The following is a 288,358-nucleotide window of genomic DNA, read 5'->3' on the forward strand; positions in this document are numbered from 1 at the left end:
AGGTTGTCTTGCAGCATTTCCAGCTGCTTTCAGCTTCCCCAGGCACAGTGAAAATGCTCTAGTGAGCTACATGGATGCTCCACCAATGTTTCCTGCTGAGAAGTGAGGAGTAATGAGCAATATTCTGTCGGCAAGCCAAAGGCCTTAATGGTAGCCACTCCTCCAAGGCCTGGTTGGAGCAGATGGATGTGATAGCTCTTCCTGCCTCAGCCTGAATGGATGAGGTGATTTCACCCCACATGTGGTGTTGGAAATGCTGGGAAATTGTTTTTCCAGGCCTGGGGACATGTATATGGCAAGGCTAATTAAATTAGACTGAGAGGACTGATGGGCAGCAGCCTGGGGGCTGAGTTCTGCCTCATGGGTGCTCTCTGGAGTGCCCACTGCCAAATCTTCCTACATTGTTTGTGTTCTATCAGGTCCTTGGGATGTGAGATTCAGATTTTGGATGAGCTCACAAAAAACTGCTTGGGTGTCTGGTGCAGTCTAAAAAATACCTGTACAAGCCACTGAGAAATTAGCTTGTTTCTGTTCTAGCACTGAGAGCCACTCAACATGTTTTTAGTACCATATCTGATCCAGAAATAAAAAATCCTAATGAATGCTCCTGTAAGTAGTCTTGTAGTCCAGACTGCCCCTGCAAACATCCCAGTGGAGCTGGGGAAAAAGTAGAGCATCCTGCCTTTTCTCCATACATTGACTTCCAAACATTGATGGATAATTGCCAAAACCAGGGAACTAGTGAGTCCAGAAGATCAATAAAAAGCACGTGGTGGAACAGTAGATAGAAAAATCATACATCTGAGCATTTTTATACAATTCTAATGTTGAGAGTCAGAGACACACAGACACTAAACCAGCTTTTAATAATTTGATCCAACTTTATTTCTAAAGAATGCTCTAGTTGTGAATAAGCCTTTGCTGAGGATTGGAACTGTTCAGAACGATTTGTCATTCTTTAATTAGTCTTGGTAATGAGTCCCCATTTTGAAGGAAAACTGAATTTAATGGTCTTGGTATTGAATGACCTTGATGTGGTTAAGACACTTGTCTGTATGTGTGTGGGAAATGCAAATAATGGAAACTCAAAGCCTGTGAGTCTTTGGCTCACAGCCTGTGAGCCTCAGTAATGCACTGGATGTTACTTTAAATTTGCTTGCTTTGCAGGTCAGATTGAAGGATGCCTGAGACAAGCAATAAATTTTTTTTCCTGCCTTGGGAGGTTGAGCCTGCTGATTAATGCACCTCTCATTTTACTTCAAATGCTTGAAATCACTCTCCCTTTGAATTTTCTTTGTGGTCCTAGAGGCTTCCAACACTTTTTTTTTCCTAAGTAAATGCACGTGAGGACTATGACTCATCAGGGTCTCATAATTGAATCCAAACATGTAATTTGTTTTAACTACAGTAGCTTTGAATGTGCTAGACAAAATTTCTGTAACATGTTGCTCTGGAAAGCAAAATTGCCCTTGAAATAATAAAGGCAGTTGCTTTAATGGTTCATGCCCTACTTCATTGGGCAAATGCTAAAATAAACAGTATTTAGGATTGCATGCATTAATATTTTTGATATATAGATATGTTTTCTTCCACCTTAAATTTATTTCTGTGTGTGTTTTCTTTCTCTCAAGATCCCACCTGTATTTTATTTTTAGCATTTTCTCCATATTACTTCTTTGTTTTCAGTCTTAAGCCAGCTCCTTAACTCCTTATTTGAATTGCTTTTTCAAACTTAATGGAAGCCTGGACCAAAACAGGCAACAGTGGTGACTGGAACAGGCTTGAATTCAGAGAACTTTTTATTGCATCCTGGGGACAATCTAATTTGTGAGAAAAGAAAGCAAGCTGCTGCTTTACTGAGAGAGCAGCCTGAGAGCACAGCACAGGGGCACTGGGAATATCAGGTTTCTATATCTAGTCCTGCTATTAGTTTGCTGGATGGTCCATGAGTCACTTCATTCTTCTGGATCTGTTTCTCCACCTCTAAACAGGAGATGATGCAAATCTCCTGCCATTTGAAGCTTGGTGATCTCCTGATGGAAATTTTTCATCTGGAAAACCTACTGTGATTGTCCAAGTGCTGTTAATTAGGCATTCAGTGAAAATGGTAGTGAGGAAAATGTGAATGACATCTTAAAATGGAACAAAATTGGTAGCAATGTGTGACAAAGATAGAAGGATGGGAAATAGGAGAGAAATAGCTGAAAGTATCCAGATCATATCTACATTCTTCTGTTTAGATGGAGGATTGCCAGTTGTGGCACATCCCTGATTATTACAGAGCTAGTGAGCCTTTGCTAATTGGTCCCAGCTAAGGCCCTGTGTCTCTCTTTACTTGAAACTGGCTTTGAACTTGTACTTTACTGCACTTCAAGACCACATCAAGCAGCTGGGAGTCACAATTGAAAGTGCTACTTGAGATACCATTGAGGTGAGAGATGAACATGAACCCCTCTGTGTCTCACTTTTCTTGTTCACAAAATTTGTATTAGGCTCGCTTGTGAAAACACCCTGGGCCTCATCTTGTTGATCTGTAGGAAAAAGTTTTCTGTGTGTTTTGGGGAAGTTCAATTCAAACACAGCAAATCTGGAGCTATGCCCAGGTGTTACTGACTCCAAATGGTGCAGTGCTGAATAAGGATGGCTTCTGGTCAGTGGGTTCTGTGATTACACATTATTGCTTCTTGAACTCTCACAAAGTAAGCTTGAGGCAGTGTATTAGCACCTGTGGTGAGTGAAATGGGGTTGGGGCAAAGGCCAAGGTGGGGGATTTACAGGGTTGATTCCTTGCTCTGGTGTGTGGTGAGGCCTTGAATGTTTCCTCTGTGTTCTCATTGCCTTCAGGTTTGGAACTGAGTTAGGGTTTAAACCAAAGTCAGCAGAGCTCCTAAGCATGACTTGGTGCACTGAGAAATGTCTGTGATCATTACATCTCCATGTTAGGTGTATTTGCTGTGTTTAACCAGGGGTCTGGTTCTGGCCATAGTGTGAATCTCCTCTAAACCACAGCTGGTGCCTACTTGGTGTGGGTGTGCAGGTACATGTGTGTGGGCTCCTGTGATATGCCGTATCTCAAGTACCTCTGAGTGCTTTTGGTACTTGAGCCTTACCCATAACTGACAACATTTCAATGTACAGTGTCACCTGTGTCACCCCAGAAGCTGCTGGGAAATTTAGTGTCAAATCTTGCCTGTTAAGATGACTCAAGTCCTGCTTCTTTAAACAGAAGGTACTTTTCTGCCCCACTGAAGCATGGCTGACATAGCTTTCAGCTGCTGTCACATAGAGGTGCTTTACTGCAGGACAGATGCAGCTGGGGAGTAGTGATAAAATTTGGGTTAGAAAAAGTAAAATTATATCCAGGTTTAATGTTTTTTAAAATTTGTTTTTGGGAGCACATTATCTTTGTTGCTCTGTGTACTTGCATGCTTCCTGGCTGCAGATGAGTGCTGATTAAACTTCTACTGTTACACATTTTAGCAGCACTCGTGTTGATAGGCAGCAGAGGAATGTACACTCATGAAGAACTTAACATTGCATTTCACCAGCTGGGAATTGGTCCCCTGTGTTGTGCATTTGTTCTTCCTACTCCTTGATGAAGAACAAAAGGGAGAAAAGAGAAGTTTATGGAATAATCAGCTTAACTAGAGCCTATGTTAGGGACTGCACATGTGCTGTGTGTCTGTTCTCACAGCATCTCTTATTAATGTGCACTGTTACCTGCTTGGGCCACTGCCTTTGAACTTGTGCAATGGAGCAATGATAATAAAATATCTTTAGTTAGTGCTATTTTAGTGCATGATATATTTGTGCTGCAGCACGTTTTGCTCACATTCTAAATATTGAAAAGTTTAAATGAATCTTTGTGTGTCCATAAATTATGGTGCTTAAAGATTAAAATTTTGGTTCCTGCATATCCATACCCTTAAATTTATGAACTCGTAAAAGATTCACTGTGTTTCTTTGTGATTTGTGTCTGTTTTATTCAGATGTAATGCATAAATGGAGTACACAGTTCCCAAATGACATCAGCTCTCTGGAAACCTGCAAAACCTTTCTTGTGTTTAACTGACTTTATACTATTGCTGTATAAAATCAGAATTTTATGAAGATGAATAGGAAGCTTGCAGATTACACAAGGCCTGCTTTGGAGCTGCTGTGCAAGTTTACAATTCCAGTCTGTTCTTTGCCCCCTTGGATGATTGTGATGGTTCCTTTTCACTGACAATAGTACCTGCCACTGATAAAGCGATGAGAGTCTGGATTTGAGGGAAAACATTTGAATGTCAACAATATTGTATTTATAAAAATTGTCCCTTGGGGGCAGAGCACTGCTGCAGATGAGCAAAACCCAGTTTACTTCTTGTAATCCATTACTCCTGCTAATTTGTTGTTCTCGTTAGGAACCTTCTCCTGGCCAGGTGAGAAATTATCTCTTTTGCTGGCATATAGAGCCCTCTGAACTCCAAAATGTCAAACAGAACAGCAGAAATGGAAAGGGAGGGGGATCCACCCCAACCTTGCTTTTGAATTCAGCAGCTCAGCCTTGGCATCCAAAGGGCAGCCATGGGAGGTAATGCCTCCTGCCCATCTCAGTTAAGGGAAAATAATCTGTTCAAGTGAAAGCATGACAAGATGTTCAGGGTTTCTCTAAGCTCATTAGACAGCGAGGCAGCGGGATCCCCGATGAAGCTGATCGTAGTGGAAGGCTCAGTCCCAGGTCAGGCAGCTCAGCCTGCAAGGAAATAGGACAGTGTAGCTGGAGGAAGGGATCATGTACCATTGCAAATAGCCTGGCCACGGTAACTGCTGCAGGGAAGGGAATTCTGGATGCAGGAGATGGGAATAAAAACCACAAGTTATTTAAAAATTAAGGAAACCTGTATCGGATGTACAATGAACAAGGCCCATCTTTAAAGCTGATGGCCTCCCTCAAAATAGAATTCCTGTTCGTCAATACTCCCTCAAATATCCCACTTGCATGGCAACTGGCTACAGGCTGCATTCCTACTGGTCTGGGACTTTGGGGACATAAGAGAAAAGGTAACTCCAAGCGGGTGATCATTTTCTTATGCACCCTGTCCACAGGCAAATATTTTGGATAAAGCTGACTGCTCTCTGTCTAGCCCAGCTGATGCAGGCTGCTTTGCAGGACAGTCATCCTGATGCTTCCTTTCTGGTCTCTTTCACCTCTCTTCCAGCAACTTGCTCCTTAGAGCAGAGGACTGTAACCTTTTATGCTCTGCAATGAATGCCAACAGCTGAAGTCTGTGAAATGGAGGCTGCATGCTGAGGGCGGGCTGAGAAATGAGTTATGTGGTCTGTGGCTGGCAGGAACCAAACTCTTGTGTATGTCAGAGCCTTGCTGTGTTTATGGGTGTTAGTTTCAGATGGTTAGTAGTGTAGGTTGTCCAGGTTATCTGGGTTAGTAGTAAGAATACCACAAAATATGTCTGATATGTAATAGAAGATGTTAGTAGAGCACAAAATTACCACTAAAACTATAGAAGAACTGGTGTAGCCATGATTTTTTTTTCTTTTTTTTTTTTTTTTTTTGGAGAAGAAATGGCTGGAAACAACCACTTCTAGTGACTCATTTGTTCTGTCATTTATAGCGTGCTAGTAAACATTACACTGACCTTCAGTTGTGCCTGAAATATACGTTTGCCTTGGATGGAATAGTGTTAGAATCCAAATTTTTGGGGCAGTATCTGTAAAGTTTCTATTTCAAGAATTCTAACATATTTATAAGTATTTTGTGGAGGTGAACTCAAGCCGTGCAGGTTTATTACCTGGTGCATTCTGTATGCCTGGGAACAGCAGCACTTTGGAAAGAGGCTCTGAAGCTTTGGGTGAGTGAGCCAGGGACAGATGGGAATAGAAGCACGATGATCTCTAGCACTTCTGGTATGTTTTAAACTGTGGATTATGTAATTACCTGGGACCATCTGATTGAACATCTTCTGTTGGTCCATCTGGTCTCTCCCTACCTCATGATGGACTTAGTGACACAGTTTTTGGATCAGCCCTTGCAGTAATCTCCTTGTGCTCTGACCATTTACAAAGTTTCTCTTTTGGTTTTATTTTTTGTTAATTTCACACAATATTCAGTGGGCTGCCTTTTGCTCTAGTCTATAAACTCAATTTCCCCTGCTTCAGTTTGTGATGAGCTGATGACTAGGCTGGTCATTATAGATTTTCCCTTTTTTGTATTTAGTGGTACTCTACCTGTGACAGGACTACTATTTTGTAGCTGCACAATAATTATAAAGTAGGAAGCCTGCCTCACATTTTGAGAACAAATTTCAATCATTAGTAGTTTCTTATGCTCTAAACTAAATGTTTTGCCCTACAGAATTTAGTGATGTTTCTGCAAGCTAAATGCAGCTTTCTACTTTTCTTTTCTGTGTGTGAATTCATCTTTAAGTTCTTAAGCTTGAGAAATGTTTCTGACTCATTTCCTTTATATCTTGCTCTACTGTAGGTGGGAGGCTTATGGTTAGGATGTGAAGTTTTCCAGATCAAGCAGTGGGAGGCTGCTGCAGGTGAAAAACTCTGCTTGGTACATGGATTGCCTTTCATTCTTAGTTTATTGGAAAAGTGAAAACTGTGCAGGAGGGGAGTTTTCTTCTGCTATATTTGCAGTGGTACAGGACATCAAAATCTCTGGTGACAGTTGTTGCAGGGGAGGACAATTGTATAGGTTAGGCAACAAAAGCAAATATTTCAGGCCTTGTTTCTAATTCTTTAGGATAAAATTAGGGCTTATATTGTTATGAGAACATTGTGAACAGAAGTAAATAAAACAAAGTTGCAGAAACTTGAAGCTAAGGCTGCTTATTATTGAACTCATTGAAGTATGGACATTGCACCGAGTTTATAAATACAGGATGCAATTTTGTTTCACAAATAATAGCCTTCTACTTTCAGATGTCTATTTGTTCTAGGTGCTAAGCCAAGTCTGTGAAAGTCACTTATATCTGCAGTGTGTAGAACCTGCTATCAATTAAACTGAACAAAGCAAGCATTTGCTGTCTTTGGTGAGGATAAAGCAAGTGTCTTGTGCTCTCTGCCAAATTAGCATTACAGTTAAACTGCCTTCTCCCCTGGATTGTACCTTGTAAACTGCTGAAATGACTCAACAGAAAAGAGTGAGCATCCAGTGAGGTCTCTTCTTGGTCCAGCCATTCTAACTCTGGTGATAGCAGCACAGAGTTGAATCACGGGTGTGCTCTGCTCAGAGCCTGGCTGTGAGAGTGGAGCTGCATCACAGTGCAGGGACACAGGCTGTCACCATTGGCTGCTGCTTGCAGGGCTCTGTAAATGAGTTCTGCATTCCCTTAATCTCATAGGGCTGATCTGGATCATGTTAGAAGTGTTGAGTCACCTGGAAAGGGATGTCCTGTTCTTCCTCTGATAGGAAATCCTGCATCTGAGCAAATAAATCAGAGGGGAAGATTCCTTTACTTCTGGCTGTCCATGACAAGGTCCTGTGAGGTTTTCCCACTTTGATTTCCTCTTGAATAAGAGCTACCTGGAGGTCCTGTTGGTGGCAGCCATTAGGCAGGATCAAACTCTTATGAGTCCCTCAGGTCTGAACCAGGCAGTCATGTTCACTGATGATGACACAAAACACCAGATTATTACTAAATCCTGGGCCAGGATCTGAGAGGTTAAGAGAGACCTGAGGGAGGCATTATTTACTTTTATCCTGTTCTTCCCTGTGACCTCTGCTTATGATGCCTCTTAGGATACAGGAAGGGGAAATATTTGATCTGACCCCATTTGGCCATTCTCATGTTTTTTCATTTCAAGTGTAACTCTGGAAAGTCTGAAGCCATGTCTGCTTTGCAAAGCTGTGCATCCAGTGTTCTTCTTGATGCTATGTGTGCTGGGTCAACAGATACCATAACAAATGGGAGCCTGTTGGCTGTTTGGGGTCTGTGCTGCTAATGATCAGCTGCAGCCCTGAGCCACTCCCTCACAAGAGGCTGCTCTTCCATCTGGTCTCCTAACCCTGACCTGAACAGCTTCACCACACCCTCCTTGCTGTTTGTCACTACATCCTGGATGGGAAGGAGTCTGGCAGCTGTCTGGATGGGGCTGTTTCCTGGATTTGGCTTTTCCAGAAGTATGGGTAGGAGTTTCTCCTGCACACCAACTGTCTTGGGGTTAACTGGGCTGGCCCTCCTCTGCCACTCTTGGTGTGTGTGGACACCAAACACTCCTGAAAACAATAAGGTCATGTATGATAAACCACACTGGTTCAGCAAGTTCTAGGTTCTGTCTGTCTATAATGGAAATGAGCTGTCCTCACTACCACAAAATATAGCTTAGGATTTAAAGTAAGAAGAATTGGGATGAATTTTAGTGGGTGTGGGTTGCTCGGTGTTTTTTATTTTTTTTTTTTTATGTGAAAGGGAGCAGGCACTAAGGTCTCTCTGTTTTCCTCAGGGATTTGCTCTTTTTCTCTCAAACCTCTCCCATCCCCCAAAGCTCATTGACTGTTATTTTCTCTGAGAGGAAAAGGTGCTTGTTCAAATAATCCTGCCTCTCTGGTGTGTTGCAGGCATCAAGGCTGCTGTCACAGGCTGTTCTCCTTTGTGGTCCCAGTAGTCTGAATAAGTGGTGTGTGGTTTTTTGTAGTATTTTATCCTTTCTACCTGCCCTGCCTGAGGGGCTGTTCATTGTATCCCTGTGCTGTTTTTGCATAAAGTATTGCATCAGGCAGCAAAAGAAATGTGGTGCTGAATTTAAACAGCTGGATGTTGTTTTCTGTATTTTTCAAGCAGACTTGAATGAGCTGTGCTCTTTTTTTCTCCTTTTCAGTGTGAGTCTGTCCATTCTGAATGTTATGACCATCACATATTTCTAGCAGAGTTAACCAGCTTTTCCAGTGGAGTATTTTGCCTGTAAGCCTATTGGAGATTTTCTTTTTTGCCGTGACCACACACCACTGTGCTTTCTAAGTGGGGTATATTTTACCCATTTCACATAATCAACCATGGTCTTGATTGGTTTTGAATGTTTTGCTAAATTACTGGAAACATTCAAGGTCAGGTTGGATGGGACTCTGAGCAATCTGATCCAGTTGAAAATGTAACTGTTGATTACAGGGGGTAGGACTAGATGATCTTTCAAGGTCCCTTCCAATCCAAACCATTCCATGATGCTTAGGCACAGGGTTTATCTTCATATGACAGGTTGGGATTTATTGTTTGTTTATAAGCAAAGTCAACCTAGAGGGTAAAATATGAATCTCTGATAAGCTGTCATTTGGAGCAGTTGGTTGCCAGTGCAGGTAGTATGAAAATAAGTAATTTTAAGGCAGACATAGTACTTGAATATGGCAAGAGCTAGAAATCAGTTGCTCTGAGCTGGAAGATTACTGGCCTGTGTCAGGTCACATTTACACACATTGTTTCCTGTCTTGTGGCTCTATTGCATTCACTTTCTGGACTACAAGAAAGGTCTTGGCAAAAGAAGTGTATTAAAACAGAGATGGAAATAACCTTTTCTGACTCTCCATTTTAAAAATAAAACTGGGGACTTGGAGGCAGCAGGAAAGCTCATCCTGGTAATGGCACAGTGCTGCCTGCAGTGCAGACTGGTTGAAGAGGAAGCAAGAGCAGCTCAAAACGTGGGTAGTGAAGCCATAAATGAGAGATATACTGGGGTGTTACACAAATTCCCCATGCCCTTATCTCTTAAGACTGCTGGAACCAGTTCCTAGCACATAAAACTTCATGTTACTGGATTTGGTCACAGATTGTTCCATGTGCATTAATGCTTTTTCTCCAAAGTATTATTTCTCTTACTGTAATTTATATCTGAGGACTTCTGTTCTAGTACCAGGATTTGTAAAAGGGTAAATTACCTGAAGTGAAGATTACATGCCTGAATGTATAAATTATATGTGAAGTCCACAGAACATAAATCTCTGTCTGGGTCAAGAGATTTGAGGTGATGATTTTTTTTTTTCCCAAGGCAGAAAAGTGATTTAATCTCCCCAAGTGCAATAAGGACCACTTTCCCCCCTAATATCAATGCTGAATGTTGTGGTGCTTCTTGTTCCAACAGGGCTGTACCATTTTTATCCATGACAGTCCTTCCCTGCTTGTTCAATGTATATGTAGGACAAACCTACATCCTGCCTGCATCCAGGCTGGACGTGCACGTGGCTGGTGGCACCTGGCTAAGGACCATACTCAGCCAAGACTTTTGGGTCTGACAGTATCTCTAGGGGATCTGAAAAATAGGTTGAAGCACATGCATTAGTTTTTATCTCCAGTGTTAAGAGCTCTTCTTGTTTGGCTTAAGTGTTACAATTTTGAAAGAGAATGCAGCCATCTGAGTTTCAGCGTGTCCTTGAGAGTGGACTGAAGCAAAACTCCAGGATACAGTAATAAAACTATTTCAGGTACTGTAAAATAAATAGGAGTATTTGTTGTTTCTGTGGTTGACTGAGGTTTTGAGCACAGAGTAGCTTGCAAATGTATTTATTTTCATAGCATGTCATGCTATGAATATCAGGGCTCTATTTCAGCAGTACCTTCAGAGAAAGCAATATCTTTAACAGCAATGTTCAGAATTATAATCATTTTAAGAGATCCAGCTTCTTAAAAATCTGGGGGAATTTTGGGAACTCTCTGCTTTATATTGTCCCTGTGTAAACTAGCTATCTCTTTGCATATTGTGAAGGTTGTGAGCTTGCTGTCAATTTTTCCTCTAAATACATTTTTATTAGGTTTTTTTGTTGATACCTTTTTGATGAAGAGTTGTTGAAAAGAAAGGAAGGTGGTGTTCTAGGAGTCTCTAAGGCTTTGGTCTCAACCTCTGCAGCTCTTCTTCATGTAAATAAATTAAAACTCTCTGGGAAGGACACTGAACCTTGTAGTCTGTCATAAACTGGCTCTAAGTCATGACTTATCTTTGTATCTTGCCAGCAGCAAATATTTATTTATAAAAGTAGCACAGCTCCAAAGGAGTCCTGTCTCTGTCAGGCACTGATAACTGGATTATATTGTTTACTGGATTGTGCCAGGCCTACATTCAAATCCCCAGCTTGAACCAGTCACAGCAGAGACTTAGCTCAGACACTCCTCACACTCAAGAATCCCTTGTTTGAGTCTTGGCTTTAGGGGTTGCCTGGTGTCTCACTTTATTAGAATGAGTGATTAACCTGGGACCTTACTATCTTCACTCTGGCAATTTCTTTGAACTCTCTCCTCTTCTTCTTTTTCCTCACTCACTGTATGGGGCTGTCCTGATATTCACTCTGCAGGACACAGACCTCCTCCAGCCTCCCCAGTCTCCAGACAGGTCTGTAGCAAATCCAAGGATGTGTGCCTTGTGTGCAGGCAGTACCACAGACCCTGCTTTTGGTGAGAACTCCAGGTCCTTAGCAGAAGATGATTTTTGCTGGGCTAGAGGAGACTTTATTTATTGCTTTTGTTGGAGCCCAGACCAGGTCTGGTGTGTCCCTGTCTGTGCTGGAGCAGAAGTTTGGATGGGCTGTAGGGCTCTGCTTCCCTCCCACCCCTGCAGCCAAGGAGTTGTGTCACCTCTGCAGTTATACTGCTGACAGCAATAATTTCTGAGTTGTTCTGTTTCAGTAGGATTATAATACCATAGTATCTCATTACAGTAGTGTTAGTACTTGAAAAACATCTTCAGTGGGAAATGAAATGAAGAGGGAGTTGTAAAAGTACAGCAAACTGTTGTCCTTGTGGATGTCAGTGATGCTCAGAGCATGAAGAGGCCTGGAGGGTCTCCTCTGCGCTGAAGAGTTCCCTGCATTGTGGAAGCTGCTGCCTTTGTCTTTGCACCATTACAGCTCATATGTAAATCTTTTTCTAAATATTTCTAGAAAAGGTAGAGAAAATACAGTAAGAAAGTTGTGTTTCAGCAAGGGTGGAAAGACAAGTGCTATGGGAAAATTGGGAAATCACCATTCCTAAGGTCTTATGATGCAGTTATTTGTAAAAATGCTATTTCTCAGCTAGAGTCTTCCTTTAACCCATGGGAGGTGATTTTTCTGCCTTGAAAATAACTTGAAACAGTTCAGCTCTGCTCATCTCAGTGCTGTCTTTCACTTTCTGGGGAAATAATAATGCATTTCTGTTTTTATTAATTTCTTGAGGTGGGTAGCTTTTGTGTAAAAAGTGGGCTTGGATAAACGCTCATTTTTGAAGTTGTCTGTGGAATCATGTTATATCCTGTTTGAAAAAGAAGACAATGCTGTGGAAATGAAAAATGAGTTTGTGGAAAAAGTTATCTTTTCTCCAAGATACTACGGAAATAGTGTTTCACAGCAGGGTTTATTGCTTTTCCCTAAGATATATAGACACGTGTTATCAGTTTAATACAGCTACTGGACTTACAGAGGAATAACATCACTTCCAAAGTTGCAGATAATACTGAGTGGATCTTAGGGAGTCGAAGAACTTTGCATTAGCTCAGCTTTGGCCTTTGTTGTTGATGTCTCTTTGCTTCTCAAGAGCTTTTGTATAATTATTTTAGTAGTTCTAATTTTCTGTTCACAAAAGTATAACTAATACAGGTTATAGCCTTTTAAACGAAATTTTCCTCCCAGCAAAATGCCAGGCTATTTAAATGCAAATGGCAAAGGGGAGAAGTACGAATTATCTCACTGGATATTTGAATGCATTGAGTGGGTATTACATAGGTACTTGTTTAGCCCAGGAATCATGTTTTTTGGAAGACAGAGATAAATTTTCATTCAGTGAAGAAATTTGAAATCTTCAAGATAAGCTTAAGAAGTCTGTGGAAAAAACAGTGCTTTGGAGATTTATAGAATTTAAAACTTGAGACTACTCTTTCCCCATTCCAGGATTGCAATAAAAATAATTTCACTCTGCTTTCCTGAATGAAAAGGATAAAAGCTCAACCCCTTTTCCTTCCTTGTCCTTGATATTAGCATTGCCTCATTGTATTTAATGCATATAATTTTCTTGGGTGTAATAATTTCTGAGAGGGAGAGTAATCTTTGGGAAGCCTAAGAAAAATTGAAAGAGACAAGATAATTACAAGGACTGCCACTATCTGATGATATGGAGGTGCACACATTCTATGCTTGAAGTGAAAAATCTAGGCATAATCAGGAGCTCATGCATAAACTCCCACGCATCCAGATGAAGTCAGACTTGAGCCTACTGTTGCAAGTGACAGTGGATATTTAGGGTGGATAGATATTACTGCTGATATATATATATAGTGCTGGAAACCTCTCTGCTGAACGTCACAAGGCCGTCCTCTACATTTTGATTTGAATGTAGTGAATTGCAAATGCCAACCTGTAAAAACATCAGCAGTAAATTGAGCATCTCATTTGTTAACTGTAAGGAAGAGTATTGCTGTTTCCAATATGCAAATTGATAAGCATGAAAAGTCTTTTAAATCTACCTTGAAACTGCTGCTCTGCGGTTGCACGGCTGATGCCTTTGAGGAGTACAAATGATTAGAACAGTAACATTTGTCTAGATCACTCTGTATTTAGTAACGAGTCCCAGGGGTATTCAGCCTCTCAGCTGAGTGCAAATTCTGAATCCTAGAAATACAATATGTGAAACCAATCAAAATGCAGCATCTGTCTGCTTCCTGGCTGTAATGTAAGTAATATTCTTGTGCTGGCTCAAGGAGAATGCCTGAATGTGTTAGCAGTAAAAAATGAAATCATTGTTCGTGTGCCTTGCAGGGCTTTCACAGTATGACTTACCACTCAGAGTGATAAGAGATGGGACAGCTATTAGTCCAGAATTGCTCATATGAAGTCAAACAGCAAAACCTAATTTTAAACCTTGACCTTTGAGGTGCTGCTGCAGGGCACATGTTCCCAGTGCCCTTTGGAGTCTGAAGGCTTGGTTATCCTGCCTGAGGGGGGGCTGTGCTGAGGCAGGACCAATGAGGGGATGCAGGGCTTTGATGGATGCCATTAAATAAAACTGCCTCAAAAATTGGTAACAGTTCTTATAATGACTTCAAGACACATAATAGATTGCTCCTGCACTCCTGTGGCCTCAGGCTAACTGATGAAATTAAATTCAAGCCACTCAGCTCAAAACAGTATAACCCTTATAGGAAAACATAGAATTTAATAGATGCCTAACAATAGCTGCTAGTTCTTACTGCCTGTAAGATTCTTGAGATGTTTCTCTACATCCTACTGAACACTGGAAAAGGAGTTTATAGGAGGCAGTATGGAAAAGTCCATTTGCTGATTGTTAGATGGTAACGTCTTCTTGTCATCATTCCCTTTTATTTTATGCTTGAAGCATCAGAATGAAGTTTTGCACTACTCCGAGGAAAGCCCAAGACTGCAGGAATCCCCATGAGCTGGACAGAGGTTCTGCATGTCTGTAGCTGAGCAGAGGAGCTCCTGGTGGAGTTGCCTCAGGTTCAAAGCAGACAGAAGGTGCTTGGCCTTCACTGTCTTAGCTTGGATGCCCAAGACAAAATGTTTTCAATGATTTTAAGAAAACTCTGCAGGAAAATTTCTGTTTTATTTTCTCTTAAGCCATTTAGCCCCATGCTATACCTTTATCATAAAGATGTAAGTGATAGCTGTCTATTCCCAGATACTGTGCTCCATTCTAGACCTAGGGGTTTAGAAACCTTGGTGAACTAGGAAACAAGTTGCTTGAATGATTGGTGGCAGTCTACTGTAAGATCATCCTTTGCAATGTCCCTGCTGGAATGTCTGTTGGAAAGAGTAACACATTGCTCTGCTTTTTACTGGATTGCTGCTATTCTTCCTCCTCATAAAGGTGCAAATCATGCATAGGAGTCTGTCAGTCAAAAGTATGTTGCATCAAGAATGTTGCAAATCCTCCAGAAAGAAAAATGACAGAAGCAACCTCTGTGCATTTCGTCATTAATGAGTTGATTTCCAACAAAGACTTAATTTTCTCTTTGCTAATTTCTAATTTTTGTTCTACCTCAGCATTAAAATAGCACTTTTCTCATTCCACCCTTTTGCATCTCTTGTGTGGAAGAGTATTTAGCTTTTCTTGAGAGGAACATGAACCCACAGGGTTTGCTAACAACTCAATTCCCAGAAAAGATGTTAAAACATCCCTAGGTTCTTTGGAAGATGTAGAGGCTGTCATAGTAAAATGTGCTAATTGGCATCTTCATGTTGACACTGTGTCAACTCCTTGTTCAGCCAAGGATCCAAAATGCAGCATTAACTTGGCTGGAAGGGAAAGAACACGTTTTGCCCCAGCCAGCAGAGCTTGCAGGAAGCAGCATGTGGTCGAAGTGCCTGGTGAGTTTGGAATGTGCTTGAAGTCCAAGTTGTTATATAAATTCCCTTGGTACAAAAGGAAGGAAAACATTTTAATAAATTTCATATGCTGATCTTTTCACTTTATGTACAGAGGGGTCTCCAGTCTGTGCTTGGCTGGAAGAAGATGGATGGGTTAAAATTCTGCTGATTGTTCCCATGTTTTATGGAGTAGTGTAATAGTTGGATTGAATTCACTGCTAAGTCTCAAAACCTTCTGAAGTTTCTGTCATGGTGACTTGCTCATGGCAGTTGCAAAGGAGCCCTTTGTCTGCTGGGACCAGGAATGAGTGGCTCATCCCATGGTGCTGCTTCCCAAGTGCTGGATAGCCACCACTTCTGTTATCTGGTCTGGCACAGAATTTTTTTGCTGAGATAATATAACTGGAAGTTAATAGTTAGCCACTTATTTTTTCAGGTCACTACTGTTAATATTGAAAAGCATGAGAAGAATCAGTGTATAAGAGCAGAAGTAAAGATAAGCATTGAACTCCTCAAAATGAAGGGAGCACAATATAGGAGGTACAGAAACAAGAAATCTACCCCAACCCTCCTCCCCAACAAATCCCCCCTAAAAAGCTAAGGAGGGAGGTGAAAGAAGTTAAATTAATTGATGAATATAGAGTGGCAGAAAAATGAGGTATTCTCTTACAATTGAACACCTCAGCTCTTGTGTTTCCAGCTGAGGCTGTGTCTTATTTCTCCTGTGGCTGGAGAAACCATGGGGCTAGAGCATCACTTGTTTGGACTGCACTTGTCTTTGCTCTTTTGAAGGTGTCCTTGGTCAGTTTGGTGCCATGAAAAGGTTCTATTTTCACACTCAGCTAGAACACGTGGTGTGTATGGCCCAGCATGAAAGAAGGTGGGTGGGTGGCTTTTGTAGGAGGTCTGCAGGACAATCAGTAAAGGGAAGCTGTTGGATGAAGAAACAAATGCAATGTGCTATTCAAGGTTATTCAAAAACCAGAGCTGTAGCTCTAGAAGCTTGAATAGAATAATTTGCAAAGAACTTTGATGTCCTTCAGCCTCTTGCAAAGTTAAATATTTCCTTGTGCCTTGGTTTTGCCATTTTCCAAGGAATCTTGGGATAGGTAGCCAACTCATCTATAGACTGTCAGGAAAATGGGTATTGATTAGATGGGCTGGAGGCTGGACACAGCTGTCAGCACTCCAAAGATGCAACACAAGTATCCAAGAATGTTTTAGTTCAATTAAAATTATTTTTGTGGGGTAATGTTCATATGGCTTCAGGCTTGTTAAACTGTCTAGCCAGTTTTTTAATATGGTAATGAACATTAACATCTGTTCCATCAGTGATTGCCATTGTTAAGCAATTAATTTCTGATTTTGTGAAACTTCCTGTTTTACAATAGGAATAATAAAGAACCTTGGGCTGTGAAGAAATTCTTCAATGTGTGCTTTGTGCATCTTGTTTCTTTGCTGTCTGAGGTCTACATTTTCTGTACCTTGCAGCAGGAAAGAAATGACTGAAACAGGGAGCACATGGGTTGTTGAATGTATTCTGCTGCATCACAGGCAGCTTTAAAGCAGGTGTTGAATTCAGAGAATTTCACAGAAATATCCATTCTTGTTAAATATCTCCTAAGCCACTGCAGGCAGATCATTAAGTGGCTTCTATGTCTATTAAAATAATGAGGATGTTTAGTGCAAAGACCAAAAAGTCTCACACCTTGTATGTCAAATGCTGCAGTAGGAGAAAACAGGAGAAAGACTTCTCCAACTCCACTGCAGCCTTAGAGTCCCTGGAAGGCCATGGCTTTCCTAAGCCATCCAGATTGTTGCCTGAGTATCAAAACTGTAAATATGTCAACTGCCTTTAGATAATGGAACTGAAAATTCTGGGAGGGAGATGAGCTATTTTTATGCAATGGTTTGAGAGGGTTTTAGAGCAGAGACTTCAGCTTAATGTTTTGCAGTCTGTTTCATCATTTTAGCTCTAGTGAGGTCACTAAAGTCAGAAGAGGGATGAGGTTGCTCATTTCTGTTTTACTTCCATGGAGAGCAATTTGATGCATTCAGGGCTACCCAGTGTTTCCTTTCCTCCCTCTGAACTCTCTCATTTTATTAGTCCTCCCTGCTTCCCTCCTCCATAACTTCTCCTCCTCATGCTTTTCTTTCTTTCTCAGTTTCCAAATTGCTATATTCATCACTGTCGGCTTTCTCTCCTTTTGTAAACTCCTTCAACTTATCTTCTGCTTCAGATAAATGGTTTTAATTTAATATTTTTGATGCTTTCAGGTTTCTTCTGAGTTTCCCTTATGCATCATCTCCAGCTTTTTTTTTTTTCAGCTATAAATATTAGATTTGATTTTTATGCTGAGGGCCTTGAAGACTATTTTGCACTCTGATATTTCATGTGCCAAATTTCATGCACTCAGCAGTGCTTAAAATGAGAAATATCTTAAGAGAAGAAAATCTACAGTGGATTTTACTTTTCATGCAGTAGAGGAATAAACTTTTAGTTTGGGAAGTTGCAGAGAAAAGCATGGGTGGAATATGGCTTCAAAGCCTCATTTACCAGAAGCAGACTGAGTTATTTCTGGGTTTGTTTTGACGTACTCAGGCTGACTTTTAATCAAATGCACAGATTTATATTCTCATGAGTCTGGTATTGCTAGACTTGCTTTCATGAAGATATTGGATTTAGAAAAGGTGGAAGGGATCCAGGAAAACCAAGTCTTGCAGGAATTGCATGTGGGAGCTTAGACCACCTCAGCTGTTGCTCCATGAGCCCAGAAGAAATCAGCCACCAAAGTCCTTCTCTGTTCTGCTCCTATTCTGGGACTTTTTCAGAATGGAAATCTGTGAAAACTGGATATAATGGAAAAAAGAACTGCTATGAACTGCTGTGCTCCTGGCCTTCCTTCCTACAGAGCTGTTCTTTTGTTATCCCTGGGTCAGTCTTCTAGATTTTCTATCTAAAACAGTGACTAAAGCTGTAAAACTGACAAATTGAGGGTCTGAATAAAGAGGTTCTGGAGAAATCTGGATCTGGTCTAAAATGTCAGGGAGAAGGGAGCTTAAATGCCATTAGAAAGAAGGCTGGGAAGCATTGGGTAGAATACTTTAAAAAGTGAATGGCTTAGTGCATACAGATTGAAACAATATTATGTTTTCAGTGTTTTACCTGAAAGGTAATCTGTAATAAATGTCATTGATGTAAATGTGAAAATACCACTGGCTTTGTAGCAAAAATGTTGGAGCGTGGTGTTTAGTATTTTTGTTTCTCTACTAAAAAAAGTAATTTTTGGGTACAGGTTTTAATTGCTGCATTTTCTCAAAGGACCCATGCTGGAGCTCTAATTTACTGCCTTCATAACTGTGGACAGTGCAGAGTGTTTAGACTTTCACTTTTGCTACAGTGGTCTTATTAAATATGGATGTACTCTTGCTACTTAAGGGAAAACTAAATCAGACCAAATTTGTTACACTTTACATAATTATGCATTGAGAACAATGTATAATTAATAAAGTCATTATAGATTCAGGCTATGGGTTTCCATTACCAGTGAACTCTAATTTATTTTTTTTATGCTGAGTGTTTACTGAGTTTTTTTTGGAAAAAAATTCTACAAGTTGAGGTGTTGCCCTAATAAATTAAATTACTAGAATGATAAATTTCTTCTGGAGAAATAAGAAATGGTTTTAAATCAGATGAACCTGGATGACAATTTTTCCCCTATGTGTTTTGCACTTCCAAGTTTTACACCATTTCCACAAGGTTGCATAGTTAAATAATTTTGGATTAATGCTTTAAATAGCTCAGTTTGTAATGTGCCCAACACAATGTACTTCTGGACTCTTTCCCAGTTAATAAAGCAGAAAGAAAATGCCTAAAGATGAAGGAAGAGGGGAAATTGTCAAAGATTGTGAATCATAAGTTATGTGAAACATAATGATAGCCCTTACATTTTGTGTAAAGGAATAAGACTACTGTTGATTTTGAGTATTATTGGGGTTTCTATTTTTAATAATAATATCTTGCCTCTCATTGATTTACTGAATTTTAGAGGCTGGAAATAAAGAACTAAATCTTGCCGAAGCCAACAGGTTTAAAATATGCAAAGGGAAATAGTGGCACCACATCAGCTTTGCATCCCAGCTCTGCCCAGCTGGTTTGTTCTCCTCAGCCAGAAGGCCTGTGAGAATCAGTGCTTAGGAGCAAAACAATTCCTGTCTGGCATCAATTCCCTTTCTGGCTGACACCTTTTTTTTAAAAAACAAGTATTCCTACTGCAAGAAGCCAGAGTGTATCCTTTCACGCTCAGGTTTCTTCCTCCTGTTTTCCCATGTTATGTTCCTATTCTCCAGAAGTTTCCATTGTCCTCAGTGCATTTTGGCTGGGATTAGTCATAACCTGATGGGGATTGCTGCAATGGGGTCTGGGCACCAGCATTCCAGGAGCAGGTAACAAGTCTGGGGAATTTTACCTGCCACCATTCAGGAAAGCAGAATCTAAGTATGTTTATTTATGTTTATTTCTCCTTGCAGACAGGGAATAGTTGATTGAATGCATCTTTTAATTACTAAGAATTTCAGTATCTCAGTTTAAGACATGAAATTGCTTAAATTAATTTGATTTAAACATCAGAGGAATGACAGAACAGGTGTATTTCTTCTATTCAGGTGTTTCTTTGTTTTTGCTGCTCTGCATTTCCTACGGGCAGCTGTGAAGATCTGATCTGTGGAAACACCATGGTCTGAGGGAACCTTGGGTCATATTTCTTTAGCCTGACAGGGGCTTATTGTATTTATCCTTCCTCTCACAAGACCATAGCAACAAGCTGCTTTTTCTTGTTTGGGAACCAATATGGGAATATGTTCTGCACAGCAGCTGAATTTTGAAGCAGTCCTGAAAGATTAAGTTTTAGGGGAACTCCTGATACTCTTTGTAATTGAATTGCTTTATTAGCTGTAGCTTCCTGCTAGAGCTGCTGCAGATTTATACTGACAGCTGTAGGTGGAACAATAAGAGAAACAATACAGACAGAAGAAGAATCTCAATGGCAAAGCATCTAGGCAGAAGGTTGGGGTTTTAATTTTTTTTTCTTCCTTTGAGTAGTTGTTGGAGGACAGTTCAGCATTTTAGTGCAGCTATGTCAGGGCAATTACTTGATGAATTCTTCCTTTGAACCAGGATTTACAAGATCTGTTAACAGGCATATGGTTTTTCTTGCTAGATGAAATGTATGACATTACTTTTAGAGGGGAAAATTAGATTTCAGTAATAAAGATATCTTGTCTGTCTTCACAGATTATAATAGAAAGATATAACCAAAGTTGATCACTTCTTGTTTTTCTCCTAGAGTCCTAATTTCCATGCAACGTTGCTGTTGTCCCAGCTCAGTCTGTTCTGTCAGGGCATGAGGGTAATGAATAAAATGGTCATTTTAAGTCTCTACATCAAACAGGTTCAAAAGAAGTAAGTCAGATTAGAGAGCAGATATTTTGGCAGTTACAAACAGGGAAAAGATCCTGTTGAAAATCTCTTTAATCAAGTGTTCACCAGCTCCTCTGCTAGTTTTGGCAGGAATAGTTATGTTATGTAAACTCACCTCCAAAATAATGCAGTTCATGTTGTCTGATAACCCGTGCCTGCCTGTTAAAAGGTGAGTTCATGGTTCAAACAGGATTTCCTTTCTGCTAATGCAGATAATGCAAGGTTAGAACAAGAATATACAGCAGTATTTTTCTCCCTCTCTTTTTTTTTTCCTTAGACAAAAACTCAAGGCTTGCCCATAGTTCAGTTACATTTCAGTGGGGGAGAAAGTGAATGAAATGTCAATGTCCTTGTGGGGCTGGATGGGCAGTGGTGCCTCCTGCCTTAAGAAGTAAAAAGGAGTAAAATAAGGCCAGAAGGATGTAGGATTAATAGTGTTTTTGAATATAGCATTCCTTTTAGAAGGTCATATTACATCCATTCTTGTCCCCCAGGAACCTATACCAAATCAGATGGAATTTTAAGCATAAGAATTGTCTCTCTGAACAGCACTTGGAAGAAAACTGTAAGGTTGGGAAAATTCAGGGAGTAACTGTAATAATTCTTGTGTCTCTAATAGATAAGTGATAACTACTCTGTGTATTTGTTAAAGCTTCTGAGTAGTCTTCAATGTTGTAATATATTATTAAATTATGAAACAAATCCAGCTTTTACTGGACTTGCAAGGCTTGCAAGTCTTTGACCCATTATTGCAGCCTGTGAGACCTTCAGCATTGACTTAAAGTGGAAAAAATATTATTTCACATATTATTCAAAAGTAGGTGTGTTGAGTTGGTTCCCAAATTACCGTTTGTTTATATTGGCATGTATTGCCATGAAGTCTGTGATTGCTAAATCCAGTGTCAGAAACTCTAGGTATTTCACACTATGTAGAATTCAAAAGCAAATCTGACTGTGAAGAATGGGAATCATATTTCAAAATGATTTCAAGTGTTTTGCTGAAATTTGAGGAGAAAACTATTTCTAATTTGATTTGCCTTCCTGCTGTATACCCTTTATAGCTAATGCATTTGAGACACTGTTTCCCTGAGTTAGTGTTCCCACTCCAGTGCAGGGTGGGGTTGGATTGGTGATGATCCAGAGCTGTTATACCTGCTCTCTGCTCCCTCTCCTCAGCACAGACTTGTTATGGATTTATCAGCAAGTGCAGCAAAGCTCTGGGTTAGTTGATCTAGCAGCCAGAGCATGCCTTCGTCCTGGTGAAATAACCTTGCATCTGATAAAACAAGAGTGTGGCTCAGTGGGTGGGAGTTGCTGCCCTGACATTTATGCTGCACAATGGAGAAGGTTCCCTCCCTTTCTAATCAGGCCCCAGAGCACAGGAACCCTGAGGGTCTTCAGGGACAGCCAGTGGGTGATCACTGCTCTTCCAAAGCCAGTCAGCTCATCAGCTTGGGGGCAATGTCTGTACAGTTGTCTATTTCCCTTTCATGTCTGGCTTGGCTTTTCCAACCTCTCCATTCTAGGAGGTCTGTGGTGCCCCCAGACTGATGGATCATCTCACAAGGGGGACTGATGCTTTCTTCAGGCTGGCCGAGAGAGAAACTTCCAGGCTGGTGCTGCAGGCACAGCCTACTTCTTAGGCCTGATTTTTCAATTCAGAAACTAGAGCTCAAGATCCTAAAAAATCACCAACTTGGGTTTGTTGTTTCCTTTAGGACCAAGTATAGGTGCCAAAGTCTAACAGAGTAATTTATAAAATATCACCTCATTCCTCAAGTGTTTCACCAGCCCATCCTCTGCTCCTTGGCTGCCAGATGCAGAGGCTTGAGGGAGGCAACCTTGTGTTTTATAGGCCAAAGTGTTCCTAAAGAGAGCCTTGTTTTAAACAATCTTCAGCTACCAAATATCTTTTGTTTCCCCCCTCTTTCATTTCAATGAAATGTTGAAAATTTTGGAAAAACAGCCCTTTATATAGGAAGCTATTTTATTTCATAACCGACACAGGGAAGTTATACAGAAGAGATAAAGAACAGGAAAATTCTTTTTTTTCCCCTTGCCTTTCCTTCACCCTGCAGACAATATTTAACAGGCAAAGCAGTTAGCCGTGGATATAGTGTTTCTCATCTCATTTTGCTAGCTTTTTTTTCCACTCTAAGCCTTGTAATCTTATGCTTACCTGGTGGCTTGGGAGGCAAACATGTAATTTATTTTTTTTCCTCCTCTAGCATATCTTACAAGTATGGCTATGAAATGAAAATACTCTTGTAATACAGTGAATACTACAGTAGTTATATCAGGCTGGACTAACCAGCAGAAGATTTATAATCTTCTCTGTGTTTTAGGTCAGTTAATTTATAAAATGAGAACATCTTGTACAAATACCAAGATAAGCTGAAATTTGAGACCTAAGATCTGTTCCATCCCACGTTTAATTAGGCACATATAACAAATTACAAATAATGATTATGGAAGAAAGGAGGGGAAGGAGAGGAAGGCCACATATTGAGAAGAAAGTTTTCTGCAAGCTACTTAGGAGTAAATGAGCCCTTTCTTTAATTATCTGCACTAGTCTTTGAAATGAGGATGTCTGACTACAACTGTTTTCCAAAACTAAATTAAAACCCAAAGAAAATCCAGTCCTTGTCAGAAAGGATTTGCCAAGATTTCTTCGCAGTGTAAAATGGCAAAAAGTGAACTGAAATTAGGGTGGCAGCAATTCCCATGCAGGGCACTTCCCTCTGATCTTTGAGAAGAGAGATGGGATTTTTAGGATGATGATGAAAAAACCCCCAAGGTCTCTGATCTGATAATTCAGTTATTGAATTCAGTGTGCTAAAACATGAGAGAGATTGCCAGACTGAGAGAGCCTGTCTGGATTTTCTGGTGTTTGAGGGGTAAAAACCTTTCTTGGGCTATTAACTGTCTGATAATGTTTAATATATAGTGAAGTGCACAAGGTAATAGGAAGAGGAGAAAAAGGCACTGAGAGAAAAGAAGATCAACTATTGCTGCTTTTAATATAGTGTAAAATAATATGGCTCTGAGGCAGAGTGGCTCTTCTGAAAGTTCACTCTTGCCTGGTAATGAAGGGTTTTTCCAGTTCCTGTTGATAACAGGACCTTGGAAATGCAGCACTCTCCCTTGAGGCAGCACTTAGCAGCATCTGCCTGTTATACTGATCAATGGGGTAGTGTGAGAGATGTTTAATTCTCACAGAAATTTATTGCTGGTGGAGAATGATGATAGGGATCTTGCAGGGAAAAGAGGCTTATAAGAAATGGCTATTTATCTTGTGCTGTGTTTGTAGCCTTTTGTTAAAGGCTTAGCCTAACTCTTGGACTGAAGATTGTCAGTGATGTGGAATATAAGTCAAATATTTTTTCCTGATGTCCTGTGCTGAATGAGTACAGTTAATGCCATCAGACGCAGGTAAAAGGATATTAGAAGACAGAAAGGGGAAAGGAGGAGAAAGATGAATAATCCTGAGATTTTTAAAGGGTACTACCAGTGCTAGATGCTTAAGACCAATTAAAAATTAAGAATAAAATATACAAACAAGTTGGAAACTCACCGTTGATGAAAATGAAGTTTCATATATTGCTTAATGATTATATGTTGCTATATACACTAGTTTTCTAGGTGGTTGAAGATCACTGGTAGAGTTACCGGGGGAGGGGGACTTGAAAAAAACCTGCAAGTTATAGAGGCCTTAGCAAGGAGGTTCCAGTACAATGGATGCAGAAGTTGTCTAAGGAACAAAAATGAGATGCTCCTCAGAAGAGGAAAGAGCTGTGGAAGTGACCAGGCAGGTACTGCTGAGTACTGTGAGATTGACATACATACATTTTTCCAAATTTACACTGGAAAAAACTTCTTTGCGGATTGACTGAGAGCTTTGACAAATTGGTGGACTTCAGAAGTGGACATGGCTTCCTAAAGAAGGATTAAATATCTTCATCCCTGTACATAAGAATCTTTCTCATCAGTGTGATGTTCATCTGTTTCTTTCTGTGACAGAGTAGTCCCTAATTAGTGGGATAGAGCACCAGAAAACTCTGTGAGAGAAAAGAACTGAGCAGAAATGCACTTTTTGAATGTATGGATGGGACTCACATTTGTTTGTACCTCTTGCTGAATCAGGTGTAATTTTCAAAGGCAAAGAGATGTCAGTGTATGAAAAATGATTTGGTTTTACTTCAAATGGAGATAAATTAATAGAAACCACCCCAGAGTGAACTGAAACCTTGAATGTAAGATAAAGAAGATCTAAAGGTTTGCATATTAATCAAACTGTGATACTTTGTTCCTGACTACTTGTGCTGCTGTCACTTGCCTGCACACAAAGTCAGTTTAAGGCCATTCTTAATAGAATGTGACTCCTTTCCTAATCCTTGCTAGAATCAAAGGTGCCATCAATCCTCATCTGAGTTTGGATGTTAATATAAACCCCCCCTTTTTTTCCTGTCCCCGCTTTACCTTGATATACAATTTTGTGTGGGCGACACTTTTCAATATTGTAAGCCTTTAATTTATTGTTGCAAAATGCGAAATAAAAAATTTTCTTCTAGGTAACTGTCAACTTATGAATATGCTGCTTGCTTAGTATTCAGTCTAAAAGTCAGTTCAGTGGTGATCTTTCTCAAATTAGTCAAGACATTATTAAGCTCTCCAGGAAGAGAATCTATGTGAACATAGCAAGAACTATCATCTCTGCTTGGAGCTCAGCTGAACCCATCCCTAAATTCTTTGAGATTGGTTTCATTTGGCTGTTCTTTCTTTCTTTCTTTGTTCCTGTTTCTCCTGCAATAGCTCAGCCTGTTATTTTCTTTTTCCTTTCCTGACAGGAGGTCTAAGTGTTAAAATGCTTATTAACATAAGCCAAAGCTCTGAATTCAAGCACACCCACATTCAAACTGGCAGTTTGCCATCTGGGCCCACCTCTGCGTGAAACCAATCACTGGTGCTGCTTTCAGACTATTTGGATTGAGCGCTGGGAACATCAAGACATTTTTCTCTTTATTGTGACTTCAGATGCATTTTGGAGAGTTCTGTACAAGTTTTTACTTTACCCATCTCTAATTTGCAGAGCCACTGCTCTCTTCATCTTTCACATAGATGTAACTGCATTAATATCGCCATGTAGAGGTTTTAATTTGCTATAATGTGACCCAGCATGCATAAAATGAAGGTTATCAGAATTAGCTAAGTAGTTTTCATTTGATTAAGTGCATAATCATTTATTTGGCAAACTTGCTGGTTTGCTTCTTTCCTGGCAACTCTGGTTCTGTTTAATTTGCTGTTGATTGGTTGTTTGGTTTTAGTGTGGATTTTTTTTTTTAAAGGGTGGAATGAAAGAAAATTCTGAATGATTACTGACAGTACTACCTTAAGTGAAAAGAGAAATAAGGTGTGATAGAAATGTAGTGCTGCTTAAAGATGCTGTGCTGGCACTGGATGGAATATTTTAAGATTTGTTTTCATCTAACATGAGTTAGGTTGAAGGCTGGATTCAAGAGATAAAATGACATCGAGAGCGAGGTTATGCTGTTCTTATGAGCCTTGCATGCAAATCATGATGGAGGCTTCACTACATGAATGATAGCAAAGTTCTTGTAAATGCAAATTCTTTATAAGCAAAAGTTAGCCAAGATTTGCATTTAACTGGATGATGAGCGAGGTTTGCAGAAGATTAGCAGCAAGAAATACAACTTCATTGTAGGGAGGAAGCTAAATATTGTTGTGTTACTCTCTTATGTGCTCACTGAATTAATTTATAGGCCTCTTTTAACAATTCTTTCTCAAATCATTGCAGAAAAATTGTGATAACAGGGTAGAGAATGAAGTGTGCTCAGAACTTGAAGGCTGGATGAGCTTGTGGATAACCTTGATCCAGGGTGGTAAGCAAAGCTGGTGTAATGGTGAATAGACTTTGCGATGGCTACTCTCTAGCACTAAGATCAAATGGCACAGAGTAGCACACATTTTCTCTTCCCTCTCTTTTGCCCAGTACCTGGTCCATACTGTTTATTAGGAATATCTCCTGGCTGTGCTCAGCTGAGGAAAGGGGTTGCTGACGTGCACCAGGGAAGATGTCAGCAGTGTTGGTCATGCTTAAACCTGGTTAATCACTGCTGTAATCCTGAAGGCATCTTGTTTCTCTGCCTCTAAATTGCCTGCACTTAAATACTGTTGTCCCTGCTTTTGTCCCTTGTACACTTTGGGCATGGCCTATGCCATGCCTGCTTATCTGGGATATTTATAAGTACAGTTTTCAGTTGAACAATCTGTTGGTACTCTCTTATGAAGTTGATTATTTTTATGGAGGTAATTAATGATGCATTCTCAGGTATTGCTAAAGGCACATAGTGTTGGAAAAACCTGGCTCATGTCTTTAACAACCTCTGTGTGGGGATGGGGTCTGTCATGGGACCCTCTGGAGCAGCTCCTTTCCAGGCTCAGTGAGCTCAGCTGTCTGAGCCTCTCCTGGACAAGGGCTGCAGAGTCAGTTCATCTGCAAATTATTAACACCAGGTTTCCTACAAACCTTCAGATTTCAAGGGGTGAGATGTGTGATGTTTTGTCATGCTCTGGAGTGGTCAATGAGCAGGTTCTGCCTCGGGTCTGCCCCTTCCTTCAGCTTGTGTGTGGGATGCTGGTGGAGAAGCAGTCTTAGAAGACAATGGAAAGGATATGAGCATATTTTTCACATGTTGTTGGTAATTGGAAGCAAATATTCAGGCTTTCCAGCAAGACTGTTTAATGGTAAGACTAACAAGCAGAATGGTGTTGCAGGACATTTGGGACTCATTAGTGCTCTGAACTTGAAGATGTGTTACCTTTCCAGCTGATGCCTGGTTTCCTAGTCATCTGTTAAAAAAAAATCCCCCCCATGTTTTTTAGTCAGAAAACAGTATTGACAACACAAGGAAAAAAAATCCATTGTAGATGGTTACAAAATTCAGTAACAAATACCCTCATCAAAATGATCCTGCTAGAAAAAAATCAGAACAGAGGACTCGACTGAATGTTTTTGCTCACAGTTACATAAAATCCCTGTGGTGAGATGGAGTTAAGGCTGACATGCTTGCAGCCATTTAAGAACAAAAAATTTTCAGTGAGGAATATTACTTATCCCCCATACAAGTACTGCATATCAAAAAATAATTTTCTGTCAAAGGAAATCTTAGCACTTCAAAGTGTGGAAATACAATATTAAAGGATCCAAGTAACATAAAAGTAACAGTGCTGCTCAGTGAGAAAAATAAAAATAATTCCTGTTTATGGTATCAAATGAGATAAAAAATTATGACCTTTTTCTATTTGTTCTCCTCTGCTTTCATTAGAATGAAGTGCTTGGTTTAAGGAAAGTTGCTCCATTATGAGCAGTGAAGGGAGTATGGCTCACTTTAAATCATATGTAGATGTGTTTGAGTTAGAGCTCAGTGTGTGTTTGATATGCTTGTTTGTACTGCTTTATTTCATTTGTACTTGATAGCTTTGTGCACTAAGCCTCAGTAAGAAAAAATGCTCATCATTTATTGTGTAATATTGAAATCAGAGGGATTAATGGGGGGACTGAGTGGATCAGGCAGTTGGTGCAGCTACATGAAAACATTTCATAGATGATTTGATAGTGTGCTAAATGCCAAAAAATGTTCCAGTGCCTAATCCTCAGCTAATAAGGAACTTTGCAGCCTTTAGTGGGCAGCCACGACTTGCCTGAGAAGAACAGCCGGTCACCAGTAGCAAACCTACTGTGTCAGTGCCAGCAGAGGTGATTGCAACCTTGTGCATTCCACCAGCTTTCGGGGGGATAGACTTGATCAACATTTCTTAATCAAAGGACTGGCTAAATTTTCTGAGAAATTCAAATTTGGGACCGGTTTGTGCAATGCTGCCATGGTGGATTTGCATTCTCAATACAAGAAAAAATAGCTTTTCTGTGTGATAATTTTTTTCTGTTTAATTTTCCCTTTCCTGTCCATCACCCTGTTTTGTGTGCTTGTCCATGAGCATTGGGAAGTGCAGTTGCTTTCTGGCCATATTTGCTGTGGTTCCTTGTGTCCTACAGCCCCTCAGGTGTGTCCTGGACTGGAAGGCATGGAAAGTCCCTTCCAGGCTGCATAATTCCATACTCAGGGATATTCTGCATGATATTTAATTAATTTTGATGATGTAGAAGTTTAGAAATCTCTGTTGTTCTTTTGGGATAGAAAAAGGCCAACACATTCTATATTTTTTTTTAAAAAGGGAATTAAAGTGGAGTAATTAAGTTCAATTTAGGTAATGGTTTTGTTTGTTCAGTCTCAGAGCAAGAAGTGCTATCTTTCCCAACATGTGTGCTTTAATTTTCACATCCAAAAATGTTGAGATCCCTGCTCAAATGAGGAAGAAGGAAGATAATGCAGAGTTTCCTTAGCCTATACAAACCCCACACAAACTATGAGAAATAGAGATTCCAGTATGTTCATAATATTTTTTCAGGACGTGAAGTTGATTTAGATCTAGAAAAATTGCTTACTTTCCCAGAGGAGAACTATGCTGCTGCACAATTTTGCTCCCCACCAACTCAACCTGAATGTTTTGAGTTTCAGTGTGGAGGTGCCTCAATTTATTAAATCCCCTGAGCCCTGTGTTTAAACAAAAGTGGACAGAAATGGCAGGTGAGCATTTCCCTAAACTGAGAAATAATTGACTAATTTATGGCAGATGGCAACTATAAATTTGCAAAGAATGAGGCTTCCTAGTATTTATTAAGATATTATTACTGTGATAAGCTCAGAAAGTCACTGCACTCTTATGTTTTGAGACTTGTAACAATATTGCAAACTCCTGCATTGAGCATTGAGAGAATGATAACATGGAGTACTCCCTTAAAATGTAAGCCAAAATTTTAAGATTATTTTCCTGTTCTGTACAGCTTAATGGTTAATTCCTTTTTCTGAAGCCACCAAAGCTGTGAGGATTCTTAAAACAAACTGGAACTTGAGAATCTCTCAGGAACTTGAAGAAAAATAACAGAGGTCACAAGTTAGCAGCATTTTATCACATTGCAAGTATTTCATCATGCAGCACCAAAACAATTTGGTAAGGGAACAACATAACATTATCTGAAATACAGAGTGAGGTCTGGGTGAGTTAGACTACCTAGACTCTAAAAATAATGAAAAAGAAACAACCTCCCCCGATTTACCTGTCAAAGGCAGCTCCAAGCTTCCCCACCCTTCAATTTATTGTAGCATACATCATTCAAAATTTCAATTACAGCATGTATGTCAAAGAAAAGTCTCTGCAGATAAAACAACTAATTTAAATATTTTTCTGCATTTAATATATGAATAGTTTGTTGCATAAAAGCAATTAAGGATACTGTGTTAATGTGTGGTATGGAAGAAGAGATGAAAATTGATGCGTTCCAGGAAGGAGAAAATTTTTTAAAATTATAAATGCCAGGCTAATTTGTTTCACTCTGAGCCATTGTTGTTGTGCTACTGGGCTGTTGTGGAGTCTTGTCAGCTGTTTGCCTGAATATAAATAACTGTAATTTTCACACTTGTCTCTTCCTACCGTTTTTAAAAGCAGTTGGTTGCAACATCAAATTAAATTGATATCTGCTGAGCAGGTTTTAATACAAAAAGTTCTAAACAGGTTTTTTTCCCAATATTTTATAAAAAAATCCACAAATGGACTTAGAGGCACCCAGGAGTCCTGTTTTCAAGCATGCTGTAGTTCTTTCTCAGGGAGCTTTAGTAGTGCTTTTTCCTGAAGCTCACTTCCATGCAAAGCCCCTGTTGGGGTTGTGTGGGAGTCCAACCCTCCAGGCTGCCCCTGAAGGTGCATCAGGGAAGGGAATGTGGTGTGGGAGCATTTCCCTCCAAAAATCATCTCCCACCCTGGATTCTGATTCCTGTCAAAGGTGAAACCAACAATGTACCTTTCCATAAAAAAGTTTTTCTACGTATTCAAGGAGAGTGCTGTGCTTATTGCTAATCTATTTTATAAAACCTTACTTTGAAGCCCTTTTCTAGGGGTGAAGGGAGTGTAGAGCCAGAAGAAGAAATATACTGGTGAGACCAAGGTGCTCTCTGGTGTAGCATCCCCCCTTGGCCTGTGCTTACAAGTGAATATTTGCAATAGATGGGCAGTGGAGGGAGCAGGCAGCCTCCAGCAGTGTGTGTTCCCCCAAGCCCATGGACTGGGGTTTTATGTAGGATTTGTAACTGAACAAAGACACTTGCAGGGGTGTGGCTTCTTTAGCCCACTACACTTTTCTTATCCCTATGCAATTTTCAAAGGGATGATTTCTAATAGTGGGGAAATATGCAAAGTTTCAGTTAGGCTTTCTTTAAGCCTTTCTTGTACCTCTAAGTGAAGAAGAGTCCTGGGGAGTGGTTTGCTCCTTGGCTCTGTTTTCAAGGGCAGGTGTAGCTTGTGTGGCAAATGGCAGGACCCTGGCCTTGACCAGTGTTGTGAAACCTTACAGGGGTATAGGCACCTCTTAACTGCTCTCTTGGACTTCCCTTGGAAATGTTTTGGTCAGACTGGTCATTAAATTGTCAGGGTTGCCAAAGATCTCTAAGATGGTTGAGTCCAGCTGTTAACCCAGCAGTGCCACGTTCACCAGTAAACCATATCCCCAAGTGCCCCACCCACACATGCCTTAAACCTCTCCAGGGATGGTGATTCTGCCCCCTCCCTGGGCAGCCTGCTCCAGTGCCACTCCTCAAGGCTTGTGTCCCCACCTTGGGTACAGGGACACTGCAGGACCAGGTACAGTGTAATTCTTTAACTGGTGATGGGGGAGAAAGCTTTACCAAGGTTTCTGTATATTAGTGTTTTAGGGACTTCTGGATTCATTTATTAGCTGACCAGCCCAGCAAGACATCTGCTCAAACAAGCTGATTTACAAGGTTCTAAATTATCTCTATTTTGGGAGCTACAGCTAGTTTTTGTATTCCTGTGACTGGTGAGAGACTGGTAATTGGACTCCCAAGCATAGGATTTGGGCATGTAGCAAGGAAGAGCAGGTACTATTGTATCAGATGGCTGGAAATGTTCAGAGTAATGGATTGAATTTTTTCACAGTTGAAGGTATTATTGTTTGGTGCATGAGTACAATGACAGAAAAACCTTTAACAACAATTTATGTAATCTCTTTCTTACTCTGAACCATACACAATTTAGGAAAAAGTAAAAATGTTGTGCCTGCTTTTGTCTCAATTATTTGTGGAACTAAGCAGATTTATGCAATTGAAAAGCAGTAGCAATGTGACCCTTTTATTACTGACTGTAAAAAGAGCTGGAAAAACTATCTGACTAGATACCAGCAGTGTATGAACATCATAAAAATCCTTGGAATGGTTTGGCTTGCCTCTCCCCTACCAGTGAATTGGCACCTCTGTCAGTGTGCTGTTGGGTACCATGAGCTGCCCATGGAAACTGAAAGTGGGGAAAAAAACCCTGCACAGAAAAGCAGCAGCCTCTGTTGCTCCCTGAGCTGTTCTGGGCAGGACCCTAGAGCTCCCTGGAAGGGAGGAAGCTCCCCTGGCACAAGCAGGAGCTGTGGGGGTATTAGCTGAAAATGAGTGTTTTTCTCTGTACAAATGGGAACTTTTTTACAGCCCTGAGCTGTGTTTCATCCCTGTGCTCTCAGGAGAGCTGCTGGAGTTGCAGGTATGAGTTAACCAGGCAGGAATTGGCTCATGGGAGAATAACAGATTTTCTTGAGTATGGCTGGTCTTAAGTCACTTAAAAGGACTGAAGTAGGAGGCAGTTGGCTGCTGCTGGCTTTTTGCCTCTGTATTTGTAGGTTTTCTAAAATCTGTAGGTATTAGCTGAACCTGAAAAGGTTGATCCTGAGAGGAACTGAGCAGTCTGGTCTCCCTGCAGCTTTTGGTGACAGTGTCTGATCCTAAGGAAATGAGGGCTGATGTGATGATGGTGATTCTCAGTTCTCATTTGCTGCAGGTGGTCTCAAGGCACAGAGCCCCATGTGAGGAGTGAAGCATGGTGCAGCCCAGGGATGCTGCCCTGTGCTGCTGTGGTGAATGCACTTGTGGTGCAGGGAGCCTTTGGGCTCCAGCAGATGTGCCCTCATTCCCATTTTCATGTCACCATTCCAGCAGGGACAGCCCTGGGAGTCTGGTGGTGGCTGCTGCAGCTCCTGCAGTGTGTGGCTCTGCCCACACTTGCTGGGTGCCAGGGAAGGTGGAGGCACACAAGGGGAGGGCAGAGGCAGCAAATGCTGCTGTCACCAAGTGTCCCTTGCTGCAGTGAAGGCAGATTCACGAGGTAGTTAATCAGATGATACTGGGAAGTCACATCCTGCAAGGAATTCAGGAAGGTTCTAATGGTGATAGATAACTCTGAAATCATGTTGTTCTAGCTTAGCTTCGTGCACTGAGTACCTCTGAGGTGCTTTCCTGCATTGTAAAGCTTTACAAAGCTCCTGTTCTTGAGAAGTGTTTGCTCTGTGTCTCTGTGCTTTCTGTTGTGCCCATCCTGTGAGCTGGACTGCTGCTGTCCCTGAGCTGTGCGCATCAAGCTGTGCACTGCTCCTTGGTGCTGGCAAAGTTATTGTTTCTGGGGAAAAAAAATTAAGTGTATATTCACTGTGGAAAGAATAAGCAGAGATTGCAGTATTTAGCAATATGCATTTGTAACCCATCTCTGAATTAACCTTTCAACCATAACCATTTAACCATTCAGTTATTGTATCAGGTCACTTGTAAGAATGCTTGCTTTGTTCTATGATTTTCAGTGGCAGAGTATATAAAATTTCACAACCTGTTCTTATTTAGTTGAAAGTTACATTCAATTAAAAGTTTCCTGGATATTGACTGAATTACTTTCTACTAATACAATGACATCCTCTTATAAATCAACATTTATGGCCTTGACTCATGCTCTTTATATTTTTTGTTCATCTAAACAGCCCACAACTACTGCTGGATAAGTATTTGAGTATTCTGCCTGGTAAATGTGCCCCATCACAAAACATTGTTTAAAAAAGCAGGTTTTCCAATGTCTTTCAATTTTTAGTATAAATATATAACTCTAGGAAGTACTACGGGCATTCTTCCTCTCCCAACCTCTAAATTCCATGCAGTTAAATTCTGAGCACGAACAGTAAATTATTGTAACAGAGAAAAGCAAGTGTCATAAACATGTCCAAAGCAATTAGGACACGTTTATGACACTTGGAATCCAATGCTTACTTTGAATCTGGTCCAGGGTAGTGATGAAGTAATTGTGTGCAGTGGCTGAGATGGGAATGTCAGGTGCTTCTGTGAAACTTGATGTTTTGGTTTATTCTGTCTGTGGTAAATGGCACAGTTCACCCAGCCTGTCCTCAATAGCAGCTCTATGTAAAACACTGGCTTGTTACTGCAGCACCATTTTTAGTGATGTTCTTGGTAGACTAAAGATCCAGGACTTGCATGTTGAGAGAAGTGCTTGTTCACTGATTTTATTAAAATGAAAGAAATAATGTCCTGGAAGATTTTTGATTGTCTTAGCTTTTGCTACAACTTGTTATGAGCCCTGCATTTTGAGTGTAATTTAACTAGGCAATATGTGTCTAACTTCTCCTTTTCCATAGCTGTCAAAAAGCCCTTTATTTATTAGTGCCTACCATGTAGCTGTATCTGCGCTTTAGATTTAAAACATGGTCTTTAAAAATGGCAACCAATATAGCACTGGGTGTCAGAAGCACATCCATCATGTCAGAGTGCTGCTTGGGAAGATCAAAATGATGAGATGTTGTTTTAGCAATATTTACATGTCTCCTCTCTCCTACCTCACTCTGTGAAATCTGTTGCCATTCAGAGTCTGTGGAGCTCTGCTTCCTGCAGGTGGAAATGAGTGCTCTGCTCAAATGGCTTTGCAGTGCTGAGCACATCAAGGACATGGCTCCTCTATAAAAGGAAACTTTGGAGGTTTTATCTTGACAAGAGTCATGTGGTTTTTGGATATTATTAAAGAGTGTGAAAACATTTAAAAGTCAAAAAAAAGTCCTTAAACAACATGAATTCCTTTCTCAAATCTGTTTTTACTTAAATCTTTGATTAGGATTTCATATTTATCTGATGTATCTTATCATTTTATTAAGGATATCTGTAAATCTCTCTCTTTTCTCACCATGTGACACCTAAGCTCAGGATAGAATTTTTCCCCTTTACTGTGAACATGAACTTTTTATTCAGAGCAGCCATCTGATGAGTCATTCCTTCATTTTTCCAGTGGAAATAAATTTTCTTTTTCTGGCATATTTCCTTCTCTCAATATCTGGAATAAAATGGATAATGTTCTTTTCCTGCCACAGATCTGTAGTTCTTAAAGGGAAGTTCCCTTGGAGATGGATGAATTACCTGTAATGATTTTGTTTACTTGTCCTGTAATGTAGCAATAGCTGTATTTACTGGAGGTCTTTTAAAAACCTGATAGCTGTGTTTTTCTTCTCATCAAAGGCCAAGCCTAGATACCATCAAAGTCAGTGGGAAACTACTGACTTTTTCAGGCTTGCATTAGAGCTGTGGGAACTGCAGTACACTTCAAGACAGAGCTTATATCCAAACACCTTTCTTCAGAGCATCTTTAATGTTTTTGCTCTGTTAGCAGAGGAGCAGCATTATGGATAACCTTGGACAGGCCTATTTCTTAAGATGGGAGCTGCACTCCAGTTCAGTGTCAGAGCACAGCTCAGTCTCACAGAGGAGGCCTTTTCTGGAAGTAAGGAGAGCTGGTAATTATGCAATGCTCTCAATGCTCTCTCTCCAGGCACTTGTTGCACTCCCAGCAAGCTGGACCTGAATGCTTTCATGCTAGGAAGGGTTGAGTGGTTCTGCTGCATCTGACTTCATTGCTCTGGCTTTCCTTGAGCAGAGCAGCCTGCATGGCTCTGCAAGGCTTTGCAGCACCAAGCACTGGCACCAGCCCCTAAATACACTTCCAGGTAGTGCCTTACATCTCTCAGATGAATTTGTAAAGTTTACAGAGGGCATTCTCTCATCTTTGGGTGCTGAGGACAGTTTCTGAGCTGGTTACTGTAAATGGGTTCCAGTTCCTTGGTTTGACAATCCAAGGTGGCCTGGGGTATGCTAACAAATACAGAGGTGATGCTTACAACCCCCAAATTTTAGTGGAATAAAAGTTAACCTGCCTTGTTTTTTAACACTTTCTTTTATTAGAAGAGCAAAGGTTATTACCTTTGCTCTCTCTACATCTCATTTGCTGAGGGTGGTTAACAGCTGTCCCTAGGCTGCAACAGCTGGCGTCTCCTGTGGCATTCTCCAGAGGAGGATGATCCTGTAAGGGAAGTTACTGGGACAGCCCTGGCCACCTCTCCCCTTCCTCATCTCTTCATCCCCACTTCATGCTCATGGCTGGGTGTAATCCAGGTCTCCAGTACTTTCAATCCTTGCTCCCCTGGTTTTTAGAAATTCCTGATTGAATCACGATATAAATTAAAAGCATTGAAGCATTGTTGGCTTCCATTCAGTAGCTGTTCTGTGTCTTGCTGAATATTTAAAACAGAGCAATTTGGCTTTGCACATTGAAAGCTAAGAGAAATATAGTGTAAATTTTGGTTGAGTGTATAAAGTTTAGTTTGCTAAACTCACACTCCCAACAAACCAACCTGATATAAGCATATATGACATTTGGAATACCCTTCTGAGGGACTGTTTCATAATCACCTTTGTAGATATCTAATATTTTTTGTGCTTTCTATATTTCTTATTTTTGCCAAAATACAAGCTGTGTGGTAGGTAGCAGAACTACAACATGTGTGTATATCTAATCTGATTCTTTAGAGAAGCTGCCTGGTTACCAATGGAAACTAAAGTAACATGCAGGTTGGTAACATCTTGAGCACTTAGCTTAACTTAAAACTCTGGACTTAAGGTCACATATGCATCTGTGTCTTTCTTAAGGCATCCTAGCATCCTGATGACCTCTGGACATAAGAAAAGCCCTAACAACTGGAACAAACCTAATGATCTGAATAGAAAAAATATCTCAAAGCACTCTCTTGTTTCTTTCAAATTGAGGAAGAAAAATCTTCTAAAAACTCTGTGTACTTGACAGAAAATGAATGCTGAAATGTCTGTGTGTTAAGCTTGCTTAACCAGCCTGTGTCCTGTATAAATCTGAATTAATCCATGGAAACAATTCCACACAACAGCAATTTAAATGGCTTAGAAGTTTTGCATGAGTTTTTGGATTTGTGAGAAAATTGAAGCTCATGCCACTGGTTTTTTTTCAGCACTGCTAAGCATCCTTTGTCTAAAACTGCTCTGAAACAGGTTTACTTTTCCATAAATTTTTGCTCCTAGACTATGTGATTTTAAAGGATACACTTTGAGCATTTGTATGTTGAAAGACTCTGTAAGAAGATCTAATTTCTTTGTAAGATAAGCTGGTTATTCAGTTTTTCATCCAGATCAGTATGCCTGGAATACTTCTGATCATTCCCAGGTTCTGGGCGGTTCCCCTCATTGCATGTTTCTGCAATACGGAGATGGAACTTCAGCTTTAATTACCTTTCTAATAGCACATGATGATTTTTAGTTGGTTGATATCAATCACCTAATCTGTCTGATAATAGCATTTTGTCATTAACATTTTGTTCTTTAAAGACAAATTTTCTGATGTGTCTGTATTCAACAGGGAAAACCTTTTCCTTTGTTGTTGTTTGGTAGCAGGGATTTGTCCAATTAATTTTTGTGAGTACCTTGTAGCTTGCCCTGTATTTTGGTGGATTATGCCCTGTATTTTGGTGCCCTTGAGATTATAGGAGTTGGCAGCAGAAACCATGGGAGATGTGGGCAGGTGGATGAAAGAAGGGAAAACTAAGAACGAGCTTTTAAAGGTAAGCTGCTTTCAAGGAGAATTTAATTAAAGCATTTATTTTCTACACCATGCCTGGAAACCCATTTGTTTTGATCTGTGGTACCTTATTTAGATTAATAGTTACCCTAAACCCATAATAACCATTATAAAAGTATGTAATCATTCCCATCCTAAGAGTTTGGGAATAATTGGATTTTTTTTTTTTTTTGGGCTCCTGTTAGTAAAGTGCTCACCTACAATCAGCTGGGACCAGGGCTCTAAACTGGGGTTCAGCTGGTGTGGTGGAGCCCTGGCTCCCTGTGGCTGTGGGAGTGAGCTGGGCTTTGCAGATGGATTGGCTGCTGCTGTCCCAGTCAGTGATCTTCTCTTTCCAGCTCTTCCCTGCATTTGTTGTACTGTAAAAGAGCTGCACAGGAAAAAAAATCTGCAACCATGTTATAGCACGGGAGCCTGGGATTTTGAATGTTCTGTGTTTCTTCTCACTGCACAAACAAGAAGGTTGGTAACGTGCACCTCAAACATCAAGTATTGGTGCTAGAAATCCTTTTTTGATCATAAGCCTCTAAAGGGAGCTCACAATCCAATTGCTGATGCAACCTCATTATATCAGTGTGAATGGAACTGCCAAGATAAAATTAAAGAAATGCCTTGTATTCTTTGTCTTTCAGCCAAGACACAATTGTTCATGTCACTACCACCCTTTTTATTTTTTTTGCTGATACTTGACCTAATATACTATTTAGGAAACATATTCTCTCAGGACTGATTTATGGCATATCATTTAATTTGTTACTATGCTTCAGAAGTCTGGTAATTTGGGATGCTGAGTGTTTTCATAATATTTTGAAATTTCTAATTATGAAGAAAAACTTTAGACTGAAATATTTTACATAAAACCAGCTTCCTTTAATCATTGTTGGGGTGTGAGAGAATCCCTTGAATTGGTAAATGCTGGTCATTAGTTCACTAGTTTCCTGGCAGAATTTGCTCATCTCCAGAGCATCGAATTGCCCTGCTCGTAAATTGGGGCATTTATGCATGCATAAATAATTAGGCAGATTCTAAGTCTCTGTGCAGCTGAGCTGATGTTTACTGAGATCACTTCTTTTTGCTGGGGTGCTCCAGGAACAGCCATCATTGGACACATGGTAGAGCATCTGCTGGGGGATGTTGGCACCCAAGGGAGTGGGGAGAATCTAAAATCAGCCACCCAAAGGGATGGCTCAGCGGAGCTTGAGACAGGACCCTCGAGGAGGCGCTCCTTGAAGGGCAAGAGGCAGCAGGTGCTTGGGGTAGAGCTTTCCCAAGGACCGTCCCTGTCTGAGTTATTTCAGCCTGGTTCTCCTTTCAGTAGTTACAAGGCTCTGCTACTCCTGTCTGTGAGTTTGCATCCAGCTGAAAATGTCTGGGCCCTGCTACCCAGTCACCCTGAACTTCTGTGGATGCAAATTCCCTATTTTTCAGCCTTCCCATTATAACTTGTGTATTCTGTCTTTGTGCTGCCAAGTACTACTGGAGGTATTGGTAATCTGTAAGGATTTATTCAAAGCTCTTCTCTCTGAGGCCTGGAAGAAATTTTCTCATAATTTACCAAGCTGAATACATAACAAGCCCTTGTATCACTTACTGAATTCCTAGTGATATGTGTTTCCCAGTGGGCTTGTGGATATCGTTGCAAATCATCTTCCTTTATGAATGTCTGTGTATCCACTGTCACTTCTGGTTTTGCTGGTTTTGTTTAAGAGCATTGCACAGATAATGGCATTTGGCCCAAAGGAAAGATGCCTCAAAGAGTAATGGGGATTTCTTTAATGAGGTTTGTTATTATTTGTAATGCACTGACCTGGTCATGAATCAGGCTTTTATTGTGTACTATAAAACCCGCAGGGCAAAAGAAGTCTTAGTTTTAAACTAATTCCAACCAAAGCATAGGTTAAATGTTAACAGAGCTGAATATCAAAAGAACAAAGCATATTAACAGAAAAACTTTTGGGGATAGGAAGGAAAACAATTATTCCTGATTTAATTAAAGAAGCAAAGAAATCAGCTGTTCTGGAGTTGTGGCTATTTGTGAGCTGTTTCTCTCTAGTACAGAAAGCCCATTTGACCTTTTGATAGAATACAGTATCTCATGGAAGAGAAAATGTCTCATTAAAAGTGAAAGTGACAGATAGCATCTATTAATCAATGGTATGGAAATTCTTTGGGCCTCAGCCTTCGTGTTTAGATGTATCTCTCGGGAATCAATATTGTTTCCAAGTAAATAAAACAAAATCAATAGGAGACATGTATTTCATTTTGGTTGCAAATCATTAGTTTTCAGTGTTTCTTAACCTTAAGCTGCAAATAAAATCTTTAGAAAATTGTCTTTAAAAAATAAACAATACTCAGGGGACCTCAACATGTTAAGTCATTTGAGCTAGAGAACCTTGCAAACATCTAAGAGCTACTGCTGTGGTCACTCTTACTGGAAATAGTCTGTGTGCTGATTCTGGATAGAGCTACTTTTCTTCACAGTAGCTGGTGTGGGGCTGTGGTTTGGATTTGTGCTGATAACTCAGAGATGTTTTTGTTACTGCTGAGCAGGGTTTACCCTGAGCTGAGCCTTCTCTGCTCCTCAGCCCACCCCAGCAGCGAGAGGCTGGGGGTGCAAAGGAGCTGGGAGGGGACACAGCCAGGACAGCTGAGCCCAGCTGAGCCCAGGGATGTCCCAGACCATGGGGCCTCATCCTCAGCACAGAAATCTGGGAGAGGAGGAGTAAGGGAGGGCATTTGGAGTGATGGTGATTTTCTTCCTCAGTCACTGTTATTCCTCTGTTCTGGGGATGCAGAACACCTGCCTGCCCTGGGGAAGTGGGGAATTAATTCCTTTTTCTGCTTTGTTTGTCTGGTCATCTCTTACTTAAATTGTCTTTCTCTCAAAAGGCTGTCTTATGTTTACTCTTCTTTTTCTCTCCCTGATCCTGCTGGGAGGGGAGGGAGTGTCTGTGTGGGGCTGAGTTACCCTGTGGGGTTAAACCTTAGGCTGCCAGGAGGATTGTGCTTGAAAATACTCCATCAATGACTGGCTGGCCTGTGTTAGGAATAAAATCCTGTGTCTTTCCATTCTTCTACTTTTCTTTGGAGTCTGCTATTGTAGAAAATGCTGATATAAATCACCAGGCTGCCGGCCTTGTTTCGGCCATTTTTCCTTTTCACTGTTCCTCCCTTCTTGTATAAGTTTCTCCCCAAAATGTTGCATCATATTTGCTGTCCTAAAGCCACTAGAGTTGCACAAGTGTTACTATGGCTTTGCTTTTCCTTCTGCTGTGACTTGGAGGAGATACTGGGTTGTGGTGGTTTTCTTAGAAACAAACAAACCGCACCTTGATTTGGGATGTAAAAAGCCCAAGGATAAAAAACCCTGCTGTTTTATGTTATTCCTGAAGGCTTAGGTTGTCCAACCTAAGGAAAAGCCTAAAGGAAGCACTGTAGTAACAGAGGATGTGGAGCAGAGCAGAATGCTAACTTCTCTGCAGGAAGTGAAGATGCCAGTGAGTCATTTTTCCTCAGGGACAGAAGCAAGAGTCATTTATCACACAAAAATAAACCAGTGAATTTGGGGACACTGCCTATACTGCAGTGCAGCATTACATAGTCACTATCCTGTGCTGTTTCATTGAGTTATTATGTTGTAAAGTTCACACAATCCCCTCAGCTGAGCACCTGACTGACATTACCCAGGTGCTCAGGAAAGAATGGGCCTATTGTGAAATTGTATCCTCATTAGATGTAACCTGCAGAACATTCACCCTGCTTTCCATCACAAAAAGCCTAATCAGTGTCCTTGTTTTCTTCTGCTGGATGATTCATACCGAGATGAAAGTATTGTGGTTCCATCTTGGCAAATGTTTTTCACCATGCTCTAACCTCCATTTCTGAAGTCAGTTTTGTTTGAAAATATATGTTGGGGGAAAAGAATGAAAACTGGGTGACAGGACTTCTAGTACTTGGCTACAGAAGGTAAAAGATGCTTAAGACACACATTAAGATTAAAGTGTAAAGGAATTTTCTTTGAAAATGTTCAATATGCAGTTAACACAGAACCAGATTTAAAACTAAGAAAAACAGAGACTTGCAGCAGGAATGAAACTCCAACAAATCTGTTAAAAGCTATCAAGAGAAGAAGTAGCTGGTGGGAGAGAGAAGTAGAGCCAAAGAAGCTCAGATTGGAGTTGAGTGAATATAGTAATAAAGTATTTGCAAATATTCCTGTAAAACCTGCTGATTTGATTTGCTGCTATTGCCTAACATTTTAATCACTTATGAACATCTGGTTCAGCTAATTCTTATTCACAAGAACAAAACACAGAAGACAAAAGAAGCATGGACATTTGTGTAGATTTCTGAGCTATTCCCACTAGAAGGGACTTAGTCATTTTGAAAAGTTTTTTTCTTTTAATTTGCACAAAAGGCTATCAGAGTTGCATGTGTAATGAGGAAGCTCTTGAAAGCCAGGATCTGTTTGTAGAACATCTGTGAGTTAAAGGAAGGGAAGAGTTCTGATATATGGTACTGATCATGCAAAGATAGGAAGAAGTATCTCAGCTGTGACTGTCCTGAAGGGACAGGTATGAATAAGATGTTGCTACCAGTATATGAGCAGTAGGTGGCCTGGGGATATTACTCCTTGCAGCTTAGGTAAAGGTTAATCTGAAGCCTACAAATGTTGATTGGTTAACTGCAAGCCTTGGATATCAATGCATTATATAAGCTTTTAGTTCTGTATGGTTTATAGTACAATAAATCAAACTTCCCTGAAGTTGCAGCCATTTTAGAAGTGCCACAGATGTGTGGGTACAGCATCAATTCATGGTGACTTTGTTGCTTCAAAGTGTTTTGCTGGTTTGACTGAGAGTGATGGGGTTTGTGCAAGTTCAAGTTTTATATCTCTCCACTGTCCCAGTTTTATGCCAAATCACATATTCTTTGCCCTTTCATAGCAGGCAGTGCATAATAATGTATATTATAGTGATCTAATGGTATGTTTCCTAAAATTGTAAGAGCTCTTTCAGTGTACTTTTCTGATCTTCAGCAGAAATGCCAGACTATCTTATTGTACATTTGTCCTTTCTCAGATACACTCCGTGGTCTTTAACATCTGCTGCAGTCCCTGTGAGACCCAGCTCAGAGGGTGAACTTTTATTAGGTCATCTTTTTTATTTTTTGTTGCTAGTTTTAAAACTTCCTATGTGAGATGTCATCTGCCTGCTCCCCCCTGAGGTATTGGAAGCCTTTTGCCCCACAGCAAGGGAAGGAACGCACTGGTCCTCAAGGAGCTGCCTGGGGGGAACAAGGCTATAGGTCCTTGTCCAGAATGGGATCTGAGCCTGTGATGTGTAGTGACTCTATTTCACACTTGAATTTTTCTTTTATGTTAAAGTAGGTGAAGAAAGTTCTAGAGCCCAAATCCACTTTTAAGGCTTGGGTTTTTTTATTCTCCAGTTTTCCTGCTGTAACTTTGTCAGTTGGGGCTGTTGATCTCACCACATCTTTCAGTGGTATCTCTGTGCCTGTGCAGAGGAGTGATTGGTGCACAAGGAAATTCTCTTCCTTGGAAAACTAATGGCTCTCAAAGAACTAGTTTACACCAATAGGCCAAGTAGTTGCTGGCTGGGGTGGTTTGTTTCTTTTTTACATATTGTGGCCCAACACTCAGTTCATAAAGAAGGCTGTGGGGCCACTCTGGACTCCCTTTGCTGTCAGCTCTGTGCTCAGCTTTCCAGCACTTGTAGGATGCTGAGGTTTATCACTGCCTTTGAGACTTCATTAGCTGTGTGGAATTCCTGGTTCAAATCAACACCAAGTGGCTTTTGCATAAAATGTTGGTACAAAAAATCATCAGGTGGATATACTTGGATGGGTGGGTATCAGCATTTTCCAGGACTGAAACTGCCGCCTTTGCTGCATTTCATTTGTCCAGACAAACTCTTTTTCTGCCATTCTCTCCTGGAGGGAGCCAGGCCTCTTCTCCCTAGTTGCACATTCACCTTACCCAAATCTTGCTCCAAATTTCATTGTATTTTTGAGGCCCATGCCTGAAGACCCTGTTCCTCAACTTTTGCAGAAACAGAAGTTGTGACTATAGATATCCAAGTCCGTATGCTAAACTCAGGTTGCATCTGCAGCTTCTGGTCATTGTTCTTCATTTGGTTTCTGCCTGCTTTCATGTTTTCTCTTAATTCTTCTTCAAGATGTTAAGGGAAATGTTATATAGATATGGGAAACATTAAGTTGCACTTACTGAAATGGAATAAACAGTTTCCTTGATCGTGCAAAGGTTTTTGTATGTACTTGTTGTGATTGGACACTGGCCAAATGCCCACAAAAGCCATGCACTCACCCTTTCACTCTCAGCGGAGCAAAGGAGAGGGAAAAAGTTAACAAAGGGCTCATGAGTTGAGATGAGGACTGGGAGAAAACTCTAAAGGCAAAACAGGTTCAAATTGAAAGGTATGAAGTAGATTTATTATTTATTTAATAGATTTATATATTATTATTTCTTTATATATTTGTATAGAGTAGATTTATTACTGAAAAACGTTCATTTAATGTGTCTTCTTTGAAACCAAAGGTACCAATTAACAAGGAAGTACTGCAAGTTAAGAGTCCTTTTTGCTGTCAATAACTGTCATACAAGATACATTAGTTCCCTTACAGGCACTCTGCCACAGGAATTTTATGCCTCCCATAAATTTAAACATGAATTATTGTGAGAGACTCACACAAGGACTCCTACTAAATAATATGTGTTACAGTTAAGATAATAATTTCTTTCATGACCTGGTGACAATAATGACAAGTAAATGGTTGTCTTGTTGGTAGCAATGCAAATATATCTCAAATGGGTCTGGAGGCAGAGAGCCTTTGATCTAGTGTCCAGCTCTGTGTTGCCACTTCACCTGCTGTTTTGATCCTGAATTCATCCCAGCTTGAAATTGGTTTACTTGTAAAATCTTTTAGAATATGCTAGTTATAATCTGTTTAACTGTGTTTTCCTGATCAGGTGAATTTCATAGATGCTGTAATTAATTTCTGAAGTTGGGAATTAAATACAACTATGTGTGAGCGCAAATGTTAGTTGATGAGACTGTCCTATCCTTCACCTTTATTTTTGCTTTTGTGAAAACTGATAAAGGCTTTGGTCAGAAACTGCTAGAAGCAACTTAGTCAAATAAGAGGCAAAACCACCACAAACTCTTTTACATTTCTTTGAGTTAGTTTTGTATCATTTTAGCTTTAAAGAGATCTTATTTTACTTATTACTCTAGTAAGAAATGGAAAAAAAATAGATTTTCATTTCCTACAGACTTTTATTGTGAGGTGATAGTGTCATGGAAATCTGCAGAGCCTTTTCCATTTTTTATATTCTTCTGAATGCAGACACTAAATATGTTGAACAAATAGATAATTCTGAAAGCATTTATTTGTCAAAGAAAGGAACAATGAGACAGACAAGTCTTCGCAACAAGAGTTTTGCGTCTTGACTGAGCAGAAGTAACCCAAATGGAGATGTATCCCCTGACTGAAGCAGTACAGATTTTTTGACAAGAAAGCCTCAAGGTTCACCTTGTATCATCCAAGGCTGAATTTGAGATTCTCAAATGCCTCTTGTGGTCAAAAGCAGTGGGGAAGAAAGCAAATTTCAAAGAGAGCAAGAAAGCAGAATGGCCCTGTAGGTGTGGTTTGGGTACATGAGCTGCTCTTGGAGTGAACTTGACCTTCAGTACCACAGCCAACCACACCAGCCCTGATGACTGCTTGGTGTCAGTGCTTATGGTGTGTTCTCTGTTTGTAAACATCTGCAAAAGCTGGAGTTGTCTCAGGGTCCTGCTGTTATTGGTTATGCTGGATAGATCTTGACAGCATTCTCCCAAATGTGATTTTGTTGCTGTGAGAGAGGAGGAGGGAGCTTAGGCTGCAAATCGTGCAGGATTATTGATTTCAAATACAATGTATACAGCCTTTGACTAACTTCTGAGTTTAGGATGATTTCCTCTACCTGAAGTTTCTTGTCAGCTTTAATCAGTCTTGAAACAATTTTAAAAAACATTTCGCAGGCTATTCTTGAACCTAGGATGTAGAAGAAAAGATTAAAAAAAATTACTCAACCAAGCCCTAAATCCCTATTTGTCTTTACAGTCTGTTTTTTTCAGTTATTGACAAAAAATGTATAGAAGCCAGTCTTAAACTAAAGTCCATGGTACTGGGGCTGCTTTCCTAGGCTGGATGTGTACCTACAAGCAGAGGTGCCTTAGGTGTCACCACAGCAGTGACAGTAGTGTAGACTCTGCTCTCAATTTTGCCTTAGCAGCAGCTCTGCCTGCACAGCATCTTCCTGCCAGGAGTGCTTCCCCAAGTGTTACTGAGATGACACCTCACATGGGATGTGAGAAATTGATTTTGTCAAGGAAGAGGAGAGGTGCCTGCCTTTGGCAGACAGTCCTTCTCTTGAGCTCTTCATGGGGACAGTGGGAGATGAGGAATACTGGAATTCCTGTTATAACTGAACAGACCTTCTGGTGGTCACAATAGCTTCAGTTTTAATCTTCTCCACTATCATATGTTTTCAGTAAATATGTTTTTTTTAATGTGTTGAAACTGCTACTTCAGTTGAAGATGCAGTTACATGAAGAGGAGTGAACAAGTCTTTGCTGTCAAAGCTTTTTGTGATTTTGTGGTTTGGGTTTTTTTTGGTGGCTTTTTTTTTTTTTTTTTTTTTTTTGAAAGCTTTCATTTAGAAAGGAAAGAGCAGGCAAGGATGGGAAGAAGAATTAAGATAAAGTGCCTTGATTGAGAATATCAGGGAGATCTATAGTTTTGGAAAGACATCTGCCACTTGAATCCCAGACCAGTACCATGTCTGCTATTGAAATTATCTGCAGAAAGAGCCATCTTTGTCTGCAAGGTTGCTCCTGCATGTCATTTATTGCTTCTCTTCTCCTGGCCTTTTGCAAGGTCTTTAGGAAGTAGCTAGGGCAAATATTTGAAAATGCTTGATTTTCCTCCTTTCTTCTTCTTTTTTACTGTTTTCTTCTTACTTTTGTGGGGCAAGGCTCCTATCAAAACATTTAGATTGACAGTCTTCATACTTTCCAAGACTGAATTGTGTTACATTAGGTGTTCCACACAGACATTGCAATGATTGATAGCCTAAAAATAAGATGCTGCTACAGTTCCCAATGAAAAAATATTAACTCCCTCTCTAGACTTAAAAGAGAAGAAGGAATTCAAATGGAGATTTGAAAACAGTCCAGTTTCCCTCAAAATGCATAGAAATATACAAAGGACATCTCTTATGCCAATTTCTCTGTTGTATGTCTGAGAGAAAGGCTAGAAGTAGGTGTGTTGGGAGCACACAAGTCTGTTTTCTGTGAGCACTGGTTTGGCCTCTCGCTGTTAGTGGGTGTTTATGCTGATCCCAGGGGGTGGTTCATGACAAAAGGATGGATGGTTTTGGTGCTATTGCTCAATTCCGAGTGCCCTTGACAAGTAGGGAGATCGATGAGTTGAATGCAACATGAATGTATCAGGAGTGTATTTGTTCTTTGGAAAGGTTAAGAATCTCAAATGAGAATGCTTTGAGTGTGGGTGTGTCAAGATATTTGCAGGATGCAGAGATGGGGGGATCAATGAGTCCACAAAATTTGAATCAGATGAAAGGGATCAGGAGGTGTTTGTCAGCTCAAACACCTTGCCTTTGGCTCTGCTCTGAGCTGTGCTCTAGGTGTGCTTGTGCCCTGTCAGGTGCCTTGCTGGTCCTTGTCTTGCTGACTTGGCTTCTTGGCCTGTCCTGCTGACCTGCCTCTGGTGATCCCTGTGGCCATCACAGCCCTGCTCTGTGCCCTTGTTGAGGATCCAAGTTTAGGCACTGTGTGAATTCAGGCTCTGTGTCCTCTGTGGGCTTGTGAGAGCTTCTGTTGGGTTCCATGTACCATGGCTGAGAGAAGGATGCAAAAAGGAGTTTATGTCCAGTCTATGTGGCCTTGGGACATCTGGGGGTGCAAGTTGAAATTTGCTGTCTTGTACCAGTTGGGCTCTCCTAGGAATTTTCTGCAGCAAAGGTTGGGAGACCTCTCACCCTGTCTTGTAACCTGGGTGTGAAGAGTGGAAAGGAGGTGGAGGAGTGGTGAACATCTGTTTTAATGCAACTGCACTAACCTGGTCTGGGTAGCATTTACCTGGGAAATGCCTTGGGTTTGTGTGAGGATGTCCTTTTTAAGAAATGACCTTAGCAATGATAATGCTGCCATTTGCTAAGGTCTGTTATTTTCTCCTGCAAACCTTGAGTGCATAAATGCTGACAGTTTTGTGTTTGATCTTGCTAATGACCTAGAGAGGATTTGTTCTCTCTGCCCTTGCACTTAATCTTCAATTTATTGAAAGTCCTACAACTAATTACAGTCAAACAGCTGCTGTTTTTTTTCAGAAACATGCATGTTAGACACATGAGCACTTTGAATTATTAAATATGGCCTGATATACCACTTAGTGTGCATGTGAACTTTTGCTCTCTGCCTGATGCCTGTAACTGAGCAAAATTATATGATATGTTCTGGACCTTCCAAGAACAAGTATGAAACTTATCTCTGTACCTTGGAAATGAAGTCACAGAATCACAGAATGGTTGGGGAGTCCCATCTTTGCTGGTTTTCCCTGATGTCCCCAGGAACAAAGCTGGATTTTACAGTTACCTCGTGTATTTTTCACCACATGGTCTCTGTGTTTGCTGAGTGAAATTTGCTATGTTGACAAAGGCTGGTAGGTTTGGCCCCCATGAAAGAATATGTGCCCATTTTGCCAGCAGTGGTACAGGAAGGAACAGAGTGGTATTTATGAAACCTGATTTGACACTATGTTGAGCTGAGCTGTGGCTTCTAGAACCTAGTGAGGCTTTTGAAAGCTCTCTTGGGAAGCTCTGCACAGTGCTCTGTAATGAAGAATGACTTACTGTGTCAGGAATACAGGCGGGAGCTACATCTATGGGTATTTCCATACCTAGTTGGCAGCACGGAGAATGTTTCCATTTTATTTCCATTCAGACTAAGGAAAGGTAGAATTTCACCGTAGAACAAAGTGTCTGTGAGTGTATAACATGCTCTGCATTCAACACTTGGTAGGAGTACTGAGAAAGGAGCTGGTTTTGGAAGACATAATGTGGGATAGACAGTGGAGTAGGGAAGGGTGGGGAGAGCATGTGGGCCTTGTAGCCCCACACATTAATTTTAGCTTTGGTGGTTTTAAAGTATTTCTTTTGAGTAAAGCTCAGTTTATACACTAAAGTGTGATCTATGATTAAGTTTAGATCACACTAATTAGGGTAGAATCCATGGCAAGACAATATTTCCCATTGTTTATGAACAAATATGCATTTTCCTATAGGTTCCTGGTTGTTAAAAGACAAAATGTTGTTGGAGGACTATTAGATATTTCCACAGTATTTAAACCTGCATTGTCAGATACAGCTGTATTCCATCACAACCTGAAAAGCAGCAATGCTTGTGAGTTTGAAAATCAAACAAAGAAGTATCTGGAACTGAACATCAATTCCACAACATTAATTCTGTCACAAATCAAATATGCTGAAACAAAGGTCTTGTCTCCAATTGTTTCTAGCTATGTAGAGAATGCAAGTAATTCCTTGTGGTCATGCAATTTCCTTACAGGAGCTTTTAAAAATCAGAAGCATTAGATGCAATAATGTGTGTTAATGGCAACGAGTTTCCTACTACCTCTAAGGGTTCATCATCTACCATTGACATTAATTATTCTGTTTTGGCTCATTACCTTGGAAAATCACTAAACAATTGCTTTGTTACAAAATGCCATATTTGAAGAATGTGTTTGATGGAAATGAATGTCTACTCATCATCTTCATGTCACTACTGAGAGTTTGTCTTCTACTTCAGTGATTCACTGTAAGAATTGTAGAGAACAGGAGCTTTTGCAAGTGGCTTTCAAAGGAAAATAAAATTGGAACATGTCTTCTTGTCACTCATACTTGGTTATCTCACAGTAGAGGGCAGAAGTGAATTCTTTCCGATTTGCAATTTTCAGGCTTGTAAATTGAAAAATCCTGATCTGCCCTTTCTAGCTTAAGAAGGATTGATGAAAAAAGGTCACATTTTCAAAATGAATATCCCCTTATGGTATCAATATTTTCAGGTTTTATACTGGTCCACTGGCATAGTTTTTGAGCATCTTGTAATCATCAAGATCGTTACACTCTCTAAACCATTGTGAAAGAGGGAAGTCCTATTATCTTTTGTTTATAACTAGGAAACTAATTTGCAACAAGTCTCTTGGTCTTGCCTGTGATTGTATAATGTTGGTGCCAAGTGACAAATTCATCAAGTTATGGAGCAAGTGGTTGGACTCCAGGCTGTGTCATTGTAGCATCTTCTGCAAAGTGGGGCTCCACAGCTGTTTGTAAGGATGAGGGCTGTGTGTAGTATTTATTTATTGCTGTAAAACTTTTGACACACCAACATGCATTTAAATGTTTTATAAGCTTCCTGACTTAAGAGGCACTGGCAAACAGGGAAACAGCAAAGAGCAGCAGTCAGTTGGTGCTTGGCAACAAACATTAGCAGAAATTCTAGAGAGCAGCAGGTAGAGAGTGTGGAAATATTTCTCTCTCTGTGGGTCATGAATTTGGGCTGCATGACGTTAACTAGACACCTGGTTTGCTCTGAAAGACTGAAAATAAACCTTTTGACTTGTATAATTTTTAACTGCTAGAGGTAGCTATAGATGTTTTTTAGTGATTGCACTATCATAACCCACAATTAAAGTCTTTCTGTGGCATTCATTCCTAGATGTGACAATCTCAGAAATTAACTCACTTGGGAATACAGTTCACATCAGGAGGGAAGAAGAATCTGACATATGAGTTAGCTAAGTGACAATGTTGGGTCTTTGATATAACCAGACATGTATCTTAAAGGTATAAGAATCAAGCAGGAAATAATTATTCAGGATGGGAGGAGGAGCAAAATTAGGAAATAGGTTATAACAATGGTTTACAAGTAGATGTAGGAGGCACATTAGAAACAAAAGCAACAAAATTTTGGTGGAAGTATTTTAGAAATGGGACACATCTTACAAAGTGAATGATGATGATTTTGGCTCCAGCAGTTGCAGCTCATGAGAGTCAGGGAACTTGAGGTGGTATCTGGGTGGTATTCTAGTAGAATAACTGAGTAACTCCAGCTCAAACATGCACTGTCTGCTGTAAAAGATGTAAAATAGCTCTACAAGATGGAGAAAATAATGTAGAAGAAAGCTGGAGCAGAGGAATGAATGAGAAATGAGTAGCAGGAAATGTGGCTGTGTAGGATTTTGAGAGATGGTCTAGATTGAGAAGTGTGTGTGCCGAAAAGGAAGGGGTGGGGTGATGTTGCAGCAGGAAAAAGGGAGCACCTAGAGACAGGTAGAGAAGTCTCAACAGAGACAATATTTCAGTGGAGCAAATTTCAGTGCAGATGTTTCTTTTCAATAGAAAAGACAGGGGGTCTTTGGAGAGGCTTGAGCCCATCAGCTGGGGACACCTTTGGCAGAGATCAGGAGAAAACAAAGGTTTGCTTCCTTAGGCAAAGGAGGGCACAATACTTGTGGTAATATCTAGTATCAGGCTGTGCCTAAACTGACTGTTGAGAAATTCTATGCTTTGCTTCTTTTCCATACCAGCAAATTATTTAATAAATCTGTGTTGGGAAACAGAAACTTTCCTTTTAACTGCAGTCTGCAATTTTGCTTGGCTATTCAATATACATTTCTTTTTAGAAAAAGTTACTGACATTTCCCATTGGCATGAGGTGATATTGGGAGCTCTGTAGATTTGCATGAGCTGCTCCTTATTTTTGGAGTGTTTAAAGACTGCCTCTGGGCTTTGAAGCCTCCTAAATTCCTCACTTGTTGGTGAGCTGCCATGTATAGTGTTCCCACTAGAGGCAAGTATGTGACTGGTCTAAGTTGAAAGCCTGTTTCTCTTCACCTTCACCTCAGTTTTTTACCATGTCTGAGTGGGAGTAGACTCAGGCTCAATAGCTCTTCAGTTTGTGATGGGAGCCATGTAACAGGATTAATAAATCATCTTCCTGGCTTAAAAAAAAACCCCTAAACAATGCCACAAGCTGCTTGGATAATTAAACTTCCAATAATGAAATAATCATAGATCTATTGCATTGTCTGAGGCTAAAACCGTGTCTGTATTCCTGCTTAATATATTTTTTCTCTTTTGCTTAACCATCCATTTATGGTATTTCTCCACTGCAGAAACACATCCCAACACTTCTGCTGACTGGAAGGAGGGTCAGATCAATGCTGGACAAATTCCTGTTAATGAGATTTTGATTCTTTGACATTTCCAATCAATTTATACTTGAAACATGTGGAAGGAGTCTCATCTTAGTGGTCCAGTTCTCAATTGTTTCTCAAGTAGGTAGTCAGAAATAGCTCTCCTGTGGGGGATATCTCTTGGTTTTCTTTTGGTTTTTTTTTTTAAGGGAGGTCAAAAACTTGTGTTTTTCCATGTTGAGTAACACTGTACTTCAGTGAGAGCTTGCTTTTGTTTGTGTCCTAACTGCTCTAGAAAGAACTAAAAGACAAAATTAACGTCTCTTAATTAGTAACTTTTCCTAATTTACTTCCTTTGCAATAACTGTTTGAAAAATGAACTATTCTTGCATGTATGTAATGTACATAATGCAAGCAGAATTCTTATTAAACGTTGCAGGTGCACAACAGGGAAGATGGACACCAATTTGGGTTCATCATGTTTTGCCAAGATCTTGTTTCTTGGGAATTGCACTTTCCTGTTACTCACCTAAGTCCACCAAAGCAGCACCTCAGAGGTGAAGCCTCTTGTGTCCTGGGAAAATGAGGTAGCTGTTTTGATCTCAAAGCACTTCTTGTCCTGTCTGGGCTGTCAGGAACAGGAACCTGTTCTGGTAATAATGGTCTGTGTGTGCCCAGTTAAATGATGTCCTATCCCAGAGGGCACAGGAGCACCCTGAGATGTGGAGCTAGAACATGAGCATACACATCATTGGCAGGTTAAAGGATTTGCTATTATCTCTCTTTGATAATATATATTTGGCACTGGTAGACACATTTTGTGACACTTCACTTGCAAAAACAGTAGGTGCCTGTTCTCAGGACAGTTTCTTTGGATGCAGTGTATGAAGTCCTCTAGACTTACAGGACTGTGTGGGGTTAGCACCTGCCTAGAGGCTAAACTCTCAGACCTGGGAACTGAGAGTCTAAATGGTTAACACTGGAATACCTGCGTTGGACTGTCTGTGTTCTGCTTTAGATCTCATCTGTGGCTGTGGGAAGTAGGATTGCTGCTGCATCTTCCCTGTTAAACAGCTCCTTTTGAGTTATTTGTTGTAGCTACTGCAGTCCTTTGTCAGGGCTTTGTCACGTGTGCCTGGCACTGAAATGCCTTGGCTTGAAAGTTTTATTTTAGAATAAAGTGTAGCTCAAGGCTTGATATGATAACTTTCAATTTGTTTAAAAGAAATTGTGTGGGCCAGTGCTTTCAGAAAACACAAACCAAGGTTTGAAAATTTGATCAGCTTGAGCTCTTCCAAAAAAAGTCATTTAGACGTTAGGGGAGAGGTGTTTCAGATGCCTCCACTGTGGTCTGACACTGAATTTTCTTGACACTGGGGACCCTCTGCATAAAAGAGCAAAAGAGCCAAATTCTGGAACTCAGCTGACCCTTCATCTAGACACAGCTGGGTCAGGCAGCCATAAAGCACAGTCAGAATAGTCTCATAAATAGTGATGAATCAGAACTTCCCCTTCTGGAGAGGAAAAATAAAATCTAAATCTACTGAAAATGAAACATAATAAAATAAAATGCCTCTAATACAGGGTAATCATGTGCATTTGCCTTATAAATCATGCTTTATAGGATCTTAAATGTACTTTCAATTCCTGTCCCTTTATTTTTTACAGTCTTGGAAAACTGATGTGTAGAATTTGACTTTGAGAATAATGTAATGCAGCCAGCATAGCTCTGCTCCCAGACAGAACCATGTTTTTTTATTCAGATGAAAATATTCAATAAACTCCTTTTGTGCTGGATTGGCCATTCTGTAGTATAAATAAGTTCCTAGTACAATTAATAGCTAACCAAAAGAGAAGAATACTTTTTCAAGATATTGGTGGAGAAAATGAGTCTCAGAGAATGCTGTGAATTGCTCTGGTAGTATCTTTTTAGAAATGTGATACTGAGCTGCAATTGTAGTCAATTATCAGCTTTTGTCTACTATGCTTTAATCCTTATAGCAATTTTTTCCTTTGCTAGTATGCATACCCCTAAAAAGGAAATGGAACAAGATGCCTAAATTGCTGACTATCTTGTGTGCACTATTGATTGGGCTCATTGATGCTGTGTTATCTAAGACTAAATTGGCATCAATTTTTCCCTTGAAGCCTGAAGATTTTGTGTTCTATTTAATTGTTAGAAGAAGGTCAGCACAGACTGTACCCTCTGGCTTTTAATTTTAGATGGAAATGTCCTAAATGAATAGAAAACTGCATGTCAGCAAAATGTACTCCTGCTGAAAGCAATGTGTAGGTTTCTCATGTTTTGCGTTTGTGATGACATAAGCTTTGACCTTGGCCTGTATCTTTTTGAAAGAAGAGTAATACTTGTTCCCTTCAGTCTAATAGCAGCACTGCTGGTAGGAACTGTGCTCCTGTGTGAACAACAGCTCCTGCCCTGCTGCAATTTGTAACAGTGGATGGAAAAGGACTTTTTAAATATATATTGAAGTGTTGTTCTTTATAATTTCTCAGTGTAAGGATCCTGACTTGTGTCTTTGTACAGTCAAAATGGAGGTGGAACAGACAGACATGATTAAGGCTTAATGTGGTAAATTAATATCTTTGCCCATTTGGCTGGACCTGTGGCCGGTTTGGCAGATGGAGAGCTGAATTTGTGGGTAAGACCATTCCTGCAGCCTAAGGACTTTGAGTTTATAATTTCTCTTGTTTTCCAACTATGGCAGCCAGGAAATAGTGTTCCTCTGTGATATCTGTCTTCTCCTAAAAAGGACAGTCCTAATTATTTCTTCCTGACTAATCACTGAGGACTAGGAAATGGGAGGAAAGATGGATAAAGCTCTAACTTGTACGTAACTGGCAGGATGGAGCTGTCAGCACAGCCTGTGGTGGGTTCTCCTGAAAGAAGGGTGTCCATCCCAGAGAGATCCACATCTCTGTTACAGGCAGGAAGGAATGGTGCCAGGTAAGAAAAGATTTTTTTTTTTTTTTTTTTAGCATCTACTTTTGAAATTCTTTCAGGGCATTTGTATTCAATGCTGTGGTTGAATGCATGGGGACAGAAGTTTATTCTCTCTCTGGCCAAGCTCACCAAAAACATATGGGGCAAAAAAAAAAGCCCCTCTCAACACCCCAAGCCCATTTCCCTCAGGGCTTTGGCTCATATTTGCATTTTGATACAGAGATTTGTGAGTAGAAGAATAGCTGCCCATCTGTTAGGGAAGCAAGAGGTGAAATACATCTGGTCCTCTGATTACCTTATCACCCCCAGACCCCCCTCTGCTCAAATTCTGTACATCCTGAGAAGAAACAAATTCAGTCTCCTCTTGCAGCCTAATGAGGGCAAGAAAAAAATGGAACAACTGAAAAACTTCTCAGCATATTAAAGAATAGTTGAAGGATGAAAGAGGCCTGAGGGTATCACTGTGACTTTGAATGATGCTGGGAAGTTTTTACTGGTCTCTTTTTGCAAAAGTCTGTGTAAGCAGTTTACAGTTGGTTGAATTTAGAGGTTTCCCTGATTTGATCAGAGATTTCACTTCAGTTTTTCCCAGTGGCTCAGGGACACTCAGGTAATTGCATTTGGGAGATTTTTCATGTCTCCAGTTAGACCATCTGCCTTTGCCAATAAAACATGTGCAGCAGTTCAGATATTGCAAGGAAACACAGAGAACACACTGGGCAAAATGCTGGGAGGTCTTTCTGTCTTATTTTTCCCTAAGCCTGCAGCCAAGGAGAGCTGTGGAGCCCAAAAGTGTATGTGTGATTTTGTACATAGAATAATTGAAAGCAGAATTTCAGTCTTTGAGTATGAACCAGCTCTGAGAAATACGAGGCACCTATTCAGTGTTTGTGGGAGTTGGTATCAAACCCAGGTATAAAATCTTTAAGCAGGAAGATTAATGAAGACTTTACACAGACTGTTCTACCAGCAAGGTGATGTGGCAGAGTTTCTGGTTTCTAGCTTAAAATATCAATAACCAGGAAGAGTTTGGGACATCTTGCCCACCAGTTCCTTGAGATGGCTGTCATTGAGAAGAACAAGCAAGCCTGGAAAGTTTGTGATTGTCAGATCTGGCCTTGAGTGAAGGTGGAGGAAAATCCACCACTCCAGTTCTGCATCCTGCCTAAAGGAGCTCGGTTCCTTTTCATCTTCCCTCATGTCCCTTTCTTGTTCTGGGCTTTCTGTCACAACGTGTGCTTTTGGCCTCACAGCAGGAGACAGAGGAGACAGAGAAGGCTCTAGAAGAACTGAGTTCCAGTTTTCATTCAAAGTTTCCTGATACAGTCCCAGATTTTCTGCTAATGAGATGGAAGAACTGCTGTAAGTCCATCTGTCAAGCTGCATAAATGCTGTGCTGTGTACATAGCATATCTTCTTGGTGGCTTAAAAAGTTGAGTCAGAGAGAGTGCAAAAGCAATGTTTAATTATTAAGTGCCTTGATAGTTACTAGGTGGAAAAAACTGGGTTATGTTTTTATGTTTGAAAAAAAGATTCTGAGAGTGCAACCAGGAAAGATCAGCTCAGTTTAAGCATTTTTTTTTTTTATTAGGGGCTATGATTTGAAACAAGTTGAAGTCAACACTTAGCAAGTTGAATTTCTGGCTTAAGTAATTTCACCTTGCTTTCTTCATGATACCTTCCTCATCCCCTCTCTGCCTCAATGTCCTTTTTCACCTTCAATTTCCCCCAACTGCCTGCCCTTGCCAAGGCAGGAACTCGGTGCTGGGGCACAGGGGCCAGAGGGAAGCTGAGGGCTACAGGTCACAGGCACTGGTGGGGTCAGACCGGCCCTTCTCAGTCCTGGCAGTTGGGGTCATTCAGGTGATGCCTCACAGAGCCAGGAACACTAGAGTTCTGTCTATAAACCACATTTGGGTTGTGGGAGTTTGCTCCATCTGGTCTCCCTTTGCTTGCAGGAGAGTCTGGTCCTGCAATGTTTGGGCTTTGGGTGCTGCAGAGGCTGGAAAATAGTACATACTGAAGGGGAGGTCAGTGAAGGAAGCAGATAATGGGTTTGTGTAATAAATCCTGGTCTGTTTTCCTTTCATTTCCCTGGCATGGCCATTTCCAGAGGGACCCATAACCATGAGAGGTTCCTGTGTGTGCCGCAGCTTTGCTGCAGAGCTCAAAAGTGATGAAAATCTGGAAGGTGGCAGTAAGGTTTTACTGCAGAGCTTTGCCTAAGCAGTTACCATGGGCATTCCTTTGCAGGGATGGGGGTTTTGAGGAAAAACCTAGAGAAAAAATGTAAAATGTAAGAAAAAGGGAGTAACCTTAAATGCTTAGGGAGCAGAGATTTGTTTTTTCCAGATCTAGGCTTCCTTCATGCATAACAAGAGTTACTTTTGGTTTATACAGAGCTAATTTTGGAGGATGCTTTTCTCTAGTGATTGCTAAAGTTTTGTTAATGTTTTGATGTAATGTTTAGAGCAAATGGAGTTATTTTCTTTTGGGAAAAGAAATAAAAAGCAGCATTTTTCAAATAGCCCAGTTCAGTTAGGATAAGTGAGAACTGTTACCATGAGCAGGAAGCCCTCACTGAAGCTGCACACCTGGAGATTTGTGACTTCATTCTTTCCTCTTGCAATTTCTCCTGTGCCAGACCTAGTTGCTTCTAGAAGCCATGTGCTCTATTTCTTTCTGCACAGCTAACATGGGGATAGTCATGTCTGCTCTCCTGCAAGACAAAGTAAACCTTGAACTCTCTGGGTCAGCTCCTGCTCATTTTGTGTCCCATCCAACCCACCTGCCAGGTCAGAGCTCCCTGCACTGGGGATTTTTCTCACTCATTTGACACATCCTACACCAGATGCTTGAATTTATTGCCTTACTGTGTTAAGGTTTTCCATAAGGGATGGCCTTTTTATTCCCACTTTGTCTCTTTGAAGGCCAAGTTTAGGAGAGCTGGATTGTTTTCCCCCTCCCTGTAGCTCCTTAAATGCTAAGGGCTCCTTGTAGAATTACAGTGTTCTCTGTCTTGTAGGTTTTGGGAAGTGAAATTTTTTAGCACATGGAAAAATCAGACCTTCAGAGGGACTGCTGTGATGTGTTATGTGAAACACTTTGATTTCTGTTCTTGCAGAGCACATTATGGGTCATATTGCCCCAAACTGTTCTCTTCTACCCACCTGCTGTCTTGAGCTCATTTCCTTACACTGAGAAAATATCTGGGAAAGAATTGACTCAGAAAATAGTTCACAGTGATGCAATTCTCTAAGATATTTTAAAGGTAGGAAGTGAGATTTAAGTAATATATCAGTTGTTTTTGGACACCTCAACCTGCACCTGTAGCTGTTTCTCACTGGTATAGGTAGATCTGTCCTTGTTATGCTTGTCTGAGCTCTCTGAGGAACATTGGTCACAGATGTTAGGATGTACTGCAGTGATTTATTGTGTAGAATGAAGCAGAGGAGAGCAATAAAGGTTGTTTATAAATTGGCTCTCTAAGCACTGTTGGACTGCTGTATTTCTGCAGTGTAGTTCCCAGTACCTCATCTGCATGTTCAGCATTCAGTACTCAGGCTTACTTTGCAGTTTTTGTTTTTTTGTTGGCCTGCCAAAGGAAGTGCTGGACCAGTGTTGTAGTAGAATATCTGCTTATGAAGCCACTGAGGAGAACTTTTAAATCATCTCTCTGCTCTGTATTGTAAATTCATGTTACCCAAGGTAAGCATCTTGTTTTAGTACAGTATGTCTCTCAATTTTCAGAACAAAACCCATATGTAACTCAGTTCCTTTCAGTAGATCCCTGTAATAACAAACTGCTGGTGATTCCTGCTATACATTAATTTTTGCCTCAAAAGATAAACTTGTTTGCACACTTAATCTGAAGAAAAGCTGATTTTCTGTTTCCTTTCATTAGATGTTTCAAACAGTTCTAGATATTTCATGAAAATAAATACTAATACCTAATTCTTGCCTTAAAAGCAATTTATGTGGCAGTAGTATAAAATTGAGTACTCTAGGAATTTTTTTTGTTTATTTTCTTTTTTTTTTTAGCACATATTCCATCATAATTTTTTGATCTACAAAAAAGTGGAATCCTTTTTAAAAGCACATTCTTACCTGTGACTTGGTCAGAACTTTAAGATTTCGTTGACTGACTTTGATTTGCTACAAACTCAACTGAAGTCATTGGTTGTCTTTGTTTTCATGTGTCATCATAGTAGTTTGACGACTGGCAATGTGTTAATTTACTGATTAACACAGATTATTCCAAAGAGTGGGATTGTGGTAAAACTGCAGAGCACCCATGGCAATGAGCTGCCTCGTCTGCAGAGCCCTGGGGACCAGGCCCTGGCCATGGTGCTGACTGAGGTGTGCAGCCAGGGATACTCGTCCTGTTGGCTGCTGCTGGCTGAAGCCAGAATGTTGAGCTGCTTGATGTAAGAATAATTTACAATGATGTATTCCTGTTGATACATTCATATCCTGTAGTGCATTCTCCCATTAAATTCAGAACATGCATTTTTATAGAGTACAGCACCCATTAAAACCAGGGAATTGTCAGTAATGAAACAGTGCTTCTCACACAAAATACTACAGTAGGCTTTTGATGCATATAAATTCATATAAAGTCTTCATTGCTCCAACTGAGCCTTATAAATGCAAATTATGAACCATTTCTTATTTGTGTCAGCTAAAGTACCATCTAAACATGTTTGGACATCAGAAGTGTTCATTTTTTGCCTTCTGTTGTAAATCTGTTCCTTGACAACCTGGTAAAATACAAAATAGCAGAGACATGTAGTTAATGTTCATTGGCAACATTTTTACATATTTGTTGTCACAACTGAATTAACTTATGTGAAAAACAAAAAAGCCTTCAAGTGAATTTAAATTATTACTTGTCATAGAGTATATGTATTTAATAGCTTAATGGCACATTCAGTAAAATCTATACTAAACCCCCATCCAGTGAGTTGATGGCAATGATAATTAACCAAGAGAAGAAAAAAGGCCTAATATTGTCTTTTTGACACCTGGGAAAGAAAAAAGACTGAATTCATCTAGTTGCAACTTTTTAGTTGCTGCTTCACAATACTGAATTATGAACACAGAGATTCTCTGAAAATGTTGAATAATCCATTCCTGTTTATCCTCTTATAAACACACAAGCAACAAAAAATATTTCCTTTAATAAAAAATGAAAAAATAAGATGATATAATACAGCATTAAAAGAGGCCAGTAACTGCTATGGCCCAGTTATAAACCACTACTTTTCTTTTCAATGAGAATCGTTCTTTTTATTCTTGAGACATCGTTACTTTGGCTGAAATGTGTGTTTGGATTATATTGCAGAAATCTGTTCTGGTACTGAAACACAGTTTTCCATGAAAGAAGTTGCTGGGTGAATTGAGGTGGCCAGTTTTGTCCCCAGTGATCTCTGCTCTGTAGCCTCTGTGGCTGATTTCTGTCCCGTGTCCTCAGGGGACAGATGAGGACCAGACACAGGTCAGGCAGGGGAGTCTGGGCACCCTCTGGGTCTCAGAACCAGTTGTTTGTGTGCTGAGTGTTTGATTACTTCATGCTATGGTAGTGGTTGGGGTGGAGTTTTGTTGCTAAGGACTTGGTTTTCCCAGGTGTGTGTTCAGCAGCCCAAAAGGCCAGTGCAGGCCATCCCTAGCCCAGCCACCTGCTGGGTTACACTCTCCTGGAGCCTTGGCTGTCTTTGCTTGGGCGTTTTGCTCACACACTGGCAAACCGAGTAAATAGAAGTTTACTGAAGGTGCCCAGAAGTTGCAACTGAAGGTACAAAAACTCTGTGGGGTTTCTCAGACTCATACAAGGCTTCTCAGCAGAGCAGGGAAATTGTATTTTCCTGCCTTAGCCTGAGGGCTGGAAGCAGAAATGGGGCAGGGAAGAGTGAGGGGTGAGGTCTGAAAAACTGGGTCACTGACATGGTTCCCTCTAGTGCTGGAGGGAACCAGGAGGCTGGGAATGCTCTCCAGCCCTTGGAGCAACCTGCACTTGTCCCCTTCATTTAGATGAGGAACTGTCCTTAATAATTAGGTGGGAACAATCTGTCCCTTGTCTCAGCTGCCACTCACTGTGCGGTGACTTTAATCTAGTCAGCTTCTGCAAAGATGCTCATCTTCCTCCCAGTGCTGGTTTTTACCATCACTCATAGAACTGTAAGTTATCTGGGTGTTTTCTATTGTTTTGTGAACTCACATATGTAGGGTTGTTGCCAGAGCAAGGAAAAAAAGTGGTCTAAAGAGTGATATAAATGTTCTTTTTTTCTCAATTGGATTACCTGAAGATGTGAAAGAGATCCCTTTAAGTTCCTTTTATATAAGAGATGTTCTCTCCCCATGGCTTGCATTCAAATCTTAAGTCATGTAACATTATAAGTGGAAATTACTCTTTTCATACCTCCCATTTCTGAGCATATGAATACTTCAGTTAAGGATGTTTCAGATATTTTTCTCTTTCCAAATGGTGTTAGTAGTGTGCACTTCAACAAGCAGTTTCCCAGTGTTGCTGCATAGGAGTTTATGGAGATTACTTTTGTATCCTCTTGCTGCTTTCATGCCTTTGTGTGAAATAGCTCACAAAGGAGTCTGGGTGTGAAGTGTCCATTGGCAACCTGTGGAGTTGGGTCTCACAAATCTGCAGGGAAATGTTCTGTTATTCCCAGTCAGCATCAGCAGTCTCACAGCTGATGTAGAGTAACACAAGGATTCACATAACAATCGCATTCACAGATGCTGTTTCTTGAAAAACAAGTTGCAAAGGACGTTTGAAGATGCTAACCTTACACTGTACTTGCCTGTAATGTGGTTTTGAAACTGGAGCAGAGAGAATAGCAGGATGAGCTATTAAAATTCAGCTGGACAACTGGCAGGAAAGGTAGTGTGAGCTGTTCCACAGACACTTGCTACAGCCTTTTGTTCTTGTTCTTCTTTGTGTTTTGCTTAATTAAAGAGCGCAAATCTCACCTGAAAATGTCTGTATGAGTACTGCACACTTCTCTGTCCTAGGCTTATGTGCAGAACTGTTAAGATCCATCTTTTTGCAGATGGCTGTTTCAGCTAATAAATATAATTAAGGCAGGCAGGTAGCTGTGTGTTTGAGATTTCAGATGGGGCTGGGCATGATTAGCATAGACTGCTAGGGAAACAGGCAGGAGGGATTAAACAACATGCTCAGATCACTTTTCAAGCCCTGTTTATTGCTTCAAACAACAAAAGCACCCTCACAAAGCCGGACAAAATGAATTGCCTTTCTTCAGCCAGTACAGCTGCCACTTTCTAGAGGTGAACAAATGTGAATTTGGTTAGGGAATGTTATCATGAACATGTCCCTTTAACAAATATAACAGTGTAACTAGGCCTGCAACAATTAATTAGTTGGACTCTCTAAGTAATGAATTACCTGAGATATTAATAGCTATTCAGGAGGAGGAGAACTGGCACTGTTATTTAAAAAAAATGTTTGTAGAAACGTTCCCAGTGTAAAGTGTGTTATCATAGTGCTGCATTTCAAGAACAAATGTTAATACAATTTTTCTGTTGAAATAATTAAATTCTTGCCCTGCTGGTTCACAGAAACAACACATTTACACCAAGTAAATATCCCAAAGTTTTCCATAATAAAATTGTGAAAGTTAGAGGTGAAAAGTGTGTGCTTATTCGTGCAGCCTCATTCTTTCCTTTGCAGAATTGGTTCTTCTAAAAATATATGCTGGTTTTTCTGTCTGCAAAGGAGTTTTCCTTTTTGCATCAGAGCACTAGAATCTGACACTACTTAAGTCAGAGGATTTCATTTTATTAAGTGATTATTTCTTTAGTAGACAATCAGCAATCATGTTAAGCATAACAAGCAAAGACTTGAGAATTCTCCTTATTCTGGCTTAGATGAGCAGTGGGATGGCAAAATGTGTCTTCTCTGTGGAAATTCCAATGGGCATGGAAATGCAGAAGGACCATGTCCTGCTTCTGCATGTCCTGCTGCCTGAATGCCCATGGCAGTAAATTGAGCATTTGACTAGTAAAATCTGTTATTGATACCAGTGTTTAGGAAAAATAATAATTAGTTAACATAAATCAGTCATATTTTCTAGGGGAAAAGGGGAATCTAGTGTTTTTCCTATTATTACTACCAGAGGTGTCTATTGTAGCTATGATGATGAGGAAGATCTGAGCCCAACCCAGGGGGTTTTTTAATGAGTTACAGTGGCACAGGCTAGCAGAAAAGTGGAAGGGAAGGTACAGGAGACAGAAGATAAGGGACAAATGGTGGGACTGTGTCCTTTAATAAAGGCTAAGCTGTCAGAGAGGCTGGGGCAGGTGGTGCTGGAGCCTTCCTGGGCAGCAGCCCCATGTGAGGGATGAGCCCATTTCAGGGCTGGAGCCAGGCACCAGGATTGCCACTTAGCATCACTGGTCTGTGGGCTTTGCACCTTGGCCAAAGAAATCCTGGGACACTGTTGTTGTGTGTTTCTTCCTCATTTTCTGTACAGTCCCCAAAGTGGTTTTGTTTTGTTCTGTAAGTGCAAACCCTGATTGTAATGTGTGAAATGCTGCCTGCTCTCACTGTTGGCTCCCAAATACAGACAGCACCTCTGCCTGTGGCTTCTGGGTCTTCATGAGGTTATCCACTTACTGTAAAGGTTAAAGGGAAGTTTTTCTGGGTTATTCAAGCATTTACTTGTTTTAACAGCAAATAATTGCTGTTATTTTTACTGAGTCCAGGCAAACACTTGAATGTGTTTGCCCGGACTCAATAAAAACAACAGCAATTAGTATGATCTTTCTGAGAAGCGGGAGTGATCTTATCAAGTTTTGGGAGGAGGTTAATGCTAATGCAAGTTATTTGTATGGCTTCGCATTGAAGAGTTTCAATTTGCAGCATGAATAGTTCAATTTCTATTTAGGGTGCAATTCCAGAGGAGGTATAATTACAGTTAAGGGGTGTTACAGAACTGATCAAGCTTTAGGTTAGGAAAACACAGGAGATATTTTGCAAAAATATTTTAGGGCTACGCCTTGCTAAATCCTGAGGAGGTATAACTAAGTGAAAAACAACTTACTGTTCAGATCACCATTAAGTGTATGAATGAATAAATAATGCTACTCTTGACTTTGTTAACTTAATTTTTTAAAATATCCTCCTCTGTTAGAGCCAGTATGTATGTGTTTATATGATTTTCTAAACATGGAAAGTATAGTTAGTAGCACTTAAAACAGAAGTTAAGTCTGTCATGTTTGAACTATTTTTGTTAATGAGAAGATTATTCAGTACTATCTCAAAGCATACATACATAAATCTACTTACTGGCAGAATTTATTCATTGAAGTGGCTACAATTGATATTCATTTTATATGGACAACATTTGAATAAGTTCATTTTTCTTCCCTTTCTTTCCCATTTGTTTTCTCTTGCACAGTATGAATACTTCATAGAGATCATGATCTTCCCCTGTACACCCCTGTTCAATCATGCTGCTCTTTGAATCCACCCCTTCACACCAACCCCTGCTTTTAGCAAAATATTGAGATGCAATCAAAGCTGTCAGATTGCTCAGTGTCTGAAGCAAGCTGCTGATTACTGTTGCCACTGTTAGCTGAATTACACTATTAAAGGCTTTTATGAAGTATTTGCATTGCTTGCTGATACAAATATCAAATCATGGCTATGCCACAGTGAAAAAGGAAATAATTGTCATTTTGTGAAACATTTCTTCCAAGACAGGACAGCAACAACAACCTGTGGAAAACATCTATATACAGAGCACATTTCAGAGCATCTTCTGGTTTCTTAATTGCTAAATTGTTCAAACAGTAGCCCTCTCTGTTGCTTCCAGCTTGTCATACCACTCTCAACAACAAAGGTAGAGGTGATGAGGCTAAACCATCAGCCAGAGCTTCATGAGCTTGTATGTGACTTCAAGCCCTGTCTGTCCTGACATGCTTTAGCCTCTTGTTGAATTGGGGACAATAAGAAAAATGAATCAAACCAGGTAGCATAGCTGTAGAGAAAACAGATCAGCCAAGTGTCTGGGAAGTAATTGATGAGAAGCAGCACCTCATGGCATGGTACATGTGCATCTGTTTAGTATGTGCTCAGTGTCAGATCCTGCTGTTTCTCAGAGGCCAGGTGTTTCTCTGTGCAGTCTGAGCCCCAGAGGTCTGAGGTGGTCCAGGGTTATTGCAGAAAGGTGACTGTGATGAACCTAGTATTCTGAAATGCTTTATGGCACTGGATAAAGCTGGGTGCAAGGCAATGCATGGAGAGATCTCAGCCTCTGCAGATAATCCTTGTGTCATTGTCATAAAAGTTAGTGTGTTAGCAAATGGTGTTTGTGACAAGAAGGACCAAGAAGTGGTGTTTGTGACAAGAAGGACCAAGAAGTATGAATGCTCAAGTAAAAGTTTCATACTGCTTGCTCAGCAAAGGCAGTCTTTAGAGATGTGGCAAGTGAGAGAGTGATTCCAGAGAAATCACACAAAGGGAAATGGACCTTGGTTAATTTGCAAAGCAACAACACATTCTCCATGCTTTCAGCTGTAGCTGAAAGCATCATGTAAATGAAAACAATAAATGGCCAGGAAGCTTGTGTGCTGCTGAGGCACATCTGCTTCCTCCCTCACTTTGGTGTTGTATTGTTTCTGCATTCCTTTGTATCGGTTGTGCTGCAAATACAAAGGAAAATATCTCATTGTTTAACAAGAGCCATTCACTACAAGCTGATTACAAAGCCTTCAGCAGGCAGGCATTCTGCAAAGCCCAGAAATGCCCTGCTGCAGGTTCACCTACAGCAGCAGGGGATGCCACAGCAGCATGGCCCAAGTGCTCTGCATCTCTGTTCCATTGTGCCAAGGACTCTCTCAGCTGAGGGAATTTTCCCTATATTCAGTAAGTTTGATTCACCTGGGATAAATGAACCGGGGACAATGCTCAGTGCCCCTCAGACATGCAATGTTGAGTGGCTTCCAGAGCACAGATGCTGGCAAGAAAACTCTTATGGCTAAAGCTGCTGATTTTCCTGCCTTGTTTGTTACTGCTCCTGGGCTGGTTTTGATGCAGAAGCTTCTTTGCTCCCTCTGCAATTTACTGCCTTCCCCCTTTCATTTCCTAGCTGGCCTCATTTCTGCTGTGGCTGGTACACCTCTCCCACGGGGGCTGCTGGGTCTGGGGAGGTGGCCTTGGACTGGGATGTGTGAACTGAGCTGCTTCAAAATAGCTGGATATGGGAAAAGACACCAGGGATTGTCTGGATGGGCTTCCCAGCACAGCTTACCCAGACTGACCCTCCTTACTTGTTGTTTAAGTATCTGCTGGATTTTGTGCTTTGCAGGGGAGAGCAGTGTCCACCAGCATGTCCAGTCTGCCTTGGTACTGGGACAGAGATGGTAATGGTCATTTTAGCAATGGCAGAAGCTATTTGGTGACCTTTTGCTTTATGGCTGTAAATGTGTGATGTTATCAGTGTCTGGGCACTCTGTCCTGTGTGGAGTGACAATGTGTGAAGAGTAACCATATAAAGTAAGGCTGTAAGAAACAGCACAAACCCATTATTCTGGGAGTGACTTGCTGTAGCCCCATAGACCCTTTCTAAAACTCATCTCTGTGTTACATTAGTACACTTGGGAGAAAAATCTGCCTTGTCTTATGTGCTTTATTGTTTGTGAATGTCATTCTGAAAAACTTACTTGTAGGGGTTTAGAATATAAGAAAATAAAGATAGTGTAGAAAGTAATCTCATCCCTAAGGAGTTGCAGCTGGGCCAATTATCAAAGATCAGGAACAGGCCTGACTTAACAGGCCACAGGTGTAAGCAATGAGAAGAAGACGCTATAAAAGAGTGGGGTGGCTGGGTGAGAAGGGAGCTGCAGTCAGTTGGCTGCTTTGTGAAGAAGAAAGAGTCAGTGCTCTGAGGAGCTGCCACGAGAAACACCAAGAAGGTATGGAACTTTGGCAATAAGGAGATAATGGTATGGAACCCCTGTGATAAGATGACAACCCTTACTGGTGCATTTCTATAATTTAACTGCCATTTAATGAGATGGGATAAAGTTTTTACATTTTGGCTTTTGTTTTCAATCTAACAGGCACCTTTTGGTGTGGTGATGGCTCTGGTAGTCAGTTTTCAGTGTCACGTGACTGAAACTCCAGTGAGTGTGTCTGCTTTTGGCCAGCCATAATCTGAAGTTATAAACCCTTACAGAAGTTGCTTTTGTGTTTCTCACTTTAATTTGTGCCTGTTATAAATGTAAGCCTGTCAAGCAACGCTGTTGTCAGAAAGGACAAACAGACATGCAGATTAATTGATTGACTACTTGATTATTTTTGCAAGCTTTTTGACATAATGATTTATCCTATACTTTAATACTACCTCTCCTCATTCTCACCACTTAGTATTTTTTGCCTGATAAATATTTATAATAGAGTAGAAAAAAAATTCAAACTAGAGGCAAGTTGTAACTTTTATGCTCTATTAAGACCTGAAAAAAATCACAAAAAAAAAAAAATCAAGTAATGTGGAAGAAAATATAATGAGAATGTCACTATTTAATTCCACATTCTCCTCTACAATGATAGTCCTTAATGGATTTGTGTTTCTTTGTGAAATATGTTAGAGTGCTGAGCTCACTTGAAGAAGACTCTCTTATATCTCAGTCTGGAGAAAAGGGCACGGAACTCATGCCCTGGGTTCTGCTTTAGGGTCTGTACATGTCACAACACTGGTGTTTGTGTGTAGCTTTACCTCTCTGCCTGTTTCCTCACCCATCTTATCTGTTTGGGATAATTAAAACTCAATGAAAAGTTCTTACAAAAACATTCTATAAAAATTGCATATATTTGAGTTGGCCAAATATGGAGTAATTTCACTCCAGTCAGTCTGTACCAGCACATCCCATTCTGCCAGCTTCAATTAATCTGTTCTGGAAATTTTTGACAGTATGTGAATGTCTCTGCTGCTTTCTGTCTCTCCACTTAGCACACGAGGGGGTGATGGACTAAAGACTCTTGTCATCCCCTTCTGATGTGGTTTGGCAACAGATGGCAACAGGTCTTTGAGGAGAACTGTGCTGTGGCTCCTCTAGCACCACTATCATGTTTCAGTGCCATGGGAGGGGTTTGTGACATGAACCTGAACTGGCTTCCAGCCTCAAACATTCTTTTATCAATTAGCAGAGCTAGTGATGGATTTGACACAGCTTTGGGAGTGTGTTTCTGTGTCCTGCAGTATTATCTGCTGTGCATACTGATGATTCACTCTGTGCAGAAAGTTCAGACCTATTTAAGTCAAATTTACAGTACATTTTTTGTTCCCATTGGGTACACTGGCTTTTGTTTATTCTAGGAAGGCTAGAATACAAAACCTGATGCTTTTAGGAAGCGCAGTTATGCACGGTATAAACAAGGTAAATATTACAAGTAGAAGCCAATAAAGCAACCTTCATTCAGGTGAGATTTTCCAAGGAGTGTCTTCAGTTCAGTGCCATCCAAGTGCTGGTTGGTCCCAGCTGGTGTGCTGGGAAGTTCTGGTTTAGGTAATGTGATCAGTATTTCACAGTGTGACACACAGCATCTCTGCTGCTAGATGGAGAAGGAGCTGGCACTGGGACTGGCCAGTCCATGCCAAGGGGCTCACCTTCCTGCCACTGAGTTAGCTGCAGCCATTCTTGCTGCAGCGCCTGTCCTGAGCCTCCAGATGAATAATGTCTGGGTGGTTTTGTGGGAGGAGATCCTGGGGAGTGCACAAAGCTGGATTGAGGGTTAACAGCTGGGGTCACGTTCCTGTAAATAGGCAGGAGGGATGAAAGGGCAAGGAGCAGTTGCCATGCTAAACTAAAAGGCTCAGGGGATGCCGAGATAAAAGGTTTACTGAAGCTCAGGTAAAAGCAGGTGCCAGGACTGTTCATCAGATTGCTGTGTGCAATTGTGGCTTATGTGTCTCAGCTGGGTCAAATTGGTGTGCAAACCCCAGTGCATGGAGAGGGGCCTTCCTGTGAGGAACTGAAAGCAATCCCATCGGTGCCCAGGCTTACATCTTAGCATGAATATAGATCTTCAGTTTGGTATTGGTCTTTTTCCTTTTTGTTTGCTGTCTTATAAACAGTACCCCACTGAGAGCAACAGTTTTGATCTCCATCATCCTCATCTTGAAGGAACATTCACCTGTCTTAGAGTCATGTCTGGTCCTACTCCACAGCTCTTGGATATCTCCAGGAGTGCCAATAGAAATGCCAGTATTTTGGCCATCTTTGTTCTCTCGTTCACCATATGCTGGGACAGATTTATAAAGGATTCTATCTGCATAATCACCAACCTGGTTTATGGCATCAGCTGTTCCAGTTGGCAGCGCCAGGTGCTTTCCCCAGTCTTCCTGCTTTTTTTTGTTTTAGCTTTGATCACTGCCCACAAAACAAATAATTCTCCTATGGCCACCTAAATGGCTGCCACTTTCTTATCACCATATGGCTCATCCCTCAGTGCCTCATCCACAGTTCTGGCACTGCTGAGCCCACAAGTTCTTCTGCCTTTTTCTCACTGACACAGTGCCATTTGCCCTGTCTGGGGATATGGCTGGAGCAACTTCTGACAAGGCAAAATGATTTTGGCACTGTGTCCTTTCCTCAGGCATCTGTGAATTCCTCATTTTTATGTAAATAATTTTATCATACATGTCTCTTCTGTGAAGTGAAATAGGCTGGGACATAGACAGGAGTAGTTGGAAAAAGTAATCTTACTACTTAATTTAACATTTTTATCTTTGGAAGACATCTTTGACAACCTGTTGGCTGTCCCTTACTAGAAAAAAGCTTTTATTCTTGTCAGAGTGCTGTCTCTATTAGGGTTTGCAATATTAGTCCCAGCTGAATTAGTATTGCAGACCTTGTTGTGTTTCAGGATTGGTTTTGTATTTTTTCTTTGTTTAGAACAGCCATTTGGGACATACTGTGTTGTTTGCTATAGAGATAATACACAATGATACATTTTAAAATGCTTTTTAATGTGTTTTCTGGCAAACTGTCTGTTGCTGTGTTAGGTGTGAAATCATCTAAAGGGGGACAAGAGATTTGGCATTTGTGCAAGCTTGTTGATTCTAACTAACATTTGCATTAGATTAGAGCAGTGAATGCTGTCTCCAGTGAAAAAATGCTTTGCATTTTCTCAATGGTATTTTAAAATGGAGTACTGCTAGTTTGAATGAGTCAGCTGAAATTACAGAAAATGTTTCCTTTAAAATAACATCTGAATAGAAGCAGCTGTCATATCACACAGAATCTGGAACAAAGCATAGCATAGAACTTGGTTGACATGTAATAACCTTGCTATTAGATTCTATAATGTTTTAATTTCTTACCTGGGATATCTTTTGTGCACTAGGAATAATGTTATTTGCATGTGAATGGAAAAAGCTAAATTATATTCCTAGGTTCTTGCAAAGGAGCTAATTTCTAACACTATGATAGACAAACTTCCTAATTTTTATTTCTAGAATCATTGTATAAGACTAAAACTTCTCTCATTGCTATCAGTGTGTTTGTCAGCTGAAGTTCTGAGCTCATCTAAATATTGTATGAGGTTTAGTGAACAGTGAAAATAATCTTTCTAAGACCTGTCTCACTAGTGGATTAATCAATACAATAGTTTCTCTTAAAGGAAGTTATTGGTAGTCAACGTAGTTAATGGTTATCTTTCTCTTTTCTTTTGGAACTACCCTCGGCAGCTCCATTAATTCTGGTTCATTTTAATGCAGTGAAGATGCCCTAAAATTTTTATAAGATAGACATTTAATTTTGTTGGGGAAACAAACAGGAAAAAAATCCAACCCAGAAACAATATTCTCTATTGGAATATTTTGGTGTTATGACATAATATGAAATATAATTTTTGGAAGGGCAATCAAAATGAAATCTTGAGTGTATTTGAAATCAAAATGATCTGGAGGCACAACAAACACAAGGCATTTTATTTATTGCAGTGAAGCTTCACAAAGAAGAAAGATAAGGGTGACTTGGTAAACAGCTAGCTTTTAGATAGCAGATAAATCTGTAAAATGAAAGCACAGACTGATGGACAGAAAATGTTATGTGCCTATTCTCTGAGTTACATTATCCATTTCACAAAGTGAGGCATCAGACTGACTTTTCACCTCTCCTGTGGCTAAATAAAATGGCAGCCACCATATTTAGTCAAATTGTCATTTTAGATTAAACGTTTCCAGGAACTCAGCACAGAAATATAATCAACACACTGAAAGCCTTTCCTGAAAGGGGAGAAAAGAATAATGATAAAAAATGAGTGAAATACTCAGAGCAACATTTCTATTATAATGTTTAAGTCTGGCACAAAACTTAGATGAAGAGGATCATAATATCCTGCTGCTCTTGCTGAAGGTCTCATTTTGCTTAAAAGGAGGCTACATCTAGGTTTTAAAAACTTGCTGCACTGAAGGCAATCTGCCTCTAATATTTTAAGTGGAACTCTTTGCTTTCCCACAGCTCTTTCCTACTGTGGTGGGCATTTCCAAACTCAAACCTGAGGGTAAAACACAACCTGAAGGAAGAGGGTGGAGTGCAGAATAGCTGCTGTGGCCAGCTGGTTACTGTGGGCTCGCTGTCATTAAACAAGCTCAGAAAAACCTGCTTTGAATTCTGTATGGATCTCTTAGCACTAAAGCAATAGGGCTTTGTTGAGGTTTAAGCGGTCAGGGTGAGCTGAATGCTTTTGAACTTAGTGTGCACATTAGAAGCATCTTTTTGGGGTTAAAAAGATGAAGGCGGTAAAAGAAATCTGAGAAATAATGTGGGAGTGTGTTGAGACTGTCCCTGGGTTCTGACTTACTCCGTTGTACCTGCATGTTGTAGAGTATGATCACCAGGTAACCCGACGGAGGGCATTGATTCAGGTTTCAGTCAATGCTGAAAAAAACCCCATGAATTAAAGATGGAGGGGAAACCTTCCACTATAAAGACTGGAAATTTTTTCATTTGCCTTCTAGGTGTTGTTTTATTTAAGTAAATATAACAAGTAATGTAGCAGCAATTGTATCAAGATCAGTAAAGGCTCCCCAACAATTTTTTTGGTCATAAATCTCAAAGATTTTGATCTAATATTTTATATGTCTATTAACCCTCCACCTCACTTGTGCTTTTGCTCTCAATGGCCTCTTGGTCACCAGCTGTTGGAAACAGGGAGAAATATCCCAAAATGGAGATGCATAACACAAGGACGGAGAGTACATTTGATGCCTTGGAGTGGCTACCTAGAACAGAGGCTAGACAGGGTGAAGAGAATAAAAGTAGATATTTATTAAAGGCCTTCAAAAGGTACACCTTGGGCAGTCAGAAGTCTCAGAGGCTACAGCCAAGCTGGACAATGGTCATGAGTTTTTCAGACAGATATAAGTTTGGTCTATTTACATATCAGGCATTAATCCTCCAATTATAGCTTCAGGTAATGAAGTCATTATCTGAAGTTTGCTCCCCCAATTCACTTTTGTTTGTACATTTTGGGGCCTGTAGGATGTCCTTGGATCTCAGGCCCACAGGGATTGTTTTGTCTGACCAAAATGTGAAGACAGTTAACTAACACTTTATGTGGAGTTTAGAATTATGCACTAATGCGGTACAGGATTTAAAAACATAAAGGCTGAAATCTTAAGGCATCATATTTTTACAGGACATGATTTAAATTATTAGTGTTCCTATTAGTGTTAACATGGTGGGTGAGTCTTTCCAGATACAGGGAATCCTCATCTGCCAACAACCAGGCAGAAAGGGATGCAAAGCAAAAGGAAGTGTAGCATAGGTCAGCTCCATTGAGGGAAGGGAAATGAATGTTTGAGTAGCAGCCCCTTGGCCCTCAGTGTCTGAGAGCAGAGCTGGTTTTAGAGAGACAGCAGAATCTCAGTATTGCTGCACCTCCTTGTAGTGGGGCACAAAATGGGGGAGCCTGGGTGTCACCTCTGAGTCCCCATCCAATTGTAAGCTTTTCTTAATGCCTATTGCCATGGCTGTGCTTTGTCTTTACCTGGAGACTTGCTTGCCCTTCAGAGTTTGAGAAACTCTCTCCTAAAATTGAGTGATGGCTGCCTTGCTTTTTTTAACTCCTTGGCTAAGATTCTCAATACTTTTCACACGGTGTGTTTTGGTAATTCTTAACCAAATAAAACTCCCCTTCTGTGTCTAGTAATCTACCTTCCTGCCCTTTCACTTCACTACACAAACATTATAGATCTAGGAGACTTTAAAGCTCTTACATTACTCCCCTTACACTCTTGAACTTGCCTAGAGGATTGATTATTTTAAATATTCTTCCCAGCCCATGACCTCCCCTGACGGTATCAGCCCAAGGCACATTGCTTGCTGTTGAGTTATAACACTCCAGACTTGAGCATGTTTCTCATGTTTTTGCTGCTGATGCTGTTAAAGCAAAGGGTAGCTAGAGCCTAGTGCACCAAAATGGATGCTTTTCAATATGAAATTGGGGGCTTGCACTAAACAGAGAAATTTTGCATCTCATTTGGTTTAAATATTTATTTCAAAGTTCTTAAAAAATAGAGAGTATTTAGTGTGTTAGTGTTGTAGGATAATAGCTGTGTTTCTTCAATAACTGTTTGATCAAAAACATTCATAACAATTAAAAACAAGGCAAAACCTTTCATTTTTCACACCTTCTAGGCAGATGGATCCTCAAGCCCACAGCAAAACTATACAATGTACAAAAGAATTGTTTTATCTTTGCTGACTTCTTGTTGCCTCGGGGACATGATGTAGCAGTTGTTTCAACTGAGGATGTGTTAAGCATTGCCGTGCTGTGGGGAGGTTTTATCTGGAATTTTCCCAGGATATGTGCTGATGTTGTTTTTTATTTCTGTGAAAGGCCTCAGTACTTCAAGAAGCAGATTGATCTTGCCTCAGCTCCCACTTGGGAGGAGAGCTTCCTGATCTGCCTTCTGCTCATGGCATTTTCTTAGCTGGCAATATATCATTGGCAAATATCCAAAATATCCATTGTTCTTGTTCCCTTTTCATCCTGGCATGTGGGTGGATATGAGTAGGTGCTAATCTGTAGCTGTAAAGACAACACATTATGGACAGAAGAATGGTTTATTATAAAGTAACAAAAACCTTTTCCATTCACAATGCCATTTTTCATTGATGTAAAAGTTATCTACAACTAAAAAATAAAGTAGAGAATTTGTAGTTTTGCAATGTGTGGGGAAGTTAGGCTTGGACACGAGGGCAAAATAAGTTTATTTTACACTTAAACAAATAATTAAAGTAACCAAAAGCAGTATTAAATCACTTGTGGTAAGTTTTTAACAGAAAAAGATTCGAAGTGTATACCAATAGAGGGGAATTCGTGCTCAAGTACCATTTACTAAAGGGAGCTAAACTATTTACTAAAGGAAATTAAACTATTGTTGTCTGCCATATCTATTGTTATATGAAACATAACATCCTTCATCAAAAACATGATCTCTCCATGGATATCGTGAAGCAGAAATTTATCAAGGGGGCAATACAAGGAGACAAGAGAACTTCATAATTTAGAGGGAGACACTTGAACACCTAGTCCATACCACAGACAGTCATGAGTATTTCTGCATTTAAAAAGTAATAAAACTTCCATATTGAATAATACTAGCCACCCTACAATAATTGTTTTCAATCAAAATTAGCCGTCTCCTCACTTCCAAAAAGTTAAGGACACCACACCTTGATAATTTAATTTTATGTTTGTTTTTTATTTCCATATATTTCAGATACTTACTCTCAGCAGCTTAAAGAAACTGAGGTGGAAACTTTTCTGCATAAATGAATAAATTGTAGGCACTGTTAGTGTCCCTTCACTGACCTCAGTAGTGATCATGTGAGCACGTTTGCTGGTCACATAACAAGTGCTGTAATTCATGTACTTTGTGAATTAATTCAGCTTTAATAAGCAGAATTGCTAAATGGTGTCAAATTATTGGTAGAGGTTTTATGAATCAAGAGCTTTTATCCCTGGAGATGTGAGTGGCTAACAAGTTATCCAGTCTTTTTAAAGGAAAAAGACATGGAAAAACTGAGAGGGAGTAGAAGATTGTTGCATCCCAAAATTAATTCACTGTCTGAATTTTACAATAGAGCCACAATGTGGTAAGCATGTTTAAAAACTATGTCACCTCATCCATACAGTGAATCTTGCAAACTATATTGTTAGCTTTATGTTTGCCATTATACTGAATTGTTGCTTACACACCAGATAAATCAGTCTTTCTATATAAGGATTTCCAAAAGCAGCCCTGAGTTTAATATGTTGATACCATACAAATGGCTGCTTTAGGTCTTGAATTTGTAGTGCTTACATGGCTTGAGATAACAGGCACTTGTTGTATAGTCCTCAGTTACACTGCAATAGATTATGGAGCTGTAGCAGCTTGCAGGTGTGTATGCTACTTATTTTAGTTAATAAATTCTCATTGCTACTTTTTTCTATATAAGATTGTTGGTTATAGACAGAATTTTATGGTTAGGAGCACGTATTTTTTATAATGGATTCCATTACAGGGAACAATTTGCCAGGCTGCCCTGCAAATCCTGCAGATTTGATCAGTGCTCTCCAGCAGTGTCACCACCAGAACAGTTTATCAGAAAAGGGAATGGGGCAGTTGCTCATGAGCTTCTCAGCTTTTCAGCTTATTTCTATTTGTTAACTTGCTCCAGGACTCTGAAATTTTTTCACTGTTTCATATGTTGACTCCTTCCCTCCTGCTTCTTCTGACCCCTTTCTTCTATACACACTTTTACAGAGAGATTAGAGCATCTCAAAGATATGGTTTTATGAACTGACTGATTTTTATTATCTACCACAACTGGAGCATCTTGCACAACAAATTCCCTTGAAAGACACTCTGGGCAATGTTTCATATAACAAAAAGTAGAAGGGAAGGTGAAGGCACTGATGATTCAAACCATTAAACACTTCTGGGTTGGGTGTGGTACTTTAGGCTAGCAACTCTCTAAGTTTTCAGTACAGTCTTGGACAGGAATATGCCTTTCTGCAAGTTCTATAAAACCCCACAGCTGCAAACAGTTATAGAGCTCTTTGTTTAAGTGGATAGTTGTCTAAGAAGAAATGAGCCCTAGGTAAAACAGTCCATTAGTTTAATCAGCTTATCACACAATCCTGCCAGTCCCAATGTGGCAGAGGTAAAACTCAGTGAAATGAGTTCCTTTTTGCACAGTGGCTGCTTATGAGCTCCCAAGAGGCTGCCTGCACCTCCTGAGCCACGCTGCAGAACCTCCTGCAATGGGCTTTTCACTCTGTTTCCCTCAGCATTAAATTCTGAGTCTTACTAAATTCAAGTGAGGATATAGCTTATTCAGCTGTCTCACCACCACATGTACTTATTGTGTCTTTTGTTTTACTCCCTTTTCATGCTTTTCTGAGACTTTTTGAATGATAAATGAGTGCTCTAATTAGCTATTCAGCAAAGGTAAGAACTTCTTGAGCTCTACTGGCTACTGAAATTCTTTCTTTTAATACATGTACTTTTAGCCTGAACGTGATTTATGTACTGTAGAATAGTTACTAAAAAAATCTCCGTCTTCATGAGAGAGGAAATGTTCGTTTTACTTCAATAGAAAACATTTTCCTATGTGTTTTGCAAAATGTAACTAATTTCTTTTATTCTTTCATTGATTGGATTTTGCAATTCAAAGCATCTTTTACCAGTACACTTGTATGTATTAAAGCAAAACAATTTGTTTGAAATGAGATGCTTCACGCTCAATTATATCTAAATTTCTCATCTACAACTCTTGATTTCCATCTCGGGTGTCTGTGCAGCTATTGAGGCTGAAACAATGTAGAAAGGAAATGCTGTTATTTTCAATTTGTAGCAATTATCCTCAGAGTGTGGCAGATGTGGTGGTATTGAGTTTCTGCACATGGTACAGGCAGGCAGCCTGTGGAAAGGATGGCTGATTTCTCTTATACCTGTGGCTGTGTTCCTGAGTGTGGAGTGCTGGACATGATGTGTGAAAACAAACTCCTCTGAGCACAGCAGTACTCTGATGTGCACCTAAATCCTCCATGCTTAGGACTTCATCATTATCAGAAATAGGACTTCAATCTATGCTTATCATAAAAGGTATGGCCCTGATTTAAGAAAGTCTTCCCACATAAATAGATGCTTAAACTCTGCTCTAACATGAGCATGCTGAGGTCACTGGTGTTATGGGTATGTGTCCTTTGAGGCAGATTAGCAAGAAATCAAGAGCATTACTGCAGCCTCGATGAGGCTACTCCCAGTAAGTCTGACATGCTCAAGAAGAGCAAAATACCATGTCTTGATTTAATTATTGGGGAGAGTCTGGAGTTGAATAGATGCACACTGGAGCTGGAATCCTCAGAAGTGTTGGGAGGCTGTGAGTGTACACTGCTTGCCTGAACTGAAAGCTGTGAAGGCACTACTGGCATTATGATTATAACTGATACTCTGGTGGGGCCTGGAGGGCTTGGTAAAGTTCTAGAGCCAATTATGGCTCTGTTCCAAGTGTTATTTTGTCCAAATATAATTTAGTGTATGATATTTGTAAGTGGTCTTGGAGTGGGGTGTGGAAAGTAGAGCCCTCTGTGCTTACTGCTCTAGGCCTGCAGAGCTGTGCCCCATGCTGCTCTCTCTTTCTGAAAACTGGTCTACAAAGGAGAACAGCTTTGAGAGAAGGAACAGAAAGCAAATGTCATCATCATATGCTACAGCCACACAGTGAGAAGGTGGGCTTAGAAAACGAAGGTGATGGGGAGATTATTCAAAGCATAAAATCAAAGTCAAAATGACAAGGCTGACTTAGACTGTTTAGGACTTTAGGTCCCACCTGGCAATTAAAGGTGTTTTCTGGAAGGCAGGAGGCATGTCTGACTTGGCATCAGGAGGTGGAACTGAAAGCAGTTCACCATGTCCCAGCTGAGTGCTGTACTCCTGTGGCGAGGGCACAGGGAGGCTCTGAACTTCCCTGCCTCCTTCTGTGACCCTTCCTACCTCCTTGTGTGAGCCTGCACCCCCTCTCTGGGAGAGCTGACAAGCTCAGGCTATGGCTTTAGTGGAATGTTAGCCTCTGTTTGACAGTCTGGTGAAATCCATGCTCTGGGAATAACTCTTGTCTGCTTTGAAACAGTGCTAGTCAAAAAGAGATTCTACAGCAAATTACTTCCTGCGCTGGGGAACACAGAGAGCAGCAATGCCTGAGACAATTCAGGGCACTGAGCTGCCTTGATCTCCCCACTCTTCAGGAGCATCCAGACTGAGGGCAAAGTCCCCTGAAAGGTCAGGAACATTCTTTTGTGCAGTGTTTCTTTGGACACCTGGAGTCTTGCCTGACTGTTTTTGCTGCAAGTCAGCTTAACTTTGTACCAAGAGGCTGCTTGATTTTTAATGCTTTATTTCTTTGTTCCTGTGGCATTCTCTTCTACTGTTGTCCCTTCTTATGAGTTCTTTGGCCAGGTGGTCTTTGTTTTAGTTGCCATCTCACACAAAACTCTAATTTTAAGCAGAAAACAGATTTACCTATGATGAGAGATGATCCAGGCGTGTGTCTGTTACAACAGAGACACCCAAAGCTGTTCCTTTTGTGTTCATCCTGTCCCATAGTTCTTTTGAAGAGTGGTTCAGCATAAGGAATGGAATGGAAAGGGTGAGCTCTGCCATCAGTATGGAGTTTGCAGACTGGCTCAGGCTGTTCAGATAGTTTATATGTTGAACACTGATTCCCAGGGCACAATCAATTTTTGTTAGTCTTCTGAGTGCTCATTATGTAGGCAACTGTGAGCATCTATGAATCATTTTGAGATTACATTTCTTTTGAGTATGAACATAATGTAATATGGGCTGTTAAATTAAGCATTGCAGACTGTAAAAGTAGCTGTGGGCCAGATTTAATTCATACATTTAATGGACAAAAAAGTTTCAAAGAAGCAAACTCCTGCTGATCAGGTAATGCTGAGTATAATTAAGTTGCATTCTGTTAAAGGGAACTGTCAGCAAAATAAAATGCCAGGTAAGGTGAAGAATACAAAAAGTGCAATGCACTCCTAAACTGAAAAACTGCCAGCTTACCTGCAGCTTGTTTGTTCCTCAATCATTCTGAAGTTGGATGAGTAAAAGAATTAAGCTTGGAAAGAAATACAAATACATTATTACCTTCCATTTTGGGAAGCTCAGGGTTGTGTCTATTTGTGAAGCCGAAGCTTCAATTCCATGCTGTGTGAAAAGAGATTGTGCCATCTAATCCCTGTAAAAACAGAGAGGAGTCATGTATTAAATTGCATTACAGAAATACTAATAGAGGGTTTTCAGGTTATTTAACCATACCATTCAAAGGAAGCCAAGTGCTGAGAATGTGCAAATCAAGTCTTTATGAATAGACTGGTGTTCTGTAGAGTTTCTTATTTGAATGTTGCAGAGTCTCCAGTACTTAACATGTCTTCTGGATTAAAACAAAAAAAAATTGCATAGTTGAATTGTCAATAAGATTCTCCAGATTAGGAAAAAACCCCAACCAAATGGAATTTTAATTCTGCTGTCTAGAGTTTGAAATTATCAGGGGCTTTTCTACACTATAAATTGATTTTTGTTTCATCCCTAGAAATATATTTTGCATCTTGTGAATAAGAAACTGTTGGGTTGTGTGGGGAGTTTGGAACATGTTCAGAACCTTTAATTTTTCTTTAACTCTGAGGTGTTCTCTTCTACTAGTATTTCATTGTCATAAGTTCGTTCATGAATGAGGGTAACCTTGCCTTGTAAAAAGTAGTCGTGAGCTTTTGTAGAATTAACTTTCAGATCCTCCAGCTGCCACTTGTTATTACCAAGAAATTACACTCACCACCCAACCAATCCACAAAAGAAATGCCTGCCCTCTTCCCCCACCCCTGAAACACTGGTATTAGTTTGGGCTGATAATTTGCTTACAGCTTTCCTGTAGATGCTGGAGTAGAAGAAGGGTTCACTCCAGAGCTGTATCTTATTCTTGGGGGTATTTATGTGCACTCTCCTGCCTGGGTCCAATTCAAAGGAAAGTTGAAGTGTGGCAGAAGCCTATGAAAAGATATCATGTTTTGTTGTATCTCATGTCTGGCAACACTCACAAAAATAACAGCTGTAAAGGAACAGTTTCATGTGTTTATTTCAAATTCCTGTGTTTTGGTGACTGTATTTTCCTTAGTGAGGAACTGCTTTACCGACAGATGCAATGCAGGATAAAAAACTATTGTATCCATCACAAAATAGCAAGTGTAGCACTAATTTATAAACCTTATGAATACGGGGAGACAAATTTATTCAAGGATTAAAATTTCACTTATTCAGCTATAGCAAAGTGGGAAAAACACATCAAGAAGATTCTTATTTCATTAATGAGAGAAAGCTGAGGAGAAGGGGGAGAGGAGGCAGCAGGACAGAAGAGGGCCAGAAAGAGTTGGCCATGGCCGAGGAGAGGCTGCAGGGATATGGGTAAGGAACAGGTCTAAATTCTACATTGAAGGGAACACACTGGGAAGGGAAAAGAGTTACTGATTTATCACTAAAACAGTATGTGGAGATGTGTGGGGACCAGAAGAAAGAAGGAAAGTATGAGCTAAGTATCTGCTTCACATAGAAGTGACTTTAAGTTTTGTTTGCAGGCTTTTCCAGAAAGGACCGGAGCTGGAGGCTCCTCTGAACACATCCCAGGCCTCAACTTCAGTAGCTGCTCGTAGTGCACTGAGCATTAGACATTTGAATTGCATATTGAATTATATATCATTATATTTACTTATTAGGCACAGTCATGTGTGCTTCAGTTTCTGTGTGTGAGAAGTAGCAAACAGATGGATTTGAAGCCTAAGACAATGCAGCTCTGTCTGTTCCATGTATGAATTCCATGGGGCTGGGGCACAGCCCTGCTGCCTCTGGTCACAGAAGCACTGCAGATGTGATCCAGAGTGTTCAATTACCAACATGAAACTTGTTTGCTGTATAAAACTTGAAAGCTACTTACCCTACTGTGAAGGTGTCTGTCAGTCTGCTTTAGGATAATGCACTGCAAACTGGATTTTACTGAGCTAATGAAATGCCCTCAGGGAGGTTATGATGACCTACTAAAAGAAAGGGCACTGTCAGATAATTTAAGCAACTTTGAGAAAAAAAAACGCTTCATTTTTTTTCTTTTTTTTTGTCCAAATGCTGCTAATGTGTCCCTTTTTTGGCATTTGAGGGTGAGAGAACACTGATGCCTCTTTTCTGTTCCAGAGCCTTTCCTGCTGCCAGGGGCTGTGCTGCTGTGGGCAGGTGCTTTCTTTATCCCAACATGAGGTCACCTCCTGCTCTGCTGTGGAGCTTGGGCAGGGGCTGGCCTGGCCTGCAGCTCCTTGTGCTGAGGTTTGTGCAGGCTCCAGCCACCCCCTGACCCCATCCCAAAGCCTCCCACAGCCCTGTACCTCATCTTAGCTGTTCCCCAGCTCTGCAGCTCAGCCCCCCGGCAGATGCTCTGTCCTGCCCATGTTTGATGTGTGTGCAGGCAGTATGGACGTGATGTCAGTCTGTCCTTGCCAGGGCAGCTTTGATTGTGAGTGTGACAACACAGACTCTCCTCACAGAGAGCATCCCCGTGCAGGAGTTTACCTGCAAAGGAGGTGGTGGAAGGAATCTTTATTGTACCCATTTGGAACACAATCTGACTAAAAATACAACTGATACTTTACAATATTTAGTGCTGGTTTTAACAGAGTTATGTGCAATTTGAAATAAAAGCCACAGTTTATATGCCCCTATTTAACAGAAAATATGTACAAGCTGGCTTTTATTATTGGACATATTCCTTTCACCATCATCACACCTTATCTAGCAAAGCAGGATTTCTTATTTGTACTAGTTTGTAAGCAAACCAGTGAGATATTCCAAGTCAGAACTACAATTTAATAGGAAAATTACAGAAACACTGGCTTAAACTGACACAGTCAGAATATGACCTGACACGCTGTTTGTCAGGGTGGTGGTAGCAGTCTGATTTAATGGTGGCTGCAGTCCTGTTGAAGTGATGGATGTGGTTCTGTCAGAGTGGTGATCCTGTAGATCTGATCCTTCTCCAGTGGTGGTTCTTAAGCCCTTGTCCTCTGGGAATCCAGTGGTAGGTGCTGCCCATGGTGTTCCAAAACTCACATTATTCACAGGCAGGAATACTTGGTTCCTCTCCTCAGGGCAGACCATCTGAAATGGGACACTGTAATTCTGTGAGTCGTGCTGAGAGACCCTGGTGCTCCATCAGTGACCATGGCCCCCTGGAGGGAGTTATCAGGGCTGAATATGGAGAAGATAAAGAACCCTGCCCCACCTGATTTAACAGCTTATGAAAATGGTAATAGAGTCCATACTTTTGGTTACATCTCACATTGTAACCCAAGACATCCTGTTTTTATGAACTGAAGATTGCTGTTACTAGCAGGAAAAATTGATATTTGAACCTGTGAAACCATTTGTTGTTATGGAAAAATTCAGGGTGTCAAAAAAAACCCCAAAAAAGTGCTTGTAATTCTGTCTTTTGGTTTTAAATATCCTTGGCCAGTTTGGGTCAGCTGTCCTGGCTGTGCTCTCTCCTGGGTCCCTGCAGAGCACTCACAAGTCCTTGACTGAGTGAGCACTACTGAGCAACAGCTAAAGCATCAGTGTGTTACCAACATTATTCTCAGACTAAACCCAAAACACAGCATGATACCAGCTACTAAGAAGAAAGTGAACTCTGTCCTAGAGAAAACCAGAACAGGTATTTTATTTGTTCAATTCTCTCTCTTTCAAAGAGAGACCCTTGAGCAGCTTGGTACTTTCAAACTATTTCTTTAGTATCTTCGTGCATACCACTTATGCTTATGAACTGCATATAGCTGTGTTGAAGAGTTTATTCCACTGCATTTTATCAATGCAGTAAATTCTTAATGTTCAACTTTTTTTTTTCATAATTTTCTTGTGAAGTACCAATATTTGTAATTAAATAAGCAAGTGTTACTATTTTATTCTCACTTTGTTTGTTTGTGATTCTCACTCTGCTGGCCAAGCTGGATAGATTAACCTATTAATCTTAAAACTGTAAGTATTCTCTCATTCTGCTGCCTTCTGCCCTTTATTATCCTATAGCAAGCCTGTAACCATGTGTGTAGACTATCTATGGTACAGACTGCCCTCACATAACCCACTTGACTGCTCAGCATAAATGAGATTTTTAATGGTCTGGTTACTTGTCATTAATTGGCTTAGACAGGCTTGAATTTTGTCACACATCTTGACCTTTATTGAACCAACAACTTTGACAAATATAAAGGTCAAGAAATTCTGGCCTTAACACTTCTTATTGGATTACTTTGCTCACATGCCAAAATCCAAATCTCTGGTTCTTATAAGTGCTTCTATAAATACACATAATTATTGTAGTACCTGAGTGGAGCCAGAGCATTAAAATATGTTGTACATTAACAGTGGTGTGATTCCTGCTCCTCTGACTGAAGTCTGCTTCAGTCTTTGAAGGGAAAAAGCTGTCCACAAAGCTGAAAACCACTCTACTTCAAGGATTACTTCTGTCAAAAAAAAATTATGTGTCAGATCCTACTGTCCTTAGGAGGCTTTTCAGAGGCCCCTTTATGGGGGTGACATCAGGAATAGTTCAGACTTGCAGAAGACAGAGGCAATGAGAAGAGTATCTATTTTCAGGTGTCACCCCCACACTGCCTTGCCCAGACTCACCTCTTCACCCTCCTTCATATGTCTTTTTGTTCACATCCCAAGTGTGATGAGTAATGTTTGTTCTTTAAAACATAAAATCTTACCCTGTATTACAAAAATGAACATATTTCATGGAGGAGTTGTCTGTAAGATTCAAGAGGAGAATGAAAGTTTATATGCTGTCTGTAAATCAGTATCTTATTTAAATATTGAGTTTTATACATTTCTATGCTTCTACGTTATTGATGCAACATTTAGTACTCTTGTGTTCCATAGTTGAAGAGAATAGCAGCAATTTTGTCAGAAAGAAGTAAATAAAAAGAAAGGCAAACCCCCAAACCCTCTTACTTGTGAAGCAGCTCTTTTATTTGTGAGTAATTCATTGCCTGCTGGTGCTCTCTGTAACCTTTTTGTGAATGTAGGGCACTGTTGTGTACCCATGTGTGCTGCTCTTCTAGTGCCATGAGTCTGTAGCTATTAATAGTCATTTCCAGCCTTGCTGAATGGCACTTTTCTTTCCCTGTGGTTCATTTGTCCCAGGTGTTTGTGAGTCTTGTAGCTTTGACTTTTGTGAGCTGTTATTGGGCCAGACACTCTCCTGTGTCAATATTCTCTAAAATCTGTGAGGGCGGGAAGAGTGCAATTTACAGTTGTGCTTGTAAATGGCAGAAGCAAATACACTAATGAACCTGACATATGGCTTTACATGAGGAAATTCTCAGTGGCACTGCCCTTATCTCCAGTGCTTTAAAGCTGCATGAATCTATCAGGACTGTGGTTCACACCTCTAAGTAAGTGAGGCATTTTAGATATACCACTTGAGGTGTCGGTCTTTAATTTTATGAGTAGAAGTAAGTGACCATAAGTCCAGAGTAAGTCAGTTAATGAAAGGTTACAAAGTGTTCAAGGAGTAAAAGAAGGGAATGGCAGGAATTCTGAACTCATGCCTCTATAATGGGGCTTCTGTCACAGCACTTGGGGTTCAGCACTTGAAGCAAAAGCTGAAGAGCAGGAGGTGTCAGATAATGGCAAGAATTGTAGAGCACAGGGAGGTATTGTATTACAGAGACACATAAAAACTCCTTGGCTTTTATTATGCATATATGTACCACATATCTCAAGGTGAGACAATAAAAAGCTGAAACTCCTTATGGAGGGGGCGCAAAATTGTAGATCAGCCTGATTTGCTTCTGAGTCTGGAAAACCTGTGATACCAAATACAGATGTCCTAGTTGTCATACGAGGAGATAAAATGAATGAGATTATTTTAAATATAGAGGCTCAGCTTAACAAGACTATTTATATTCCTTCCTCCACGTGAGGCACATTGTGCTCTTCTATGGTGGCAACAAGATCTAGTAAGTGAGCAGTCAGAGTTGTGAGTTGATCAACTTAAAGGCTTCTCAGCTTCATGTACTTCTAGACATTGAAAGACAGTTCTTTAGTGTCCAGAGAAGCTGTGAAACAAGTCTGACCTCTTTACCATTCAATTTAAATTGTGGTGTGCCTAATTGCCCTACTTTGCTATTTAGTGCTCTAAACCAGCCATCTAGCTTGTTTTATTTTTGTTGTTGACAGAATCCTGCCAAGTCTTTCATTTTGGAGTAAAATCAACTAGTTTAGAGAAAGCTGCCTTCAGCTGATGCTGTAATTGTTCATGTTTTCTCAGTCATTGATACTTTTCCCTGTAGTATGTTTTCCACTCAGTATACATTCCCTGAATATCAGAGTAGCCTCAGGAAATTGACATAGTGTACTTCTGCTCCTAGACTTGGGTTTCGGCACACGGATTTATTATACAACTATGAATGACTCTAATAAATATTAATTTAGGTGCTTTTTTCCCCCTTCAGGTTATTTTTGTTAGTGTAGTGAGACAGCTACTATCTGCTCACTATCTTAGCACACATAATATAACTGAATTAAATCCTGACATGAGGTCCCAAATTCATTTTGAAAGTCAGCAACCACAGAAGAGCAAAGACAGGAATAGTCAATATGTTAGACAGAGCAATGATTAATGTAGAGATCTGTTACTATATCAGAATCATCATCACCCGTTCATCTGTTGATAAAGAGCTATCAAAAGGAACATTAAATGAATTTTCCAGCTGTCCTCATCCTCTTTTCCCTGTTACTCTGGCAGGTTGTGGCCACATGTGGCCTGTTTAATAACACTTTGCAATACCTAGTCTGCATTGTTACTTCTGCACCAGCACAGCAGATCAGCACAGCTCAGATTCTGTGACTGTAAGTTCTCCAGGCCAGGGGCTGTAACTTCTTGTGTTTATGATGGTTAACATAACAAAACCTTGATCCTAAGTGAACAGCTAATTGAAAACAAACAGGAAATTGTCATTAATCTTGGTAAAATAGCGTCTTGTGGCTTAGACACCTAGCTTGGTATGATTTTAAATAGAAATTTGTTATGGAACAGTGAATAAAAAGTAAAAAATAATTACTCTTGTGTTAAATCCCAGCTTCCAACTGATGCCCACATCCAGGGTCAGTAATGTTTTACTTCTGCTAAAGGAATTTTTACTGTACAGATTTCAAAGGTGTCAAAATGTTCTCACAATTTAATGCATAGTCAATGCAACATCATTTTTATTGTTTTAAAATTCTGTAGGTGTCTTAAAAGATTTTGATGCAGTAGACACTTTCCTTTCACTTCTTCTAATCGATGTGGACTTCATTATGACATCTTATTTCAAGGTTAATGTTCCTGTATTGTGTAAGGTTATAATTTTAATGAAATATCCAAAATAACCTGTAATTGCTTGTTTTAAGAAATTTGATAATTATTTTGTCCCACAGCAGATAATGTTGTTCCTGTTATACTGAAAACTACATTATTTTCCTTTCCTATTACTGTTAAGATGGATATTTTTCAACATATTAGAAGATCATTACTAAAGCAAAATAGACTTATGAAACTGGTAATTTGTCTGTCAAAAGCAGACCACAGATGTAGCTGAAAGAGGTACACTAATGGAATGGCACTAATGCAATTTCGCAAATAACTTAATGAAGCATGTAAAGCATATTTCTTCCATTAAGCACACATAGTATGGAGTCACATCTTGCTTACTGGGTGTGAAAAATATTTTTAATTAACTTTAGCATGAAGAGACTCTTCAAGGTTATGCTGCTGAAAACCATTTAAAAAGTGCAAAAAGTCATAGAAGGCAGCAGAAGAAACAAAACAACAGTATCAGATAAGTAGAGCACTGAATGGTAACAGAGGAAAGCAAGGCAAAGGAAATGAACAGGCACCACTATAAACCAGGGAGTCTCACCATGAATTTATCTGAAGTCATTATGTTTTAACAAGAATGTGTTTAGAGGAGTTAAATACCAGACCCAGGACTATTCCCATAAGCCTTCCAAGCCTTTCCTTTCCTAAAGGTCAGTGTGATGGAGCATGCAGTCACCTTCTCACAGAGAGACTGTGTATTGCTGAAAATCCATACTCCCAATTACAATTTCTCCAGCGTTCAGCATGAGCTCAGCCCACTCTGAGGGCAGGTTCTGTTTGTGTCATGGTCTGATGGCACCAGTGGTGAATGCCCTGAATGCCAATACAATGTTTGCCTGCACCATCAGGGTGACCCCTGCAACCCCTGCTTACTTAAAAAATAATTTAAAAATCCTTTAAATGTTTTTTTTTTCAAGTTGGAATATTTTTTGTTGAAATGCAAAAACAGTTACCACTATTTCCTATGGTAGATGATAGTAAATTATTTTGTGTGTTCTTGCTTAAAATGCCAAATATCAAGGAAGCAATGTCTGTAGTCCAACTGGCCAGTACTGACAAGAGAAAAAAGGTTATCTCTGTAATTTCATTTAGGATTTTACTTTTAAAACTTAGAGTTAGCAGAGAATTAAAGAATAGATTTTATTCATCCAAGCATTTTAGTATATACTCATGTTCTTAGCTCATGGCAACAAAGAGTGAAATTGGATTTCTGTTTTAAGTTACTTGGCTGATGATCACTTGTGTTGTAGAGACAACAAATTCATCAAAATAATGAAAATAAATTTTTGAGTTGAATGAAAAGAAAAATAATTCAATATTTTTTATTAATTTAAAAGTAAAATGCGGGTAACATTGAGTAGAAATTTTTGTTCTTGATTTTCTTAAATATCAAGATAGATTGATATTTGCTTCTTATTTTCAAGTGAAGTTCTTTCAGCTAAGAGTTTAGTGCAGATTTAACAATACCAAGACATAAGTCTAATTTTTAAGGAACCTAGTAAAAATTATTTATAACTGAGAATGAATTTGAACAATTTCCTTCAAGACCTTCTATTCCAACTTGAATATTTTAACCCAAACAGAATTTTTTGTGAAATGTTAAAAAGTAAAATGCCATGTGCTAAGAAGCATTGAAGCACCTTTGAAACTAAAGGAACTATAGTCTTTATTAGAATTACGGGTAGCACAATGAAGGGTTTGCATTTTGTCTCCATGTGAAATGGAGTTTATACAGTTACTTTTGGTCTTCCTTCTGTCTTTCTTCTTTAGTTATGATTCTCAGGAATGAATTTGAATGTGTACTAGCATATTACAATCATCAGCCCAGTTTTAGCAGATTGACTAAAAGACATTGTGGTGTGCCTGTTTCATTGTTGGGTGCAACAACTGCCTATCTAAGAGCTTCCCATTTCAAAATAGCAGTCAGGGAAAATTGCTCTATTCCAAATCCTCCAAATCCTTTTTCTAGCTGTGAATGGAAAGGCCTTTTATTGATTCTGTCATAAAAGAAAGTTCCTTTTATGGAAAGTTCCTCTGAAAAACAACCATAGTCACCTACAAATGTGAGAACTAGTAAAGGACAATTGCAGCACTTCCTTTCAGCAAATGACCGTAAAACAGGCTGAAAGTTTCACTAATCTTAGTGATTTCTTATTTTTCAGTTCTCTAGTCATCCACATCAACATGATCGATCTCAAATATATTGGGTGGTAAAACATTTTCAGAGTTAACAAAAGATTTTACTGAAAAAAATTTGTTCTTACCATGTTTTCAAAAGACTAGGGTTCCTGTTTTAGCATTATCTGGCAATTCATTGAAAATCTTTTGGGATATATACTCCTAATTAGAGCTTTATTGAAGAATGCTGGGAAAATCACTCATTGGTTTGTGTAATAAAATCTCTGAAGGAGTTTAATTTACAACATCTGTATTCATGATTAATTTCTATGCAGATGTTTTGTGTGCAGCACTGCTAAAGCCAATGGAAATTTGCAATGGGAATGCTGTACATTCACCCACCTAAATCTCCCCCCAAGGTAGCACATCAAGTGTGAAGTTTTGGAAATCAGATTTATGTGCACTTCTCAGCTACAAGGTTAATTTCCCTCTGGCTGCTACCTGATAAGAATCAGACATTAATATCATTGATTTCAGCTGTTGCACTCATATTAAGCCTGTTTAATGGAAGTTCACTTATTTAAAACACTGCAGTGATGTAGAACAAACAGGGCAGTGAGTTGTAGCAGGCGTTTTGCTGGCTTTTGTTTCTTTGCTGCAGGACAATCTGGCAAAGACCCTCTTTCCCTTCTGGGGTTTAAATTTTGCCAGAATTCAAAGTTAGTGTTTAGGCAGAAGGAGAGTCCAGCATGTGACCTGTCAGATTTGAATTCTCAGCCAGCATGATGAAGGTAGAAAATTTTCTGATATTTGTTCACTTGTCTATAATGGTGATTAACCTGTGTATATTAATTAACCCATGTCTTAAGGTAGTTTTCATAACTTGGTCCTGGTGATGAATTTAGAAACCCTATTCAAAAGGGAAAAAAAATCTAATTAGAGTAGAAATGATATGAAATAAAAGCCATCAATCAGTAAACAGGAACTCATTTACATAAATTTGAGTCAAAGTGCCTTTACAGGAATTGAATGTTTCTCATGCTGAATTAAAGAGATCAAGAATGAAATTGCTAGAAATTCATAAAACCTACCAAAGGAACATGCCAATAAAGAAGGTATTACTGGGAGTTTATAAAAATGAAGTAATATTACTTAAAACATATTGTATGTAGTTTTAATAAAAAAATACAAATACCCCCAACTAGTAAAATTAGGTATGTGTGCATATATAAATAAATACAAATTAACAAATTTTTATACTAATTTTTAAAACTTTTTTTGAGTGTCATTATAGATAATCTATAATTAACACTTTTCAATAGTATCCTTTATTTGTGTTTTAAGTAATAGTCTACCTGGAAATCCATATTTTTCATACTGGTATTTTTCATTATTAAAAAGACAAAGTCTGGTCCATTTTCTAGATATCATCTATTTGTAATAGACAATCTTTGTTTTGGAGGAGTTGCTTAGAATTCTGTTTCTGATGGCATCAGGATTAAGAGAAAGCAGTGTGTTTGTCAGACAAATATCTTGAACAAATTCTTCCTGTACATCATCTATATACACATGTCATTTCTGGAAACTCCTTTTGGTCTACAAAGTAAATGTACCAGAATTCCCATCCCCCTCCCCCTTAATACATTTAATATATCTTAGTGGTGCTGTTGGCTCTACTTTTAGAGGGTTACCTGGCACTGAAAGCACAGCTGAACTTTGTAATGCCAAACTTTGTGCTGAATTCTTTTGTTGGTGCTCAGTTAAATCCATGAGGTTGCAGTGATGTAAAGAGGGACTCCAGAGTTTATTGTTAACTGAGGGGACAGAGATATGAAAATAGTGATCAACTCAGGAACTTGGGTGGCAAACCCCATGTAATTGACAGTGACAGTGTCCATCAGCTGGGAATTTCAGCCCTTTATATAAAGATATTGGCTGGGTGATATGCAAATCCAGGCATTTTTTGCCTTATCATCTGCAGATATTGGTAGTCTTTGAGTTTTGAAAGTATATCAATGCTGTATTTTCAGATTGCTTCAGCTGAAGAATTGTAAGGACATGAGACAGAATCTATTTACAAAAATGAAATTATGTTTGCCAATGACAGAATGTACACTGATGAAACAGTGTGGTACAAGAAATTCTATAGTGGAAATTAAATGTAAAAAGACTTTGATTAAATAACTGCAGAAACCTGAAGAATTTGAGTGCTGCACTCTATTTGTATTGCCTTTAAGAAGGATTACAATTCTTTATGAAACGTTATTGATTTTAGAGGAAGTTTCCCAGCTTTATGTTCTTTGGCATCAGGGTTAGTAGGCATAGAGCTTTACATTACAGTTTTGATGGGAGAAAGAAGAAAGTGTCAGAAGCAAGAACAAGCCTAGCAGGAAATTCTTGTACTGCATAAAATACATTAACTATAAATCTTGAGAGTAGTGAGATGCACGAATCAGTTATGCGTTATGGTATTGATTTTATTGATCCAGATAATGCAGCAGCTTTATTTGCTATCAAAGCACATCTCTGTGTTGTGCTGTACTACTGTCCCAGTGTTTAGCATTTTGAATTTGTTAGTTTGGACAGGAACACAGGCTGATTCAGCCACGCCTGATTGAAGGCAGAGGAACAGCTCAGGGGAGGTGGAGCCACCACCCCGCCCCAAGAGCTGCATGTGAGGGGTGGCCCTGCCTTCCTTGGAGCCTCACCCCACTGTGGGACTAGAAACTAATGCTTTTTGTGAGGAAAGAAAAGGCAAGGTGCAGCTGGGTTAGATTTATTTGCACGGCCAGCATGTGCTCCCCTGACTAAGGATGTGGTTTGTAAACTCGCTGTCATGGCAACCAGGAAACCTCCCGGGCCCTCTGCTCAAGGATCCTGCTCAGGAAATTCCCAAAATAAAGCACAACAGCAGCCTGCAGGGAACCTGCAAAGGAGGCAGGTGGTGAGGATTTAGTGTTCAGAGAAGGTGAATGAAAAAGGTGATGCATTGGAGAATTCTTTATTTTGTACCTCTGTGCTTTTGTCAGTGAGGCTTGAAAGACATGTGGGTTACTTGGACAAACGGGGACAGGATTTAGGATGTGCACTGCACTGGTTGGGGATTCACAGGTGGTCTTAACCTTGATTTACTCAACAAGCAAAGAAACAGATCAATAGGATGCCAGTTGTAGTAGGAAAAAGCTTGACATGCAGGAGGACCAAATCCAAGAAAAGCTGTGTGGCAGTGTAAGGGCTCTGTGCACTGTCTGTCCTCATCCTGTCCTGAACCATTTTGACTTTGGGGCTTGAAAAGGCAGAGTGAAGCAGCAGCTGCCCTCAGCTCTGTGCTGCAGTGATTGCTTCTCTGGCACACCTAGTTAATTTACAGACTGATGGGTTTGTCTGGGTTGAAGGAAGGTTATGGTTTCCTCTGTGTTAATCCCTTAAATGCCTTCATTTCCCTGTAACTGTTCTGTTAACTTTGTTTCCCTGTTTTCCCTGTGCCCTCCTGTAACTGTTACCAGCATGTGAAACTGCGCCTCAGCAATGCAGGTTTTGGCTCCCGCTGTTGCCTAGACTGAGTGATAATTTTTATTTTTTTTTTTTAGTCAAAACTAGCAGTTTGGTCATAAGAAGGGTCAACATTCTTTAACTAGTTTTTAATCTATGGCATGAATGTTTGGCAGTTTGTGGTTATTGAGTAGCCTTAATAGCTTCGTGCAGCTTGTGTTCCTACCCCTGTGCTGTTCCCCTCTTCAGAAAAGTCAAGTGCTTCGTGCATCAAAGCAAACATGGTAAAAGCCTTTAATGTGCAATTTCATCCGGAGTGCTCAGATGCAACTGATTTAACTTGCATGACCTTGATATTACTTTGGTTGATATTCAATCCATAATTTCACACTTAATCTTTCAAAACATTCAAAAGGGGGAACCAATTTTGTTCCATTTCAACAATAAGTGTTGCATCTCATGTAGTCAAGGTCAGTCAAAATAGAGTAACTGAGCTGAATCATAGGATTAAATTCTCAGGGAAGATTGGACATAATCAATTACAATTAAAAAGCTTAGCAACAGAACTATAAAAGTACTTTGGAGATAAGTGCAAAATTTTGTCATTTGTTTATGGATTTCAGGGGGCACTTTTCTCTAAAATGCTTATGACAATTCTTGAAAAGTAGGATATTTAGTAGCAATAACAGGTTGTAGTTTTTACTCAAAATGTAGTTTGCCTGTGTTGCTCTTACCCTGTCAATGGAAGGTGTGTGTGTCCAGGTGCACCAAGGGCACACCTGACATGCCATGTTCCCATGATATGAGTGACACAAAACCTGCCAGAATCCTGGCACTGAAATCCATTAGATGCTGAGTGGCATCCTCACTCACAACTGGAGAATGGACAGATCTGTCCTGAAGGTGAGTGCGCCTTCAGAACAGTGTTCTGCAGTGACACAAATGCTTCAGAACAGTTCTGCAGTGACACAAATGCTTCTCCTGAGGTTTGCATTCACAGCAAGGTTTCCTTATCAGCCTTTTGTGTCAACCTCCCTTAGCTGTCCTCGGTGCTGTCTCTGCTTTGGACCAAGGTCAGCTGGGCCCTGTGGATCTCCTCATTGCAATGAGCAGTCCGCTGTTCAGTGGGGATCCTCTGTTTGCTGGTGGGACCTAAAGAATAGTGAGAGCCTGACAGGTCACTAAGCCCCTCTTGCTTTGCTGAGTGGATTTCTCAGATAACCCTCTTTTGTGTAGGGTTAAGGAGCTGTAGTATGATAATTAATGCAGTAAAAATTATTTATTGCACTGCATAGACTGGAATAATTGCTGGGATTTAAAAAATATGTAGAGAAATACATAGAGAAGTGTTTGACAAATAGAGCAGTAGGTACATTGTGAGCAGAAGTGGTGTTTGAATTTAGCCTTTTAGTACAATTACTTAGGATCCTGTTTACATGTCATGTGGGAGATGAGCATTTTTCAACAGGCACTTGATTATTTTTCAGATCTTATTTAAAAAGAGCCAGTTGATCAGATACTCCTGGCATGATGAGTGGACATCCAGAGGTCTCAGCCAAATCAAAATTTCCATGGTTGTGAGAGCATATTTTCTAATGTACAATTTGAATAATTGCTCAGCAGAGTGGAAGTGAGTGGTATTAGGTGCTGTCTGAATTGATTAAGTCAGATTCTGTTAGATTTAGTGATCACACATTCATGTGCACGTGTACTTATGATTCTGGCAGGAGACATTAGCTCATGGAAAATATGACATCTTTCTTTTGGGCTTCTGTAGGATAAGATGTACCCTGAGCTGCTTGAGCAACTGATAATTTGGCTTGCAAAATGATTAAAATATAGAAAAGATTGTTAATAGAAAAAACCAGTAGAATTTAATGCAGGCCTAATTTTATAGAATCATCAAATGGTTTGGGTTGGAAATGACCTTAAATATCACCTAATTTTGATGCACAATAAAATAAATGCTGTTTTTTGAAGTGCCTAGAATTAATATTTTTACTTTAAAAAGAGATGTCTGGATTTAGATTGAAACATGTCAGTTAATTCAGCATGATTTGTGAATAGTTATATTTGATTGAGTTATAAATAGAGAGTATTTATTGATTACCAGAGGCTTTGAATTGGCTTTAATGTAACACATTTATTTAGACATGAAAAAACAAAAAAGAAAAAAAAAAAAAAAAAACCCTACAAAAAAACCAACCCCAAAATGCCTCAGTGTGTCTTTTTGGTCTCCCACACAAAGCATCACATACTTCTGGAAACAGTAGTAAAAAGATTATAAAGACCATACAATGAAAAATACAGACATTGCAAATGAAAATCTGGTATCTTAAACCCAAGATGACATATATTTGATTTTGAAGTACAGAATATTCAAGTATTGTGTCCTGAAATGAGTATTGAGCGCTAGAACTTAAAACACTTCTTATTTCTATCTCAGCAGGCTCATAAAGATGAAATAAAAAAACAGATATAACTCTTCAAAATGTTGTTTCTTGAACTAGTTGTCACATTACCAACAATTCTAGTTAAAAAAGTCTTCTACTGAAGAGTAATGCAACAAATACAGCTAGTTTTATTTTCCTTTATTTGACTGCTCCTTACAAACCTCATTATTTCTTGCCCTATGCAAGACTCCAAGTAGCTATTAGAGCATTTAAATCCCTGAAAGCAAAAATATTCTGCAATATAGGCCAAAATGTTCCCCTTATTTTGCTTTTTATGGCATTGCATCTCTGGAAATATGGCTGTCTACCAGGAGCTGACTCAAACACAATGAGGTGGAAAAACTTGACCTTCAGAAGAATGATTTAGCATGTAGATTGTAGAATACATTTCTATTAGTGTTCTCAGCTTGGAATCATTGAGGATATTTGTAAAAGAGCTTCCTAAGTCCAGCATGTTGATGTGTACACAAGTTGCTCTCATTAGGAGCAAATCCTTGCTATAATAATAAGGGTGGTCTCCTGACACTGACAAAGTGGAGTTCTTGTATCACAGCTCTTATTTAAGCCTCCAGTTGGGTGAGATATCCCTGTGTAAAATCAAGTTTGAACTATTGCTTTTTAAACACAAAATGGCAGCTGATAATCAAGATTTTACCTCCAAGGCAAGGAGAGCCAAAATGAGCCCTTGCTGTGAAGTACAGTAGGCTTTGACCCAAAAATCCTTTCTCCTTCAGCTGCTGCATACCTCAAACTTGAGGGAATGCTTTTGCTAAATACTGGCATGTTCCCAGTCCCTTTGTGTGCTTCCTGGTTATTTTTTGCTCTTTCCATATGGTGTGCAAAACTCTGAGCATTTCTGTCCTGCCTCTAGAGCTGTAGGTTAGGCCTAGCACCATGTGGTCCTGGAGAAAACCTTTATGCCAGAAAGGCACAAACTATCACACTTTTTTATTAATAGTAATATTGACTGTGAATAATAAGGTTTTATCTGCTAAGATTAGAAAACTAGGAACGAGTAGGCAGGTTGGATCAGGGATAAAGAAATATTAGAAGGAAAATTCAATAAAGAATTATAGTGGAGACTTTTTTACAGTACTTGTATTAATTTATAATCCTTTTCTGTCATAGAAACAAAACCAGTGCAGTACAGCTTGCTCAGACCTAACTCACATGAGATGTTGGGCCTCAAAATGTTATTTTGTTTGATTTCAACATGAGACCTTATTTGTCACCCTTTTTTCCTCTTAAGTGTGGCCCCACCTCTTATGACTTTTATGCTTCCCCCAATGCTTTATATTGAATAGTCATAAAGGCAGATCTGGTCTTTCAGGCCGAAATTCTCTAGAGCACTGACCAAAAGTTTAAACAAAACTTCCTTCACTTAAAGTTTAATAATGAGCAAACACTGCAAAGTTTCTTTTCCAAGGGATAACACAATCTGTTCATAACCTTTCATAGAAGGACTGGGAGAAACTGAGAGGAGTTGCTGGGACTTTCATAAGAAGAAGTTGTAGGGGGATAGAATATAAGAAAATAAAGATAGTGTAGAAAGTAATCTCACCTCTAAGGAGTTGCAGCTGGGTCAATTATCAAAGATCAGGAGCAGGCCTGACTTTAACAGGCCACAGGTGTAAGCAATGAGAAGAAGAGTGCTATAAAAGAGTGGGGTGGCTGGGTGAGAGGGGAGCTGCAGTCAGTTGGCTGCTTTGTGATGAAGAAAGAGTCAGTGCTCTGAGGAGCTGCCACGAGAAACACCAATAAGGTATGGAACTTTTGCAATAAGGAGATAGTGGTATGGAACCCCTGCAATAAGATGACAACAATCAGTGATTGCTGCTCAAGCAGCCTTATTTTGAGAGTGGTTTTGGACTGGCTAAAAAATTTTCTGGGGTAGAACGAATTAGGTTAGACAGAGAAGCTCAGAGGAGAGGAGTCACTGTTTAGAGCAGAGATACATACAGACTGTTGATGTCCAGGACAAGGAGGATAAGAATGCTATTGACCATAGGTATTTATAGAGTACCCACCTCTTTACCATATTCTATAATCAATGTTTCCATTTGCAGAGGCATTCACTCATGAGAAATGTAACATTTCAGAAAATCTGCTGATGGAAGTGATCTAGGTCCTGGTGCCTTTCTGTCCACATGGGTGCCTAAGGATACTCTGAGAGCCACTGCTCTCCAAAGAGAGGAAAGGCTGGCTGCATATTCTAGATTTGACATTGACTTTGAGCTTGTAGCTTGTCCAGAAACTACATTTTGATAAAAACCGCCCATTTCAAATGTGAATTTCAGGATGCCAACTCAAGATTTATGACTTTTCTCTCTATAAGTTTTGTTTCCCTCAAGTACTTGTTAGTCATGCTTTAGTGTGCTGCTATGTAACAGCTCTGATTGACCACAGATATTACAAATGATCCCTTTTGATACATTAGTTAATTATGAAGGAAATCATCCTTCTCCTAGCAAATTCAAATCCATCTTAGAGTTTTATGGAGAGTCAATTCATTATGAGGAAAGTTATTTATGAATTTACTAAAAAATGGATCTGTTCTCATTAAAACAAGCTTAAAGGTAAAAAATGATAAAATGTCAGTTGTCTGCTTAACTCTTTTGATGCATTTCACTGATGAGCTGAGAGACTAAGACTTCTCAGCACTTGTAATTATATTCAGCTAATACGAAGCAAAAAGAGACTTGGAAAGCCTTGCTTCAAAGGTATAAAAAATTAAAGAAGGAGGAGTTAACAGATATAATGTGTATGTACAGATTTGGTTAAAGAGCATTTAGATGCTGTTCAATTATTGCCTTTGTCCTCCTGTTAAAATACATCAAGTTTTGCCAGTTGTCATTACTTGCTCCAAAAAGAGCTTAGGATTTAAATTGAGACTTTGCACAAGTTACTGTTGCTTTGTCCAGGGAGACATGATAGAATTGGATATGAGCTTTGCAAATTACCTTCTTTTCATTAGTTTCTGCACTTCTGGAATAGGATTTTGCTAATATGAAGGTAAAGATACTAAGTTTTCTTTCCTGAATTTTCTTTCTTGATGTACTAAGCCCTTGGTTGGGGGTGTGGGCTGAGACATCAGTTGATCACTTTACCCACGTGCCCATCAGTATACAAATGTGTTCTAAAGCCATTCTCTCACCAACAACACCAAATTGTCCCCAAGATGTAATTTGAAGGGCATGGGAGTGCACACAGTAAATTTGTACAGAGGAATATGTGGAGGGGGATTCAGGGCACCTTTTCAAGGGATATGAAGTCAAGAAGATGAAATTTACCAAATGACATGGTGAATTTGTAGGATGTGGTCAGTTCTAGTCTGAGAGGTGTAGCTGTCTCTGCTGTGTTACAGAAATAGTGGCTCTGCCCATCCAACAGCAGTGGCTGTCACTGTCTGACCTCCTGCTGGAAATTTTCATCAGCAATTTTGCTGGATGGCAAAACATAACTGTGTCTGAATGTGCAATCATACTTGCATTTGTTTTTGCAAGTGTTTCTTTTACTATGTACCCTAAGATCAGTAAACTGAAAAGGAAAAATATGACAAGTGTTCTTGTGTTTCCCAAATGACTGGAGAGTAGTTATCATGGGATCTATGTAATAGGTTTTCTTCTGCTTTCTTCCTGGCTTCCAAAAATATATAATTTTTCCTATCAAAATTACAGCTTGTAGAAGAATTTTCAGTGGAAACGATGATTGCATGTTTTCTCTCTGTTTTTTCTGTGATATTGAAAGGTTACTGCTGGGCAGCAGTCTGTGTTTCCTAGTGCCTGGATCCGAAGGTCTTGAATTCCAAAGGGACCTGGCTCTCCAGCCTGCAGGCCAGGGGTTATTTGTGGATGTAGCTAAATTGCTCTCTAACAGTTAAGTCTTCTGACTCCTTGTAAACATTCTTGCTGGACCTCAAAGCAGATTTCTGAAGGAAACATGGATGTGATCCCCTTCCCTCACCTTGTTCATGTTCCTAGGTAGGTTCCTGCTCTGTGTCATGTGGCAGGCAGAAGGCAGCAGCCACCACATCTGCATGATCAGGTCAGCCAGATGTGCTGCTGCCCCTGCTCTGCCTCTCATAGGGAGGGATTCTACCCCAGCTGTGGAACAGTGCTGTGACCTTCCATACTTAAGTTTTTTTGTAGGGCTTGCATATCATCATCTAGGCTGGGATGGGTTACAGCTTAAAGGGAAAACTGAGGCAAGGAAACTAAAATTCTTGCTGTCTTCTGAGACGTTTTTTCATTATTATTTTTAGAAGTGCTGATAAATGTAATTTCTTTTTCCATTTACTTATCAGTGATTCACACTACAGTTCTCATGGATCTCTTTGAAATGTAAACTTAGACCTGATCCAGCAATATACTCAAATGTGAATCAGGAATTCTGTCAGCCCTCTACAGTCACCTGGGATAGCAGTGGATCAGCTTGTGATTCCTATGAAACATTGGGCAATGTATTCTTATGTGGAAAGTATATTGAATATGAAGAAAGGTATTGATCTAGAGGTATTGAATCAGTTTTAGGTGACAAAGTTGAACATATTATGACACAAATATTTTTATTTATATTTTGCTGAGCTTCTTGGTTTTACTCAGTGATAGGTTCACCAAATATCCCTTGTACATCCTGCCATCTATGTATTTTGAAAAACGGTTTTGTCTTCTATTTTGTTGTATTACAAGACAGTGCATTCTCCCCCAGAAATTCACATTCAACTTTTGTTGTTTTGTTCAAATTAATGTAAATTATCATAGTGGGTAGATATCCCACTAAAGTTTGATAAAAACTAGGCCAGCTATATTATAGAGTTCTTTTATTTTGCACTAAAAGGGGATGTTCAGGTTAAAGGGAAAAAATGTGTGGTTGAAAATCAAAGCTGCTGCACTTGTGGTTTCAGTAGCCACTATTTTATCCATGAAAAATCTCTATGATCTGTCAGACTTTCAATGCATTGTGCAGGATGGCATGAACTGTCTGCAATTAAATACTCAGTAGTGCCTTAAAATTTACTGTGTGCAAGTTTTCTGAGATGGATATGAAGACATTATTAAAAATGTTGGCCATCCTCTTTCCTGTCTTCTGATTCTTCAAAAACTACTGGTGAAGCCTTGTGATCTGTGAATTTGTATGCACTTCTATTGTCCCTTTGCTGTCAGAAAATTAATTACCTAGATCCTTTCTAATCCTGCCTAACTCTACTTCACAATTTGAAAGAGAAGTGGCCTCTGGAAACACCTGAGAGGGCTTTGAAAGTGTTTCAGAGTTCTTTTAATACTTCAAATTGTTCTTCCCCATGGACAGCTGGAGGATAGAAGGAAGTATAAAAGTGACAGAGCTTCTAGTTCCTGTCTTGGCACCAGCTACAGCTTTAGTTTTTCTTGTTTAGGGGGACACTTATAAGGCTGGACAATAATCAATTCCAGAAACTACACATTATTAAATTTCTTTGACTAGGTGCTTATCTAACAACATGGGGCAGAGCCTTCCAGCCAGGTAGCAGAAAGAAAAGGCTTGATAGTGGAAAAAGGTTGTGATATATCTAATTTAATTTTCTACCTCAGCAAAGAATATAAGATGGCTGCAAGGCCAAAGGCTGTTCCTGAAATGTTGTTTAGGCTTCATTGGTAATTGGTTTTGTCCCAACTCATTTTCAGCTGCAGTGTTAGGGCAAAATGGAACATAGATTTGTAAAATAGTTGCTGCTGCTTAAGCAGGGTTTTGTGGAGAGAGGTGATTGTAAACCCTTTTCCCCTAAGAGCTGAGACTCTGTGTTAGAGAAGATGGCTCACACTACTGAGCTGGATGCTAAATGTATCTAACAGGGTTTTCTTCTATTGAATCCAATAGCATGAGCTTCATTTAGACCCTCTGATAATCTAGCATAATATGCAACCTAAATCTAGCTGAGAAACTTTCCTTCTCTCAATTTAACACAGCATCAATGAGAATTTAAACTTATAAACCCCATTCACAGTGAAAGCCTCTTTCCCAAAAGCTCTTGTGGGGCTCCTGAGCCCTTTTTGTGTGTGAATGATCTGTGAAAGGGCTTTAAGCATGTTCATTAATTTAAAATTATTCAGTGAATGCCTATGTAATTACAACTGAGCCTGTGAGTTGTTTATAAATGATCAGCTTTGCAGTCTGGAGCAGGGATTCACTCTGTGTCATTTGCTGGTCATATGATGCAATCAGTGATGTGATGGTTTTGCATCTGTCTCTCAGTGGCTCTTGAGCTTCCAAATAACTTTCTCAATGTGAATAGCCATAGGATAATTCTAAGTGGGGAGGATCTGAGAGTGAATTTTAGTTCCCTTCTCCAGGTGGGACCTGGCTGTGGATGCAGAGACCCACCTGCTGTGCACCTGCATTAGTGCTTGAAGGAAGCCTGGGCCTGCTGAAAAAGAGGGAGATGCTGGGCTCTGGTAGCCGGCCTGGGTAGTGAAAGAATTGTTCTTATGGGATGGATGGTAGCTCTTTTCCACCCTCTACCTCCCTCCAAAAATAGAGAAAAAGAGGAATGCGTGTCCAGTCAGCATCTGTATTAACTGGCCTAGTACTATATTTTTCATAAATATTGCATGACACTGGTTTTCTCAATTATTCAGTGATTTTTAGTCCATAAATGAAAATGCTTAACTGTCCCATGGATTTGAGGGGGAAAGAAGCTGCAGTTTTTCCAAAAAATACACAAAGGACTGTCTGCTGCATTTTGACCTGGCATCAAACAGGAGCTTTGGGGCAAAATAATAATAACCCTTATAAAGTGCATCTGCAGCCCTGTATTTGCTTCCTTCCCCGAGATGGTGCCTTGCAGAGGAGGCTGTGGAAGGCTCAGTCCCACTGGTTCAGAAGAGTTTGAGTCCTGCATTGAGCCCACCCCGGTGCTGTGCCCACCAGGAGGTTGTTTCTAAGCTCCAGCATCTCCCAATGAAACTCTGCATGTAGCACACTCACAGGCAGTAGAACTGTTCCCTCAAGATGCAGGCTGCCACTTACATGATTGACCAAGTTCATTTTCCCTCTCTCCCTTTGAAGACATCTTCCTGTGGTCCCTTTGAAGAATCTAGCTCAGAGCCTGTTTATACAGGGCACATGCTCTTGCTGAACTCGTGGCACCCGCGTGTATCTCCCTTGCTGCAGTAACACTTTCCTAATCCTTAGTGGTTGCTGTTAAGGTTTTATCAATCATTTTAGGTATTAGAAGGCAGAAAGGCCAAGCTTTAGTTTAATGTACAAACCAGGACAACTTCCTGTATCTCTCCTCATTTCCAGAGCATTAATTAATGGCAATGCAGAGATTTTTAGTGACTCTGTTTGTCTGATATTTAGCAACAACATAAAAAAAAATTACTATGCCCTTACTAACAGTTGATTTAACATCTAATTAGTTGACATGATATCTCTTTATGTTTTTTATTATAATTTTAATTTCCTGATCAGTGAATTTTTAAAGACTAATGAAAGGCAAAGCCTTCAGCTTAGAACGTGACAATATGGAATATGCTTTGAGTATAGTGGTCAAACTTAACAAACAAGGTGAGTGAAGATGAAGCAGATAGTATTTATGATAGGATTATGTGGTGATTTAAAGCGTGTTCTGGTAGTTATGTCACTATTTTAAAGCTCTGTTGTTTCACAGAGCTGCAATATAATTGAAATCATAGTGTGTGGTACATTTATGTTTATGCTTTGTGTTTAGAAGGAGGAGCATGTGTTTAGATGCCATAAAATTTAAAATGGGCTTCTTATTTCTTCCCCCTCTGTATGGTGAGAAAATTACAATATATTTTGTACTCTAGAATGATACAGTGTTGAGAAGGCAGTATCTGTGTCCTAAAAATTGAAACTAACCTCCATTTTTACAAGTGAAAATTTTTTGTAAGTTCTCTGTTTAGTTTGTACTTTATACACGTCTCCAGGAAATAAACCTGTCAAAATCTTGAGGTTTTGTGTTCTGGAAATAGTTATTAGTGTGGGATTTAAAAAAATAATATTTCTCACTTTGACTAGTATCTAAGATTCCTTCTTGGAAACATTTGCATACTTTGCAGGGCTTGCAGATTATTTGCTATACACAGTTTCAAAAGAAAAAGGGAGTTGGAAAAATTAAACCTTTGGGGACAGCTTGCTAAAAGGAGTGATAAATGAGCTTTGCCTTCCTCAGCAAGGTCTCCTTTGTAACTCTGCTGACAGGCACTGGCCTTGGGGCTTCTCCCACCCTGCAGTGCCAGCCTCACCTGTGAGCCTGTCCCGCGGGTGCAGCTGCACTGGCAGCAGCTGAGCCGAGGAGTAGCTGTAGGTTAAGTTCTTTAGGCACCAGGAAAGCCAGAGTGGAGCACAGGTGTTTCTAAAAGTCCCAGAGCTGCTTTGTGATGAGGCTGCGTGGCTGCACATTGCTCATAAATCATCGCTGCAGAGCGACTGCAGCTCTCCCTGCAGCCTTGAGCAGACCTGGTTTGTTAACACCACACAGAGTACCTGAAACACTGCTCTTCCCAGCACAGGCAATGTGTAGTGATGCAGAGACCATTGCCTGGTAAGAGTTAAATGTTCTGTCTCAAAGAATAAAAACTAAATGATCTGCCGTACAGATCAGTAAATTCTACAAGAGAGACATTTTTCTTTGGGAAAATAAAGCTCTTTCTCCTACTGTTTCTATGAATATTTGTAATCGTGGGCATCAATATTGCCACCAAGTTACTACTAATTTATATTGAATCTTTCTGAAAATTGGAAGCCAGCATTGGAATCTTTAAGTGGAGACAGTTTTGGAACTTTTTCTTTTATGCTGCTATTTGTACTGACATTGATTTTGGGTAGCAAGCAATGCTAGCATAAAGAGAAGTAAAAGGCTTGTTAATATTTGCACTATCAAAATGAGCATGAAGCGCTGATGATTCATAAGTGCTGTTGCAAATAGGCTTTATTGATGTTGCTGTTCTTCCCTTCTTATGAGATGTTTCAGTTTACTGAGAGCCCTTAGAACTTAGGTTTATAAAGAGCGAGGAAAAATTTTGCAATGATTTTGCAATGAACATCCTGAATGTTATACAATTTCTTTTGGAAGTAGCTAATGTTAAAACTGCTCCCCAAATGCAGAGGATCTATTCACAGCAATCGTGGGCTAATTCTTACTCTTGGTGTGTCATGTCAAGAGCTATGGGTTGTGCTCTGCCTCACAGAGATTTGCCCTGCTACCATCAGCCTGCCCCCAAGCATTTTAGACCCAGTTCTATCCTGGATTCATCCTACCCACTGGTTTTCTTAATGAGGCTGGAGCAGAGCCCATTGCCTGGGGGAGCTGCCAGGTGTTCCTCTGGCATGGCCAGTGTCCTTGAGCTGGAGGGGAAAGGGCCAGAACTCTTTGTACGTTCCTGGCACATGTGTGATGTCAGCTGCAGCTCAATACTGAGGTGTGCCTGTTCCACCTGCCCTGGAGAAACGCCTGGATCCAGCAGCACTCCTCCAGCCACAAAAGCCCCTTTGAAACTGGCCACAGGTTCATGCCTAAAAGATGTGGAGGAACAAAATAGCCTTGGAGATGCCAAGTAACACCAAAAATCACAAGGCATTTCTGCCCTCAGATATGAGAGCTGGCAACCCAAATGGAATCTCCGGTCTGCCTCACCCTGCTTTTATCCCCATCTCCTACTCATTTTTCCTCTTTTAAAACAGAAGTACAAGGGGTAGGAGTTTAAATGGCAAACAAAAATTAGTGAGCCTGGGAGTCCTACTTTCCAAATCCTGAGTGTTATTGAAAATGCTTTAGATGTCAAGGTCTTATAGTCAGAACATTGATTTGTATGAGAGGTAGATATGTAAATATCTTTGAAATATAGATATATGAAATTGTAACTTTTGGAGCTGGGGCTTAACATCCGAAGTTGCTTTGAGGGTTTTTTTTGGCAAATGTTGCATCCTAACTTGCTATAGAGATTTTCTGAGTGGAACTTGATTTCAAGACATTAATTAATGATTAAGTATTTTAATAAATAACTATAATGATAAAATCATAATATTCAGGTTGGCTCTTGTGACCTCCAAAGTGTGCCTGAACTTATAATTGCAAGGGGTTTTAAAATAATATTCAAATTTTACTTAATACAAATTTATTCTAGATTGTTTCACTTTAGCTTCTCAGCTGATTGATTGTCAGTTCAAACCTACACATTACACAGGCCTTTTTTTCCCTGATGAAACTGAAGCTGGAAGTCATGTCACAACTTAGCACTCTTCAAGTATGTACTTTAAAAGATGGTCTCTGAGCAGGGGCTGCCCATAAATCCCACAATTTATTACATTCATTAGTATCTAGATAAAGGTTATTAGGCAATCAATCAAGGCCATGTCTCATTACCCTTTAGTAGTTGGGATGTTTTTGAGGTTTTCATTAGGGAGTCAAGTTATTTTCTTTCCTGCTGCTGAGCAAAGAACTCCTCCAAGTGGATATTGTCTAAATTGGAGTATTGAAACATGGAGACCAGACCATGTGAAAAATGGTGATGACTCAGGCAGTTTATTAGTCCTCCTCAAAAGAATACAAGAGGGAGATGTTCTCTCCTGTTGGAAAAGTGGATGAGTCATTTAAATTGCTGCAAATATGCAAGAACTGGGGGAGAGGACGTGATACGGCAGACAGAGGTAGCAGTGACAAGTGCAGATCTGGTTGTGGAGACAAAGTGGAATGTGAATGTTTCTGGTGTGGTCTTTTATCTCATTCTAGCTATGAGCTTGTAAAATCAACCACAAGGCACTGTCAGGCATCTTCTGCAATGAGCTGTAGGAGAATGGATTCAATTTGGATCAGCAGTTGCAGGACTGGACTCTACCCAGCAGAGCTGCATTTGGGCATGGAATTACCTCTGGGTCCTAATCAACTTCTCCAGCCCATTTCCTCCTTCAGCCTGGGGCTGGAAATCCTATGTTAGTTGCTTTTCTTGAAGTATTTCAACACCCAATCTCTGCTTATCTGGGCTCTTTAAGTACAGACTCAAGAGAAATTGCCAAAATATTAAAAAAAAAGAAACCAACCAACAAGAGTTGAATTTATTTAAATGTCAGCAGAGGTTCTACTCCAGCTATAGGAAAAAGTTTGAGAGATTCCTTTATATACTGAAATGAATTTACTGTGCTATCCTATATTATTAATGATACTCTTATCAATATTTATATTCAAGATAGGTGTTCATAAGAGTTCTTTGCTATAAGTCAGCAACCACATTCATTTTGCTTCTGTATGTATGTTTGGTGCACAGGGATGACTAATGACTGCATGAGCTGTGTGACATTTACAGCCTAAAAATCTGAGTGTGTGTGTGAAACTGGCCCACTAATGGGCTTATGTCCTGCCTCAAATTTACTGATGCTTTGCCAAAGATGTCTCTGAAACTTAGACTGTATTTTGAAGTGGGCTTGGTTTCCTGAACAGTGATTTTAAAGTACATAGAGCACATAAAAAAGCTTCTTTCAATTTTAGGTTTAGATTTGGTGAGTGTAACTCTTGGTGTAAACTGAGCTGTTTTCATTGCTGTGTCAGTCTCTAGAGTTATTCCCATGGTGCTGATAGTACTCAAAGAGGGGAAAGTCTCTTCCTCCTGCTCCACTCTGAGCCATGGAGGGTGTGTGTGCTTTTATCCTGCAGCACTGTGGAAGCTGGAAACAGCAGCTCCACTTCTGCTTAAGTGATTTGTTCTTCATGGAAATTTATAACAAGTTGTAAATCTGGTCCAGGCAATAATGTTTTTTATCCTTTTTACCTACTGAAACTTGTGCTTCACTGTCAGACAATGCAAGCATGATGGGAGGGTAATTGCCTAAAACCATTCAGGAGAGGATTGGAAGCAGGATGGAAGTGACTGATGACTATTGAATGATCCACTTTGCATAATGAAGGCACAAAGTTCTAATCAGCACTGGACAAAGCCCTGCCATGTAATTGGTCAGTGTGACTTTGAACAATGCAAAGATTGAAATTACTGACTTATATTTTTGATGATGAAATTAGTGAATTTGATATAGCTGCCATTTGAGGGTGGGTATTCAAATTTGCACAGCTGACAAGATTATTATGCCAGAGAAGAATAGTAAGATGTGCTGTCATATAAAAGTTAATAAGCGAGGATTCACATTTTTGACAAATGTGAAAGTAGATTGTGGATATGTGGATTTGAATTTCTTCCCCAAAAATGTTTCTGTTGAAATTTATCTATACATGTATTCCAGAGCAGAACTGGGAAACCAGCTCTTAGTACTCCTGTAAGTCACCGAAGTAACTGGGAAATGAACTTCCATGCATTATTTTTTAACTGGGATGTGCTCAATATGGTGTGGTGTCAAAGGACTTGTTGTAAATTAAAGTGGAAGCTGCTTGATTGCCTACCCAAGTTCTTTGTGGCATCACCAGATGATGGCCACGGAGATGATGAGCCAATTCATTGATGCTGCTGACCAGAATTTGGGTGTTGGTCTATTGTGTTTAGGTCCTGCTGTTATAGTTTCACTGTTTCTGCCAGTTTCTACTCTACTGTCAATACTCTAAGATACCTTTCCCAAAGCTTGTACATTAGCAATGTAACCTCATTGCATAAGAATTTATGTAACTTAGCTCATTACCTTTTACATTTTCTAAAGAGAATATGTTGTGCTTGTATTTAGGGGAATATAGAATAAATCCTCACTAGTAGTGAGTTCTTTTTCTAAGACAGTTGCATTTTTTATTGCAAGTTTTTGCCTTTAAGCCTTTGATTACATTTCAGTGTGCAGCAGTAACCCAGTAAGTCCTTGTGTTTGTCATTTGCTGCAGTGGCTGACTGGCATTAGTGAACTTTAACAAAGTAGGTTTTCATGTATTCCTCAATTAGGTCAAAGCAAATAGATGTGTAGTACTTTGGCATTACAAGGAAAAGCCATAAAAATAGAGATATAATGCAACCACATCCAGATGTGTTTTTTCTTTTTTTCTCTCTTAAAAGTCTTTTTGCATAAGAATCAAAAATAAAACTATTTACAGTCACACAAATGAAAATTGCTGGAAAAGAGCTGGTGTGGAGCTGGTAGAGGGCATCCAACAGCACTGCAGGTGAGGCAGCCACTGCAGTCTGTCATGAGGTGCTAAATAATTGTCTTATGCTTATGTAAGTTAATTGATAAATTCCACATATTTTAGTGCTGATGCTCTATTAAACTAATAAAAACATCTACAAGTATATCTTCAGCTGAAATTCTGCTTCCATCCTGAGTGCACCGTTGGAATCAGAATGTATTTCCCTCTTTGCTTTGGATAGATTTCTTATTATAAAATACTGTTAGAGAAGTAGAATTGCCACCCACTGCAACCAGCATAAGTCATATGAGAATATAAATGAGAATATAAAGTGAGAATATAAATGGATTTAGAGCTGTAGATAAGAGCTTTAGTCTATTTGCTATACTCATGCTGGTTTTTAGGCTGGGATGCAGCTCTGTCTTGGCAGGGTTGGTTACCTGGTCAGTCAGAAAGGTTGACTCATGCTGGTTGATATAGTGAACCCTGATTTGTTACTAAGTCCTCAGGATTGAACTCATTTAAGGCTCTGATCCATTCCTATGGAGAGACAGAACAGACCCACAAGTGGCAGCTGCCTCGAGAGCGTTCATGAGCATTATATTATCTTTACGAAATTTATCATAAGTATTCATTCTTTAGAGGAAAAACCTTCTGCTGCATTACACATGTGGGTAACTTCACCTCACATTTCCTCCTCAGCTGCAGTTCTGACATGAATGTAGTTCTGCCTATAGAAAGCTGCTGCCTGCAATGATGGAGGGCCAAAGGAAGGACCCAGGCAGATGGCCTTGCTCCAGTGAGTAACCTGGGCTGTAGCTCCACCAGTTAGGGTTGTCTCCTGATTGTTCTGGACTCCTGATTTAAGGCTCCAAATATAGCTAAAAATACTCTTAGAGGTTATTTGTCTCCCAGCTCAGTGTTCCCAGACACACTGCCTCCACTGCCAACTAGAGCAGTGTTTGCTATGAGGGATGATTGATCTCAGTGGTTGTCTTGAATTTATTTAACATTTGGACACAGCAGCGACTGTGTTTCACATCAGCTTCATCACAATTCCACTATAATGTAGGGATAAAAAGTTATCTTTCTTAGTGCATAATGAGGCAAGTAGGGGTATGTAGTTTGTTTGCTCCCTGAAATTTTGATGGTCCATTGGTTTCCCTGGGGATGGCAGTGTGATACTTGGAATTTGATACCATACACAAGAAGAGGGTCTTGGCTTTGAGCATGGACTAGAATACTTTAAATTCACATTCCTCAAGATATTTGTTATTCCTTTAACTCATTAAATGAAAGTATTCCCCCTGGGTTGAAAAGTTTGTAGGATTTCTTCTAATTATTTTGGCAAGCTTCCTAAATTAACCTAAATGCACTGCAAATTTCTCTCCATCACTAATAGCTTTTTGCATGCTTCACATGGGGAAGGGTTGTTTGCATTCAATTATTTTTCCACATATTTCTTCTTTCAGCAGAATTCTATAGGATTTTTACCCAATCACTGTAGTATTACTGCTGCTGATTTTTTTAATGTGTTTGAATCACTGTTCTTTAAGATCATTGGAAATATGTGCGTTTCAGAGATAAATTTGTTTTTCACACATGCAGCAATTACTGTACAGAATAAGTTATTCTAAGGAACAGAAGGCAGAGAAATGCAGGATTGAAAGTAGTTTTCCACTCAACAATAAGGATCTTTGATTTAAATTTTTTAAATTTCATCTCTGACATTTCAAGGTGAAATTTGGACTTATGAATATCTTAATCATACACCACAAAAATTTTGACTCTGAATGGGAAACAATAGAAAGAGGGATCAATTTTACTGGTTTGGATAACTTGTGCTAAAATATTTGTAAAGTTTCTGTAACATTAATTCAGTCACTGATTTACCATCCTTAGGAGTGAATGAAATACATTTTCTCACAAGCATATTCAAGGTTTCAAGATGTTCCTAGAGACCTTTTAGCTGCTGTGTAATGTTGGGTTATTTCGCACTGCCACAATCCAGTTGTGTTGTTGCAGTAGGTCTCTTGTGAGGGTTATGTGGGTTGTTCAGGAATATGAAATATACCCCATGGTGCTGCTTAACTTGCACTTACAATTGTGATTCCCCTCCTTTATATTTTCCTTTAGTGCAGAATGCAATGGAAGAGGATGTAGATCTGATATTCCTGGTTTGGGAGGCAGGAAGCATCTCAGTGCTGCTCTTACAGAGGTTTTGCTGTACTTCACTCTGAATTGTTTACCTGAATCCTCAAATAACAGCCTGTAGTTATTAATTCTCTGTAGCTTTGGAATTTAACTCCTTCATAGCCTCAGGTTCTGGCTGGAGAAAATTCAGGCTTTCTTGTATTTGAAAGGGTTTTATTTATAATTTTACAGTATGTAACATTGATGTTTCAGCCACTAGGAGCTATGGTGCTTTTCCATTCAATTCAGAATTTCACATAGGGTGACTGCAACCTTTTCTTTTGCTGCTTCTGATAAATATTATATGTCTGACATTTAGCTTTGCATCTCACAGTCACCAAGATCCTTGCAACAGCAGAGCCTGAGCTCCTATTATATGAAAAAACAACTGTGGTAAATCCAAGTGTGAGAAATACCTGTTCTCCCATAAAGTATCTAAAAATGACCAAAGTGTCCTTGGCAAGGAGCAGTTTCAGTAGCTCAAATGGTAATGCAAGTACTGCAGTTGACAGTCCAACATCTTGTCTACTGAATAACACAGCCTAGTCTTATAACTTCCTGCTCATCATGCATATCAGGAGGCAGAAATTTTACATTTGGACATTTTGGAATGATTTGACTAATATTTTCTCTTTTCAGCTACCTCATGGCACAGGCATCAAGAAAGTCTTAATCTGTGCAGAATGCAGTTAAACTAGGAAGTTAATGAAAAAAAAACATGAAAGAGGGTGTGAAATAATTACTTAGTACTGAGTTTAATTGGGTCTTAAACTACCCCAGGTGTCTAGAGGAGACAGAGCCCCTGAAGAGGAGCAGAACAAAGAGCTGAGAAATTAAGAGTGGTTGACTATGAGCTGAATAAAGGGAGGAGAAGAACAGAAAAGATGCCAGACTTAGAGAAACTGGGATGCTATTCCAGGTTGGGTAGGTGGAGTGAAAGAAGCCCAGTGACAAGGAGCTGAGAAGCATTCATTTCACATTTCTGCAGTGAGCGCACCTTCTCTGCTCCCTGCCTCATCGATAGACACACATATATTAAAAAACTGTGTGTGGGAGCACCACATGGTGCTTTCCTGTATCTTTTAAAAACTCCATATGAAACATTTCATGATTTACCACCTGTCAGCTCCTCTAGATGTTTTTTTGCCATTACTTTTTCAGTTGTTGAAAACAAATGCTCTCAAATGTCATTTTTTGCTGTCTCTCTCTGCCCACCCCTGGCCTCCCCCGGCAGCCTCAGTGAACGAGCACGGCCTGGGGTAGCACTTCCTGACAGAAATCCCCCCCTGCCCACAGAACACGTTTGTCTGCAGTGCTCAGAAGTGGGATAGGGACAGGAGTGACAGAAATTGGCTTTTTGGTGCTTGGGAGAACAATCTGTGAAGAAGAACGTGGGCAGGAGAAAAGGGGAGGTAGGAACTGTCTGCTGATTCTCAGGCTTGAGAGACTTGAGGGCTGGCTCAGTCTGCCCAGAGAAAACTTTCCATGACACCTAGATGGAAAAGATCTCTCCTGAGCAGAATTCACAACTTCTGCCTGCACTGCTCTCTGTTCCCTGATTGTACATTAAATGGGATTCTGGAGCTGACAAACACATATGGTGAGACATGACAGCAGGGGATGGGCTTCTCTAGAGGTGGTGGCAGAGGCTGAGTGGAGGAAATGGGGATTCCAAGGTGATGGAGAGTAACACTGGAGTCTGGATAGACTCAGATGGGTTCTTACACGTAGCTGATGACTGCTGGTTGCAAATTATTTTCTTTGTTTCTGCAGCAGTTCTGCCTTTTACTAGAAAAAGACAACGTACAAATCTGTCAGACTGGAGGGAACCACAATAAATCTGACACGTGTGTGGCATATTTACAGCTTTGTACGTGCCATTGTTGATGAATCTGGACAAACAGCATGCTAATTGTTGCTCTCCAGAGGAGTTAGGAGGAGAAAAATCTTTAAAGAAGAGTTTCTTGGCATAATAAAAAAGTTGCCATTGTCTTTCTCACCCTTCTCTAATGTGTCCATGGAGGATGGAGTGAGTTATCTGATTTAAGAAACTATTTTTTGGCAAGTTTCTTTAATATCATTATGTGAGAACTCTTTTCAAGAGTATTTATAAGGCAGGTATCAGCCCTGACAACGACAAACAACTCTGGAATTAAAATGCAAAATGGGTTATGTTTATTTGGAACTTTCTGTCATTCAGTAGAGGTTCTTTAATTTGTTTATCTCTCTCTAAAATTGCCTATTGAATTTAATTAAGTGCATCATAGATTTATGAGTCAGGGCAATATGAAGTTTTTTTTTTAAGAAAGCTTATTTGTTTCTCAGATGAGCTTTTCCAAAGATGTTGTAATTATATGCCTGGGTTACTGCTGGCACAGCAGAAAGTTCACTCAAATACAGCAATTGCAGATAGGCAAGAGACATGTCAAGAGCTGAATGAAATCTGTCAGCCCCCATGGCCACCCATCTTCACCCATCCTTGTTGGCTGCTCAAGAAATCAGCATTGATGATGCATCTTTCAATTACTCATTATGGTTATAACACTTTCAGTTGCACACATGATATATCTTGAGTCATCACATGACTCCTATAATCCTGGCATGTTTACTTTGCATGTTTGTCCAGAATCTTCTGCAATTCTCTTCAGCTTTTCTTTCAAAAAAAAAATTCATGTCTACTTATCTGAATTTGTACTTGTACAAAAGATTAACCTGAATACTTTGAAATTTTCCCCACTGACAGTAATAAAAATGATTGAGTCATTACATTTAACACAATATTAAAGACTGGTTATAAAAATTAATCTGTGAAACTTTAGATTATTTCTAAGTAAATCAAAAGATGATCATGGAAGTGAGTAGGTCTCTTCCATGTGTCTAGCTCACTTGAGGGAAGAGCTGTCATTCCTATGAGTAAGGGGCTGGTTATTCATGTCCTGTATGAATTTTTCTGCAGTATATTAAATATACCTAGAACTGGGTGAACAGAGTTTGACTCAGCTGCAGCAAATTCACTGGAAAGCCCCTGACTGAATCAAATTAAGGGAGAGGAAGAACAGCTGTGTTTTTGGGCCTTCTCTGTTCCTCCAATGACTGTAACACACTGAAATAATTATTAATTGATGGGCTCTGAACTTTAGAGAAACGTGGCTACAAATTATATATAAAAGGATGGTTTACTGTACCCATGATAAAGTTATTCCTTTGAGTTTTTGCTTCAAAAATGTTTAATAGGTTGTTTTTAATACATTTATACAGAGATTTAACCCACATGAATAATAAAAAATGCTTTTTTTTGTGAAAAATATTAAACTCTTGGTGCAATATCACCAAAATGATGAAATTGTAATCCAAATTGAGCTCATGGCAGCATTCCCATTGAATTCAAATAGGCTGAAGTTTCAACTGTAGTAAGTAATTTACCAGCTATATATAGTTTTTCAAACTGGTGCCACTGCATGTTGAGGGTTAGGGATCAGTCCAAAGAAGTGCTGTGTGAGTTTCAAACTGGCCTCTATCTGTTCTAAAGCTGTGTGAACATTTCATGAAATCTGTAAAATTTGAGGCTGATTTATTTCATCTCAGTAAAATACGGTAGAAGTAAAACAAGGAATTTATAAATTTTGAGAGTGCCAGGTTGTTTGTGATAATGGTTGGAAATCATGAGGAAACATAATGACTTTGATCAAAATGGGAGGATCTTGATGGCTTCAGCTGAATTTCTTGTTCCAATCTGAGACTGATTAAAGCTAGAAAGGATAGCTGTTGGCTGATACTCAATGAAATTTTGCCTGGATTCTTTCAAGCTGAGACATCTCCATCCAGTAAATCCCATGCTATTGCTACTGTGGGTCTCTGTCAATAACTGTACCTAAATTGTTGCTTTGCTTTCTTTGTAACAAAAAGAGTGTCGGGAAGCTCAGAAATGGCATTGTTTTGGGAATGCATGAAATCTTGAAGCTATGATACGGGCATATGTGAGAGAAAGAAATGGGTGGGTAAATAAGAAACAGTGTCTTCTGTTCCTTCTAAGAAAAGCAGGATGTACATATTAATCTTTAATTTCAGTTGAAGGATTGCTAATGAAGTAAATGTAAGGTCACATTATTAATGTATGAGGTCACATTATTACTGTAAACTTCATTGTAGAACGGAATGGTTTTAATTTTCTCTGAGTATTTGTGACTAAAAGTTTCTTCTAAATTTCCTGGGAGAGACACTTGAGAAATAGAATATGTGTAGCTGGGAAGTTGTCTACCACCACATTTGTTGACTTAGGAAAACTGGCCAACAATACTGCTTGTGTTTTTTCAAACTTTAAGCAAGGTAGCAATATTACCTACTTTAAACATGCTTCTCGGATGGTAGAAAAGATTTGAAGCTGGTCTTCAATTTCTTTTCTAAATCTGTTCATAGCTATGCATACCTGAGCGATTCTACCTTACATGTTTTTGTGTAGTCTTATCTTTGAGACTGTGCATTTTGTTGGGAATAATAATTTTCAAGCTTTAATTCTTTTATGGCAACTATTTGACAAATGAGTGTCTGAGTTTCAAGGGGAGCTTCCATAAGTTCTCCTACCCATGTCCCAGAGTGTGGCACTTCTGGAAACCCCAGAACAAGGTGGAGAGGCCTCCAGCACCTTGGTTCAAGTCTTCAGTGGCAATTTTTAGGCTCAGGCTTCTGCAGCAGAACAGATCCCATCCATGCAGGGTAGCCAGGGCTGGGGCTGCTGTGCAGGCCATGAACAAAGCTCTGCAGTGATCCTTGCTCTCAGGGACTAAGGTCCCTTGGGTAACAGGGCTGCCCTCAGTGTGTTTGAGCCTTGAGACTTCAGCAGTTTAGCTGTAATTCCAGTAACAGCTGTCAGAGTCCCCAGAAGCATATTGTGTTTCAGAATCAACATATGCTGACATTTCAAAAATTAGTTTCTCCTCTACCCTAAGATTTCCACTTTATAGGGATCCTGAAATGTCAGAATTTCCTCTGCTGTTGTCTCTGAGTGCTGCAGAGTTTGGATCAGTCTGCTGCAGTTCTCTGTGCCTTCTCTAGTCTTTGGTGCTTTCCAAGACAGGGAAATTGGATTTCATGCAGCAGCAGTCTCGTTTTGGATCTATAAAATGGCATAATCATGTTTTCTCTCTCATTTTCTCTTCCTTTCTAAAAATCCCTAATGTTTTATTTGCCTTTTTAAGTGCTCCTGAGTATCAAGATGATGTTTTCATGGTGCTATCTGTTATAACTCTGAGATAGCTTTCCTGAAAGATAATAGCTGCTTTAGGCTCAGTCACTGAATATCTACAGTTAAAGTTCCTTTTCCACGTGTGTTACTTTACATTTATTTATACTGAGTTTTTTCTGTACGTTTATTGCCCAATCTTTCTGAATCATGAAATTCCTATGCAAGACTTTGCAGTTTGCTTGCCTTTTTACTGCCCTGAATAATTTGTCACTGGTAGCAAGTGTTGCTACCCTGCCACCCCTTTTCCAGATCATTTGCAAAAATACTAAATAGCATAAGCCTCAGGCCAGATGCCTCATTTGAAGTCCTACTATTTATTCCTACTTTACTTTCCTATCTTTTTAATCTGTTATTAATCCACAGGAAGACATTCCCATGGCATTTTATGAACTTTTGGTTAAGAAATCTTCCTGTAAGCCTTTAGAAAATTCAAGCACAGCCTATAAACTGCCTTGTCCTTGCCCTACAGATAATTCTAACAAGTTGTAGTGCTGTGACTTACCTGTATGAGAGCTGTGTTCACTCGTTTTTATTATGATAGGTTTGTTCCTGTACCTATGCTTTCCTTTGCTCTCTATTTTCTGATTTGGTTGTGTGCAGAAACAGTTGCCTGTGATAGCAAATATCCTGAATTAGGTCACAGAAACCTTTTGTTCAAAGTCAAAAGATAGGATTTTTCTTTTGGTACCTAAAAAATTTTTCCAAAAAACAAATGTTTATGTTTTGCAAAGACTTTGTCTCAGTATCACATACACTGACACCTACCCAGAGTTTGTGAGTGCTGTTGAAGTCTTCCATTATTGTAATGTTTTTGTCCTTAAAGATACTTGTAAAAATCATTGTCACCTTTCTGGTAAATGAGTAATATGTACTTCATATGAAAGTCAATTTTGTTAGCAATGAGTGGAGCTGCAATCTGTAGTGATTCTGTTCCTCCTTGATATATTTTATTTATTTATCAAGTTTTATCTTGGACTTTCTTTAGTCAACAGCCTGTATATCTATTTGTTTTTATTGCTTATTTTTAGGACTTTGTTACAACTTTTATTTGATGCTTCTACTTGAATTTTGTTGATATTTGTCCAATGCTTTGTTGGAGGATACAGAGCTGTTCTAACTTTCCTCCAGGGAGAATTGTTATCTCAAACTGTATGTTCTACTCCTGCCAGCTTCCTTTGATATTTTTTTTGACTCAGAAACATTCCTGTAGAACCATTTTTAGTGCCAGCACTGAAATAAATTTCCTTAAGAATTAATGCCATATTCATCTGTGGACACCCTAACCAACCATCTGTCAGGAGGGATAAGAGGCATTTGAACTTCTTGGAGGCAAGGAGATGGACTTCATGACCTCCAAACATCCCTTCTAGCCCTATAATTTCTTTTAAATTGATAAGTGGGTAAACAGATACAACTTCTCTGGCCTTCACAAAGTATCAGATCCATATGTATTTTTTTTCATGCAAATGGGGATTGGAGCTCTTCAGAGATAAAGGTAGTGGCTATTCTATTGAAGTGCTGCAGAGACAGGGATTCTGTCATATGCTAACTTTTTATTACTGTTAGGATTGAAGTAAAGAATGGTCTTTTCTTCCACCCAAAATCCTTAAAATATTGCCAGGCATAACTCCATCAAAGTAGACAGTATTTGCTTCTAAAAAATATAGTAATTTTTTTTATTGATGATGACAGTACATTCCCAGTCCTTTAAAATATCCTATGTTTTAGTGAAATTAGTTACTATAATGTCTTGCAACTTGTCAGAATTCTTTCAACCACATTAGTATTGTCAGCTTTCTTGCAAAACACAAAAGGAAAAACTCCAACACTAAAAAAGCTGCAATCAAGAGCTGAAAAATAGATTTTTCTCTTACCTTTTTTTTTTTTTGTTGGTAAAAATGTGCATCACTAAACAGAGCATCTTTTGGTTATTGCAGTTGTTAGGTAACTATGCAGCCTAGGTTAAGTGGAGTACTTCTGAATCCTGATGTAATACCCTTCTGCCTAAGCCCATTGTCTGTGAAAACACTTTGCCTTTCACTCTGTATTTGTTTAAAATAGCACAAGGGGCAGTCATGCTATACTTTATTCCACTTGTGTTCAAGGCAGTGCTTGCTAAGAATAGGCAGATATCATATTGTAGAAAAAGCAGCATAATGGCACGTGAGTGAATTTGCAATGAGGGAGGCAGTGTGTGACTGCACTGCCAATGAGGTGCTGCCTCACACTTTGTTTGCAGTCCTGCTCTCATGGAATCAAACTGGGGGTGACTCATCAAATCCCCTCAAACATTGTCATAGTGTATCTTCATTGCACAAAACAGTATCTAAGGCTTCCTAATCACATTGCAAATAATGCTGATAGTTCTACTGAGAATGGCTGAGTGAGCCACAGATTTCAGAAAGTCTTTTAAAAATATACATTATGTAAAGACATAGACACTATATATATAATCTCTCTATATATATTTCTATCTGTATCTATGAGTTGCACAAAACCCTCACCAGAAGCTGTAGAGGGATGTGGAAGAAAGCATTGACAATGTTATTGAATGCTTAAATAGGAAAATCTACAAAGTTAATTTGACTTTAAATATATCTTGTTAGAGCTCATTTAACATTTTCCTTGATAATGTCAAACTAGTTTCACTGTTATGATCTGTTATATTGCTGGTAGAACTTGTAGGTGCAAGTCACAAAGATATAAAGATAAGGTTATATACTATGGAATTTGAAATACAGAGAAGATTTATGAGATGCAGATGTTAAAATTGGGGGAGCGGAAGGAAGAGGGAAATAATAACAGAAACCTAATACTGACTGGGTGAAAGAAAAATGATGTAAAATTTAGTGTTTCAAAAAGTAATGTGCAAGAGAAACATAAACAGCTAGAGATTTTTAAAATGGACTCTAAATCTTCTATTATTGTTCAGGAATGAGATCTTAGTCATCCCGGACATCTCTAAAGAATTAATCTGTTTCTTAGCAATAAAATAGAATCTGAAGCATTATTAGTGAAGGAAATGAGCACAGAGCTAAGGGTATTGTTTCACCATCCCTTATTCCCCATTTGTCCACATGCTGAATGTGCAGTTCTGGCTCTGTCCTCTCAGGGAGGAAATGCCCAGCATTGGAAATGTATGGAAAAGGGTAACATGGATGGTCAGGTATGGTCAAAAGCACTAAAAGGTTTCTCAGGGAAGAGATACTAAATGGACTGGAATTCATCCATCTAGAAATAGAGATGATTGAGGGAATATATGATGGGAATCTATAAAATCCCAAATAATGTGAAGCTGGCAGGTACATAACAAATATGTACTGTTTCCCATTAAAAAAATTGGAAGCTTTTTAAGGTGTTAAGCAGATTTAAAGAAATTCAAAGGTGGTTTTTTTGTATATACCCAGATGCATAATTCATTATAGCAGGAAGATTTTAAAACTATAAATAGATATAAAAAAAAGTTTGCTAGAGAACAGACACAGCAATGATAATTAAATGAGCTTGCTTGGAAACAGATTGTATTTGCCTCAGGACAACCTAATTTGTTGATACCTGGGAGCTATGAGTATGGACATCAATGGAAGTAGCACTCCCTTTTGTTTTATGCTCCTTCCCTCCTGGTGACAGCTGGAGACAGTTAAGACCAAACTAATATTTGCTCAGGCCTCACCTGGAGACACTAGCATGCAGTACCTAAAGATGGTTATAAGATTTTTATGTACCATTGAATAATTCAGAATCTCCAGTGTCAGTGGAGCAAACCCAGAGATTATATGAGCTAGATGGAAAATTCTGTGTCTGGTTATTTTGGGCCTCTTGTCATCAAAATCCAGGAAGAAAAGAGAAACTCTGTAACACTCTATTTGAAGTGATAGAGAATCAGGCATTAGTTTATTCTGGCCAGGATGTATCATGGAAAATATTCCATACACACATGAGTTTTACTGGATTTTCCCCAAACTTTATACAATCCAAACCCCATAGAAATCCATTGGTTCAATGTTCATTGGTCCCAAGTTGCATAGTTCTTAGTATCTGCTTTTGTATTGAATCTGGATTTCTTGGCCTCTGTGGTTAATTAGGTCCTCATTCCTTGATTTCCTTATCAGTAATTTCTGGACCAGGTGTCTCCAGCCATGCCAGGGGCAGTGTCTGGCGTAGATGCTCATTGGCTGTTGATGTTCTGCTGATGGTTGTTATTTTTTGGTTGTCTTTTGGGCTACTCCCAGTCCATTGTGTGGTTAAACTCATCTCTGAGTGGTGCAACATCCCCCTAAAAAAGCCTTAAAATTCCTTTCCCCAAGGCAAAGGCAATAGAGAAATAATAAAAAAATTAGAAGTTATATTATTTACAACACTGACCATCCTGGTCACATGTGTTCATTTCCAGTACATGTATATGGAATGCTCACACCACCTCTGGTTTCTTGCTGTTTCTCTCACTGGTGTACCCCACTCCTCTGGTGTTTTTCTTGGCTTGAAAGACACTTGGAGGAAAAAGGTGAACAAAACCAAAAGAAGAAAATACTGTTCTGGTAATATTAGCTGATTTTTGGCTGAAACCCGCAGACACCACTGCAGTAACTACCCACCCTGCCAGCCACATAACACAGCAATACATTGGGTTTTTCTCTTCTTTTTCCTTTGATTTTTGATGAAATATGCCAAAATTTCTGTGTCTGAAACCTTTAGTCTTCTGTCAAATTGGCTGAAATTGTTCAACAGGTTCAAAATGTGCTTGAGGGAAAATAGCAAACTGACAGATGGCCAGGCAATGCAGCCACATATGCCTCATTTCTTGAAGAAACAGGTTAAAAATGCTTCTTTATAATAGACTTTGAGAAGGATGGCAAAGAACAACAGGAAAAAAATAGGTTAGAAAGTCAAGAAGTGGCTATTGCATATCCAGCTCTGCTCCGCATGGTCCTTCACCTTCAGCAGGAAGTGCCTCGTGTTTTACACATCCTTTGGAGCTGCACATTTCACTGAATTGGCAGATTCCATCTCCAAGCTCTGACGTGTTGAATCTTTGTCTTGTTCTGCCAAGGCTCCCAGCCATGCTGGGATTCATCTCTAGTGGCTGCAAGTAGGGAATGAGTGAAATTAGAAGTTACTCATGGTACATAGCTGTAATAATTTATGATATCTAGTGTTATAGCATGTATATGTTATCTTCTGTTATAAACACTGGGTTAAAAGTCTCCTTGTAGACAGCTAAAAAGTGAGTGGGTTGAATGTTTTTTAAATCCTGCATTGCATACTGTTTAAATTCCCTTTTACTAAGAAGCTTCCTCTTAAATTGGTGTTCTTGAAAGTGAAAGATTAATAGTTTTGGTTACAGCTATGTTATAATGGCTGGTGCTTTGCAAGCTTCCAGGTGCCAACTCCTTCTGGATTTGACTTTTAAAAACCTGCTTGGTTGAAATCCTAGACCATATTAAAAATAATTTCCTAACCATTCTCAAGAGATGACCTTGCTGTGCTAAATATTTGAAATTAGTCGGGAGTTTTCTGTAACTGAGAATGCGCAGGATCACTTATGGATGTTTTAGAGATCTGGATGAAGAGATTAAATAATTTCATAGATCTATTTTTCTCTTTGAAATTGGTTCTGTGCCCATTCTCTGAAGTCAGCACGTGAACATGGTGCATCACATATTTTTCACTCTTCCACTTCCTCAAGTACCTGGTCGTATCAAGATGGACAATGTATTTTCTCTTCCTCTGCTTCTCCTTGTTGCACAGTGACTACAGCTTTTGTTCTATTTTAATTGAAAGAAAGCAACAGTCTGCATGTTTGTTTGTTTTGCTGCATTGATTTTATTTATGGGACTGAATTTTTGTGAAAAGCTGTCTGCTTATATTAAAGGATTGTAATTGTCCTGTGGGCAAAGAATACGTACTAAAAATGGAAATCAAGAACAATTTTTCTGTTAACAAGAAAACTTTTATCTTATGCCTATTTAGAGATGTGGAATTAATATCCCTAGATTTTTAGTAGCAGCAGGTTAATTAAAACAATCACCCCTCCCTTTTTAATTTTGGAAAACTGTTTCATCCCATGAGATAGTGTGTTATGAAATGTGTTAACTACAGCACTGGAGGATGACAACACCCTGCACACAGCAGAAATAAGCAAGAACTTTTTCCTTGCTCTGTCATTCACAGTATTAGTAAATAGATTAATCAAAAGGAAAACTTTGTCTGATGTTTGAATTATTCTCTACAATAGAAGTATATAATATGGAGTTCTAGTCCTTGTTTCCTTTAGCATACAAGTGCTCCATAACTGAGCAAGATAGTTGCTAATTACTTGTAAAGGACTAATTGCAAGAGAAGGGAATGCATGGTAGGGTATATAAATGCCCAGTGTTTGCACGTACAGAGAAAATGTATTTCTTATTACTGTAAAAGTAAGAAAATGGGTTTTGCTGAGTTTTCTGAAGTAGACAAAATATTGTTCTTTAGCAAAGTCTGCTAATGGAGACTAGCAGGTGCTACCTAAAAAGAGTAAGGCAGGTCTAATTAAACATCTGTGCATTTAAATTCAGTCATTGTTTTTGACATTTATTAAAATCAATTTAAAAGTTGCAGGTTTTAAATTTACTGTGCTAATTTTTGTAAAGTTGCTTTAGTATAAGATTTTGTAAGGAATGTAATAAACAAGGATCTCTAGAGCCCTGGAAGATGTAATGACTCTTCTTGGTGATGCTTCCTCGTAACTCCCTGGGTCTCAGTCAGTGCTACTCCACAGTCAGAGTGGAGTCTGCCAGCACAACTTCAGTGTAGTGATTTCATCAAACTGGTGTATTAGAGGCAGATCCTTCCTCCTCTGTTCTTCCAAATGAGTCTGTCTGCCTGTTAATTACATTGCAATCCTCCTGCCCACCTCCAAGGGCTCTCTGACTGGAGTTTTCATCCACCATGCTGTAATGGGTGGCTGCTTACATATTATATTTTATATATTGTATTTAGATTTACATACAGCTGTAATTCAATATTTTATATGTCTGATAGGTTTTTAGATTGGTTGCCTTTATTATCTGAGTTTTCAAGGATTCTGCTAAAAATAAACTCACACACTCTTGACAATCCTGATGGAATAAAAAAGTCTTTGCCCCAGCCAGACTCATCCTCAGTGACGTCCTTCATCCTCGGGATGGAGATGCCAAGACTGAAGATGCCTGGATGTGTCTGCTGTGTTTTGTGGATGCCCCTTTGCACTGTATTCACCAGGTGGTTGGAGAGAGACAGATTGCCATCAGGCTTGTCTTTTATATTCTTGTAGTTTTAGGTAATATATTCTGAAATTTAATACAGAAAAGCTAATCCTGATTGCCATCCCGTTGGCTTCTCCCTAGATTTCTGTGCAGAGGTGCTGTGAGTTTAGGTTCTGATGTGAATCTAGTTAGGCTGCTGGTGCTGCCAACCCCATGTAGAGAATAATGAATGATGTTCAGAAAAGGTTCATTCGTCTTTCAGGGCATTCTTAATGAGAAATGATCTTTCACCCATGAATCCATTTCTCTTCACAACACTGAATATGCAAAGTTTGGCATCCAAGTAGATTTTCATTTAGGGTCTTGGTGAATTGTTCAAATTCTCTATGGGGTTAATTTCAAGATGTTGGATAAAAAAAGTCTTTAATGAATTAGGCAAGGGAACTTATTACATTGCAAAAGCCTTGTAATAAAACATAAGTTTCTATTTTCAGATGGGATTTGCAAGATATTTGCATATAGGGTGTGGCTTTGCTTGTATATTGCAAGATAATTCATGCAGTTTGAGATAATTTTCTTTGTGTCTTATTTGGATCTATCAAACAGCATTGCTATTTACAAAGGTACTGTAAAGCAAATCAGATGCTTATCATATTAATAGGAATACATTAAAGTGTATAGCATAATAAGGGTAATATAAGGACATATTATGTAAGGATGTAATATATATATACCCACAGTACAAGGATACAATATATATACAGTATAAGGATATCAAATCCATTGTGTACCAGATCATACATGTTAGCAATACTCTACTGTGAGACATTGAGAGAATAATAGCAGCTAAAGGGAATCAAAGGTTTTCTATATGTTTTTTCTTCCTCTTGATGTTTAATGAAAGCAACATTAATATCAAGCTTTATGCTGGTACTACTTAACTTTTAACTAAATGTGTTCATATTTCTGTATTAATTATATAGTTCATTTCAAGGGGCAGCTATTATGTATACTAGTAACTTTGGCATCCACTTCACTTAGAGCTGAAGATCAAAAAATCTAATATTGTGGGATTATAGCCTTTATCTTACAGCTTTTTTTGATATCGTCAGCTTCTGAAAACAAGGGCCAGTCAGCTAAATTGACTCTTTTATTCCTCCCTGGGGGAACTCCACAGAGAAGAGAATTAGCACTGTTGGCATTTAGACTGTGAAGCCTTTAATAAAATATTTTGAATCCCTAGAAATTTCAGTCTGGAAAATATGCTTCTGACAGAGAGTTATTGTCTAGAGGTGGAATTAATGTTGTGTTGGGAGGAGATAAAAATGCTCCCTTCTGGTGAGGAGTAGCTGTGGGTAATTGGGATAGTGCAGCAGGTCAGCAGATGCTGTAACAGATACTGATTTACTAACACTCAGAAGATTAAAATACAAATTCTGTTAAATGTATGAGTTTAGGAGTTTAAGGGTGCCACAGCTTGCGTGATGGGTTGCAGTCCTGCACAAGCAGTGCATTTCATCTGTATGTGCTGATTTCAGCATGTACCCTACCCTGGGTGAGCCTCTGCTGTTGACAAAAGTCTTAACAAATGTGGATTAGTGATTCAACAACCCAGATGTGACTGAAGATGCTCACAAAATAAAACAGTGAGGAATGGAGGTTCATAGTAATAAAATCCATTATTTTGAAAATGTCTTTTAGAATTATTAGAGTGAAAACAGACATGTATTTTTAGATTAGCAATCAATGCACACTGAGATAATTCTCATTGCAGTTTTTAGTCTCTGACTAGAACTTTTAGTAGTTAGCCAATAAAGTATGTCTGAGTAATAAGAAATTTGAAATATGTTTGACTTGTTTGTGTTGGGATTTATTTTGGAATGCTATTACTGATCCTGACAAGAAGAAGAGTGTTTGCAAAGGGTTTTGTTAAAGTTAAGACAATATTACCGCTCCTGTACAAAGCCTAAATTTATGGCTACCCTATAGCTCAGGGCTGGACCTAAAAGATATTCTACCAGATATATCTGGGAGGCAGAAACTGGTGGGTTATGAATGGGAAAAAGTAGTCTAAACAACTTGAGGTAAAAATTTGTGGTTTTGACAGGAAGGTGATTGTGGCTGAGCTTGTTAAAGATTTGGAGGCTATTGCATGAACAGCAATGCCCATCTTTTTGGTACAGGTGAAATAAGGAATAAACATAAAGAGGTATATAATCCTGCTTTTGATTAATGCTAGCATATCATGGAAGCATCTGTGGGCCACATAAGGTCACCAATGTGTCTCTTTCTTATTCATGTGTGTCTGCCTTGTCCCATTTATTAGGCAGTGCTATATGCCTCTATGGCTCAGCTTTTCTGCCCATCAGGGAGAATACATGAAGTGGAGAATGTTTGAAACACTTTCATCATTTTTGCTTCCTTTTGCTTCAGGCTGTAAGCATGGGTATTGCAGGTACCAAAAAAAAAAAACAAAACATATTCATAGACAGCTCTCTGTATCAACAGGCTTTAGGGGAAACAAGCTGCTAGAGGCAGAAAACAAGTCCTACTTGAGAATATTTTTGAAATAAGAAAGAACAGTACTTGCCTTTCATGCCTATTATGGAATAGCTGAACAGTTTTGCCAGAAAGATCTCCAGAACCATGTGCTAATGTTCTTTATTTACAGAACTCAATAGCACTAGGTTTTTCTACATTTTTTTCCTAGATAGGTACAATATGGAAATGTAAACTTATTCTTAGCAGGAAGAGATTTGTAGAGTTTTAGTTAAGCTTAGAGTTCAGCCCCTCTGGGAATGTGGAGAAAACTCTGTGCTTTCCTAATAAAATGCCACAAAAGAGTTAAAATTTAAATTTCTGAGGACATGAGGACACACTGAAAATACTGTGAGACTACTGTAATGGCACAAATATAAAAGGGAAGCTGATTGTCTTCCCAAGAAATTAATTATTATAATACATTACTCAGCCTTGCTTTACTGGATAAAGGCAAGCTACTAATTTATGTATAGGAAAGACAGAGATTTTGCACTGTATGAGATCATTCATTTGAAATGACTACTCATACAGATCTGCACATTGCACATCATTGGGTTATTTTTTTTTTTTAACAAGAACATCAAGTGACTTATCTTTCTGAATGATGTTTGTACAGCTGAAGCTTCTTTCAGTGTCTTCAAAAGCCTCAGGCTCTTTTCCCTGGGCATGGTGGTTCTAACCTACAAATGTGATGTATGAATTCTGGGCTCCTGAAAGAGTATCCTCAGCTCCCTCCAGAGTCTAAACAACTGCAGAGCAAAACATGCCCAATATGTAAAATCTACTCTTTTGCAATCATTTGTGCTTTGGGAAAGCAGCATTTGATGAGGACATAATTTCAAATTTGACTTTGAGTTTTGTGTTCTGTTAATTTCCTGGATGTAATTTAATTTCCTCCTTCAGTCCAGGTCTGTTTACCTTCTCTGTATTTAGCAGAGGCTAAAAAGACCACTAGTATAGCAGCAACAATTTTCTTTTGTTTTGATGTCTACAGAATTCTGCTAATTTGTGGTTGATTACTCGTAGATGGTGGCTCTCAGGGAGTTTTAATGTCAGTGACGTTCCCAGTCTTAGGGGCTTTCTCTTGGTTATGAGTTTGCCAATTTTGCCACACAGCCACTGTAACTGGTTAAATATGTTAATGTATTTTTTGTAAGCATATGTGACTATCACTCCCAGCGTAGCTCTCTGTTAAGGACTGATCAGAATTATGGTCTTCTGGGCCAATTTAGAAAAAAATCCTAGACCTCAAATCCAATATAAAATTCCCTAATCAAAATATATCAACAGCTCCCAATTTTGTGCAGAGATTACCCTACCCTTCCTTTGCAAAACAAATATTCATTGCAGGAGAAAATCACAGTTGCTTTGTAAGACCTACAAAATTAACTTTTGAAGAAAATATTTTCATTCAAAAAGAAACTTTTTATGTCACTGCTCTAGATATTTATTAGATGAATGAATACAACATAATGACTGTAGATGTGAAAAAGCTTGGGATTCTGGATAACATTGCAGAACTTTGCAGTGTCGCCTAGTAACCCTCCCAGAATATCTGATGTCAGTTTTCAACATTGCACTCAGACTGGGCTTGGTTTACAAGACCAGAAATAGATGAAAATTGCTCAGAAGAACTTTGTTTTGATAAAGCAATGATTTTGTCTCTAGTGAAAAATAGAGCCTTACAATTGCAAATTCTGTTCAAAGAGGTCTTTAAACTTTTTCACGCTGGAAAACTTGTTTTAAAATGATGAAAAAGTAAATGAATCACCATAAAATGACTCACATTAAAGACTTTTGCAAAGTGGTTGTCACGAGTAACTCGTCTGAATCATCTGGAACAGTTTTTGTCAGGAAGGCAAGGTTGTCAGCTTTCCTTAAACAACGAGAGATTGTGGAGCAGCAGTGCAATCAGAGATCTCTTAAAGTCATCAGGATGATCTGCCCATGGTATTGCAGATTTCTGACTGCTGGATGGTCTGACATTTGTTGCAGCCAAACAGCAACGTTAAATGAAAAAGATGCTTCCAAAGTGAAATGTTCAAGATTTAGATTATTTCTACATCCAGGTGTGATCTTAATTTACAGTTTCTAATTACTCTGACACATTATATTATTCCACCTCTGTGTATACAGTGAATGGAGAGGAACACGTTTCTTCTGGCCTCCTCACTTAGACTGCAGCAATAGGATTCATTTCATGCCAATCAATCCAGCTGGAGCTGGTTATGTAGGGCTTTTATGAAAATTTCTGTGATTTTCCCAGGCAAAATTCCATTTTAAAAAATGTTTTAGAGAATTTCCAACCTGGTTACTGAGAAGTACAGAGTGGAGTTATGCATAAATATGTCAGAGTCAAAAGCCTGTGTCCCTGATACAGGGATGGTACAAATGAATTGCTCTTACCAGAGCACCCTGATGCTCATCATCACTGGAGGGAGGATGTTGTGTCAGTCCAATGGGGAAGGGTCAAAGGGTGAAACACTTTAGGTGGCATTTCCTCTCACACTCAGTTTGAAGCCATTTCTGAGAAGATTCAGCTCAAATACACAAAGTTGTAGTCAGCCTTCAAGGGGATTGAGTAAGGGAACCATGGTTCTCTGAGTGGCACAGAGAGCACTGTGGAGCTGCTGGCCACCAGCATCTGCACTGTGGCTACTTCTTAAAAAAATGAAAGTCAGTTTCCTCTTGCAAAATACCTAAAACCCCTCCCTTGAATGTTCCTTTTGGCATATGCCCTTAACCCCATATCTCCCTGAACCCTTGGATCTGCATCTGTTTCAGCATGATGACTTTCCACAATCTTTTGAAGATAGTGAGGCTTTCCACAATACATCAAAGGCTTATTATGATTTAAATTTTTCTTTGATTCTGACCACTGGTCATTTTTCATGTTCTTTCTCTGAATGACTCTTTTATCCCATGTATTTCCACTAGCTTTTCTTTTGCTCAAAGAACAAACCTGGCTTATGGATACTTATAATTATTTCATTTTGCTAAATAGACTCTTTAAGTTTCTGATCTTTTTTTAGATGTTGACACAGAAAGTTAATTTTCTTCTTTTCTTCCTATCCCCTCCACTGTTTCATTTCCCCCTAAAAATGCCTTTATTTTACTTTTCCCCCTTTCCCCTTGTAGATTGTTGCTGAGATGTCCTCCCCCTGTTCTCACAGTGCTCTGGAGCAGTAGCTGCACAAAAAATTCTCTTTCAGTGGTGCTATTTCTGGATGCTGCCATCTGCCAGGTTTTACTTCCATTTCAAACAAACTTTCAGTTCAGTTTCATCTTTCATTTGGAGGCACAGCTGCTCCTAAATGCTTGGTAATCACTGGTGTGCAGCACACACCTGTAGCCAAATATATGAAGGAAATAGGAGAAAAGAGCTATATATTCCCAGCTTGTTAGCCATTAAACAGGTTAGTCAGGAAACAGGGACTCTTATCTTTGCTTGTGCAGATCTTTATTTTATAAACAATATTTTCTCCAAGGGCTAATAAAGAAGAGCAAACACAGAAGAAGGATTACCAAGCTCCTCTCAGTGAACCTTTGCTAATAACAAGTTTATCAGGGCAGTGCACGTGCAGGGGGCTTGGCTCAGTGTTAATTTGTCACTACCACCAAATTAACTATGCTCTATTTTGTTTTCTTTCCAATTTTACATCCTTGATTACATATTCATAAAACTGTCCTTCCTTCCAAGCATAAATACAACTGCTTTGAAAATATAATTGTCTGTGTTTATCAAGCACCTAATTTGTTTTACTTGCCAGCTACTAATTACATAGGAAATATAAAAGAATTGCAGGTCATATATTCCATTTGAAGCACTAAAAGAAAAACTTTTTGAATCACAAAATGGAATTTAAGTTGCAGCCTGGGATGCACGACATGAAGTGCTGTCTCCAGCAGTACTAGTCAAAGAAAAGAAACATTTTAGCTGATTTCACATTCCAGTTTGTCAAAATATACTGAGTGATGTGTTTGTTCTGTTAAAAGTGAATTGTTTTTGTAGCCTGAGAGCTTCTCTATCCTTGATTTCTATATATCCTAGTCTATCACTGCTAAAACTTGTTTGTGGTAGAGCAGAGAAAATCAAATGCAAAGCAGGCTGAGAAAACACTAGGATTTGGTTTTATCCACCATGTCGTTCATTTTATGTCTCATCCATTTTCTGAAAGAGATATGCAAATTCTGTCTTGCTTCTGAGCTGGATTATTGTACCATCTAAATCCATTCAAAGCAATGAAATGAGATTTAATAGACTATGTTAGTTAATTGTTTAGGAAACATGGAGTTTTAATCACTGTGACAACCCCAGATCTGGGACTGGAGAGCAGAAGCTCTTTTGCATATGTAGCAACTCTTGCAGAAATTTGGTATTAGCCAGCAAATACAAGCTTTTAGAACAGTCTTGTAAATACTGTCTAGAATTTATACAGCTCTGGACAAACCACTGACCATTTAAGCTTAGTAAAACCATTGTATGGCAGGTCACTAAACAGAGATACAAGTCTGGATATCTGGAATATTGGCAGTGAGAAAGAAAGAACACTCAATTTTAAAAAGGAAGCTGATGCTAATAGAGCACATGATGAAGAAACATACTCTCCACCAGGAACAGACTGGAGTTTTTAGATACACAGAAGATACAGGGCTGAAATTGTTGTATTATACCCTTGTAAATGAGTTCTGTGATTTTTTTCACACATTACAGGGTTACAGCACAGTTATCTTAGAGAGGTGCTTGGGAGCCATCAAAGCATTAGACCTGGGATCTTCCCCTATGGTTTGCTGTAGATGAATATTTATGTTACTAGAAAAATATATTAACTTCCCCTTTCCTATGAAAACGTAGGGAGTTAAGATTGCTGCCCTGTGGTGAATGCTTGAGTTTCCAGCCCTTGGTTATTTCCATGTCCACAAACCCTGCAGAGGCAGAGCCTGCAGAGATGAGATGGTGCTGGTGCTGCCAGATGGGTGCCTGAGCTACCATGATGGTAACAGAGGTGTGATTGAACTGGGAATTCTGGCCAGCCCTGCACTGGGATTAGAGCAGGGGTGACAGCATCTGACCTCAGTGGGTTGAAAGAGATTTGTTGATTTCAGTGCACTTCAGCTTAGATCCTATAATTTTTCATGTTGTTTTCCTTCATTATGTGAACAGAAGATTTGGTGCCTCTGACTTGGTAGTGCTTGTTCCACTTTCCCTCTCTCATTCCTTTTCATGATTTTCATTTGTAGTGAGCTGTATGCCTGCCACTGGAGGGAGTGGCTGTTGGAGAGAATCACAGTTTCTAATGGGGACTGCAGGTAGTTTAGGAAAATTATTGTTAGTAAGCAAGAAAGGTGGCTGAAAATAGAAAATCTGGAAACCAAGCTACCATCTAGACACCCAGGGTAGTAGGGAATCAGGGTGTTAAAAATGGACAAATCCAATACTCACTTCCATGATGGTGGATTCCAGTACATTAATAAAATATTTTTTGCTTACATGGACTTTTTGCACAATTTTTCTGGAAATTCAGAAGAGCAATTGCATGAATTAAAATGTAATAACCTATTATAAATAAGAATGGGGTAAACAGAAAGGTATTGGCTTTCTCCCATCATAGAATATTAAAACAGAGAGAGTAGCAGCTGAAGTGAATTTTGTAAATAGGATTCCCTGAGTATTTTTAAAACATATGCAGTTCCTATGTCTGACATTCTGTTTCCCTTCTTTTTTTCTGCTTGAATTATGAAGATACATCTTCAGTTGTTAATCTTTAAGGCTGCAGTGGCTTCAGGGGAGTTTTGAGATTTGGAGTAAGGATAACTGCACTTATTTAGCCACACAAACTAAAGTAGATTTTGGCCCAGATTGTCACATGCTGCACACATCTCAGTGACCCACTGCACTGTGTCTTCTCTTTCCTTTTTAGTCTGGTGAAAGGAGAAGGTAGAAGATCATCCTAAGCTTGTTTGAAAAGTCAGTTTATGGAACGTAATTCCCAGTGATTTGTGTTACACAAGATTATTTTAATAACTGTTTTGAGTGGTAGAAATGTCCTTAGTGCCATCAGCTTAGATTTTGTCAAAACACAGTAATTTGCTGAAAGTGCATCACTAGAGCATTTCAGTGGTGGTGCTGATGGAATGCTCATTCTCATGGTATTTCTAGTGAGGCTCAGTGCTGCTGGCTCAAAAGATGTGGGGTTTTCACTGTTATTGGTAAAGATGTATTTTATATCTGTTCATAAACCTTCAGTGCTGTCTGTGGGCATCTTTATTTTGCAGTTACAGAGCAGAAAGGCATTTTTTTACTGCCCTCCCCCCTTTTTTCTCCTCTTTTAAATGTCATGGTTTCCTTACATTTCACCAAAGTATGCTTGGATTGACCTTGGGGCTTTGTGTGTGCTGAAAGAAGAGATCAGAGAGAGAACCAGAAAACAAACTCTATTCACTGGTAAGGACTGGACTGGGGGAAATTTGTCTAAATAATACTACAAGCTAAAATTGCAGAATAGGCAACCCCCCCAACAAACCCAAAGCAGGTGCTGAGGTAAAATAATGAGGTGAAATTTGTCTCTGCTGAGGCTAAATGTCTGACTTCAGCACTGCTGGGCACTTTAACCTTGAAAGAGAAAGACTGGTGCACCATGTTAGAGTAACTTCCCAGGCAGTCTTTGCTCTGGCTCTGGATGATGTTTGAAATTTCAGAACTTGGAATGATAAATAAATTAATCAGAATCTGACTGATTCCCTATGGGACTGTTAGGGGGAAGAAGAGAAATAATCCTTGTAATTTACAGAAGGTCTGCATTGGCCTTGTAATATTTAAATAGGTGAGACACCCTCATGAAGAGCTGCAGAAACTGAAGGCAGTGTAGGGGCAATGTAATTCCTCCAGGATATTGGCAGTGAGTCTTGTGCAGCACTTCAAATGATGTATGGTTTAAAGAACATCTTTTAAAAAGTGTTTCATCCACTTTTAAAAGCTTACATTGAAAGAAGGCAATCACCTTCAGTGAAAAACTGTTCCAGTGTTTAATTAGTCTTTGTGATGGTAAATTATTTCTTATTCCAGACTGAATTTGTATGACTTAAGCTCCCATCTGTTGGGTCTTGTTTTTCTTTGTCAACAACCTTGAAATGCTGCCACCACAGCTCTGTCTTTCACCTGCATGTACAGTGATCAAGCTACAGCTGAAGCTTTTCTTGAAAGCTAAGTATATTTAATGCCTTAAGCCCTGTATGGTAAGGCTTGTTACCCAGCTGGTGAAGCCTATTTGTGGCTCTACTTTAAATTGCTCATTGCTTTTTCACATCTTCCTTGAATTAGACTGGGAGCAACAGCCTAATAAGAGCTTCACTGAAGCTGGGCTTAGAGGTGATACTGACTTTGTTCTTCTTCAGTTATCTTCTTTTTAATCACTCAGGGATAGTATTAGTCTCTTCTGCCACTGAACACTATTGGGAAATAATTTTGAGGCAATTACCTGTGATGGTCCCTAAGCTTTCCCCTGTACTTCTGTTTTTGAATTAACACTATTACTTGTCTCCAAATTTATCACATGATAAAGTGATGTATTAAAATGTATTTTACTTAACTGTAGTTAACTGGCAGTACATATCAGGTTTATACCATCTGTTCATCTGCAAGATGCCTGGTTACTGCTGCCCCTTCTGCATTGCCTTTGCCCTTTGAAATACACAAACCAAGCTGGCAGTCCTACCTCCCTTTAAAAATTTCCTCCTTTTTGAGACATGCTAAAAGTTAAACCTCAGTAGTTCAAAGAGATTATTGGCTCTCTGCTCAGTATTTGAGGTGGTTAATTTGGAAAGAGCAGTAACTTAGGTTGGCTCTTGGCATCTACAGGAAATTTTTTTTTTCGTTCACAATTTATAATTTTGTATTTTACTGTATAAAATAAAAACTAAATATCTCCTCAACATTTGCACATTTACTGAGGAAAAAAATCTAATGCAATTAATGGATTTTCCCCTCATCTAGAATTCTCTTTTCCTCCTGTTTTCAAATTCTGTTGTACTGCAATTAACTTATTGCTCACCCTTAGTTCTTTCCTTTAACTTCCAGTATCTATCACTATTGTTTTACAATTAGTAACATGTTAATAGCAAGCTTAGCATCCTTTCATTTTACACATGGAAAGTCCAAATTGTGTGGTTATTTTCATATTTCCCTTTAACATTGATGGCACTTGTGAGGACTTAATTCTTTTGCATACCTCACTGAAATTCTAGCTTTTTGATTGAAACATCTTTTCAGATACTTGCACTAATTTTATGGAAGGTAGAGACTAACAGGATGAAATGTAGAAGGAAAAAATTTAATCTGAATTCTTTTAAAAGATGAATTTTCATTGCTTGGCAATGGGATTTGGGAACCCATCCCTCCCTTGCCTCCCTGAAGATCATAGTCTAAATCTGGACAAATACTCTGGTAGGTATGGAGAATTAGCTTGCAAACTGTTCATTTTATCCCTTCATTCCCTTGAAATACCACAGGGATACATAACATTTTATTCTAGATCTAGTGATATTAGCAACATTTCAGCAGTGGTTTCTTTTTATGTATAGAGAGGGCATCTAAATCTTCAATTTTTCCTGAGTTAGATAAAATTGTGCATCAACTTTTTAGTTCACCTTCAAATGGCCTCTGTTCCTTAAGAAAACAGACAAGGAAACAAATAAAAGCCAATAACATTTTGAGTAAAAGGAGAAACTGATATCTAAGGTAGATTCCAGGTATTAGGAGCCTGAGTTTGCTGACCTTGTATTAACCCCTACAATTGAATTATGGTCCAGTGTAGCTGCAAAAAAAAAGGTTCTTTGAAAATGAGACAAAATGCAGCATTCCTTGCCTTGGGGCAACTCTTACCTCCTCCAAGCACTATTTCCAGTGTTTGCAGTTGGAACTGCAGAGCCAACACCGCTGTCCCTCAGCCACACCTGAGAGGCCTCTCAGAGACTGATCACACAGCAAGCTTTTTGTAGCTTAATTAAAATACCTTTCTGTTATATTTTATCCTTCCCCATCTTCCACGTTGAAGGTTGTCTTCTTTGATTAAGCAGATGCATAAATGACAGTGGTGCCAGAGCATTTATTATGGATAGTGAAGTCATCTCCCCTGTTGACCAATCTTTTCTGCTCAAAAACACTGACCATGCAATTTTAATGTTGAGTTTGAGATATAGAAGCTATTTAATGGGGGGAGGAAAATTACCAACAAGTAAAATTTGCAACAGCAATGACTGGAAGAGCTGCAGGGAGAGAAAAACAAAAAGCATCTGAAGACATGAGAATAAAAGAACAGATTTTTAAAATAAGTAAAAGAAAGGATGTGGGTCTGACTCTCACCTAATAAGAGTGACCCTCAGGCAGTGTAACTGCTGGGATTACAGATGGAGCAGCCAGGACATCCTGTACTATTTGTTCTGTTTCTTTAGGTAGATGGCTCAGGTGTGCTGAGCCCAAGTACAGCAAGGTGCTGTAGCTTTGTGTGATGCAGGATCTGGAAGCCCAGACAGGTTTGTTCTCAGATAACCAGTGGTTTCAAAAGGAGGCAGCTCTCCACATTGTCTTCTGAAATAAATATGTGAATTCATTTTTTTATCTGGGCTTTGATTTCAATTTAGGCAGCACTACTCATTCAAAGATTTATAAGACTTTAATATTGAAATTATATCTGTTGAATAGTGTGATCTTTAAGGCTCATTCTAATTTCCTGAAAACTCCTTGGACAAAAATCTTTGAATGATTGATGAATTAATAAAAATATATTGCAACCAGCAAAATGTTCAGATGCGTCATGCCTGCAGTATTAAAAAAAATCACATATAATTATTTTCTTGGTTAGAAACAGGCAAAGAACCTTATAGTGCCAGAGGTGGGAGTGTTTTGGAAGTAGCCCAGGACTGGGAGATTGTGCCAAAATTTTAATGAGTGGGACCTCAAGTCTCCAGATGACTTAGAAATGTAAAGCAGTTGCAATAAAAGCTGATGCAGGAGCCTGCACTGAAGGATTTTGATCCAGCACAGTGTGTTCTTCAGGAGGACTGGGAGGCTGAGCCCTCTGGGAGCTGCATTTCTTTGCTGGTCCCTCTGAGCTGCAGCCTTGTGCTGCTGGGGCAGCTGTGCAGCATTGCAGGGCTGGGGCAGCTGTGCAGCATTGCAGGGCTGGGGCAGCTGCGCAGCATTGCAGGGCTGGGGCAGCTGCGCAGCATGGCAGGGCTGGGGCAGCCTGGCAGAGCTGGGGCAGCTGTGCAGCATTGCAGGGCTGGGGCAGCATTGCAGGGCTGGGGCAGCTGCGCAGCATTGCAGGGATGCTCCTGTGCTCCCCAGCTGCCTCAGCCACCCACAGGCACCCTGGCTGTGCAGGGGACACTGTGCTGGGTACACCAGCATGGCCAGGGCCTGGCTGCACCCCTGTGTCCATGCAGCATTGCCCTGGTTGCACAGGCTCTGTGCAGGCTGTGTTTTCCAGCAGGTTGCAGCTCACTGCAGGACAAAGAGCCAGGACAGGGCTGGGTGCTGCTGGGATGAGCCCTGCTCCAACAGGGGGGTACAGGATGGCTGCTACAGAGCCTTTAGGCGGCACTTAGAGCTCCCAGCTTTCCCTTGGAGGATTTGCTGTGGTCACAGCCTGCTGGCTCCAGGGTTGGGCTGCAGCACACGTTTCACTGACCATGAGCTGTTACACTTTGCAATGGGGCTTTGATTTCCAAATAGCCAATGCCATGTCTGGAGCAGAGTCAGGGCTCTTTAAAATGACACACCAGCAGTCAGTCAGAAGAGCAAGGGAGATGTCCAGCAGCAGCATGAACTGTAATTAGATAGGGATAATTCCCTCCTGAGCAGTGATCTTTCTTGAGGAGGCTGTCCCTTAAACATTTGTGCTAACATGATTATTGGCACTGCAAATCTAATAAACACCACAATAGAAAGTTGAGGAAGGCTTGCAGGCTGAATGCATAAACAAAACCTTGGGTCTGTTCTATGAGGATGGAGTGAGTACCAGTACATGATGTGATTGACCTGCAGCTAAGGTGTGGATGTGTTTCTATACCTACACTTGGTACCAAACCTCAACACCACTCATACAGGTTCTTGTAGCCTCTCAGAGCAAGACAAGATCTCAACAGACATGATATGCCTCAGATTTCCTCAAAAAATGGGCCTGAAAGATTGACCCTCCTTCCTCAGAGTGTCTCAGGAAGACTGATGCTGCATGGGAAAGATTAGTCTAAGGGACTCCAATATTCAGTCTTAATTTTGTTGTGAACCTAATTTGAATATCAGGCACCAAAATGGAGTTGGTACAATACAGCTGTATTTCTTGTACATCTTTGAAGTTAAGAGCCAGGGATTTTGCTTAGAAAAAAAAGCTCTTTTGGGTTCTGAAGTGCAAAAATGGTATTTAGACACCTTTTATTTTTCTTTTTGTTTGGCAGTTTTTCAAAATGAAGTCAACTGAGCATTGGTTGAAAGAGAGAAATAAAGTATTTTACTTACTCAGGGGTTATTTTTCCTGCAGGTATTGTCCTGTAACATTCCAGATTTGTTTTCTTAAATTGTAATGAATTCAGTTATCTAAAAAGGAGGTGGAAAATTCCCACCAAAGAGCCTACAGCTGAGAAATGTATCAGATATATGAGAGAGGTGAGAGCAGTTACCGTGTCTAAGAAAAAATTAACGTGAGAACATTGGGAGGAGGGGGAATCCAAAGCAAATGCAATAGGAGCAGGGGAGAACCTCCCCTGGAAACAATAAGAAGATGATGAAAAAGTCTATTTTTCCTCTAGTAATGGCCACTACAGGACACCTAGCAGAGGAAGAAGACTTCAAGCATAGCTTATCCTAGTCCTGTATTGCTAAGCAACATGCTCAGGGTTCAGCTGTTCTGGCTCAGAATGGAAACAATAAAGAAAATGTGTGCATTGAACAGGGTGCGGGGAGGCAGGAGACACAGATCCTCTTGCTGTAAGGAAAGAGTATTACAAGCAGGCCCCAAATGCCAGATTTTGTGCCATACAACTATGGGTATTGAAATGGAGCTTGGGGAGAAACATGGGTGTTGGAATGCTGGATTCTTAGTGCCTGGCTCTGCACTCAAGTCCAGGGGAGCACTGCTTAGTCCCAGAACATCTTTTACCCGCCCATAGGTCAGCATCCTTCTGTCATCCCACTGAAAAAATTGTCTCCTCTAGGTAATGGAAATGGACCACCAGGGTGGCACAGAGGGAGCAGGCCAAGCAAAGGCTGCACACATTATCTAATTGAAAATACTGGATTCTTTTCCCAGGTTACATAGGAATATTTTGAGGCGACCAGCTTTTGTCAGGGTAGTTTTTAAATTTAAATTTTACGTGAGAGCTAAAGTTCGTTTAAGTCTTGGTGCTTGTGGAGGGGAGGAGCACCTGTTCTGGCCTTCTTCCCCTTGCAGAATGAGCTCTGGGGGGCAGAGCCCCTTCCCTCCCCTCAGGGCAGTGCCAGGCTCAGCTGGAGCTCTCTGGGCAGAGTCTCAAGAGCTGCTAAACTTTCTCTGCTGCTGACGGACTGGACAGCGACTCAGCTGAAATCCCAGCACCCACCAGTTGCTCAGCTGTGGGCACAGTGCTGACAGCTATTAGCATTGCCAGTAGCAGTTCACAGAGTAATAAATAATGGAAAGGAGGTTTTCCTGCCAGGACAGCATGTACAGAGTGGCTTTATGGTACAAAAAAATCCCTTGGCTTTGACTTTAGGGGAGCTTTGTTTAAGGTCTAGATTTTTCACAGACACATCCAATTGTAGTTATGCCTAATCTCTGTTCCTAGAACAAATGCTTTCCATAAATAATATAATTAGCTAATCTTGTAAGAGTATAGTACTTTCTGTGACCTTTAAAGTGGCTATGAATTTAAAATCACCTTTTCTTATTCTTATTCTTTATTTTGACTTTGTAATGAGATCAAGAAGATGCAGTACCTTTGCTAGTCCCTGGGAGTCACAGTTTTAATACTTATTGCAGCTGCAAAAGCATCATGGACTGGATGTTAGGAAGGCAGCAATGGCTGGGACCCTTCCTTGAAGAAACTCACATGAAAGAAAAAGCCACTTCTAAAAATATCATTGCTGCAAGAGTAAGCATTTTTTCCTCCATCAAAAGCTTAAATTGTGCAAAATGCTGCAGATTTTCTGATAAGATTTTCAATTTTTAATTTTGGGTTGGTTTTGATCTGAAGCTGCTCTCTTTTCAACTCTACTATGGAATGGCTTCAAAACAAATCACCCAACTACATTTCCTTAAAAGCATCTTCAGCTGAAGTAGCATCTGAGTGTTGGTACAGCTGAAGGTAACCGATATTCACTTAACTCTCTCTTGTCCACTGATATTTTATGACTGTTTCTCCTCTTAATTATGCATTCTATGGAGCTATGCTAGAGTAACCAGTTCTGATGTGAAAATTACAATTGCTTCATTTTTACATTATATTGCTATGCTTAAAAAGCCCCCAAAACAAAACAACAACCAAACAAAAAAACCAACCCAAAACAAACAAAACCCCACAACAAAAAATACAACTGTGAGGTTTTTTATATTATGACAACGTTTTTGTCCCAGAATGAATTTTCATATTTTCAATTTGTATAGGAGTTTGAATAACTTCAGTGCTGAATTTTGGTGTGGTGGGACTTTTATAATAATATCATGGAATATTCTGAATTGGAAGGAATGCACAAGGATCATTGAAGTCCAGCTGTGAGTCTTTCTGTCTCCTGTGGCAGTACCCAGAGCTGACATTCCCCAGAGAAAGCAGTGGAACTTCAGAGGAGCTTTGTCCTGATGTGCAAAGCACAGGGAAGGGAGAGTGCTGCCTGTCAAAGGAGCAGCTGCTGTGTCCTGTCCTGTGTCACAGAATGGAGAGCAGGCAGGGACCAGGCAGTGCCCAACACCTGCAAAGGCAAATGATTAGCTTGGTTCACAAGGTACTACACAATTCTGAAAAAAAATAGAATTTAACTGAAACAACGTGAACATGGTGGTGTATCACAGCTGTTACCTCAAGCTTAGCCAGCAGCAATTATTGATCAAAATAAGGTAGATTAAATGAGGTATCATTAAGAACATGTCATTTAAATAACTTAAAAAGAAATCAAGTATCAATATGGTCTCTTGTTTTTTTGTTTTTCTTAAAAATTAAATTGTCAAGTCACATCTGTATTTTGTTTTGTGCCATGACTTTGCTGCCAGCCACTAGCATTTGTCATCACAGCAAATGTCTTGGGGAGGGGATTGGAGTAAATCAGCAGCAAAACTAAGCACCATATTTGTGTTTGCAGTTGGAGGCTGCTATGAGTTTTTTCTGAACCATCTCAGGAGCAGCAGCTGCAGCTTCTTTGGGAGGATATTTGCTCTGATATTAAGGGAATGGAAAGTGGAGGAGAACAATGAGCTTTTATTTGGCTAGGATTTACCAGGCTCTATTATAGTTGGTATGATGTATATTGAATAGATCCAAGTTGCTGATATAAGTTTGTCCCTCTAGTAATAGAAGGGAGCGCATTTAATGCCTGTATTTATGGTTGCTGCATCATCCTTCTACACTGTGTGGATGAATACCTGCATGTATTAAGAATCTAATTCCAATTTTTCCCCTGCTTGCAGTGGAAAAGGCTTTTGGTGAAGCCAAGGGTTAATTACAGCCAGAGCAGTACCAATTCCTGGTAGGCTTGTAAAGCCTCTGAGAGCTCTGGTGAGGATAAAACTGTGGAAAAATTACTTTTTCTCGGCAGCAGAAACTTAAATTCCACTTCATTGATTTTTGCCCACTCCCAGCAGTAAAACAAGGCCTTGAGAATTGTAAAGGTTTCTGTTGAGCAGTGTCTGAAGTTGGGTAGCCTGCTTCTCTGGGAGATGGTGGAGTCCGAGGCGCTTTAAATGCCTCTGCATTGCCTTTTTGTTTATTATTCATCCAGTGAATAAATCAAATAGCTGCAGGCATCCATCTGTCATTTTGAGGCCTGTCCCATCAATTCCAACGTGCAGCTGCACAAAGGGACGGCCTCTCAATAGCCTCACCTCTGCCCCAGCCTCCTCCCCGTCTGCAAAATAAAAATAAAGCCTGATGGATGAGTTGCCCACACAACCAGCTATTTTGGTTCTTTCCTCTGGGTTTGGGATGATCTTTTACCCTCTCCTTTCTCTGGGAGTGGTAAGACACAACTGACAAGTGCCTTCCAGGGTGTGCAGTGAAATGAAGCTCTTGATGAGCCCATCTGAGCTTCCTCACCCTTGAACCCCGGGTGTTTGATGCCCCAGCTCCTGGTACCCGAGGGTGCTGCCTGGACACACTACCCCACCCAAGGGCAGATGCTGGCCTGGGCTGAGTTCCACAGCTGTCATCAGATGTTGCTTTCATTTTCTGAAAAGAAGTGGCCAGACTTTCCAGTGTTATTCAAAAGCTGCATCACTCTTTTTGGTTGTTTTCTGGTTTTTTGTTTTTCCAGTTAGTGAAAACTCCCTTGACTGGTCTCTGTCTCAGAAAATTGTTTAGTTAACCTGGGAGATTTCAATCCATTTGCATTTTTTTTCCTCAGGTTTTATCATAGCATGCTTTCAACCATGAAGTTCTCAAGGTTTTTTGCATTGGAAATGAGCAGAGTTCAGGGGAGAAGCCTTTAGTGTCACATTTGTGCTATCTGTTTAGAATATATTTTTGTTCAGAGCTCAAGATACAGAGTTAATGGCAGAGTTCTTTCAGTCTATCTCTCTCTCCTTCCCTCTGAAATGTGCAGGTGCACATGAAAACAATTTGCACGCTGCAAACTGCCAACTGTTAAAATCTTCTTATAAGTTTTAAAATAATTCATCCAGATTTCAGTCTCGTTGAGCTTGTTTGAGGGCACAGGAAAAATGCACGAGCCACAGACAAAGATACAATTTCATGTGCTTTTAAAGTGCATATTCACAGTTAAAATTGACTTTGTGATTCTCCTTGCCTTTCTGATCTTTGCCTAAAGAAATAGGTTTGCAAATACATACAGTCTAACCAATCTCTCTGAATCTGAAAACCTATTCTAGGGAGAATTTTTTCCAGTTGCTTGGTCCTGTTACCCGGAATCATATCTCTTTTGGAGTACCCTATTATTTATGACAACAAGCATGATGATGATCAGCATAAACCATAGAACCAATAGAAATGCCTCTTACCAAATGTATGCTGAATGTACCCTCAGGCATTAAAGAAGTCAAGTGGATCAAGGAGTAGCTCCTACTCTGCAGACATCTGGTAAAAGCCCAGATTGTTACTGAATGTCCCCCAGCAATGAAGTTGTGCTACAGATAAATAACTTGTACTGTGAAAACATCTGCTAATTTTTATGTTCGCTGGGGAATTCACACCACAAAAATGTTGCTCCATCATTTGCAGTTACCTGGATTTGTTTTTAATTAGGACTAGATGGTGCAAGTTGGATTTTAGCAAAATTGTTTTCAATTGATACAGTTGTAAAAAATATTCATTTAATTTTATTGATTGTGAGAACCAGTGTGAAATATCTGACTGTGTACTTGCTGATGACAGCCCACAGGGGTTTGTAACTCATTTGTCCCTTCCTTGTGCAGTTCTGCTTTGCTGGGTGAGCATTCTGTTTCTGCAGCATTATGGATCTCTAGTGTGGCTGGATCAGGCTGCATTTGCAGGAGCAAATTCCCTGGCTCTCCTGCTGTTTTCATCTTTAAAGGAAAATGAGGGAGATTGCAGTGTTACATAGATCAGTCAGGATATGGAAATTTTACAAAGAAATGGCTGTGTAGTGCCTGGGGCCTGGGCCTCAAGCCTCAAGGAACAGGGGACCCATGGGGTAATGCTCCCCTGTGCTCCCTTTCCCAAAATTTATCATTCTTAGGCAGCTGTGCAGAACTTGCAGGCTCTGCACTGAGGCTTCTCCTAAGCATCAGTGAGCAGCAAAAGATGAATTTTGCTGCTTCTCTTTTGTATGAGATATCAATTCAGAACAGCTCAGTCTGGTGTCATCCCTGGTGCCTCTTGGGTACCCCTGGCTGTGCACCTGGGGCTCGTTGGAGCTGATGAGGAACCAAACCTGAGCTGTGAGGAGCCAGCACGGCTCCTGCTGCCTTTTCTGCTCAGTGCTGAAGGGAGCAAGGAGCCCATGGCTCTGCAGTGGGGCTACTCAGGATGGAAACAGCTCCTGCTTTCTGCTGGAGGCTGGGCTGTGTCTTGCAGAGGGTACAGGAATTGTAAAGCATCTGGAGGCAGCAGAAAAGTGAAGGTTTGTGCTGCTGGATAGGGGGACCTTCTGTGAATGATAATGTATTTGTGAAAGATTTGAGGTTTTCAGTGGAGAACTGGTTTTTTTTTTTTTGTTTTATTTCAAGTGGAAGCCAGCTTTCAGCTTATATAGATTTATCCACTTTGGGGTACAAAATCCTGCTTTCTGTTCTGTGCTATTTTTCTGAATGCCACAGGGGGCTTGATTTTTTCCCTGACAGCTAGCTAAAGGGCACGTTTATTTGACAACTCCTTCATCAGTGAAAAAGTAGAAAATACATTAATCTAAGGCCATGTGCAGCACAGTAGTACCAAGGAGCTTAATTTTACTTCAAAAAACAATAGAGGAAGCTTCTTACAGTGGTGTAGGGTTAATTGGGAAATTAAATTTCTCTGGTAAGTTCTAGCATGTGAACTGTGTATGGAGAGAACTGCTTTCCAGAAATAAATCAAGTGACAGGGGATGAGAGCGCAGATAGGAGGAGAGTGGGGAAACCCTACATGCAAAAGAAATATGAAGAGTTGGGGTGTTCTCAGATCACACAAGATTAGCTCTACCTGCTGGGAATAACAGCACTGTACTAATTAGCCTTGCATAGAATTTAAAATGATTTCTTTTGTAGGCTCATGTAGAGGCCTGGCTCAGGGTATTCAAACACAATTCAAAGGCAGTCCTTGCACTAAGGAACTCTTCAGGGAAGGGAAACCACACTGGTATTTTTTGTGTGCCATTTGTTACTGGTCTTTGTGAGAGTTTCCATGGTCTCAGTGGGATATTGTGTGAATGTAGAGTGAGATGTGGGTTTGAGGGGACAGTGGTCCTCAAGTGAGCAAAGCACCTCTGTGCTGCTGTAGTGAAACAGGTGAATGGCTCCTGGAAGCCATAAGGTTGTGAGTATGTCTAAGTGCAGGCACATGGCTCAGGCTGCTGTGAAACAGCAAAGGCAGCAGAGGAGAGAAGGGCAGAGAGCAGAGGATTGAGAACTTCTCGTGTTCACTGGCTCTGGGCACAGCCCTGAGTACCAGGGATGAACTCACAGCTCCTCTGAGAGCTTTGAACTTCTGTTACTGCCTTCAGCTGAGACCAGGTTTCCCAAGTCTCTGTTTCCAGTTTATAGCCCTCTATTACAATCCTGAGCAACTGAAAAGGTTTGGGCTTCTGCAGATGAATCCTTTTCAGACATTAAGTTTCCTTGACAGTTTTAAATGTCAATCTGTTCTTAGTTGATGGATTAATGAAGCTTATTATAGGCTATGTTAATTTAGTCTGTATATGTAGATCTGTATTTATAAGCAGCATGGAAACATGTTTTAACAGTTTTACAGAATGACAGGTAAAACACTTGTCAGTGTTTCAGCTGTCGATGAGAGGAGTTGAAAATTTGTCCACAAATTATTTCCTGGGCAGACAGAGCCTCTCTGCTTTGTTAGGGGATTTAGAAAGACCTTTCCTTGTGGACAGAGGAAGGAAAAAAAGGTAAATTGTCAACACATCCAGTGGGCATTCTATGTGTACTGTTGACAAGTGCCACCTAGCATGAAACCAGTCTGATCTGATTCCCACTCAAATGCAGTATTTGAGGTTTTATTCATTCTTGTCTGCACTCGAGGCTGACATTACTAAAAGAAACTGCTTTAGTGTTTAAAAAATCCAAACAACCCACAGACCAATTCCCAGACTTTATTTACATAGAATGCTAGAAATGAACCTTGAGAGAGAAAAATCCATGCCAGCTGGGGGGAAAAAAAGGCAAAATGATAAATCCTTTAGTGACGTGAATAAGGACATTTTTAAAAACTGGACTCCTTTGTCAGGTTTATTTTTATACCAGGAAGAAAATGTGCCTTTTAGAGTTGGGCTGGAACTGGTCAGTGTAAATGGTACTTCTGTTATTCACAAGAAAGCAAACTAAACAGAGAAAATGAGTTTGTAATTTCTGAAAGATAAAGAGGAACAATCCCTTTTAATACTTAATTAGATTAAGTGGAGTCTTCACAGTTTGGAATACTTATTTGCAATGTGCATGAGGTGAAAACTGTGTATTAATTCATATCTCTATATTTGCTTTGTGTAGTTGTCTTATAAAAACTTGGTTGCAAATAAATATATACTAATTTTGGAAAATAAAAAGTCTGGCAGGCAGATAAACTGAGTGCTGGGCCCCTCTTATTTGCACATTATTGGAAATAGTGAAGTTCCTCATTGTTAGGTGAGTGCAATAAAGAGCTGAGCATCTATTGCTTATGGGAGACACAGAGAAGAATCCAGATTTCGCTCCTGTGACTTTGAGATAATGGGGAAGAAATGCAGAAATGTTTGTTTAACTTTGAACACATGAAGAGAACAAATCTGAGAAATGCAACACAGGTGGAGTGTGGTTTTTTTTCCCAAAGTCACATTGACAATGACATTCTTCTTTCAATGACATTCTTCTTTCTCGCTGGAAATTAAAGACAAAATGTTTTTCCTAAGTCTGTTTTGTATGGGATAGGCAGCTGAAATCCTTGTCCCACTTTGTGTGTGACAGTGCTAAGGAATGATTCCTCTTGGTGTAACACTGAGCAGCTTATACCAGCAAGGCACATGGTTACATTTTAAAGTCACATCCTCTGCTCCACTTGAGATTCCAGAATTGTTTTTTTTCCTGCTGCTCTGGGAATCTGTGTTAGAGTTTTAAATACACATAGTGTCTTTAAAGAAGAAACCCAGTAAGGGTTGTTTGGTTTGTTTAGATGCTGCCCTGCACATTGGAAGTGAAGTTATTGAAGTCAGTGTTTTACTGTCCTCCTAGCCTGTTATAAAATTGTAGTAATTGTGGCTGGGTTGAAGGGATTGTTTGCCTTTAATAAAAAGCTTGGATTATTTCTGTAACTTTGGCTTCACATTAGGGTGGCATCTCTGTGTTAAACACCTATGACTTGCCCTTATGACATAGAAAAGAGCAATGGGGGAAAATGGTACATTTAAAGTGCTGTAGGATTAAGTGTTTGTGGCCTCTGTTTGTGACAGGCTGGCAGAGAGTGACACCAGATCTGCAGGGTTGTATAAGGCTCTGAACTGTGTTTTGTACTTTTGTCACGGACAGGTGGGGAAAGAGGAGAGCACAGGCTGTGCTGAGGCAGAAATGAAACTCTATCCAGCACCTCTGCAGGGAATCCTGTGACTTGCACACACCCAAAGGTGTGGTTGTGTACCAGGGATACATAAGAAGTCCTTGGCAAGGGGAGCAATCTCAGATGCAGCAGTTCCCCTGTTCAGCTCTGCTCTTTCAGATATGATCATCAGCTCAAGGCAGGGATCAGATCTGCTGCCTTGCACCCTCTTTAATGAGGTTTCCAGTGTGCCTTACTTTGGATGTCAGGGCTGATGATAGGATCTCATTGTGGGTTGTGTCTCTGTTGCCTTCACCAATTATGGATTGTGACACCCCCCATTCCTACTGAGACTGAACTCTTCTAACTTTGTAATGCTTAATTTATCTGATAGGATGTAGTTAGTTTTGATGTTTCTTTTTATGACAGTCAGTTCCTTTCATAAGGAAGCAGAGTGCTCCAGTGCTAATGATGCATCACTGTGTGTACAGGGTAGCAGTAGAGCAGCATGTTAAATGCAAACCTTCAGAAAACACATCTTTGTGGCAATTTAAACTTGGTATTCACAACCCAACAGTATGGCAATGACCCTGGGGTTGTGTAATGCAACACCACAGAGTGCACCGCAAAACACAGGCAGTCTGAGAGGTGAGCAGCTGAGCTGGAAATCTAACTGCGGAATTCAAGCTGCCAAATCAGCTTAGTGGGGGGAGATGTAAACCATTTTCCACAGATTGAAATGAATTGCTGTGGGTTGTGATGTCCCTGACCTTTAAATATTTTTGACAGTAGAGCATAACCTGTTCTCATGAGAAGAAAATCCCCATCACAAAAGGACACCTTACATTATTCAATTCTTTGGTGTGTGTGGATAAGTAATTTTATTTGGAAAAGTTGGTATGATTTCATCACAAGGATGCCCTCTGCTTTAATTTAATCTCCCTGACCTAAGTTCAAATCCATCACACATTGTATCAACTGCAAATAATTCCTTTGTAAAGATTGTCAGAAGTGAAATAAGGTTAAGTCAAAACCCTACAGCTCTGCAGAATGCTTGACTAGTGCATATGAAGGGGTGATTGGCAATTGCTGGCCCAAGGGTCAGTTTTAAATTGTCCTTGCAGGAGTTGTCATCCTCAATCAAAGCTTCAGCTCAAAGACAAGGAAATTAGAGAAATGCCTGTATGGCTTGATCTCAACTTGAAAACTCTCAACTAGAGTGTAAAAGTTGGAGGTGATAATTTAACAAATACTAGAAATGTAACTTTCTCTCCTCCTGAATGGTAATGACTAATACCACAAGCTACTTTCACACTGATTTTTATCTTCTAATTTAGCTTTAAGTCCTGGTTTCAGCTGGGATAGAGTTAATTTTATTTTTAGAAGCTGGTACTGTGACATGTTTTGAATTTAGTATGAGAATAATGTTGGTAACACGCTGATGCTTTAGCTGTTGCTCAGTAGTGCTCACTCAGTCAAGGACTTGTGAGTGCTCTGCAGGGAGCCTGGAGAGAGCATGGCCAGAACAGCTGACCCAAACTGGCCAAAGTGTTTGCCACACCACAGAAAATACTAGGAATTTAGGTGATAAGTTGGTTTTCAAAGCATAGCAGAGGATAAACAACCAAGTCTGCCTACCCAGCAGTAGTACTTCAGCCTGGTTGGATGTTAGAGGAAAGCAGGTTCTTAGCTTGTACCTTTGAGAAGCCAGAATATTTATGAAGACAAAAGTCAGTGATCTCTGAGCCTGTAGTGTCTTGCAAATGCCTTGTTTTTTGTTGTGTTGCTGGTGATTTTTTGGTTTTGTTTGTTTTTGGGGAATTTGCTGTTTGTCTGTTTTGGTTTTGGATGAGAATAATTCTGTGCTTTTATTTTGGAATGTAAATTTTATTTTGAAGAAGAATTTTGAAACTCATGGGTTAAAATAAGGTGTCTTTATGTAACAAATGTACAGCCAATGTGGAGGTGTTATGCGCTCCAAGGGGAAGTATCAACTAGCATTCTGCAAAGACTCACAACTGATGAGTTTGCATTTAAAGACAGCTTCTTCCTGGCTTTTAGTCAAAGGTCAATATTAAAAGATCTAAATCCTGCCTGTATTGGGAAGGGGGAACTACTTCAGCATAACATCACTGCAGTTGTCCTGGTGCTGCCTTTCTATAGTCACCTCCTCTCTTGCCTTTTTGTGCTAGAATTAATCTCCCACCTTGTCTCTAGAAGAGCAGGGAAAGACAGCAGCCACAATGAGTTATCAGTGAGCTGAATTTCAGCAGCCACTAACACAAAACAACAAATAAACAAACCCCCATTTACAGAGCTCAGTTTCACTAATGTAATAGTTGTGGAAACTTGATTCTTATCTTAAAGAAAGGGGAAAATAAGGGATAGGAAATAATTACTACATTTCTCTCTCTCTCTGTTTTTGAATAATAGTACAGGAAATCAAGTACTGTATTCTTTACCATATTCTTTCTGCGTATATGTAAATCATTGGAAATGTCTTGTGCAGTATATCCAGCTGCTTTTATGAGTTTCCCTTCAATGTCTCTTTCAAAGTTAAATCTAACTTGACACCTTTCTCTGTGGCCATAAATTTAGTTTGTAAGAGAGTCTAGAAGCCTTTGATACTGATATTGTGTTTCTGCAATTACTGCCCATGGTCCTGAGGCCATTCTAAAATAAAAAGGGCTGCATACTTTGCTTTTAAGTCAATCCCTTAGGGGCTCAATCAGTTGGATTTCTGAAACCTGTGCTTGGCAGTGAAGCTGATTAAATTCTGCCTGTATCAAGGCTGTGCACACAAGGTTCAAAACCTAGGTGCAATGTCATGTTCTCATAGTGAAGTTTATGATAGCAAATTTTGATCTTTCAGAATCCAGGTTTAAAAAAACCCAAAATAGGTCTTTCAACAGTATGAGAAGATATGTGTGGAGCTGGGCAGTAAGTTATGTTAAAAAAAAAATAGACCCAGAAGTATGAGGCACAGGCCTTTAGGTCACATCAAGTTACTTCTTTAAGCATGTTTTTGTACAGGAACAGAGATTGCATGTAAGAAAATGGTCCAGGCAGCAAGGGGACCTCAAGTTGAAGCAGATGTAGAGTATTTGCAAATTATTGTCTACAGTCTGATGTACATTTCTGTTGCTTTTTTTACAGCACAAGGAAATGCAGTAAATTATCCCAGAGTTAATTCCTTGTAATTAGAACACAGGAAAAGTATCACTGACTGTCCTGTGGGTTACCAATAGCCAATGCTTAGAATACAATGTTGATCCAGTTTTCAAGAGGAATGATAGAAAAAACCTGCAGACCTTTCTTATCAATTCAGCATAAGTTTCCAGCACTGTCATGATCTTTCTCACTGTGAGATTATCTGCATTAGCTTTTATATGACATTTTCAGACTTGTCTAATATCCTCCATTTCCAGTACCACAGACTCACATGCTCCACCCTCCTGTTATATCAGAATGTCTAGAAGTGGCCTAGATTACTGTTATTATTTTGGTTTAGGAAAAAAACCGTGCTGTTTTTCTCCCAATTGCTCTCATAAATTATTACAGTCAAGTAATAGGAAGCAATGTATCCTTGGAAATGAAAGGGACGGAACTGTTAAAAATAATCCACTCAGTAATTGTGGCGTACATCTCCAAGCCTTGCAGCCAGGGCCTTGAGCCAAGCAAGAATAAGAGGTGGGTAAATGGGAAAGAAGAATTGAACCACTTTGCTAGTTAAGGTAATGTCTGTGGAAAATGATCAACCCAAACTAATTTACCCTAAAGGACTCCGTCCAACAGAGGCCTGCCTTAAGAAAGATTTTAATGATTCTCAGTAATTCTTGAGTCCTGAGAAAAGCTTAGTCCAGTGAGTGATCATTGAATTCAATAAATATCTTCTTGAGGAGTTGCTCAGTAGTGCAGTCGTCTTATTTGCCCCAAAACAGACATACTGAATTAATACCCAAAGATCTTCTTGAGTGAATTCCGAGCAGTTCTGAGCATGAAGGGCACTGAGCTATCTCGCCTGAGTAAATCCTTGCACTAGTGACTGCATATCTGTTTTTCATTAACTTTGTAACAGAAAACTTCTTGGCTGAGATATTTTCATCACTAAAGTGATTTTAAACATATATGAAGGGCTATCTATAAAAAAATGGCATTCTTAAAGGTAATAGCATACCTGAAGATGGCTAGTTGAAAGTCTTTATTGCTGTCAGTGGAAAAGAAAAAATGCTTTTCAGTCATCAAAAGAGTGTAACGATTTCATATTCAGTATGAATGGAATTAATTGATATCTATTTCTTCACTTAGGTAATTGAAGAAAACATGCACAGGAAAGGCTGTTAGAAAAGGCAGGGAAATTATTGCTGTAGATGAATTGTCCTGAGTGACCAAAACCATGAATGTAGCTGTGCATTGCTAAAGAAGGAACTGCATCCCTTGCAATAGTTTCAATATTTAGGACTGCCCTGATGAAGGTTTATGCTTCTGTTTTTCTGCAATGTAAATGATGCCCAGATTTATCCAGAACCACTTGCAGTTTTTCAGCTCTGAGCCCTGTTACAGAAATTGTTGGCTACTTCTAAGCTTACAATTACTTTCTGTGCAATTAGTGAAACAGCCTTACTGGTGCCACAGTTGAGAACACCTGAAATAGCTCCTGGAATCCTGAAACTCACAGGAGAAGGAATTTTTCTCCACTAGAGGAATTTTTATTTTAGTAACTGTAGTTATTTGAATTATTTTCTTCTTAAGATTGTAAGCAAATACAATGTGATTTTTTTTATCTGGATGAAGGTGATGTAAATCCTAACTTAGCAGGGTAATACAAAACAAATGTAACCACATGACTGCACGCAGCTGATGAGAGAGATGCCCCTGATTTCCCTGAATTAATGTTAAAGACGGAATAAAGTACAAGGCATTATTCTAAGCATGAGAAAATGCATCACTGAAATTATTTTATTATGGGAAAGTAGATCTGCATTTCATACTTCTGCTTTACAGAATAAAATGAAAAGGCAGTTCTTGTATAGCTGTGTATTTGCTTTCCAAACAAATGGGATCCCATTCAGTCTCAGTTCTCTTCTAATTCTCTCTCGTGCTGATGCAGATGCAGATTGACCTTTTGCTCCAAAATTTAAAATCAAAATGCAACTCCTCTCTGTGGACACAGATGGATCCAGAATGGATGATAAGGTACTTGGAAATAATAGCATTGTTTACATACAATTGTATGTAAGAGGTATAAGGTCAAAGCTGCATCCAAATTCACTTTATGGTTCGGGGCAAGATTGTACTTTTTCAGACATCTGACAAATACAGCATCGGAACTTGATTTTTCATGTTCCTTCATTTTTTTTTCATTCCTCAATGTAAAAATATTTTGAAACATAAATAACTAAAAATACAGCAAGCAGTTTTTCAGTGAAGCACAGTGTGTCTGGGTTTCTAATGGCAGGCAACAAGCAGCCATGCTCACAAAGTGCTGCATGAAGGTCTTTCAGTGGGTGTCTACAATACATCCAAGCCCCCCTAATTCCTTAATGATTAGATTCCAAGTAATGACTCACAGTGATGTCAGGGCTAAACATACAAAAAGGTTCTCAGGAATGTGAGGGATTTAGAGTCTCTCATTCATGTTTTTTACAGCCTGACAATTGCTTACACCACTTTCATAACCTCGTGTGTTGGTTTGGATACAGCACTGCATGACCATTACCACAACTATAGCACAGAGTTTTAGGGATTTGACTGATTTTGTATTTATACAGTCTTGAAATATGAAGTCTCATATTCCACTCTAAACCTGGAAATTCTGTTCTTTCAATTCTGTGATCTCTGGATGTATAAATGAAAAGATATCTGCCCCTGAGCTGATTAATGTCTTTCCATCTGTTTTCTTTTTCCTGTAAGAATGCACTGAGTATTCTCTGCATCAAACATTTTAGTTTCATTTTTATTAAAGCAGGAGTGAATAAATACTCTTTGCTAACATAAATCTGAACCTTACACTTCTCCATTTCCTTATATAAGTAATATTTCATATGCCTTATATCCCTTCTACCACTAGCCCTGGACAGTATGGACAGATGAGCATGGTGGATGGTCATCATTATTTCTCTCTGGCTTTGCTGCCAAGCGTTGGAGGAATGTGTAGGATGTCTCAGCAATGATGTAGCAGATAGTGAGCCAGGGAATATAACAGACCTGCAACCAGCTACTACTGAATGGATGTGGGAGGAACCTTTAATCCTGTGAAAAGTGGCTGAACTTTTTTATTTTGTGGGGTGTTTCTTCTCCCTCCCACATACTTCTCTCCCTTTCATTCGTGTAACAAATGTTGAAGCTTTATGGTGTGTGTATGAATTTTTGGGGAGGTTTTTGTGTTGTAAACACATTTGCTAGTCTTTAACTAGTTGTATTTAATGGCTTTAGGCTGTAGGATTTTGCTGCTATGTCCTCTATGCTGCTATTGATGCTCTTTTCCTCAGTGTTTAATGGTTATTTATGAGTTGATGGTCTGACCAGTCCAACAAGTGAGAAGTTGTTCAGCCTTGTCCTCAGCTACTCCCAGGATTCATGTTCTGCTTTTTCTCTCATTTTGGCTTAAAAATAGTTAAGTGTGGATTACACATCTAAACTCATGAGGGGAAAAAGGTATGAGAGAATATATTGCAAAATGAAATGTTTGCTGTAGGCATTAAGTATTTCAGGCGCCTATCAGGACTCCAGGACTGAAGACATGTTTTTAAGATATTTTATGAGCTCTTAAAAGAACAAAGTCCTTCCCACAATTATGTGCTTCTTTTCAAAGATGTCTTTGGTTTAAGTTTGTTTGCTTGGTTGTTTGTTTGGTTTTTGTTTGGTTGGTTTTTTTGGTGTTTACTGTATTGTTCAGAATTCTGTTTATAAAATTAATCCTTAAAACAGCACATTTGTATAAGTGCCACATGAAAAAATTCACACTGAATTTGTCTCAGTATGTTTTGTTCCAGTTGATTACCAAGTTATTTTCTGGATCATCTGCTTAGAGTGAAGGTGTTAGAAATGTACTTTTTCAGAAATACTATTTTGGGTGGTAGAGCAATGCAGATTTTGATTTGGTGTAACAGTAGTGTCTCATTTACAGAGTGTGACTAGCATTTAAGATCTTCTAAGCAGAGTAAAACCTTAGATTAATCCTTCTAAGCAATCCTGTGAGAACCACCCCTGTTTGCATTTTGCAGTAAAGCAGGATGAGAATTCCACACCCCTTGCCACAGGCAGGGAGCGAGTGGTGAAATGGGGAGTTTGAAAGCTCCTGGCTCTCCAGCCTGTGCTCAACCCAGCAGACATCAGTGACTCTTCTAATCAAACCTCTGAAACTACAATATCTTACCATCTGTTGTGCAAATTTCCTCGGGGAACTTCAAGAGTCTCTTTTATATTTCAGGCTCTCTGAGAACTGTATTTAAAAAAAAAAAGATGGAAGTTAACAAAAAAAAAAGGCATTGAAGTAATGCAATTATTTTTAGGGGTTGGTTTGGGTGTTGGAACTGGCTTATTTTGAGGAAAACAAAAAGTCTTTCCTACAGATCACTTCAAATTGAACGATAGGCAAAAGGTTTCTTTTTCATGATGAAAAGAGAAAAAACCCTGCTTAATTATTTCCATCTTTCAATCACCTCTGTCACACTCCTCTTGATTCAGTGACTTGCCAGAATTTACCCATTGGCACAACATTTATTTTTAGACATGTCACTAGATTTCAAGCAAAGCTTACTGGTGCATACAAATTATTCATTTAAGCATTGATTTGAAAATAATAATAATAGCAATGTACAGTTCTTTAACAATTTGTCAGGAAATCATTCAATGCAGTCATTCTGGAAGCAGTGATTGTAAGCAGTGTTTTATTGTTGACCATTCAGATTTGAATGACAGCAGACAATGCAAGGCACAAACAAAGAAAAGCAGGAATTGAAGTGCTTGTTCTGCCCTGGCATGCAGAGGTTCCTCAAACAGCAGCTGCCTGCAGCAGCCAGAGCCCTGGAGCTGGATGTTGGGAAGCACTTGCTCCATCCCCAGTGCTGCTCTGCAGCACTCTTGTCTCACAGCCAGTCTGCACAGAGGGAGCAGCTCGTGCTGGGGTTAGGAGGAGGGCATTTTTTACCCCTCATTGCTCATTAGCAGGAGGCAGGTGATCTCACTTCTCTCTTGAGCTGTAGCCTGTAAGATGCTAATACTTCAAAGATGCCCAGATGCTTTAATATCTTTTTCTATGCAGCATCAAATATCAGTGTGCATTGGATTAACTCTTCATAGCTTTAACACTGACCAGTGCACCTGTGTGTTGTGATGCTTCAACACCTCTGCAATGGTGATGTCTTCACATTTTGCTTGAAGTTCTGCCTTCATGCCTGGTTTTAAGTAACTTCTCTCCTGCTCCTCACTTTACTGAGGTCTGTCATTCATCATTTCTGCTGTAGGAAGCCAATACTCCATGTTTCTAACTAAGACAATACTGAGCAAAGTTATTTCCCAGGGACTGTCATCTGCCTTGGCTAGAAACCTTGTGCTCAGTCTGTGCAAAATGTGGGATGAGAGGGACTTAGTCTTTGTTTGGAGCTCAAATGCCTTCTGCTTTACACCTGCAGATTTGTACCTATAGGAGGCACTTACAACTCTGTGCTGCAAGAATTTGTTAGTCTTTTCCATATCTGTGGGGAAAAATCTTCTCTGGATATAGTTGACGCCTAAATATCACCCAGTCTTTGGTGACTATCAGAGAGTGACTGTTTGCATATTGTTTGTGCAATGTGCTACATAATAAACAAAAATATTTATTAATATTTGATAGAAGCCACAAGGCAGGGCAGATGGATTTTTTAAGGGGATGGTCTGTACATATGTGCTTCTGTTACTGCTGTCAGTAACATATTTATGCCACTTACTAGTTGGCCTCTGATGAAATAGCTACTGACTAGCCTTCATCCAGGTTTTTGTCTAGAGTGTTGTTTTTGATCAAAGGTAAAAAGCAAACCACTTTCTTAGCCAACCAAAATATTTTGGAAGGCTGTCTAGTGACTCCACTGGAACACAGACCTCTAAATCAAGGCTCTTCCTTGCAATATTATGATAAGGAAAAAATAAATTTTAAAAAAGGGGAGAGACATGACTTCCTTTCTCTTAAAAATTAATGATCTGTGTATTCTGTGATAAAAGCTCTAACCTAATTAGGAGAAGAATCAACTAAGAGATGTGCTAGAACAGCTTAAATGTAAGAGGGACTTTCTGCAAAAGGGGTGAGATGCCAGAAATTTGTGCCTGGCCCTCAAAAGGAAAGTCCAAGAGTTGTCATTCTTATGTGTAACTGGCCTATAAGCAGACTGTGCCCAGACAACCCCCAGTGTAGTATTGAGATGCTCTGAGTTTTGTTAATTTGTTTTCAAATGTGGTTATCAGTTCTGACAGAGAGCTGTAGCTTCCATCTGCCTCTCACTGCTGTTTCCTTTGGTCAGACCTGCTGGGTGTCCAAGGGTGCTCTGGCAGATTGCAGCTGACCTGAGGGGTTGGTGTGCACAAAAAGAGATGAACTTTGTTCATCCCTGTGCCTTATGTGAGCACACATTGGGAGGAAATAGTTTTGCTGTAAATACCAGAATCTCATCTTCTGGGATGGGGGAGTGAGAAGGGGAGAGGGGAGCAGGGTGAAAGGCAAGAGAGAGGAAGGAGAGCATGTTATAGGAGAGCATTTCTCTTTGGGATGGTCTGTGTGGGCTCTACCTTTAGGAAATCATGCTCTCTCCTGACTAAAGGAAAGTGCCTTAGAACAGGATTTCAAAACCAAAGCTGAAATTTTAATATTATTATGTAGGAGTTTGGGCTCCCATGACAATATGTGCCTGACAGTAATATTCAAGTCCCTTAGAAATGGTACAAGTGCAGCTGAGAGGTGGAACAGCTCTGCCACACTAGGTGCCATTGTTTCTCACATGTTAGCCTACAGGAGAGTACAGGAATGCTGGTATAGCAAATATTTCAGCAAATCACATTAGAAATGAAAATATTTTCACTTATTTGTAGTTAAGAGATGGGACTTAGCACCAGCTCTCTGGTTCCTCAGTTAGTAGTGGCTTCACTGTGCTCTTAAAGGGCTGCCAGTAATTCTCACTGCCTTTTATCAAGTTAGGATAGAGGGGAAAGTTTCTTGTTTCTATAGAGAGGCAAAGAAAAAGCTTCTGACTTAAATTTCTTTATAAAATTATGATACAAGTTTTGTTTTGCTTCATAGCTTTGTGTTGGAGAAATTTCAACAAATCCATTGTGAGGATTTAAACAGGAGAAAACTCTGCAGAAAAACTTGTGGAGAACCTTATTAGACATGTTATTTGGTAACCATTCTTATCATACTGAAAGACCTGGAGGGAAGCAAATATACATAATGCATTGGGTTATTTGCATTTACTGACAAATGCTGCCTAATACAGTTTTTAAAGAAAGAACTCAAATGTAATATTAAACTACATTAAAAAAACATCATCGAGGTTGCAAAATTAGGCAATCAAACATAAAGTTGTCGGTGCAACCCTGATTCAGACCCTTGTATACATCATGATACAGTCTTTAATTACAAGATCATATACTATTTTTTTCTTCTTGCCTCATTCAGTGAGCAGGATGAATAGCACTCACTAAATGAGCAGCTATTCACTATTATGTTTTCTCCATTGTTCAGTGTGTGGTCCCATGCTTTATTTATGGCACACTATTGAAACTCTGCTCTGAAAAGAAAATCTAAATCTCCTCACAGGCTTTTTAACAGCAGTCATCACTGCAGTGTCTGGGAGCTTCACAAGGCTAATGATGACTTTATCTTCACAACAAGCCTGGGAGATGAAGTAGTGACAGCAACTCAGGGAAGCTGAAGCTAAAGAGAAAAGGTCAAAAGTCTTTTGCCAGCTTGTGGAGTTCAGTTCAAGATCTGTAACATCTGATATTGCAGTGGCAGCATTGCACTGGAGCTGTTTGAGAGCAGTTTCTGCAAACTGAATTCCTATGTCTGTGTCCCTGCCAGTCTCTCAGCCTGGTAGCACCATTCAATTGCCTTTCTTTTCCTCTTCTCCTGGGTCTAATTTACTATGGACTTCTCCATTACTCTCTCAGGTGAGGTTCAATGCTGGCTCAGGTGTCATAGCTCTGTAGAGCTGTGTGTGAGGATTATGTTTAGGAAAAGATGGAGCACACGTGGTGAGAATGAGATAATGCAGTATTTTAAAGACTAAAATCTGGGGCTTTTGTTGAATGTGATCCATTTATAGTTCTTCAAAACTAAGTCTGGCCAACTTGGATCATCTCTCATGAGGATAATGTAGGGAAGATCTGGCCCTATTGTATGCCTACTGAATTCCACAATTGTCATCTCTGTGGCTTTGAAAAAAATTAAGAAATTGATGGCAGTGTGCTGATGTGGTCATTAGGAGAATTGAGCATACAACTCATTTCTATCCTATTTTTCGTAGCCTTTTTGAGTTTTTCTCTATTTAAGTGAAGTATCCCAACTTTATTCTAATAAATATTTGACTTCAGATTATTTTAGGAGACCTCATAGTAGAGAAAATTATCTTGACAGACTTCAGAACTCTGATTGAGAGTCACAGAAAAAAATCTGCATGAGCTTTCTTTACTGTGAAGATTATTTATTTTGGCTGAAGTTTGTATGTAATTAAAATCAGATAAAAGATAAGGCCTGTTATAAATATATTCAGTATTGTGTACGTTGGCTAACCCTATGAGGAAAGGGAAAACAGGCTGTTATAATGGGAAGACAAGGAAACTTACTAATGCACAGAATCACCAACCTTAGCAATGCAAATGCCAGGTTTTCAGCCACCATAAATGACAATGAGTGTGTGGACTCAAACATGGCATGTTGATACTGCATATGACAGTCTTGCTAACATATTTTCAAATAATGTTTGTCAAACATGTAATGGAGAAAAAAAAGTTGCAATGCCATCTGTATAGTGTCCCATTCTGGACACTATTGAAGTAATCAGCACTTTGACAGGGTTCTCCTGCATGTGTCAAAGATATGAAAAAATAGAATATGTCATATTTTTCCACAGCTGCTAACAAAAGTATTTATGTACATTCTCCTCTTCAGTGTAAATGCCCAGTTTGGCTCTCCCAAGTTGCTCTTTTACTTTACTGTGGGTTATTTGCAGGATCAGGTTGGTGAATTTTTTTAGCATTGCTGAGTGGTTGGTGATAAGAGATCCGTAGATTTTCCTGTTGTAAGATACTGTATCATGCTTTTGTGAAGCAGTCCCCTTCATGACTTTTCTCCATTATCTGAAATCAAGTGCAAACCCATGTAAAAAGCCTTCATAATTTGTATTTTGGTGAAAAAAAAAAAGATTCATCAGCTCAGTGCTCCTCCTCACTATTCTCTCCACGAGCAATCCATTTCTGTGCAGGGCTGCCATCCTGAGAAGGATAAAGACAGGTGAAGTGAGTAAGAGGAGGATTTCTCTAGTGAGTTTAGTTTGTGGCTGAATTGATGTATTCTGAAGATGTAGGTGTAAGTTGTCTACAGACATTCTGCTGATACCTGGAAGCATAATGGAGTTCACAATATTGCATCCTTGAAATCAAGGACTCCTGCTTTGGCTGTCTCATTCCAGCCTTTTTGAAATACTGTGAAAAGTTATCATAGCTGTAGCACAGAAATTTGCTCTCTGAACAACAGTCTGATTGTTTTATTGTATGAAAAGATAGGCTGGCAAAGATCAGCTTTCTCCCCTATCATGCATAAAGCTGAAGCCACTGCTGAGCTGTATTTATGGATTCTCCAGTGTTACCAAATTCTTCTGTTGTGGTGATTGTACAAAGCCTGGGGGTGACAGAGTGAGTTGAACTAACACAAGGAGGGCCAGATTCCTCATTGGCTGAGGTCTGTGTATTTTTGAAATTGTTTTTTGTCTGTTTGAAACAATTTTTATAATGGCAATCATCACACAAAAGCAGTTACACAGCTTAGGCAAAAGTGGTCACAAAGCCCTTAAAAAGTGGTGTGCTGGTTAAAAAAATCAGCCTGATTTAAGCCTTGCAGCTTTTTTATATATGCTTCATTAATTCCAGTTGCAGTTAACTAATGCAGCAGAAGCACTTAGCTAAGGGTGTTTTTGGTCCTGGCTCACAGGTTTGTGTGTATGTTTATGTCTTTGTGGTGGCTCTGCTGACCTCCTGTGCCTGTCTAGCCATGAGCTTTGAGAAGTCCATCAAGGAGTTCTCTTTTTGAACCAGCAATAACCAAGCAACTTGGGCAGGGGGTCCCTTAAACTCCCCTTCTCCGTCTGCTGGCATATTGCACACAGTTTAACTTGCACATTATAGAAGCTTCTGTTATAGCAGGCAGTAAAAAGTCATAATAATCTGCCAGCTGTAATGTGCTGTTCCAGCCTGCAGGTGCTGGTGGGCTGTGGCATGGGGGGCTGCCTGTCATGCTTTGCACAGGCAAAGCTGCTGCATCTTGCCAGGAACTTCCAGGCTGGATGTGTGACATTAGAAGCCTGTTAGTAGAACAAGCCTTGTGTGTGCTGCTGGCTGTAGAGAGCAATGAAGTTTTTGTAGTAAAATAAATGACTATCAAGAAATCCTTTTTTCAGACAGTAGTCTGACTTCTCTGTGATGTGTACTCTGGCTGCTTTGCCAAGTGTTTTTGCATTTACTCAGTGTCTGTTTGGACAACTGGGAAAAAAAATTAGTGGCAAACTCATTCTGGTATTTGGATCAGAGCTTTGGGCTGTCTATTCTCTCTGGACCCTGCATTTAGAAGCAGAGAAGTTCTCTTGCTGTGATGCTTGTCCAGTAGAGAAACTAGATGATCCTTCTTACACTGGCCTGCTCCTGGTACTGACTATTTTTTCCTCATAGCCTCTGTCAACAGGATGGTCAGCCTTAAGTGTCCAGTACCTTAGATGTGGGACATTTGTCATGGTATCTTCAGACACTTTGAGATGAGGCTCTTTTGGCCCACTCATACTTTTCCCAAGTCTTGTCCCATAATTCTCACAGGCATTTTCTAGTTTCCCTAACTTATGTTTCTCCTTCAGGAAGAAAAAATGTCCAACTGTCCCTTATCTGCTACTAAGTACCTTTGTAAAAGCTACTCCTTTTCTCACTCAGATGGGGGAATTTTGGTAGCACTTTGATTTTTAACACCTCTCTCTGAGGGATTCTCATCTAGCCACAAATGTAAAGCGCCTCTTGCACTCAGATTAAATTTAGTCAGTGCAGCTACAGTCAAGAAATTTGCAGCAGGCAAGGAAGGATCTTTGATAGAAGTAATCTTCAAAGTTAGGTGGCCAGGAAAGAGATAATAGAGAGGAGCTGCTGCCCTCAAAGTGTCCCTGCCTGCCCCATGAGCAATAAAATCAGAAACCTCTGGGCTGTGCAAGACTAACAGCAGCACTGGCAATTTTAATGGCTGTGCTAGCAGCAGAGAAGGCTGGTGTGCTGTGACTCAGTAGGAATTTGTCTCCTGAACTGCAGTGATGAACCTTCACTGAGTGAGAGACAGCTTTCTGCCATGGCTCTGCAGCAAAACCTCTCTGCACCCTCCTTTAGCAGCGGGGGTGGCAGGGGAGGTGCTGGCAGCACTGGAGCAGAGCTGAGATGCAGCTTTGCCTTCTCAAAACCTTCTCAGCAACTGCTCAATTTCTGGCTGTAGCCTCAGCTCTTCTGCTTATATCCTTTCTTTTGGGGTTCCCCAGAGTCTAAAAATGTGTGCAAGTCACCTTCAAACAGCAAGGAAAGGTGAAAAGTGTTTAAAGTGTGTGTGTGTGTGGTGTTTCAGAACCTTCTTCACAGGTTTATTTTTTATTCAGAAGGTGGCTCCAAATAGTCTCCTTAAAAGATAATGTTCGCTATCAGACTTTTTTTTTTGAGTTTAAGGTTTATGAGAAGAGAAAACTTCTGCAGGAACCGCACTGGGACAGGTTTTCATGTGTCTTGAAATATCTTCTCTTATTAGCTGTCAAGTTTCTCCTGCTGGGATCATACCAGGTTAATTTTAAAGCACTCTTTTTTTTTTTTTTTTCCCCCTACAAATGTAATTGAGAACCCTTAATAGGAGATTAGCAAAAGAGGTTGCTGCTGTTTCACTCAAAACACTTGGGCAACAAGATGGAGAAAAATTAGTTTTTTATATCTACTGGGTGGCTGGTACTTAGGACAGCAGTCTCTGAGCTCAGAGTGCATCCAGCTTCATTTATGTGAGATAAAATTTATTTGCCTGCTAATTTCTTTTGTGGAGGACAAAGATGCAGAAGGAAGATGGTATATTTGAGAGGCAGATAATGGCACAGAGTGTTATTGTGGTGAGAGGTGAAGGTATGTGATTGTCAGGGGCACATGTGAACCATGCCTGGAGTCTGCCACTTATGAGTTGGGGATTGTGGTTTCTGTAACATTAAGTTTGGAGAGCTGGCAGGGAGATATCTGAGCTCCCTTTCAAGCTGTGCACTTCAGGTTCCCTCTTCATGGAGACCAGGTGTCCTGCAGGTTCAGGTCCAGCTCAGTGGAGGAGCCACAGAGCTCAGGAGTGGTTGGCATCACTTGGTCTCTCCATAAGAGGAAGGGTAGAGTATCAAGGAAGATTTGCTTTGTGTAATCTGCTGCTCAGAACAGATAACAGATATTTTCTGTAATTTTGTTCTGGGTCACTCACTGGTGATTGTTAGGAAGGATAATGCTGGGTCAGTCCATGTTCTGCTTTTCTTTTTCACAGCTATAACTTGATTGTGCTCATGGTAGTTACCGTACATCACTTGGTTTTTTCAGTGAGATATATAGAGTCTTTTATTTTTATTGGTCATTCGTGCTAAATCTGACAAAAATATTAGAAACAGAAGAACAGAGAAAACAGACACTAAGTTAATTCAGATGAACATGTAAATCTTGGCATTAAAGGCATCACACCCTGTCCTAAGAGCAGAATTCTCAAGCTGCACTGGTGGGTGGAACAAGCTAATTAGCAGAGGCAAAGATCATAATTCTGAGCAAATCTTTCCAATTCTGGTCAGTTATCACTTACTGTCTGCTTTTAGGGAAACAGGTCTTGTTCTGCATAAATCAAAATCACTTCACCTTTGAAAATAATTAATGTTCACCCAGAGTGAGGCCAATACATCAGCTGTATTCAATGTAGGATTCGCTTTCAGGATTGTGCAGTTCATTGCTGACTGTTTGAGCATATCTTTCTGATTTTCACAACTTTCTTTCTCCTATTAGTACAAATGTGTTATTATTACTTTCTCCAGAATCTTGGGAAATAAAAAATATTTTAAGCACTTTTAGGTAATGGTGTTTCCCACAGAATCACATTTTGAAGACATTGGAAGGACTTGGCTACATTTTCTGCTTTGTTGCATCTCAGAGGCATGATTAGCATGTGATAAAAGTTCCCTTGTGAGCAATTTTTGTTCTCTATATACTGATCTCTTACCTCCTTCTTTATGATAAAGCTCTGAACATCCTTTACCACTGCCCCTTCTCAGTGTCAGCCTGCTCAGGGAACCAGCAGGCACTGTTTTTAAGTGCTTGCTGTTTCTGAAAAAGCACTGCCAGCCTGGCAGACCAGGATGATGGGCCTGCCTGGAAAACTGAAAAATGAGCACAGAGACTGAGTGCCAAAGGAAAAGAAACAGGAGTCCTTGAGGAAAATATGCTGCTGCAGGAAGATGAAATACCAGTGCACCTGTTCTCATCTGCTCTGCTTCATCTATGCAGTTGTGGAGCAAGGCAAGTTCAGCTTAGCTCTGGGCAAGGCTCAGGGATGCTCTGATTTGGTACAGCAAGACCCTCCAGACCAAGGCTGTTAATGGAAATTGAGCCCCAGCCAAGGTTTGTGCCAAGCAGATTCCTTGATGTCCAGTTAAACATACCCGTTTGAAAAAGTTCTGAGTTGCTGTTTCTATTGCAAGGATTTATCCATCTAAACTTTTAGGTTGGAATGCCACTGCTAAGGAAAGGGTTGACCCTCTGTTCTTTGGGGTCTGAGCCTTGCAGAGGCCTTACTGTCATCTTTTGATGAAGGGAGAGTGAGGATAAGATAAAGGATAAGTCTGGTTCTGCTTAAATATGTCAGACTGTCACTGGGGCTCCTTTCACTGTGTCAGATTGTGACCTGGCCTTAAGTGACACTGAAAAGCCTGAGCCCTTTTATGGGTTAAGCACTAGTGGTATTATGAATGCTGACTACAAAGACCAGTATTACATTTGTATTGGGCTCAAATCTTATTTCCACTGAATGCTATGCATTATCATGAAATAGTGGGTCATTTATCTTGTGAAAAGGAGCAACCACATGAAAAGTAAGGGGCAGTATCATATTTTGAAGGCATTTTCAGGAAATTTGATCACTGAATCACAGAATAATTTGGGAAAATACTTTTAAGATCAGCCATTAATCCAGCACTACCAAGTTCACCAGTAAACCATGGCCCCAGGTGACACATCTACACTGCTTTAATGCCTCCAGGGATGGTGATTCCACCAGTTCCCTGAGCACGCTGTTCCAAGGAAGAAAATTTTCCTAATATCCAATCTCTACTTCCCCTGATAGAACCCGAGGCCATATCCTTTTGTCCTGCACTTGATACTCAAGGAAAGAGACCAACTTCCATCTTGCTACCACCTCCTTTCAGGTACTTGTGGAGAGTGATGATTTCTCTTTGATGCCCATTAATAAATCATCTATTTTTATCTTACGTGTATCTTTGTATTCAACTGTAATAAATTTAAACTTACTATTTAAAGAGTCATTTAATATATTTGTCTTCGCTTTTTTTGATAACAAAGTTCAGTGTAGGTACAACTGAAATTAATTATGATCAAAATTATTCCTTAAAAAATCAACAAATCAAAAGGTTTTGCTATCTGTGTAGCAAGGAAAAGCTTTTCTTCCTGCACCTAACATAGACTAAGATAAATTATGTATCTTATGATTGAGAACTGGAGTTTGAAGGTGAAGCATGTGACCATGTTTCAATATAAGCCTTAGGAGCACATTTCTGGCTCTGCATGATAATCCCCATGCAGATGATCCTTCTGTAATTGATGCAAACTGCATCTTCTCAGGATTGCTTACAGTTTTTGAAAAGTCAACAGTTCCTGTTCCATTAGAAGAAGGTCACTGAATGATATTATGAAAGAAAATAAAAGTAACCACTATAATATAATCACAGACAAATTCTGTTCATATAGTCCTTCCTTGCAGTGTTTGTTCAAAAATAATTTCTATCACTCAGAGAAATCTGGGGCTTTTTTTGCAGCAAAATAGAGAAATAATAGGATAGTAAGATGAGGAAATAATCACTCTTAGGGGACATGCATTAATTCTTTATGCATTCAGGACCGATAAAATTATGTCCTCTAATTGTGAAATTATTTTTGTAAACTATGAAAGTTACTGAAAATGTTTCTCATCTTCCAAACTGATGATTTTTCTGTACCACAATTTACTACACCATCAAGAAAATGAACTGAGTAGTTTGAAGCAAGTGTTTATGCTGCTTTTGTGTTTATTTACTGTTAGAAGGCTGTCTCTGAAATATACTGCTGGAAGTACCTCCTGTAACTGATATTTTCAAAAGTTTAAATAATTTGATTTAGCTGCACTTTTATGCTTCAAATATTTCTAAAAGAGCTTTACTGTTTTTCAGCTGTTTAATGACAAATATGTAAGAAAATCATATCAATGCTTCCAGGATTTGAAGTATTAAGAGCCACAAAGGGGTAAAAAGTTTACTTCTCAGCCAAGTCTATAATTGTTTTCTCATTTAAGAGTAACAGATGTATTGCTGGCAGTACACAAAGATTTTGTTTTACTGCAATCTATCATTTTTGTTCTCTTGTGGAGAAGGGGGTCTATTTAATTTGCTGTCTCAGTTAAGGGATCTGTATGAATAACTGCAGATGATAGTGTGATACACTTTGGCTGTTTCTGTAGCAACCACCTATGGGGTTTTGTCTGCATTTTCACATCTCTTTCCAAGAATTGCCTTTTTTCTTTTTTTTCCTGCAACAGTTTTGTTCTCAGAAGCGTTGCTTGAATTATTTTTATGTTCTTCATTTGCATGCTGTCTTATAGGTGACAGTCCACCATGAAAAACCGAGAAATTGTTGTATAAATTACAGAAAGCACTATGGCAGTCATGGCAATCTTTAGTGATCCTTACACTTTCTGTAATGAGTGGAAAATTGATTTTTGTAATTCATCTTCTTTCTTTTGAAGATGGTAGGCTTATCTGATGAAATGTTGCTTTTGCAGCCACTGTAACAATTGTGATTTGTGCAGTGGTATAGCTTAGCCAACTCCAAATATAAGTGAAATTTAAACTGAACTTTAAATTGTGATTGCAGTTTGCTTTGCTTTGTTTATGTACACTGGGATAACACTTCCCAGATACTTTAGTGCTTGATAAATACTTGGTATCAGAACTTTATTTTCCAGTGACAAAGGTAGAAGAATTCAATATGGATTTTGATCTATTGTCTTCATACTGTTTAGGTTGTGGGGTTTGGTTTGTGTTTGTTTTCTTTGAAAAGCATCCTAAGTGTCTGAATGTGTGTATGTGTGTGAGTGAGTGATTTTGCATAATTTCTGAAGCTGTAGTTTCATTCTATCAAAATTTTGAAATAGGCCTGAAGTCCCTCTCTGGATGGTGATGAATAATCAGAACATAGACTTCCCTCCCTCCCAGTTCTCTCCTGCTCTCAGAGTCTTCATCCTCAGGCAGGAGGCATGAGGATTTTTACAAGACAGCTGTGCTGTCAGATTTGGCTGACATTGTCTGGCTGGCAGACCCCCTCCAGCTGCTCTCTTACATCTCCCCCTGACCCACACCAGCAAGATGGGGACAAAATCAGATAAGAAATCTTGCAAATTGAGATAAAGGCAGGTACATTGCTTATCAATTATTGCCACAGGCAAAAGGTACCAGACTTGGGGCAAATTAATTTAATTTATTACCAGTCAAAACTAGAGTAGGATGGTAGAGGTAAAGGCAAAAATCCTAGAGCACCTTCTCTCTCCAGTTTGTCCCAGGTTTGATCTCAGCCCCTCACTCCCAGCCTCTCTGCCCCTAGACCTGGGAGGCACAGGAGCAGTGCAATGGGAGCTTGTTGTCCTGCAGGGCTGGCTCTGCTGGGGCCTGGGACAGCTCCCCCTCTTCCTTGGTGCTGCAGGGCTTTTCTCACACTTTGTACCTCAATGACCGGTGGCATTTTGCCCTTTATTAAATACACTTTGCCTAAGGCATCACCACCGAGGGCACCCCCAGCTCTCCTCAGAGTGGCTCCTGCAGCCCCAGGGCCAGCAATGGAGCAGTGCAACCCAGGACAATAGCTGATACTTGTATTTTTCAAACAAAACTTCCCCACTGATTTTCCCTCTGGTTGTACCCTGGAAGATGTCTTTGACTGACACAGTTAGCTCCCGTTTTCCAGTGCTGTTCCTTGGCACCAGGTCCTCCTCCACTCTTGTGGCAGAGGGTCAGACTGTTGCACAGGGTGTTAAGAAGCCTGTCTTGATTTTCTTCACAAGCTGTGAAACTAACAGGAGGTTTGCAAAAATACTTATGTACTCCCTTATATGCTAGAGATAATATGCAGTATTTTAATGGGCTAAGTCTCAAATGTGAAGAATCACCAGCCAGAAAGACAAGTGTGCAATTCAGTGCATCCTTTGGGTTGTGGGGAAGAAAGGACAATACTCAACACTGGTTTCCTTCAGTGGCTTCAAGAGTTTTAGCCTGCTATTATTTTTGAGTTGTTAATTGCTCTTCATATTCTTTATCTATAATTCTTTCCCAAAAACTTGTCTATGCATTTATAAAAGTGGAGATACACAGAAAGCACAGATTGCAGGCTTCAGAGTGGTGACAGCTTTCCACAAAGGGCAGGTATATTATATCATACATTAGACATCTGGGGAATCTGAGGCTTGCAGATAAAATGAGAGAGCAGGTATGTGGCTGGGGTAGGTGCTATCCTGAATTAGACTTGATCTGCTTAGTACTTTCATGTTAATGAAGTTAGGAGCTTTTTGGTATTCTCCTGTAATCTAACAAAGCATCAATATTTTCAGTGACAAATGGGTGGTGATTACCTGGAGAAGATTGATTACAGGCTTTAAATTTGCTGGATTGAAGCTTGTGTTCATGTCCCCCCTCTAATAATCATTCAATTTACTCAAATCTACTCTAATTTTAGGCTTGCATTACCAGCGTTTCCACTTGCTGGTGACAGTTAAATCCTCATTGATATTGGTTAAGCATTTGGACAATGTGGTGCAAGAAGAATGATGGATGGCTTTAATTTGATATTCGTAGTCTGTCTTTGATGTTGCTCCTGCACCACTGAAAACTTGCTACAGAATTAAATTAACACTGCATCTGCTTTTGTGTTTGTATTCCAATAGCCAGGGGGCATGTAAGCCTGCATTAAGAAAATAAACAGAACATCTTTCCACTGTGGTATAGGGGGATGGGGGTGGATTTGGAACTCTTGATTAGAGTGACAATGCTGATAGCCAAGATCTCACTTTTTCTCTTTTAGCTGCATCAGTTTTATGTTTTGCTAAGATATAAGAATATTGTATTTGTGCAAATAGATACATTTATATTGGTGAAAAAAGGAAATAATCCTTTGAGGGAAATGTTTCCTTTTTGTGCAGAGGTTCCTAAAATTTCCCATATTACAAGAAAGAGATTAAATAAAAAGGGGGGGGGGGGAATATACACATGTGATTACTTGTTCTTTACTTCATACTGGTTTTGTCTTTCATATCAGCAACTTGAACTTCATCAGTCCTGAACTTTGAATTCTTAAATAACAACTTTATTGGTCTGAAAGAATGCATTAATTTTTCTTTCACATGACTGCAAGGGCTACATCCCTGTGTAAACAAACATGGCAGGATGTCTCCATCTCTTGTGGTCTTTTCACCCAGATGAGGGGACTGTTACCAAGTGCAGTGAGAAGTTCCAGTAACTTACAAAAAAATGACCTGAACCTGTTAAAGATGGTGGTTTGTAATCACACCAGTCAGGAATGGCTGCTTAGTGATGATTACAGAACATGCTTTTTTATTTATTTTTTCTGACACCGTTCTGACTGGGATTGTGTTTGTTTTGACATAAGTGGTGATATGGGGGGGTGCAGGTGAAGGGCAGGGGATAAGCCTGTGCTCCACAGGTAACAGCAGGAGGCATTTTTCTTCCTTTCATTTTCCTTCTGTCCTCTTCTGCTTGCTACATGAAGTTGCTTTTCTCTCTTCACCATGGCAGCATTACTCCAGGAGTACAGAGACTTTCTCAGGCAAGGAAGCCATTTCTTGATTTTTTTCTTGAACTATCAGATAGCCAGTAAATATATCTAGCCTGTGTGTGATCTTGCTGGTGGACTGATCTCATCTGGCCTGCTTGGTAAACTCTATGTCCTTAACAGAGGTCTCCTGAAAGGTGAAGTTCTTGAGGTAGTTACTGGTAACATAGCATTGTTTAACTCATAAACTTTCATGTGATCCTTTTGATACCCTTGGTAACTCCTTCATCACTCACCTCTCCCCTTTGCTAATGTCTAAACCCTGAGATACATAATATAAACAAAAAATATTTTCTCAAGGGTTTAATAGGAACAGTTTTCACATCAAAATATCTTAATTAACCTCCTCATTTTTGTGAAATTTCTATCAGCTTGTAATTGTGAAAATGAAAATGTTTGCTGTGGTACTCACAGAAATAAACAAATGTTTCCAGCCTCTGATGCTGAAGCAGTTGAATTCTGGTTTTAAGCAAAGATAAGAGTAATGACAGAGGTGCATATTGGCTGTTTGTTGCTGTGGGAGAAAAATCAAACTCAATATACAAATTGATACCTGATCTGCAATTGGCTCAGATCTGTGAGGACCTTTCTTGTAACTTGAATGGGCTTTGGATCAAGCTCTGATGCACAAATTATAAATATTGTAGCTCAGACATTTTATGCAATGTGTGAGATAAGAAACCCTGTTGAATTCAGTTCAGCCTTGCTCACCACAAGCACTCTGGGGAAGGCTCAGCTAACAGTGAGGTGCAGGGTGGGCTCTATAACAGAGGACAGGCTGCACAGCTGGGGTGTGCTCACCCTGTGCCTGGGGCAGTGACTGCTGAGACGCGCGGACACCGTGGGGTGAGAAAGCTGCTTGGGCAGAGGGACACGTGAGCAGGGACACCGTGGGGGCAGGCAGCCAGGGCCTGCTTGGTTTGGTTCAGTTTACAACTAAGAAAGGCCTGGCTTGTTGCAATTAATGATCTTTGGAGCAAGCAAGAAGGAGGTCTGTGTGTCTTTGTTCCCCATTGCTACAATTCAAGAAATGCACCAAGCTTGAGACAGTTCAATTTCCTACCAACATGTGGCCTTTTAAGATGCTCAAATAGTAACATACTCATTGATGTAAGTCCAGACTACTACACTCTGCAAAGGCCAAAAGATCTGGCAGGACCTATCAGCATTTTCACTAAACTGTTTGCTCAGTTTAAATGACTGGACTTCAATCCAGTCAATTGCCTCAATAGATCCATATCAGTAGAGAAGAGAAAATCAGTTTTGCACTGTTGAGGTGAGAGTAGTATTTACAAGATTCAATAAGACCTTTCCAAAGCTTAACCTTTCTTTTGGATGTTAAAATACATTGGGGTGACAGGGTCTGCTCTTTGGGGTGGGTTTTGTTGCATACTTTGTCCATCACAGCCAATGGATGTCTATGGGTCTAGTTAAATGTATTCCTGTATCCCATAAAAGTTGGGGTTTTTTTTTTTAATATTCAAGGTAGGCAAGTTATTGAAATACTTGTCACTTCATAGTTCATGTGCTCTCGCACTGGTAACATTACAGGGTCAGACTCACTGGAGCTGTCCAAAATGTTGTGGGTTTTTTTCTTTATTTCCCTATATATCTGAGAAGGTTGTCTGTAGGAGGGAATCACTGAATCTCTCTTGAGTATCTGCATTGGAGGAATTTTACCTCCCCTCTTCTTGGCTCCTCTTTCCCCCCACTGGAGCTGAGCTGTGGCGCGGAATAAACCTGGAAGCAGCTGTGCAGCCTCTGTGAAAGTTAAATCCCTCTGACTTGGAGACCTAAGGATTTTGCAAGAAAATTGCACACACTTGGCATTCAAACAATTTAACTGTTCTTGCTGGTTTTAATCACTGTGAACCAAATAATCTTTATTCTAAACTTGATTTTCAAGTGACTTGGTTACAGGAAGGAAGCCATAAGGGAAAGTACATTTCATGGAAATACAGCTGTATGTTGAATAAAGCTCTTTTAATAAGACAGGATGAGTCCAGATAGATTTAGACACTCTGTATCTTTTGGTACATGAATTCCAAGGAAGAAGAAAAAAAAAAGAATTTTTTTAGATAGTTTTGGAATTTGTACAGATGTTTTCTGAAGAAGTGTATGTTCCAGTATTTCCTCTGAAACCTTAGAATAGTACTAAACCCATTAAATACTTGCACTGCCTTTAGCTCTTTGTGGTATGCTAGCAATCACAATTCAATAGGTGCAATAGTGCATTTATATCATGGGTGAACAGCCCAAGTGCTGGGTGCTCTGGCACTGAACCAGCAGAGTTTTTGGGTATCTGCTTAAGTTCAGGAAAGATGGACTTGAGTTTTTTTAAAATGAAATCTACTTCCATGGTGCAATTTTGGAGCTGGTTTGAATTACCCTAGTAAAGCTGCAGGATTTGTGTGGTGGGATTTGTTTTCAGATTTTTTGGGGGGTTTAGGGGGGATGTATGTGTTTCTTTTGTTTATTTGGTGTTTTGTGTGCATTCAGCTTTTGTTTGTTTGGGTTTTTTGTTAGTCTGTTAGTCACTTTGTTTTGTTTTGGTTTTTGTGTATGTGAACTTTAAAAGCTAAAATCAGTGGGCAAGACTACCCATGTCTTTAATGCACACAGAGACCCTTAATTTGTTAATGCCACAGTTGTCACTATATTACAGGAATGAACCCATTGTGAGGATCCCTAAGAAGTGAGCTGGAACCTCTTCTATTTTTGATTCAGAATAAGTGACTGTGTATGACTCTGACTGGATTAATATGCTATTGCATGCTTTACTTATACATTTGTTTTAAAATGTTTTACGAACTTGAAATAATGCACTCCTTCCTGGCATCCAGTCTGATTTGCCCTACTTAATCTATTTTGCTTCTCTTCCTTCCCCCCTATCTATTTTCAGATTGACTTTGTCCATTTTTTTTAATAGCTATTTTTAGAGGTGAATGTCCTTTGTGGTGTATTTTTAATCATGCTGAGTTGCTATATTATGGTAAAGTCTTATTAACAACTGACATGAACTGAGAATAGTTCATTGTACTGGGCAGTAGAGTGCAATAACTTATGAATTCTTAAAATAACTGGCTTTTTGATTTCTCATTTTCTACTTCTGAGAGAGATTGGAATAAAAAATTAGGACTTTAAATCCCTCCTGTTATAACATCATAAAATCCTTAGCTTATCTGAACTTCATAATTAGCATGGAATGATAAAGGAAAGGAAGGCGAAAATTCCTATTACTTGTTCTAGCCCTCTTCTACTTTCATTTGTGAGTCAGTTGCACTTATGGATTGAATCTTTTGGAATCAGGATGGTTATTTAGTGGATGCAAAGTGCTCTGTAGCAGATACAGCACTGAATCCTGTACCTAGAGAAGTGCACAGGAGATCTTGCTTTGTTGTCCCTGCTGCTTGCTGGACAGGGAGAAGATAGAGATGACCTTCATGGGGAAGCTGAGTGCTTCCCATGAGCTGCTGGCTGACTCCAGTCTGCACAGACAGGGACAGAGTGGAGTTGGAAACCTCACTATTGCATTATGGCACTCCTGAATACTTCATGTTTTCTTGCACAAATGTCAGTGAGGAAAAACCCAAACTATCCTCTGTTTCAGGAGTATTTAGAAGTCTATGACTGTGGGAAAGTACCAAAGTTAACCTTCACTTTCATTCCATTCTCTCCTAGTGCTGATGGGCAATCATGTTGGCTACTTGAACTGAGCAATGAAACTTAGAGTGCACAAAGCACACTGGAAACTTGTTTTTGCAGTCATGAATTCAGGAGCTGATTTTCCTGGGCAAGGAAGAGTTATAGTGAAGCTGTCTTGGTGGAGTGCATCTCCTGTGGGCAGTGGTGCTAAACTGAAATAAAGGCCTCTAGCTCTTTCTGTGAGTGCTGCATGGGGACATTCCAGATTGCCTATCTCGTGAAGGGCTGTGATATTTGGTGTTGTGTCACAGGCTGTACAGACCAGCATTCCTACAGCTGTTGCCACTATTCCACTTTCATTTCCAAGAGATTTTCAGAATTGTGTCTGAAGAAGGGTATCAGGTGAAAAACATTGTTTATCCCTTTTCCACTCCTGTTTCCATACCAGAAAGGCTGGTTTTATCTTGCTCTCTTAGTTGTGCTATTAGCTCAGTCTGATTCCTCTCTATTATCAAGCTGCCCTTTTCTCTACAGATTGGCTTGATTAGTTTTCAACTCAAGAGGAATTACAGGTATGAGTGTAAAGGAAAACTGGGGCTCGTGAGAAGAATTAAGGAACTGGCAAGGCTGTGTCCTCCTCAGTTCAAAGTAATGGGGAAGATGAATGCTCTGCTCACTGGACCTTTGCAGCAAGCTTCACTAAAGCAAAATGTTAGGATTTTATAATCTTATAAAAGTTTATCTACCACACAGCATGCTTACTCATGGTGTGATGAGATAAGTGCCATATGTGAGGAAGGTGTGTAGATTTTGAATTTGGAACCTGAAGAACCTGTGCTGTGATACAAGTTTGGACAGAGCTTATTTGCATAAATCCTTCTTCCTTTTATTGCCTTGGAGTGAAGAAGTAAGAAAATGATAGGTTGTGACCTAGAGGGTAAATATCATAAACTAGCCAGTGATTTAATACTGAAAATGTAGGGAAGGCGCTTCATCTGAACTACTGAGATATGATTTGCTATTCTTATAAAAAAATACCCAGGTGATTAGTTTGCATTTAGTGATGAAAAAAGCTCAAAGTAAAATATCTACAAGTGATATTCTTCTTCATTTTAACATTTTGCTCTTCCACCTTCATGCCTTTGGTGAGTGGAGCTTGCTGTGGAATGGCTTGGTGATTCACAGATAGCTCTAGCAACTGGGCCTATTCATCCAGCTCCAGATCACTATGTGGTTTTCTCCAGCTCAGTTCAGAAGGAATGTGCAGATTAAACCAGTCAATCTGATCCATTTGTTTTACCACACTGGTTGCCTTCAGCAGTTTTGTTGGCCTATTTGGTCAGTTTTCAGCTCCATGGATGCTGAAAACTGGAGCCTGCTGGTGAAAGCTTTTCTGATAAAATGTGTTAGTTTTCAACCAAATGTCTTGGAAAAGCACTATCTGAAGACCTTTCTTTGCTGCTCTGATTTATTAATTCCCAGTAACTCTCCCAAAGAGTATCACCACTTTATGGATCTGGAGTAAAAACAGCTGAGCTCTCTGCTTTCAGTTTCACTGGAGGAATGTTTGTAAAAAGAGCTGGAGTAACTCAGCACAACTTGCAAAGCCAAGTCCAGGAATGACCCCAGTAGGGTTCTTTAACTGGCTTCTGCTCCATGCTGCTGCCTGTGAATTATTCACCAGCTTACACTTATGAATAAAATACGTGCCTCGGGAAATCCAGCTGCTCTGTGCTGTTATGCTGTCTTCTCTTCTCTTCTCTTCTCCTCTCCTCCCCCAAAATTAAGTCTACATTCATGTTTTCTGCATTTCCAGGCTAGGACAAGTTTTGTGATTTAGTCATAAGAGTCCAGGGAACATCTGCTATGCTCAAGCCCATTTGAAATACAGCCATGCTTATTCAGCTTTTCTCTAATAACTATGATTTTCTAAGTAAGGGATTTCTGCACTTGCTTTCTACATGTTATAGAGCACACTTGACATAAACTGCCTGTGCTCCTCCACCATAATGGTGGGTGCTGCTGCTGGACAAGTGAACTTTTTGCCTTTTTGTCTTTTAATGCATTGTCAACTTCCATTCTCAGTACACAGTGCATTTTGGAAAAATTTTGATAATCTGTTAAAATACTATTAATTCTCTTAAAATATTGCATGAAACATGATGTTCACTAGAAAAAAAAACACTACCACCATCACCCAAACCCATACCTTCCCCAAATGAAATTCAAATAAAAGGTACAATTTCATACCTGCAGCTGTCCCTGCCTTTCATCCATCCTTAATTTAAGGGTGCCTCATCTGTCACTCATTGTCTGAGATCTTTACTCATTGTCTGAAATCTTTTCACTACTTGTTTGTCATAAAGGATTAGAATCAGATCACAAAATTATTTTTTCCCCATTTAAAAGATTTAATTTTTATAGGTGGGGAAAAGCAATGCATTAACTTTTATTCCCAGTTTGAATTAGGTTTTGGACTTTTCCTGCATTTTTTACAGTAAGGAGTTCATAAAGAATGGAATAATGGTAAAGAAGCACCACCTCATTTACAAAGGGGACCAATATCATTGCAATGTACCCTTCATGTTTTGTCTCACAGTAGAGCACAGTGCAATGGCAGGTTTTCTTGTGGAAAAGAGAAACTTGAATGATCAGCAATGTATTTTTGTTTTTCTTAAAATGGTTTCCTCTTCTTAATATCCATAAAGAGCTTTTTCAATCAAATATTATTGACAGCAAAAACATTATCCAGTGTATAGACAGATGGCAGGATGATAATTGTTTCGAGAGACAGATGGTAGTTTCTTGTACCCACTTTCGAGTTTCTGTGTTTTTAAAGCTCAGCAGTTGCATTGTGCAGCATTTGTGGTGTCATAAAATACCAGCCACTTTAAATAACTCTGAACCAGGCTTTCGAGTGATTTGTTTAAAAGGAGCCAGCCCTATTTAAAACATGATCAGCTGAGGATGCCTAGATATTTGACAAAGCAGATTGTAATTTAGAGAAGTTGTGCCTAGCTTGATTCTTATATTCTCAGCAAATGCAGAACCCTTCTGCCTCCTTTCTGTCAGAAATAAGAAGTATGAAATTGTAAAGAGAATTTTTTTTTTTAAAGTCTAACTTGGTACTAAGGAGAGGGCACCATAAGAGTAAAAATAATGTATGAGTTGGAGTGAGCTGCCTGAGATATTTGTAGGACATGCCTGGAATTCCAACTTAGCTTCTCCCACAGAAACTGTAAAAGTGATTAGATCCAAAACATGAAGAATCTTATACACAAATAGCTTACAGTGAAAAAACAAATATTTAGTTGCCCTATGAATCTGAGGATTACATGAAACACCTTTATTCTTCTCTACAAAGACTAAGATATTTTCAGGAATAATTTTGTGAAACACATGGAGATGATTCAGGCTGAATCCTGCATGATCTGACAAATCTTTTTTCTCCATCTCATCCTTTTAACCTATGTAAAGGGAAAGGAGAGATACCTGTTCAACAGGTTTGATTTCCAAAGTTAGGTTGATGGGGTCAGCTGCCAGTATGACTGATGGAGGCCTCATCTCAAGGTGGATTAGGGGTCCACACCATCAGATTGTGGTTTTTGGTGGGCTTTTAGCCTCCACATAGTTCTACTTTATATAGTACATTAAAACATTTGCAGGCTTTCATCTGAAGGTGTATTTCAGAGATTCTTGTCTTTGCTCTGATACTTACTGTTTGTATAAATATCATTTATTGTACACGAAAGAAGTCTGTCAAGCTATCAATACAGTAAATTTTAACATAGCAGTAACACAGGTGAGGTGCCTGCATTCCCAGGAACAATCCTGTGGCTTCAGGGGTGATGCTGTGCTTGGGTGGGGGAAAGAAATTAATCACCTACACATTCAGTATTCAGCCTTCAGGGTGCCATGAGAAACCATACAGTACAAGACAGTAATTTAAAATGTGAAAGCAGTAAAAATAAGTCTCAGTGTTTAAAAAAACAAACCCCTTTGTTTATTTGTTCTTTGTCATTTAGCCATTTGTTAAATGGTTTTCAGCTCTAGAACCACAGAATAGTCACAGTTGGAAGGGACCCAGAAGGACCATTAAGTCTAGCTCTTAAATGAATGGCAAATGAAGGAACTCAAAACCTTCCTCTAACCAGCTGGACTAATTTCAGAGCCATTTTATATAGGATATGTGCAGGAAAATACAGATTTTAAATCTGCATTTAGAGAAATACATAAAACCTGAACTTTCAGCCAGTGGACACAAACCTGCCTAGTACTGAGACTAAATGCTGTCCAATCTGTGAAGTGAAAAGTGGGCTGTGTGAGCAACACTAGGCAAAACAGACAGGCCTATTTATTTATTTTAATCTTGTGTAATCACAAAGCAGTTCTTGTGAGCAATCTGGAATATCAGAATTATTTGAAAGAGATGTTTTGCAAATAAGTCTGAAGAAGGAGTGCATGTGAAAACTGCCAAGTGTTGTTGGACAATTCACAAACAGGAAGAGGCTAAACTCATTAAGTAAATGATTCACTACATATTAGCTCAGTCTTCCTTCTGAGCTTTTGGGCTTATTGGAGCTGAGAACCAGTTTTGTTGTTTTTTATTAAACATTTTTTTCTTGTTTTCCATACTGTAATCATGTTGTTTGAGTCATTAGTGTGAAGGAAATAACAGACTTACTATAAAGTTAAAGCTCTTAAGGAGCATCACTGTCTGCATGAACACCCTGCAACTGCTAAGAGGCTGAATTATGTGGAATTTTTCCTTTAAAAATTGTACTATTCACATCAACATGAGTCTTGCCCACCTGGGTGTTTATATGCATGATCAAACCAACTGAAGCTGCGGGGAGCGAATTTAATTTTAATTTTAATTTTTTAAGGAGCATCATTGATATCACTTTGTCATCAGTTTCTGTGAGGGTCAGGCTTCTCCTTGCTCAGGCTCCAGTGGGCAGAGTGGTGCCACTGCTGGGCACTGTCTCCAAGGGTGCTTTGCAGTCACCAGGCTGAGTCTGTCTGCTGTGCACCAATGAGCCTGGCAAATTCAATCTGAGCCTGCTTGGGCTGTCGTGCAGCTGAGGCTCTCCAGTGGTCTTGTCCTTCATTTCCACTGCTCCAGTTAGCTAAATGCTTTTCCTTAACTGCTTCTGAATTCTTTCATGATAGCAGATATATAGCCAGTGTCATCTGACAGACTTTTAGGCATCTTTGTTGTAAACATGTAAGTATTCATTTAATGCTTGGATTGCTTTGCCATCCTTTGTGGCTGTATTTCTCATTCCTTTCTGAAATGATCTTTCTTCATCCTTGGCTGAATCCACTTCTATACTTGGAGAAAAATCTTCTTGATATCTAACACTGCCAGCTATACTTCCAAATTTATTTCAGATGCTTCTTTGACTCCTGTATGTTCTTTGTAAAGTTTTTCTTCTTGCTCCCTGTTGTTTTGATTAATACTTTTGGTACGTCATGTTTATTTTCAAGATGGTTGGTCTTCATAAAGTCTTGGTAAAGATTTGCAGCTCCTCATAAAACCTTATAAAGATTTCTTGAAAAAGTATAAATGGCTGCTTAGGTTGGTCATTCCCTGGTCCAAGGAGGAGATCTGAGCTAAAAAAATCTCAGATTCCTCGCTGTTTCTCCCCTGATTGGCAACACAGCCATCAACAAAGCCAGGATTTCTTTGTCAGATGGCATTTATTGCTGTGCAGTAAAGGAGAAGATCCAGTTAATTCACAGCAGCTGACTGGGAAAGTGTCAGGCACTGGACTGCAGAGCCTGGGCTGTGAAGGGCTTGGTCAGTGCTGTGTCCTGGCCATGTCACAGTGACCCACCACATCCCACCACATCCCACTGACCCATCAGATCCCACCACATCCTACCCCAGTGCCCAAGGGGGATGTGGGCTAGGGGACCTTTCCCAGTGATGCAGTGTTTGATGTGCTCTTTTCAGTGGCCCTGCAGTACCCCAACCAGAAACAGGAGTTTTCTTGCTTGTAGGCAGAGCAGGCAGTGTCTTAGAGCAGCAGAGTTGTGGATGAGTTGTGGTGGTGACTCTGAATCTTTACAAGTGGATGTCATGAGTCCAAATGATGTAGTGAAAAGGTTCTAAAACCCCTATGAACAGGAAAGCCTGGTCCTTAGAACTCAGTGGTGAAACCTACCCTTTGGAGAGACTGAAAAAGGTGTGATTATTTCCCTATTAAGAGGAATGGTATGATTTATCAGGCAATTCAAAAATCTGTTGTGCACATATAAAACTCCTATTTCTAAGTAAAAAAAATTCTCTTGCCGTAAAAAATTTCCCAAATCACATCCTTCTGCCTAAACCCACTGCCTACACAAAAGTGATTTCTGTTAGCTTTCAAATGTTATGAAAATGCACTTCAAAAATAAGGACAGTAAAGTGTCAGATTATCAGAAAATATTTGCTTTTTCATAATCCTTTGACTTCCTCCCTCTCCCCCCTTCCCATTAATCTATACTACTGTGGAACAAGTGTTTGCATTAATTGTGCCAGCTTTTGAATTAGCAATAGATGAATCTCTAGTGGCTTAAGTTTTTTAAAGTAAACAACCAATGAATCACACATTCCTCTAGGGTTTTTTGAAAGTAAACAACAACTTTTTTCCCAGTGTGAAATAGGACATTTCTGTTTTAAAGATAGGCTTTCTGCTTCAGGCTGGAGACAGACTTTCCTAATGACAAAAACCAATTTTTTTGAATTCTAAAATGGTATATTTCTAAGTTTGAGGAAATTGTGCTTTTAATGACTTGGAGAAGGTCTCCCTTTTCTGCTTGTTCTTTGCTTTACTTTGGATCAGCTTGATTTTGAATCAGGCCAACTGTAGCAAAGGAAAATTGTCACGGTCCCTCAGCATGTCCACTGTTGTGCTGCCTTCTTTGTGCTGCTGTAATATGATGGTACAAATGATTAATCTTTCTTTCTAGCAGGGCACCTCAAAAACTAAAGCCTAATTTTGGTGCATAGAACAGATCACTTCAAGAGATTTTCTAGGCCTTGTGTGAACGAAATGTTCTCAGTGTGCCAGGTTGTGAGGTTTTTTTTCCTAGCACTGCATTAGTCACATCATTTGGCAGCAGAATACTTATTAAACAGACTATTTTCATCAATTATCTCTCTGTTTTTCACATGTGTCATAAAACTTAGTAGTTTTCTGCTGCATGTTGTAATGAAATGAATTCAGGTGAACAGAAAATATCCCTCTTTTGTTCCAATGAAAGATATGGATGGAGGCTTGTGCTGAAAGCCACTGCAGTAAATGGCTGTCACTTGCTTTGCTTCTGTCCATCCAATTTTATTCTTTCCAGTTCAAGTTAGAGTGAAGATGTACTCTGTTTGTGACAGCCTTTCTTTGAATAATTATTTTAATGAAGAAAAAGAAATACTTTGGCATTAATGTCAAGGTGGTAGATGGAACAAATGGCACATTCAAAGTAAGTGCACTTCAGCAACTACATTTTTATTATTCACATGTATTTATTAATGAAAACAAAATTCAATATTCTAAACAAAGTGTAATGTTGTTCTTGCCCAGAAGAGCTCAGGTTCCTAAGAGAGGACGTGTGTGAGCAAAGCCCTCTTTAAAGGCAGAGATTCTTTTGTAAAGCAATAAATTACTCAAAGCCCTTATTTTTTAAATTTTGTGCTTGACTAACCAACTGACATTTTTAAAGCTTTTACAAAACTGTTTTTTTTAGGGATTGTGACATTCAAGCCACTTGTGCTTTGCTGCTTCTTAGCCATTATGTAATTATGCTCAACACAGGTCATACAAGCAGGTAGGAAAGCTGAGGGGGTGAACTGCATTGACACAGACTGGAGAGCTGACACTTGGGCTGATGTCAAATATTAAACCAGTGGGATAGGCAGAGGGAAAATGCTTTATTAAGCACAGTCTTGGCACAGAAGAATTCAATTGGCAAGTAGTTTAAATTTTTCTGGTCAACAGAAGTTATGTGTAACCAAAAAAGGCTTTTCATAAACTGAACACTTCATTAACTTAAAGTCTAAATTAAATTGTAGGTGAGAGTGAAAGTTTGTAGGAAAAATTAAAATTACAACAATGAAAAAATAAATGTATGGAAGAGAAAGGAAGCAGCTACACAAAAGCCTGTGCTGTACATATGAGAGCTAACACTCAAGAGACTAACTAGGTGTTAAATATAGAGGAGGTGGATAGAACAGGAGTCACTCAGAAGAGCATAATCTCTGCTAACCACAGAAGATTGTAAAAGAAGATGCTGAAGATAGACAGAGCCACTGTGGGGGAATGTACCACAGCCCAGAGCCTCTGGTCTGAGGAGCGTGGACCCAAGGAAGAGCTCCAGGACTTGCCCCCACATTCAGCTGCTTCCCAGGAGGCTGCCAGTGGATAGGCCAAACCAGCTTGAGACAAGAGAGATTCAAGTGAGTCTAGAAACCAAAGGGGAAAGAGAGTAAGTAGATGCTGTTGGCAGAGTCAGGGAAAGGATTTTCTGCATCAGCTACATGCCAGTGGGTGCCTGTTTCAGTGAATCTGTGCAGCAGGGTCTTCCCCAGCTGGAGGTATCTGATAAAACCGTATTTCAGCACAATTTCCTCTGCAAATAGTCAGGACTGAGTGGGGAAGGGTCCATTCATTCTCCTTCCTCTGTAGCTGATTCAATGAGCCATGATTTTTGAGTTCTTCCTTCTTTACAGCTGGATGGAATTCCAGAAGGCTGAGATAAAACAATACAGTATGAGCAGGTACAGCTTTGGTGTCATTAGTTTTCACATTTCTGGATGCTTTCTTTTGCAGCAACAGGAATGTGACAAAGATATCTGAGTTAGCTAAGCTGCTGGTAAATGGTTTAATTTCAGTACTGTTAGGTTGGTACAGTCACTTGGCTGTTAATGTTGATGCTAATCCTCTGCTGTGGTGTGCAGTAAGGAACAGTCCCACTTTGAAGTGGTGAGGCTCCAGGGCTCATTTGTTCATTCCTGCAAACCTTTTCTGCTCTTGGTCAAGACATAAAGACATTCTTTGCTCTCTACAAGAAAAAACAAAGACTTTTGGAGATTGATGTTTTGGAAATCATTAAGAGAGAGCTCCTGGGGGCTGAGATCTCAAGCCTTGTTGAATGACACTGAAACTATGAGTATGTCTGTTCTGATGGGTTCTCTCTTTAGATACCCTGATAATATCCAGTCTGTGGTGTGGCCTCATTGATGCAGTGAACTCTGAGCGTGAGCTGGGTGTGGGGCTGCTGGGCTGGGAAACAGCCCCTGCTACCCAAGTGTGAAGTGTGGACAGGGTCTGAAGCTCAGGCATTTCTCCTGACAAGTTTATGCCCTTCTCACCAGACCCGAGTTTCATAAGGGCGAGCAGCATCTCTGCTGCCTCTGCCCAGTCTGAAAAGCCATGATGGTGGTTGTGTATTCTCAGTGATTGCTCAGGCTGATCTGCCTTATTTAATTGCTGTTTTATTCCTACCTGCTTTTCCTGGCTAGGCATGGCAAGCGACAGTGAGCCATGAAACAATATTTTTCCCAAGATATTTCCTTTACAGTGATTAATCAGTTCTCTGCCTCTCATTTTACCTTGGGATATAACATCGAGTGTCTCATCTCGTGTTTAAGAGGAGGCAAAGTCCTTACATAAACAATGCACTGTTCTCTTACTTGAGTGTATAATCATTAAATGAAATACAGCTAAGCTGTGGGATACCATGGGCAGCAGAAAGTTAATCATTATTTCCTCATGCTTTGTGTATCTGTCTCTTCTGGTACTCATTAAAAAAGGACATCAGTTCCCCAGTAAGTACCACACCAGATGCTACTTATTCTGAATGAGAACTGAAGGAACCATCATGAAGGGAAAGTTCGCATCATTGAAATGTGCAGAGAAACCAATTTGCAGTCATGGAGGGAAATACTGGTTTAGAATTGCTACTTGTGAAGTTTCACAGGGAGGCAGAATATGATGGTGAACTCCAGACATGAATATGTTTGTTTTCACAGGGTAAGGAATTAATGTCTCAGGGTAGAATAATCTAATTCCAGCTGGTGCTAAATGATGAGTCACTCCCTAACTTCCCTTTGCTTGAGAAGGTTAAGGACCTTGCAGTGTTGTTAAATCATTTTGACCCAAGTGCTGTGTGAGTTTCAAGGACCTATTAAATTCAAAATCATCACCTTCTTAAAATTGTTTTCTCCTAATGTTATGTGCCTTTGCTTTCACCTCTGACCATAACTAGTTTCTGGCTGATATACTCTGAGCTTGGGGAAAAACCATACTTAGGAAATGTTGTACCCCTGAAGGTTTGGTTCATATATAAGTTTTAACTTTGGTACAGGTAAGGTGAATTTCCTTCTGAAAATGCCAGTTTCTGCCTCATGATGATAAAGATAGCCTAAGGTGATAAGCTTATACATAGACAACAAATCTCCACATGCCTGTATAAGATTAGGTGAATCCTAAAGAGAGCACCTAAAGAGACTGACAGGCTCGATTGCAGACTGAGGTAAGAGTTTCCACAAAATAATCCAATGTTTGATCCCTTGACATGCAGAATTGAAAAAGAAATGATGAACTTATGCCTGTTTAAATTATACTTTACTGAAAATGCTGTAGATCTATTTCAGTGAGCAGAAATACATCTCTTTGCCTGTGGAGGTCCTGTACACTGGGGGATCTGAGGGGCATTCATGGTGAAGACACTTTTGTGGCTCTTGGGTCTGCTCATTTGTCGTGCACCTTTGATGAGCCCTGCCAAAAAGCTCTGTAATGACTACATGACCCGTCTTTTCTTTCTGAAACAAGATGAGCTTTCTTAGCTGGTGTATTATTTTTGTTTGCTTCAGGCATTCTGATAATTCTATAACCATAAACTCAAGAAAAATTCGAGACCTATTTGTACTCTTGTTCGGAAAATCTGCTGTGGAGTAGTACTCTAGCAGGTAAGTGATGAGTAATAGCTTTATTATAAACTGGTGAGGGATTGTTGTTGTTGTTTTGGTGCTTTAGTTTTTTAAAAAAACCCATAACACACTTGTCCAACATTAAAATGACCCTGTGAAATATATAGGCACAGATAATATTGGATTTCTAGAGTTAACTTGAGTGCTAGAAATGCTTCCTTGTGTTTAATGGAGCAATGGAGTTTATGGTAACATTCTCCTTTTCTGAGCCGCTGGGAAAAACACATGACAGAATGTTTGTAGATGTGAAGACACCTACAACTAACAGTGGAGGAACACTGACCATCATGCATTTCTACCAGTCCATATAAATTTACCAGCATGCTATACAGTGCATTTAAAGCTAGAAGTTCTTTCTCCTTCCCCTGTGAGCCGAGGAAATAAATTCAGTTAAAACAAACATTTCCCTGCTGAGAAGTCTGCGCAATGGCTGTCAGAAAGGACGTTTTAATTTATTGGTTATCAAGAAGCTGGCTGGCCCTAGAACTCCAGCAAAGTGTTCTCTGCTGCAGTTGCTCCCTATACAAAGTAAACTCAAATCATCTTCAGTGCTGCTGGTAGCATTTTTATAGTTCTGGCTTCTGAGAGCAGGCGCTGCTGAGTAGTCTCTGTTTTGCCTTTTTTTCTTTGAGGAAAATGGAAAACTTCCCAGGCTATACATCTGTCTCTCTGATTCATAATTCTGAAGATAAGATTGACCAATGAAGCTACTGCAGAATGACATTCAGTTATGGATTGGGCATACTCTTTCTCATTATTTCTGTAAGATAGGCAATGCTGATTTAGATCTAAAATTTTGCCTCTGGATAGCAGAAGATCACAAGGCTGCATGCTAGATGATGGACTCATGCTGTGACCTGTCTGCAGAGCACACTCAGAACTGACAGAGGGATGCTGCGGGGGACCATGATACCCTGCATAGAGGAGGGTCAGCAGCACTCTAAAAATTTTCTCTGCCATCCTCTTCCCTCTCATCCTTATTTGCTTTGTTTCTTGGTAAAGCCCTTGATTTTTGATAGTGATTTCTTTGTCAGGGAAAAACATACTGCAGTATTGGTAGTGCACTGCAGTGCACTAGATGCAACTACTAATATCGTGTATTTTACTTTATCTCACTTTAGAGCTTAAGCTTCTTTATGATATTAAAAGGTTAAGAGGAATACTAACACCATGTCCGTGTTGGAAAACCTCTGGAGAGACATCATCCAATTAGTGCAGACTCTCTAGTAACTGTTGCTTTTTAAAATAGCACTGCTTTGAAAATCCTGTCCTTTGAAAATGAAGGAGAGTAAAGGGCAACAGAGAAGGCCCACATAGATGCATCTCTCTTTCCCTCTGTTATCTGTCCCTCCATTTAGTATTATTTATTTGTTGCTACTTTTATTGCTGGGCTTGGGCTGAAGACCCCTTTATGCTGCACCTTTCTGATTGTATTTCCTTCAGCCTGTGTTTGGGTGTTGCCACTCCAAAGATCAGCAGTACCAAGGGGTTGTAGTCTTGCTAGCTGGAAGGCTGTTTAGTGCTGTGGGTTTGGTTTTTGTTTTGTTGGCTTGGGTTTTTTTACAGCTGCATGATTCTGTCCCCCTTTGTGCAAAGTAATTACTCCTGAGCTCTGCAAAGTTCTCTCTTTGCACTAATAACTCAGGGATATGCAGATAGCTGTTGTTGTTTCTCCTACCATTCTTTCTTGATACCAGGATATGATCACCAAGGGGAGTCAGCACACCCGCACACATCCCGCCACACACCCACCTGCCCCTGCAACCAAGGCAGAGCCCTCCCAACAGCGTTTTCAGTGACATGCAAACTCTGTCTTGACTGTCCTGAAGGGAGAACATCTGCTGCTGTCCCTTCACCAGTTAACTCCTCCTTATAGCTTTGCTTTCCTCTTGGGCATGCAATCACAAAGCTGCCTTGTTTCCTGAAGTTGTGTGTGATACATCCTCAGGGTTTTGCAAAGATCTGTACCTTCACCAATCTGTTTTTTCTTACAATGTTTCTCTATCCATTTACCATCTTTTCTCATGTTCTATTTTGCTCAATAGTCTTGCTTTTTCCTTTCTGCTACATGACCACCCTTTTTTGTGCTGTCTCATAGCTCAGACATGAGTTCTGGTGAGCATTTCCCATCTCCTTATCTCCCTGCCCCTTTTTGTTTTCCCTGCAGACTTTTGCAGACTCACTTTGGTTAATTGTGCTTGTGTTTGGCAAGAGCTGCTGGCACAGGCTCTAACACAGCTTCTTGAAGATTCACAGCTTCTTGAAGAAGCTTTCATTCCCTGGCTGCTTTGTGCTTTTAACTAATTTATCACCTTCACCTCAGAAGAGTAGAGCTTGTCAGGAAGAACAAAAATCCACGATTTCTTGAGGGATACATCACATATTGCATAACAGTATTATGAAAAGTTTTGCTTGGTCTTTGCTGATGCTAACCTAGATTTTGAATGGAGCCTGATGTTTATTGATTATCCAAATCCTAATGCTTCCCTGTTGTATGAACTTGCTCATCAGCATCCCTCTGTCTCAACACACGTTTCTAAATAACATTAATACTTATCTTTATCAGAATTGTATTAAAAATTGTGGAAAAAAATGTATAAACAGGTATTTTTCATTGGTTTTCATCACATTACATTTTGCCAGCATTCTTGCTTTGCTTTCTGATGTTTTGGCTGTTTGTTTCAAAAAAAATAAATGCAAAGAGTCTTTTTCCAGGGTGAAAACCTGAGAGGTGAGGTCAGACCTTCCAGGATTAAGTTCTCATATGCAGACTCAGTTATGGAAGGAGAAGTATTGCCATCCATTCTTGCAAGGAGCAATGTAAGATGTAGAGGATTTACTTTTGCCTGGAAGCACATATTTTAAAACAAACAAAATCTGCAGTTGATAATTTACTTCTAACATAAGCAGTGCCATTTTTGGTACTACACCTGCTCTCAGTGCTGTCAAAAATGCTGTAAATTAAACATCTTAGAAAACACCTGCTATAATGAAAAAATAATTAATGTTGACTAATATTATATGCTGTTTATAACTTTGATCAAATTCCCAATTAAAAATATATTGGTAAATACTTTCCCACTATTTTTCTTGAAGAATACCATCAGATTTTAACTTTTTGTGAAATACTTTATTACCACTAGAATGATTCTACTTTCCTCCACAATGTCACTGAGAGGGTCAGAAGTTTTCTCTTTAGCAATAGCAAAAATGAAATCTCTTCTAGGTCCTCTGAATTACATCTGTATGGACAACTTCAACAGTTGGCTTGAATTTAAAAAATAAATAGTGAGACTGTTCAGGGACAGAGCCATTTATGAAGTACTTTAATGTGCTTTGTTATGCATTTTGTGAGCTTTATAGAACATCCAGCATTCACAGCATTGAATTCCTGGGGGCAGTAGTAACATACAAATAATTTTGTGCCAGTATCCTTTGTGTTCATCTGTCTGTCGTGAATGGGAGATTGATTAGTCTAAACCTTTCCACTGAGTTTTTGAGTTTTGCAATAGATTTAAATGCAGGTACGTATGGGCCCTATCACAAGTTGTCTCCTTCCCACATTCCTGGCAAGATAACATCTGCTTACTCTTCTGTAAGCCATTGGCCACATGCATAGAAAGAAAGTATTCAGAATACAAAATTATTTAGAAAAGCTTGTTTAATCAACCATGCTCAGCAAAAGTTTTCTGTACTTCACTGGAAAAAGAATTGAATCATATCTAGTTCCAGTTTGGAAAAAGGGCTGTTAAATAATACCTAGCCTTTACCTGGCAAATATCCAAGGTGAGATCAATCTGAGTCACTGTCTAGCAAGTCTTAGTGTCTAAAAGTTTGTCAGACATTAAGGAATATTTTAGAAATTAATCTCTCATGCTTGTCACCTAATACTGCTATCTTCCTAGACCTTGCTTTGCAAACAAGAGGTTTATCTCAGTAATAATATAGTGTAATTAACTGGATGAGTTTATTAATTAGCATTATAAAGCTTTTAAATTAAATGTAATGGTGAAAGGCCTCCCAAGGTCTAGCCTTGCTGGAGATTGTCGTGTTTTCATACATCAATCTAAACAGATTAGAGGCTGCAAAAAGATTAGAGCAACTGGTGCCTCTATTTCATCACTTTACAATCCTGTGATTTGAGTCATCAGCTTTATCTGCATTAACAGGTGGATTTAATTCTGAATTTTACCTTTTAGCACACACTCAGTTTTTGTAGATTTGGGAAGGCAGTCCTGTATGGCCCAAATCCTGGGTCTTCATCAGACTGAACATGTGTTCCAAACTGTACATAACACTTCAGACCATCCCATGTGTATCTGTGGTGCTACAAAGAGACTTCCACTCTTCCTGTAGTTGGTTTCATATTTGTGAAGTCTTTTTCCCTGGACTCTATTTGCTGTTGGACAGTTTCTGACTGACTGTGAGAGGACAGTAAAGCTCTGCTGGCTTGTTCCCTGATCCATTCAAGCAGGTTTCTCACCCAAAGGATTACCTGAACTGAATCTCCCCAAGCCTCAGGCTTCTGCTGTGCCCTACTTCTACTTGGCCGTGCAAGAAGATGGGGTATCAAAACATTTACTATTTAAGCTTGGCCTTAGGGCTGCCCTCAATCTAACTTTTACCCTACTAGAGATCCCATTTGAATATTTTCCTTCTTGGAGTGGCCTTAGCTTCACTGAGATGATACAATTTCTACACAGAGAAGTGACACCAGGACAGCTGGGACCATTACTCCACCAGTAGTTAAGAACTGACCAGAATTTATGTGAGGCCTCAAGGGAGAATGTGAAGTTTGAGCTCCTGGTGTGCTGGGTCTGTGTGATGTTGCTCTTCTCTATATCTCTTGTTTGATGCTTTGACTTAAATTTGATCAACAACTGTCCTGCAGGTGCTTTTAACCTTCTATTGAATTGGAAAATTAGGAAAAAAGGAGGATATCTTGAGTTATCTGCCAGCATAGTCCACTTTGTTTGGAGAAAAGCTTAAACTCTTTTCCTGCTTTATTTGATGAGTCATGTTTCTTGTTAAATGTTGACAACCAATCCTAGAAATAGTAGTTATTAATATCTGTTTATTTGGGATGTTATGTTTATATATGTCAAAAAGGTGTTGTTCATATCTGGGGATGGCAGTGAAAAAGGACAGTACATGGCACAGCTGAAAATGGCTCTAATGAGGAGAATGGGATCAATTACTGCCTGGAAATCCCAATCCTGGGAATTGTGGAGCATTATATGTTGGCACACCGAGGGTTCAGGCCAGCAGTAGAGGCGAGGGTGTGCTCGTACCAGGCGTGCAGGTTTTGGGGTGTGGGTAAACTCCAGCACAGCCCTGGGCCATGGTACCTGCACAGCTCTGCCCTGTGTTGCTGCCTGCACTCACTTGTGTTTCCAAGGTGAGGGGGTGCTGCCCCCTGCAAACCCCATCTCCCCTGCCAGCTTTGTGTTTGGGACTTGTTCTGTCCTAACAGTAGAGAGTAAGAAGAAACCTCAGGCTGGTGTGGATGAAGCTGGATGTTGTGGAAGGATGGGGAGTGGAACCCTGTGTTGCCTGGCCTGAATTGCTTTGCCTGTCACTGCAGTCACCCCGGGGGCTTGCAGCTTTACCTGTCCTGTAAGTTGTGGTGTGGCTGTTGCCAAAGCTATTGGTGGTGGTCACTGTGTGAAACTTAGCAGGGACTGCTCTGTAAGCAGCTGCCTACTTCTCCCCAAAGGGTATTGCCCATGCTGTGAGAGCAGCTGGTATCCAGAAGAAGGCATGGATGCAGGTTTTCTTCTAATAAGACTATATAACAAACTCCATTCATAGTGCTTGCTGAGAGGTGGGTTTGGTATGTTCTTTTCCTCTTGATGGGCTTTCATTTTGCTCCTGCTTTTATGGCTGTGGAGAAAATACTGTGTTGCCTGACCCATCAGTGCAATGGTACTATGGAAAAAGGTTTAAAGTTCTAATAACATTGGAAATCTAGCCATGAACTCAGTTCTGCAGAAAAGAAGTCCAGATAATTATTCATGGAGGGTGATCTAAACTTGACAACCCCTGTGAACAGTCCTTTTCTGTGGCTATCTCTTTTTGAGGTTTGCATTCCCACAGGGGATGGATCTATGCAGCACACCATAAGAAATAATTTCATGCACCACTGCAGTCTCTTGAAACTAATTTAACGTCCTATTTTGTTGCAGCCCTTCTTTGTGGTAACAGGCACAGCTTACAGTCCCTCTCACATGTTGGCCACCTTCTTTTTTTGTTTGCCTTTTTTTTGTTTTGGTTTTAGTGCTTAGCATTTAACTGTTTATATTAGCAATGCTGCTAATTAATGAGGCCTAGTCTAAATAGGTAATCATTATCTTTTTCCAGGTGGTTAATGGGGGCTCCTATTAGAATGAGCAAGGACTATCCAAGAGTGTTTGTTTACACACATGAAGTTGTCCTCTGGGGTGCTCTAAAAAGAATGCAAAATGACATTTTCGAGTGTCTATCCAAAGCCTATTTTACATAGGTTAGTCTTCAAATAATTCAAAATAATTCAAAGGGTCAGTATTTCTGGGGCACACCTAGTTTATTTGTATTCTGTGAATGAACTAAGAATATCACCACAAGCTCTACATCTGTGTATCTAAATTTAATCTTAATTGTTACTCCTGTATTAATTAAGTTGTTGCTAGCAATGTTCGTTCATCCATAATTTTTCCCCTCCTTATCTCAAATATTTTTATCTTGTCTCTTTTTGAGGTCTCACACAGAGATTTTCAGAATTCTCTGCAGTGGGAGTCTGCTGACTTCTCTTCAAATGTGTGCTGCTAATCACTTTGGGATGGATTAAAAGGAATGCTTAAGTGAGGCTTCAGCAGTAGGTACTTGACTCCAAAACTGATTTGCTAAAAATCCTTCAGCTAATACTAATCTTTGAGGCACATAGTGGGGCCTGGGTGTGAGACAAGTCACCCTTTTCCCAGGCTTGGAGCAGGTTTTTTCACCAAGGAGCTGTACCTGAAAACTTGTTTTCAAGAAGCAGGTTATCTAAAGGGAGTATTCATGACCTGGTTTCTCTACAGTAAAAGATGGATTCTCCGACTTTTGGAAAAATCATGGCCTCAAGTTGTACATCAGAGTTAAAATATGGTTCTCAGAAGCCTGGTGGGGTGGTTGCCATGAGAAATGAGACCACTTAACAAGCATTAGAACATCTTCTTGGGGAACCCTTGCACAGACTGGCAAATGTAACTGGGAGTGGGATGCTGCAGAGGTGCATCCACGGCAGGCACAGCTTGCAGTGGCTCAGAGTGGCCAGGCTGGGTGTCCAGCTGTGCCCCTCTGGCTTGCTGGGCTCGCAAGGTTGATTTGTGCCCAAGGATGCTGACTTGGCCACCCTAAACCAACAATTATTCCAATGGAGCAGAATTTACCATATGTTTTTATCTGAGGGGATGTATAATGCTGAAGATTGATAGAAGCTTGTGGATGGAGGGTTGTTTGGTCCAAATATTCAAAAGGCAACCAAACCTGCTTCATTTTGGCTGAGAATACTGGGAGTGTTATGTCAATTATATGAACTGGAAAATGGAGTGAGAAGAAAATATCTGGTTGTTAATCTGTGTTAACAATGTTTCTAAGTCTTTGTGGTCAGCTCTCATCTTCAGTTAGATAATTCCTTTTATAAAACTTTTGTTCAGTAGTGGGAATATAATTGGAAAAGAGCTAACAATTCATAATCTATTAGTGGATTTCTTAGTGTAGTATTAGGGTCACAGCACTTCCCATAAAGGAAAAAATGTCCAAGATCAAAATAAAATGGGTGAAGAGTACTTAATAAATTCTACAGTATTCATGTATGGTTCAGCTGTACTCTTACCTGTGTTTTAGTATAAGGAAAATGCTAGGATGTAACTTGTATAAGGAGTTGGAGAAGTGTTAAAATTGCTTCATCTTTAAGTCTAATGAGAAATTTTTCTTACTCAAAGGAGTGGCCAGTTCACTATTTTTCTCCATCACTAGAGGGCTCAGATCACTTTCAGAATGTTGTACATCTGAGCCACCTTTGGTGTTCAAACAGTCCTTCCTGTTAGTGTAACCTGGGCACAGAGGGAGAGGCATTTCAGTTCCTCACGTGCTGCTACACTTCTGTATTGTCTTTCTCCTGCTGTTAGGAAGTCCTAGACAAGCAGCTGAGGACATGGCTGTGTTCTGCCATGTGGCATTTCTGTGTTAATATATTTTGGAATTTGCTATGATCTCTTTAAATCTCTTGCATTCTAAAGGGAGGTTTTGAGGTGTCTTCAAAAATGTATTTTAGAGCTAGCAGATGTGAAAGCATATCAGAACATTTAAATCTCTAAACAGCACTAAATTTATACAGTTCAGTCAAGATAAGGAAACATTCCTTTACTGAAGGGGTAATCAAGAATTGAAATAGGCTTCCTAGAAGTGGTTGATTCTCCAAGCCTGTCAGTGTTTAAGAGGCATTTGGACCATGCTTTAACTTTTGGTCAGCCCTAAATTGGTCAGACTGGATGATCACCAGAGGTCTCTTCCATCTGCAACAATCTGTTCTATTCTGAAATGTGAGATGCCACCCTGGCACATGACAGAACGAGCCATTAGTGATGAGACAGGTTTTCACAGGTCCACCAGAGTGTTGTGTTGAGAGACTTTACTCAGAAAGACAACATTGCCCCTTCACCTGCAGCATGTGCTGGGGGCTTCTGAGAGGTTAAATGAGCTGCCAAATGACCAAGGGGGAGAGAAAAATAGGAGTGGACTAAATCTAGCTCAGCTTCCATGAAGACAACTAAAAATACCTTACTCTTGAAACGGGAACAGGAATGAGCTCTCAGGAAATGTATCACATATATGGTTCAGGCCCTTTCTCCTGGAGTCCTAGTGCTGGGAAAAGAAAGGAAAGGATAATTGACTCAAATTCCTTTGACAGCTTCTTTATATGAGTTATTAGACTGTGGCTATGATACTAATGAAGTAATGAATGGAGCATGGGAGTCTGTGTGACTGCTCCAGGGTTTACTCAGGTTCTCTTAAACCATGACTTTTGGAGTCTGCATGCAAGCCTGACTTGTGGGAGTTTCTATTGAATGTGTAGGCTTACATAGCCTACTCTCTAGCAAAATAAATTCCTAAAGAAGCCTGAAATCTTGATGGTTGCATCATTTTCAAACCTCTCGTGTTCTTAGTCATCGAATCTAAAAGGAATGGAATGAGTCTGTGATTGTTATAAATATCTTTAGTGCTTCATGTAATGCGAGTAACAATTAAATGTGTCATAAATGATACCTAGGTCTTCTGTTGTGTGGCTGAATTCAATCGATCATTTTGTATTTGTCTCATGTAAGTTCCTGGCGTATTTTGCATCTGGAGTATTGTTGAACCCAAGTCAAAATTATTTTTATTTTCATTGGCAAGAAAGCGTGAAGTATTTTGGGGATATCTTGGAGGAAAATGAAGATGTGCTGTTAACAAAAAAGCCCAAAATGCAAGCAGTGCTCTGTTATGTCAGTAGTGAAGCTGGTCTAAAATTGCAAGTGAGGAATATTTCCAAGCTTGGAGTGATTGCCAGCTGTAGCACTAGCAAGTGAAAAGAAAATTCAACAAATAATTTATTTTTCATTGCCATTGCTTTGTTGTGAGCTTTCAAGTAGCTAAAGTGCAGCCTCTCTGAGCTCATATTTAGCTACAGGGGGTGCGCTAGTGTAGCAAAGGCTGGTTCTGACAGGATGTCATCCCCAAAGTACACAGTACATTTCCAGGTAAAATTGCAAAAAACTATCTGCCCATGGATCAGAGTCTGAAGGTGGTTATTTTGCAGTCCTTTACAACTGTCACATTCTGTCTCTTGGAGAAATTGTGATGGCCATTTCATTTTGGTGTACAAAAGATGCAGATGGGCGTTATTTTTTTTTTTCCTATACACTTGATTCTTGAAGGCCCTTTGAAGAACAACTTCCCTGTAATATCTGGCCAGTACCTTGCTATAAATTAATTTGGAGTTACAACCTGATATTTTTGAGAATATTACTCTATGGTTCCAGACTTTTTAGTCATTCTTGGTGTTTTCTAGACATCTAGAGATGCAATTTCAGTTATCCATTTTCTCTGATAACATCAGTAAGTGGATTACAAGGGTTTTTCATCACTGTAAATCTTCACAAAACATATTCCATCTTGGTTTTGATATAGGAGAGCTTAACAAAAGTCCAGGTGTCTGCATTTTCCTCTAAGTCTAATGAAGAGAACTTCCTTTACTTTGCAGAGTCAGAGAAGCTGTGTCTTAAATTATTTTTGTGTCATTCCATGGTGAGGGATGTGTTGTCAATGATTTTTTGGGTCATTCCCCAGAATGGACAACTTCTGCTCCAGGTGAGGGTGAGACACTCATTGTGGGAGGCTTCACAGCCTGAGCAGTTTTTAACTCTGTCATGATGCTTTTTGTTTTGCTTTTCAGTTAAAGCCGCTGAAACACATCTTAAGACTTGTTTTCTGCACAAATTAAGATGGATTTTTCTAAAGTTGTACTTTTTATTAAAGTGAAAGTCAAGTAGGGAAGATTTTGTTCAATGATTCTGTATGATGATGCAGAGGAATTGTACATTGAGACACTGGATAATTTTGTCTGCTGCTAAGGCTGGAATTGGGATGTTGAGAATAGTCCTTCCTTGCACCCTCCTACTAGCTGTTATTCATAGCAGGAAGCCGCGCTGAAGATTTTTTGAAAATTTGCTATCACTCAGGTGCTGATTCACACTACTGCTTATTCCATCAACAAATTTTTATTGGTATTTTTGTAATTCTTGTGAAGTTACTATCATACAATTTATATGTAGTTAAGAGCCTTGTTTTGTATTTCTGAATATAATCACCCTGTGCTGATTTGAATAAATTATGCCAGAGTGTTCAGACAAGAGCCAAAGCTGGCCAAAAACTTCTGAATGCAGATAAATTTATTTTGTTGAACCAAAGAGTGGAGGGATGGATCTCTGACTCAGATCCCTTCTCTGCTGACAAACTGTGAGCTTGCAGCTGGGAAAGTGCTATGAGTGGGAAAAATAAAGGCCAAAGTCATCATGTCTGTGGATCCTTTCCAAAATTTGTGAGGATAATCTACCTGAGATAATATCAAAACTTTACCTCAAAGTGAGAGGAGAAGAAAGATTGCTGAAAGATGAAAATTCAAGAGTATCAGTGTGGTCATGTATGATGCAAATACTGGACAGAACAGGGGGAATAGAGTGGTGTTTCTGTGACCTCAATAAGACTGTCATTCATCTTGATTAGAACAAAGTCAGAAAAATGCCAATGAGGGATAGAAATAGGCAAGAAATGTATTAGGAAATGAAGTGGGAGATCCAATTATAGTTGAAGATTAGGTGCTTTAAAATGGTAACAACTGAATCATGCTAGTGTTCTAGGAAGAGAGACTAGAAACTGCCAAAAACAGCTGAAAGGAATTGCAAGGAAAGAGCAAACAAGAGGTAGAAAATAGAAGTTGTGAGCTTAGTAAGCACTATGAGCACCTCTCTGGAGAGGGCTGGAAATACTGGATGAGGGGAAGAGAAGGGGCAAGCTCAGAGGTGAGATGGCATGTGTATAGTTTGACTTGGAGGGAAAGATAGGAGATTCTGTGCGAAGAAATGGCACCACAGGTAACTTACCTGAATGGCTGAATGTACTCCTCCACACACTCCTCAGTCTTTCCCAAAATCTGCACACTTTTGTAACACTTTCTGTGTTATATTATGTTCCTGTAAAATGATTTTTAATAATGTAATGGGTGGTCTCTGTAGTTTTCCTTCTCTTGGCCCAATTTAATAAAAATCCAAGGCCCCAGTTTTGCTGTCTTTTGATCAAGAAGAGAGGACATATCTTGTGCTGGTGACATTTTTGTACTCAGGATATTTTGTCCTTTCTAATGATGCATCAGAATGTCATGGCCCAGTCTGCTCTGATGAGACATATGCAAACGAGTGCCAGGAACAGGGCAGGATGTCATAGAACATCAGAAGAATGACAATTATACATTTTAAAATTTTATATTTGATGGTGTTCTTACATGAAAAGTAAGGGAATTGTTTTGGGTTTGATTAAGACAGCATTTCTCATACCTAGGTCTGCTACTGATGGTTCTGCCACCTTTTCCCTGCTGCCATTTCTCCTGCCTGGAGCATTCATTGCCAAACTCCTGCTCCAGCCTCTTCCTGCTGCTGACGGCAGACAGTGGCAGTAGGCTCCCGCTTCTGTTTCTACCTTCAACCACTAAATATATTTTTTGTTTTTTACTAGAATGAATGAGCAGGGGGGTTGATCCCATTTGGGTGTGATCTGCTTACTCTGTTGTACCATAAACCATCTGTAGGTTCTCAGTGTTTGCCCACAAAATGCAGTCTGTCATTCTGGGGGCATTTGGATGTTACTTTCCCTCAGATGAAAAGTACTTAGTAGTTATGTGGACTCTCCTGCTAGCTGCAGTACAGACTAATTATAGCCTTGCTTCAGCTGAGAGTGCTTAAACCACAGGCTGGAGGGCACTAAATTGAAAATCATGATGTGAATAGACCCTTACTATCTTCTCCCACCCTGGAAAGTGACTGAAAAATTTTTATGAAAGTAACATTTTGATAAAATGCTTTAACTTTTAGGTTAATAATTTTTTTCCATAAAAGAATAGTTTATTAAGAAAAAAGTCAATTCTGGGTTCAGAAACTCTGCTCGGAAGAGCTGTAGTTTGTACCTGCCTGATGCCCTCGTTCTCCCCCTTGGTTCTCTGTGGTGTTTGGTTCTTTGCTGTGCACCACAAGGTGCCCAGTGAGCTGGAGCTGCAGCAAGCAACATCTGTCAGTAGGGAGTGAGAGACACTGAGAGACTTTTTTGAGATTTCCAATTTTATCTCTCATGTTGATGTATTGCAGGTCTCATCCCAAGTTTGGAGAAATGCCTCTAGTTCCTGCTGAAAGCAGGATGTACTAATGCCATGTTCAACACAGGTAGAATTGGAGTATTTCTGGTGTTCAGTGACGAACAGTCTTGGCAGGTAGTTTACCCTCCTCCCAAATACAGGTGAAAAGATGCCTCCCATTCCTTTCTGAGACAAGAAGAGTGGATTTGTCTAATGAACCACTTATGCCACTTACTGTAGCACTTTTATTTTCCTTAAACATCTAACATCCAAATTTATTTATTTATTTATTTATTTATTTATTTATTTATTTATTTATTCTGTGAGGTCCAGTGAAGCTTGGAGCTGTGTGTGTGGGTGTTTCCGTGAAGGAGTTGCCAGTGAAATAGATACAGCTGAGCTGACTGCAGCACTTCTTTCTAGAGCATAGCTGTCAAGAGGATGAATGAATAGTATGGGAAGGATGCAGTTTATCTTTAGTTTAAGGAAGAAAACAGCCCTCTGTTTGTGATCAATCTAGAATTGCAAGTGTCAGTCAGAGTACACCATGCTAATCCATGGTTGCACAACTGCAGCACCTTCTGATTAGTCATGGTGTGGAACAGGCTTCTAAAGCAAATTCCAGGGCAGTTCTGTTAAAATGAGAGCCTCAGGAACCTAAGATGGAGCTGATTGCTCTGAGCTGTACTGTGTAAACCTGAGCATGTGTGCTAGGCTTGACAAGGAATTAATTTGCATGAAAAAAGCTATCTGTGTCCACTTCAAATAAAGATCTCTTTTCCCAAGAATTTTCAGAACTGCAAAATTCTCAGGTCAAACCATCCTTGATCCTAACTGTGCTCAAAAGTAATGTTCGGGCTAGTAAAGGCAGCAAAACCACCTTGCAAATAGGCATTCATTAGTACCAAATTTTTGCACAGTGCATTTTATCTAAACTTAATGTCCATAGTAGGAGAGTTGTGTGTTCTCTTATTTCATTTCAGCTGAATATTGAATACATGCCATTACTGATTACTAATATGTAATAATTACTATGAGTGTCTAATCATCTGAAATCTTTGGCCACTTAGTGTGTGTTTATTTGGCTACAAATGCTTTTTGTTTTCCGTTTGTATTTTATCGTGCAATTGCTTTACTCCCTTCAATCTCACCATTTTTTTATCTTCTGTTAATCATTATCTGGAATGAGAATTAGCCCTTAAGCAAACAGTGCCCCAAATCTATCTTCCTTCTTTATGTGTAGCAGTGACCTTGTGTTGAGCAGGAAAGAAAAAAAAATAGCTATCTCTCTAGATTTATAATAAAAATTCTCTTAATTATATTTGAAAATTGCAATTGAAAAAGAAACTTAACATTTATTCATATTCTAAATCAACAGATTCTATATTTGAAGGACCTGAGATTGTATAAAGTCCCGATCTTCTGGGAGCCTAGTGGAAACCTTTACTTAAAAATAAAATAAAGTCCAGATCTCATTTTCTGAGAGAGATCTAGGCATCAATTCTGCCTCCAGTCTTTTAAGGGAAACAAGTTTGTAATCATCACTCTTCAAACTGGGAGTTGGCACCCAGGGCAGTGATACATCTGGAAAATTTAAATCCCAAAATCATGTGGCACAACTGCAGTCTCCTCCCTGGAGCTGTTTGAACTGGCCAATAGAGCAGCAACAGGAACAAAGGGAAGCTCTCAGGGAGCTGTCCGTGGTACACTTGGGAAATCAGGCAGCTCTGCTATCAGTGTCCCCCTGGCCTGGGCAGCTGTTTTGTTTCCAGACATGTGGTTGTGAGGGTGAGGAGGTAGCAGGGCTGTCCAAAGTCCTTTGGAGAAGGCCAGCAGAGGCTTGTGGGCACTGTCCTGGTACCTGCACCATTCAGCCAACAGGTGCTGCTTGGTGCCCACTTCAGAGAGGCAATCCTTCTCCTCTTAGTCAGTAGCATGGCATTTTCTTCTCTAAACTGAACAGGATTTGTAAACCCTTAATGTTTACATTTTTTGTCTAAAATCAATGAGCATCCACCCCCTTAAAAATATCATTAAAGTTTGGTTTTGGCAGGTTGCCTCCCAGAGTCTTGACAGCACTTTGGGTGCTGATGATCTGATCAGAGTGTCTTCTCATTCCCTCCTCCTTCCCCATCTGTTTGTAACCACCTCTTGTGTTACAGAAATAAACTGTTTGGGGTGAGAACTGGTTTTTCTCTTTTTGCTTGGTGCAATGCTCTCTGGAGCACAACTTCTCTGCAGTATGATTTAGCCTCTGCTGGCTGCTGCTACACCATTTCCTCAGCCAAGCCAGTTCCCTGAGCAGCAGGCTGATGCAGCACACAGCAGTGCAAGGGATGGCCATGCTTACCTGCCTGCAACCTGCATCTCACACCACCCACTCATAGCAATGGCTCTGGCAACTTGCCTAAAGCCTGAGGCTGAGGAGAGGGAGTATTGAGAAGATGAAAGAAGGTATGGAAGATCAGTCTGTGGATCTTGTAGGGAAAAATGAGGTCTGGTCCCTCCTCTTCAGCACAATCTGCACTGCTGCCAAATCATGAAGGGGGGAGTGATGGGAAGCTTGTGCACAGTAAATATGAAAATGCAGCTGTATTTTAAGAAATTCTAACATGCTTCATAAAATGCTGCTGTCTACTGATTTACCATGATCTGGGATGATAGAAGGAACAAAGGAAGGAAGCTGGAGGCTCAAACAGCCAACACTAACAAATGCTGTATTAAATGTGCTTTTGAATATGTTAAAGTTTAGATTCATTAATCAGAGCTTTAGGGGTTGCAGCCATCAATTAAAAATGCTTCTTTTAAACAAACAAGAAGTAATAGAGCCAAATGCAAGTAAGATAAAATACAGTTCTGTGGTTCTTCAGTAGCCCTTTATTAAGCATTTGACTGTAAGCAATTTTACAGCAGTCTGCATAGTCATGTCTGTACAGTAGACTTTAAGAAATTAGGGAGATTGTTGTTGTTTGGGAATATCAAAGAACTTTTGTAGTCATTATATAGCTTTGGTGAACAAATCATTAATCGTCTTAAAAACAACTGGGGGCAGATAACATAATGAAATACTCCTAGGATGTGTTTCTGTTTAATCAGCCAGCAGTTATAAGTAAAAGGCAAAAATGGTGCTTCTATCTAGTTTTGTTTAAAACAGCAGGAATAAAGAAAGAATTATCAGGATGTGAAATGCATTAACTCATGGCAAAAAAATTTCTTTCATCTTGAGTTTGGCTGCTGACTGTCAATAACTGAGATTAATGCTACAGGAAACAAAGCAGAAATGTTAAATATAATGACATTTAAAGAAGAGCAATGACCAGTTTATTAAAGGAAAGCTATTTGAACTCTGTGAGGTTTTCAAATTGAGTCTCAGAAGCATTTTAAGATACTTTTGACTCTAAATCACTACAGGACTAAATTAAAACATTTCTTGTAAATGAAATCTGATCTCTGTATTATCTTCTCTAATGGAATAACATACTCATAATTTTTAAAAAAGGACTCAAATGTCCTGATTGTGAAATTCTGTACCCACAAAAATTGCTACATTAACAACTTTCTTGTGTGAATACACTGAAATAGATGCTGCTTTGGCAATGCATGTTCCATTAAGAATGAAATTGAGCTCTGTGTTTCTTTAGCTTTCTTTTCTGTCCCACAGTTTTATCCGTTTACAGATTTAATTGCAGCTCTGACAACAGTGTTGCTGCTCACTGGGAAGTCCAGAGCCAGGCTGAGAGCAGGCAGTGTGTAACAGTTCAGTTCAGCCCATTTTGGTCCGTGTCAGTAGCATGGGCCACTCTGCACTCCAGTGAATTACATTCTTACAGCTTCTGCAAAAATTATCTTTATTCATTCTAAGGCTCATTGCCTTAGGAAAACTGGCCAAAATTGTCTCATGGTGCAGCGACTTTAGCAAAGAGAGAATCAAGTCCCCTCTTAGTGGGAGAGATAGAAGGAATTTCCCCGTGAAGAGCCTGGTTGTCAGAGGTGTTGATTAGAGACTATGGATGATGATTTATGACGTTCAGGGTGCTCCAATAGTTGAATTTATCCTACTTTATAAGTTTCTGTGGAACCCTAGGGATGGAAGGGCCCACCTGTGCACAGGAGGTGAATATAGAGGGACCTTTAGTACCTTAGCATCACTAAGATGGTGCTTGTGAAATGGATGACTGAGGATCTTAGGGGGCACAGTGTCCTTTACCACAGGCCTACTCCTGCTGCCTTCCCCTTCTTGCTTGAATGTTGGATTTACTCCACTAATTCCTTCTCCATTAGTGTTGCCAGTTTCTGTCACCAGCTCAACAGTGCGTGTCAGACTCTTTGATGTGCTCCTGATTCTTCTAATGAATTACTCCAAGGCTAAATAATTCTTGTGATCATCTTGCCTGTCCTTCCATATAGCAGAACATACAGCTTTCCTGAAAAGATTCAGTGATAAGAGGGAGGCATTTCTCTAAAATGTTTGGTATAATAAATAATCTTTTAGTCCATCGATATTACAGAAGAATGCCCACCCCAACCTACAGTTAACTGGGAGCAGTAAACACCTTTTGAATTGGAAAGTTAAAACTAATACATTCAAATACACTTTTGAAGTTGATTAGTAGAAGTAACTAATTTCTCTGGCAGTTTTTAGTGTTTAGACACAAGTCTTAGAGGGACACTTGGCCTTTTTTCCTGCCTAATACATGTGTGGCTGTTAATACAATAAGCAGGATGTCTTTAGTGTAAAGGTCCTGTGTGGCTGTGGGTACATCTAGCAGCAGTGCAGAGCTGTGCATGGCACCTCCACAGAAAGTTTGGGCCACCCTGTTGTCTTGGTTTGAAAGACAGGTGTCTGCCAAGGAAGGCAGGAAGTTCCCTTGGAATGGAGACTATGTGCCATCACACTGCACCTGCAGGATGACCGGGGTATCAGACCCAGCCAGCACAGGTTTAGGAGGGGCAGGTCATGCTTGACCAACCTGATCTCCTTTTACGACCAGGTCACATCCAGAGGAGGGCAACAAGCCCTGTGAGGAATGGTTGAGGGAACTGAGATTGTTCAGCCTGCAAAAAAGGAGAATTGGAGGTGACCTTATCAGTCTCTACAACTCCCTGAAAATGGTTGTAGTCAGATAGAGGTCAGCCTCTTCTCACAGGAAACAACTGACTGAACAAGAGGACACAATCTTAAGACTGAGTTGAACTTTGCCCTCTGCCATGGGAAATTTAGGCTAGATGTCAGGAAAAAATTCTTCACTGAAAGAGTGATTGGGCAATGGAATCATCTGCCCAGGGAGGTGGTGGCATCACCATACCCAGCCATGTTTAACAAAAGACTGGATGTGGCACTCAGTGCCATGGCTTAGTTGATGAAGAGGTGTTAGGTTAGGTCATGTGTTGGACTTGATCTCATAGGTCTTTTCCAACCTAGTTCATTCTGTGATTCTGTGATCCCCTTCCTTCTGAATTATTAAAACTTTGAAATTAAGGGGCTTTCAGGCAAAGATATGGGGAAAGGAATGACAGTTCTTTACTAGAATGTCTGTGTAAATCAGGGCAAACAGCAGCGCAGGCAGCCCCAGTGAGCAGAGCACAAACCCAGCCCAGCCTCCCCTCGGCGCAGTTCCGGGCACGGCCAGCAGGGGCGCTGCTGGCTCCCGGCCGGGCGGGGCAGTTCCCCTGGGCCTGCAGGGGGCGCTGTGGGCGAGCTCGGCCGCGTCTCCCTCACGCGCTAATGGCGGGCGGCCAGTGGACGGGGCGGGAAAGCGGCTTCCTTTACGAACTCACAGCTTGCAGTCGGTCTCGGTATCCCTCTGGATGGTGAAAGGAGCTGTAGCAGGGACTTCAGAAGCAGCAAGCTGGAATGGCAGAGGCAAGCAAAATACCAGAGAGGTAGAGGAGGTGTATAAGAAATGCCACAGCTGTAGCTGGAACCTCAGGGCATGTGGGCCGGAAAAGGGTGCGGAGCTACAGGGTAGCAGAAACGCAGGGCGGTGGCAAAGAAACTGTGGGGGCTTGGTTAGCAGCAGCTGGGCTCCTGAACATGGCAGGGAGAGAGGCTCCCTGGGAGGGGGAAAGGGCTCAGGATCCCGGGGTTACCCCTGAGGCATCCAAGCAGATGGTGAAAGTCCCTTTCTTAGTGAGGTGGGGTGTTAATAAGGCCCCAGTTCAGTGGCTGCTCTCATGAGCAAAGGAGGCTCACCCATGGCAGAAGCAGCAGGACTGGGCTGGGCTCCAGCAGCAGCAAATTCCCCTCCCAGTAAGCAGCAATTCCACCATCCTCTTCCAAAGTCAAAAGAGCAAGGGAGAGCCAGAAGCTGTGCCCAGCCCCTTCCGCCAGCCAAATCTTGGGTTATCTCTGCCCTTCCCAGGAGAACGCCCCTCAGCTATCACAGTACAGCCAGCTGCACTCCTTCCCCTTCTCTGTGGTTACTACTGTTGTATCTCTTAAGTACTGGTCGTTATAATTTCTTAGCAGCAAAAATGGGAGCAAATACCCTAAGAGAAAGAAAAGGATGCCTGTTAGCAGGGGAGCTGTGTTCAGAGTGTTTGCAGTGTGAAATGAGGCTTGCCCCTGTAGTACCATGTTGAGAATGACTTGCATCAAACAGTATGAAAGCTGTTCCCTCTGAAGGCTAGTGTGAAACTTTGCTCCTGTAAGAGATGAGAAGCAGATGATGTTCAAATCTGAGGAGGGCCAAGGACTATAAGTGCATAATGGAAGATGGCCCTTGAATGTACTCATTTGGGAGCAGCTTTTGTCATGATGTTGTAATTATTCCTCTAAGAGGAAAATATTCACAGGCATTTAACAGCAGCTGAAAAAACAGCAGCAGAGAGGATCAAAGAGAAATGACAGGCTGATAGCAAATGGGGGTGGTAGCTGGGGTAAGTACTATTGACCTTATATCTGAAGAACGTGGATTATGGTTTCTCCAGAGCAGGCGATATCTGCACTATTTTGTTAATAGCTATCCTTTTTCCATGGTGATAACAAATCTCTGCAACTCTAATAGAAATTATAATTAGCCACAACAAAAGCTTGTTTGAAGAAATTATTTCAGCCTGATACAGTGTGTCAGAAGAGTTAACATGTCTCTTCTCTTTGGAGGCTCTGTGACCTGCTCCATGGAACCACTGATTTAACCATATTTAGAGACTTGATGGGACTATATGTCCTTTTTTCAAGACCTCTTTGTTAATTAAGAAACTAGAATTGCTTTGTATCATGTGTTAGCCTATGTCTAACAATATTGCTTACAGCACGTGGGTCTGCTTGTTGACCTTATCTACATGAGTTGAGAAGGGGAATGAACAGTGCTGGAGGCTGCTGATGGCTTTTCATGGAATCAGACTCTCTGTGGCCTTGCTGTTGGAATGGCTCATGGACTTGACTCCAATTAAAATCAAGTCCAGCTACATAATGAGTAATTGCTTGCTTGATTTTATAAATAAAAAAGTTTACTGGCACTCGGTATACTTATGTAACTCCTCCTTCATAGGAAAAACCCAAGAGTGACATAGGAATCAAAACATGGTGTTGAGTTGGGAAGTGCAATATCTCTGTAGCACATGGTGAACTGATAGATGAATTGAATTTTCCTGGCTCTGATAGATAAAAAGACATGGTAAATGGTCTGCAGTCAGAGTGTTTTTTTTGTTTTTTTTTTTTGCCTGTACTGTAAAGCCACTGGTAAAACACAGAAGTCAATGTAGTGTTGAGGGTTTTTTGTTCTTTGTGTTTGGATCCTTATTTTAAGCTATGCCAGAATCTGATGTTTCACATGACGTAGATGGGTCTTTGTTAATATTTGGAAGGCTACTTTATTGATTCAGATGTTACAAACGTGAACTTGAAGTTCACTGGCTTCTACTAATCAACATTCTGTGTGCATCTAGACTTCTGACTTTTTGGAAGATAATAGAATGTGTTTCTAATACTATTTGTACTGCTGTGTTCATAAACGCTGCTTCTTACCAATACAAGTACAGCAGTATGTGGAGATAGAGGAAGAAATGTTTCACTGAGAAGATTATCAAAACCTGAGAGGAGAAAGTAGTTTTCCAGATGACTTGATCCTGCAGTGTATGTCACTAAAAGTATCAGAGAGCTCCTAAGCAAATGGATGCAAGGTTCTGGATGACATAGCCTAAATAAAGTCTGTCTGGACTGATATTCTGTTAAATATGAAACTATCTGTTATAAGGGAAAATAAAGCAAATGTGAGAATACTCTTAGCAGGAATTGGAGATGGTTCTGGTTGTGACAGGGTATATAAAATGGTAAAAAAGCAGTGGCAGATTTTTGACTTGCACTGTCAGTATGTACATTCTGTACAATTGCAGTGAGGTAGGGATTATAGCATAAATTGAGCAGGGCTTCAGTCTATAGAAATGGGATTTCTAACACCTCTGTGCACTGAGGTGTGAAGCTCTGGTGGACTTCCCCATCCTTGCACAATGCACATGTGTGTGTTCAACCCATGTGGATTGTGTTCACACTACACCTGGGTTGATCCATTTTGGTCAAGTTACTCCTGGTGGCTGGGGATGAGTGTGGAGGTGCAGAGAAGCTGAATAAAGTTCAGACAGAATAAGCTAGTTAGACATCCTTCTACTGCACCAAGATTGGCCTTAGGTAACACAGCATTAGATAAAGAATTCAAACTTATTAATGGAGGAGTAATTTCACAGAATGACCCAAACTGTGACTTCTGCATTTTTTCTGTCTTATTTTGATAAATCCTGTGTAGTATCTCTGCTTCATGTAACAGCCATAAATTAGGGTTTGCAATAATATTTACCTAGTCTTTTAGAGGAATGGAAGTTTTCTTAGCAGAAACAGTGAGAGAATACAGAACTGCTTTTCAGTATTGGCTGAAATACCACAGGAAAGTATTTCCCCTCTGCATTTCACTCTGAAACAAAATGGATGCATCAAAACTAATTTCCCCATCCTGAATCTCAGTGTTGATTTGCTTTGGTTTTTTTATGAAAGCAAAATAAATTTACAAACTGGGCTATTGTAGGTTTTAAAATATGAGAAAATAGTATGTAATATAAAAACTGTTCAAAACTCAGTTAAAATGCTATCTTCAAACTTGGTACTTCTCTTTTGTTCTGAAGGAGATTTTCAAGAACTGTGCATTCTTCTCAGTGCTTAAAAGATTGCTTTTCAGTAGTCTATGTTGGGAGATTAGTCAGTGAACACATAATTTTCCATAATCATAAGAGACAAGAGTTTTGAATAGTGGCCTCAGACTCCCCTGGGTCGCTCAAATCTTAAATTAACTTCTATTGGTTTGATAGTTGGGTTTTCTTTAATCTTCAAAATGGTTAAGAACACCATAAGGCTAGCTAGCAGGAATTTTCTCTTGTCTATTGAATCTCACTTACAAGGATTAATGAAGAGGAAATGGGAGCTTTTGTTGTAGAAACTGAGTGAATCTTATGGCCTCTATAGCAAACTGTTTGTTGATTTAGTAGAAATTGTGTTTCACTAGCAGGGTAATTCATCAGTATCAGACACCAGTAGTACTGTATGTGCTGAAATCAATTTTGTGTGAGGTTCAGAGCACACTGGAAATCTTATGCTTTAGGAGATCTTTCTGGGTATGACAGAGAAGAATCAAGTGATTACCCTAGACTGAAAAAAAACAAGTGTGCCTTAAGACATGTCAAACTTTATCAATCAAAGCTATTTTGATAAAAAAAATTTAAAATGCATCTTAATTCATGTTGGCAAAAGTACTTCTATTTTCTGAAAATCTGTTTGGAGAGATTTTTATAACGTTGAACTTCTCAGATAGTAAGGTTGTAGATGAAAAATGTCAGAAGCACCATTAACTGGAGGCAGTTTATGTGCTGGTAGATGATGTATGAGTGCAGCGGGCCATGATGGTCAGCACACAGCCCAGCAGAGGCTCTGCCTGGCTGTGCTGAGGGATGAGGGGTTATCAGTCCTGTGCTCCTTTTCTCCCTGTGCTTCTCCAAAGGCTGTGGAAAGGTGTCTGTGCAGCCACCAACAATGAGGAGACTGTTTCTGGGTGTGCCACAAAGGGACATAAAATATGAATCCAGACAAATGAGGGGTGGGAAAGTATGACTATATCCAGTAATGAAGAAAACTACCTGAAACTTTATCTATTGATGATATTTGAGTACATAAAAGCTCTCATTAATTTGGCAGGACTGTAAATGAGAAGGGGCCCATGGATGAGAGTATGACCAGCTGTGTCCCACAGGCTCTAATTATCTTAAAAGAAAATCAAATTTCTGAAATCTGTCTTTTCTTTCAGACCTCACTGTATATGTATGTTCAGAGGGAAATTAACACCTATTAGTGCAAAGGAAATTAATTCCATGCTAAATTGGGCCTGCATGTACACATTTCTCCTATTTTATAGTTGGTCAAGCTGAACAATTCACATGAAGAACTGCTTAAAGCTGAATGCTTGGGGCATAAAAATTACCCATAGTGGAAAGTTAGTAATGTCATGTAATAAGACAAGCTAATGTTTGTGCTAACCAAAAAAGTATTGATTAAACTCTTCACAACATATTGTTGCATTCCTCATATTTAAATTCTTGCTAAAGGTTCCCTGAGATACATCAGCTTTCCATTAATCACAAAATCATACTTGGCTTGAGTTTCTGCAGACAGCAATTTTGCAATGTGTGCTCTTCATGGCTTATCAAAAGCCTGATGTTAGACACGCTCATGGCACTATTAGAGAACATTTGTTAGCACTGTCATTTCTAGAGCAAAAGCATGTAACTGAGAGCATTGTGTCCTGCTGATGGGCTGTGACTTACTGAGGCAATGGGAAAGTGCTGCATGCAGCCTGTGCCAAGCTTCTGAGGTACCCTGAGAAACCATGCATGTAAATAGCATTGTTTCATTTTCAAAGAAGAAGTTGTGCATGCATGTTTAAGAGTATTGCACATTAGAAGCTCCAGCTTCTGCAGGGATGGCTGCAATCTTGTGCTATTCCTGGTAGTTAAAATGTATTGATGGACATAACTGATTGTTCTGGGTTAATTCTGAGATTTGTCCTCCATGCTTTCTTCTTCACCCCCAGGAGAAAATTTAGCCCCATTCCATCTGTCAGACACAGACAAAGTTCGTAAATTTCTATTCTGAGAGTATTTCCTGGTTTATAACTGCTGACAAAAGCCGACCTTTTTGTCACTAAACTGACTAAACTGGGTTTTGATATTTTCCATTTTCAGGCACCCCTGTGGCACAGAATGCACAGAAGGGGAACTGGGGAACCACAGGGTCCATTTTGGCTACTGCCCAGATTTTGTTGTGAGCTATTGGAGCTGCTGCTTTCCCAGCAGAGAGGTCCTGCAGCCAGGAATTCACTGCACTGCCAGGAGGTGCAACAGAGAAAACTAAAATGAACCAAGGGGATGGAGAGGCTTGGCTATAATATGTCACAGTTTATTGCTTATTTACTGTACAAATCTTTAAGATGGGCTAATGGAGAAAGGCAACTATCCTCATGGGTGTTGAATCTCTTCTGATAGCAAGAAGTGTTAGCATAAAATTGCAGCAAAGTGGGACAGTCTCTGAAAATTTTCCTTGGAGTAAGCTGTTTTCCCCCTACTGTGCAGAACAACTAGAAAATTTCCATTATAACCATGCACTTTGCCCAAGCTAATCGCTTTGTATCAGGGACTGACTTGTCTGAGTAGCCTTCCTCAAAGACAGAGAGAGAGAACGAAAATTTTGCATGCTTTAAACTTTATCTTTGAGTTATGTTTTAAAATTCTTCTCTTTGTTTTGTTAGTAAGGAGATAAAGACAGAAATTTTCTATGGGAAAAAATGGAATGAATAAACACACTACTGAATATGGCCCATGAAATTGAAATTGATATTACATATATAATTTTATTTTTATTCTTTTGCATACCAGCAGATGGATCCCCTTCTAAATTCCCCTGGAATATCTCAGAACACACTGAAATAATGTGATGATAACGTTCTTAATGTTGTGATTTTCAAAGGGCTGGAGCACCTACCCAATGAAGACAGGCTGGGAGAGTTGGGATTGTTCAGCCTGGAGAAGAGAAGGCTTCAGGGAAACTTTAGGCCACCTTCCAGTACCTAAAGGAGTTACTGGAAATCTGGAGGAATTTCTTATAGGGACATGTAGTAACAGGACAAGGGATAATGTCTTTAAATTGGCAGCTTAGATTTGATTCAATTAGATTTGATTTGATTCTTTACTCGGAGGGTTGTGAGGCACTGGAACAGGTTGCCCACAGAAGCTGTGGTTGCCCCATCCCTGGAAATGTTCAAGACGAGATTGGATGCAGCCCTGAGCAACCTGATGATGGGCTGGAAGGTGTTCCTGCCCATGGCAGGGGTGTTGGGATCAGATGATCTTAGAAGTTCCTTCCAACCCAAGCAATTCTGTGATTCTATGATTTATTCTTAATTCTTAATATCACATTTTATGAGTGTTTTTCTAATCCCAGTATTTCTTCCTCTGGTTTACTGTAAGGATTCCTGAAATGCCTTAATCTGCAGGTGGTAATATCTCCCAAGCACACTGCTTCTGTCTGCTATTAAAGAATCCAACAGTTTTAGTATCCAGGAAGAAGTGCTTAGGGAGTTGGTTTCCTGAGGCTCATCCTTCCAAAATTTCGAAGGATTGGGTACTCGTACTCAAGAGGGTGGAAAAGAGGATAGGAGAAGAAACTGTTGACACTTCTTGCTTTTAGAAGTGTTTGTAGTCTACCCATATGCTTGTTACTCACTTCCCACTTTGTTCCCTTTAAATATGTTCAGTTTGTGAGAGAACTGGCTTTTGTTGTAGTTGCCAGAGGAGTAAGTGCAGGCTGTGAAGAGAAGGGCAGAGAAAGCTTTGAGTGAAGGCATTGGGACAGCTGGGCCACTGCAGAAGCCAACTGTCTTGATCTGGTTATACTTACTGGGATTTCCTTTTTTTTTCCCCTACAAAGCAATTGACAGTAAATTAAAGAGCTAAGAAGGTTCTAGTCCTCCACAAAAATCCTATACTTCTGAGAAGGGATCATATTCTGGTCTCAATTTATTGTACATTGTGTAATAAATCTTGTTCTTTTTTACCTTATGGTGGCACTAGCCACAAATTTGAGCTACATTTGTAGACCAAATGAGGGTTCTGAAATGGCACTGAGAAACAATTTGTTTTTCTTCCTGTGTATCAGTACCAGTAAAATAACAGATTGTTTGAAAGATGCTTGTGCATATTGAGACTTTCAGTCATTGATCTTCAGAATGTATTATAAATCTTTTTTTTTCATAATTTCTCTCAAACTTTGTCCTTTTGAATTTATTTCACTTACTGTCATTGAGCTGTGCTCTTCCTAAACTGGAACTAGCTGAAATCTGAAGTAAGAACTCTGCTCTCTTTTTCCTTGAGTATAAGGCCTCAGTAAGACTTAAAACTATAAAATTGGTAGCCAGAATACAGAGGAACTTGCATTGTCATCAGCTGTCATTCTGATCTGACAATACTCTATCATGTTCTCAATAGATAGTTTTGTGAGCAAACAATGAGTGGCATAAATGACTGTGCTGGTCTAACATGGGGAATTTGAATTGACAGTCAGAGAAGAAGGCAAAACTTGTATACGTGGCCAAAATATTTAGCATAAAGCTACTTGTGCTCCTCCTCTCTGCAGAAGGAAGAAGAAAGCTGGGCAAAGAGAGAGGCATATATTTAACAGATGGAAGAGGCTGCCTGGTGATACTACCTCTGTCAGCACTGTTGTCTTCTGATAAATTAAGTGCCCTGCATTGGCTGCACAGCTGTGGATACTGAAGGAAAAACTGAAAATGCATGTTGCTTAACAGAACAGCAAAGATTTTTTGTATGAGCTCTTCACTTATCAGGTGACTCCAATATGTGTGGGGCAGAGGGCTGCTGGGTAAATGATTGGGGCTGCATTTTTCTGGAGCAGACCCTCTTACAGGCTTTGGCCTTCCTCAACTCGTTGCCTAGAAAGCAGAGTATTTCAGCAGAATAGAGCCTTATGAAAGATACATTGCCAGTCACAGGGGATTTTGGCCTTATTTAATATAATCTTAGCAGAAATATAACTAATTTACTTGCAGAGCTCAGTTCCTTTAGAGCAACTTGGTCTGCAATACATGACAATTTAGTGTACTTTAAAAAAAAGTGTCTTTTAATCAGCTTTAAATATGGAAAAAAATCTTTTTAGTATGCAGTTATCACTAGTAGCATGACTGTAATTCTGTTCAGTAGAAAATCTCCAGAGAAAAAGTAATTTACCATCTGTATCACTTTATTACATCTTTCTTCTAACTGACCTTTGTGACCAGATGTTAGTTAGGTGGTACTTCAGCCTTTCTTGCTGTGCTAGAATGTATTTTCCTAGTGTATAAAGTGTTCTCTCAAGATCTGTGTATCTACTGTAGTATAATGTCACATGGAGTGAGACAGATCTTTGGAAGCTTAGACTTGTGACCTTAAATAAAGCAGAATGCAGATAATACCTGTAAACACAACTGGAGCATCATGGGATTAAAATGCCTGCCTGCTTGTAAAGCTTACAGGTGCTTCAGAGAGATGCTTTAATTACAGGAGAGCTGCTTCAGAATCATCTTGCATGTGGTAGAATTGTGTTTGGAGGTGCAGCAGAGATCAGAGCTTTTCTGGTGTAGCTGCAGTGCAGACTCAATAAAAATTTAAAAAGCCAAGAGAAACATGAGTGATGAAAAGGAACTACAGAAAATTGTTTTACAGGTGGGGAAGCTGTGGCCAGTTGGCCAGTCATTGATTGCACCTAAACTGGATTTTCGATTTGGCACTTTCAGAATAAGTTTAGCTCCTCTGGAGAGAGAAGTACTTTCTGAAGAAAAAGCTTTGAAACACTACCTTGTTTCTTTATCAAAAAAGGATTTTTAAGATGTCTTTGTAATTTATCATAATTGGATAGTCTGAAATGAAAAATACAATTCTGTAATAGAAATTGCTTGCTTCTTTCTCTGTAGCTCACTCTGTCCAGAAATGTTCTTGGAGAGGGTGCTGCTCATACATGGGTCATTAACTAAGCATTCAAGGCACTCTGATCTAACCCACTTTCATCAGATTAAATTAAATAGAAATCACTAAATAACTAGCTTTACAGATCATCTCACCTCGGTCACTTTATACTTGTATTGGTAGAATTAGACACTACAGTAGACAAGATGATTTCTTGTAAGGTTAGGGAAATTTTAGCATGTCAGCAAAATAACTGCTTTTGAAAATGCAGAGAGCCAGGAAGACTACAGTGAAGGTGAATCACTTTAAGGATAAATTGTGTAATGCATTTAGAATTCAGGATCTATCCTGTGCAAATAAAAATAATTCAGGTAACATCCATGGGACATCTGCTGCCTGAAAGCCTAGGTCAGAAAACAGAAACTACAGGGGTGATAGGATTTTAATTTTATTAGAAACAGCTCTGATTGAAGACCTATGTCATGGTTATGTTAATCTTTGGGCATTCATTATTGTATGTTTAGCAGAGAAAAGTGGGGGGAAAGTTGAATCTGCCAATGATGAAGTGAAAATAAAGTCCAGCAATTTTGAGAAGACCCTTTTTCACCACAGCATCTTTTATGGCACTGCTCTTTTTTGCTGCTGTTTGTGCCTTCAGGGCTGTGAACTTTAGTCTCAGCTTTTGAGATTCTATTTTTAAATACAAATTTGGAGTCATGAATGGCTTGATAGCACCTGCCTTGCAATGCAGAATAAAAATCTCAGAGAAAGGAAGGTGGTGCCTGGCTTGCCTGTGAAGCTGCAGGGCTGATGGCAGACCTGCAGCTGCAGAGTATCAGCCCAGTAGTTTCCCCAGATCCCCATCTTGGTCCTTGCTTGTAAGACAGATTCCTTTTTGTTTCTGTATCTCAAGTTAAATAAGCTTTCTGCCCCTATTTAAATAGATTTTTCAATAGAGGTGTTCCAGCTGTGCTGATTTTGTCTTATTTTTATTTTAAACACTTTTTGATTTCCTGACAAATTTCAGCAGGAGCAGGGGACTGGTTCAACTTAGCATCCTCCACTGACTCTTGTGGGGCTCTGCCAGCACCAGGCAGGGAAGTGCCTGGCTGGATCAGCCACTGAGCTGGGGAGGGAAGAGGAAAGGTAGAATAAAGACCCTACCAGTGATCAATTTGCAAATTATGTGAGGTTTTCTATTAAAAAATGGTATTATGAAAAAGCTTTGATTCAAAGTGGGGAATATAATAACCTAGAAAAGCAAAAGTGTTCTGCCATTGCATACATTAACTGGAATATCAACTGCCTTGTGCACAGCTGCACTGGTGCTTGTCCTTCCTTTGAGTAGCCACCTCAGCAGCTGGGAGGGAATGGTGTTTCAGTCAGGTCTGTTATCTTTTTTTTTTTTGATATTAATTACTGTAGATACTTACTGCAGAAGGGCTTTTTTTCTGGGAATTATGTCATTAAGTAAATGTTTAGTTTAACTCCACTCTTAGAAGTACTACTTTGTAAGTGCAGCATTAGTTGTAGATTTCAGGATGTGTGCAGAACAGTCTAAAAGCTTCAAAAAATAGGAATAAAGTCGCTTCTTTTCCTTTCATGCTAGTTTTGCAAACCTGTGCCTCCAAATTATCAGGGCCGCGTGCTGTTCTGGTAAAAATCCTTCAACAAAACAGCAGCTATTGGTCTTTTCAAACAGAAATATTTATCAGGGGAGAAAGTGGAGATTACTATACGATGGCATTGCTCAAAAGTGAGAGTTTAGACACACTCTCATCAGTCTTTGTGGTGCCTTAACGTGTCAGTACAGCTCACTCTAACTTTCAGTGCCACCATGCAGCCAGCAGTTCCCAGGCTACCTGAACAGGTGAGACAAAAAAGCAAGAGCCCTCTCCTTGCTCCCAGGGAAGTGGAGTGTGAGCTCCCCTGCCCCAAGAGGTGACAGCTGAGCCCAGCTTTGCCCTTGGGGTGTCCCTCCTGGGGCGAGCCTGGGCTGGGAAGGGCTGGAGGAGCTGGCAGGTGACAGCGGGAGGCTGGCAGTGCTTTGGGCCACCACAGCTGCCCAGCAGGTGAATGTGTCACAGCCTGCTCTAAGAACTTGGTATTTCCTTTAAAAAACTCTGCAGTGAAGAAATATGGTGTACCTGGTACTGCTGGCTTCCATTTTATTGGGAGTAACTTCTGTTTTGCTGTATGGAAAGTGTTTTGTTTCCTCTTCACCATAATTGTTCTTTTATATAGCCTTGGCTCATTAATCTCCTGCCCTTTTTGCCAGATAATGTAAATTACTTTTATTTATGGAACTTTTTGTTTATAAAATTGTTATTCTTGCAGAGAGTGCATTTTTAAGGCCAAGAAATAGTTTTCAGGATAGTTGCTTTTTCTTATATGTTGTGTACTGCATTACCTTGAAAAATTCACAGGCACTGTATGTTAGAATTCTTATTTAAAACCATGATCATTACAAGTGATTTTTGGTTTTTTTTATATAAAGAAAAAGTATATGCTTCTATTGTGCAGAGACAGAATCACGACTGAAATTTGTGTTTTCCTCTATGTTTAGTTTTGAAACATTGCTTAGTAGTTATACCCCTTATTTTTGCTGCATTTTAAAATAAATCAGAGACAGTAAAATTAGACTTTATTTTGAGAAGAACCAGTGGTCCATGCATTCTCATTGAGTCTAGAGCAATTTATGTTAGTTTAGAAGCTGGTAAATCTGAATCAATAATTCAGTATTCAGCCCTTTAGAAATCAAAATTTGTTGGTGATGTACTGCAAAGATGTTACCCTTCTCTTTATTAATAGAGATTTGCAACTGTACAGACTTAAAGGTCTCAAACCATTTTAATAAAGTAGAAGAAAATTTAACTTTCTTTTCTTGCAAGGCGAAAAGTTGAAAAATACAGGGGTGAACTGCCAGGGTAGAGAGCCTGTTCCATCTATTTGGGCCTGCCCAGCCCTGCAGCATCTGGTGTGCAATGGCCTTGTCCATTCCACTGAGCTCTCACCCACCAAAAGAGGGAGCTGCCCTTGAAACTGTGTTTGTGATTTGACCTGAGACACGGACATTGCCTGGGGAATGGCGGGGCAGAGGGGTGAGTGGCAGGATTTTAGTGTCTAACCTTACCTACATGGCAGGGACTGTCACTGCTGTTGCCCTTTTCCCCTGTGGTCCCTGACCCCAAGGGTTCCCCTGCTGGGTTCTGGGGGCTGTTGTCAATGGGGAAGACGAAGAGGCTTGAGCCCAGTGCTGCTGGGTGGGAGCTCTCCCACTATTCCATGTCCTGAATGCTGACCAGGGAAATGCTGTGGGAGAGAAAGGGCCAGCTAATGGAGCTCTGCTGCTTTGCCCTTCCTGAGGGTTTTGCCTGGGATTTATAATTGCAGCAGAATTTTCCTTTGCAACTGAGCTGAACACGAAGCAGAGACGAATGGGAACCATAACTGTGAGCCATTTCACATGGGCCATATCAGAGCCTGCTGCAGACCAGGATTTCTATTAGGAAGGAGTGATTTGTGACATTTCATAATACTATTTTCATCTATTTTAAAAATTATAAAAAATTGAATTTTCCTATGGGGAACACAGATTCGTTTTATAAAGAGAGTATCTTTGGGGTTTTTTCTTTTTCTGTTCATATATTTATTTTTAAAAAGAGAGTAAAAGCATTTTGTCCCCCTTCCCAAAGCAATAAGTTGTGACTTTGAATTTGTGTAGGAGGGAACTTCAGTACTTCCCTCTTTTGAGAGAGGGAGAGAACACAGTCTTTATAGATCACAATAAATCACAGTGACTGGTGATAACAAAATATTTGTTAGGATGGAACTCTGTTATGTTTGATTGGACTCTAACTGTCATGTCTGTGTGATGTGGATGTGGTTTCCATGTAAAATGTTCACCAGAAAATACATAGTTGGTATTGGAAATTAGGTGACACTTTAGATGATAATATATTCCCTTTGAAGTGATAAAGATGGATGAGTTTTCTCCTTATGGCTCCTAAGATCTGAATGACAAATATTTTGAGAACTGACAAATAGCAGAGGATAGGAGTGTAGTTAGTGATAACTCATAATATATGTGTTTTCACTGAAATTTTCAGTGTGTGTAGCATGGATCAATCCTGATCTTAGGCAACATTTACTAAAAAGTTCCTCCTGTTTGCAAGTAACAGCAACACAGCAATAACTATAGTTGGAATAACTTGGACACATTCCCCAGTGGTTTGGAGAAACTCAGGGTAAGATCTGACATTTTTGTAATTTTCAGTGAATTGAAACTGTCATGCTTTTACTGTACAATGACAGTGAGCAAGTGAGGTGAGGCACAGGACCCAGCACCATTTTGGTGTGGAGACCAGATGGCTTTTGTCATGTATTTCCCCTGTCACTGCCAGAGTCCTGGGGATTCTCTTTGCCAGTTTGTGAAGCTCAGCTGTAAATAGCACATGCATTGTCAAATAGCACATGCCTGTCATGCTTCTAGGTTACAAAAGGGAGTAAAATGCAGCCTTGAAGTTGACATCTCTTTATTTCATAGAAATTGACCAGGTAATGTTCTAGTATCAGCTGAATATTTCTTAAAATGCACACCCTCTGTGGGGTTATGTGTGCAGAGCTCTGGTTGGGTTGTTGTAACCCAGAGCCTTGCATGGCTCACACGCCTGCTCTGGCAGGGCCCATTCCCAGTGCCTTCCCCAAAACTGTGATGAGGGACAGGGCTGGAATGGCAGCAGAGTGCATCATGCCAGGCATGTGTCTCTTCTTCCCCTCCTTCCTTCTTGGACAGTAGTTTGGCCAGTAAAATCATCTCTTGCCATATTTCAAGTTCATGCCTGTCTGCCCCAAGCCTTTTGGGCTGGTCTGTGCTTTCCAGAGCCTTTCTAGAACAGTACTCTTCAAAAGGAAATACAGGCTTTGTTCTTTTACATTCTTTGCTCTCTTTCTCCTCCCATCTCCTCTTTTCAAAACTTTGATTTCTTTATTTTCATTAGTTTAAATACATTACACACAAACATGTGTGCAACATATTTGTGTCCAGTTATTTTAGAGATTAGTATTGGTTCATGGAGCTTCGTTCTTCCTTACACATCTGTTTGATTTTGGTCCAGTTTTCCTTTTAAAGGAATTTATTGGGAAAATGTTTCGCTGGCACAATTATCCTACTCTTGCCCTACATTATTTACCTATATGACCAGTAAATAGTTTCCCTGGGGTTCCTTAATGACAGAGAGCTCTTAAATTACACAGTAATGAGCTCTGTGATGTGATAAATAAAAAAAAAATTAATAAAAACTTGAGAGAGCACATGCAAATACATTTCTTCCTCTTCATTAAGTTAGTTTGGTTGATATTTGTGATCACTGATGGTTGCTGCTGTTCCTCTGACAGATCATTTAATATATTTAGGGACTATCCTGGCCAGAGAGAGCAAGAAAAAATTGTCCCCATGCCCAAAATATTACCATAAGAAATAAATTTGGACATTGGATTTGCATAAGGAGGGAACAGCAATATTGAAGAAAAGGGCTTTTTGTTCCTGGTGTTGCATTTTACAATCATGATATAAAGTGACCTGTTACTCCAAAAATTTGGGGGATTAAGAGTGATTGAAGATTTTCCTTTTTCCTTTTGTTAATGCTTTACAATTTGAGATGGTTCCTGCTTCAGCATTACTTATTTCCTCAGTGTTTAAGACTCTGTTCATCATTTTCCTCCTATTTGATTTTCTTTAAATTCATATATATTATGTAAAAAAAGGCAGAAGTTGGACTAGTCCCAAGATATAAATGTAAATTTCTAGGGGCTATTGTTCATAGCTCATCACCCATAGCTCCAGTTATGCACTGGAACACTCTGTGGGTTGGTAGAGTAACTCTGCTCACAGCTCTAACCTCTGCTCGTGCAACAAATGCAGGAGGCTGAGCGTGGAACCAAAAATGTCATGGATGTTACTTTGAGGAGTCACTTGGTTGGACAGTTGTATTTCATAGGCAAAACCAAGGCCAAGAGAGGCTTTGAGCAGCAAAGCAGAATCTCAACTTCATATTCAAGTAGTAAAGTAAGGTCTGAGGAAACCTTTAGGAATCGTAATACCCTCTTGCCCCACACTTTTACTGACCTTCATAGAAAACAGTTTTCAAGCAACTTAAAGTAAATTTTGAAAAAACAGAAGTTTGCTTGGCACTTTGAAGCATGCAACATTGAAACAGATGTGCATTTTCCAGTTCCTGATACCATGTTCTGTCTGCCCAGACAACTGGGTCAGCACTGATTGCTCCCTTTATTTCTATTACCATTTCTTCTTTTCACAACCAAGGGCTCTTAATAATTTTCATTTTGAAAATTAAACTATCTTGGTGCACTTCCTTGACCTTTTCAATATTCTGTAATTAGATTGGCTGCAATTCCTCGTTTCTTCCTGTTTATAGTCTCAGTAGCCTCTGGGAAGGAATGGAATGCCCATTTGCTCAAAATATAAAACACTGCAAAGGTCAAAGCTAAAGCTGCATTTTACTGACTGTATTAACGTTCTGAAGGGATGCTGGGGGAACATGAAATGTTTCATTTGTAGTTCTGTAGATCAGGTATTGTCATGCAGGTTTCCTGGATTTTCTTCAAAGCACATCCCCCTAATGCAGAAAATTTCTTACCTTTGCTATGGCATAACTTGGCATTGCAATCTATTGCATTCTATAGGCCTCCATTAGAAGACTCTACAGCAGCTTTGGGGGCTTTAAAATCCTCTTGACAAGGACATTCTTGCAAATGATTGCAGTTTTTGAAGTTAGGGGCCTATGATGTATTGAACTGAAAAACTAGTGTGGCTATTTTTTTTTAAACTTTTATTTCTAGAATTGCTTGACTAAGTCTGAGGTATTAAAATATTGCTTGTCACAATGGTCATCCTAACAAACTCAGAGTTTATAATTTGAGAAAGGATTTGTGGGGACAGGGGGAGGGTTGGGTTTTTTTTAAACCCCATTTTTCTCTTGTAAAGTAGTAACAAAATTCTTTGGACCATCTCAGTTTCTAAATGAATGTCCTTAAGCTACCCTCTGTTTAATTATGGTGGAGATAAGCTGTTGATATGTGCCACATTTCTTCCAGTTTCTGTGTGTGATGCCTCACTTGTTTTCTGGTGGAGGATTGTAAATACTGTTCCAATTCATTTTGCCCGAAACCAGAAGATCGCACAACCATCTTTTCCTCTATCTTTTGTAACAGGGCTATTGAACACTTGTGCTGTTTATGTGAAGTTTCTTCAAAATGCCAAATGTCAGGAAAATTAAGGTCTCCTCACAAGGCAAAACAAGTTAATCTCATGTCATCTGTTTTCATCAGGCCTGTACACTGTTTATGTTGTATCATATAAGGAGGATACATATGGTGTATGTTCCTTACACATTCAGCTCCACAGAGATGTTTTCTGTGTGCTTGCTGAAGTGATCATGTAGGAGATGAAGGAATGTTGTCTGGAGTAGAAACTAAAGCTGGCTTGATGCCATTCTACCTATCAGTAGAGATTGCCTGGTTTCATTCAAAACTGTAAAGAAATGCTGAGGTAGATATTCTCACATATGCAGATAATATTTGATCAATAGTTACATCTCAAATAGAATGCAATTTGCTTTAAGGACAGTGGGTGGTATCTGAATGTGGCCTTTATATTGGTTCCCAAAGAACCTGTATTTCCTGGTGCTGCTCTGGTCTTATAATAGCAGATGAGATGTTTGCCATTTAGAATGGAGGGAAAAAAATGGCAGGAAACAATTTAATGTTCATAAAATGGCCTCCGACTCATCTTTGATGCATATGGTGTTTTTATTTAATGTGTGAAAATTTAAATGCTACAGCAGTGAGCAATAAAGAAATTCTAAATATGAGTAGCTCAATGGCACTTACAGTGAGCTTCTGAAGGGAACACCTTCATGTTTACTGCTCTTTTGTAGCACTCCTAGTCTGTTAAAGGCCTTTTTGTCCTAGAGCTTAATTTATGTGATAGTTGAGTTTCCTTCTGTATTTCAAGTAGTAATATAATTGTCTCTGGGTGCATGGAATGGGTTTGTGGTGGACAATTGCACTCAGTTACAGTGTTGCTTGTTAAAAGGCATTCATTGTGCCAGGGGTAGAAGGAACTCTTATAATTAACTTTTATAAGCTGCTATTGCACAAAATTATACATGATGACTTTCTCTACAAATGATATTACTTTCTGTGGGAATAAGAAAAGAAAGTGGCTAAGAAGTGTTCTTGATGAAGTGTCCTGGTTCGTTTAAGGACAGCTTGGGTGGGTGTCAGATTTGCCATACAATAAGCTTGTGTAAGCACTCAATTGATCAGAAATGTTGTGCTGTTTTTAATCATCTTGAAGGGACTTCAGACCATTTTTAATACTTAAATGCTGCTGAACACAGCCAGTGTTGGTACAAACATTTATTTGAAGTGCCTGTGGAAGGTAGCTTCCCTATAGCAGCTCCAGTTTCTGGGTGGAGAAAGGGGGACATCCAGTCCCCTCTCTCGCTCCAGGCCTGAAACCCTTTATGAGGAAAAAGCCCTTGAAACCCTTTATGAGAAGCAAAGACATTTAACATACCTGCAAGTATTTCAAGATAGTGTGACATCCAGTTCAGTTAAAGGCAGGTTTTCTTACAGATAAACTGTCAAAAGTGTGGAAATGGTGCCTCTGAGTTGGAGGTGATCTGGTTTGGGGTTTAAGGCCTCTTATCCTTTTGTTATTCTAAACTTACAGTAATCTTGTCTTTGCAGTTCTCCAAATGTATAATTGATCAGAAAAACTAACAGGGACCTGGACCTGTGCTTGCAGAGTCCAGCCTCATTGCAAGAACTGATCAAAACAGCACTTAAGCACTGAGCAGAAGGATTTAGTAGGACTGGTTCAGTGTTTCTGATGACCTTTTCATACTGAACTGGTGAGCTCTAAAGCTACAGCAATTTCTTTCTGGAAGAAGTAAAAATTTCAAAAGCTTGAGGAATTTTAACTGGTGTTAATCTTCCTCCCAATCTATTTTCTCCCTATCTCTCTGTTGAGGTACCATTCCTGGAAAGAAATAGGCTCTATTTGAGATTTCCTTGGGATACATTTTACTCAAGTGAGTAAATAGAGGGATGAAAACCTGGTCCAATTAATGGTTTCTCTCCTAGGGCTCCCAGTAATGGGTTTCAGATTTACTGTCAACTGCTATGCTAAACTGAGTAGTTACATGGGGATTACACAGTCTTTATGAAGAATATGAATTGCAAATGCTGAAGTTGCATGGGCTGTGTTTTCATTCTTGGTGGTGATGAAAAGACCATTTATACCCTTGTATCCTAAGGACTCCATATAGTGTTAGCATTTGGATTCATCTGACTGGCCAAAATAAGGTCGGCTGCAGTAAGTGAACACTTAGCAGTCATTTCCCAGATAAGAAGTCAGATTTTGTTGAGGTTTTTTAAAGCTCCATCAGCAGCCCATTCAGCCTGAAAAGTTCAGGCTTATGATACAGTTGAGATGTGCCTAATTTTATATAATTCACTAATCAGACCTTGAATATCTAAAGAATGAAAATATATGTACTTCCTTACCTTGCGTCTTGAGCATTTCTGTGTTTTTCTCTGCAATGAGGAACATTATTAAAACAGGCATACAGATATTGTTACAGCATGGCCAGGCAAATTTACAGCACAAAACTATTTCTTATACTCTGCATAGGAACTGCTAGAATTTGACAGTTTACATTCTTTTTGGATGCAGATAACTCTGCATGCCCTAAAGGCTTATCAGTTTTCCTACTTTAACCACCTACTTCCTGAACCACTCTTATGCTCTCAGGGAAGACCTTTGGGTACATTTCTGACAATTGTAGCAGTGTTCCAGATTGAGCTGCTTATCATAATTCAAAGCCTATCTGTCACTGGATGCTGGGGAACTACCATTTTCTTCATTCAACTACTTCAAATAAAAGCCAAGGGAACTAAATGAGGTTGCAGTGGGCACACTCTAATTTATACAAAAGAATTAACACTGCAGTATGCATCAGCAAAGCATCCTTCTAAACCAAAAATATACATTTACAAAATCTGTTCATTCCAGGGATCTGATTTAATTAGGACTGGGTGAAGATGGGAAAAAAAAACTCTGTCTTTAAAAAGGTTTTAAGAATTTCAAGCAGCTCCTTTCTATGTTGGGATAAGTATGAGAGTTTAAGAACAAAATAAAACAACTGCTCATAGAATGTTTCCATCTGGACAGTGCCTATGAAATGGGCAGGGGGTATGTCTAATGCACTCTCATCTGTTTTGAAACAGAAGAGATTTGAGACAAAGTCTTTGACTCAGGTGAAGATCTGTTACTCCAAACTGCCTGCTATTCCAGGTTACCTGAAATGTTGAAAAATTTGTTCTTTACCTGCAAGCTTTTTACCAAAGGGATTTTGCTGCAACCAATGAATTTGAACAAAATATTCTTTTTTTAAAATGATTTGTCAGAAAGCTTTGTTGAACTTCTAGATTATATTAAAATGTAGTAGAGCTCTTGTCAAAAATGTTACATTATATAAGGCATGATAGCAGAAATCTTTTGAAGTGTGGTCAAGAAATAAATACTAATTTAGTTTTTATAGAAAATGAAAAATTTTACCTATACTGATAGTTTTAAAATTGATTTGGTGTTGGTAGATCAGTTTAGGTACTCCTTTCATGCAGGCTGGGAAGGCATAATCTTTACACAAAAAGACCAAGATAGACAAAAGGTGAGACTGGTAAAAACAGTTATTACAGAGACCAGTAATTTGCATGAGCTGATTCTACCAAATCAGTGAAGAATGTCAGTTAAAGATTCATGTTCCCTGATCTTCTCATCACGTCCTGAATGCCTGATGATGAAAGTGATATTTGAGTGGGGATCTGAAGAAAAATGCGTTTAACTAGAAAAGCTAGGAATTGCAGCTTGTACTACTTGCATATTTATATCTTTGAACATTCTTACATTGAATTTTATTCAATTTTATTCAGACCACATTCCATGAATATGTTCTTACAGGTGTACCTGTATTTCATACATTCTATGTATGAAATTGTAAAAAGGCTGTGAAGGCTGTGAATGCAGTATGTGGGTGAAACTGTATCTCAAGACATGCCTCCATGTTACAGTGCAGCATTCTCCTAAATAAGTGGTGCTCCTTACAGTGGTTTACTTCCATGGGCGTGGTGAATTTTTGAGGATTAGGGACGAGTAGAGAAGGTAAGAGTGGTAGGATTATTAAGCAAAGATTGAGGAATGGTGTCCTTTTGGGATGTTCGGTTGAGTTTGAATTTGAGATGTGCTTTCATTATTTTTTATGTTCTTCCCAAAAGCTGCATCCTTGAGCAGTGCTTGGAATGCAATAGAATCCTGTCCCTCTGTCATGGTTTGACCCTGACCAAATGCCAGGTACCCATGAAAGCTGATCACTCACTCTCTTACTAGAGTTGGGCAGAGGAGAGGGAAAAAAATTAACAAAGGGCTTACACAGCTTCTCAAAGGAAACTGCTATAATAAATTAGAAGGAAGGCTCTTGTAGGATTGCTGTGAAACTGGAAGGGCAGATCAGACATAAGAACTTGATTACAGGCAGGTAGGAATAACATCAGGACTTTTTCCCTCTGGTACCAGTGGAGAGCGTTTGCTCAGGATTTTATCCCTTAGTGTGTGCACATGCAGAATGTATGCTTGGCCTTTAGAAATAACCTATATATTTTGGTTAATCTCTGCTCTCAGCCTTCAGTATGTTTGCAGTAAATCTATTGATTTTGGTGAATTAAAACTCTGTTAAAGAAAGCCAATTAAACATGGAGTTTAAAATGGATTCCACACGTGCTTAAAGTTAAGCTTCTTCTTATGCTTTACTGATAAGGGACTCACTACTGTATCCATGTGGAAAGAAATTGATATACAGGAACTAAATTCACTGAGGATCAGTTTTGTTGATAGATGCATCTTTGATAGGGAAAAGATCACTGGTATTTTTAAAGCCATCATTGTCATGGACAACTATTTAATTGGAGATACACCTGCCAAAATCATCATCCAGAGTCTGTTTTTCTTATTTCTATTTTCATTAAAGCAATCTTATTTGAAAAACTTACTTCCACAGATTTCCATTAATTTTCTTTAGTAGATTAATGGAAAAACGTACTTTACTTCATACAAGAGAAATTCCTTGTGCATGATTTGTTGAGTAGCAGTATCTCTTATGAGCTGGATTGGCATTAAACCCCTGATTCTCTGTGTTTCATACAATTTGGGGTTTAACAGACTGATGCAATACACTGGTTCAAATGAAGTAGAAAACTACATTTGAACATCACACTGATGGTGAAGCTTAGTCTTTTGAATAGAAAAGAGTTGAGAAGCTTGGTAGAAATGCATTTTTTGAGCAGTAGGATAAAGATATTAATTCAAAATTCACAAGGTTTTAAGTTGAGCCAAACCCAGCTCAAATGGGTTTCCTTTTCCTGCTAACGTTGGGTTTCTTGTGTGTTTTTGGGGGGGGGGGTTGTTTGTTTTGGTTTTGTTTTTATTAATCAGTGTGTCTAATTTTTCTAATTAATGTCTTGGTATCTAATGCCTTTACAATGATAATCATGAGGGTATTTACAAATATTAGCTGAAATATACTTTGGCATTGGTGACCAAAATATAATGTATTGCTTTTGATTGTATAGATGGAGGAAGAAGGGAAGGCCAGGCTGGCAAAACTTTTATTTTTCAAGGTATTACTTTAAACAAAAAGGGTATATTCCTCTTATAAGGGAAAGTTTTGATCCATACCCAACTTACCCTGGCTGTGTCCTTGCAGGAGCTTGGGAAGGGCTCAGGCTGGGAGTGAGGGTGGTGCAGAGTGAGGTCAAAACCATCTGAAATCTGCCCCTGCCGCTTCTTCTGGGGCTCCTGCACCTGCTATGAGGTGTCTCACAGGGCAGGAGTCTCAGGAATGGTATCCTCTGCTTTTTTCTCTTCCTTGTGCCTCTTTGGAGCTGAGATGGTGTCTGACCATCACCAGCCCTTGGCAGTGGTGTTGGTGACTGCAGCCACAGCAGGCTCACCTTGCTGCAGGCCCCATGGCAATGCTCCCTCTTGGTTCCCTTGGAAACACAGTATTTTGTTACTACTTGCTGATGAGATGAGTCACCTAAAATTGTGTACCAGGTTAAAACAGAAGGGAAATAATCCCTCACCAATATAATTTCAAATAAAAACAATGAAAAGACCATTCAGGCTTGCTGCCCAATTACTTCTTGTAACTGCTTGGCTGGGGTGCCATGTCAGCAGCAATCCAAGTTTTTCTCTCAGCCTTGAAACAGAGCTGAAACAAAAAGTCACTGCATGATAATGCATCCTGCAAGTGTGTCATCGCTACAGGATACAGAAAAACATACACAGTCACCTCAGGTCTGTGATAGTGTAGAGGCGAAAAACAGTCAGCAAAAAAAATTAGTGCCATTTGTTTTAAGCTTAAAAATGTTGATAGTTGTCAGGAATTTCTTCTGACACAGGACTGCAGTTCCTGGGCTTGTTCTATTTTTGTGTGTGCGTGATGTTCTTTTATGAAAGTTACTGCAGAGCTGATTTTTATAGCACTATTTATTGCATTTGTGGAAATTGGGGAGCAAAATTAGTGAAGCAGATTTTCAGTGCTATTCTGGGTATAACTAAGTACAGGATTCCCAAATTACAGTATTTTGATGATATAAGTTTAATAACTAAAACACTAGCAAACTTTGAAGAATCGGCATAGACCAGAGTACATAAAGGAGCAATCAGAAATGTGTTTAAATGAATTTGAGTGAAGAGAAAAAGAAAGCATAAGAAATCTTTTCCCTAAGTGATACACTTAGGCTGTTTTCAATGGCACAGCTCTCCAAGCCAGGGTTCTATATGCTGATCAAGGTCCATGCAACAGGTAAAATAACTTTAGAAGACCAGCTGCAGAATTTTACAGCTGTGCCAGTCTTTAGAAAGGCAATTCCATGGAGATTCTTCCTACAGATGAGAGATGTGTGCATAATCTGAGCAAACAAAGCCATAGAACCCTCAATAAGTTGTGAGGCAGCATAGCACATGTTCTGGTTTAGAAATGGTGGATTACCAGATTCAAGTCTTCTGCAACAGAAGATTCTCCATAGTCAGTAATTCTGCTTCTAAGAGCTAATAAAACATTTGTTAAATGTGCAAAAACATAATATATTTACCCAGATTTTCAGACAAGGACTTTTCTGCATTCCTGATAATATACTTAAGGAAATGGGCTGATTCAAAGCAGTTCCTGTTGACATTGTACACAAAATAAAATGTGATGTTTCAATGGAAAACCTTTAATCACTACAGAGTATGTATTTATTGAGCCTGTTTGCAGAATTGAAAGGATTTATTTGCATTCTGCTGAATTACTTGTGAGATCAAGTTTAAAGGATTTGATCCTTAAATGTTAGTTTTGGAAGAAAATGAACAGATAGGACTTGGGCTCTCTTAAAATTTTGAAAATAGTTCTAAAATTTTGCCAACATTTGGGATTCTCTCCCAAATGGAGGGGAATATATAGTCAGGATATAGCTTTATGTGTTATGAATAAATTTTTTTTTAGCACCTTTCAAGAACAGTCCAACATTAAAAATAGAACTGTGTATGGATGGTATTTGGAAAGTGTTACTGATGATGTTCTAGACATTTATAAGAGTGTTTCCACAATATTTCTTAATTTCAATAAAATAGACAAAAAATTCCTGTTCTCCTTTTTCCTGCTGGAGGAAAAAATTATCCCTAATTATTTAAAGTGATAATTTGCTTATTTTCATGATATATGAATTCTGTGATATATTAACATACTGTGTACCATTATTATTAGTCCTGGTTGATAAATGAGCTCTTTCTTTCCATGACTGACTGTGAGCAGCCCTGGACTATGATTTCTATGGAAAAAGTCTACCTGAAGTACTCTGGCATATCCACAAGCTGTTAAATACCTAAATTTAGTTCTGCAGGTGTCATTTTCAGGATAAAACTCCACTACTAAAATAAAACCTCTTAAGGACTTGCCTCTATTCTCAGTGCATACAAAGAATTTCTCTTTTACTCATTTTCCAAATTGCTGTCTCTTCAGGGAAGCAGGGGATAGCAATAATGAGGTTAAAAGAATCAAGACTGGCTTTGTGGAAGAAATATAAATAAATTCCCAATGTGGATAGCATGGATACAAAAGTTACTCTGTTGTCAGTGTCTGTTACATCATTAGGAAAATGATTCTGTGGCAGTCTAGGGCTTCATTTTCCATCTTCAGTCAGTGACCTTTTCTTTACCAACCAGAGTGGCTGAGTGAGACTTCCTGAGACATTCAGAAGCCTATTTTATAAATAAAATCTCCAATCAGCTTGTGAGGCTTAAGAGGAGCACTAGACATCCATCAGAGTCCTCCTCTTTCCCTGCATTCTGGCAGAGGAATTTATATTTGATGGTGTTGCATGCAGCTGAGAGCATTTCTTCATATTCAGCCATGTCCTTGTCTTAGAAATCCAGTAACAACAAAAAACTTAAAACCAGTGGAAAATAAAAGGAAAATCCTTGAAAAACCATCATATAGTAATGTGTTCATTCTTCTGTATATTTTTTAACTGCCTGCATCATGATTGTTTTGTATTTATACATGCATGCTGTTTTCGAGAAGAACGTATAGCAACCAGTTTCTTTTATCTGTGAAACATGCAGAGCCAGTTGAGTGCAATGCTTGTCAGATATGTAATGTAACATACAATATTGTTGTTATTTAAATAGCATTTCCCTACATATCTGAAAATCATCTTAAAATGAAGGACACTGGTTGGTGAAGTATTTTGTCCGGTAAAAAAACAGGAAGATGAAATTAGGGCGAGGATATTTGTCAATCTCTCATTCTTAATAAAAGTCAGTTGCTTTTTTCATACTTTGGAAAAGGGAGAGGAAGCGCTTGGGAATTTCCTTGTGGACTTTGACATAGCTGGTCTTTAGTCCAGCTCCTGCAGAAAGCAAGGTCAGGCAAAAGAACAGCCTGGGTTATTCAGGGCTTTATCCAGCTGAGTCTTGAAAACTGGGATAGAGGCAGCACAACCTCCCTAGGCTCTGTTCCACTGCTTGACTCTCTTCACAGGGAAAAAGTCTTGCATTGAATATTTTGTGACCTTGTCCCCCCCCCCTTTTTTTCCCCCTGCCAATTTATTCCACTCCTGTTCTGCCACCACACCACCTCTGTGAAGAGCCTGGCTCCATCTCCCTGATGCCCCTCACAGGAACCAGAGGCTGCTGTTATGTCATTCCAAAGCCACACCTCCTCAGGCTGTAAAAAATTACCAGTTGCTCAAGACTTGCATTTACTTGGTGGTGTTTCAGATGTCTAGAAAATGTCAGATGACCTAGAATCTACAAGCATAAAGAGAAACTTTGGTGGAGATATATGACAACCTTTGATCATTTACAAAGAAATAATTAATACAAAACTTTGCCCATTTTCTTGTTTTAGTACCTACACTATCACTGTTGCAGAATAATGGGAGATCCCTGGCACCAGAAATGATTACAGTTTATTGTTACAGTGTAATTATAGTGATAAGTTTTCAACATGTTAGGAAATAGGACTAAATAAAAATCATAAAAAGCCATTTTTCAAAATGAAACTGCTAATCTACAAGTATAAATAGTTTAACTGGCCATGCATTTAAAAATCAGTCATGGTCCAGGGAGGGTTGATTGCATGTGAAGCCTGTACAATGGTCCCTTAATCTTTTTTGTGGAATCATACAGAAGCAGGCAAGATTCAGTAAATAAAAACACATTTCAAAGTATCAGATCTTTTATGCATTCAGAGACATTCAAAGTTGGGCTCTGCTTGTCATATGTTTGCTTGAAGCAAAGTATGTCTGTGGATACTTTATTTTGCAAAAGTGATATCATAAGTAAAATGAAGGAATTTTCCTAAATTAAATTGATAATTTTCCTAATTTATTATTTCAGGTTTCAGAGGTAGGGAGGCTGGACCACCTCCAGTTGGAACTTGTAGTGTGATTTATTTATTGTACTATTAATTATTATTCCTGGCAAGGTGGATTCAAAGGAACAGGTTGTTGTTCTTTGATGCAACACAAGCCCCTTCATTAGCTCCAGTGAACCAAAACTCACTCTGAATTAAATTTTCAAAATCTGAATGAAACTACAGTCTTAGATTAGCAATGGTGACTGTGTATGAGGAGTTTTCAGCAAAAGCCACTCTCTCTCATCTTCTCCAATTAACTTTATAGTTGAACTAAGTTTTCCTCCGTCTGGAAACTGCTGCAAACTTCTATAATTTTCTATGCACCTGAATCAAAAGCGATGCATTGCATATGACACATGGGATGACAGTGTGTGAAAACACTGAAAATTAATAATTTTTGATCAGGTCTAATTGTGATAGGATCTAATCTCCTACTGAAATATTTTTTGTTTTGCTAAGGTATCTTTGACATAAAAAACCCCTCAAACTTGAATCATTGCCAATAAGAAATAAAAAATCTGCTGTGATTGTTACATTATTTTTCATAAGAAATCCCTTTTGCTCTTGTTCAAAGACTGGTGTTTTTCTCTCTTGTGCTGTAATGAGTCTGGGAAACAGAAGGGCCACGTGCGATAGGGGGTGTTGCATGTGAATTTAAGGATGTAAATGAATGCCTCTAGTCCTGACTTTTCCTTCTGCTTGCATTGGCAATTTAGGTGCCAATTCTTAGCCTCCTGCTATTGTTTTCCCTGTGCCATGTGATAAATGAAAGCAGTCCTGGGAAATGTAAGGCTCTTTTACAGTGGTGCTGTCCTTTCATGTTGGAGCTGCCTGTGGAGGAAAGGCTGAAGGAAGAGTGGAGTGTGCTCTTTGCAGTCTTTGGAGTCTTTACCAGCAATGATGGAAAAGCTGCTTAGACTGTCTGAAAGCAGTTTATGGTGTAGTTCTGGGTGACTACTAGAACAGAGCAGTTTCATTTAATCAAAATTGTAAATGCCACAAGGTTATTTCATTTCCATGTTTGATTACAAAAGCTTAAATGTGTCTCTAAACCTCTCAGAAGTAGGTAATGGTATGCAGTTCATAATGACATATATAAAAATGTTTTACTGGGTCTTGGAGACATTTTAGAGCTATCCTCAAGAAGAAAACCCAATGACTATTTACCATAATGTGACAGTACTTTATATTGAGAAACTTTGCCAGTCATTTTCTTCCCAGCCCTGAAATGCTTGTTTCAAGCAATGAAATCCTCATTTTGTGTTTTGTCAGCCTGCAATATTTTGCAATGCAGCATGCTGGGGGTGATCATATAATCTGAAGTGTAAATTGTCAAAGAAAAATGCATCAGCTTACCTGGGTTTCCTGCTGTTGTTGAAATAAGCAATAGAACAGGGCATGTCACAGTTAATTTGCATAATAGAGGAATAGAAAAATGTCTAGATTTTATTTCATTCTGCTCACATTAACTTTAGTGACACAGCTTTGATTAACTTGAGTGAAAAGAGGCTGGATTCTTCATGGTCCATGATTTCTTAGCTCTCTACTTCTGCATAACTGTTTACTATCAGAAAGAGCTCATATACCAGGCAAAATTAAATGCTTCAGCTTGAGGTGGTTGCTAGTGATAAGGGAACTGGGCAGGTTAAAGAGGATCTAATTCCTCTTCTTTCCCAATTCTTCTATTCTCTATCACACAAGACTCTTGCAGTTTACAGTTTCCCCAGATGGAATTCCTCTCTTATGAGAAAATGTACTCAGCAATCCCAAGTGTGGTACAAACTGGTTTTTCTCACAAAAGCAAGCTGTTCCCCGCAGCTCAGCAGGAGGAGGGTAACACAGTGTGGTGTTTTCTTGGGAGCCACTGCTGAAAGTGGTAAAGCTGAGAAAGAAGGTGGGGAATTGTAATGATGCAATTGCAATGATGCCACCTGATTGCTTCCAGAGCAACTGAGGACAGAAAGGAGTTCTAGCACAGATGTCAGCTATTTGAAAGACCAAGCCCTTCATTTTTATGTTCCCTTTGCCTTCAATGTGATTCACTGTAGCTTGTAAAGATCTTGGACAGTGGTGTCAGTGAAATCACTGACTCTGGATGAAACATTTGTTTCTAGAGCTGGTCATCATGTACAACTGCCCCTGGAGACTGGAAAACTCCTGGGTTAGATGTCTGTGCATTGAATTAAAATGTAAAAGGAGCTCATTATTTCTTACCTTCAATAAAGCTGTCTGTGTTACCTAAGAATAGTTAAACAGAGAAAAAGAGCAGTAGAAGCTCAGAGTAAACACTTATGTACCTTTAACATTAATAATTCACTGAATCATTCATAATTTAAAGCTTTGTGAGAATTATTTTGCTTTATCTTGTATCACAAACCAGTTGAAAAGAAAACTAAGCCTGATTGTTCTCCAAAGGCATGTACTTACATTGGTGTTCAGCTCAGTTTATTCAGCCTTTCAATTTTAATGCTTTAATTTAAGTTGCAATGCTTAAATTGAATATAATAAATTATCATTGTATTTTTTAATAGCTGTATTTTGAAGTTAGCAGCAAAAGGTAGCCTAAGTCTGTCAGACTGGAAGCAATGCTCAACAGCCATTCCCTATCTCTGTTCGTTGTATTTACTCATGATTTTATACGTCTGTGCCATATCCCCACTTTTTCATTTTGCAGGATGATTAAATAATATTCAATATGGAAAGTATAACATATTTTTGATGATATTCTCTTTCCTTCTTTGCATGTTTCCTATTTCTCCTCCATTAATTTTTAAGGAGGGCAGCTGAAAGTGTTTAGAGCAGTCAAAATATGGTCGCATTGTAGATTCATAAACCTGCATCTTGGTATTCTTTCACTGTTTTACTCCTGTCCTAGTAATTCCTAACATTTGCTTTCTTCTTTAACATGTGAACTGAGTTGAGGTTTTAATAAAATTATCTTTTGTAACACTGAGGAGTTGTTTCCAAGTAAGGATAATTTTATATGGAAAATTAGCTTGGATCTCAGTGTTGTTCCCTCCCCCTCCACGTGCATCACTTTAAATGACTGTAAAAGCTGTCCATGAGGAATAATATTGAGTTTAACATACCTGTCTGTAATCAACATATTCTCTTGATGGCTGGATACATATACAACGATATTTAACTTGATGTCCACATCAGAGAACTCTCCGCTCTCATTCTCAGTCTCTCCTTGCTTGGTTCTTTCCACAAGGATTTCATTGAGGAAAATGACAAAGAATCAGGTTAATCACATTTTTGTTTTATTACACAGAGATTCTGTTGTTTAAGAATGCAGGGTTTATCATTTTACTCACAACTGTAATTCAGCCATATACTCTGTTTTCATTGTGGGATAAAATTGTCAGTGTAAGCTGCAAAGGCTTCCTGCAGGATGTAACACTGCTTTGTTGAGGAAAAAAATCTGCAGCTTTTCTACCCTATCTTGCTTGTTTACTGTTCTCCAGAGAGGACTGTATCACATCTTTCAAATGCAGAACAAGTTTTTGAACTATCCTCTCCTCTGTGTTTGGGTAGTCAGATGTAGGTCAGGCACTACAAACAAACAAGATGCCAAATCTGCGCTGGTTCTGCAGCTCCCAAGCACTTCTTACTTCCCTCTGCATGGCCTGCTTGAATTCACTGTTTTTCTAGATTTGCTTTACCCAGCCTCTGAAAAACAAGTGAAGTACGAATCTCTTAAGACTTTCTCTTTTGGGAAGGCACTATTTTTAAAATGGCCATAAAATTGCCAAAGAATCTCTTCTTCTAATGTACCATGACTAATGAAGTGCAATAGGTTTTCCTTATTATGCCATTGCTATTATTACCTTTGAAATACAGAAACTTCAATCACTGTGATTATAGGTAGCAAGACAGCCTGACAAAGTGCTGAAATATGTGTTTTTATTATAACTTCTATGAGTGCATTTAGAAATCGTTATTTTTGTTTTCATGACTCTCTAAGGTTTTAAAATTCTATTAGGTAGAAATGAAGATAACTCGGACCAGAGTGCATTCAGATGTGGACTCTCTGGGCTTCCAATTTACAACTTTTTCAATATCAGGATTCTATTAGGAATAGAGGCATGAAAACAAAACCAAACTCCTAGTTATAGAAATCTGTTTGAGAACATAAACTTTATTTAAGAACATATACATGTATGGGGTGATTTTTCATGGCCAGTACTAATTTTTTCAGTCCAGCAATCATCCACTGAAGCTCACAAAACCTTCACTGCTAATGAGGGGAGAAAATAATGCTTGAATGAGCATTCAGCTCCTGTCCCACAAGCTTGTTTCCAACACTTGAAGTGAGGAATCAGCTCAAATCTGACATCTGATAAAATTTAAAGGCTCTTTTGTTATCCCTTAAACACTCTCTTTAACCTCTCTAATGATGCATTTCTTCTGTGAGGGAGTGTGGGAATCGTGTAGTTTTCGGTAATATAGAAAAAGCATTCCTTGCAGTTGCCTGAGAATTAATGACAAGAACTTGACTCTCAGTCAGTGTTACTGGTTCTGTTGATTGTGAGGGAAGATGCATTTGATGGCAGACAAGAGCTTCACCTTCAGTCTGAAATTTAAGGCATATTTTTCTCTAAGAGATCTAACAAGTCTTTTTGTTCCATAAAGGAGGGCAACCCTCCATGTCTGTGCAGTACTACTTGATTTTAGGCAGGACAACTTATGGGAATGTACACCAGCCAAATGAATAGGAATTAAGTTTATATGAGAATTTGAAAATGTTTAAAGGCAGAGTTACTTTCTCAAATGCTAAACAGGACTTCAAATCTTAATTCTGTTTTCCAGGGTCTTCAATTGACAGAGATGGAAGTTCTCATTAAAAATTTTCAAACCATTGAACATTAGTGTCTGAAATTAAAAAAATGCAGTATTCGTGGGTAGCTTCAACATTATATGCCAAGCTTTAGTTTAAAAATGCCCTTTGGAAATAAAATTATGCTCTTACATAACATTATTTATTCCTTTAGAATTGAAAATATTTTTTCCCCATTTAGTGATAGCAAAATAGTAATTTACTTTATAAAGTAAAGTAATTAATTTAAAGATAGAGTATGGTAGCTATGATAATCTTTTTATTAAAACTCAATGATTCTTAACCTGTAAAATTATTTGTTGGCTGTTTTAGTGATTATAAATACCTGACATTTATTTGTTGAAGGTCAGTCAACAATTCTGTGCACAGTGAGGACACACACATATTCTACAGCTGGAGACTTTTAGAAAATCTTTTGAGTCATCTCTTGATAGAAAACTGGATATTTTCTCAAACCTTTCCATATCTTTTGGAAGAGTGTGAAAGCCCACCAAAGTACTGTGCCCAGGCTTAACCCAAAGAGAAGAGAGGATTATCCAAAATGCTGTGCAAAGATTTTTTTTCCTTCTTATATAATGCAAGTATAAAGTGGGAATCTTTGAAGGCTTATGTGTGGAAAAGGACAGTGATCCTATCTGTCTATACTCTGGAATAGCCACTGTTTACACACTTCATTTTTATTTTCACAGATAAGAGGTACCTTCTCCTCCTTTGTGAAGGCTTGGGTTGCTCTTTAAAGCCTCATCTGTTTTGGCTGGAGAAACCCCAAGAGTCCTTTTGGAAGGGGAAATTGACGTTTATTTCTTTTTGTCAAGCAGAAGTACACGTGGTATAACATTCAGCTCCTGCTTTAAAGTGTCCTGTGATTTACTGTGAGCCTAATGGTCCCATGTTGAGTTGGACAATAGGCAACTGTGGTGTTTATGTGATTCTCAGTCTGCTTGTATTTCTTCCACCTTTTTCTTTAGTTTTGTCATTAGCTATGGCACTCATCTTTAATCAATGGCCATCTGCTAGTCAGTGTTCTCTGGAGCAGATTGTGTTTAGGTGTTGTCTGTAGGTTAGAAGTGCATTTTTGATGCTCTCTGGTGGTTAAGTGGCTTCACAGTGGTCCCAGGTACAAATCTGTGCCTGGCGTACTCTGGAGCCCCAGTGCTGTTGCTGTTTTTCTTTGCAAGAGTGCAAGGGATTGAAGTGAGAAGATGAAGAGATAAAATACTCATTCCCCCAAATGTTTGTCCCCTGCCTGTGCAAGGTGTACTGGTGTCACTGGCTCAGGCTGTGCTGAGGGAGGCTCCTCTGCATCTCAGCAGTCCAACCTCTGGCCAGTTGAACTGCTGGGCTGGAGAAGCTGCCAAGAATTTGAACAGTAGCAAATGGCAGCTGCAGTTGCACAGCTGGTAAATGAGATGCTTACCAGTTCCCAGCCTGCTGTAGGTTCTTTAAACAAAGCAAATTACTAATTGTGGGGTCTTTTTATTTCATTTTCTTGTTTGAATAGATCTGCATTGACACCACAGAAATAGGGATAGTCTGGCTGGCTTCACTATTACAGAGTGAATTTAATGGTGACAAAATAGATAAAGAATGGTCTGAAGATTTTCCTGGCACCCAAGAGGGATTTCCACCCCTTGCTGTAATCCTTGCCACCAGGATTATGCCACTGGTACCTGGGTTTCCTATTTTAAAGCTAGAACAGGAATCTGTGAATAAACAGTGTTTACCTTTCTGGTTGTGTGGATACTTGCCAGTCTCTTGAGAGACTCAACCATTTCCTGCCACATTTCATTGCTTCTGACCTTATTTTTGCTGCCTAAAAGTAGGGGTTGATGTGTGCTGTGAAATGTGTCTCAAAAGTCCATGTGCAAACAGGCACTAGAACAACAGGGTCACCTGTTCAATTGGTGGAATTATTCTCTCTGAGAAGGTTACAGGAGTGCTCTGAGATATTTGCCAGTAGAAATGTAAGGATTTGGTAAAAAGATGTATGTTTCTTGAAATTACTGCTTAGATACAGCCTCTTGCATGGTTACAGTTTCAGTACCAGAAATGGTTACATCAATTTCTCCTTCATAGACTGGGATGTCCTTCATCCATAAAATTGAGCTTGGTGGGACTAGGCTTCAAAACAAAGTGCCAAGTTCAGCTTTTTGAAATGAACCCAGAATGTGTAGAGTGAGTTTTCTTCTGCAGCTGTCTGAAGGGATAAGACTGTTTGGTCAGAGTTATTATCTGGTAGTTTTATTTTATTAGGCTGTTGTGCTGGGTTTAGAGTAATGATTTTTATTGTTATGTTAGGGCACCTAGAAGCTGAGATGATCTTCTGTGATATTTAGATGAAAAATAAATAACTAAATAAAATATGTTTGGCTATGTTATTTGGAAATTTGTAAATTGATATTAATTGGAAAGTACAGGAATAGTTGTTTTGTTATTTAGAGTGTTTTTTATTGCTTTTGAAAATGATGAGTTGCATATTCATCATAAATTTCCTTGGAGAAATGCTAAATTATTATTATTATATTGTTGTGCAGCATAAGTATTAAAATTTTCTTTTCTTCTACTATTCTGTGAGAATGCAAAACCTTCCCACACTTAGCCAACTGTGCTGCTTAGGTAAATTAAAGACTGACTAACATCAAACTCTGAAACAAGACAAAAGAAAATTTACTAGCAATCTTGCCTTGACATGGTTTACCTGCCAGAAAAAATCCCTTCTAAGTTTCATCCCACACAAAGGTTTGTTTTTCTAGTTGGGATTCTGTACTTGTTGTAAGTGGAGCATTCAGTAACTGTGCTCAGGATTTCAGCTTTATGTAGGTGTCAGACAGGTTTGTCATGGATTTTGTTTTTAACACTGGATGCATTTTGCTGGTTTTTGCTTGCCATGAAAGCAACTATTTTCTGGGCTGACATCCCCTGGTGATTAGTGAGATACAATTCTAGGTGGGACAGAGGGGTTTCTGACAAGAAGGAGAATGAACAACAACCCAAAATAGTCTGGTGCACTCAAATACAGAAGAGATCTGGATTGGATTCCCTGTTCTCGTCAGGAATTACTCTTTCAAATGTTTCATTTCCAGTAGGAGAGATTGAGAAAGGCTACTCCTAAAATGTCCTCTAGCCCTGGGAGCCACCTGGAGTACGAGAGGCAGAGCCAACTGGAGCCAGAGGCCTGAGTTGGTCACTCAGGAGCAGTTTATTCCTGCTCTCTCTGTGCCCAAACATTTGAACCAGAGAAAGTTCTACACCTGACATTTAACTTGAGCAAAAATATTGCAGCAAAGTGTTTTAGTTGAATGATAGATTTCTAATAGCAGCATCATTTAATCCTCACCAACCTCTAGCCTTACATGTTGCCAAGGTGTTAAACAAGTGTGATGCCGCGTAGTGTGACACAAAATCACTTCCTGGTGACATGCAGGGGTTTTCAGATCCCTTTGTTTAATGTTAGGTGCGGGCAAATTCATGTGCTCAAGTTTTGAACCTCTCAAAGCTGCCAGGAGCAGGTGCTAACAGCAGAAGTATGGGATCAGTGCCTCTTATGAGAGTTATGTTTGAAGTCATGATGAAGGACTCTATTGAAAAGAGATGGAGATTTTCATAATACTCTGGGAACATTTGTTTTTTCTTTTGATTCCTGCAGGTTAAAGATGTTGAATTAATTAATATTCATGCATACTCTTCCACTATTTATGTTGTGTGTTTAGTTTACACTCTGGCTGCTCAAATCTCAGGAAGTTTCCTTTGTGAAGAATTCTCTATCTTTATTTTGGGGTAGACATCAAAACAAGCAACAGTTGATTTTTAAGCAGCTGAAGAAAATTTTGAAAAAAATTTGGAAAAAGTACTAATGAAGTTTTAATTAGAATATTCAATTGCTGGAAGTTTTAGTTTTATAAGAAAATAAATAAAAGGATGGGTATAAAAATACAAAATTGAAAGAATAAAAATAGAAATAATAGAAAATTATTTCTTTTTAGAATTTTTTTTCAGAAGGGATTTAAAATTTTTTCCAATTGCAAAACAAAAAGGTTTGTAGCATTAGTTTTGTAATTAATATGAATTTACAGATGCTTAGGATTTGTCAGTATGTATTTTGTAATGGGAAAACTGGAACAACAAAGAAGTTAAAACAAGTAACTTGACTGAGAGCAAAAATTATTCAATTTTTCCAAAGTTTCTGAACTTTCCTGTTTCCAACAGACTATTTTTTACAAATATTTTTACAGATCCTGTCTGAATTTTAGACCATTGCATACATAACACAGAAATGATTTCTGTGACCTCCGAGTTACTTCTAGGGAAGTAAACTGATAAGCACACACACATGAACACTGCTCAACACAGAAACTTGGCTTTGAAATAAAGGTGAAAAATATTCATGCTCTGTTATGTTAATTCTTTTACATGTGTGGCATATTGATACAGGGGATCTCGCAGAAATTTGAGCTCTGAAAAGTCTCTTCAAGTACATGAGGGCTGTACTGAAATGTTTTGGTTACGTACACTTCCAAAGCTATTTTCACAGTTCAGAACTTATTTCCACCTAAATTGTTGTTCAAGGTTACCTGATTTGTGTTTGGAAGCCTTGAGGGGTGGTAACAGCCCATTGCTCACTGTACTTGGTGTGTGTGAATAGCAGCATCTGCTCTGGAGAAGACTATATATAAACCTGCAATTTCACATTCCCATTTGTGGAAAAATGTTGAATATTCCTGTCTTTTTACTTGACTCACAGCCAGTTGATTGAATGAAAAAGCTCTTGACAACACTTTTGCTGGTTATACTTCTGCTTTTGCTCATTAGAAATACTTAATTGAATGCCAGCTTTAAAGTCCTGAATTTAATGAAAAGCTCTTGCCTCAAAGCACCTTGTTGAAGTTTGTTGGGAGAGGATTATTCATTTTTCATATTTTTTTATAAAATCTTTGGTCTTTTTAATACATTATGACTCAGCAGCCAGGCTCCAGTTGAAGTGGAGTAATCCAGTACACAGTTGAAATATGTTGGCTGGAAGGAGTCAAGAAAGTTGTGTCAAGTATTCTGACTGAAAGAAAACTAGGAGCAGTGCCCAAAGGACTTGGCTACTCCAGACTTGCCACAAAATAGTCATGGATGGCAATATTCCACCAGCTGTATTTATTTAAGAGCAGGACAAAGCTTATGCATAATTTATTACAACTACACTACAATTTATTTTTATTTTGCCTGGTGTCCTGTTTGTGGCAGCAGCCAAAGTGAATGACTAGGAGAAAAGCACCCAACAGAGCAAACCTACTGTGATATCTCACTAAATATCTTCTCAGCTTCCAACACTCTTGAGTGAAAGGATCTTCTATGTAAGAGTGGTGACATTGTACTCAATATCTTTAGAAGCTTGCTCTTTCATGAGCTTGTCCCAATTTCCCTGGAGGTCAGATCCATTTTCAGCATCTTTATCTTCTGCAGTAAGGCTTGCAAAATCAAATCCCATATGATCTTTGTGTTTGCCTTTTCCTGCTGGTTTTTGTCTGAAGTTCCTAAGCTTTTTTTCTTTTTTGATGGACATTGAAATCTCCTCTGCACCATTAATGATCTTGCAGCTCAGGTCTCTCTGTCCTTTCCTCTCTGACAGGTTTAGCAGCTGCTCCTAACTTTGCCCATTGCTGTCATACTTTCCTGAGCTGCTTCTAGATCTTCTATATAATTTCTGAAATGATATGGGAGTGAGAGAGGACCAGAATTGCACACATTATATAATTATGTCATGTAAATTTTCATTTTAACCTTCAGACCCATTTTCTGAGTATGCACATTTAACTTTGCAGTCCTCATTCTACACATGACCTTTGGCCTGTTTTCCTGCATATGTCTTGCTGCATTTTTCTGCATTTGTTTCCTTGCCATTTGAATGTGGCCTTAATGTAGCTCTTCAGTCAGCCCTCATTTTCACTGCACACTTAAAGACAAGTAAATAAGATGTTTTCATCTTTTTCATTTTCAAGACTGACTTAAAGAACCTATGTACCAGAGGGTAGCACATCTATAAGACTGAGTTTGAAGTTAGTAACCCTGGGTTCCATGCTTTTAGTGGTTTGTCAAATGCAGGCTTACATCCATATAACACTTAGACTGGACCTACACTACAGATTATTTCTCATATGTATGAGATAAGCTTTCCCTAAATGTATTTACTTTTATGAACATCTAGAAATGCTTTCTTTAAGTGAATCCTAAATGTGAATAACTGTAGAATAGAGCATCACTTTTTTGTTTATTTCCTTTTATTTTACTCATGTGCCCCTTTGTTTTGGTTAGGTCTTGGGGAGATTTCTGCATTCTATTAGGCTGTCCTCCTCTGGCTTCTATCATCTCTGAGTTAAGAAAGTAGGAAACTTGTGTTCTTTACAGGCAAGTGGGATTCTATGACCCACCTCTGCTATAGAGATTTAAAGACATGTTCTTCAGCTCTCAGCATGTTCTTTAAAGAAAAATCTAAATGCTAGTGTTTTATTAATGACATCCTCCTACATTGCCTGGGTAGGCTGGTCTTTTAAAGCATTAGATTAGCACTCGGCAGCTTATTTTTTGGAAAATGAACTCACTTCAAGTCTCAGAAACAGTCATTTGTCAATGATTTCGATTTAATTTCTGGCTATTTGCATATTAGCTTTTCTGACTCAAGTGGAAGTAGGAAGCACTGCTTGTCATACCTAAATGCCTCATCTCAGCAAAAATCTCCCACTGGAATTCTAGAACAAAGGATTTCTAAAAAAGACAGCTATGCCCTGGGGTGACTGAGTGCTTATCTGCTGCTATCCCCCCAAATTATAAATCAACAGAAAACTCTATATTAGACTGTTCCATACTTTACATTTAATTTAACTCTATTGCTGGCATTTCCATTGGAGAATTTCAGGCTTCATTTCCATTGTCTAATCAGAGGGATTGAAGACTGAAGCTTTTTAGTTTTCACACAGTCCAAGTGCTGATGTGAACATCTTACTCTAAACATGCTGGTACAGGTACAAGGCCTGCATACATCGGCTTCATGTGGAGTCACCTGCAAACATCTGTAGACAAGGTCTTAAATATGTGTATACACTAGAGATTTTCTGTACCTAATTCATCACCAGAGGCACTGAATTCACAGCTTTGTAACACTGTGTAATGCTGTGAATTTGGGGTATGATTTGAGTAAGGTTGAGTAAGAGCATTGAAATAAGAATTGCAACCCTTAGAGAGGCAAAACAAAAAAAAAAAATGTCATTGGTGACATTCCTCTTCATGCTAAGGTCTCATTTTTCCTGAAAGCAGGCCCTTTCCTTCAGGAAACATCTTTTTCCTTGTGTGGTAAGAGTTAGTGACTCCTGTTAGAGCCCAGATAAAACCTGCTATTTGACATGCTCTGTGAAGTAGCCAAATCTGAGTCCTACCTTGATACAATGATTACATTTCCAGAAAGGCAGCTTTGCCCTTGAATTGATGCAGATGGGAAAAGTCAGTTCAGTCTCTCAGCGTTTGGGGATTTTTCTGCTTTTGGGTTTTTTGGCCAAGGTAAAGTCAGACGAGCAATATTTAAATTCTTTCTATGTGAATTGCTCTGATCTTGATTAAAGTCTCAGCTTTAGAAAGGGAAGTCAGTAAGGAATACTCACATTTCAAAATAGTTCTGCTTCAGCCATTTCCCAGGTTGGTTAGAGAATGCTCAGTACCTTGTCACCTGGCTCCCATTGCTTCCTAAAATGCTTACAGGCTGGAACATTTCACCACAAAGGACAGTAAAATTCCTGAATGCAGTAGTGCCCACACTTGAATTTGAATTCTTAGCATGGTTCTGGTTGCAGTGGGTGCATCAGCTCTGATAAGTTCAGTTTATATGAGAGCAGGGAAGGTGAACTTGAAGGTCAGCCATGCCTTTGCTTCCGGAGAGCTGCAGTGCCTGTGGTGTCCATGTTGCCTCCAGTGCTTCCTTGGTGTGGTGTTTCAGCATCTGGGCAGCTGTCCAGGGTCCCTGTGCTCAGGGCTGACTCACTGCAGCTGTCTTAGGCATCTGTCTCCACTGACTGGGCATAACCAGCTGAACTTTTAGTTCATTATGTTAGATTTACAGTCATCAACCAGAGTTTTGGTACTTGTTCTGATGGAAGCAAATGAAGAGAAACTATATTTCTTAGTTCAGTGTGTGACAGTGATTTCTCATTGTAACCTAACAACCATGGGTAAAAGTCTGTGGGGTCATGAAGGTGATTTTGTTGTTTTTATTTTTTCCTTCACTGATAAAAATTGCCCATTGGAGAAGGTAGAGCTGTTCCTTTCTTCAGACTCAAGGTTGGGTTTTTGGCCAGTTAGCTTTGCATGTGTCTGTGTGATAATCAAGCTTCTGTCATGATTAGACAATGAAAAATCAGGGTCCTACAAATATGAGTTTATAAATAAACTGATGTATAAATTATACTAATAAGCCCATCTTCTTTATGGGCTTTAACATTTGCTTTAAAAATGTAGAATGTAATCTCTTCTGAAACAGAGAATTTGCTTTGCAGTTATGATTTAGGAATGCTTGTACTTCTTTTATGTAGAGAATACTCCTGACTTGAAAGCCAAAATACAGAGGCTGACAAGTGCTGGCCCAAAAAGGGAAATTAGGCAAAGATGCCTAGAGATCTAACTGCTTTGTTGTAGGTTAACAATTATAAAACTTCTGACAAATGTGTAAAGTTATATTCAGGGATATTTCTTTCTGGCTTTGATGTTTTAATAGACATTGCTGCTGTGAGGAGAGCAACATTTGTATTGGTACCAACATTTGTATTGGTCTCCTCTATTTGTGTTGTTTCAACATTCTCTATAGCTTAGAGTGTATGCATTTATTTCACTTTTCTTACTGGGGCTGACATGAATATTAGCTTAATCCAGCAGTTTGTAAGATTTTTAAGGCACAGAAATCCACTGAATCAATCATTTTGTATGTATATCACAGCATCAAGCCTGTAGAAATGAAATGTAAAATTTTAGAATCTGGCTGATGCAAATCAATTTTAATACTAAGAAGTCAATTTTTCTTTGGAGAAAGTCCCACAGCATTTAGAGCATTTCTACTTGAAAATAAAAATCAAAACAAAGGATTGTCTTAAAATCTAATGCTAATGTATGAATTTCCCTATGTATGAAATAATTTTAGTTGGGTCTAACATAGTTTTGTGGTGGCAGTAGAATCAGATGTGGCATTGTGAGTTAGGTTGGAATTATATAACTTTCATATGTAGCAGTGCTTCTTACTGATATTGTAGTGATATTAAATACCACCAATTTAAACATTCCAGGTTTTGGGCTGGCAGTTATTCCTTGACATTAAACCAGGTTGGTGAACCTCACTAAATGAAATTCCTTGGCAATCAAATTGTCAGAGTGGCCACTTGTTCCACAATGTCAAAACAACTGAAGGGGCATTTGGACAGTGGAACTGATTAAAATGTTGGAATCAGTTTGCTACACTAATTTGTGGAAAACACCCAAGCTTGAGTTGGTGACTCTATAATTTAATACAGTGTTATGGACAGTGATGTCACTGTACAGAATCTAACAAGGTTTTCTGTGCTGCTTTAGAGAAAAAAATTCTGCTTATGTTCATTAACGGTATTTTTATGATCTGTGTGACTAGGAAGACGTGTCATAGGTGTGTCAGTAACTGTGGAAGAAAGAGCCCTAGGGATAGGCACCAGTCCCTATAGGACAGGGAACACTGAAAGGAGAGATTTGTGTGCCTCTTTTCTCAGGTCTGGTTTCAGCATGAATATAAAGTGTGCTTTGGATAGTCTGTTCAGGCTCCATGCCATTTTTTGCTGAGTAGCTGCTCTTCATAGATCCCAAATTCTGCTGTTTTCAGCACAGGCACAAGAAAGGTGTCAGATGGAGCAGCAGAGCTGGATAAAGCAGTGACAAGAAACACAAGACTAAATAATTACCTGGGGAAGTGATTTCGGTGCTCTTTCTGAACCAAGCAGAGTCAAAATTTATGTGTAGCACTATCAGGAGAACAGGGCTTAGACCACTAAACTCTTCTATGAAAATGAAGTAATGGAATATTTCTCTTCCTATTTAGGAAATTTTTGGAAAAAAATTATCCCATTACAAAGTAGAGAAATTTTTAAAAACAAAAATTAGTGTGATAAAAGACCTCCTTAAAAATTACAAATTTCTAAGTAAAGTTTGTTTATAGTTTATTTGCCTTTGTTTATATTTTATTACATTTCTATTCCTTGTCCAGACCATTGGCTTCCTTCTGAAAGATGCTAATTTCTGTAGTCTTTTAGAGCATTTCTAAAGCAAGTTAATTAGCTTGCTTCTAAATGTCAAAATTTTCTTGCACTTTCAGCATCTAGATGACTTACTGACATTACAGCCCTGAGAAAGAATTAGCCTATAGGAAGACAATTGATAAAACAAAAGATATTTAAAAGAGCAAACTATGCTTTCTCAAGGGGAAAGAAAGTATTTGATAAAAGGCCAGTGCATAAATTTAGTCAGTGCTTCCTTGCACTCATGTAACGTACTCAATTATGTAGCTAGATAATTTCTATCATATTTTATGAAAAGAAATTTCCTCAGAAGTTTGTTTACCATCTGTTTGTTTTAGCAATCACCTGCCTTTTTTCTCAAGAGAATATTTGAATTTTGGTTATAAGGATAAATATTTTATTGGAAATTAAGAAGGCGAGGAAAAATTGCCAAGTTTTTCTTTGAAGCTGCATTATTTCAGTTGACTGAAGATTTTTTTACCTTATTGTGGCATTTTCCTGCTTTAGGAAACAGGTTTTAAGGTTTCATTTTTTCAAATAAAATTTAGAATTTAGTGGTGAATGTGTTATCAGATATCTGGAAAGGAGCTGACTTTTCCAGTGAATATGGTGCTTTATGGAAGAAAAATAGAACAAATATATCATGAAGAGTGTCAGACTTCCCTGTATCTTGCCTATGTTCCTGATAAAATCTCATATTCTTTTTTAGTAAGAATGATTTCTTCCAGGCAGTGGAGGTTTTTCAGTCTTTGCCTCTCCAGATCAATCTCCTTAGGTGTTGTTAGGTGGGATGCTAAATCCTATAACATAAACTGTTCTCCAAGGAGAGTGATACTTAAGGCTACTGCTTTGCTTCAGAGAAATGGAGAATCACCAGATTAGCACTTTAGTAATATCTAGCCTAAAGCTGTCCAAATTAATTTAGTTCAAGTATAAAAGCTTAGCACAAAATGTGAGATTTTGTGCATTATTGATCTCATATCCCAATTGACTGTATTCCATGAGTGGATGCATTATTTTGAAAAATTCTATACAATTGCAAACCAAGTTTCAAAGAAAGATGGTACATAAAGATTTAAATGATGCATTTGGGGGAAAAATAAGTGGCAGCAGTATCTTCATGACACATATTTGACATGTGATAGCTGATAAACATGCCCCTCACTCTGCAAATACTATCCAGCAGAGAATAATCGCATTAAAGAATAATTTTTCAGGTGTTACAAAGGGATGTTGGGGATCATTCATCCCAAACTCATTGGTCCCCCACTGTTTTCTGGTTTCAATCACAGCCAGTCACAATCTATCCTGTTTAGGCCTTTGGATTGCAGTGGTTTGGGTGTAGTTTCACATGTGAGCTCCAGCAAATATGTTTCATACCCAGGAATAGCTGGCAGGCACTCGGGACAGGGGAAAGGGTTTTACCTCTGAGGTGATTCCTGATGCCCTCTCTTGGGCCTTGCCTTAGGCTGACCAGGGTCACTGAGGGCTGAAATCCATTTGCTACCTTGCAGTGCCCTGATGGAGAGACAGGAGCTCCCTTCCCTGCTATGCAGGTGTTTTATCCTATGTGTCTTTTATCAATGCTTTCAACCATGTTGTCTGATTTGAGCTTTTTATTTGCATTTCATTATAGGCTCAAGAGTTCTTCAAAGAAGCTGGATAAGGGGACATAAAAATGGATTTACCAGTCTCTCTCTGTCCTCCTCTAATTGCTGCCTACACCAGAAGGATAAGGGGATGAACTTGCCTCTTTGGCAGTAAGTAGAAACAAATTTCTATCATCTGCAATTTTTGTTGGCACATTAACATTTAGCTCTTATGTGGTGTAGGTCGTTATCCAAAGGGTGTGGTGTAAGAGGTCCTTAGCTGAGTGGTCTTACCTTGGTGCACCTTTAGAAAAGTCCTGGTAAAACGAAGCTGAATACAAGTGTTGACTTTCTGAAATTCTGCACCAGGTAAAAATTTCCTGGGCTCAACTTGTGTTTTTTGAGTGAGGAGAGAAAAGGATTTTTACTATACCCTTCCCTGTGAGGGTCTGCCTATGGCTCAGGAGAATAAGGAAGAGCCAGGGAACAAATTTTTACATCAGAACTCACATCTGCAGGTGTTTAAATTTAAAGTCCTGATTTAAGGTTTCTTCATGGGTGTTTTAAGGTCTAAAGTGTGCTAATAATAGGATAAAGTGCATATAAATGTAGGTTGTCATCTGTCAAATGTCTCTTTTGAGCTTCTTCATCTTTCAGTATTAATAAGTTGACACAATATCTGACCAAATATCTTTTGATTTCTGGCGATTTTTGAACAATATTGAGGCATCTGGGAAAGAAGTAGAGGCTAAAAAACCTTATTCTCAGAAAAAGCAGTCTGTATTTTTAATTTTTTTAAAGTGAATTAGCATGTATTCTATTATTTAGACTTCTAATTAGTAAAGTCTTTAGAAATCTTGATTACAACTGTCAACAATAATTCTGTATGTATTTTGACTATTTAAACTTCTCTCATCTACATCTATTTTACATTGTATTTTTAACTGTGCTGCAGTTCAATGAGTGCTGTGAGCACTCTCCCACAGAGCTCTAATTGCCTGGTTGCTGCAGATACCATATCAGCACATCAGTGTTAATGCAGCAGAAAGCAAGTACCCTCGTGTCTCTACAAAGCCAGTTTAAGATATTTCTAGAATATACTTTTGAATTGCTTTTTCTTCATCTTATTTTAGATAACACTGACTTAAATAAAACTGCCTGTGGGGCATTGTAGATTGATCAAAAAGGCCTGTATTGTTCTATTACTTTTAATTCTTGGTGCTGCAATAAATCATTTTCTGCCTACTTCATTTACATTTTCTAAGTTCTTAATTTAGTTCCAGCACAGGATTGTCACAAATGGAGGAGTCAGAGATGTGAGGAGAAGAGTGGGGAGCAATGTTTATTGAAGCAGTACATAGAGCAGAAAGGATTTTGGCTGAAATTAGAATTAGAAGCTTTTTAAGAATGAAGCAAAGGATTTCAATTTCCTTCCAGTCTATATGAATCAACAGAAATGTAAAATGAGGGCTGCAGTGTGGGGTGGAAGGAAGATTACAAGACACACAGTGTGTTAGGAGCATGTTTATTAGTAAGATTTTGACCTGCAATACTCAGATAAAAATACCTGTGCATCTTCATGAAAATGCTCATCTTTAGCCTATGCCTTTGGAAGAAGTCACAGGGAAGATTTCTTTCAGGAACTTATTGCACTTCATATAGCTTTTCTTCTGAAATGGGGTATAAAATTTTTCTTCAGTTGTAATTATAGAAAGCAGTTAACTGCTTTTCCTCTGCAAAACCGAACAATGATGTTCTTTAGGTACATTTATTGAAAAACTAATATATTAAACTGAAGATTTACCTTTTTCTTCTTCCCTTTAATACAAAAAGTGTAACTTTGCAATCCTATAATTATGGCTTCTCATTTTTGGCATACAAATTGTTGGCAAATGGTTTTTCATTTGTTCTTTTGTGCTGAAATGTAGAACCTAGAAAAATTGTCTTCTTCCCATGTATATACAACATGATTTGATTTCTGGGCATCTTAAATCCTCTTGTAGCTTCTTATCTCTGCAAAATGTGAACTATCTGAATTTTTTCTCATTTTTTTAAGATCTTTTTTTAATAGTACAGAGTTCTTTCTGAGAAGATATTTTTGGGATATAGGTGTCTAGCTGATAATCACAGAAACGTCAAGGTTGGAGGAGACCTTCAAGATCATCCAGTCCATACTGAGCCTAGGACCCCAATAATCACCCCTAAACCATATCCCCAAGGGGCACATCAACTATGAAACCTTCAGAAACATTCAGCAGATGTCATGTGGCATAGTCTTCACATGAAATGCTAGAAACAGGCATGAAGTTTGTGAAACCTCTTTGGCAAACAGATTCTAAGGCTTGCTGTTCATCAGCGAGAGAAGCCACAGGTCTTGTTCAGAGAAAGAAATATTTCAATGGGGTTGGGAGGTGGATGATACTGTTTCATATCAGAGTTTGTGCTCTGGCAATAGTATGCAGCTACTGAGGGTCAAATTTCTGCATTATAAACTGCTAAAATTCTTCAGTTTTCATGAGAATGAGGAACTCAGCAGACACTCCTAAATTCAAGATAAGGGAAGTCTTCTGCATATGGGCAGACAAAGACTACTTTTAGCCATGGAAGAACAAATATGCAGAAAGCAATTGTATCAATTATTATTAGATTATTATGCTAGAAAGACCTTTGTCCTATTGTTTAAATAGAAAAGAATTCAGAAGTTATAATTTGGCAATTTATAGCTAGCAGCCCATAACTTCAGAAGTGTCTGCTGTCTTTTTGTGATGGCTCATCAACTTCGACTATGAAATGTGAGTTCCCAGAGGTCTGAATTTTTTAAAGCATGTGAAACAACCAAAATTGGGTTCCTAGCTTTATTTCTTTGTTTTTCTGGAAAATATAAATTTATCTCTAATATTAAAATGTACTAAGGTGGACATAGTTCATTTATTCTACCATTCACTACAAATGTAAAAGCTAAATATTAGATATTTTCAGTGTGCAAACTACTGTGGAGCTGAAAAATGCAGAATCCATTTTAGAAAATGATGAGAAATGTTTATTTTGCTGCATGTCATAGGTCAATTTAGATAGTTTTAGTTCTTAGTAGAGAAATATTGATTTTCATGCTTCTCCTATTAGTTAGAATGACATATACAGGATACCAAGTGTGAATTGCAGCTAAGGTTCATATATCATGGTCCCAATGCCAACAAAGACCTTTTTAACACTCAGAAAAAATGGAAACAGAATTTAATAAAGGCCAATATTTAAATACCAACTTAATTGAGAAGCACATAAAAGACTGCTTTTTCTCTAATTTTAAGTATTTCTTTATTGAAGTTGTGTCTGAGTGCAGTTGCTTTGACAGCTTAAGTAGCTTAGATCTATTAAAATTCTATTGCCTGTAAATCATTAATTAGGCCAAATAATACTATTTTTTGCTCTCCACACCTCTAAGCCCAGCAAAAAGACCAGCTTGCATGTCTTGTGTTTAGGGGTATCTTCTGCAGCTGATCACACAGACAGATGTGCCAGATATGCCAGTGAGTCCAATGAGCTAAAGCTATTCTTGCCTCCTAACTCAACTTATTTCAGGAAGCAAAACCTCCAGACACTGTACAAGAGCAAGAGCACAAGGTTGGAATATTTTACGTAGACTCTCTGACTGAACTGGGAAAATTCAGGATTTTTTTTTTGGACTAGTGTGGATAAGAGAAGCTTCTGGTTTTCAGCTGCTTCCAGTGAACATGTGTATTTTAACTTCTAAAAGAATTCATTAAAAAGGCCAGTATTTAAGGGCAAATATAAAATCTGTCAATAGATCCTTTGAAATAGTAACTGTTATTTTATTTCCCCATTTAGTGTGTATGTGTGTATGCAGTTGTATGTATATATCAAAATACACAAACACATACATGTGATTTATGTCAATACTATTTCAAAGTGATACTGATTATCTTTCATTTATCCATTCACTTTTATGCATCTTTTTATTCAATATTGTAACTCCAAGAGGTCTGAGAACAGAACATTTTAAAGATGGGCCATGACATAAGGCAATGGAGAGCAGCTGGCTCACTGCATGTCACAGAGTGAGAACTTTTTATTCTTAGAAAACTAAAGGCAGGAAAATCCTCTAATTTCCAAGAGAGCACAACAGTTTCAAAGGACAGACAGAGAAATGAAGAGGCTGTTTGTAGTGATTAGGAGGAACAGACAGTGTCTTTTTTCTGGAATTCACTGTCTGCACTGGTGTAGAAGAGCAGCAGGCAGGAGCCGTGTGGGTGCTGTGATTTACAGGAACAAAGCAGCTGTCCCTAGTGGAACAACATCAGAGATCTATGAGCCTGGTGACTGTTCTCTCCATCTCCATTTTGTCTGTAGTTGTTAACAGTCCTTGGACAGTGTATTCAGTAATTTTATTTTCTTAGTAGGTAAGAGTTTTCTGAACACAGTAGACTTATGAAGACACTGAAGGCTGGCTGCTGACAGCATTCCATTAGGCTCCAGTTCCTTTCTGCTTCTGTATGTGTCTTGCCCTGAAGGGTTACTTTAGGTCAGGTCATGGTTAGGAGGACAAGGAACTGCAGAGTTGGGCTACCCAGAAACATCTGAAAGTTTCAGAGAAGGATGCCAAAGGTCAGCATGCTTTGACATGGTGCTGCATGGAGCAGGGCCCTCTGTTTGATGGGGTTTGCTGTGATCCAGGCAATTAGTGGTGGCTAAAGCAGAGGCTGCTGGGGCCAGTAACCTGTAACTACTGAACAAGACTGCTTCTGACTGATGGGCACCAGTGGGATCCTGAGCAGTGCATGGGTTGCTTTCAGCACCAGGGGTGTAGACATCAGTGTTGGGGTTAACCTGGAGCAAGACCTCACCTTTGTGAACATCTGCAATCATATGCTGTTTCCAGAAAGTGCTAATGCAGAGAAGCATCTGCTCGGATGTATTGCTCCTCTGCCCACACAGCACACATTTTCTGTGCTCATGTGTGATTTACATGGAGTTTTGACACACAGTTATACTTAGAGATTAGTAAAATTGCAAATTTAATGTCTCAGTGCTTGCTGGGGTTTTCTTAGTTCAGAGGGATTCATTAATGGCTGGCTTCTTTCTACTCCTGTTTTTACCTAGCTTTCATTAATGTCCTTGTTTAGTTAGCTTAGCTTTCGGATGTTGTAGTCTTTCCTCCACAGCAATCTCATCTAGGAATCATCTCATTCTAGTCCTTTTTTCCCCCTCCTCCTTTATTTTGTTGGGGGTTTTTTGCTGGTTGCTTGGTTTTTGGTTATTTGTAATGGGCATGGAAGGGTGACATTTCAGGACCTGCTGCAAACTCCCTTCTTGCTACAGACTGCAGCAGGAAGGGTTCATACATCAGACTCCTGTTCCTGTTGTTCCACACTTTTGTGTGTTATTGTATTGTTGTGGCTCTTTATCTTCTATTTGGTGTGTGTTGGGTTTAGAGTTTGGAGAAATACAGCACTTGTGATTTGAAATTTTAGAGTGGGAACATGAGGTCTGCTTTCAGATTCTCATTCCTCCAGTTTTCATGAAAATGCAGCAAACTTGGGAAATCTTCAACTTACTTTGAGTGTAGAAGAAATACTGAAATGCTTAGAGTGGGTTGTTTGTTGTGAAGTAGGCACTCTAGAATAAAATAGACTTAAAGGACATGAGCAATTCATAAGAAAAATTGATCTGTCCAGCCTGAGAAAATTGACATTAAAACTTAAAGCAAATAAAATCCATCAAATTTTTTCTTTATTTTTCTTCTGAAATTTCAGTGCTTGTGGAGACTAGAGAACACTGGAGATTGATTGATTGATTGATTGATTGGGTAGCTCAGTATTGTACAAGAAGCATTTTCGTATGATCCCATCTGAAATGTCTTTTAAGGATATAGACTTGCAACAGTATAAGCTAGTGCTAAGAAAAACTGAACCTAGCCAGAATTCCCCAGAAATCCAGAAATAGGGGTGTTATTCAGAAGTAGAAAATTAATGCAGGCAGGTCTGGAATAACACATCTATCCCAACACATAAATGCTCCTTAAATAAGCAATGAGATGCAGCATTTGCACTTCAGGAAAAAATAATAAAGAAAAAGACATACTTAATAAAGTGCAACCTTTCTGAAATAGAAAAAAGTATTTAAGCATTTCTTTAAAAATTTTTTATCAGTTCTAAGAATCTATTGGATTAAATTTACATGAAAAACATGTCCTGGAAGAGGTTGTCCAGAAATGTACCATTTTCTCTGTTAACAGAGAGAAGCAATTTATCTCTTTTCAGAAAACAGACTCCAATTATAGATTTTGTACATGTTACACTCAATATGCAGAAATCTGATCAGATCAAAAGCCTACTCACAGGGCACACCAGAATTACTTTGGAACAACAGCTTGCAATCTTTATGTAAATTCAAATGTGTCTCTCTATCTTGTTCTTCCAGTGTTTGGTGTAGCATGAAAAACTGCATACATCGTCTCTTTTGAAGGGAAATGACTGATGCAATTTTAATAAAGGTTACTAACAGCGTATTGTGAATCAAGTTCTATGAAATAGTAAGAGCTAGGTGGCAAAAAAATTTATCTTGCAACACTACAAATTCTCCTAGTAGAGAAAAACCTGCCTGTGGAGTGTGACCTCTTCCCCATAGTGGTTCAGCAGGCATTAAAATGCTTCTGACTCAAAATTTGAAGATTAGTTTATTCTAACTGATTTCAAGTACCAAGTGGAATAAATTACTGAAAATCTTCCTACCACATTTCAAGGCCACCCTTGAGACTTGTACCTTCCTTTTGATTTTGTCCTTCTGGCCTGAAGGTCAGATAGAGCTTGTGAGGTCTGAGGGAAAAATGTGCTGGTCTGAATAGAGGCACTGAGATGAATTTGGGTAGGGATGAGAGAGTTAAGGAAGGTCTGCTATGACATCATTGAGGGATATGTCCCAGTCCCCCAGTCAGATGAAATAAACTAAAAGGTTGGTACGTGAAAAGAGCTGCTTTTTACCTTTTGACATTACAATTCTTAAATATGTGAATTGTCATCTGGGGTACACAGCAAAATTTCACTGAGTTAGGTGTAATCTTATTTTCAGTTACTAGGAAAAGAGAAAAATTGTCCAACCTGGCAATAAAATCCAGGAAAGATGTGAAAATGGTGGAAAGAAACCACTAATAATGGAAGAGAAGTGGATACAGAGAGCAGGCTGACAGACTGCAAAGTTTCTTTCATTAGTCAGATATGTTTTGGGAGTGCTATGAAACTGTTAATTCTACAGTTTCCATGAGCGTTGTGCTGTAATGAATGGGCTCAGCCACAGGTGTTTGCTGCAGTTGTTCCATGCTGAGGTGCAGCTCAGGGCACAGCCCAAGCACTGTGTCACTGAAGGTACAGTTGCCAGGGAAGCAAAACATCAATGTGATACAAGGGAGGATGATCTGTGTGACTCAGGGAACAGTACAAGAAGTTTCTTTGAGCTTGTTTTCACTCCAGAAATTCTGCAGGAATAAGAGATATTAGTTGGGTCTTTTAGCTCCATGGGAGCTCTAGTACTTGCAAGGCCATGTGTTTGAGAGGGGGACTTTATAGATGTCACAAGTATATTCCAGAAAGAAAAAAAATGTATTTCCTTTTTTTACTGTAATCATTGTGATTTGTGCGTCCTGTGGTCCTTTGTGTGCCACTTGTTCAGAAGTGACACTGGTTGGGCTGCCAAACATTGCCCATTTGTGGCCACAGGCTGGGTGCTGCTCAGCTGGAAGCCCAGTGCCTGTGGACATTGCTGTAGGATTTTGGCAAATACCATTGAATTCACTCTACAGTCAGTACCTGGCTGGTTCATTTGTGACTACAAACGTAGTTACAATGTTCATAGTCAGCTCACACCCAGTAGTAGTTTCTGTTCATACCCAGTATGTTCATACTCAACTGCAGTTATTTCTGTGACTGTCAAAATGGATCCCCAACCCTGATAAAAAGAGATTCTACTCCTGCAGAGGGACAAGAGAGAGAAGTTTGCATCCCATTGTATGAACACTATAGGTTGTAAAGGTTTAAATTGCAAAATAATGGAAGTAATTGCTGAGATGTGTTTTTATCCAAGTGCATAGATACCTGGGAGGAATGCAGAGATCTTAATGTAAAATGCTGTATATTCTCAGTAACTATATTTATAATCTCCTATACCAGCTTGCATTCTTCCCTTTTGTTTTTGTTTTTTTTCTTTAGGCTTGTCAGGAGGCTTTGTGTTTATTTTAATGATAGTTATTTTCTCAATCCACTCGAAACCATTATTGTTTGAAGTGTGCTCCTCTCCAGCTCTCTTTCTGAATCATCGATTTATGTTTTCATTTTCATCTGGTTTTGACCACTTTTTCAGTGCTTTGGGAATTCAGAACTGTAGCTGAGGAAAAGTGGTGTAAAAGCCAAACAATTCAGTGTTACCACTTCAGGCTTTTTTTGTTCTTGTTTGAGTGTCTGATACCTCTGCTCTGATTCTGCTACTAGGAGTGGAAAGCAGCATAATCAATGAGAAATCAGGCCTCTGATGCATTCAGGTAGGAACATAGCATAAACAAGAGCTATCACTGGGGCAACTTGCTCTGTTGTTCAGATGTACCCAACAGGGAGTAAGAAAACCTGCTCTGTGGAATTGTTCCTTCTGTTGTTTGCAAGTAATTCCAGCCAGTGCATTGATGACCAGCCAGCCTGACACTTTGGGACTTGAGCATACTCTGTCAGCCCCTTCATGATCATCTCTGGGGCTGTCAAAGGGCCAAACATTTTGTAAAATGTTTATTACTTTTGTTTTCCTCGTTGTCTCCTATCCTTTTACCTGCTTTTCCCCTACATTGACTGCAAGTGAAGAAAAAGAAGTAACATGTTTTCTTCTGCAAAAATCACTCCAGACAGGAGAGCAAATAGGAACCTCTTTAGGGAGCTGGCTGGTAAACGATAGACCTCCACAAGGAGCAATTTTGGTACAAAAATGCTTCATAAATAAGCAATATCATTGTGTTAGAAGCATTTGTGCATTTGTCTTTGCTTGCCATGCAAAGCAGTGTAATGTTTGCAGTAATCCCTGTTGCAGTGCTGGCCATGGCTGAGCTGCAAGAGAACAGAGTTCAGCAGTCTCAGTGGCAGCAGGAATCCTCAGCAGAAGTGAACTGCTTACAGGGTAAATGGCAATCAGCTGCAAAACCTTCTCTTTGGAAAGATAATAAAAATCAATAATGGGCCTGCTAATGTAGAAAGGACAGCAAGAGGCAGACATTTAATTTAGTTAAAAAGTAATCGGAAAGGAAAGAGCCAGACTAAATAACCTGTATAATTAAAGAGTTTAAAGGGACTTCCAACTGGAGTGTGCTGCTTTTATGTGTGTGGGAAGGAGGAAATATACATGTGTATATACTGAGCTAAATTTAAATTTTTTTCTGGCACTACCAAAGCCTTCAGCAAAGGAAGTTCTGCTCTTGACAGTGATGCAAATATTAAAGCAATCCGAAGATTATTGTTATATAGAAAAATCAATGAGTCCCTTAAATGCTCTAAAGACTGAAAGAAACAGGAAAACTCACACAGAAGAAAAGGAAGGCAGAGAATGGGCAATGAATAAGACACTTGCTGTGAATTGATAGAGGAAGAGGAAAAACTGGCAGACAGATTGTGACTTTCTCAAATGTCATTTTTCTTAAACATATTTTTCATTCTTCTAAATAGTTCACTGTGAAGCAGTTTTGGACTCGCATGCACCCATGCTTGCAAATAGAAATGAGTAAGAGTCTGGCTCACATCCCCTCCCACAGTAACCACACCACGAGTCTGGGTTGTGAGGAATCAGTGAAGGGATGTACCAGTTTGCGCTGGTCTCCAAAAGCGTGGGCAGGGCTCACCCTCCCTGTCCACTCTCCTGCTGGGCGTGGGAGCTGCTGCTGGGCTTTGGGTTGCAAATTTCCGCTTGGAGTGGATGGGCAGGAGCATTTTGCATTTTGATTAGCTACCATTCATTCATTTGCAATTTTCTGATTAGATGTGATAAATGAAGGTCTTTCAGAACTCTGCCAGATTTTCCTGTTGTGGGCCGACTGTGCCTCCCTTGCCTCCAGCCAGGTCCAGCTACTGGGGACTCACAGCCTTTGCCAGAGAGTTCAGAGCTTTGTTGCCGGATAGAGTGAGCATTTTTACTGGGATATTTCTGAAAAGGACAAAGTGTAGCAAAGGCCCTTCCCAGGGAAGATCTTTTAATTTTTCTCTTGTTTCATCATTAGTATGTGAAACAAATTTTTTAAAATTGTCAGGCTCATACACAAAGCAGAAAGATGAATAAATCTTGAGGAAAGCACCAAGATGTAAAGTGCTAAAACATCTTAATGCAAAACTCAGCTGCTGCTCCACACTAGCATTGCTTTAGTAACTCAGTTGGGAGTGGGAGATTTCTCAGAAATATGACTATTTTAATGAACCTTTTGCCAGATTTTTCAAATTCCTCCAAAGTCTAGAGTAATGTTTTTGTTAGAGGTCATCTCTCAGCAGAAGCACTTTATTAGATTGCTGATCTTGTATTTAACAAACCAAATTCAAGTCTGAAAGAAAAGTTCCCAGGACCATTCCCATGATCCCTTCTGATCACTGACGAGATGGATGGAATTTAGGAGTCGTGACGGTTTGTTCCAGCTTGTCATATTTTGTGTCAGTTTCTCAGGTACTTCTTCTGAACCATCCACAGTGTTTTCTCACTCAATCTGTTCTCACTCAATCTTCATGTTCTTCCTGCAATAATTACAAGCTGTTTATGACAAATTGCTGTGCAAAGTAGCAATTTTTTCATGTTTACCACCACCACTTAGCTCACTGGAGTGACTGTTTGGAGAGGAAAAAGAAAAGTTGAATGAATGTAGACAATACAAAACCCAGCTCTGCCATGACAGCAGATGCTACTGAAGGATTTTGGTTTCCCTTAGAATCATAGAACTGTTTAGGTTGAAAAAGACCTCTAAGATCATCAAGTCCAGCCATTAACCCAGCACTGCCAAGTCCACCACTAAGTGCTACATCTGCATGCTTTTTGAACACTTTCATGGATGTGATTCCATCATTTCCATGGGCAGCCTGGTCCAATACTTAACCACCTTTATGACCCTGTAAGATAACCCTCTGATTTGCAGTCCCCCTCCATTATGTGTGGTTTTCCCCTGGCAGCCAGGGCCCCTGTTTCCTCAGTGTGAGGAGGCAGAAGACTCCTGGTGAGGTGCACCAGTCACTGGTATCCCACTCACTGTGCTGATTCCTTTTGCCTTGAAATTAGGGCTGTTCTTCCATATGAGTCCTGCTGTGTATTGTTCCTGAAACCAGTGCATGAACATCTCTATCTTCCTGCTGTCTTTCTCCTCCAGGAGCAGTCTTGTTACCTGCCTTGAGATGAGACTGCTCAGCAGTGCTCCTGCCAGTACTCAGCCTCCCCTTCCCAAGTTCCTTCAAACTGACAGCCTTGGCTTCAAGCCAGTGTCTCTCAATCCCAGTTTTGCAAAGACAAAACTGCTGCTTCCCCACCTGGAATGGCCTTGCACGTGTGGGGTTTGATGGAGCAAGCTGGGCTGCTCCCTGCCCACCGCAGCTTTCAGCAAGTCTCTGCTGTGGTTGTGTAATCACTTTATCCTGTGCCTAAGCAACAGTTATCTCTAGGCATGAAGCTGGGAAAGCCTTTGGCTTCCTCTGCCTACGTTTGGCTGTGCAGCTCTGCTGCCATTGTGCTGGGCTGTCCTCCCCCAGGCAAGCTCCTCCTGCTCTGCTCTGCCCAGTCCCTCTCTGCCTGAGCTGCGAGCCCTCCGTGCCCTTGATCTGCTGTCAAACATCTCAGCTTTAAAACAAAATATGCAAACGAAAGGGGAACTCTAAGAATGTCCTGGGGGCCCTTTAAAATGCTCTGGGGGCCTCCTTTTGTAATTGCCTTCCTTTCTGCAATATGGTCTTCTGCTCCATAGCAAAGAATTAGGGCTTGTATATGCAAATTCCATCCTTCTAACTTTACATAAAAAATTTTAGAACCATTTTAGAGCTTTAAATCCCAAGTTTCAAGGTGTAATATTTAATTTGACCTAAAGTATGTACTGTGATGGGCTCTGTAATAAGCAAGTGACTGGACTGTCCTTGACAGTCTCTAGCTGCTCTCACCAAGTATGTGCTGTAGGCCCAGCTGGGTCCAGCTCTGGGAGTTTCCTGTAATTCTAAAACTGAACCTCTATTGGTGCCCAGGAGTTAGCTAATCCCAGTTTGGAGCATCCTACATGTTACTTTAGACCACTTCATATTTTATAGAGTACTTAAAAAGGACAACTCTGGGTAGTCAGTGAGAGCTTTTGCAGCAGGGGCATGTTGCTTTGCTCAGTGAGTTAAGAGAGCAGCGAGAGATGCAGTGAGGAAAGTCAGGGAGCAAGGTAGAAGGGAAGAGCTTGGAACAGATGCATCTCTTCTCCATAGGAAAGGGATTGTGTAGGTGGGCAATAAGCTTGCCTGGATCTGGCTTGTTGATTCTTGTGGTTTTTTGCCAGTCATTTAATTTTAGAAAGGAACAGGACTTGGAAATTTAACTTGTAGATTACTCTGCTGGATTTGGGTATTCCTGTTGTGGTTTTGTTTTAGCACCAGGCTTGGTAATTCATATCACAGAAAGATTGAATCTTAGAATCCCAGATTGGAAAGGTTTTAGGGTCATCTGGTCCAACCATACTTGGCAAAAGCACGGCCCAGAGAAGATGGTTCAGTATCTTGTCCAGCCAAATCTGAAGTGTTCAATGTTGGGGAATCCTGCAAACTAGACCTATCGTTGATATTTCTATGAAATTTCCCTTAATTTCTGTCATTACCTTGGTAGATAACTAGTACTTGGATTCTTAGTCCTAAAAGTTGCTATCTAAAATGTAGATTTATTATTAGCTGGGGTTCCAGTGTAGGGATCTAAGCTGAGTAATAAAGTTTATATACATTTTAGGACTTAAAAGTGAGTTGCAGTTTTATGCTGACAGCTGTCGTGACTGATATGACTCAGATATGAAGGAATAGTAGTATCAAAAATAGATTAGGCTTTGTGCAAACAAAAGATTTTTATATGGTTTAGTCTGATAGTTGTTTTATAATGAAGTTAAATAAATGCAGAGTTATCCAAATGTGAATAGGGTTCTTAATATTTTAAGTTAGAGAGGAGGAAAGTTCATTTTTAGCAGTAGTTTAGGTATTGTGTATTTTTATTTTATTATAAATTAAAATTATGTAAAAACACCTACAACCTTGGACTTTATTGCCTTTTTATGTATTACACTAAATAAGCAGAATATTTTTATTAGAAATGCTTAGTTTAAAAGGAACTAAAGGTGAGAGTGGAAGCTGGATATCTTCATTTTAATGGTAGTAAGGAGATTTCGTTCCCTTTATAGTCACAGTGAGAAATTAATTTCTCAGAGTCAATAGTCCTGGGATAATTCAGTGTGCAAAAAGGGGCAGAAAATAATTTCTCATATATCTTGGCGAAAGTTCTTTCTTTTTTTATCTGTATTTTTAAAGAAGACATTTTTAAAAAACAATGGGAAATAATCCATATTGTGGGGGCTGCAGCATATTTATAAATGTAACTGCTTTTGTTACCAGGGAACCTGTCTGACTCAGCTAAGCTTAGCATTTCAGCAGCTTGTTCTTTCCTCCCATTCCTGTTCTCCATATGATTTGAGGCACATAATGACCTAATGTACTTTATCAAAGCAGGAAGGGATTGTCATGTGTTTCTTTAAGTTTTAGTAATTGTACCAAATTTCTGCATCTTGTTTCCTCCAGGGTGGCAGGAGGAGGCACACACCTCCTGTGCTTTACTCCAGTGAGAATTACTGGTATTTCTGTCTAGCTTCACGTTGGCTCACACATCAAGGGTATGGATGTAACACACCAGGAGTGTAGCTGGAGCAAGCAGGACCTTTGCAGAGCTTGGCAGATTTGGAATATCTCTAATTGTAATAGCACCTTCCTTACTGTGTCCCATCTCCTGTCTAAACAGGAGACCTATCCTAGAGGGCATTTGGTTCAATTTGATCTGAGCTGCAGCTCAATGCTGATTATCTCCATTAATTGTCTTCTCCAGAGCACAAAGAGCCAGTAAAATCAATGTTAAATTTCTTCTGCTGTCCTTAGCATAGGTGCTCCACACATGTCTTTGGTGGCTGCAGAGCAGGGATGGGGGTCCATCCACTTTGCTGCTCTCCTTTCTCCTGGATTTGGTCACAGACCAGTGCTCCCCCCGAGATTAAATGTACTGGGCTTTCTGCAAATTGTTTCATAGCATCAAAGCTTACACCATGTGACCTTTGTGTTTTCCTTATATTGTTGAAATTTTTGTACTGTATATCTCATCAGCCACAGTAGCTTATGCTCATATTAAGTTTGTAATAGTAGAAACCGTTTAAAAAATCTTGAAAAGTTTTTTACATTGGTGACCACATATAAAATATTCCATTTTCATTCAAGTTCTTTACAGTTTTTGGTTGAAAGAGCAGCTAGTTTACAGTTGGTGTCCAGAGAAGACTTTTAATTAAAGTTGTATCACTTCAGGGTAAATCTTGAAATACAACATTGTTCAATTTTCTTTTACAGTCAGCAGACTTATATGAGAAACTGTAGATAATTCCCTAATGGTTTCTGGTGGTTTCCATAGCAGTGTTCTTCTAATTGTCTATATTTACCTCTGTCTTAGCACTACAATAGCTTCAAAAGCTTTTTTTTTTTTTTTTAAGACACTGTTAGAGCTACTTTCATTCCCAGTTTTGGTTTCGGAAAGCTACAGGAAAACAGACAGTTGATTTTTGAGGCCAGGTTTGAAGTACCCGATCAGAAATAGTAAGAAAGCTTAGAAACCTATACAGTCACCTGTAAATGTAGTTGATTACCTTTTGTTGCTCAGAACTTCATTCCTTTTGAAGAATAACTTTTCCTGTTGTCTTTACCATACACCTGCCAATTCTGCATTCTTCATGCGGTACCCTTTGTACTGAATTGCAGAAAATGTCTTTGAGGAAGTCTTCCTGTTGGATCTCTCCTAAAGCTTTTATCCAGGCTTTCTCCAAAAATTAAAAAAAAATCTATCTCAGTTTCCTTTCAATTATGTCTCTCTCTCTCTGACATCCTCCTACAGTCACTTCAACTTAAGCTATGCAATTAACCCCATGCAGTAAATCTTGAAAGAAAAGAGTTATATTCCACGACATTGTAAAACTAGAGGAAATTTCCAGAAAATTCTGGTAAGGACTTCACCTCAAAATTTTATCAACCTGTCAAAAAATTATTTGTCCTGGTACCACATTTTCAGGCCCTGTTGCTTAGAAATACTGAAATTTATAACATGAGGCCTTTGGGTGACAAGCCCCTGCTGTTGGCATAGCCACTAAAGCCTTTCCAAAAGCTTTCTTCCTCTCAGGTTATTTCCTTACTGAGCTTGCAAGTACAAAAGAAGTGATCTGGGCTAATTTGGATATCAAGGATTTGGATATAAAAGTCCTCCTCCTTGATTATTTTGGATATGCAATTCAATGCAGTCTTTAACAATGCAGCAAGAGAGGCTTTTTAAATTTATTCATTTTTTTGACTTTTCAGTTGCTTTAAAAGACTGGGTTCCTTCAAGCTGAATTCTACACTGAAAATAACAAAGTTCAATTAGCATTTGAACTGCTTTTTCATTGACTCAACCTATTGAAACAAAATAGAAGACAGGTGGTCACCTGAAGGAGCAAATCAAATGAATGGGCTGAGTCCCTTCATGAGTGGCTTGTCTAGGGAAGATGGAAGAAGAGCTGGGAAATGTGTATGAGGACTGCCTGAGCATGGGTTGAGAACTCAGCTCAGGCTCTGATATCCAACAGGTTCTCTGGACTGAGACTGGATGTTTCTGGGGTCAGTATAAAGGAATTTTAATGGAAATTAAAACGAAAATTCACATGGAATCAGATTAAACTTTTAAGATATTTCAGAATTTTGGAGCAGGGAGAAACAGTAAATATGTTCTGTGTACTATCATTATGAATCTAAGTATTGTCAGTCATGGGCAATTATTTAATTTAATATAGGAATTTCAGCTTGTAAACAGTATAACCTGCAGTAATGGCTTTATTGCTGGAAGATCTCTTTCTGAAATTAAAGGTTAGACTTCAAAATTATAGCTCTGCAAAATGACACGTTTCCACTGATACTTTCACGTGTTGTGCCCCATTGGTATTGGTGGCTTATGTCGATCATCCCAGCAATCACCACATTAAGCAGGGCATGATGCACGGGGAGAGATGTTAAAAATGACATGATAAATGCTTTTGTCTTACAACTAGAGGGCTTTACCAAAGTCTGGTGAGGAAGACAAGATTCCTGTAGTCCAACAATTCCAGCAGGCATTAGCACTTAGCAGGGTGAGGTCCAAACTAGTAAGAGTGGTAAAAGTTGATACCACATATGGTAAAAAACAATTATGACTTTAACATCTTGCAATTTACCCACAAGGCGAAAGGTGTTTGTTCTTTGCCACGTGCTATTGTGATCAGTGTGCATCTCTGTAAAATGCACCTCTCTCATTATGTGTAATAATGGAAGTAAGAACTCGTTTGGCTTTGCCTTGCCTTGTACAGCATTGAAGCTGCCTGTAACCCTTCCTCTTTGTACATTGAGAGAGAAACCTCTTAGTCACTGGAAATTGATTTAAATCCCCATGAAAACACAATAAGGAAAAATAATTTTAAAGGATCAAGTCGTGCACAATTCTTGAATTAAACTGACCAACAGAGGTTGTACTGTATGAAATTACCGGTTTTGGTTACTCTGTTCCTTTAATATTCTTACATCTAAACATGGCTTGTAAAAGAAATTCAGGAGAATAATTTTCTTACCACGTGTTAGCCATCTTAAATTGACAGCAACATCAGTGCAATTTATCTTCAGTGCACGTTTCCTCATTAGAGTTGTTCTGCTGCTAATAGGTAAAATTAAGTTGTATCCAAAGTCTTTTTAAACTGTTCACTCATTTTCAAAACTTCTACATGTAATTAATAGTCATTGTACCATAAGAAACATTCAAAACTCAGCTTGTGAGTCATGGACCATGGCCATGCTTGAGAATGGTGAGAAGTAAATAACTCCAATAAACATTTAATTTAGATTTGGTAATTGATATAGAAATGTTTAGGGATGTTAAGCTGTGTACTGCAGGAAGGAAAGGCTATTAACTGAAGTAATGCAGTTAGTTTAGCAGAAATTAAGATCTGAAAATGTGAATATTAATTGAATTTCTGATTTCCAATTCTAAATTAAACTAATTAGGTTGTTATTTAAACACTTGAAATAATTTCACTGTATTATATAACTTGTTTTTTACATTTTTTGGAATAAATGTAGTTATTAAAAAATTAACTTGCTATAATAAAATCCTGGGTTACTAATGTGTAAGAGGATGGTGGGTGCAGTGAAATTCCTTTCTGCACATTCCACAGTACATTTTGTTGTTTTCTTAAATCCACAAATAGAGCTGAATGTATCTTGAGGTATGAACACCAGCTTCAGTAAGAAAATACCCGAGTGCTGGTTTAATTTTTGAGAAAATCTAAGAGCTTTAGGACTCTTTATAATTTCTGCTGCTCAACACTATTCATCTGAGAAGTAAAGACAGAGGAGAGAATTTTTCCTGTTTGCAGGACTGACTAAGTGAAGTAAATAGTTATGGAATGGATTTTTCAGATAGAAGGGTCTTAAAAGAAAGAAACAGCAAGCATGTGAAACATTTATAGTGGCCTGTAGGAAAATGGAGAGTCAGAAAGCTCAGTAGATATGGTCCAAGTTGCTTCTGATTTTCCACCACCTTCACTGATTGGAATGTCAAGTCAGAGATCAGGGCAATGGTTGAGGGTGGGAATCTTAAGGTCTTTTGAAGTAAGAAGATAGATACAGAATGGATTCCTAACACAGATTTCAAACTGAAATATGCTTTTGGGTGCTGCAACTCATTCCCCTAACACCTCTGTCCGTGGCTGCTGCTCCTCACTTTAATAGACTCTTTGTGCTCATGCAGGATGGATGTAATGGACGCAGAAATTAACATTTACTTCCTGAGAAGAGAGAAGTACCATAGAACTCACCTGTCTGATTACCTGTGTGTTACTCCAGGTCTTTATTTAATGGATCCTGGCTTGCATGTCTGAAAAATTGTAATGTACAACTTCGGTGATAGGTTGTTCATCCTTAGAAGTTCTGTTGATTCCTTCAAGGGCTTCTCCAGGAGTCAGTGAAGGATCTGCACTGATTTATACAAGCTGAGTCTCCCCATGCACATTTGCTTTGAGAGTTATGTCAGTTTTGGGGAGGTCTTACAACTATTAGTACTTAAAACTGGAGTTAATAAATTCCTATATTTTACTTCTCAACCATTATTCTAGCAGTGCAGTGTTAGGAGCTGCAGATGAAGCAGCAACTGCTATTCCTTGCAATTATTTTCTTCTTGCAGATTTAGTGTCCTACAGAACCCTATAAACTGCTTTTAATTTCTAGAGAATCAGAAAAGCATTAAAAACTTCCAGAATTCAGGTGGATGGGCAGCACTCCAGACCTACTACTGGTCAAATAATACATACTAACTATTTCTGATGTTAATAGACCAAAGCCAGAGGGACTCCATTGATTTCAGTGAAGTCATTTAGCTAAAGATGGCCTATGTTCATTAAAACAACAGAAAATCGCACAATAGATTTTTTTTTTCTTTCCTGCAGTCACTTTGTTACTGCAAAGTCCTTCATTCTACAGAACTGGGATCCAAACCCTCAATATCTCACTGCTCTTATATCTTGACTTTCAGTTCAAGCTGTTTAAAATTTATGCCATGGAATCTAGCTCTTAATTGAAGTTTGCATTTCAAACATTTGCGGAGTTTGTGTGCATTTCTTAATGTCTTTTAATAAATGAGTGCCAGTGCCTTCATACATCTTGCACTGGTGCCAACAAAGAGCAGTTGTTAGTATTCCCTAACTACTCAGAAAATATGAAGGAGTGGCTTGCAGTTTGTGCATGGAGGTTAAAATGAAGAAAGGGCTCTGTGAATATCAAAGAGAACTGGAGGGGAATAAAAGAATTTGGAGCTGAAACAACATCTTTTCGCTTGTGCTGTTCTATTTTTGTCATCAATACATGCACATACTGATTTTGCAGATAAATTAAAAACAAGTGGAAAAATTTTATTTCAGAACTATATGAATTTCTGCATTTGCAAATCTTGAATGATCATCTTCACTGCAGTGTGTGTGTTCCGGGATACATGAAAGGAGAAAATTCTGTATAGATAAAATGTGGAAATAGTTGTCAATGAGTTTTCTTATCTGGATTTTGTTACTTGTGTGTAGAGTATTCAAAGGTATTCCTTGAGTTAGTTTTCACAGGAATGGAGGCTTTTCCTCACTATGGGAGCAGTTCCAGACAAGGCACATTTCTGTCTCTTACTCAAGGCTGGCAGAAATGGCAAAGTTCCTCACCCCTGATCCTTTTGGTCCTGTGTTCTCTGAACAATCTGGAAATCTTTGACAGCTCAAGTAATAGTATTTTGATGATGCCTAGAGTTTTGTTCTAACATTGGGCCATTCTTGCAAATGTTTCAGCTTTTACTGGGTCTTGGTTTTGTCTGGGACAGAGTAAATTGTCTTCTTAGTACCTGGTGAGTGACTGGGTGGTTGTGTAGTACTTGGTACTCAGTTTCCATCTGGATTCAGTCACTCTGGACTGCTGATGGGTGCATTCCTGTATCACCCAAGCACCCTTTTCCCTGAGCTTCTTCCTATGCACTGAGGGATTCAAAGCAATTTTTAATCCCTTCTGTGTTACTGCAGCCTAAAGGGGAGCTAATTAGGCTTTGAACATCTGCTGAAATACAGCTCCTGCAGCTGTGTCCTACCAGTTGAGTTCCTGCTTCTTGCTGATGCCCTGCTAGGTGAGCTCTGCCTGGCTGGGTGTGTGTGAGTGCAGGGAACTGTTCCCAGCGTGGGCTGCAGCTCCCAGCCATACTCAGGTTATTGTCTCACTCTCCTGAAAAGTGAGGATTTCCTACTTTCCTACAACAGAGGTTGTCTGTGGAAATCTGTATTCTTCCCACAGATACACCAGGCCTCTAAAATTGACTTTGGCCATTTTGAATTTCCTCTGGACTCTTTCTGGAGCAGTAAATCCATAGTTTTATAGCTGTGGGTAATTTCCCAAGATGGGAGGCTTGTAGGTCTTGTACTGCGAGGTAGAAACATAGACCTAATCCCCTCCTTATCTAAAGATAGACCTGGCTGCTAATTCTTCTCTTGATGTATGGGGTAGTGGTGAACACAAATCCCATTAGCATTAATAAAACTGAAATGTGTAAATCCCTGCTATGCCATTGGGAGCATTGTTTTCTCAGTTTCTTTAACCTTCCTGCCTTCACTAAGAACTTGAAGTTCCTCTTCAGCTTGCCCACCTGCAACCTCCCAAGCTACACCTTGTGTATTTCTGTGGTGTCCTTTCTTGTGATTTGACAACCACTGTGAATTATTCTGCCTTCATTTTGGAGACCTTTGTATTCTTAGGTTTTTTTACTGTTTGAGTAGATTCATTTTAACTTTTAATCTCTATCTCCATTTGTACATTTTGGCATCTTTTATGATTGTAATTTCATTAAATGTTATTGTAATACCATTCAATAATACAGTGAAGACACCATCTATCTACTCAGAAATGGGTAGCCCAGTTCTGTGCCAAATGTTCTGACAGGGCCATCACTCAGCAGTGCCCTGGTTACATCCCCTTGTTCAGGGCCTGTCATCTGGGCCTTTTCCCTGTCTCTTACTTGCACTTGTTTCTAATATTTTCTGTTGCCCATCTGTATCTTTGATTGTTGTTTTTTCTCTCCCAAGTCTGTTCTCCAGCTTCCTTATCAAAATACCTCATCTATGTTATGCATTAAATATAAACAAAGATGTCACAATGTAAAAATTCAATTGTTCTTCCTCTTTTTGAGTTAACCACACAATTCCAGTGTCTAAATTGTTGCATGATAATTAAATCATCAGTAGCTAGAGAGAGAAAAACATAAAACTATAATGAATGGGTTTTTTGAGCATCTTGAGGTTGAAAATCATCATGTTCAATGATCTTTGCTAATAGTGTTATTTAAGAAGCTCAACAAGGCTTGCAAACCTCTTTCCAAGTAGTTCAGTATCTCAAATTGCTTGAACTCAAAAGATTTCACTTTTCATCAGGGCCTGTTTTGCACTTTTGTTTGTTTAAGTTCTGTGTTTGCAGAAGGAGCTGGCTGCCAGTTCTGCTAGTCCTGAAAGCCTTAAAATCATATTTGCACAGTGCATCACAGCACTTTGTAAGGCTGAGCTATCTGAAAGTTACAACTTGTCATTTTTTCATAAATAGTGTCTCAGATACTGGAAAATCTGAACTACTCTATCAGCTATATATGCAGAGCCTAAAAGCATCAATGGAAATTTTTCACAGATGCACACTGGTCCTAAAAACAGACATTTCTGAACCGGGGGTCTCTTTCAATAAAAGGACACAGGACATCCTGGCTGTATTTAAACAGCTTCTTTTGGTAAAGGAAAGTACTGAGAGGAGAAAAGTAGGGGAAAACCGGTTTCAACATTCAGATTTTTAGATCAGGTACCTTTCTTTTAATGGCAAGTATGATATAAATGGCATAAAAGTCATTTAAGTGGCCATTGCTGAGTTCTCCAAATCTCTTAGAAAATGAGAGAGGAAGGGCGGTGAATTGCAGTGATATAAAATGGACTTCTAGCTTTTCTGATGTTTATTTTTTGGAAGAAGAGAAACACAACCCCTTTTATCATTCATTCTGCAATGCAGTCTCATTGCTCAAGCAGGAGTAGCATATATGGTGGTGTGTGATGATGATACACCTTCACATGCTGTAAAATGGCAGCTAGCCTGGAAAGCCATCAAAGGAATGTGAAAAAAATCAAGCTACCCAACCAATACGGTATGTCCAAAAGGAGACTTAGAAAATCTTCAGAGTCACATTTTGCATATTTTTATCCTTTGTATCTTTGTTTTTCTGTTTTATTTACATTTTATGCAATCTCACATTTTTATTTCACCTTATCATAATGTTCTTACACACAGTTGCTTTATGGTTAGATGGAAGGCTGGAACAAATTTCCCATTGCAGTTTCTTGTGGGTGTCTGTAGTTTGAAGTCAGCAAAATCTTCCTCATTCCAGCAGCATTGACTGATTCAATTTCAATGCATCTCTTTTCCATGTCTGAACTGTATCACCAATATGCAGAAGGTCAGCTCACTAGAGAAAGGAATATTAACAGAGCATTTCAATTCTTTTTTGTGTTTTGCATCTAAATGACAAAATTGCTGTTGATGCATCACTTCATAGTCACATTTAATGTGTTTTCTTGGAGTTAGATCTAACCTGAAGGCTATTTGTCTCTGTTAGCAAATATTAAACAATCAGTGATAGCTTGCTCTGCCCACCTTTCCCTCCCCAACTGCAAGTTCATACTAAAAGCATCCTTCTTGACTTCAGCACATAAACCCAGCACTTTAATTCTTGCTGATCGATGATATTCATATTGAATTTGTGACCAAGTGACAAAAAGTCCAAATGGAACTTCTGTGGTATGCAAAACCCACTCATATTTTAGGAGGAAAACTTCTCTGAAGAGAAGCCATGGATTGTCAGAGAGGGAGTGCTGAATGCTCTCTGTCAGCCCAGCAGCAGCCTTCTTCTTGAAAAAAGAATTCCAAGGAGTGCAGTGGAGACATTCTGAGAGAGCTGCAATAAGCAGATTTCACTGCCATTCTATAGCTCTTTGTAAATCAATTAAAAGTAGAAAGCAGCCTAATCTTTCAGTTCTAAAATATCATGAGGTATTTTTGTCACATTTTTCCTGACTGTTCTATAGAAAACTGGATATGACTGTGCCATGCTGAAAACAAAAAAAAGCATACAAGTTTTCTCCAGGGGTATTTCAAAAAGCTAATCCTAATATCAGATTGAAAAAGCTCTGCTCTACAGTTTTAATGTTTTGAAATGTAAATTGAGTGATTGAAATAATTTAGCTTTATCTGATTACTAATATTATAATAAGGAATTTTAGAAAATTGACAATTAAATTTCTTTACCTCTTTCTTCCAGAATAGCTGTTTCTTTCAGAGTATGTGTTACTTTAAATATCCTTAATTATCAATAATAAAAAGTGGACCTTCCTGAACATTACAGACTGCCTCAAAAGCTGTGAAATAATGGTAGCTTTGCATTGTTTTGCAATGAAAGAGTGGCTCATAGTTTTATTGCAAGTAGTGCATTTAAAGAAAAAAACGCTTGTATTACCAAAACTCCTGTTATTTTGTTTTGGGTCTCTATAGAATTTTTTATCTCTTCAATCATTTTCATTTACTTCTTTAGCAAAAATACATATCCCAATGGCTTAGAACATATTTTTTTTTTTGTTCTTTGCTTCCTACATTGTAGCTTCTGTCCTTTTGTTTTATCAGTTAGTTTTTCTTGTATCTCACATATTAATTTTATTGAAAAAGAACACACCATTGTAATGAGTTATATCTGCTTTCACTAGCAGCTAATATCACCCATGCTTACTCCAGCCTTCACATTTAAAGACAATGAATCAGCTTCACCTTTGTTCTATAAATAGAGAAGCTAAATCTTAATTATCTTTTCTATATCTGTATTTAGCCATGCATATGAACGTTACTGATCACCATATATATACTATTGAATTTAGTTTTAATCCCCAATTGTATTCTTTCCAATAAATACCACATCTGAAATAATTACCTTGTTTTTATATGGACACATGTCAAATGCTGACACCTGTCTTACTGATCTTGGTTTCCTTCAGTCCAGAATTTTTGATTTATGACACTACATTGGAGCTATGCAAGCTTATATTTTCCCTTTATGCTTTCCTTATTCAGGCTGGATTCCCAAAGATAACATGCAAGTGTCAGGCATGAAATTTTACAATCCTCCTGTATTCCTTTTTTCATGAATTTGTAGCATGCTATAAAAGCCAAGCTGCTTAAAAGGATTTTAGATTTTAGCCAAGCTTTCACCCCCTAAGTGTATAAGCCTTTATAAATATATCTTTAAATTTGCAGTTAAAAACAGTTCATAATAAGAAAACTATCTACATTTTTTCCTCCATAACAATGTTACTACTTCCTTTAAAATAAAATAAATTGCTTTGAGAGGAATTTTTGAAAACAAAGACTAGAAGAAATGGCACCACATCAAGTTAAATAAATATGCCTAAAAATATTTAAAGCAGTCTAATATTACATTAAAGATTCTATTTAACTCCAAACAAGAGCATCTAATGTTTCAGTGGAAAGTCTTCCAGAATCCTCTGTAACAAAGAAAGCAAAAGCTCACAAGGTCCTTTGAAATTTTTTATTCATATGAAAAGAGGAATGTTGGGTCAGGGAAATTTCACCTGAACAGAGTAAGGTGTTGTTCTGGGCTGCAGCACTGTATGTATGTACTCTGCAGTTCATACACCCTATCAGAAGGGGGTTTGGGTGAACCAGTAGCTTCTTTTTAACCTGTGGGATTTGTGGAACAGCCACAGTCAAAACATGCTGATTTGACAAGTCAAGGAAATACATCCTCAATCCTTCTCTGGAGAATAAAGGGAGTTCTTGGATTTTTCCCTCAGATATTTCAAGATATTCTTATCATTTCTGAGGTGGGCTAAGTCTTGGCTAAGTCATGCCCATGGCATTATGCCTGTGCTGTGAAATGCACTTTGTGCCCTGCTGGGAGCTACATTGATGTCCTGGGTACTACAAAGGACAGGTCATGCAGAAAACAGGATTGGACTGAAACAACATATGAACAATGGACAGGGGTTTAAAATGCCACACCATGATGAATTTGTTTAGTTCTATAGGTTTTTACTCTGGCAGATTTAATGATATGTCTGTTTATATTAGCTATAGATAAGAGCTTTCTGGAGAAATTCTGATCTTCCCTACTTAATATTTCTCCAACTTCTGCCTTCAGAGCTTTTTTTGTTATTCCCTTCTCCTGGAAAAGAAATACTTGCTACTTCATGCTTCTCATTACCTTCAATAAAACATTCTTTTTTCAGTCTTCCCTGCAGAGTTTCCTTGCCAATGGGTACTGTACTACACCCACCTTTGCCTGAGCTGCTGGCACTAGCTTCTGCAGAGTTGGGGACAGATGGTATATTTTATCTGGTTTTTGTGTGTTCTCAGAACCATTTATGGGCCTCTGTAAAGTTAATAAAATGTTTATTATTAATGTTGCATTGGTTTTACCCCCTTTCCAACCAGAAGAATTTTTCAAAAGGTATTTTTCTGGTTTTGGTGCTATTGGAATCAGGGGATTACAGAAAAATCAAAATTATTTAATGAGAATTATTTAGTTTCCCACCTTTTTAATATTTTTTTTTTCATTTCTTGGCTTTTGCTGCCACTTAGGTAGATTTCACATTTTAATCGGATTGCTCTACCCATCCCAATTATGTTTTATGCTTTGCATTGTGTCTCTTAGCAGCACCTCATTCCAGGAGAGGATAACTAGGAACCAGATATCTGAAAATGGAAAAGCTGAACAATAAGCAGCTAATGTATTGGGTCTGATGCTCCTAGGAGCCCCTGGGAAGCTGGCCACAGCACAGGTCCAGCAGAAGTTGAATACATCATTTTATGTCCCAGGGTAAGGTCCCCAGGAAGCTTAAGTCATTCTTAGAATATGTATAGCTTTTATCCTATGACAGAGGGGATTATTTTTGCACAGACCTCTTTTGCCTTGCATGGTAGGAGGAAAAAATGCTTACTGTGGTCAGAACACTAGTCTGCTTTTACATGGAAAACAAGCTATTTACTTTTTCTGGCATTATTTCCTTTTACTCTGAGGAACTTGCATTTTATAGAGACAGCAGTCAACAAGGAGGCCATGCTGCTCCCCAGTTTGCTGCCATTAACAAAATCAGGGGCAGCAATGGTTCAGAGCCTCTGAACAGGCAGCTCTTCACTCTTGCAGTCCAAATGCACTGTGAAAGGGGAGTCTTGCTTAGTCTCCATGGAGAAGGATGGCAAATTGTGTATTCTTGCACAACATATGTTTAGAGATTATTTTTTCCTTTCTCTATCAGGCTTTTTCCTTCCATCTATGACCTCAAGCAGGCTGCTCCTTTGTCTCAAACCACCATTTGGCTACATCCTCACTCTCCTTCCTTCAAAGCGCCTGCTTTGATCTCCCTCAGCAGAGTGCCAGCAAAGCTGACAAAGGCAGAGGTTTGCCTTTTCATGTGCTTGCTAGATTGTTAGTAAAGAGCAGCAGAGAAACACTGTGCAACCTGTCAATGCAGTTTAAAAAAACCATATTATTCTAAGTTGCCACAGAGGGCTTGTTCAGTGGAGCAGAAGTCCTCCAAGAACCAGTTCTCTGGGGCTGCTCTCCTCTCACGTCAGAGGAAGACATTGCTAAGGCTTCCCTCACAAATGTTGCAGGGTATAAAATTAGCCCAATGATCTTAGGAAAACTGCTCAAAATAAAGCAGTTATTGCCAGCTTGATGAAGTTCCACTCTGTTTAACTTATCACAAAAATATCAGCTTTCATATTTGACCATTTCTGTTAAGAGAAATTATTTACTGAGGACCACCTCATGCTCTTGCACCTAGCTCACAAAGACACCTCTCAGCATCTTCTGCCAAACTGAAAAAGGTGAAGACTTAGCCACCTCTTTATATTAATATTTTTAGCATAACATCTGCCCCTCTTGGTTTTCACTCTATGATCAAAATTCCCTCATTTCTGAGTAAAAGCTGAGTAAGGACCTTGGGGTATTGCCTGTGGGTGCTCAGAGACTGCTGGCATCAGGCATGGAGTGAGTTGCTCTGAGATGAGCTCGTTCCCTGGTATTTCCTCCTGTCAGAGCCACAGATGTGCTTCATTTCATTAGGTGTAGCTGTGGGCATTCTGCCATCCAGCTCTGCTGCTGACTTATCCCACTACTGCTGAAGGCCAAATAATCATAATCATTTCAAGTTGATAGCACAGTATATTTCTCCAGGGAATGCTATTCAAATTAAATCAGTCATACCAACAATAATTTTATAATTATATAAAGGGAGCCCTCTAGTTCAGTAATTTTTCTGGAAAAATTGTGCATTCTATCAAATGGTTATTGCTTCTTACAGAGTTTTTTCTCCCCACAAATCTTGATACTCTCTACCTTTTTTTGCATGAAAAAAATTTTTTATTCTGATAATTAGCATGTATAAGTGCAATCAGTGTCAAAATAAAAACAAATGTAAATTTCAGAATTTATCTCTGATGTAGGCACTGGCTGCCACAAGATGATTTTCTGTTGTTGATGGCAATAAGTCATTGATTAGCCTCATTTTGAAAGCACTAAAGGCCAGATTAAATGTTCCAGTCACATTCAAAAGAGAATGATATTTATTGGTCAGTCTCAGGCTCTGCAGCTCCAAGTTCAGCAAGGAGCTCTACTTTGAACGCCCAGAGTAATTTCCTGGTGTCACTTGAATGCTTGTAGGAGCAGATGGACATAAGGCTTGGAGAAAAACTGAGCCTGAGGGATCTGTTGTAGTAAGCTGGGACACAGAGAATTGTGGAATTGTCTGGGTTGGAAGGGACCCTAAGGCCCATCTAGTTCCAGGGCTTGGGAGTGAGGAGTGACAGCTGATCCCTTTGCAAGTGGGTTATTCAAATACAATGTCAGTCTTGCCTTTTTGTATTATTTCTACAGCAAAGCATTAATGAGAGTAGAAAAATATCCTAATGTCTTCTACTGCAAGCAGATTGCTGAACGTTTGTGATGCTCTGAGTTAGATAAGGAAAGCCAGTTTAGGAGCAGGATAAGGCCTCTTTTTAGGCTAGATCAAATTGATTGCAAAAGAACAAGAGCTAAAAGTGCTCCACCTTTTTAGAATAGGATGATTTATATCTCCTTTATGAACAGAAGATAAAATGTTCTGCTTCTTATACTCTCCACAGAAATAAAACAGAACTAAAAATAAGTCCTAATGCAGACAAGTTTAAAATAGATCTCACAGCAGAGAAGTATTCATGAGCAAATGAGTTAATGATTTCTGACTGGTTGGGGCATATAACAAAATATAAAACATAACCTCTCCTAAGTGTGTGTGGTTTTATTCTATTACTATCAATGAGTAGCATCAAATGGCATGAATTGTGAGATCCTTCCCTGGATGAGCCTGAATCAGGCTTTGAGGCATAACTTCAGTACTGTGAGGTTGAACTTTGCATGTCTTTCCTCACTCATTTTCCTGTACTCTAGACTACTTAAATGTATATATATGCAATTATTGATTACTTTAAGGTGGTCAGGAGACTTTGAGAGACATGAACTCTGAATGGTCAAAATCTAGTAATGAATTTGATTTTCAGTCACAGAAGATGTCTGGATTTTATGCTTGTCTTAGTTTATCACATGTGTTCCTGTTATCATCAAGATCCAGTAAAAAGCTCAGTTTCAGGAGATTTCTGTTGGGTAGGATAACAATGAAATTCTTGATCTAACTGTAACTGTGGCTTTAGTTCTGGTAGCTGTCTTTTTTGTCTATCTTTAGAAAATCATTTAAAACTCAAATGAACACTTCTGCCCTCAGAGAGAGATAAAACTGATGTAAAGTTTTTATCATAGTATCTTATTCTCAGTTTGGCAGTTCCTGAGAAATAAAATACTGGGTTATATTGTAATCAGTCACTGGTATGTTTTGGAGACTAAGGTTCTACAAACAAAATTTCAGAATTCAGTTTGTGTCTCCATTTCAGCTGATCTAGAAAGAAATACTTCAGCTCATTTCAGTTTTGCTGGTCAGGAATGTACATCCTTTGCCTCTCATCAAAGAAGAAGATCTTTTCCATAATTTATTTCTACATTTCTACATCTTCTTAAAATGGAATAAAATTTCTTGTCCACTGAAAAATATGAGTCTCATTCCCATCAACTGATTCATCAAAGTGCACGTTGCTACTTCTCATGTACTAGTCTCCTTCCATCACAAACCACATTAATGTAGCATATTGATGTAATTAATCTTTTAACACCTCCCGAGACACTGCACACATCACGCTGTGCCTCATCAGGGCAATAAAGGTTACAGGAGAGTTGTATCAAAGACCATGTGCATGCTGTATATACATGATCTCATAGTCTACTTTTTGTGCTATTTTTTGGCCCTTGAATTTACATCTGGTCATAGCCTGTGGCTGCACCTTAGCAGTCCTGCATAGCTGTAGGCAAGTGCTCAGCTCTCATTGGGAAGATGGTGACTTTTTCCTCTGATTTTTGATAACAGGGTGGTCTTGCTGTGCTGCTGCTGACTGGAAGATGATAATTGTGGGAGAGAAGCTGCCACACACCTAAGCTCCTTCTGTGGGTTTTGCCCCACATAGCATATGGCCATCCATGCATCAGTGAGCAGTGGCCACCCTCATGTCAGGAGATGTCTTTTGCCTTGGGCTGTCATTGCAGACATGCCTTGTTACTCATGAAATGCATTAATTAAGCATTCTCTTAATTATATGATTACAGTTTCCTCATCTTAGTGATTTTCCTGTGATTTGACTTGTATGGCATCAGTTTACTGCTTCTTCTGATAAAGCATTTAAAATGCTTTCTTTTCAATTTTGAGTATTAGTCTAGAAGAACAGGTTTCACAGTATTTCCTTTTCCCAGGACAGTGATTTGACCTGAATATTGGAGCCTTCATTGTCATTACAGAGATAATGTTTCCTTTTTTGACCGTGTCTGGCCATTAATTTTTTGATCAAAATTTCATTGTCATTAGAAAATGATGATTTGACTTGGCTGGGATTCTCTTGCACACCAGGTTTTCCTCAGTCAGACCCCTTGCTTCTTTGTTCCCAGGTCATGCTACCAGCATTTGTTGGGTCTGCTTTTGACCCAACTTTAATAAACTAATTTATATTCCCTAATATAATTTTTTCTTCTTCAGTCTTTTCAACTCCTGGTTACCCCATCTCTACATAATGAATTTGTTTTTTCCTTTGTTTCTCCTTTTCTTTTGGTCTTATCTTTATCTTATAAGGGATAATGGGAGCAAACGAAATTGTGTGATACTGCTTCTACTGATTAAATTAGAACTAGAGTGTCTACTGCTTAGGGCAACCTTTTACAGCTTGGTAATGTGATAAACTGGAAACAGACAGACCAGTAAAACTTCCTTCTTTGCCTAAATTCTGTTTGCTGTGTACATTAACTACGTCATTACTATCCTCTCTGCTGGCAGCAATGCTTAGCATTAATCCAAATTAAAGAATTCTTGAGACAAAGAAATAGTGACAAGCTTGGATTGGACTATGACCAACATCATATGGATTTATAGGAGAAAGAAATGCTTCTACGAGTAAATAACCTCTCAGGAGTTTAAATTCTGTCTTTACTACTTTGACTCTGGGCACTGCTGCCTGAACTTTACTGCTTCTCTTTGAGATCAGCCTTTAGAGTTTAAAGTCTGTTCTTCAAATAACCGGTTTTCCAATTTTTATAAATGACTTTTATTAGTACTGTTGCTATTGATAACACAGTTCACAGAAGACTCATGGGTAAGAATGCAAAGGCAAACAAACCACATTCTCTCTGAGTGGCTAAAGACCAGGGCCCTGGGACATTTAATGTCAGATGACAGGAAAAAAGTTATCAAGTGGGAATAGAGTAAATTATTCTCTAAGTATTATATTAAACAATAACTGCAATATATGCTGGTTGTTTTCCACTTGTACTCACTAGACTTGTATGTGGTAAAGCAATGGCATTGCCAGAATATATCTGAGTCTGCAGAAAATGGATGAAGCAGTTGCTAGATTAATGTCAGACTGACTCATCTGCACCTGGGGACTAACATATTGTTTGGAATTTTTGATTTAAGGGAAGGAAGTTCTGGTTTTAGGTCAAATCTTGGAGGGCATCTCCCACCCTACGCAGTTAATGGCAGGAAAACCTTTGCCATTAAAATAGTTCTGCTGCTTTACAGAACTGGGATGTCGCCCTACAAGCCTTTGTTCCTGGTCCTAAGGAATAATTAAGCAACTAAAATATGCAATTGGCATATTCAAAATTATAGGTGGAAAAAAAAATTGAGAAGATTGGAATATGCAGTAGATATTTGAAGTGCATCACCAGCGTCAATGAATACAAAAGTCCAGGAGGAAATGTGGCATTTTGTCAAATTCTAAGTTATTAAAATACCATCCTGATGCTGACCTTTTGATTTCTTCATTAGATGCATACAAAGTGAACAGCTCAGTTTTGAAAATAGTATTTTGAAATTAAGAATGTCAGCAGCTTAAAATGAAGTGTTTTCACTAAAATTTAGGTAACTTGTTTTGGTATTATTGACTGTTATTTTTGAATCTTTCTTCATTACTTATATTCACTCCATTTTGGACCCTCCAAAAGTTCACATCCTGAAATTCCTTGCAGACTAAAAATTTCACTGGCCAAGACCCTGCATACTGTGTATTACATCTGGCACCTCCAGTGCCAAAACCTGTCTTAATATACAGAAAGACTATTTGTCTATAGTGTCACATAATAATACTCAGATTTTCTGAGTGGCAGTTGTTTTCTGGACTTTTGGAGGCCCTTCTATATTAGAAGTAATTTTTTTCTACCCAATCTCTACTGCTTGAAACTCCAGTGGAAAGTAACCATCAGCTACTGAACTGACACTTTGGGAAAGAACGAGCCAAGGTTCATTTGTATATTTTTCTTCATTTTCCCTAAATCAGATTTTGGTGCTTTTAAGATTAAATACCTTATTTATGGAGGAAACATAAAGAAGATAGTAATTTCTGGAATTCTGGGTGGGATATGAAGATGATGGGGTTCATAGGTTTCATGAGAATTTGAACAACTCAGGGTTGTTTTGACATCTGTGGGAGCATCTGCAAGATTACAGTTTAAATTCTCACATTCGGCCTCCCAATATAATTTCAATATTACAATAATGCAATCTTACTGCAAATAGGAACAGTTGGTTCCTTAAATGAAAATGACTAGTAATTGCAATTTAATTTTTTATTAGAAAGATAATTAATTTTTTCCCCAGTAATTTGCAGTAATGCCTGTGTGTTCAGGTTTTGCTACTGTCAGAGACCACTAAATATTTGAACACATTTTCTTTGATGGGACAACAGCAGCTAAATCCCAAACCACAGATTTTTGTTAGGAGCATCTGTGTTCGAGTTATTTTCTGGTGACAGGAGACAGAAGAGGTTTCTCATTCACTCCCAGCCACTTGGTGGCCCTCAGTTGGTGATCTGGGCTATTCTCAGCAGTGCTGCTGGTGGAGAAAAGCAGTGACCTCCTAAAGCACTGAGGCTCGGTCCTACCATCACATCCTCAGAAAAATAGATTATGTGAAACTCATGGATTATTCCTGTGAGTAGGAAAGACACTAAATTTATGGGTAAAAAACATTGCTTAGGAAATATTACTGTTTGGTGTTGAATATTATGGTACGGTCAAAATCTCATCCTGGCTGCTGAAGCTGTCAAAGGTCATTGGTTTGTGCTGAAGTCAGCAATGAGGGGCTGTTCTTTGCAGCCACTGAAATCTTCCCCGTATTTCAGTGACAAATATGTTATTACCATAGCACTATTCTATTCATTATCTGAATGGGCAGAGTGACAAATGCAGTGCCAACAGGGATATAGATATGGCTAAATTTACGGAATGTGTCTTGACATACTTGTGTTGCACAGGTCAGTTTGTTTGTTCCTCTCCTGGATTTCCCATAGTCTCATAGCAAAGTAAAACAAGCTTTGAATCTCAAACACTCTTTGGATGGATGGATAAACTCTACCCATGTTAAAAGACACTGAGTTAGGGATGATACAGACCCAAACTGTGCTTATGAGCAATAAAGCAAGAGAAAAACTCAACATCTGTAAATCTACTAAAACCACAGTAAATTACACAGATGCAGAGATGTGTGCCAGTCAGAAGAAAGTATTTTTGCATGTAAAACACAATGCAGAAGGCCCAGCCTGGTGCTCTGTACCTGGTTGGAGCAGTGTTACAGTGCAATCCCAGATTGTTTCAGTGCTAGACAGTGCTTCAGTCACAGAGAGTCACTGCTTTATAGTACATTTCCTAGTACATTTTCACTGTTATTCATCCTAAAATTTCAATAAAAGTATTCCATTCCAGTACTTCCATTCCAGGATCTCAAAATATTTGTGAAGTGCTATAGATAAGTACTAGGGGACTAATTTGCAGAGTTTTGCACATATACTCTTTATTACATTTTATTTGTTCACCTTCCAACATCAACCTACAGCTTTATAGTAAGAATGATAAAAATATGTTATGTATTTCATGTCATCATTTGTATGACTCAATACCTTTAAATGCAACTGATATGAGTGAGGAATGAAATTGCACAGTTGCTCTGCAAACAAGGCTGCTTGTGTGACTAAATGGCAATTTGCTTATGTGACATCAGAGGACATTTCACATATTTTGTTTCAGCATGTCACATCAAGTCATTAGCAACAATTACGATTCCTTTTTAAATCAGTAAAGCTACAATATTTTCAAGCATATGTATCCTTGTTCCCCCACCCACCCCTATTTCTTTTTTCTCCCTCTAATCTCAGCACAAGTTTTCTGATTTTTCTTATGTGCTCCCTACAGGAGCTGGGTAAGTTCAGAACCAGAGAGTTCTTGTTTAGCTCCTCTCTGGAGCCTGGACCAGATGGTACAAAAGAACACACATCCCCAAGGAGTTGCATAAAAAGTCTGTGGAGGCCTGGTACACAGTGGAGCTGTACTGCCTAAAACATTTGCATAAATCTTCCTGCAGTTCCCTTAAGCAATATCTGTGGCTGGGATGAAATAATAGTTTTAGAGTACTTCTAGCTCAGGGTTTCTTTCATTTGTTTTTTAGAATTTCTTTAGATACAAAACAAAGGTAAGGCTATGTGGGTATACTCTAATACCACAAAGAATAAAAACTTTTTTTTATGAAGTACTGGTATGATCAGAATTTCTGGATCTGTTTAGAATGACTTAATTTGTTTTGAGATGGAGATAATCAGTCAATGAAAATGCATTCCTCTGGTCTGCACCCTAATTCCAGTTCTCATTTGCTCCTACTAGATAGATCTGCCTGCCAAGCATCATTTTGGTGGTTTTGAGATGTGGGAACTCTGAAAAAGATTTCACTTTAGTTGCCACCCAAATGGGTTCAATCTATGTATGCACATGAAACAATACTGTGAATCACTTGCCTATTCAGCTTTTCTGCAGTTCTCATTCCCAGCAGTGCTGACAATGATAACACAACAGTACTTTTGGTCCCAAATTCAGGTTTATCTACCAGGAGTTACTACTGCTGTGTCTGTTAAAGCTTTCTCAGTTGTAAAAATAAAATCAATATTCATTTGATGTTTGCAGCTTGAACCTACACGAGGTAGAAATGTAACAATATTGCTGTTGTCAGCATAAGTCCAGAACTGAGCTGACAAACAGAAATTCAGAGGAATGAGTGAAAAAGCTTGTTAGTATTCCTGCTGTTACCCAAGGAAGAAGTGAGCATCTGAACATTACCAAAAATGCTTTTTGAGTACAAGATTTGGTTACACAGCTCTTGTTTCAAGGGGATTTTCTTTTTTTAAAAAAAGATCTATTTGTTAAAGAATTTATTAAATATAATACTTGGAAGGAGGAGGGGCCTTAAAAATGCAGAATAATGCTTTTTTAACACTTTTCCCCCATTTACTTCATTTAAGTATTCCATTTGACTGAAAGTGAGAGTGCGTGCTGCTCTGCTGTTTTTACTTTTCTTTTCTTGCTTGTCTTCCTAAAGAGAGAGAACCAGGGACTCCTTCAATTCATGCCTTTGATCAAGCCTTGCTCTTTTTCTGAGAAAATCAGAATTCTAAGCCCTCAAGTTAAAAATTTTCAGGCTTTGTTTTCTTTTAAATACAAATATATTTCTAACTGAAGAGGCCTGTTTTCAAAAGTGGATAACACCCTTTGAAAGAAGATTTTAGCACATTTGTAAACATGGTTTGGCCTCCTTTCAGGTTGAAAAATTCAACTTCCCTAAATATAAATACAGTATTTCTGTGTCTAATGTAAGCACAGAGTCATAGGAAATGAATTCCTTGAGAATAAGTAAACACCTAAAAATCATTGGGCAGAATCTGTCACAAGCTGTGTCAGAGAGATTGGCATGGGAGAGATATTCCATTCTTAGCCTCTAGAGCCAATCCGCAGGTTCATTTTGCTATAAAAACCAGATTGCTTGTGCAGGTATTCCTGCAGTAACATTTGTCTGTCATTCTTGTATCAAAGACTGCATGAAAGTGTGATGAAAAAAAAATGAAAATGTATTTAAAATAGATATGCAATGAACAATAGCAATTTGCAAGAATGGAAATCCTTCCTAGTGAAGCCATGCCCTTGACCCTGGAAGGGATCCTGCCTGAGCTACCATAGCTCTTGGCTGTGTACAAAATGAGAAGCAGAGGCACAGTCCTCAGAGACTCACCTGGGGGAGCTCAAAGCTCCAGGGGAGCAGCTTTTCCTGCTTCCCAGTGGTTCTGTGAGCCTTGGAAAGCTGCTCCTGACAGCCAAGGCTGCGCCTCGCAGGGGGAGATCAAAGGACAGGTGTGAGAGTCAAAGCAAAGCTTCTGCCAAAATATCTGGGATGTTTCCCTGATCCTTTGAAAGGAAGTGAAGGTGTGAAAAGCTGCTCATTCAGCAGTTCAGTGGCTACCACCCAAAGAGTATGGGAAGTTTTCAGTTAGGGACTTAAAATCAAAGCCATGCAAATTTAAAAGCAGGAAGGGAAGGTAAGGGGTGGTGTGTGTGAAATCATTTGTGCTGATTTTAGAAACAGTGACCAAATTAATCAGACTCAGATGGCAACACTACTGAAGTTCTGTTTCAAACTGCAGCTCTGATTTGCAAGTTAATGCTTTCATTGCAAATATATGCTTTTTGGGTCATTTTTTTTAATTCTCCAGTTTTAATTTTGTTCAGATCAAGTGCTTTGGATATATTTAGCAGAAATATTCTTACAGATATTTAAAAATAAGAGGGTTCTTCAAACAAACTTTATGCAAAGTTGTCAGAAACCCAGTCTACTGGCTAAATTGTCAGGTAACTTTATTTCCTGTGAGGAGGAAGTTGGATGTAGATTGTAGTCGTAAGATGATTCATATGTTTCTTGCTCATCTCCCAACTGCTTCCCTCCTACATAAAATACAAGATGCAGTTTCTCCTACAGATATCTGTGCAAGTCAGTCTCACACACTTTTTATTTCTGTACACAGATAGGTGAACAATCCAGATATAAACAGATTAAAATAGTTTGACAAGAAATACAGTTCTTAGAATTTTAATTGATCCAGTAAATCTGCATTTCTGCCCACTTAAACCAAAAAACTCAAACAAGATCCTTGAGATTATTTTATTCTAGAGTTCAAAAATGCATGGGTTTGTGCCACATTTTGAGGATTAATATATGCCAGTCTGTTAAACATAAGCAGAATTTCTTTTTCTTTCAAAGGAGCATAAGCATTTTAAAAACACAAACTAGCCCTGAATTGATTTACAATGATTAGAAATGCTGTTCATGTAGCCTGCTTTTTGGCAATGTGCAAGTGTACTATCTGATGGGTAAATACTGTATTCTGAGCACAAGGGGTCCAGTTCTGACAGCTCTTCCATTGAGACAGTTCCATAAAGATAAGTAAAAATTCTCAGGTGGTATTAAACTTCACTACACTGTACATAAATATTTTCGCATACTAAGAAGATGATGAGTAGATTTTTTTTCAAATAAAATTAAAAAAAAAATTTTCAAATATATAAAAAAAAGAGAGATTGTTAAGGTTTTTTCCATAAAAACACAGGTTTTCAATGCATATTACTATCTACTATCACTTAGTAACATGTTTGTAAAGTTAGGAACGATAACAATTTTGTAAAAACAACACCCCAAATATTTTATTATTCAAGAATGGAATGCATGACACTGAGGTACATTTATCCTATAAATTGGCTTGCACTGAAATTGGGAATCATCTAATATAATGACAAAAAGTTCCTCCAAAGGATAAAGTGATTCAGCTGACAAACTGGCTATTACTCACTCAGACTTTTCAAGTCTGTCTTTAAATAAAGCATTAGTTAAAATATTACAGTATATGCCTCGTGTCATCCAAAGCAAGATGAATGCTGCATTACCTTCTATGAGATACTTTCAATTAAAAATATTTAAAAGCATGTCGATGTATCTGAAAATGCACAGGCTTTAGATTTTTGGAACAGTGAGATTTACTTTTTGTTGATGACTAGCAAAGATTAATGAAATGGATATATTAGTTAATTTGAAGGCTACAGAGTTTTATTCAATCATAGGAAATCTACGTCCAATATATACTTCAAAACCACCATTGATCATAACTACTGTAATTGCAGACCCAAATAAAGCCAGATTGGATTGCCTTTGCTTGCCCTGTTGTTTTCTGCCCCATGCACTGGTTAGATGTTTACAGCAGTTGTTTGGTTGCTTTTTCAGCACACAGGCTCTAGGATAACAAGGCACCATGGCCAATGAATATTACCAGAAGGCATTAATCCACTCAGTTTAGCATAATTTATTAGGCAGCACACAAACTAATAATTTGTTCCTGTGTTAAATATTACGACAGTGAAGAAGAGAAAGATCCCATTTTTTAAGCTGAAAGAACGTTCAAGGCAAGGTTTGTTGAAAGAGGCCATATATTTAACTTAGTTAATTGTCATGGTTAGAAATAAGGTTTGTGCACAGCTTCTTGTTCTTGCAACCAATGCCCCTGAAAAAGAGAGCTAAGGAATGCCATATGTGCCCGGAAACTTAACTTTTTTCTCCTATCAGGGGTACCACCTGGGGTAATAAGAGTCCTACATCTGCCTTTGGAGTTCAAGTCCAGGTTGAACAGGGCTTGTGGAAGGTGTCCCTGCCCTTGGCAGGGGGTTGGAACTGGTCCCTTCCAACCCAAACCATTCTGTGATTCTATGATTAGTGAAACAAAGTTACAGCTACAGAAAAGTAATTCTCTCTGGACTCTTCTGGATATATTTTTGGGCATAAAACCATGTACTAGTACTCAGCAAAGATGAGATAAAACTGTGACATTAGAAACTTTGTGTGTTCTCCCAGTGTTTTATAGAAGATTTCAAACATTTAAATTACCTGTTCAGAACTTCACAATTTCAACTTCCTTCATGGTTATTAACTTATACTTGCTTCAGTTCACCTACACGGGGTAATTTAGTATTCTTTGAATTTTTAATACCTTTTCAAGATTGATATTTATTATGTGTTTATAGCATTCTGTTTAAATGCTATTAAGCAGCGTGGTAACAAAATAATGTGGTATATCTGCTACAGCATGTTCAATAATGTATATGATTGTTTCTCTGCAAAAGAAAGAAGCCTTGGGTTTTAAGAGGCTCTAAGTAGGAGGCCATGCTGGCAGAAGGGAATTTGGGAAAGCAGGGTTCCTTGAAGGTCCTGAAGAACAAGATCAGAATTTATTTGTAACATGTTTACTATAATTGAAGTTAGTAGCTGCCTTGAGATAGCATCACTCCCATTTAAAAAATTCTCAATAATAGTTCATAGAAACTCATGAGCAAAATTAAATTCTGAGCTGAGATGGTGAAGTAAACTATCCAAGGTGATATGTATCCGGATTAGCTCTTAAGATCTGCTCTCCCTCTCCTCCTATTTCCCTTTCTGTCTCTTCTTGCCTGCTGACTGTAATGTCTGCACATACATCCTAATGTCTATGGGGCTCTATATGGGTAGTAATAAATAATTGTATCTCCAACTGATGTTCCTAGAAATGACAGCGTCTGAAATATAGCCAGTAATCTGACATATAAATCTTCCTTTGGAATCTCAGCAAATTCTACTTCTCTTCTAGATTTGTCAGCTGCCTTTCAGATTCATGGTCTCTGTGGTTTGGTTGATGTATCTTCCAAACCACATGGGATAATCAAAGTTGCCCTTGTTGGATCCCATTAGACTCTTTTTAAAAAACCCCAGGGGTCTCCAAGAGGCAAAGGATCCCCAGAGCCTGGTGCTCTTCAGTTGCTCATTATTCCTGCATGGGTTTAAGGAAAGTGACTATGCAGCTCTCTCATCTGGGAACCAGTGCTAATCCAGATGAAAATTAGAGGATTCTTGCTTACAAAGTGGCCAAAGCTTAAAAAATGACACAAACAATATTGACTCTCCCAAAAATTTTTTATTCTTCTTTTTTTGAGGGGAGTGGTGGTGGGTGTTTGGGAGGGGGGGATGTGTTTCATTTCATTAAGCCATTATGGCAAATCTGAGTGGTTGTTCATTTTATACTTCTAGTTCTTTACTAAGCACATTGTTCTAATAGCCCACCTAGCACAATGTCTTATCTGAAATGCTAAGGAGACTGCTACAGCATATAAAAACAAAGTTGAAGCAGATAAATCCAACATGTTTTGCCCATTTTTCCTTGTACAGGAAGTCAAGTTTGTGCAGTGGTGTTGATGTGGATTCCTGAGGCTCTGGGACAGGACAACCAATCACACAGGAGTCTGGCATTCATGTGAGTCTGCTGTTCTCTTGATGCCAAACAAAATATCCTCCAGGGTTTCCAGACAATTTTTAAGATTAAATAGAACAATCAAACTTAATTAGCATATTTATCAGTCAGATGACTCCAAATGTTTTTATGAGAGTTGGAAAGTACATTTGAATGATTTAGATGGTTTTCATTTCTTAGCAGGAGCTAGGCCTTTATTTATGGTAAGTCAACATACCTGCACCTATTGAGACTCTTGTTCTCCATCCTAAATGAATTCAGCACTTTGTAATTTGCTGGATAGAAAGGGGTGCACAAAAAATGAATGGGGTTCTGTGTTCATTTGCAACAGGGCAGATGTGCTCCAATGCAAAGCAATCACTGGAAATGCTTCCCTTTGGTGTTATTGTTTCATTGAGGTTAGGGATTTGGAAAAAGGGGCTCCTTTGGCACTGTAACAAATGGTTTATCAGATCATGCTGGAAGTTCAAGTGTAGGTAACAAAGATCTTTTTACATTATTGATTTTAATCAGATACCCTCTTCAATTTTTTCAAATATGTCAATGCCAGAGTAATACAAAGAGTGTCATTCTCCTGTGATTCCTTATCTTTTGTTCATTATCTTCAGTCTCTTATCTGAACACACATTTGATTTTTCCCCTCTGAAATGCCCAATAATTTTAGAGCTGAAAGCAAATCCTTCCAAACAAAATGTTTTGACCCCAGTAAATCCAGAACTGAATAGTAAAATACTAAGGAATGACAGCAAATAATACATGAAGCTTTGGAATATTGGGCCTAGAGCCAAAATATATGAGAGTGTCAAAGACACAAGGTGGAAGAACAGGAAAGCCTTTGTCATCTCCTGCGGCACTTGGGGAAATGTGGAATCATTTTGTGTGCTTGATCCATGTCTTGCAGTTTCCTGCGTGTACTGTTTCAATTCAGAGTTTTACTAATGTGATCTTGAATAATCTGGAAGGAAGAAAAGGGCAGGGAAAGGGCTTGTGTGCTGATGTTCATAAGGTGGCACCAGCACCATAGTGTGGACAGTATGGGGACATGTATAACCTCTGGATGTTTTAAGGAAAATATCAGGCCACAAGAATAAAATTTGAAGGCAAAAAGAACTCCAAGCCTGCAAATAACATACTCAAACAGTATGGGAGATAGATTATTAAGTCTTTTCTAGGAAAATCTGCTTCTGAGAGAATGGAGCAAGGGAAGAAAAGGCAGGATTTAGGCTCCTGAGAGTGAACTATTAATGTGCTGTTAAAAATGGGACAGCTGTATGTGATTCTTTACTGTTCTTACTGGGCTGAACATGCATTAAATTAAGAATTCTGTGGGTTTGTAACACATCAAGCTGAAAGCTTATTTCTGTATACTGCAATAACCAGGTAAGAATGCAGTTACACATAAAAAAACATGCTAATTGCTATCAGCAGTCGTGTTTTGAAGATCATGCATTTTTTATGTATAGCAAGCTGCTAAAATAGCCTTACTAGTTATTTCTGCATCATAGCAGCCCTATTGGAAAAGCACTATCAAAAAGGTATTCCATTTTAGGATTTCCACCAAGACTCTGCAAGCTCCTGGTGAAGGTGCAAGAGGGATGTGACAGACACTGCATTAACATAAAGCTCAGAATACTTACTACCTTCTGCTTCCCAGGGAAGCAGTCACTCAGGTTCCTGTAAAGGCAAAAAACATAAAGAGACTGGGGTCTGTTATCAGCCCTCTTGGGCAGAGCTGAGATACAGAGTGCTCTGCTTAATATTGCTTATCACTAATTTTGTGTGTGATAACTGAAGCATGAACAATATCCAAGCGGGAAGCAAACTAGATCTATAGCTGTACAGTCAAGCCTATCAAAATATATTGCTGAGCTCCTACAGCCAAACAGTTCTGCAGAATATCAGTTGAAACAGGATGTTCCAGCTCACTGGGCCTCCACTCACCGTATGCTTGTGCAGCCTTACCTGTAATAGGAAATAGCTGTGCTCAAGGGCAGGATGAATTAAAAATTAGGAAGGGATGTTGGAGTGAACCTGCATGATATCGAAAACTGATGGACATTTTTCCTTGCTATGTCCCACTGAGCTCGGAGGCGATGATGATGAAGTCACAGAGTCTTGCTGAAATCACTCACATGAGTGAGGAATGTATATTACTCTTAGAAATCTGTATTTGCAAAGCCATGCTGTTGAGATTACCCTGGAGAAAATCCACTCTTGCCTGTGTCTTCATTCTATGAGAGAGGAGAGAAAATGATGGTGTTGCACTGTGGCTTGTCTGTTTAAACCAGAAATGTTCCCCCTTCTAAGCTTATCCTGTACAGGAGGAATCATCTGTGTATGTTGACCCAAGTACAGGCAAAGATTTTCTCTGAGAACATGGGATACATGGTGGGATTTCCTGACAGTCCCTGCACCCTTCATGCACCTGTGTTGGCTGTGGGTTACAAACCTTACAGTGGTGAAGAGCATGAAAATGCTGTCTGGTTTTAAAGCAGATCCTAAGGGTCATTGTGATCTTTTTCTAGTGTGAGGAAACACTAAGCAAAATACCAAAAGGAAAATAGTAACATCTTGGTTTATAACAATGTGTTCAATGCATGATTTTTTTTTAGATGGTCACATGTAACTACAAACTATTTTTCTGAGATTTATTGCACAAATGCTACAATTCAACTATTGTGATGAAACACATGCAGTTCATATTTCCCTGTTCTTTTAGTAGTAAAAAGTTTATGACTACTCTTAGAAGAAGTAATTGAAAATTTTAGCTAGATGGAGTGTCTATTGATGAAACATTTTTCCTATATATAATGCTAAGAAATAATCAAAAAGTTTCAAGGCTTGAGCACTGAGGTACAAACAGGCCCAGCAGCACCTAATAATTTTGAATTTTCAAGTTAGTTTTTTTCTTAGGAGGGGGAGGTTGTTTAGTCATAATTCCATCAAAAAAGCTTATAAGCAAAGAGCACTGTGGGTTCAACTTCACTTCCATTTTATTTGATTTTTATCAAATCAATTTTATCTGAGTGGATGGGTCCCAGCACCTCCTGAATACATTGATGGGTAACCAGTGCTGCTTCCAGTGAGGTTGGAACTGAGCTATCACTGGGGTGTTAAAAATTGAAAGGACAAAATCACAAGACAAAGGGAACAGGGATGTTGTCTCCCTTTGGTGTGTGCCCTCGTCAGTGCACTGTAACTCCTTTATGTCTTGCTGGGAGTTAAACATATTTTGCCACTGGCAGATAATCTCCACAAACATTCTTCCCTGTCAGTCGGTGGCTGGGGAATGCAGCTGAGGAGAGAGTCCAGGCAGGATCATCATGATCTCCCTGTAAAATCTGTTCAGTAAATGGGGTTCTGTACCCAATGCTGATCTGGTTAAACAAGATCTCAGGCTCTACAGGTCTAGTGTTAGACAGCACATTTTCCCAAAAAAAAGCTTTTTTCTTTTTATTCTAAAAATCAATGTTTTATGATTAATCTTGCCAATGACATTTTTTTCCTCTTTAAATGTGCCCTTCTTGTAATACAGAGGGAAATAACAAGCTGGTGCCAAGTGGAAGTCAAATAAATGGAAAATTGCTAAGGAAAAATACTAGCAACTGCTATAAAATAATATGCCATTAACAGCATTTTATTTTGACCATAAATGGCAATAATTATTCTTTTATTAATATTTCAGAAGACCAAGAATGGTTATTGGGACAGGATGAGATAGGAAATTGTTCAATTTAACTGTACTTCCTTCACATTAGAAACTCTGGCAATGCTATTTTCCTTTTTAAAGCACAATTTGTCATTTCTGTCTAAATAATTAGTTTGAGCAGTATGTAAATGCTCTTGTGACACCAGTTGCAACTTCATCATCCTAATAAGTGTATGTATAAACCAGCACACATGCTTGGAAATAAACTTAGGGAATAACTGGTAGTGCAAAGGGCATCCAAAGTAAGTTTCTAAAGGAGTTCTGTAGGCCATGGCATGAATTTTATGCTTGGTGAAAATCCTATGTTGCTCAAACCATCTTGATAACCAGAATAAAATTATGATTTTGTTCACATTAATTAAACATATTAACTAAATATTGTGTTGGATTATGAATACTCTTATATCTTTGCTGTTTTTCATTTCTGTGTTATGAAAAGGCTTGCAGAGCAAGAGATGTGTTTTGAAGGGGAAAGAATTGGAAAATACTTTGAAAATTTGAAAGAAAACATTTTGTATAGTTCCTTTTTCTTAAGACCAAAATTACAATGCACTTAAGAGAAAGAGAAATGTCCGTCCAAATAACAAAAACAATTTTAATAATGACCCCTAAAAGATTTGCAAGCAGGCACGTTAATCTTTTTTTTTAATACACCTATACGAACACTAGCACAAAGTAATTAATTACAGGTTCTGGTGCAGAAATGCCTCACATATCATCTTTGGATGTCTGCCTTTTCATAACATTCTAATTAGTCCTTTTTTTAATCTGTGACTTTGTTAAAACGTGGGGGGTGGTAGAACAATGTTGACATTTCAAAGGGCTGGACTTACATTCCCTGATAATCCACCGGAGTCACACAAACTGCTTTTCTTAATTACCAGACAAAAGCAACACGTTTTCCAAGCTGCTTTGCTCTATAGATGCATTAATAAGCCTTAGCTTATTTAACTGGTGAGGTTTTCATCTCTGAGTAGTTTGGGGATGGTTATTTACTGAGAAAAGCTATTACATCCTGCTGCTGCTGACAGGCTGTGCCTATTAGAGAGGGACTGCACAAGTCTCCCCTGACTTCAGCCTTCCTTCTGATCTCCAGCTGCTCTCCTAGGCTGGGTATCTGAGTTTCTGTCCAGATCCTCTAGGATCAGAATGCTCTGGAATTAACAGATTTTGGAGACTTGGCCAACTCACTTCCTTACCTTCT

The sequence above is a fragment of the Melospiza georgiana genome, chromosome 12, assembly GCF_028018845.1.
Source record: "Melospiza georgiana isolate bMelGeo1 chromosome 12, bMelGeo1.pri, whole genome shotgun sequence".
In the NCBI taxonomy this organism is placed as follows: Eukaryota; Metazoa; Chordata; class Aves; order Passeriformes; family Passerellidae; genus Melospiza; species Melospiza georgiana.